This window comes from Apus apus, chromosome 4 (assembly GCF_020740795.1).
Source record: "Apus apus isolate bApuApu2 chromosome 4, bApuApu2.pri.cur, whole genome shotgun sequence".
In the NCBI taxonomy this organism is placed as follows: domain Eukaryota; kingdom Metazoa; phylum Chordata; class Aves; order Apodiformes; family Apodidae; genus Apus; species Apus apus.
In genome coordinates this window covers 55,589,909-55,878,266 of record NC_067285.1, presented here as the reverse complement: position 1 = coordinate 55,878,266, position 288,358 = coordinate 55,589,909, and the positions used below count along the sequence as shown (strand labels likewise).

The 288,358-nt window shown below is 39.0% G+C and overlaps 2 protein-coding genes and 1 long non-coding RNA gene across 10 annotated transcripts; 1 reads left to right on the top strand and 2 right to left on the bottom strand.

The window, feature by feature from the left end:
* Positions 1-131,063: 131,063 nt before the first annotated feature.
* On the bottom strand, positions 131,064-154,460 carry SMARCA5 (SWI/SNF related, matrix associated, actin dependent regulator of chromatin, subfamily a, member 5). The gene is made up of 24 exons (XM_051617700.1): positions 154,200-154,460; positions 151,688-151,762; positions 148,752-148,918; positions 147,908-148,008; positions 147,163-147,263; positions 145,697-145,876; positions 144,117-144,272; positions 143,882-144,013; positions 143,056-143,124; positions 142,414-142,523; positions 141,937-142,163; positions 139,947-140,068; positions 139,710-139,862; positions 138,329-138,465; positions 137,465-137,609; positions 137,143-137,262; positions 136,802-136,912; positions 136,101-136,214; positions 135,777-135,899; positions 135,051-135,183; positions 133,996-134,114; positions 132,869-133,081; positions 132,347-132,457; positions 131,064-131,364 (listed from the first exon to the last, which is right to left on the bottom strand). Exons 1-24 carry the CDS (start codon positions 154,338-154,340, stop codon positions 131,299-131,301), a joined length of 3,126 nt encoding a protein of 1,041 aa, XP_051473660.1. The 5' UTR covers positions 154,341-154,460; the 3' UTR covers positions 131,064-131,298.
* A 10,990-nt stretch (positions 154,461-165,450) lies between these two features.
* Positions 165,451-260,169, bottom strand: GAB1 (GRB2 associated binding protein 1). 8 transcript variants are annotated; one of them, XM_051617226.1, is made up of 12 exons: positions 259,429-260,169; positions 204,778-205,072; positions 193,772-193,985; positions 190,450-190,533; positions 186,835-187,439; positions 184,645-184,730; positions 184,131-184,434; positions 173,332-173,421; positions 171,106-171,199; positions 170,638-170,761; positions 167,579-167,701; positions 165,451-167,351 (listed from the first exon to the last, which is right to left on the bottom strand). In XM_051617226.1, the coding sequence occupies exons 1-12, from the start codon at positions 259,498-259,500 to the stop codon at positions 167,193-167,195; spliced, it is 2,250 nt and encodes a 749-aa protein (XP_051473186.1). In that variant the 5' UTR covers positions 259,501-260,169; the 3' UTR covers positions 165,451-167,192. The 8 variants fall into 8 exon arrangements, with proteins under 8 accessions (XP_051473186.1, XP_051473188.1, XP_051473192.1 ...); XM_051617228.1 differs by lacking the exon at positions 170,638-170,761 and adding an exon at positions 168,326-168,401; XM_051617232.1 differs by having other exon boundaries at positions 184,131-184,341.
* A 345-nt stretch (positions 260,170-260,514) lies between these two features.
* LOC127384293 (uncharacterized) lies at positions 260,515-284,891 on the top strand. Its single transcript, XR_007889405.1, has 4 exons — positions 260,515-260,730; positions 261,749-261,880; positions 280,970-281,090; positions 284,832-284,891. It is a non-coding gene; the product is annotated as an uncharacterized LOC127384293 (long non-coding RNA).
* Positions 284,892-288,358: the final 3,467 nt, after the last annotated feature.

Here is a 288,358-nt window from a genome sequence, read left to right as displayed (position 1 = left end):
GGAGGTTGTGGAGTCTCCTTCACTGGAGGCATTCAAAGCCCACCTGGATGCCTTCCTGTGTGATGTACTCTAGGTGACCCTGCTCTGGCAGGGGGGGTTGGACTAGATGATCTTTCAAGGTCCCTTCCAACCCCTAGGATTCTATGATTCTATGATTCTTGCTACAAAAAATCCAATGGGCAGAGTATCTTCCATCCTCTCCTTCAGGAGTTTCTTCTCTGTTGTAACTTCTGAGAGAAAACTCCAGAAAACTGCTTGCATCTATCCAAAATGAGAATGGATGAAGGATCTGGAAAATGGCAGATGTAGCAGAACCAAGAGTAGAGAAGAGTAAGTTGGCTACCGTCACACTGCAAAGTGCTGACAGAGGGAGGAATGGAAACCAGGAGTCCTGGTTCTCAAGCCTGTGTTCAAAACAGTAAGCCATGCAATTTTTCCACATTCTTATCTAAAAATTTCAAAGGCAGAATTACATGCTGTCATAAAACTGATAATAGAAAACTACCATCAGGGAAGCACTATTTATAAATGAGAGGGTGGGAAGGTGCACTCTGTGCTGAATGCCACAAACAATGAGCGCCAAGGGACTAAGGGAAATATTTTGATGTTTGTGGGCTGTGGAAAGTTTTATTTAAAGACAAACATTGTTAATAAACATGGATTTATGTTTTCTTTGATCAATGAACTCTGATAGGTTCTAAATGTCCTGCATATCTCATTTCTGTGTGTCCAAAAGGAGAGGAAGAAGGACTCAGGAGCACATTGTTGTGTCTGTTGCAGTCCCATTTTTGTACAAGTTTATGCTAGTATCACAAATAGAGAGATTTTTCTAATACAATATGGGGCTGCATTTTCAAACAAAATGAAACTAAGTTGCACCAAGTAAACGTGTCTAAGGACATTATCTTAGGTTTTACTCTCAAAAAATAAGTTAATATACAGGTAAAGGTTTTATAACCTGATTCAAAGCCCACTGAAAACAAGAGAGGTAAAAAATTTTCAGCAAATTGACTGAGTTTTTTATCATGTTCTAGAACAGGTGCTATATTAAAAAAAATAAATCCATCTGGAAGCTGAACTTGATATGTACTAAAAGTGTATAAGTAACAAATTATTTCCTGTACTTATTCCCTCTTTTCTTCTATCCACAGAACCAAAAAGAAAAAGTATATTTTATTTTAATTAGTCCCTTAACTTCCTTTTGTGTATATTTTTGATGACCCCAGACCGGTGGCTGTTATATCCCAGGGATATTGTTACTCCTCATTTTCTGACTCTCACAGACTTTTATTCTTTTGCTTTGTGTGCTGCAAATTGCCTGCTCATCTGTGTCCTTCACTGCCTGGGTTACTTCATGCTGTTTACATAGCAAAACAAACTATATAACATCCCAGGGGCCCAGTGCTGCTGCCACTGGATACCGGTGAGTCTAATTGGCAACAGGATGTGTCTGTGGTTTATGATAGGAGAACCAAGCCCTCATCACAGCCAGCCAAGCTGGAGCAATAAAACTCAGACTTCATATTCTCACTCCTTGGTCCTTGAGAGGTAGGAATCCCTGGGTAGCAGTATCTCAGATTACCTTTAGCTTGATTCCTAATATATAATAATGAAAATTAGTATCAACACTTATATAGTTTCATTTAAGCCATTTAATCCCATTGGAACTACTTTCAACAAGTTTAAGGTTTAAGACAGTTACTTGTTAATTTCTAAGGCTTAATGTGAGGGTGTCACCTTAGTTTAGAATACTCCATACTGGGAGTGATTCAGAAGTGTCTTGACTGAAATCCTTGTTTAAGTCTAGTGTTCAAAGCAATTTACAGCTGGATCTTTTTCTATTGTTTTGCCATTCCTCCTCTTCTCTGTGGAAGGTGGGGGAGTCTGGTTTACCACTATTATTAATGAGGGAAACAGAAGATAATGTAACACTAACTAAGCACACAAAAAGCTATTTAACTTTTTCTTTGAAGCTCCATTTGAAGAAAAGTTATTCTTTTCTTGGGAAGAGAGACCCTCAGGAGCAAAATCTGAAGAGAACTTGCGGATTAAGTCCATGACTACTACTTAGCCAGAAAAGGAAATGATGGTGAACAGCAGTAGAAGGACAATAGGTTTTCTGGGTTTGGCCACTTCTCAAAACTGCAGAGGAAGAAGCATTTTATTCCCACATGAAGAGGAAAGGGTAAGGACAAGAGTGGGTGCATGAACATGCAGTAGATATCATACTACAGGAACCATCCAGGAAAATCTACATTAGTGGTTTGGATGGAATCCACACAATTTCTCTTGGACCGTTAGAAGAGGGCAGAGTCACAGCCCAATAGATAATGCTGCCTGACAACACCGTTGCTGGTTTATTCCCTCCAGTCCTTTCTTTTCAAAGTTTCTGTTCCCTCACACCGGTAAATTTACTTCTCTGCCCAAGAAGGCTGCAAAGTTGGGAGATGCGAGATCTGTCTTCAAGAGGGAGATCAACAGTAAATTTTAAAAGTGACCAACCAAATCCTTTTCTAGCCTGACCATACCAATTCAGGCAGTTCAGCAGGCTGTACACCACATTCAGGGAGAACAGTGCAGCATGGAAATATCACTAACTCAACTATGACAGATTGCTCTAACATGCACTCTGACCTTCTATATGGAAGAAATCTCCCTTCAGCACTCACAGCTTGTTTCTTTGAAATGAAACAGCAAATACCATGAAAACTGACTTTTCTCCAAAAAGTTGTCATTCACATGTAGGTGATGCAACAGAAAAAAATATTATAATAACCTCAAAATAGCAATACTAATATTGACCATTTTAGTTGCTGATGTATTCCTTATTAAAAAAAAGAAAAAGGCATGAGACAGTGTTGACAGTAAAGTACTGAATGTGCTCAGTATAAAGTCTAGTATTTAATCTCATCCTCTCTTTGCAGCTATGGAGGCCAAGCATGTGGTGTAATGATAGTTTTGCTGGACAGATTGGCATGACAGTCTGTGTAAGACAAATATTCCAAACCTTCTCTTTGAGCACAGGAGCAAGTTTACCACGAGTATACATGTGCGTTGCTGTTCACTGGCTAGTAGCATCATTGGGTGTAATGATAATCCATATGGGTGACCTGCTGATAAATTGGGGCAGATTCATCAGATTGAGGCTAGAGTTCAACTTGTATTTTTATCTTTCAGTAGCAGCACTGACAGAAACCCCTGCTAATTTCTTTGTCCTCCACCAGATTGCCAGAAAACACTGTAGTAGCATATGTGAGCAGTCAAAGCAAAAACTGAAGTAGTGAGGACTGCATAATAGTCTGAAGAGCACAGGTACTGAATGTGTAACTAAATCCCATGCTGGAATGTTGTAGATCCAGTTTAGGTACCTTGACAGTTGTGATGACAATTTTGGTATGAATTGTGTCATTAAAGATGTGATGGATATGTAGTTCATCCACTCCTTGTGGAAAGAAAAAAAGCATGGTGAAATTGTGTAATGCTTCTCATCCTGTTTTTTGGCCATTGCTGTTCCTTCTGAAGAGTATGAACTACAGGATCTATGAATGAGCAAGTCCATATGTTTCATCCTGCTACTTAATACCCAGTCTAGCTTAGTAAGCGTTGTTTGGAGCAGCTGGCAATTAATCTGTACCCATCTGCAGTAGTTTAGAGTGATGGTGTCATGATCTCATGCCACATGCATGTTGACGTCTTCTTTCTTTTTTTTCCCTCAATCAACTGTTCTCCTGTTAAGCTATGTCAGTGATGACAGAGGAGTGGGTCAGCAATGGAAAGGAAGCAATAGAGATTGAAGGACAGAGCTTGTTAAAAATGCTAATCCCTTCTGTTCAGAGAAACAGAGTGTGTGCATCAAGGTAATGCATCACTCAGTGACTGGCCAGAGAAACATTCCATTAGGTTATGACTGAGTGGAGAAACTATTGCAATAATTTTATGTCTTTGCTTCACAAAGTAAAAAATACAAGTGTACTCTTTATGCCCTCTTTATTTGGCCTGTTAAGAAAAGCATAGTCTGTCAATCAAGAAGAAAGCTTCCAATTGTGTAGTCTGTTAGAATCATTTCATTAATAACATGTGTTTACTACTGGGAGAAGCAGGCTCAGTGTGCTAAGATTTTGTTTGTCAGTCAGTCATTGGAACCCCACTGTTAATCGCATACAATGGTTTGTGGTTATGCCACAATTTAACCCAGGTTTAAAAATACAAACTAGAGCCTTGGTGGTCTGCTGAGAGCAGTGAGTGAAGCAAAGGTATTGGTTGAACCTGCCTTGTGGGCTGCTGGCTCGGAGTACTGTACGAGCTAATCAAATTTATTAACTTGAGTCATGACTAAAATGCATATACTGGTGAGTGTGGGTGGGTGCACCCAGGTTAGACTACATTTTGGCTGCATTCTGCAAGGAGGAGGAAAAGCAACTCTTTGGCCTCTTTTCCACAAAGACAAATTGGAAACAGATATCAACTAGATTTTGGGATCTCTGACAGTCTAGTAAGAAAAAGGTATTTTTTTGTTGTGGCTTTTATTTATTGATGTAGCGAATGGCTTAGAAAAAAAACCCTGAAGGAGTTTCAAAACTAAATACTGATGGCATTTAGTGCATATGTGTCATTGTCTTATCACATTGCCCCCTGCGTGCTCTTTTAATAGTAATATTAAAGGCAGAATCTCTGACTCCACAATAACGAGGGCTGAGTGTGAGTGCCAGAAAAGGGAGAGACATTTGGCTACTAAGAAAAAGAATACTGGAGAGGCGGTTTTGTATCTTTATATGAATCTTGACCTTCTGGCGGAGATAGAGACAAAGCGACTAAACCATCTTTCTTAATTATAGCTAGAATATGGTTAGCTAAAATTCCAGAGTACCACAGCACTGTGGAAAGTATCATTCATAACTGCAAAACTTGTAATACTCTGAGAAGAATATATTCATCTCCAGAGAGAATCATATTAAGTTCTCCACGTTACTTTACAGCCCAAGACATTTTGTAGGAACCTCTTTCAGATTTAGAGCAATGTAAGTCATATTTTTAAATGGCAACTTTTGGATAAAGTAAATCCCATGCATTCTTATTCAAATTAAATTGCACTAGCCTTGATTTTTTTATGCTACATAAAGATTTCATAGTTTCATTTATTTTGATCACTGAAATTGTAACTCTAATTTTGAAATGCCTAAACACATTCATTCATGAAGACAGTGAAGAATTTATTAGTGTTTTAATTTTATATGGGCTTGTTTTTTCATGTTCCTGATACTTAGTTTATCAATATGCATTTTCCCCTCACTGTTTATGTTTTCTTACTAAGAAATTAAATGGGTTGAACTTTGCTGGAGATACTTGTACTAATGAAAGCATTGAGATTGAAAAATTTTGTGTATTCATCAAGGCAAGGTTAGATTTAACTCTAACAGTGAGCTGAGACCATGGTTTGCTCATTGGGCCATATTCCACAGACAATCCTTTCTCTTTGCCCTCCTGCCCCATCTCTATCACTCACAATGTACTCCACAACATACTTTTCTGGTTTTATGGGAGCTAGAGGAGAGCTTTGGAACTGCACAGCATCTGGGACTGCTTAAGCTGTGGCAAGGAAGCAGAAGACAAGTGCTAATAAGAGGTGAAGAGGTGAAGACTGAAACATCCTTACACCCAACCATAAATCTGCACCTACTATAACTATTAAAGTCAGTGGGAACATTGTATGTGGTGGCCTTTTGGGATAAGACTACTATAAACTTCCCCTCCCTCCCAATAACAGTTAATTATTTTTTTAAAAAAGTCTGGCACATAGAGCTGATTTCCATTTTGTCTTCATTAGTTCTGACTGTCCTTTCAAAGGACATTTAATTGGTTTTTCTGTTTTGTAAAGGATCCTGTCTGGCAGCAAACCAGTTCAGTGGCAATATGCAGGTAAACTTCAGACTTACGTTGTATTTTAAGCCTTTCAGAAGGAATATTTTTAGCAAATTAAGGAGGAAGATTCTATGGATTACTTCCTTTCAAGGGATGTAATACTGCTTATATGTACCACTCTAATTTCAGCATTTAAATTAATCTGACTTAGGTCCCTGGCATGATGACTAAAATGCAGTAGTAGCAGCAACTCTAAGTTAGAAGCCAATCATTCACATATACTGGCCACAGTATACTTTGCGAGCAGGCTGGCATGGCAACATCACTAGTGTGGGATGATAGGACTGACATTTAGTGTCACATTTTGTGACTTTGATGAGAGTTAGCAATGGTACTTGGAAATCATGAGACTTTATTCATGAGTTCTTGAATAAAAGCCCCATAGTTGAAAACAGATGTCTTGTTGGTGAGCAATATACATGATCTCTGATACCCATTCCACCAGGGTCACTCATTCTTTCCACAACATATGTTGACCATTCTTTTCCTTTTCTTGTAAACAGTATTAAACCATGACTGAGGAAGTGGCTTGTAAGCAACTGCAGCTAATGACAATTTTAGGAATTTCTGTATTTTAGATCCAGTTTACATCTGTCCAGTCATGAAATTCCCTTTGTTTCTCTACTCCGGATCTAACTTATGTTTTAGAGAGTGTTCTAAATGAGAAGAGGATTGAGGTGAAGAAAGAGAAAGGAAAGAAAGATTATATAGGCTTAGCTAGACTTGGAAAAATGTGAATGTATTAATCATCACTATCCTTGACACTTGAGCTGCGCCCATACTGCAAAAAAACAGTCTTAACTTGTACTAACTGACTGAGGTGAACTAAACTGCAAAAACAACAGAATCTGAGCACATCTCCAGTGCCATAGATTTCATGTGAAATTAATTCTCTTAGTTGTGTGTCATAGCTTGGCTTTTGACAGCACTCAAATAAAAAACAACATCAAGTACTAGTAAGGAAAAGCAGCAATTCCTTCCTTTCACACTATACCAGTAAAGCTTTCATTGCTCAGAGATCCAGGAAGTCTGATCTCCATTCAGATGTATGCACACATGTAACACAGTTATACCCACAGGTTAACACAGTTCTGAGGATCTTTTCTCCCCTGTGAGGTAAGAAGGATTAAAAATGGTGTGGGATTCTGGCTGCATAGCACAGTGAAGGTTCAGATCATTCAAGTCACTTCTTCAGCACCCTCCTCTATATAAGATGTTGGCCCACTAATTTTGACAAGGAGAAGTTGCCACTATAGATTTACCAGTTGTTCATACAGCTTTGTAGCCTTGCTTCTATCAGCAGCTGTCAAATGTTCTGAAGGAATTTTTGTGCGTCTGACCTTGCATACTTAGATATACTGTATGTGTGTATATATAGAGATATATATTTAATACACATGTGTACATGTATGTGTGCATGTATGTAGAGAGCTCAATGGAGAATTTTTACTTAAATTCCAGGCAGTTAGCAGCTGCCATACACTCTCACTCTAATGTGACTGTGACTAATACAAACGTTTCTAATCTTTCTAGTATCTTTTGCCAATTACAAAACAAATAACATATTTCAGGTTCCTTTGTAAAGTAAAAGAGAGAGAAATCCTTTGGCTGAAAGGCATATCAAAGCAAATATATTTAGTAGGATCTTAAATAAAATTGAGTGGGGGAAACAGCAAGCATAGTTATTCTGTGGTGTTAAACTCTGTATTAGTGTAAACAGGCATTTGGTTTTGGTGGTTTTTTCCCCCTATTTGATCCTTAGACTTGTCCTTTGTTTTGCACATTGGATTAATTTTGTCAGTGTTCCTGGAAAAAGAGTGGAATGTACAGAATTTGGATTCCATCACCAGAAAAACTATGGGTCAAGGAAGTCGTTCTCCTAAAGCTGTGAATATCTGTGTGGATATGACAACAACAAAAACAACAACAAAAAAGTATATCAGACCCAGTCTAATGAAAAAAGTAGTTACCAACTGCTGCAGGGACTGATTTTCACATAGCACATAGTACAAAAGATCCTTGTTCCTTTTGAAATATCATCCAATTGAAAGTGGCCTACTTTTAGGGCTTCAGGAGCAGCTAACATGGTCTTTTTCTTCAACATTTGATGACATTCACCATTTCTGAGTTTCCAGCTTTGAATTTTAAGGACAGGGAGGAACATAAGCAAAACATGCAGATTTTTTAGAAAATTCTTCCACATTGGTTTTATTCTTATCATCAACTCTGCATTTCAGCAACAGGTAAAGGGTCTCCAAAACTCAGCCAGGTGTGGAATGACAAAAAATGACAGGGTCTATATGACTTGAGACATTCTTGCTGTTTTGAACATTCTGTGTTTCAAGACTCAGATGTATATCAGCCATAAAATTTAGCACTATATGTATATTGAGATACAATTTTACTCATGCTACTTGAATAGACAAAGAATTTAGAATGCAAAGGGAGTAAGAGAGTCTGGCACTGTGATATTTGAAAGTTGAGTTAGCACAGCAACACATGGATGTACATGAGTGCCTGCCAGCTTTCCTTCTCTCTTTATTTCAGTCTATTGTCAGTAACAGAGCTTCCCTCACTTGAGACTCCCTGCTTAATGCCTCTTTCAGCTCACCTCTAGGATGGGTGTCCTGTATGCTTAGGAGAGGCAAGCTGGTGCACTACTGAAGGACTTGTCTTTTGATTATGGAGCACTAGCAGACCCATGTAGTTTTGCCTCTCTAATCTTTAAATTGTTAATGTGTCTCTGCTCTGTTTAACCTGAAGCAAAACAACAAGGCAGTTAAATACCACAGAGCGCATAGGATATTGAAGTGGGACCTGCCAAGGCTTTGGTACATAAGAAGTTTCCTTTTGTTGGAGATGTATAAATGTTCCATGGCCAAGACAACAAGTAAGATATGTTAGCGTACATTTCAGGCATAAAATGCTTAGGTACCCTTCTGGTTTTACTTTCCCTTGTGTCAAAACTATTTGCAATAGACAGAAAGGTGGTTCCATGCTGGCCCTGTAGCTCCAGTCTGTACTAGGAGTTTGCACACACAGAGCAATGTTTGACTAATAATTCTAATTTATAAACCATCAACAATCCTAAAAACAGATTAGCCAGCAAGGACTTTTTGTGACAAATACCATGGCATTTTTCCATGCCGAACCACATAAAAGGACTCTGGGTCAGAAAAATGCATTCATTTAGGATCAAGTCTAGCAGAAGTCCCACGATTGCCAGTGGAACAAGAATAACACCCCTGTTGCCAGACTTTTTCTAGGCAGTGGGTGGCCATGGATAGAGTGCTGTCCCTTCCCCCACCAACATCGTCTCTGTGTTACAAGTTGATTTCTGTTGAAGTCCAGCAACTACACAGTCTCAGGAGAGCTGGCTATCTGCCTGTACTTGCATTCCTGCCTTGACTGCAGGGGCTCTGACAGCAAAGGTAACTGTGATGGTTAACTTCACTCCTGGTATGGCACAAGTCTGGTAGAAAACCTTAACAACTTTTGAAACATATGCTGAGGTTCATGAACAAAGCACACAGGGAGCTCTAAGCCACCTCCATCACCTCCCCAATGCTGCAGGCCTCAAGTGTAAGCAATTTATGAGTCCCAAAAGTTACCCTGACTTTTTCAGCAAGCCAGAGCTCTTAAGAAACATAAGCAGCCAGGTTCCTCTGAGCCAATGTGGCCATGGGTGAAGCTGCCTGGTTTTGGGCACAGAGCTGGACCCAGGTGAGAGGACCTACTTACAAGCTATAGAGAGCACCAAAAATGCCCAAGTAAACTACCTTACTCTGCAAGGTCAATGCAAAGCAGGTAAAGCAGGGCTAGGAATGTTGATCCTCTGTAGAGACAAGTAAGGGTTTCAGCTACTTAAATAAAAGAATCAGAAAACTGATGCACTTGGCCCATCTGTTGGGTTCACCAACCTGAACATGCATTCTTGTAATCACAGTGCTGTTTTTTGGCTGAACAGATCTTTCTCAACAGGCAGACATTTTTAGGAAAAACACCCCAAAACAACCAACATAACAACTGAATAATTGAAATGGAAACATAACTTTGGAAGATGATGAAAGTTAAGAAAATGGGAAGGCACCAGACACATAAAATATCGTATTTGCCAGGTCCAATATTTACTTCCTGTAGTTCCAGAGCTATATGATGGGTGGATGAACGTAAATGAGCCTTATTTATAGTAGATTTATGTAAATAAAGAAGAGCTTTTCCAGGACCTTCATATATTCACCAAATATGAAAACTGTAGTAAATTATTACAGTAAAAATGTCAGAAGCTTCCCTGAGATCAGCAAAGAAAAAATACTTGGTTCTTCAAACCCAGTCTTCAAACATATCCCCATCTCATATGCCAATACCCTTACCCTCTGCTGAGACCTACATCCACAAAGGCATGGGATGAGCTTAGTAGCACATCCTGAATATCAACACCTCTGGATCTTTGACGTTAAAAGGGAAATTTAAGGCCCACTCTCATGTCTTCTGATGCCAACTTCTGTCTTTCATGGGCATATTCATAAAATTCATGCTTCAGTTCAGTGATGACTTTTCAGTCAAGCTAATTCAGACTTTTGCCAAAAGGGTTGGTCCCATCCGTCCCTTCCTGTTTTTGCTGCCTTGTGCCAGCACCAGCATTTGTGCCAGTGTAATACACAGTTCCCTGACTACACGGTACAGGCAACAGAGAACTGATCCAGGTGAAAGATAACTTTTTCTTGTTATTATAGTAGTGATTGCAGTGCTGTATCTCATCATCTAACTCCCTTTCTCCACTGGTACCAGCCTTTTTATGAAGCCACTAATTGAAAAAACAAACAAACAAAAAAACAACACACCAAAAAATGTTTTAAAAAGTCCAGTTCAGACTTACTGGACAAACGCTGTGGGCAGTGAAGACTGTATCTGATATGTGTTGATGCTTTGTTGCATGAATGGATTGCCAGAAAGGGGCTGAAAGCAATTAGATTTGCCCTGTGAAGAATTTCTCATGCAAACCCAGTTCTCAGCCTATTGCTAGTGTTTTATCCTTCTTCCCATGTATGCTGGTTCTGGTATAAGAGATACCTTAGGTTGGGAACAGGCATGGCAGTATTGTAGGTATGCCACATTATGCTCCTCTTACACTCAACTGACATTTGGAGTGGGCTTGTGAGAGAAGGAGGAGGAGGATAGAAGGGAATAAAGCCTATGAGCAGAAGCTGCAGGAGCTCACAAGGAAAGACCCTCCACCACGTTCTGCTTCCCAGATCTGCTGCCTGACTCACAAAGCTTCACACAGCCCCTGGAGAGTCTCCCGCGCTGAGCTGAGCTGTGTTCCCTGCTAAACTTTGATCACAAGTAGCGCATTAACTTGTATATCGCAGTATTCTTGTGTCTTGCTAATACAAGGATACGTAAGGTGTGGGCTAGATTCAGGTGCTCTCTATATTCCTTTCAGAAGGATGTAGAAAAATCAGAATGTAGCCAGAAGTCTCAGTACAGTTTGATTTTTCTTCTTGTTAACGCTATCTAGGAGTCGCAATACATGCAGCATTATAGACCAAAGTTTATAGCACTGCATTTAACTACACCTTTCACACAGCTCATAAAACAGATTTCCAATAGCTGTAATTTTAAATTTGTCTCCTTGGATGCAGTGGAAAATGTGACTTTCATGCTTTTCTGTATGTTTACAGCATCATAAATAACACACACATCTGAAGTGTTTTTAAGTACATCAATATGCTATTTTAAACAAAGTAGTAAAAATATGTAGCATATACTGCCCAGTTGTTTTTACTTCTTTCAAGGGTAAGATTTCTGCCTGCCTAATTTTTAACTTTGCGTAACTTTAAAAATTCTTTATGTACTGCACCTCAAAGGAAAAGGAATTCAAAGTTAGATGGAACCTAGGTGAAGAAAGCAAGCATGAAAATACTGTGTGGTATTGCTACTTACTGTGGGTTTCAGGGATAACAGACTTTAAATAGACTTTTCACCAAAATTTCAATCTGTCATAGGTTTAATATCCAAAATCTTATTAAATCTTCTAGCAAAACAATCTCTGAGTTGATTTTTAACATGGGAATAACTTTCAATGCACCAGGACAACCTACTGTTAAGGAGTAGTGTTTGATTACAGTCAGTTTCCATAATTGCAGTAGTATGTTTATCACACTGTACCAGTTCAACACTTACATAAAATGAATCATTGCTAAAAAAATCTGCTTCTTATTTAGGATTTTATTAGTATAATATATTACATAAATAGCTGATAGAGTGTATAAACTTGATGGTTGTTAAATTTAACTACTGATCTGATAAATATTTTAAGCAAATTTTCATCTTTTAGAGGTTAAAAGCTGAATATATTTTTATCTAAGGAGTGGCTGTGCTCTACCAGAGATTTCTAAGCGTTTCTGAGCCTCTTCACATGCAGGAGGACTTGGGGTGTTTTGTCATTAGCGTCACTCATAGAAATGGCAAGTCCTGAATGTATTAAATGATGGTGTGGTCTCTTAGTCAAAAAATGCAACTGGTGTTCTTGAATGTTCTGCTTCAGTGAACCCTTCACATGCCACACATGGAACCAGTAAAGGATCACTGTTTCTTTCTTGAGATGGGCCATGCTGTTTCGTTAGAAACAACATGTGTTTCTGCTGGGTGTTCTGTGGTTCTGTCTCAACAACATTACTCAGAGCTCAAATACAGCAGGTATCAGCCAAGGAACTCTCAAATATCAGAGGGACGAATAAATCATACATTCAAGAGACACCCATCCCTTTCAGATAGATACACAGCTATACATCTGAGACATTTTGCACTTGAAAGAAATAGTTCAGTCATGTTGCTCTTCCAAAAATCGAGATGCCAAAGAACTTCCAGTAACAACTTAAATGAAAGTCACAGGAGAGGAATTGCGGGCTCTGTCTGTATTGCTGAAGATGATAAAACCAATCCCTTTCCCTGTGTCTGTACCACTGGTGACCTCTAGTGCTCAAGAAACAGAAGAGGTATTCAAAGTTTCTCCAAAGCATTGAAATACAGTAGTGTCCTTCAATGCTAAAAATTCTGACATCGGCTTTCAGTTTGCAACACTTTAAACACAAAGTAATAATATAGAAACCTAGGGGAGAGGAAAAAAAGAAAAAAGAGTTAATTGTAAGACTACAGAAAATTACTCAGTTGTAAAAATGAATACTGTACAAGAGTTTCCATATTTGGATCATGTGTTTCAGATATTTGTCACTTCCCCAGTCTGTGAATAGTAATCAAACCTACGTTGGCAAAGTCATGTTTCAGCCAGTGCTAACTACAAAGCAGTGGCTCAAGATGGCCTTCAAGCTGTGCATGAGGTTTTAGTAGGTAATGTTATTAGCCAGTTGGAATTTAGCTGAGAGATTGGGACACCTAAATACCTACTCAAAGACCAGAGCTCTTTAGAGCTTGAGATTGTAGTTATTATGACGTTTCTTTTAATACAGCACACTGTGACATGAGAACAGGCTGTTGTTTCCTATTGCAAGGCATACAGATAGGAAAATGTATCTCATATATTTCCTGCACAGCAATATTGCTGAATAGAGATCAAATTGCAAAGCAGTTCTGAACTCCACAGCTATCCCCTCTTCTATGGAAGTGATGGGCAGTTATAAAGGTCCAGACATTCCGTGTCACTTAGGTAAAGTGCTTTGGTAGATCTGACTTCTAAAGGATGTATGGGTATCTGCTGTGAAGTGCATCTCTGTATTTCATTTAGACTTTAAGTAGTGAGAATTTTTGTTTGGCTAGTGTTACCTTGGTGATGTGCAAATAACAGATAATTCATATTTAACAGTGTTAAAAGGAGTGTGTTACACTGTGCTTTGAGAGGAGCAGTACTGGGAAATTATATATAAAGGAGTTAATAACTGAATATATGCATTAATACTTTGTATATATGTATTGCAATAGAAACAAGATAAAGTACAGAAATTATGCTCACAGCAGGGTGGGGAATCTAAGATCTCTCATTCCAAGATTGTACCCTAACCAATAGCAAGAAGAGTTTTGCTCTTGCATCCTGCTCATAATTCTTAAGCAATTTGCTGCACTGTAATCCAATTTTTAATAAAGACTCACAGTAGTCTCCTTGTTGGTGGTAAAGGACACTGGCAATGTGGACTTGAGCCTCCTCATATTGATAAAGGAATTGAATCTCTGAGTGCTATGAAATGTAATCTGTTACAGAAGAGGTGGGCAGTTGCCCTCTTCATAGACGCACAGAATGGTTTGGGTTGGAAGGGACCTTAAGATCATCTAGTCCCAACCTCCTGCAAGGGCAGGGACACCTCCCACTAGAACAGGTTGCTCAAAGTCCCATCCAACCTGGTCTTGAACACTTCCAGGAATGGGTATCTACAACTTCCCAGGGCGGCCTGTTCCAGTGTCTCACCACCCTCACAGTCAAGAATTTCTTCCTAATGTCTAACATAAATCTATCCTCTTTCAGCTCAAAACCATTCCTCCTTGTCCCATCGCTACACACCCTTGTAAAAAGTCTTTCCCCTGCTTTCCTGTAGCCCCTTCAGGTACTGGAAGGTCCCTATAAGGTCTCCCCAGAGCCTTCTCTTCTCTAAGCTGAACAATCCCAACTCTTTCAGCCTGTCTTCATAGCAGAGGTGCTCCAGCCCTCTGATCATCTTCATGGCCCTCCTCTGGACTCACTCCAACAGCTCCATGTCCTTCTTGTGTTGGGGGCTCTGGGAACTGGACAGAGTACTCCAGGTGGGGTCTCACAACAGTGGAGTAGAGGGGCAGAATCACCTCCCTTGACCTTCTGGCCATGCTTCTTCTGATGCAGCCCAGGATATGGCTGGCTTTCCTGGCTCATGTTGAGCTTCTCATGAACCAACACCCCCAAGTCCTTCTCCTCAGAGCTATTCTCAATCCATTGTCTGCCCAGTTTATATTTGTTCTTGGGATTGCCCTGACCCATGTGCAGGACCTTGCACTTGGACTTACTGAACTTCATGAGGTTGGATGCACCTATCAAGCCTGTCCCTCTGATGGCATGCCTTTACTCCAGTGTGTTGGCTGCACCACACTCTTCTTTGATTATGTTTTAAAGGAGAAGGATCCTGAGATGGATCTGTAGTTGGAAATCTGGGATGAATGAGGGCAGCTTCCTGCAGCACTGTGTCAAGTGCCTAAGCTACAGAGAGGCTCAGTGTTGCAGTGTTGCAGCCAGCCAGTGCTGTTGCAGAATGAACATTTCCTACAAGATGGAAGCACACGGGTCAGCATGTGGGCTCTGTAGGTTGCCACTCTGCCTTGCCTTCATCTCACTTGTCACTGCACAGACATCTCCTGCAGAGTTCTGGTGTTTTCTCCAGAGATCAGATGCTTAAAACTCTTAGCTATTTCAATTGTTTATTGGGTCTGTCCTGAGAGGGCTAATTGCCTTGGGTCAAAGAACTTCATATTATACTTATGGAACATCTCTTGAGTAAAGACATGTGTATGTATGTGTGAGAGAGAGAAAGAGAGAGTGTGGGAAGAAAAGGAGGTGTGTACAGAAGCTAGTCTTCCCTGTAATATAAACTGTGCCAAATCCACTTACACAGAGAGAGACATAAGTGCAATCTTAAAATCTCTGTGTTGGGTGGCAAAGCCAATTACATGACTTCATTTCTGATGTAACTTCATGACTATGGGCAGTGAACACAAGCCACCTAGCTACAGCCTTTTAAGCTTTCTCCAGCTTATATAAGAACTTAACAGGACAGTAAATTACAGTAGCTGACTGTATACAAAGTACAGCAAAACTCTGAAATGGGGAAACTCTTCTATTTAACAAAGGCATAGGAAATAGTCTTAATTCAAATTCTTAACATTCTAAAGGTAAACATATTTCTCCTCTTATCACGCTGGCTGTCTAGCAGTGGTCCTCTGACTAGGGTCTGTAAGGTGGATCCAGAGTGCTGCACACATTTCCCAGGGAACACAAAAGTCACACTCTGAGAAGCAGTACAGAGGTCCAACTTATTGCCAGTGTCTGTTGATTCATGAGTCTCAGAAAGGGAAGAGCCATTGCCATAGTTAGGCCCTTTGCCCCTGAGAGCCTGTTCATGATCCCTGCTTGTAACAGGCAATTTGACCGACACAACCCAATGAGGACAAAACCTGCATCAGTCACCATTCTTCATTAGAGTTTTTAACAAAACAAATTTTGGGATTATTATCTATCATAGTAGGTTCTTCTGCTTATTCTTACAGCAGTTTATTACTAGGCTGTCTCTAAGGGCTTGATTCAGTTTTCCACTATGTGTAGTGCCACTTGGCATGTCTTACAGAACTCTAATGCTCTCTAAGGCACATACCTGCCACATGTCCCATGTCCTACTTAGCAGCCATAAACAGCTGAATCTAAAGCTCAGGAACTTAGTTTCAGGGATAAGTCACTCTTATAAATTATTTTTTTTAAAGTTACACAGAAAAATAATACTCAGGTAGTAAATGTGCACAGCTGGTGTTATAAAGAAAGCGAAAGCACCGCGCCAGCAGGGGGTGTCAATGTTCAAGCACCTGGAGTCTGTGGGTACCTTAGACCTTTTCTGACAATAGCAGCCTCTTCTGAGGATTATGGGGGAATCATTCCTGCCTTTAAGATTGTGTTAGTGACTGGATCATCTATAGTCTGAGCCTGCGAGTAAAAATCGCAAGATGACTTATTATGAGTATATAAGATCTACTAGTTCTAGAATTTTTGGTTTTTTATCTTTTCAGCTGAAATCAAATTTCCTTACAATTGCAATTAAAAAAAACCAAAAAACCAAACCAAAACAAAACACAAAAAAACCCCAAACACAAAACAAATAAAAATGAATCATTTTAGGGAACCAGCGTAAAAATTAGTTTTCCAAGTAAGTAAATTCAAAGTATATTCTCTTCATTAAAATGTACTAGCTGTCCTCCTGCTTGGCCAGAAAGGTGCAGGCATTCAGCTATATCAGTTTGCAAGGTAAATTAAGATAAATGTTTCAGATGAACTTTCAGGTTGCTTCTAACTCAAACCATTCTATGATTCTATGATATGATAAAATTTCCATCTTCCTATTTTAAATGATAATTAAAATTTGTAATTGAAATTAGTCTTGTCTGAGCTGCATTCAGTAAACCACTAGTTAGCAGAAGGAGCATGATGTGGAGTATAATTCCTCCTCTGCTCCTCTGTGGCTCAGAGCAACACAGACCCAGTGCTGGCCTTTGAAGACCAGAGCGAGCACACAAGGAGCATCCTTTCAGGGGTCACATTTTCTTATTCAGAATAACTTACCTGAAGATTTGAAACAAGAGCTTTCAGGCTACAAGTGGTACATAGGCTTGCTAAACATTATTTTTATTCTTCTATTCCACTTAGAAAATTGAGAAAAACAAATGAGGCACAAACCTCCACTTTTGAGCAGGATAAATTTAAGAATTTTTCAGCCATCAGAAAAATTAAATGCTTTACTCTGTAAACATTCCTACTATCCTACTATCCCCTACATCTGGGAAATCTTAACTTAAAATCAGTGCAGCAGGCACAATGGAAAATCCTTGAGCATGATGACAGCTCTGATTTCACATGTATTTATAATCCTGCACTTTGTTTATTTTCTTGGGATTTCTGAATTTGACAGAGACAGATATCTGAAAATAACTGACACGCTAGCTGTCAGCCTCCTCTTAAAATGTGTGGTCAATAGATCAAGGGAAGTAATTCACACGGGGTTCAGTGTTATTCCCTGTTACAAAATGCAGAGAGGATGAAGCATTTTATAGTTTCTGAGTGAAATGCTCATATGTGAAAAAATAAATGTCAGTCTCTCACTTCAGCAACTTGTGTATGGTGCTGAATTCAACCTACTACCTGCAGTCTGTGAATGAAGGACTATGCTGCTGTAAAACAAACATGGAAAGTGTGAAAATGAGAGTTGGGTGAGACAGTTGCTACAGGAGGAAAACTGCCATCTGGTTTAGGGGTTAGGTTTTCACCAGGCCTGTGAAAGATCCTTCCTTAATAAATGTGATCATTTTGTGGAATAACTTTGAGGGAATTTAATTCAATATACAGATCAGTCTCCTCTGTTCCTGGAGTCATTATGGGGAATCCATAGTTTTGGCAGGTAGGAGAAACAGGTCAGACCTAAATGAAACTAAAAATGCTTGGAGACAAAAGTTTTGCATTATAAATGTCTGCAGTTTCTAGTATAAAGAGGACAGTTTCTTCAAATTAAACAACATTTGGTGCCCTAGTACAGACAGCTGGGACAATGAGTTAGTGTAAAAGGCCAACATGTACTTCTCATTCAAAAGGCAAAGATAATAAGATAAATTTTGAAGTCCTCCAAATATAATGTGGAAGACAGCAGTGATTTCTGCTTGCTGTCCACAATACTGAGACTTCTTGTGTGGTGTCAGTAGTTATGCCAAGGTAAGCAGCGAGAGGAATGAATTACTTACTTCCACTTCCTATCCACTAGGTGCTGCATCAATTTTCAAGAGAGAACCTGCCAGTAAGTTACTGTGGATCAGACTAGGCAAAATTTCTTCCACATGTGACAACCATGTTGCTCATCAAGCACTGAGATTCAAGCAGTCTGCACCCTTCAGTTCTCTCAGTTGTGTGTGATGGCATTTGTGTAGCAAGTACTGTACAATTCAGCAACAAAGAGCAACTAGCTCTGTGAAAACCTGCAAAAGAGGAATCCTGGCTGCTCATTCCTCAGGGGGATAAGCCCTGCTTCCTCAGTGGAATTATTTTGAGGAAAATTCCGCAGGGATATCCCTGGAGCTTAGCCTTGCCTGGAAAATGAACCATAAATGTGGGTGTACATATATATCCATATGGGGATCAGAAAAAGCCTGGTAAACTACAATGTGTATGACTAATCTGCAGCCACAGTGATTTTAAGTCACCTTATAGGAAATCTTTTTTTACACAGGTCTGTTGGTTTAGGAGGAAGGCCACTTATTATTTTATAAGTAAACAGAAGCTCTCTTGCAAGATCATTAAATGTAATGCAGTTTCTAATTTTTTTATTATTATTTTTCCCAATCAGAGTTTTCTGTTCAAACCACCTGCTGCTTTGCATCATTCACAGCTCCCAGCTATAAACAATAATGTAGACATGAAAATCAGTGTGTGTGACACGTTACAAAATCTGCTATTTGCAATCATGTGATATTTTCTAAATAGTAGATGCTTTCTAAATGTGATAGTTTCTAAATACATGGAGAGTTCTCCACTATTGCAAACAGTAACAATCAGATTCTGTAGGTAGAATCTGAGCTGCTAAGTAGGATGCAAAGCAGTGCTGGCAACACTGAGTCATGTGAGTGCTTCCTCGTGAGTCCTTTTTTTTAATTAAGAGGTCTATTTAAAAGACAGGAAGCATCACACATTGATTTGTTTTGAAATAACACAGCGTTACCATGAGGTACAAGGTAAATAAGAGAGGTTTTATCAACTTAGACTTTCCTGTTGGCAATATTAGTCTGCAAAAATTTTAGAACTTCAGGCTGTATATTTTTTAAATGTTGTAACAAGCCATTGAATGGTCACATGGCACTGAAGTCTCTGGAAAATTTAACTCTTCAGATATTTTGCAAGTTATTCCAAAAGGATAATTTCATATTATTCTCCACTACTTGTTGCCAGGAACATTTCTTACCAAAGACAGTTGATTTTATTATTTTTTTTTACAGCACATGGAAGCCAGCTTCTTTTTTGCACAGATTTGGAGACAAGCTTTCTGTCCCATAGTACAAGAAGTTTTCATTTCATGTTAAATAAAATTGCTTCTATCAGCTAACAGTCTAGAGAAAGAAAAGGGGCAACTTTAGAGTAGTAAGATGCTTCATTATGTTTTGGTCTTCATCCTTGATGGTACTCTTACCTTTTAGAATTCAGTTCCTCAGGGGCAGTACCTAATGCAACTCCACTGATGTTAATGGCTGATAATTTCCTCCATGTCAGGACTGCACATGCTGGGCAATATGTCAACCACTGCAGATAACTCTTTGTTACTGATGACTAATGTACTTGAATGAAGAATTGATATAAGTGTACCGTTTTCAGTTCTTCCTTGATTACTTTAGCTCAATTTTACATTTACCTAGTGGCTTGCAGTCACCTGAACCTCAGGGTACTGAGACTTCAGTGTCACTATGAATGTGGTCTGTTTTCTTGGCTTATTTCTCTGTTGCCTGTTTCTACATGTGCTGTCACTTGAGGAATCTCTAGGTTCCTATATTTGATTGTGCAAGGACAAGAACATTACTGCAAATGAGAACACGGTGTTTAGAAGGACTGAGGAAGCATTTCAGATGTTTAGACAGGTTACCTGGGAGAACTGAGCTGACAAAATGCTTCTTCATTTTGTAGTTTCAACCAAATTGTTTACAGGTGGCTTTCTGAATTTTCTCTGCAAATTCCACTTTTCTTTCTTAAATCACTGTTGTTTGTCACACAGTATGTCTATTGCTGCTGTGGTACTTTTTAAAACTGGAAGACTGGATTCACTGTGGCATTCTTGCTAGCAATGGCAGTAACAGCAGATCTCAGAAAGGCACAATAAGGCAACCACTGTAGAGAGATTGACATGTGTGAAGATTGAGCATCCTCTGGGGACTCTGAGACAGATGGAGGAACTGAAAGACGGATCAAGATAATAAAATCACACTAGAAGCAAAATTCATCTGTTCTTCATCAGCCAATAACCAGTCAATGACAATTCCACTGATATCTTGGCTGTTCATTTTCTGTGGGGAAGACCTGTATATAGTGCCACCTTGAGGGGAGACATGCATTCCCTGAAAGGGAGAAAGGAAAATTAACAGCCTATCTCAGTACTTCATCTGTGCACTTGTGAACAGAATTACAGTTGAATGTGAACTCACTGGCCTGGGATCAGGTCAAATGACTCCTAAACACTCTTTCAGGCAGCTGTGCTTGACTCCAGATGTCTATAAACTTTGTGTCTGGTACACAGAGTCTGAGATGTGAGGCGCAAGCATTTCTTAAGCAAGCATTGTTTCCTGGTCAAACATCTGCACAGTGCACACAGCATGGCAGTGCACATTCCAGTGGACCATGCGGAATCATATGGTGTCCATCAAGTGAACTTTTTTAGACAGATAGCCCATAATAACTACTGCCTACTGTTTTTAATTAAATAATTATCCATTAGATTAATTCTTGTTTCTATTATTTCTACTGGCAATAAATAAGATTTGGCATACCTGGCCAAATTCATATATAAGTAACTTACACAAAATAAAGCAAATCTATTTTTAGATCATGTTTGTTCTCAGAGATATATGACCTCAGTTTAAACACATTGCTTTTTAAAAAAAAAATCCCACAAATGCAGCTGTAGAATATTGCTGACACAGATCCCAGGATTTCAAGGCTCACTTCAGTGCCTAGATGACAAAGGGATGGAAATCTGGGAAGTATGCCTTTAGAAGTTAAAATTTCTAAAATTGTTTCTTGCATATAATACATCTGGGAACTCTAAAAATTCTGGCTGTGGTGTTACCTGTCATCAGGCTGCTTATAAGCCTGACTTCTGTGCATTCCCAGGTCCAGAAGAATCCACATGTATGTGTGTCTTGAAGTAGCAAATTCTGCGAGGGCATCTTTCTGGGCTGGCAGAAATGTAATGGTTTTCTATGAGAGATTTATCAGAACTGTCCATCCCCAAAACTATTTAAAAATCAAAACATTCTAACAAAAATACATTTTAGGGGTTTTTTTTCCAAACAATTGTAGGAGGAGCAAACAATACAAATCTCAAAATTTAGGAGAGGAGCTGATAGGGAAAGGACTTGTACCTATGGGATAGCATCTAATTGGTTGCTGTGAAGTATGAGGAGATACAAAGATACAGTAGCCACCAACTATATAATTATCTGGCCATCTAACTGGCACTGTTTATTAGAAACTGAACTTTTCAAAGCCAGTGTGTAAGAGAAAGTAGTTAGAAAAATCATACACACACACATATGTATATATCTATTTTGCACTCTTCTGTAATGCTATGTAGAACTTTCACCATTCAGCAAAGTGTAGGTGATCCAGTAGGCATGATGTTTGAGAGACCTGAATTCGGTACTGTGTGCAGTGGTCCTAAAGTATTAAATATGTTTCTGCTTTAAACTTTTGATCTCTGTAAAGAGCTGGAAGCATCTCTTCTATATACACTGCATTGCCCCCAGTCTTTTCTTCTGAAAGTGCTTATGTGACAGGCAGTAATTCAGGAAGAGTCATGAAGTAATAGGGGCCATGACTCCCTGGAAAGTTAGGTCGCCTAGATGAGGAGCCTTTTCTAAAAAGGAGGTCTGGGATTTTTGGTACCATTTTTATAAAATGTACATTGAAAAGAGATTTTGTCAGTATCAAGACATTTTTGTCAGGGAACAGTGGTCTTGATGGTTTTCACTTCAAGCTAGGGGAAACAGAAGCACCATCAATACATAGCTGACCTTTATGGGTTACAGAGCACCTCTGTGGCCCAGGGAAAGCTTTCCTTATATTTAGTTGCAAATGAGCATTCTACACATTTTGTATCTTCTCCTTCAGTCAGTAGGTGCATTCATTATTTGTACCTTTTCCCTCCTCAGAGTTTACAAGTGAGTTTCTGAAGGTAGAAAAGCTAGGCAGAATGGTTAGTTTTAGGTAAGTTAATTAGATAGCCAGAGTTAAGGCAAAAGAGGCCAGTCTTCCCTAGGATGCATCTGAACTGATGGACAGGCTTAGGCACTTGAGAAATTCACAATGTCTTTTCGGGGCTCTCCCTCTGAATTGCGTCTCTTCATGGGCTGTAGAAGGAGCTGTGGTTCTCCACTTGTGTAGTGAATTTTCATGGATATTTTTTTTTGGTGTGCACAGGAGATGCATGAGAATACTCATTCCAGTGAAAATGTTCTTAAAATATTATTAGAAAGGACATAAAATGTAATTGTCATCGGAGATACTCTTCTTTGTCTGAGAAGAAAATATCTGTTATGCAGTAATTTGGAAGTGGTCTTTGAAAGAAAAAGGATGCATAGTGAAAGCGGTTTCTTGTGCTCTTAGCAATAGACTCAGAAGGCAGAAAACTCTTTGTTAGCATTTCTTGCTGCAGAGTTCTGCTATGACCTGATAAAATATGTTCAGAAGAAAAGATAAGGATGTGTGCACTGAAAAAAAAGCTGTTAATATGACATTGCTGCAAGTGTTAACGCTGTTTTGTGGAATAGATACGTTTATACAAATGCTTGTTTCTCCTGTTTGCTTGGTTTTAGTGCCGTTTGGCAATTTATTCATTTAGAGAGACTGTAAAGAATTGGAGGTGGGGGGGGGTTGTTAATATTTGGTGAGACAGCAGCTTTTCACTCCTGGAAGTCTAGCCGGTATGTTATTGATGTGTGGTGTTTCATGGCGGAGGAACATCCAGGAAAAGCTTACTAACCAGGCATTGTAGTGTGGTGCCTAAATCCATGGAGACACAAGTATTCCCTGTTGTACTATTGTATACTTTGAAATACAAAGTCTCAGCAGAGAAGGAGGAGATTTTTGACAGTGGGATGATAGCTTGCCAAGCAAACTCCTTTAGCTTGACAGATTTATTTCTTCTTTTATTCAAATCATCAATAGTTAACTCAGCATCATCTCTGGTATACCCTTAGATGAAGTACATCTAAGGGTATGTGTCAGACCACCTGGAACACTGACCAACACTTTTGAGATGCACTTGGGAAGTAGCTATGGAAGGCTTAATACTGTTTCTTTAAATTCCTGTAAATAACTAGGTATGTGACTAATCATTATACTTTACAAGCTGGCAATGTTTTTGCTTTGAATATTTATTTTTATGGTGCACTGAATATTTAGGCATATATTATGACCTGTGACTAGTGCAAAAGAAAATGGTTGTCTTTTGTGATCAACAAGCATTTCACTTCAATGTGTCCAGGCTTTTCTGTCGGTGAAAGGATACATTTTCCATGCTTACAAAGGGCTTTGAGATCTACACAAAGTCTCACTGTAGATGTGACATATGAGAATATCCTCATCACAACTAGAGTGTTTCAGTAAATGCACAGTTCAGAACTTGTTTTACATATGAATAGAACTTGTCATTTAGCTGTTGGTTTCGTAATTTTTGTGCTCCCTGCACACTTGATGGGTAGCAAGCAAAACTCTATTCAGTACATCCAAAGCTCCTGGAGTCACACAGTCTATGTGGCATCTCAGCCCTTGGAACAGCTGTTTGGGGAAACAGCCTGGTTCAGCCAATAGGCAGCTCAGGGAATGATAAGTGCAGCAGGGTTAGGCTTTTGAGGTCTGTTGCCTCAGGGGTAACGACCACAGCTGCTTTGCTGTGGGGACAGTGACCTGCGAATTATTTGTTTGTTTTCTGTCATTTTTTTCCAGATACAAAAAGAAAAAATTAAGATGTGTAAGACAACATCAGTGTTGATTCTGTTGTTTACAGGTGAGTGAACATTTTTTAATATTACTTTTCTCAGCTCTTCTTTTTCTTCAATACTTGTAATTACTTTTTGAAGATATTCATAACAATATTCTAAATGTTAATTCAAAGGACTGTATCTGTAAATTGTTGTACAGTCATTGAAAGTGTTTTCTCTATGTGTTATTATGTGTTTCTATATGTGTATTATATTGTATGACACAAATTATTACTTTAGTTGTATCTCTGTCTGTAAGAGAAAACTCACTTTAAAAGCATACAGTTATTTTACCAAACAAATATCTGTAGCACTACTCATAATAAAACTTCAAAAGTTAGGTTGTTTTATTTTAAAGAAATCCCCTGCAGGTACAGAAAGACCCATGTGTCAATAAAAGGTAAGACTTCTTCCAACATTAATCATCGTTCACTAATGAACGAAAAAAATGTTCATGTCAATAATGATCAATATCCTAATAATCAATATTAGAACTAGAGAAATGACAACACATACAGCTTTGCCTTTTTTTTTTTCTCTTTTTTTTTTTTTTTTTTGTCAGGACTGCTAGTTACAGGTATGTGGGCAGTATCTCAGTCATGCTGCAAAGAAAGCAACATTTTAATTATTTCAGCTCATATAATAATAAGCACCAGGTCCTCCTAATTGCCCCACAAAGACTGTAAATTTGCTGAGTAGAAGTGAGAAGGAGTCATATTTTACTCTGCAAGTTTCATGAACTTCTTTCCAGCTGCACCATTTGCATTATTGGGACTGGCAGAACTCTAGTCCCTTACATCATATCTGTCCAATGAAAATGTTTATGGTTAATACTCAGAATTTGTGACTGGATATGATATAGCAGAGACCACTTCCAGAATTTGTATCTAATATTTGAAAATAATGAAACCATCTTATATTTAGCAGTTAGAATTGGTGACTGATTGTATTGCTTTTATAAATTTTCACTAGAGCATTGATTCCATGTGAAAAAGAAAGAAAAAATAAGCTTAGGTTGTTGTAAAGACAAAAGGCACTTTCTTCTTTATATCTCTGTCCCACTCAAGGCAGCAACACAGAGACAATTTAGGAAGGTTCTAAGAGGTGGAGGGGGTTGGCTAATGTGCCTTCTTATCATGAACATGCAAACGTGCTCTGAAGAGGACAAGCCTGGCTGAGAATTTCTGCCATCCCTCTTCAAAGGAGTTCTTGAAGATACGTGTATCACCAGGCCCCCTCTGTACAGCTGTGCTCTGTTTGGCCAAGGCCTACAAAAGCTTCACAGTGACAAAGCAAGTTTTTTCTGCTAACCACTGAGCAACTTAAAACCCTTGGTAACAAGTGTGGCATATTCTCACAGGGAGAGGCACTATCTGCCTGTATGTACTCTTGTTTTTTATTGCAGCATCATGGGTGCACCTGTTTGCTCATTTCCAGCGAAGCTGTAGATGTTGTGCCTGGAGATGATGCTATAATTGTAGGCAGAACTTTATAGATAAGGAGATTTCAGTGGACACAAGAATTATGTAAGATGTTTGATGGTGTTAATTTTTTCTAACTTGTATGCCCAAGAATCTCACGTGGCATGGCTTTGTCCCCCTGTGTTTTTTCAGAGTCAATTACTTCTGGAACTTCACTGGCTTAGCTTGCTTGTGTAGAAGAGGTTTGCTTTTGTTTTGCACATCACAACTGAGACCGTGTCTGCTTATGGCTCTGATAACTTAGCAAAGTTTTCCTCTCTTCCTGTATTTCAGAAAAAGTTTCAGAGAAAGTATCTTTCACTCATCCCCAAATATTTTTCATTAATTTCCAACTGAAGTTGAGGAGGAATGTGAAATAAAAAGTGTTTTTGTTTATTAACTAAAGCAGGCTGATGTCACAATCTGTATTACTGTGATTGCTTTCCATCTGAGAACACAAGGCAAGAGGAAAAGTGAGAATGAGGGTGAATAAACTGCCAAGTGAACTTAGCTGCCATATCCTATTGAGCCCCATCAATGCTGCCAAAAAGGGTTTTCCTCATTTTCACAGAGTGCCCAAATATATTAAAGGCTACAGCTCTGCTACTGTTCCTTTATAGTTTTCATTTTTTTAATCCAAAGGAAGGAAAAATATTAGAGAAAAAGATGGGTGGGGTTTTTTTCTTTTTTTACCCTAAAGAAATGAGTCTTCTTTTTTCATTTTTTTTTTGAAGAATGTGTTAATTTCAACTGAAATGTTCATACAGAAATGTCAGATGGAAAGAAACTTCCCAAACATAAACCAGCAGGCAACATTGTCCAAGTTAGGAGCATTTGAAAGCAGGATTTCATAACTGAGATTATCAAATAACCTTAATAATAAATGGTATAGCATACTTCAGCAATAATTTTTTTTTTTTTTAATTTTAGGATATCTTTGTAACACTGAGTGTACTGAGCATACTCCAACGCAATCACATATGTTCTTATCTACTCCCAAAGTCACGCAAGCTGCTGCATCAGAACAACCACTACCTGACAACGTTTCAGGTCTGTTTTAAATTTAATTTGTTGCTTCATTGTTTCCTCCAAATTCTGGGTCAAGTGTTCCCTCCATGTACACACCTGAATCTTGTCAATTTGCTGTTACGTTTTTCTTGTGTTGTTTTCCACCCAATGACTCTTTCTATCCAAAAACTTTAAAAAAATTGTAAGCACAAGCCAATTTAGCAGCCATGTAACCCTGTGATTGATTTAAACGGGTTTCCCCCTGTTTCTACAGAGGTGGAAGCTGAAGCATAAAGAATATTTCATAGATGTCAAATAACACAGCCTAAATAATTGTTAAGAAGCAGAAAATATGACATTTAGTAGAAAATGTCACTTTTTGTGGTAAGTGGGTAGTTTGGTGCTAAAGGAAGAAAATTGATGAGGAAGATAATGGCAGGATCTGAAGAAAGCTGCTGTTCTGGCAAGTATGGTGAATGTTGATACAGAATATTTAATAGCTGCCATCTATTATAGGAAATAAGGAGTTAGTTTCCTTTTAACACCTGACTGCAAATTCAATGCTTCATAATCACCAAAACAAAGAAACAAAAAAAGGTAGGGGAAAAAGCTTTAGCTTCATTGCACATACTTGTACAGTTTTCTCATCTTTCTAATTTTCATTCTTTTCCTTTTAACAGAAACCCGTCAGTCAACTCTATTAGGTAGGTTCACAACTTTGTTATATGTACTTCTACTCAGTTTTTTACTTTACCTAAGTTTTGAACTTTTAACTGCATTTGGCTATAGAAGACAAAAGCTAAAGTATGGACTTGCCTTTGTTAGCCTAAAAAACTCATTTTTTATAAAAGAGTATTAAAGACACTCCTTAATTGCAAATCATGGTATTTGGTGATTTGAGTAAGAAGAATATTACTATTACCATAGTACTTTACTTTCTTATGACCATAATTAGTATTTGGGGCTTTTTCTTTCAGCAAAATATGCAGCACCAATAATATTGTCAGCAGCAGTAACTGTTGGGATATTAAGACTGGAGGAAAATATAGCACATACTTTGCACTGCCAAAAAATCATTGGCTGTAATGAGCTGTACTATGCTTGGTTCATTTCTGTAAAAATCTAGGCTTGAATGAGATTTTTGTTTGTGGGAAAACTAAAGACCTAGATTTTAGTGTCACATACAACCATTTTATGCTGCATAGTTACCCACAATTTTTTCATTAATGGCTTAAGAGTCATGGTTGCCTTTCTTTTTGCTCTTCTAGTGGCAGGAATCAGCATTCTCTTTGTGTTCCTTTTTATTGTTGTAATTATTGGTGTTTGGTGTGCATGGAAAAAATCAAAGGTAAGTTTAAGTTTTACCATTTGGGTATTTGGTTTTTTTAATGTATATTTATCTGGATATATTATGGAATGTGAAGTATGAAGTACCCAATTTTTTAACTTTTCACTCAGGTTTCTAGTGTTCCATTTTCACGTTATTTGCTTTTCCTGTGCCACTGGACGGCGTTCTTAAAATTAGTCACCTTGTCATCAAGGCTTAATTCACGTCAGCTGACCTCCCTTCCTGGGTAGTACCTGCTCATGTTTTAAGAGGAATAGCTCCTGGTCTGCAGATTTTGTCGTTAAAGGTTCTGCATCAGAGATGATAATTGAACAGTACAAATGAGTTTCATCTGTCTGAGTTACTTTGGGTGCTTCAATAACTTTGTAAACATAGTCTTTATATGCTATAACTTCATATTGATAAAAAATTAAAATATTAGGTAAGTTAGTAAGAGCAAATCCAGTAACACGATAATTTCAGATATGTGAAATAGTCTGTATTAATGAAACAAGTTAACATAAGAAAAAATATCAGCAGAATACTGACACTGTATTGACATTAATGATCTTGTATTTGTGTAGCTGAGATGCACACTGCAGTGATAATAACATATTTGTATTTCTTGCACAGGAACGTTTGGCTCAGGCTAATTCTGTCCCCTCTGGTGAACCTGGATTGTTCTTAAAAAGAATTTCAGTACATGAGAACAAATGTGAGTCACCCTTTGAAAGAGCATTACAGTGACAGTGGGATAACTGTTGCACAGTCCTTTGGGGGCCTTCTTTATGGCAGAATGCACAAAACATGGGACTTTGAGTCAGTAATTTTCCCTTTTTCAGTGAGTGTTTCATATCACTCCAAAATAATGTGGAATGTCAGTTAACAAGAAAATCCCGTACCAAAGAATCTCTGTCAATGCTATTAAATAAAGTGTTAAAACTAGGGGAAACATTAAAACCAGAGAAGTTCTTAAATGCTGCCTGACATGGCATGTGCCTGTAGCATAGCAAGAGAGAGGTCAAACGGCTGCAAAGCCTCAAGACTTAGAATCTCTTCTGTCATTAATACCATAACTAAATCCAATTCTGAGAACTGTGTGATACTAGGGAGTCTGGGAAACTTAATCATTGGTATTTATGGTCTTTGCTGTGCATTTGATCTCTTATGAGGTCTATTTTCATCCTACTCTTATTTTAGTAATATTTTTCATGTTTTTCTTATGTCCTTTTCAGGAAGAAAGAAGAAAGTCCTGTCAATTATAGCTATTTAAGCAGAACTCTCAAATGAGCTGTAGCTTCAAAAAAGTTAAATTCTTGAAATTAAAGAGATCCTAGTTACAGAAAATGGCACACTTAAGCTATGTCTGTTCTAATAAATTAAACCTGCACAGCAACATTGCTACTCTCGAGTCTAGCTGGAACAGCCCTTGGTTATGGTTGTATACATGTGAACTACCTAATGAAAATAGCTCCTGAAAGACTCTATCTTCCAAAATTTGGCTTGGGCCAAAACCAGCTCACCAGCATAAACAGTACTATTCATGAGCCTGGGAGTTTGCTAGGCATTGTTCAATTTACTAGTCTAGATATACAATGTTTTTGTTTAAAGCTTTTTAAAAATTAATTATTTGATGTACCTACTCACTCATTTATTGACAGTTATTAGCAGTGATTAATCAAATCTGGCCGCTGCAAACTTTATTTACTCACTGTGCTCTCTGTTTTTCTTCTGCATTGTAGCTGTCTAAAAAGCCAGTTGCTTGGAGAGGTAAAGGGATTGTATGAGATAGCTCTCCCAAAACATTCCTGTGTGAGCTTTAGCAAGTGACCTTTATTTCTGAGACTGAGCTCCTGGCCTATGGGACAAAGCCAGTAGCATCTCCCTACCTCATGTTTGGCTGTGATGATAAATACACTGAAGACTGTGGCGTGTGTAAGTCCCACAGTAATGACACTAGCCTTAGAGTTGTAAATTTGTGGGAAATCATGGATTCTTTTTTCTGTAAGTCTTCTTAAGCCACTATTATTTTTCCCAGTAACAGTAGAGAAGAAATGTTATGTCAGCTTTCAGTTTCAGGTACTGATTGACCTTCTCTACAAATAAAAGCATTTTCTTGCCAGAGTATGCACTTAGTTATGCAAGCTGAAGAGGTATTTTCAGTTGACTTCAGTGAAAGAAAATGCAATATCTTAAAGCTCACCACCTTTTGCATCTGCGCAACAGATAAAGAGATCTTTTTAATTTCTATGTGTTTACACTGAGTTCAAGAATAAGGTAATTATACGAATTACATCTGCAGCAATATTACTTGGGGTGGGAGAGGTGTGCTATAGTTGCTTCCTGTGTGGGTTGTTGGTTTTTTTTTAATGTGCATCCTCAGTTTTCTTTCCATTAAATGGAAGTTCAGCAAGTGCTTAAATGCTCGTCTAGATCAAGAGTGCCCTGGGCAACAGACAGTGTTATTTGAGTGCAGAAGAAATAAGAATAACAAACATTTGATCAATTGCCAGGAATAATTAATATAAGCTATGCTTACAGTACTTGTTATCGATGTTTGCAAGCTTCTACGTGAATGATTCTGTTTCTGTAAATGTTTTGAGAGTGGTTGTATTTTGTCTGAACTTTTACAGAATTTGTGTACTAAAAATAATATTTAGTAATTGTTATTTGGTGTTCACATTTTCTTATTGCATTGTTTAAAATGTTTGTGATTTCTGAAGTAATAAAAAAAATAATTCCTCTCGCTTGGGTGACCAGTCCCACAAGAGTGGCTGCTGATTGCTTAGCAGTTAAACTACCTCTGAACTTGAAATTACTTGTGTCAGTGAGGTCTGTGCAACATATGGCCCAACACACGCACCCACAAAGCGGCTTGTTTGGCTTATTGCGCTGCAATTTCTCTGCGTGCTGATCAGCAGAGAGACTGGCAGGCCTTGGGTACCCATGGGGTAGATGGCAGTAGCAGCTTGATGAGAAACAGTGGGGAGATGGGATTAAAAAAGCAGGTTTAGACAATAAGGCAACAGAAACCTTAAAAGAACAGTGTTCTTTACTCTGATCTGGAAGTAAGGCACGTGCTATAGAAAAGTTAGAGGGGATTGGCATGAGATGGGGAGGTGAAGTCTTCATTAAAATGAGAAGGGAGAAGTGTGTGGAAATCTGGAAAGCCCTGATTTGCAGAAGCTGAGGGCATGAAAGTCAGACCAGCAGTACATGTTACCTGTGGTGTGATGGCCTTTGTATTAATTTGAATGGTAACCTTATTTCTTCATACTTTTTTTCCCTAGTATTGGAAAGATGAGAAGGAATTGCCATCACTTCCAGGCAGTAAGTTTTAGATCATGTAGCAGAGAAATCTATTTGAGCACAAGAAGGGAAAAGCAAACTACACAAACTAATTCTAGAACCTTGTTCTGTGGAAATTACTTTTAAAAACAGATTACACAAAATACCCCTTTTCCTGGCACAATGTCAAGAAGATTGTATTAAGTAGTCTCTGCAGGTCCCTTCAAGCTCTGAATTTCCAGTTTCTAACAAATACCAGAGCTAGCTGCTCTGTACAACAGCCAGCTCCAGTTGTGACTAACTTGCAAAAAGTGAAAATGCCACTGAGCCCAGTACCCTGCAGCCAGCAACACTGGTAATAGGTACCTCGGGAAACAGATGAGCATAAGGCTGATGTAGAGTTATCTTCCTCCCTTTGCATTCAAACCTTTTCAAATTTCCTGCCTTTTCAATGGTGCAGACTTGACCTGTACAACATGCTGAAATTGCGAGTTTTGTAGCTTAAGATCTTTTTTTTTTTTTTAATCTGCTGTGTAACAGACTTATTAATTACCCTCTTTATCTTTTTACTATTGACAAAAAGACTGGACAAGTTCCTCTTTGCCTTTTCTGTGTAATTCATGATGTTATAGACTTCTAGCATAACTGCTTTGTCCCACAAAGTAAGTGTTGCTATATTGAATTACAGTTTAATGTTTTAAAAGTGTGAAAGCACATCTGCTGTTAATAACTGGAGGCTGAAAATTACAAGGTTACTGTACTTTGTGAGGTAGTAATTGCAATTTTTACAGTTTATAAAAAATGTTTAGAAGTTAGTGTCTGCACTTGAAGTGTGGAACACAAGCTAGAAGCAAAAAGTATGCTTCTTCAGTTTGAGTATTTTGTTAAAGAACATAGTCAGTCTTTTATGTAGTCACTCAGTTATATGTCATCCTTGGTTTTATACTCATTAGCCATTTTGGTCAAACCAAAAGACTTACTCTGCTTCACATAAAGATGAACACACATTGAAGGCTTCACCCATAAGTTACATTAACCTCTATATCATAAACTGAGAAAAACATTTTCAATATGATTAAAATCAAAAGCCTGCCAGTAAAATGTAGGCATTTTAAACCTTTAAACCATTCCTTTTGCAAAGTCCTCCTTCAGGCCTTTAACATTTTGTTTGTATCCACTTGTGTTTTCTATTCCACTTCTGTGTGCTAGAAGCAGGCTCAGAAGCAGCCAGCATGTTTTCCTGTCTATAGAGGTCTAACCTACAAATGAAACCAGACAGAGCATTGTAGATGGTAAGTATGATGCAGACTGAGAAAGGACTGAAGGGCCTGGGTTATTATTAGCAATATGTGTGTCTGTCTTTATTTAGACAGGCAGCAGGTGTGATCACCACTGCCAGGCCATTTCACACCATCTCAAACAAGACTGTGAAAGCACCTTGCAGCGAATTGTCAAAAATCACTAGGAGTGCTTCTGTTCTTCAGCAGTCCTTGCCAAGAAGCAAAGCATTCAATAGACACATGCACAAATACATGAAATACCTTTCTGCCTCATAAGCACTCCTCCTATGTGAGCTTTGAGCCAGGCTGGATGACTGGAAGCAACAGTGTTGGAAACAAACTAGACACTTTTTGCTGATAACACATTCTTTTTATAGGAAGACATGGGTCCCTTGACAGAGCATTTCAAACCAGCTGTTTTCAAAGGACTAAGTTTTGCTCTCAGGCATCACTTCATAATCATGTTTTAATGCTATTCAAATAATTGACTGTGGCTTTCTGTTCCCTCCTATGTGTGCTCAGGTACAGAAGTGCTGGAGAAAGACATCTGTGCTGTCTGATTTGGGGACTCCTGCCTGTGTGTAAGAGCAGGAAGGGGTGTATTCTAATGTATGGCATTGATAGTGTTTGTGTGAGATCCCCCTGCAGAGATATGTTCTCCTGTGCCCCTCCCTTGCCTCAGTTAACCCATGAACACCCTCTTTTTCACTTTACGCTGGCCATAAACTTTTTTTTTTTTTTTGCATAAAAAGGGTGTTTGGAACAAGAAGCAGCCGAGGTGCTTTTGCCAGGTTTGTGCTGCCAAAAGTACATCAGACAAGGAAAATTTTTCCTGAAGTCAGTAGCTGGGGAGGGATCATACTGTATTGGTTTGTGTTGAGCAAGTGAAATGCCTGAGTAGTGGAACTACTTTGTCCATATTTCAGGTGTACCTGACAGCAGTTTTGTAGCTCCATGTAAACAAAAAGGAAAAAGAAATTTCTGGAGCATCCTCTTCCTAAAATTTACAGCAGACTGACTATTGTATTTTGGAGCTACCTCCAGCAGAAGTTCTGAAAGTTTAATAGTACAGACCAGGTAGGTAAACACAGAGATGTATAAGTAATGTAGAAAAGTTTCTTTGTTTCACATACTCTGGTTAATGTGGCCATTGAGTATATGTATGCTGGCATGAATTTACTAAGGAAGTAGCCTCATATCCAGTTGTCAGAATTCTTCAGATTTGAACTGTGGGATGTGGACTTTGGCTAACTTAATGAAGTCTGTTCAATATCATCCACAGGGATATTGCTGGATTTCAGTCACTCTGAGTGAAAAAATAGGTTAGTTCAGATCTCTTAAAAAATGAGAGATGAGGTGTACAATGCTACTTGCTTTGTGAAACTGCAGGCATTGTCAATAAAAGGGCAAGAATATATCAGCCCTGGAGGCTGTGCTGGGATCAAAGCCTGGAAAATCCTTGTTTCTGAGAAGGATCATCAGGGAAAATGTGGTGAGCACCTGAAAAAGGCTCTGTCCTGGCCAGGCACCGTACAAATGTCAGGAATGCTTTGTTGTTTTCTGCTACTGCTATTGCCGGGTGATTAGGGGCAGTGGAACTTGCCGCTTATTCAGTAAAAGATTCTCCATGAGGGTAAAGTCACAAGCACTGTTAGAATCAGTAAGTTTTGTGCACATAAACATGTACACATGGAATCACAGAATAGTTGAGGTTGAGAGGGACCTTTGGAGACTGGACTTGTGCAAATGTTTGGTGTTTTTCTTAGGAAAGACAGTAAAAAGTTAACACTATGAAACAAAAACTAAGTCCAGCTCCCTCTCTTCTATGTAGAATCTAGGAATAATCACTGCTGTTAGAAGTGACTAAAGATATGCAAAGGAATCAATTCTGTTTAGTCAGTAAGTGTCTGTAACAAGGTTTCAGATACATAGCTACTAATGACTAATATAATTAGACTTGCATGTCATTCTGAGTTTGCAAAGTGCATTCTGACAGTAAAAAGTTGGTCTCAGATTCTTAGAACAAGTAAGCTTAGATCCAGCACCTGCAAGATATACCAAATGAAAAGCACTATCTGAATAACCAAAGAGAAAAAATAATCTCCCATTCTGCAGTACAGATTTGCAGTTTCAGCAGCAGATGGCTCAGATACAGCAGGGTCTGGGTATATGAATAGCGACATTGTTATTCATCCATCAGCCTCATTACACCTAGGCAGTCTGTCTGTGCCCTGTTATAGGCACCCCATTGTAACCTGAGAATACATTTTGATCAAGATGTATAATCCTGGCATTAAATAATTACATTTTTAAATGGGATTATTGTGAGGATAATTAACAAAGTCTGATCCTACTGTGATTAGAAGAATGAATTCATCACCACCATATTTTGAATCTTAGCACCTTGAGACATTCTGGTGACTCAGAAGGCTGATTTGCTTTCTTATCTGCATGTTGAATTTCAAGACCAATGATAGACCCTGACGACAGAAAAATAGTCTGGAGTCATAGGAAAGAGTGTCATTAAAATAATGACCTGGCAAAAAACTTGAAAAGCAAAAAAGGAAGTATCAACTTGTTTGAAACACATAGGCTCAGTATTAGAGGAGGTTATGACTAGCTCTAATTTAGTAACCGAACTGAGATGGAAACAGGGAACATATACAACTGGAATTAGGGCATAGCACATCTAAGGTTTTCAAAGAAGATTAAAACTATATTCTATTCAGCAATTGCATTTGTTATACAATCAGACAAGGTGTAGAGTTGGGGGGAGGGTTTATAAGCTAGGTTTATAGATTTATAACCTTTTTAAAAAAGCCCACATGGCATTTTTAGATCTTATTAAACCCTTTAAATCTCTATTCAAAACATACTTATAATACTTTGGTTTAAGAAGCTGAATCAGTGTCTGAGATTTGTAGTGACTGAAACTTCCAAGTGTTTGCTTTCAGGCATGCACTTGCAGGAACACTCAGTATGGATGAAAAGCAACAAAGAAATTCAGAATATAGAGAACGACTGAGGGTGGGTTGCCATGCCAGAAAGCAGAAGGTGGCCACCAGCTGCAGTAAGTGGAGCCAGGACTATCTGTTCCTCCTTAGAAGTTAACCTCAGTAGCCTTGGACTACTATTCAAAGAGAACATGGGATATGTATCTGAAAACAGCTTTGAGAGGTGAGGTATGAATGATAAATATTTAAGCAACATTGTTCAGCAAAGAGAACTACTGAGATGGTTCCTGTTACATAGATTGGCATAGTTGTCCTTGACCTATGTACCTCTTAGAACTACCAAAAAGCAATCTGACCATTCAAGCAGCCAGCTTCAAAAGAAATTGTTTGTTCTGCTGATTTACTGTTTACAGTTGGACAAATCAACTGCCCTTATTTTATGTTTCTGAATTCTAACACACATGTGGAAGCATCTGTACATTTCATAGAATCACAGGACAGTTGAGGTTGGAAGGGACCTCTGGAGGGCATCTGGTCCAACCCCCCCGCTCAAGCAGGGCCACCTACAGCCAGTTGCCCAGGACAGTGTCTAGAGAGGTTCTGAATAATCTCCAAGGATGAAGATGCCACAGCCTCTTGGTCAACCTGTATCAGGGCTTGGTCATTTCCATTTCTCTGTGTTTCATTTATACAGAACTCTGTTGTAGTGGGGCTTGGTTTAGGGTTTTTTGGTGCGGAACAGTAAAAAGACCTAAACACGTGGTTTCATATTTATTTTTTGGAAGCTTCTGTCCTACTTTTCACTTGGTTGTCGGGTTGCTAAAATAGATACTGTTATGCTAAGTTACATATTTACACTACCACCATTGTTATCCATATGTAATTACTATGGATGTCAAGTTGGAATGCTAAGGTTTGTAATGCTTTCCTGTTCCCAGGTTTAAATAATTTATTATGGAATAATAATTTTTGGAAGAGACAATGCCTTAATTAGCATGCAATTCAGCCCCTGATTTAATCAGTTATTTCAGTGTTGCTTCACTCAGTGTTGCTGTTTATAAGGGTCTTGGGTAGAAGTGTGTCATTTTTTAAAGACATTTAGACATTTAAGACATTAATTCAAAATTGATTTGTCTGCTGTTGGAATGAGATTTAGCAATCTAAATTTTTCAGATGATCAGAAATGCACGAATTTTTTCCCCTGGAAATCCAAAATGGTTTCCTTCCAATAAGTTTGTGCTAGTGGAGCCAAAATGAAGAAAGCTCATTCTATTCAATTATGCTAATCAAGCAAGAGAGAAATGTGACTCCTCGGTCACCGGCTACTTATTTATTTATCAGGAAACTTAATCTGGTTCTAGAAATGTTCACAGGTGTATCAGAATCTTGGGAAATCTGGATTTCAGTTCTCTTTCATACATTTTACAAACAACCATTTTGGTTAGTACCAATAAGGGGCATGGTTTTTTCCCTATACACATGTACTTGCTAGGAAACCAACTGAGAAAAGTTAGCAGGTTTGCATGGGCTGATTGTAAATATGATTGGTGACACAATGGGATTGAGTGCTAGTGGGGAAAATAGTTGAAAATTTAACTTCAGATGGAAATTATCCAGAACACTGGTAGACGATTTGGCACCTTTTTATGGCCTTCTAATTCAGGTCCTCAGCTGAGTTAGAGCTTTCAGTTTGCTGCCGTACCAGTGCCAGCTAAGGCCACCAGTTTCTCACTGATGATGAATTAGTGGCAAAACTGCAACTTGTATGCCATTCTGAACATTCTGCTCTTCTTGTGAATAGAGTTGTGTTATGCACAAAAATCCTGTCTTGTGAGGACAGCTCTCATCTATGTAAGTAATCTGCTTGCCCATACAAACACAACAAACAGCTACAGACAAGTAATGGAAGGATATCTGGGATCCAACATAGTTGCTTTAGTTTTTGCCAGTCACAGAAGTGTTTGTGGGAGTTGGCAGCAAAGCCCTCCAGTTTCATACAAGTAAATGGGACCAATGCAGTGTGTTTGAGAGGTTATGGCAGGCACAGTTGTCCGTATCTCATAAACCGGCTTGAATTGGCAGCTCAGGATATGTCTATGTAAAACTAGCAGCTGGGATTTAGAGGAGAAAACAACTACTGCAAACAAGGAAGAAAAAAGGTGTACTTTTCATCTTCCTGCCTCCAGAGTCTTAAAACTTTCTTTCATTCACTGTTATTTCATGGGCAATGAAGTGGCATTCACAGGGAATGCAAGAAGTGAGATGTGAGCATGAATGAAGCCTAGCAGAAAGGTCTTGGAAGAAAGTCACTAACTCTGTGATAATATTGTAATCCCTGTCTCTGCTCTTCTCCAAAATATTTGTATTGGATTAATGTACTCTGACAACTGAACAAATAGATGTCTGAGCCAAATCTACATGGATTTCATTAATGTTACAATTAATGAGGTCTGTTCTTCTAGACCAAATGCAGTCAATTTAAAAAAAATGAGGGAGTTAATCCATATTAATCAAGGAATATGCTTTACATATTCTCCTACTAAGGCACTTCATTCTCTGCCTTTCACATTGGTTTAAGTCAGAGAAAAACACCAGGAAGTTTCTCCTGCTGTTTTTTACTGAAGCTTAAGAAATGGGGCAAGATCCTTTCCTCTGCCCTGGGGGATGCATCTCACACTGGTGCAAGCTTGTGTGCTGCATGACTGAGGTGCTGTGGATCAGTCCTACCTTCTCATCAGGCACCATCTGATGGCAGGATCTGTCTTTATGAGCACATATCTGCTTTTCACACAATCTTCGATTTCCTGACTGTAAGATCTATTAGGTATGTTTTAATGACAACTCCAGACTAGCAGAGGTGAGCGCTAAGTATTTTGCAGCTATGTAGATTATGCCAAATTTAAAAAAGCCCACAAAACTGAGGCTGAATGTCAGGTTAGAGGTAGATGTGGTTGGGCCAAGTATTAGCTGAGGAAAGTGGATATAGCAGCAGGCCTTTGAATACTAGGGTTAGCTCAGCTTTTACCACCAAAAAAAAAAAAATATTAAAAAATAAATCATTTGGACTCACAGCTAAAAATGTCACTGCTGTGTGTACTCACTTCAGCTCAGAATGAGCTGTCAGTGGAAAAATACGATCTTCGAGAACTCCCTTGTGATTTTTCACCACACAGAATCCTGGAACCCTCAGAGGTGGTATAGAGACACAGAACAATACAATTTTTATGTAGTCACACAATATGCATGACCAAAATGCTTTCTGCATATAAATAATACAGATACAGATGCCCCCCTTTGCTAAGATGTAAGAAATCAAAAAGTGCAGTTCTGAACTACTGTGGCAAAAAGCTATGTTTTCAATTTGACATGAGAGCTGGGAGCATGTGAAGAATAATTGAAATTGAGAGATTAAGCAAGACTATGGGACAAATATTCTAGTTCAGATGTAAAGGCTTTAGTGACAATGTCAGATGCCCAGGAGGCAAGAATGAAGCAAGGGCAGAGATCAGGGTTAGAAATAGTTTACATAAATGGAAGTAATAGGTCTAAGATGCCCAGAAGAAAAGAACAGATGGGGAATTGAGATTTGAATGTGAAAGGAGCCAAGACAGTAAGCAGCCAACAATGAAGATGTCTGAGAAGTCAGTATCTCTGAAGCGAGGGAAGACAACTGGAGGTGGAGGCTTGGAAGGCTGAAGGTGTAAGATCGAAGGAAGTTAAAAAGGAGATTTAGAGAGTGAAATCAAGCAACTCAACATTTACCCTTGGAAAACTAAAGATGAGTGCAAACCAAAGTCATGGGTATTGATTTGGAGTGTCCAAATGTTAGAAAGGACCACCAGGTTTCAGAATAAGAGCTTAAATGTGACCTGAGTACTAGAAGCAAGGACTGTCTTTATAATGGGAAAAACTGTAGTTTGAAGTAATCCTGAACTCAGGATACTTTGTCCCAGATACTAATGATGTAAGCATTCTCCTTTTTAAAAAATAAAAATAAAATAAAATAAAAAATTATACCCTCAGCTTTGCAAACACAGCTGTTGGGCACAGGCTTCAATTATATTTAAGTCAGTATACTTGTACCAGCTTGCTGGTCAGAGGATACCTAGCAATTACTTTTTTTCCTTGAAGATCTTTTAGTTAACAGAAAAATCCCAATGAACTGGTATTTCCACTTCAAATTGAAATTAACTCAATAAAACTGTTTCCTTTCCAGTGTTTCTTCACACGATGGAATAGAAAATCATGCAGTCCGTTAATTTTTTTTTTACAAATGGTAGAAACCCTTTATGTGGTGATTTCTACACAGCAGCCCTGCTTTCTGGTTGTGTGGACCCACATATGGATTTCAGCAACCAAATGCAGTGCAGGTTAACGATGCACAGTATATCCCTAAGTGAAAGGTTAGTAATAATCTCTTTTCTTCTCCTCAGGTTCTCTTCAGCGGTATTCTTGCTAGACCTTCATTATTTGGGGTTTTGGTGGGGAAAGGTGTTTTTGTTGGGTTTTGTGGGTTTGGGTTTTTTTTTCAGGAGCCAGTTTCTGCTGTATCACTCATTTCTCTGTTAAGCTAACCTAAATACCTTCCAATGAAAAAAGTTGAACTCTAAAATGGGCTCAAATTTTTAGAAGCTGTGTCCAGAACAATTCCAATACGTGTGGTGCTCATGCAGATTACTTCCTTTGCTTCCTGAAATGACTGATAAAGTTCTCTAAAGATACAAAACTATCTTTTGATAGAAATCTGTATGTCACCTGCTGGAAATCCCATAATAAAAGTATAATAAAAGAAAAATTAGCATTATGACTATGGCACATGCACATTTTCATCAGCAACTGAAGCACCATGGGCTTTTCAGAAAACAGGAATATAAGCCACTCTCTTCATAAAACCAAAATGAAACTGATGGACAGCTAGAAATTTCAGGGAAATGTAATTTTATAGTCCAATGTGTGAAATATAATTAATTATGGGGCGGGTGGTGCATATTACATCAAGGTGAGATGCTACTAAGAGGAAGAATTCAGAGTACGATTTTTCCAGAAAAACCTGACTAGACGTTAGGGCAAAACACTGTTTCTTGGTTTATGGTAATTCTTCTGATCAGTCTGTTGTGAACTTCACTGAACATTTCCAAAGGCTTTCAATGATTAAGAAGTATATAATTTTTTCTTGCAATGGGATACAAAAACTATCCTTTAAAAAAAGTAAAATCCAAATTATTCCTTGGGATTTTTCTCAGAAAATAGTCTTCCTCTTGCCCTTGCCCTCCTGTGACTGTAGAACATGAAGCTCTTGTATGTATTCCACCTCATCTGTGGCATTGCAGTAATGGGATGAAAGTGGTGAATGGTGCTAAGCAGAAAAGAAAATGTAATGTAGTTAAACCAGTGAGCTTTAATCAATTTATTTTTTGTTGTTATCATGTGGGTTTTGTTGTTGTCTTCAAAATAGAAACTAATGAGATTATGCAAACTAAGGTGAAGTGGTTTTTCCAGAATCACTCAAGACCATGGTCTCCTGGAACACAGTTTATTGATGTCTGCCCACCCCTTACAGTGATGGTTGCTACAGCACCTGCCCCAGGAGCTAGAGGGCAAGGCTGTGATTCAAGGCTGCATCAGTCTAAGGTAGCTTGAACCTGTATTTCAGGAAGGCACCTCAGCCATTAGGTATTGTGAATTCAGAGTGAGATGGTTTTTCATCCCTCCCTTGAAGGCTAGCCATGCTATTACTTGAAGTCAAATAGTAAAAAATGCAGTGAATAGGAAGTTGATCAATTCTAGTCCTGTTGCTGAAGCAAGTAGTGTATAGGTTAAGCCCAACAATATTGATGAGTCATGACAGTTCTTCTCCCATTTAGGGTTATAGCCTCTGTTTTTTTAACCAGGGACAAAATACAGGGTAAAATACATGCACTTGCCTGGTAGCAGAGCATGATATCCCCCACTGTGCCCTCTTTCGGATGAGAGCACAGTCTTGCTTGCCTGCTTTTCTTCAGACTCCATGACTGGCATTGTTGACTGCATAGCCATAGGAAGGCTGGAGGGTGCCCTGTCTCCCACTTCAACCCTCACCTGCTGCTTAAGAAACACTTAATACAAGTTGGAAGGTGTAAGTTCAGAGCCTTTCTGGTTAAGAAAACCTAGAACATAAGTATTGCTCTTCCGAGACAGCAGTGTTATTCACTAGACTGTTACACAGAAAAGCAAGATGATATTAAGACTCGCACTACTGTTGTCCCATGGCATTATATTTTTATTCTTTTTAAAAGCTGTTATCACTCCATGAGGCATCTATCTTCAAGAAGCTAAACAGTCTGGATCCCAAGCAATAGAAATCATCTAGTATTTCTTGTAGCATTCCTGTACAATATGTGGAGGAATCTCTGGAGATCTTCAGAGGAGCCAATATTTGTCTAAAGAAACTAGTAAATATGGCCAGGTAGTCTGGAATGACATTTTTTGTCCCCTTTCTTCATGTTTCACCCACCTTTTCTCTTCATAAGTCATATTTACTACGTCATTCATTCTCCCTCAGTGAAAGCAGATTAGAATGGAAATTGGTAAAAAATACTGACACGTCTGAGGTATTTTAATGACTGTGTCAAAAACTCAGCTGTTGAAACATGCAGCTGTTCAGCTAGACATCTGAGTCTCAGACTGGGTTTGAAAATAACTCCTCTAGGTGTGCAGCCACACATACAAATGTTCTGATCTTTAGGTGCTTGCATTCTGTTACCAGGAGTTTCTTCATATGTGTGTGGTCAGATGACAGTTTTTGCTTCAGTAAAATGAAAGAAGTTTTCTCAGTGTTTCCTTTGCTGTTCCAGTCAGCTATTAGAATTGTTTTGAATTGTTCCCATCTTGCTTTAAGAAGGTATGATGAGTAGAGCTGTTTATTCATAATTACTCCATTATCAGTATTAATCCACTAACATGCTCCTTCTAGATGATATTTTTCTGTTGTAGAAAAGAATAGTAGGTCCCCTACTGAGGAGTCTGACTCCCGTTAAAGGATGCTTGGATGCTTTGAGAGATAAAAGTGAAAAACACTATTAACAACTAGATAATAAATTAGAATCTTTCCCTCAAAAATAACCCATTTATATGAGATCTGAGACAGCAGCTCCTGATCTCTTATACTGCTACATAGCCTTATCAGGAAGCACAAAGAATACCACTATAAACATGTCTATTTTGGCACAGAGATTCAGCCACAATAGAGAGAAAAGGGGCTTTTGAAGAAAACAAAACATTTCATCTTTTTTACGTGAAACAGGCATGTTCTACAAGGTGTCGTGTATATTTCTTTTTTTCTAACTAAACTTACTCAGTTCTGCTCTGGACAAGGAAGATGAAAAATGCCATAAACCAACTACATAAAAATAGTTTTTAAATGTTGGAAAGTTATATGTACACAAATTTGATTTGTTCCATCTTAACCAATTTTTAATCTCATATCACTGTAACAATTCAGCTTTTTTCACTTTTTTATACAAAAAATGTCTTACTTTCTTCTGCAGTTTCCAACATTTTAACATCACTTGGAGACTTTCAGTTGTACTCTAGGGTAATTAAAATATTTGCAGACATGCAAAAATATGCTATTTATGTGCTTTAGAGGATGATTACTTTAGGAGATGCAGTGAGGACAAGACAATGATACATAATTGCAGCTAACTTTTTTGGTTGTCAGGTTTTAGTGTCTTATTTTAGGCCTATTGCTATGGTTTTGATAGTTTTCATTGGAAGATTACATGCTGGTGCAACAGCTTTTTGATCAAAGCTGTCTTTACTTGGTTGGAATGGAATTTAGGACTTAAACAGGCTAAGTAAGAACTCAAATTTCAAGGCCAGGTCAGACAATCAAGTACATCTGCAGCTATCACTCTTCAAGAGACTGAAATGATAAAGACCACACAAATTGTTTCATGAAAGATCTTCAAGGAAAGCTTGATTTTTATTTTTACTTCCCTTTGGAGAACTGGGGTTTCTTAATCTTAATGAAATCTTTGTCTATAGCACTGGTATTTCTCCTTTCCTCCCATAAAACAGAAACAATACCTTCTTTTTTTTTTTTTTCCCAGCTGTTACCTACCCAGCAAATAAAAAATTATATGCACATGCTGAAGACTTCTTGCACTCCTACCAAGGTAAAAACTCAAAACAAACAAACAAAAACCAACAACAAAACCACAAACATATTTGAGCTGTTGCAGCAAAGGAATGATCAGGCAAATACAAGAAAGGAAGACTGCATCTAAGGAGGCTGGTTGCAGCTGTGCTGGACTTGTCCAGCAACCCAGGGAATATGATAATTTATTAATACAAAATCTGAAGCTGCTTCTTAAGTATGGTATTTGGTTCAGTCCAAATGGCTCTAGCAGTCATACAACATGAAGTTTTTATACATACACAAAAAGTCAGATGTGAGTTTGGAACAATTTCCTTTTTTTTCAATCTGACTTTGGTGATAGCAGGTGGACAGCATCTGATTTTTGTATATTTAAAAAGGTCTGGAAATGTTTAGTCTACCCATGTAAAGTCTTAAGAAAAAAATTTCCTCGTTTTCAAAAAACATTTCTGCATGAAATTTTGATGCTTCTATGTAAGTGTTGTTTTGGGGTTAGGCAGAGTAATTTGGCTTCTAGCTGCCAATTGAAACATGAAGTGTTTAGAAAAAAAAAGTGTGTATTTAATCTGTCATGGTTTTCAGAGAAGCATCTGCAGTTTGTGTTTTTGTAGTATTTAGATACATATTCCACTTCTTTCTTCAGCAAGTCCATCTTCCCTTCATAACTAAAACTGGCATGTAAGTTTCCGTATACAATATACAAACTGTCCAAGACAAGAAGCATTAGAGATTATTTGGACCAGAGATAACTGATCTGAAAAGATAATAATTGAAATGTTTAGGTAAAGGTAAAGCCTCTTAACATGGATAGGAGACACATTTTCACTTGGTGAAGAAAGCTGAATGACTGTGTTTCTGAATGCTTTGTAAATATTTTGGACCTCTGCTGTAGTTTGCAAAACTGTTTGTAGAAACTCTCTCCATAACAGACACACCCCGATAATAGCAAACACTGCTGGACCCAGAGCTAGGGATCACATGCTTTTCCTGCCTATGCCCTAGTTCAGTTTCTGATTAGTTTTAGCTTTCTTTTTTCTTTTCCTTTTTTTTCTTTTAAATCTCACCAAACCTTTGTATCCTGTGTCTTACCTCACTGGTAGTTTAGCACATACTCACTTCACAAAAAAATCCAGAAAATGTGGTTATTTTTAAGTGGTTTCTTGGTAAGCAGAACTCACGGTTACACAACTAGAATCTGTTATTTAGCTTTGTTTTGCGTGTGAGGAAACATGCCAAGCAGTAAGTAAGTGCAGGGCTGGCGGCGGGGATGCAGCCGTGGTGTGCGCCCGCTTTCTGTGTTGCCCCCGAGGGGCAGGGCTGGCGGCAGCGGGGATGCAGCCGTGGTGTGCGCCCGCTTTCTGTGTTGCCCCCGAGGGGCAGGGCTGGCGGCAGCGGGCAGGCTCAGGTCTTTACAAGCGACTGTGGGGAGGGTGAGCGCTGGAGGGAGCCCACCCAGCGCAGCCAGGCGGGGGGCTCGGGGTGACCTGTGCAGGGATGGTGGATGACTCATCGAGTTGGAGAAGTACAGCATTTTGCACGGCACCATATTTGTTACTGTAGATAAAAAAAAAAACACTTTGTCTTACTTGGGTTTTCCCTGGTGGCAGTTTAAAAACGTTTCAAGAGGCCGCTGGCCTGCCCTGAGGAGACAGGCCCTCGGTCATCAGCTTGATTAGTGCCAGCTGTGGCACCTCGCCTCAGAAAAGCCAGGTGGCCTTTCCAAGAGCTCACTGCTGCATCCCACAGCGTGAGGTGAGTTGCTGCTCCCATTCTTTTGGGTAGAAAATGGCTAAAAGCTCCCCTGGAATGGATTAGGATGGGTGGCTGGGTGGGCCAGGCGGGCAGGAGGCCCACCCGCCATTACAGGGGGAGACGGACTTGATGCCGCGTTTCCTCCTGCAGGTGAGGGTGTGTGTTGTGCGGCCCAAGGCAGGAAGCTGACAGCAGGGTATGGTGGTGGGGAAGGGGAGGGAACACCACGGAGCCTTGAGGGCTACTTGGAGAAGGTGTAGAGGAAGCTTGGAGCCAGCATTTGGGGGGTGGGAGGGGGCTGGACATGTTGCATAGCATGATGTTGGCCCCAGGGCTGAGGGCACGTGTGTGAAACTGAACTGTCTGTCAAGTGTTGAGCTCCTCCTGCCTGCAAACTGTGCGTTTCCCTGTGGCCTCATGTGGCTCGTGATGGGTAAGGGTATGGGATAGTACCTCTGATAAGGGATAGAGGCATCCAGGACATGCTGATTTTTCTTCTTTTTGCATGAGTCCTGTGCATTTCTTTGTCTCCTCGTGGTGTCCCCTGTGGCATGATGCAATAAGGTGGGGGGTGGTGTGAGTGGAAGAAGAAACCTGAGAGTCTTTCCTGGAAAAAGAACCTGTTCTTTCCAGCTAGCTAAATGGCTTATCTTTATTAACTTGGATAATTTGCTTCATCCTGCATTATTTTGAAGATTAACTGACATAACTGGACTCTAGTTCAGTAAATCTCAAACTTATCTCAGCTAGACTTATGGAACAAAATAATTTTTATGTATGGCAGCATTTTATGTGCCAACACGAATATGGAAAGCTGGGAAAGGAAAACATGAATTCTGATATTTGATCTCCTTGAAATCCTACAAGTATAGCTATGGTGTGTTTCAAGTAACCACTTTACTGAAGGAAAATGTCTTATATTATTCAAACCACTGCTACCTGATTTGAATTTATGACTCCTAAATATGCTCTGTGGCTGAATTACAAGCCACATGTACATTAAACGTGGTGACTGTGGGAAGTAAGTAACAGTGATATACAACTTAAACAATGATCAAAACCAAGAGCTGATGTGACCAATGGACTCTAATAAATGTAAGTAGTTTGAGTTCTTGTCATCTATCCACACGATCCTAATGTTGGCAGTCTGTTGAAAGTGACGCGTGGGAAACTAGTGCAAAGTGCTGATGTATTTTATGCTAATGGGGAAGAGTCCATATTGTTCAAATTAAATCCTAAAGCAGAAATGAATAATCCAGCCAAGCCCATCCTATGGAGTTTCATTGAAACAGTTAGTGGTCTCTTTTGTGACCTCAAAGTTGTAAAAATTAAACAATGTTAGGGAGCTGCTGTTTTCAAGTGCTTCTGGCTGCTGAAAGCGGCTGAGATTCTCTTACGAATGGCTATTTAAGTTAAAAGCCAAATGGAGCGATCACGGCAATTGGTGTGCATTGGCTTCTAACTGCATCAGAGTGAAAAATGTGAGAGAAGTGAGCCAGGACTGTGCCTCAATCTTTGCTTTTTCCCACCAGAGGCTGAGTACCAGAAGTTCTACTCAAATTAAAAAAAAATTTTAAAGGCAGGGAATTTCTTGCTGCTTCATTTCAACAAAATAAAAGAGATTATGCAAAGATAGACTAAAGTGTGAGGAAATAAAAGATATTTCAAAGGAAGAACAACAGCCTACATCAGGGTTCTCTGTCTGGGTCTGTAGTACAATGTTTCTCCTACTTTTGCTGTAAACTGTCTCCCCACAGGCTCGCTGTAGGGAAGAAAGCTCTCCCACTTTTTTCTTTGTAGTGTGAGCCCTAGAAAAGAAGAATAGGTCTTCAGCATTTTTTAATTTAAAAGTGATTTATCATCTTGGAGATTTAGAATTTTCCAAGGAAAAATGGAAGGCTTATGAGTTAGCATTTTATTTTTTTACTAAGGAAAATAATTTATTTAAGATGTAGAACTATACCATAGTATAAACCGAGTTTCACTCTAATTCTTACAACATTGTCCAGTGAGGGACTTGTATCATCACTCTTGAGTGTATTTTAATTTCTGTTTTTCTGGAGGTTTCTAACCACTGAAATGACTTGGAGCAATGAGTTTATGTTGGAAGATAGTGATCAGAGAACTGGTCTCAGATTTCAGTTCAAGAAACGCCTTTGGAGACTGGTCAAGTACAAAATGGGCATTTTTTCCTTCAGGTCTTTTTCTTACACAGCGTGCAAAACAATAGCAAATGATTCAGTATCATCGTTGTGAAAGTAGACATTCAGCTTTTGCCTCCACCAGATGGAGTGATACACGTTTGATTGTCTTACTCTCTTTAGTGACTTGTCATTAGCACCTTGGGACTATCAGTCTGTAAATTCAAATTTATTTCGTTGATTCTCCAGTGAAAAGATTTATCTGAAAAAAATTAAAAATGGGGATTGCTTTCTACACTGCTATTATAGCCTCCTTAAAAATGAGGAATGAGGGGCCCACAACTAATAAATACAGAATTGAAATACTCCTATTGTGTGAAGAGTGACTAGGAGACAGTTCTCAGTAATCTTTGAGTGGTCACAGCAATAGGGCAAGATTCCTTGCCTTCAAGAAAGGGAAGAAGGAAGAACAGCTACAGGTTTATTGGCCTCACCTTGACCCCTGGCAAGGTGATGGAAACGCTAATCCTGGAAGCAGTTTTCAAACATTAGATGGTTATCAGGGGTAGTCAGCAAGGATTTATGAAGGAGAAATAATTCTTTACCAACCATTTAGCCTTCTCTAATCTGATGACTGACTTGAAGGAGGAGGTAAGAGCAGTGGATGTTGTTTACCTCAACTTTAGCAAAGCTAGCAACACTGGCTCCTGCAACATCCACATGGAGGAGCTGATGAAGTACAGGCTAAGTGGACAGAAGAGTGGGTTGAAAACCAGCTGAGCTGCTGGCCTAAAAGCATTGTGATTAGCAGCATGAAGTCCAGCTGGAGGCCAGTTATTAGTGGGGTACCCGAGGGATTGAAACTGGGGCCATGTCTGTGCAGAATAGAAAACCATGAAACGTGTTCTGCCACTTGATGGCATCTGACAACTGCATATACATACACAAGGTTGTTGAGAGGACACAGAAACTGAGTCCATGCCCAGGGGCACAGCCAAACTGCCTCAGGAGTTAGCAATATAAATTATTTCAAGTAAAGGTTACTAGGGTCACAGGGGGAAGCAAACTTTGTGTGGAAGAAAGTCTCAAGCTGATTGTAAACTGAAATAACAGGATAAATTGATGCCAGCCAGCTGCGAGCCAGTGACAAAGACAAGAGGCCACAGAGTTGACCCCTGACACTAGCAGTTGCAATTGCCTGGCATGAAACCTCCCATGTTGCTGGCGATAGAAAGACTGAGGACAACTGCTGGTGCCAGCAGGGGGTTGAGGAGAAGCCAAGCTGAGCAGCAATCCCGTCAGAATTTATTTACTCAAAGATCAGATGAAATACAAACCAAACTGGGAACTTGTTGTAATGGTGTGCACCAGAATTGAGGGGTTTTGCACCATGTATTGTAGGAAAGGGGGTGTTCAAGAATGTGGCTACTTCACAGCCTGGTGACCAAGTACAGCTACAAACACCAGCATCGCAAAACAGCTGTTTTGTATTGGTTGGAAACAATAGGATCATTCATGACAATTGAAGATTAAGTCATAGCCTACCTGCTTTTCTTCTTGACTGTAATGTGCCTTCCAGCCTTCTTCTCTAGGTATGTTTTGGTAGAGAATTACAATGCCTTGACTGTCTTATGCTATTTAGTGACTTGGCATTAGCACCTTGCCCTTCCCCCTCTCCCGAAGTCTCAGTATGAATTTTCAGCTCCACACATGCAGGTCAAACCCATGTTTCTTATTCCTCCTAGACCTGTGAAACACTGCATTTCCATAATACTTACAGTTCCCCAACATATGTGCCATAACTGGTGCTCTTAGGAAAACTAATAACAATATTTAGCAGGCTAGAATTTGATTTTATACTGGGCTTACTATACTATAGTTTGTATTTGGACCACACTGCTCTTGGTGCTAACTTTTTTCTTCACATTACCATCTCCTTGAATAATTAAGACACTTCTCAGTGTCTTAATTTAGGAAAATATTTATATATATATATATATATAAAAAGAATGTCCTGTGTGACACAGGAATGTAGCACTGTTCACACACAAGTGAACTGTTTGCACAAAATCTGCAGAAAGCAGTCCCTGCAGTGAACAGTTTCACCCAGCTCTGTTGCCTTGATCTCTAAGGTGTGGTTCATGCACAGAGCTGTATACGTTTTGGACCACGGAAATTATTCTCTACAGTGCTTTCTGCAACTGTAGGAATATGGAAATCTTGCAGACATACATAGGTGGTCATAAATGATGATCAATCTAAAACGTGTGGACACTTTCTTTCAATTGCTAGCAGCAACTACTAATGAACCCCTGCTTTTACTTATGAAATGCAAACCCAAATTTAATATGTTAATATAAAATACAGAGAATATGTGGCTAAAATAACCTTTGCTGCAGCTTGTTGATTGGGACTACTTGAACATATTAACTTAGTGTGACATTAATGCTTTATTTTGATGCAATTCAGGACTGAAATTCAGTAGTATATTCTAGATGAATGACAGAAAAAAAGATACTTCAGTAATACATTAAAATCAGCTATGCCTGTAATTATTCCAGTTATTTATAAATGAGATTAAAGTATTTGTGTATATGCATATATTTAGAGATTAACAGCTCCTAATGCTTTGAGGCTGAGGGAGAAGGTTATTTGAGGAGAGGTGTTTTTTTTGTTGTTGTTTTGTTTATATACATGTATACACATACACTATAGGGACTATCAGAAATCTTCTGGGATGGTAGTGTAGCTATGTTTTAATTATTTTTAATGTCTCTTAAAGATCTGCCAAGATTCTTCCAACATTTTTCTGTCTGCTGCTAACCTCACCATGTTTTTGCTTGCCCAGTTGAGATAATGCTAATTAGCTTGGTTGTGTGGTGGTCCTTAGCCTGACTGGACAGGGCTGCCTGTGTGGTAGGACAATTCAGATGTGATGGGTAGAACAGATACTCCAGGCTCATAACGTTTACTTCTGAAGATTCTTTATTTCAGCAGAACTGCTTCTGTAGAGTTTGAAACTTTCTGGGGTGCATTTTGTGTGATTTGTGTTGGATTGTCTGTTTGAGTGCTCAGTATACGAAAGTATGAAGTCTTTTGTTTCTCACAAAGTCCACTAAAGAGGCTGCTGTTGATGTCCGTGAATTTTGGATTAGGTCCTCATGTGCAAATACACCTGCTTTTCTTATGCACAAGCTCATGGCATTCTTTGAGGAGACAGCTATGTGCTTTAATGAGTATGTTCTGCCTGCTTTTTATTAGACCTCTGTAAGCATATAGAGAAAATATGTAGAAATATAATTGCAGAAAGAAAATCCACTCCATATTACACGTAATCTGTGAAGCTGATCCAGTGGGCCTGTTGAACTTCTAAAAATTACTAAACACAATGTAAAGTAAATATAGGTTATAAAACCAATATCCCTATATTTACACATTCCTTCATATTTTTTTGCAGAAATTCATAGAAAGGAGAGTAACAGCTGATAAACACTAGCTTTAGAAGTTATTTTCTTAAAATAAATTAAGTAATGAAGTGACATAGTCAACCGTGCACTCCAAACGTATTTATTCACCTTGAAAAAGGAAGCCGTTGTGGATTGAAGTTGAAACAACCCACACTTGGGGGCAGTGTTGGATGCTAGAATTGCTGTCAGTGCTTGTTAGAGAAGGATTTGTTCAGACTGGCTGTGACATCAGCGTCGTTTAGTTTTTGGAAGGCTAAATATACAGACATATGCCTCACATGCTTAGGCCTCAGATGCAAAAAAAATATTTTTGTTCCTTTCAGGAGGAACTTACAGTGTCTTTGTTCATGGCAGTATCAGAAAGATTTTTGTGAAACATAGTATATCCCACTTATCTCATAGTTTCTCTCACCTGCTTCAACATATATTTAATATAGCTCACATGTGGCATAAATAGCGTGCTTTCATTTGCAGATTATTTGAAGGAGCATTTCACTACATATGAGGAACTAGACGGATTTTAACAATACTGTCCCAAGTTGTTGAAATAAGCTGTTTTGCCAAACATCTAATGTCTAGGAAACAGCTGGAAAAAAAGCAGTTATGAAAGTCTAATAATAATAAGAAAATTTTGTCAGATCAGTTTTTCCCTTCTCATGTTTCCTGCTGAGGCCAAATTGCAATATGTATCATAATCTCACTTAAATGTCCTAATATTTTGTTATATCATGTTCCCAAAACTTTTAGCTTAGTTCCAAAGGTTAAAAAATTCTAGCCTTATGTAAGCTAACGGGGTACAAACAAAGCATTTTTCGTAATATATAAGCTCATGTTTAAATTGGTATATCAGTGCTTAGGAGAAGAGGAAATAAAAATTCAGGAAAATAAATGCCTTTATTAGAGAAAACTCGGCAACTATGTAGCACAATGTTTTATTTAGGTAACTTTATTGTTGCAAAAATGGTTACCCTCGTACTAAAAAAACAAACCAGAAGCCAAATAATACCAAAATAGGATTAAACATCTTGTTCTATGGCTTTACCGGCCAATGACAAGTGATTGACTCTGTCTTCCCTAGACACACCACACTTGATTTGTACTTCCAGTCTTCAAATTAGAGGTTGATGAAAGTCTACTCGGAACATGTTGTATTCAGACTGTCAGATGCTTACTTGTGTATCTTTACCAGCTAACATAAAGTGGTGTTTCCAGCTGATAAAGGTCTAGCATAGTGTTTGCAGGGTTAAGATTTCTACCTGGGAATATAAAAACAGAAACCTCCCCTGCTATGCAGGGAAGAGTGAAATAGTTCTCTTCTATAGCCCTTGGTCAGAGAACAGAAAGCAGGAAAAAAAACCACAAAACCCAAGGGAAAGATTGTCGGTATATGTTCATGAGTGTGTTTATTTAATGTGAGACTTCCCTGTTGTCCTGCAAATCTTTAAATATTGAGTGATTCTGAGATGCAATCCCACTTATAACTCTACTTCAGTGACTGTAGCACAAGTCCTTTAACATAGGAGGTATTAATGTAGACAGAATATTGGTGGATTTCAGTAACCACTTAAAAAGATTCAGAGATCAAACAAACTATATCACTTAATATTTATGATGACTGCTCTAAGGCTGAGAACTTTCCCCTTTTTTAGTCTGTCTTAAATAAGTCCAGGCAAGAGACATGGATAAACTCATTCCATTGTGTGTGTCCTTTGTGTGTAGCAGAGCTTCTGCAGACCAATACCCATATAAACTCTAAATTCCATGGTCATCTTATACCTTAAAGCACCAGAATGTTGTTTCCTATGAAGTTCAAGTGCTCCCATCTTTTGCATTCTCCAGGATTGAAAATATTTTCCAGATTTTAAAATATCCCAGGTTCAGTACATATTATCTCAGTAATTACCAGGAAGAAATACTTGCAAAAAGTAAGAAATTTTTAATATTACGTACATAAAGAGGTTGAGAATTCTAAGTAGAAATAATAACTCTTCCTACCATCATTTTGCATCACTGTGAGTAGTTCTGATATAGTAATGCACGCATCTACATATAAACCTAGCAGCCAGTGCTGCTTACGCATTTTTATAGCTGTGATGTTGATGGTACATTTTCACCTGTGGTACCATTATGCCAATGTATCAGTGCTGAGATCAGTCTCTCCCAGCCACAGGATTCTCTGTAAACAGAATTAAACAGAATCTGTCATGAATCAAGCCTCTTTTAAGAAACAATATGTTTGATAATGATTTTTCTATCCTTTGCCAAGTCAGAATGTTTTGAAAGCTATCAAGTGAGCAGTGAAAATATGGTGAAGATTTTCTAGGTAGCACCTTCCATACTGTTAATGCACAGGATTTTTGGTACCAATTAGCACCAGAGGAGGCAGACATCTATTTCTTTTTTTCTTATAGCTGGGTAACTGAGATGCAGAGCTCAAGAGCTTGGTTTTTTGTGTTTCCAATCTCCTGTTGCTTTTGGTTGGCATTGTAGTGTACAGACCTTAAAGATTTGTATCCATTAAGAATGTGATACGGTACCAAACTAGCATACCTCAGCTACCTTTGTGGCTTCACCTGAGTAAGTGAAGCCACAGTGCTGCTTCTGGGACCATTCATGGTGGGTTTTGCAGCATTGCAGCGCACTACCTTGTCTAGAGGTATCCCTGTGCAAGGAAAGCCTTGCTTGCAGTCACAGGAGTCTGTAGGATCTAGGTGTGACCTCAGATCATGTAAGGTCTGGCAATACTTTAGTTAACAAACAGAATCCATGTCTCTAAGCCTGCTGTGCTGCAGATATTTTGTATTCCAATTATAGAGGGTGGAGTATTTTTGAAGGACTAGGTAAAGCCTCATGCAGTTACCTTGCTAAGTATGTTGTTTGCTCATCTACAGGGTACCTCAGGGAGTGCAGCCTAAAATAGGGGACTTCTGTTGCTTTGGTCCTAAAATAACAACTTCCCTGAGGATGGCAGAGTGCAAATATGAATGTAAAATGTAGGCAGCTCAAAAAGGGAGTAAGTAGCAAGACTGAAATAGTAGAGTTGCAAATGTAATGAGGGCTAAAACATTCATTTGAGGGGAGGAAGAAATAATCTGCTCCCTGGGACTGGTATTTTAAAAATTTGTATCTGTCACAATCTACTAGATACATTAGAGTATGCTCAACATTTTCCTGTAGGAGCAGGTCCCCCACAGAATATGTGCATGGAGATGTTCTTTTAAAGCAAAAGTGAAAGTTATAGTGCTGATGACCACCTTTACCTCTTTTTAGCTCTGTAAGTGCTTGTCCAGAAAATGGGATGTGTAGGTACAATGCTTTGGAGATGTAAAATGCATAGTTCAGACCCAAAGCAGCAGAGTACAGTAGGTTATTTGCTGTTGTGAATGGAGGTGCTCTTTTCTCCCAATATGAAGGAGATGTTCTCTGTCCTCCTTAATATGTCTAATTGCATTTCAGGTGGTCACTTATGACCCTTTGGAAATCCTTTCTGTTCTCTTCACACAGACCCTGGTCCTGGTCTTGGACTACATCTCTGACTTCTCTCTTCATGATCTGTTAAGTCTAGTCATGGGAAAGCCCACTTTTCAATCCTGATTCAAAAAGAACACGTTCTGAGCAAAGATTGCTTTTTCTTTTTTTTTACCAAAAGAAAATCATGTTCACAACAGATCCCACACGTTAATTTCCCTGCCAGATTTACTTTATCCTTAGCTTAGTACAAGCTCTGTTCCCTTCTGTGGCTCAGAAGGGACAGGTTCCCTTGGTGTAAGCCCAAGTATCCTGACAGCCTGCTTGAATCTTCCCCAAGGCCACTGACTCAGGTATAATATACTGCTGATGCTGGAGTCTGATCAGGAAATACAAGCTGCTTTCTCTTAAATGAGGCCCCAAATAGGTCTGAATTCCTTTGAAGCAGTATGCATCAGGTGTCTTTTCCTTGTCCTTTTTTCAACTTTTTTTTTTTTTTTTAATTCAGCTGCATAGATACTAATCTATCATAAGCTGGACTCATCATGCATTCCTAGTCTGCCACTGCCACTTTTGTTCATATGGGATCCAAATGCCTTTCTTCCAACAGTGTTTGGTATTCTGAGCTTAACTGCCTATGCATCCTTCCGCTTTGCACTTATGTGCCTTTGAAAATAAGAAAATATAGTAAGGATTGTTACAAGACACTTCTAGTGGGATTCTTTTTCATTTTTATAACACTCACGTTATATAGCACTCACTTCAGATTGTAGTAGGAGGAAAATTTCATTCCCATTGAGGGAAATTTCAATGGAGAACTAAGCTGCAAGCTTCTAAAAATCTTATTTTACTCTACTTTGTCTTGGTGCTCTATTTAGATAATGAGGTATGGCTTCATGAAGGAAATCAGGTGCAGTCATTAATGGCAATCTGGGTGCCTGCTGATTTCCAGAACAAGTGAAAAAGAGTAAAGAGAAATTGAAGGTTTCAGTAAAAAGAAATCTTGGCTTCTAGGTGAATGCAAGCCTTCTGGCTGTAATCAAGAGAATGTCTAGAGAAGTTGTTTTCATATTGAAACAGCTTTCCAGCACCTCTCCGAATTGTATGAAATTATCTGTAGTCTGCTTTTTAATTAATGTGTGCGGTTGCTTCTCAAAGATATTTTCTTCTTTATGGCCACTAATTGTGCTGCAAGTCAGAAATAAGCCTTTACACAGGCTAGTCTTGCAAAAATCTTTTCAATCCTTTACAAGCCTAGCTGCAAGCAATAAAAGAATCAAATGTTCTTAGACTTCAAATAGTCCAGGACAACCTTCCTTCCCTTCATTATCTGGAGACATGACTTTATTTTTGTAGCCAAATAAGCATTAAAGGATCACAGACTTGGAAACTACAAGTTATGTACAATTATGTGGAATGACTGCAATGAACCCTTTTATAATGAGAATCAGCGTGGTACTAGTTTTGCAGTTCCCAGTTAAGTATTTGTTATAGACAGAAACACTAGTAAGTGAAACGTTATCAGATTCATTAAGTGTAATTTTATAGATTGTAGCTAAAACCAATGACACTCGGTAGAAATGTTTAATATAATGCCTTTTGTTATACGTTATATTGAATATGGTATGTATATCCAAGATAGTTCAGTCACTGTTATGTTTCTGTTACCAGTGATTAAGGGCAAAATAACATTTCTATTACCACATAGTTCAACAAATAAGCTACACAGAGAGACTGAATTCTAATCCAAGAAATATTTCCACATAAGCAAGGAACAATTGCTAAATACTGCTGAGCCAGCCAACACAGAATAAGTGTGTGCCAGAAAAGTAACAACTGAAACCCTGCTATGTATATTGCTATATGAACCACTGGGAACATCATGATTCTGGGTGTTCCTAATGGAGTGCCAGAAACCTTTCTTCTTTCATGGTGGTCAGGGGATGATGCAGAGCACTGCCTTTCTGACTTGTACGACTAAAAACAAATGTAATTTTCCTCCTTTAGATAAACTGGAGAACATATGTTTTGCAGAAGAAAGAGGAGGAAAATCAGCATGGGAACAGATAGGATCTTGATTTATAAAACTCCCTTTTGAAGGAAGGGAACCACTTAGGTTCAGCCAGGGCCTTGAAGTCATTTCTAATACAAACCAACTTGAGCTCAAAGCCAATAGAAGATCTTTTAATTTTTTTATTTTTTAAATCCTCTACCTTTTAGTAAGATTATTACATTTGTAGGAACAGGTTAGCTGATGTGAACAGGAAAGAGCTTGGTATCACTGCCTCAGGGTTTGTCTCTCCCAGTGCAATATGGCTGAAAACCTGGCGAAGACTTCTTGGCATCTCCAGGTGAGAACATCTCCTTTGTCTCTACAGTTTTGTGATACATTCACAAAAGACAGTGCAGACCTAAGGAATTTCTATGTTGTAGTTTGAGCCCAGTGATAAGGAATGTTTGGATTTAAATCTTCTTCTCTCTGTTAATCAAAGCAGATTCTGAGCTGAATCTAATCAGAAGGGCATCTGACCCTTTGCCCTGCCATACTGCTTCTTGATCTGGAATAACTGCCATTTGTTGGACCTGGCCTGAAATTATTTTTCTTTTTAAAGAGTTAGCAGATGACAATTCCATAGTCAGTAAGGTCTTAAAACAAGTAGTTAACACATGAAATGTTTTTGAAATGTTTCATCCTGCAATTTTATGTGATTTCCTTTTCATACCTTGTCAGACATAGCCTCACAGGTCAGTGTGGAAGAACATGTTACTGCATCTGGCGTGACACCAGGAGATGACAAGTTTCAATTATTAGCTCAGTCTTTCAAGGACCACTTCAATGTGCACTGGGAATATGAAGTCTACAGATGCATTCTCAGAGTAAATAAAGAGGACATGACACAATGTAATGTTCCTGTTCTGTCACTTTTACCAAGTCATCTTAATTAATCAAGAATTCAAGTTGATAGCATAAGCTTCAAAAATGGTGAAATACACAAATCTGTCTGTTCTAGGAGATGATAGCAGTGTTGTCAGATCTTCAGTGCAGACAAAGTAGACTTAAAGCAAATTTTACTCTGTGGGATTTCACAGTCCAAAATGTAGACAGCTATTGAAGCTCAAAATCCCAGAGGAAGTTTTGGAGAGTGCTGTGAAAACTACATTCCAGTAAACATAAATGCTGTCTGTCACTCAATACAATGTCCCCTCACAAGTCACTTCAGAAAAATCTGCCATTCTACTCTCTGTAAGATAATTTCCAAGTTTTATTAAATTGTCAGTAGATTTTTAACAGGCCTCTTTCTTGCTTTCTTAAGGCTTCTGAGTTAAAGTGACAGTGAACAGGCTTTAGGGCAAGTGCTATTGGAAACATCTATTGAACCAGATACTTCCTTAGGCAGAACTTGGGCAGGGCAGTGACTAAGAAGCTGATTAAGTTGCCCAAGCAATAGCTTGTAACAACTTGTAAAAATTACTTCTAACCTGTAGGATATGGAAAGGGATTAAATGCATTTGTTAGGATAAATTAAAAAGTTCAAGAGTTGAGAATAACTGTTAGTGTAGCAAAGCTCCCATGCAGACAGAAATATTTGACTTTACAGGTGATTTTCCCGAAGAGTAGTTACTTGTTTTCCTCTTTTGTGAATGAGGATGTCTACAGCTGTTAGAAAATTCTTACAGGGAAACTAAGAAAAATCTGTGCTGTGCTTAAACCTAAGGGGAGTAGAAAGACCAAGCAGAGATCTTGTGATACAGTAACTTGCACTCACTCAAATCAGGAACAGAGGTTAATGGCAGATAGATAATAGGAACAAAATCCAAAACAGATTTGAAGCATCAGGTTGGCCTGGTTGTAGCTGTCTTTTCAGAGGCTTTAGGCAAAAGTACTTGCTTTGAAAACACTGGCAACATTTATGGAGCCTGTCATAACAGTAAGTCATTTAACTGCTAGCTGAATTGGATAACAATGATTGATCTGTATTTGCAGCTAGTCAGATATAAAACAGCAGAATTGTGTAACTTAGCCATGAAGAAACACTAAGCACAGTACAGTGAATTATAATGCAGGAGTGGGTCTGCGTAATCATATGGTTGAACAATTATTAATGTGGTTTGAAATCTGGATTGTAGGGAAAAGAATTAATCACTTGCTATTGTCATCTTAAAACAGAAAATTAACAGGGATCTTCAAGCACAGAAGTTCTTGCATACTAAACTCCTGCTGTGTTTGGTGGCTGTACTGAAGCTGTAACAATAAGTAAGAAATTTATGCGAGAATAAACTTCAGTCCTATGCTTTTATCTTGCCATATAAATAATGTGGTTATCATGCATTTATAGAACACTTACAAATTTCAAAACACATTCTCCTAAACATCAGACAAGCAGCCTCAAAGTAGGCAGCTTACTGTGTCTAACATAGACAGTTTTTGAGGAGAAAGATTTCTTGCAATGCAGAGCCTTGTTACTTCCCATGCACACTACATCCCACGGGGATTATAATGATGTATTTTTTTCTTCTTTCTCTCTCCACTGCCAAGAGGCTCGAAAACCTCTGAATAGTGATCCTTGTCCAGTTGATACAGCTGCAGCAGTGCTGGGGCATTCATCGTGGGACTGGGTTGGGGTTACACAGTACCTTGCCCTGTGGCTCATGCAATGGTTGGGTATTGTTCCACCCCATGAGCTAAATTCCCTGGCAGAAGTCCAGCGAAGAATGAAAGTGTGGGGTGGGGAGAAGACAGGACAGAACAAGACAAATATAGTTGCGTTGAAGAAACTTTAGCTAAGCCAAAAAGCAGAGTCTTGAGAGATTCATTCATGGTTTATGTTCAAGTGGCTGAGGTGAGTGTGATAATGGACCTGTGAAATGAGTTTGTGAATTAGCCAGTCTTATCACCTGTCCTTCTGTTGTGCAAGGAAATTTTCAGCTTTGTGGTGAAGCTACTTGTTTTAGCACAGCAAAGATTAGCTAGGACTTTAATCCAGAAGCTTCTCTGTAATGAGACAGTGAGCATGGTACAGAGAGATGACTCGGGAACTGTTTTCACACTGTGCTCCTTGTCACAGAAATCGGAGTTCTAGCTTTAGTTTTGAATACATGTGCTGCTTCTTTAGAAATTAACCAGATGTTTGCATTTCCAGTTTCTTTTGTTATGCAACAGGGTAAAAGGCAAGAGCTAGAGCTATTCAGTCAGCCCTAGATAACTAGGGGTGTGCTTTGCAGACTGCCTTTTGAAGTATGTGCTAAGTGCTGCTATGTTGCTACTGTAAGTTTACTTATTTTTAGATCTGAGAGCTCTGTGATGCTATTCAGTGCTGCTTAGCAATCAAAACATCAGTTATTACAAGAAGTAACAAGCAAATGCAGACTAGAAACCTCTGTTGGAAGCATCCACCAACAGGCCACATCAAGGCCAGCCTAAGCCTGAAGCAAAACCAAACTAGAACATGCACTTTTCTTGAAGTCCCATGAACATATCCTTAAAGTTTCCCATGAGGTTTGGGAAAGCTAATTTGTTATGAATAACTGGAGGAAATTTGGATATTCAGTGCTGGCTTGAACCTATCAGGCAAGTGCATGTCTACCATTATCCACCACCCGGCGTAGTATTGCCTGTAATCTGTCCACTGGGTTCTCCTCCTGGTGTTCAGTGGAGTAAAATGTAAGTGCAGATACTCCAACCAGTGGACTACAGAGATGTAAGTTGTAAAAATCACCACTGCTTCAACAAGCAGTATCTGTAGTCTGCGAAGGTGTAACAGCTTGCAAAACTCATCTTTTGCTAAGAAGCCCTGCTGCAGGTTAGTTATTACTCTTACACACATCTATCAGTTTGTGCCAGAAAACCCAGTGCTGTTTTGTTAGCATCAGACGAAAGTTGTTTAATTTCTGACAAGTTTTCTACCAGCTTGTGGTAACTGAAATAGGACAGGCCTCCTTCTCCCTGAGTGGGTTTTCTTGTCTCCAAATGAGGAAGGCTATATACATATGAAGATAGGGAAGTAGCATTTAAGCTGGGTAGTTTTACTGTTGGTGAGATAAAGACAGCAGGTAAGGGAAGATGCTATGAAGAGATGTTTTGTCGCTTAGGGTTTTGAGGGGTCTGGGTATGTTGGTTTTTAAATAATCTTGGTGTGTTTCAGAGAAGGTGATCTCAGAATCATTGGTCAGTGGGACCATTTACTACTTGGAATTGCATTTCAGCTGTATTTCCCAAGCCAGTGGAAAATACACGGTAATTTGGTTGTCAGTTTGTGTAATCATGCTTAATGGGTTTGCAATTGTGTCTACATGTTCTTTAGGTACAGAAGGTAGCAAAGTGAACTCCTCATCTGAGAAAAGGAAATACTCTTTTAGACTCAAACATTTGTTAGATTGGAAAAGCGTTTCCTATCCAGTTATGTAGACATTTTGAAGGGAGTTTCTCTTACCAGGCATTCTCAGTGACAAGAAGGAACTGAGTCTAAGTGCTAACAGCAAAACTATTATGACATTGCAGGTTTCTGAGACAGGTCCTTTGGGGCAGAAGTCTTGGTGAAGCTTATGGGTGAGTGAATGTGATAGACTTCAGGTTTTAAAAAACTTGACAGTAATGACAGTATGGGAGAGGAAGTGAATTTAGCCAGAAAAGTGATAACAGATACGCAGAAAGAATGTGTTTGAAAAGGCACTTCCTTTTCAAGCAGTCTGTGCAACCAGTACCTGTCAACATTGGAAGCATTTGATCTTCCTGGTTGTCCTAATGCAGTATATTCCATAAACTGCTCACATAGAGCCAGAGTATCTCTTTCTTCTAAAATGGTATAGAACTTTGAAGCACTTGCCATGATTTTAAATTAATCGCTTCACACCAATAAAAGCCTGATTCAAGATTATATGTGATGAGATAATACTGAAAACTGGGAACCAAAGCTGCTGTGTAATTATCACATTGGAGGTGTGGTTGTTCTGCCTGGGTGGTTGTTCCTGTGTGGCAATGTAGGATAATAGTGCTTCCTCTTTGCCCTTCACAAATTACTAACAAACTGAAGAAATTCACCATAATGTTCTTTGCAACTTTGAATTGAGAGACTAGTGCTCTGCAAAGAAAAAGTGTTGGTAGTCAAGACCCTGTTGACAAAGAACTGAAATAGGGATCAAAATTAAATAGTATTTCTCTTTAGGAATCAGTGACATGTTTTAGAATGCAGGCTGTAGAAGTTTTACAGGTGCAAGACAAAACTAATTCTTGTAATAATCTGGCCATTTTAATGTGAACTTTATTTAGGTAAGAGTTAAAATCACATATTCCTTGAAATCTATAGATCTTTCTCATAATTTATTTCAGATAGTAGGTGGCACAAAGCTAATTTGTGATCTGTGCTAGATCTCAAAGTTACACAAAAAGAACAGAGTTTATTCTTTTAATTTTCTACAGGTAGAGTAAATTTGTGAATGTTGTTCCCTGTCTGATTGCAAAAAGCAGAAAGTACATCCAAAGATATACTAAATAGTTTGTCCAAAAAGTTGGCTGAGATTGGTTTTATTCTGTATCTATCATGATGCTGTTTGAAAATTTAGTCCACTGATTTTTCCATGTGTATTATGGAACATGTGTCTAGAACGGATACTCTGAAGAGCTGATATGATCCATTGTTCCAGTTACAGTTTTCAGTTCAAAGAAAACTTCAATTTTACTAGTAATAAAGGTGACTGAGCAAGCAGTCAAGATGGAATTTTGACTCCCAGCAGCTCTAAATCTGTCATCTGTTACAAACCCAGACTTGATCATCAGACCTGGATTAAAATCTCTGTGGCCTTCCTGAAGGAACAGTATACTCTATGTCATTTTTTGGCCATTTTTCACAGTTCTTGGCCAAGCCAATTGAAAAACTGGAGGTATGGGGGAGGGAGGAGGGAAGGAGAGATCAGCATTTTGACTGGCCTGTGTGACATATAGGCTGAAAGTTTCAGAAGTATTTTAAAAATTTGCTATGTAAAGTTATACAAACACCTAATTGCACTTTTAGTCATCCAAATGATCCTGAAAATCTTGCTCTGAATCACACAATTTTAAATTCGTCACAGTAAATTTTATACCTCTTTTTTCTAATCCTGTAATGCTCCATTACACTCACATTGAAGCTTTAGCTTTTCAGAGATAATTAATCATCTTCCTGCCTGTTGGTAAATTAAGCTCAATTCAACAAGTGCTAGTAGCCCTCGGAGGGAAAGATGGCAAACAGATGGGTGGGTTTGCATCCAAATGCAGGCAGGGCTGTGTGAGGGGTAAATAAGGATGTAAGGGTAATAGTGGTGGTAGAGAAAATGAAGAGCAGCAAGGTAGGCTGCAAAGATAACAGAAGACATAGGAAAGAGCCAGAAGAGCACTCACTGTACTGTACTTTTTCTCACCAAGTATCTTCAAGAGTAACGTGGAAGTGTTTTTGTAAACACTGTTTGCCCTGCATCAAAGTTGTCCGTATGACTCCTCCAAGACATACTTGTACAAATAGCTTTCAGGGTGTGTTTGGCCCCTCAGTTCACCCTTTGGGCATTTAGAGAGGTAGGAAGTATGTTGTTTTTAGCTGCCAAGAGCAGTATGAATGGCCTGATGACAAACCTGGTGAAATAAATGACAGTAATTTTATATGCTCTGCATGAAGTCTGAACTCAGGTTTGTTTAGAAATGAGAACTTTTTTCAACCTATTATAGACTCAAGAAAGAAAATACAAGGATGATAATACTGACTCTTCTACTGCTATTGCTTGAGCCAAACTGTGACACGATGCACTGCCTTTGTCTCAAACTTGTCTTCCAAAAATGGGTTGTTAGTTTAATGAAGTGGATGCTTCCTACTGACTGAAGAACTGAGGTGGGAAGTTTATGTGTAACAGTACAAGGCAAATGCACCAGACCACGTCCATGAAGAGTATGGCTGGCTCTGCAAGTATTTCTACAACATGTTTTGGCTCTACACATATCCTGTGAACATGGCTTCCGAATCTGTGCAGCATTTTGCTGACAGGTTGGGTCACCCCAGACCACACCTCTGCATACTTCTGGCTTTGTGGTTACTCTGTGTGGTGGTAATTAGCACATCTCTGCACATACTGTGTGCAGAGGATCTTTGGTTTGTAATCTTGGATGTCGCCAATGCTCAGCTTACTTGAGAGAAAAAGTACATTTTGGATTTCAAATGCTAGAAGGCTTGTGTTTCCACAATGCTATTGCTAACAAAAATTTCTGCTTAAGATAACACATGGAAAGACATTTTATACATTTTTCTGCATCCCTATTTACAAACAAGAATTAAGTTTGCTTATAGAGGCACACTGCAGGCAAAAAGGAATAGCTTAACAGTAGTGATTTGAATCTTAGAGGAGCCTTTTGTGAGTCACCATGCATACTGAATCCAGTAAATTACAACAGCTATGCTCCTACAAAATTTTCTGAAGATTAAGTCTTCTGAGGGAAGCTCTGGGAAATGTCTGTCATTCCTGAATGATTGCTGCCTTAGATTTCCATCTTAGGCTTTCATCTGTCATATAGTACAGAGCGATTTGTCTGCTTAGTGGCAGGATACGAACAGGTAAAACTATAGACGTAGTGACAGCAGGACAGCTATCAAGCTGTCACTTTTTAAACAGATGGAAATTTACTGTAAAATGGATGTTAAAACTAATTGTTTATAAACTATAATATGCTTTTGAAACTCAGTCCTCCTTCTTGATTTAGTACTAACCAGATTTTAAATTAGTATTTCAGACCAAAATCTAGCTGGGGGCATATCCATATATGTTTCTATACATAGTGTTACCATATCTATAATGCTCTTTATTTCATTTTTTAATTAACAGTTATTAGAAATCCTTACATAAGCCAAGTTTAGCTGTCATATAAGGATAAAGAATATTTTTTATTTAAATCCTGCTCTTCAAGACAAATATATGCATTTGATTAACATAATTGTATGAGGTGGTATAATTGGCTTATCTTTTAATATGTTTATTTCCTTTTATTACTTTCATATGTGTTAAAATGTATTGGAGTGGGTGCTAGAAGCTGTGTGGTTCTGGAGAAGCAGTTGTCTTTTTATTTTTTAATTTTTTTAAAGCATTTCAAGCTCATTGCAGGGAAGAGTGCTTCATGACTAAAAAACTGAATATTGAATAGTCTATTGGGATGATTAATATAAATAGTTAATTTGATCTTTAAAGGGGAGTTTTCAAAGTAGAACGTCTCTGAACTGGTCAGGAATGAATGGGAAGGAGATAAGAAGGAGACATTGGTAGACTAGAAAAAAATCCTTTTTGCAGCATAGGAAAACATAAGTATTCAGAAATACAGTGTTTAATGACTATAGTAAAGTTGATGCTTACAAATAAAAATGAAGTACACTCCAATTTAGAGAGAGTAATTTCCTTCTAAAACTAGTGAGCTCTATCATTTTTACCAACAAAGTACTTCAATGCAGGCCTAAAATGTACTTTTGAAGTTACAACTGCTAAACTTGCTGCTGTGTTGATGACAGTACTAAGCCTGAAAGAAATACTTTATCTGTTTATATCCAAATGTTTCTTTGCCAAATTGAATTCTCCCAGGGTAAAACAGGATGATGTTGTTTCCTAGGTGGGTCTTTGGGCTGCTTCAGCTTCTGAAGTAGTAGATTAATATCTCCATTAGTACTATACAATAAAACTTGTTTCAAAAAAAATGCATGCTTAAACTTTAGATGTGTTTAGAGAACTGTCAGTGCGTTTTCCTCTCTTTACTGTCCTTTGCCTCATCCTTTTCTCTTGCCTATACATGCATACCTACAGCTAAATATATGGTATTAGCTTTAAATGCAGGATGCTATTGTGAGAAGCTGTGGGACTTTCTGGTCTTCCACAACTTAGAGTGTAAATACTCAAGCTGTGTATTGGAAAGCTATTAGCAGTATATACTTATTGTCATAGCAGTAGTACACAGAATTCTGAACTATACTTGAGTAGACATAACCTCTTGCTATACCAATGTTTATGCCATGGGACTGGGGTTAGAAGAAGAATAGGACTTTTAAAATAATGGTTCCCTTATATATATACTATATATATATATTGTTTCTTCTTTAGTTATTTTGGTTGGTTTCCTTCTGTTTCAGTTTTATCCTTTATCATTCATGAATTTCGTATGTAGAGAATTGCTTCTAAACTGAGTTTTGATTTCTCCCTGAGAATAGATGAAAAATTTGATTGAAAAAGAAGCCAGTGAAGTAACATGTGGCATTGTATTCTAATAGCCTATCAGATACCAGGGACAGAGAGTTTTTTTTAACTCCAAAGGGTGGGGGGAGGACTCTTATAAAGTGCTTCAGATATTGTAAGATGTCTTAACCATGGCAAGGGAGTCCTGAGTTGCCACTGTAGGGATTCAGATGTGCAGATGTGAATGGTGCTAATCAAGTATTTGCAGGTTTGTTGCTGTTTATTTTGGTAGTTTTCAAAATTTGTGACTGAGAGAAAAGAATCACAGAAACCACCAGAATATTCTTTTTTTTCCCCTTGGGCCACATGTATTCCTAGTTTGAGGCCAGAAGACTAGAAATGGATTTTAAAGGTTATTACAGGAATTCTAGAGGATTGTCTAGTTTTATAGCTAAGATGCTTGAACTGATGCTAACATATGCAAAACAACTTCTGGGATTAGATTTATACTTCCTCTAAATTCTTGGACTTTAAAGATGTTATGATTAAGACATGGTAAAATAAACTATTGTCATATGCAAAGCTTAAGTTTTACTATGTGATAAATGTGCACTCAGGAAGCCTAAACAGACCGTAAGAATAATTTGTTACTCACAAAAGCACAACAGTCATAACACAGATAAGGTGAGTAAGGAAAATACTGCTTCTGAAATTCTGAACGATAGAAGTGTTTGGGTCAGCTGCATCTAATTTTAAGTTGTCCTTCACTATAGATGCAAACTTCAGTATGAAGTGGCCAGCACATTAGACCAAAGAAATTACTCATTAAATTTGCTCAGTAAGCAGTTTCTAAATGTTCCTTGTGTAATTTGATAAAGTTGCACCAGCAGGAGGACTCTGTTGAATTGGACAGTAATTAAATGTGTCATAATAGGCTTGTTTCTCGAGTTTTGTGTTTTCCAGTTTCCTAACTTAAAATTAGCTGATTACCTGCTATATTCCTCTTTTCATGTTGGGTTGCATATAGCTCTTGTGGCTTTATTCTCTTATAGGAGAAAAATTTTTGCTAGCTGTTAAGAATGCTTTTCACTTTGAACTGTGTCATATGGCCGTAATGATGACTCTGAAATTAGTTCACTTTCTCAATCAACTAAGCACTAAGTCATGCAGCTTCTGTGCAGGCTTAAGTTACCTACATTCAGGCTGCCTTTTCTGAATAATGAACAGCTGTCAAGCTATTGCCAGGCTTGGCAGTCTTTAAAGACACATGGCTGCATTCAGTCCTTGAGTACAGTTCTGACAGGGATTAGACAGACCTGGTTAGGAAGTAGAATTTAGCATCCTTCTTTTCTCATCTTTTTTCCTCTCTCAAAAGTATCACAAGCATTGCTGCTCTGAATTGATATTAATAGAATAATCTGAACTATGCAAAATAAACTTTTATAAAGACTTTTCTGGAGATATTTCCTAAAGCAGGCTACATGGCAATCGCCACCGGAGGTACAACGCTAAGTCACAGCACAACCTACCTATTGTATAGAAGGAGCATATACTTTCCCAGGCAAATATAACAAGGTCACTTCAGTCTCCTGGCATCAATCCCTTTGGGGATTATGCAAATTGACATGTTTGCATTTACAAAAATTCCAATTTCAAATGCAAACATGCTTGAAATAAGTTCTGAAGGTGATATATTACAGCACTTAGAGTAGTACTGAAATGTACATTCATGGGCCAAATGATTGGGAAAAGCTGACAAACTTTAATTCCATCTTGTTTGACTTAATTTCTTTTATTTCTTAGTTTGTTTAGCTTTGGGTTTTTTTCTTTATTTAAAGACATCAGCTCACTCATTCAGGTGAACCATGACATGAAAGGAATATCTTCCCCTTACATTAGGAGAGTTCGTTCACCTTTGTGTCTGAGAAAGGCAATTAAGTGGTCTTTGGCACTTACTATACAGAAACATGCTTCATGAGGAAAGTGTACCTGTATGGGAAAAATAGTGATGGCTTCAGTTGTAAAACTAGGGCTCCTGGCAAAGGTGAGTAACTGTCCTCACTCTATTAGAAAATAGTTTCAGGTTCTAGAGAGTCTGTATTTGAAAAGGGTGTATTCCACTTTCCTAAAATAAGTTTGTAGTTTATGGTCTAAACTACAAGTGTAACATACATACATAATTTAAAATTAGCCTATTTGTTTTTTCTGCACTAAAGCAAGAATGTGGAGAGGATATTCAGTTAGGTGTAACTCCTTTACTTGTTCTCCTTGGCTGCCTATTCCCAATCACTTGGCAGAGACAGTTTAATGAAAGTAGCTGAGTATCAAATAGAAGATGCTCTTTGGTTTTGTGATTATTATGCACTAATACTGTTAATTGGAATTTCAGATGTGCTAGAAAAAAAAAAGGCTCAGTGGTTACATTAGAAATATAATAGTGGCATTAAAATACATATAAACCAGGACCTTTGATCTCTATGGAAAAAGTAATGAAATAGACAACTTAGATGTTTAGATGTTTTTGTGTATTACACCTGATTACTTGTATGGGGTATTTTGGAGCCATACTCAAGGACCAGGGTTGTTCACAATGTCAACATGAATAAGAATGATAAATTAATCTGGCTTCTTAAGTTCAATTAAAATGAATTCAAAACTTAAACAAGAAATTCAAAAGATTTGACCTTACTATGGCAACCATACATAAAACCAATTGGACTACAGCTGCAGAGAGGATTACATGACCAAACCCATCTCATTTGTCTGGAGAAAAATTAAAGCCTGGAAAAAACAGGTCACATTAATATTGCTTAATAAGTTCTACATTGTCCTACGTTTCTGTTTTGCAATTCTGGAAAAAAAAAAAAAATAGTGTGGAGACACTTTTTCCTCAGGAATTATGCAGTTACAATTGCATCTTTTCACAGGCTGACTCCTAACAGTGACATGGGGCACTAAACCATTATCCAGCTCAGTTTTTTAGCTGTTGACTTGTTCAAGACAACTTGACCTGGAGTCATGTTGTTGTAAAAGATGTTAGCGATTCAGCTGATATAAACGCTGTAGGGGGACTATGTTTCTCTAAATGTAATTATTAAAGTTTGATGTAAATTACATCTAAACATGGCTACTTGTCATCCATCTGCATTCTTTCTCATTTGGTATTCAGAGAAATCTGTTTCCCAATTGCTTGTTTTCTAGTGCTGTTTCAATATCTATAATCTCTGTGACAAAGAATCTGTATTCCAAAGTATAACACCTGTGGGACAACTTTGGAATTAATAATTGAAAAAAAGAAAAAAATACAGGGTTTTTCTAAACAGTCTTGGAAATTTATTTGAAGAAAAATAGGGTATTCACTTTAAGGGGTTAGGAAATTCCTCAGTTTATCAACAGAGATTGTCCCTTTTTATATATTTGGGACAGTTGTGCCTTCCACAGAGAGCTATGGAATGATGGGGGATTTTTTTGAGAGGCAGTGGAATGGCAAGATGTTTCTTCACATGCTGAAATAATCTATACAGGCATTTAGAAGGGAGCAGAGAGCAACACCCAGCTGGCAAACAGAGAATTCCCAAGCTGAAGAATCTGACAGCTGTCAAAGTTTATAGCTGTGAGAGCTGCTTGTGACTTAAATGACTCAGGTGAGGTTCTACTCCACCAATTAGGGCAGCAGCTTCCCTTAGTTGCATCTTTTCTGTCAATTGACTAAAACTTTTACAAATGTGTTCCTGACAAGATACAGATGGAGACACATCAGAACTGGTTGGTGGCTTCAGCTTTTATTTTGGCAAATATTAATAATATTTTCTACAGTTCTTTTCAGCTGTAGGCAGGTGGCAGAATGGCCCCAGGAAAGGTGTTAAAGAAAATAATAATAATAAAAAATAAATAAAAAATTACTATTTCCAGCACCACTAAGACAACTTGGATTTCTTGGTGGAACAATATGTAGCTTTGAATTGACAATAAGCAATGCTCCGTTCCTGCAACTTTGGAGAATACGCTGAAAAATGTAGAGCTGTTTACTGAAGGAGAGAGCACAGTTACAGAGATTTTATAGCTGCTTTTCTGGTAGTTGCAGTAGTTTTGCAATAATCAACAACAACAAATTAATTCTCTACAAGATATACTGTAATTGATCAAATATCAGACAAATTAAATCCTATCTTTATTCCGTTATCATAGCATATTTAATCAAATCCTTGAAATGTGATCTCCAGAATCTTTGTTGATCCCTCTTTGCTGTTCTTCTGACCTCTCATTACAAGAGGACATTACACAAGGACTGTTCTGAATATTAACCATTACTTGGACAAAAAATAGAAGACAAAGAAAATTATGGATTTAGTTACCAAGAAAACTTCATTTCCTTGATCAAGCAGCCTGAAATATTTGGATTGAAAGAAATACTTTTGAATTGGCTGGCTCAAATTTGACTAATATTAGCAAATAAGCCATTGCCAATGCTGTATTTTAATTTGCAAATTTTTCATGAAGAGGTTGGTTACCTTTTGATCTCTCTGATTGTCAGTGAAGTGTTACCCTGAGAAGATGTGCATGTTAGGATGTATGCAATGGGGTGTTTCTAATGGTATTCATCCTGTGTCCCTAATTGGCTGAGCATGACTCACATGATTAGAGGTCAGCTCAGCTGAAACCCCATTCTCCCTCTTTTTCAGAGTGATAAGCATCTTGATTCAATGACTTTGTTTTAGACCGTTAGTTCAGATATTACAACACTACCAGCATTTAATGGGGTAATAATTGAGGAAAAATATCACTCCCAAATATGTTGTTGCCTAGAGTTAACACAACATCGGCATTGCTAAACTGCTGGTCTCAGGAGCCCATTCTTAGCCTTGCCATCTTTTCCAAGTAGCCTTTGCAAAAATTACATGTTGTAGCAAGTCAGAGGACAAAATCTCAACAGGGTTTTGCCTTGAGCAACCCATCTACAGTAATCAAAGAATAGAAGATATTAACTATAATTGGATCTTGGTAGTGTTGCTTTGAATGTGGTTCATGTGTTAAACTAGGTCTTTTTTTCCCACACTAGCTAGTAAATAACTTCTGTAAAAAGCTTAGTGAGGTGCAAATAGCTGCATATAGGATAGAAAGTAGTAAAAAGTAAAAAATATTGTGGTTTATTTAGGAATACTGACTTTTTGTTAAAGAATTTGCTGGCACTTAATGCCCAAGTGGTTTAAGGGTGTTTGATTTGCTCAGATTTTTATCTCATTCATTCCTGATGGCCAAGAAATTTCTTTTTATATTAATTTATTTGCTCTAAACTATACTAATTTATAACCTGAACTCCAGGGTTTCTTTCCTGAATATCTCTCTGACAAAAGCAGTGTTCTATCAGACCTGTTGCTTTTGTTCAAATAATGGGGAAGACCTGTGCTAAATAAACCACTCATGATTTCAGCCCTACACTTTCAATGAAACAGGAGCCCTGCCTTATCTCAGCTTTTAAATCAATTAAAGAGGATGGACCACCTGTCATGTCAGTGAAGAGTTTTACATAAACCCAAAGCAATTTACTCACTTAGAATCAAACATTTAAGGTTGCCTTGAAAAGTTAGCCATTTGCTTTCTTCAGAGAGAATGCTGAAGCCAAGAATTCATATGCTCCCTTTTCTAACAAGTTGACTAGTGTAATTTATATAGACCACTGAATACACTTCTTAACCTATATTGCATCCAAAAAGTTTTTGCATTAGGACTTCTTAGAACATGGGAACAATAGGGAGATAAAAAAGGGAGTTTCAGACAATCATAGAGAAGCACACAGCATGTTAGAGGTTGGAAGGGACCTCAGAGGATCATCTAGTCCAACCCCCCTACTAGAGCAGGAACCCCTAGAGCAGCTCACACAGGATTGTGTCCAGGTGGGTTTTGAATGTCTCCAGAGAAGGAGACTCCACAACCTCTCTGGGCAGCCTGTTCTGGTGCTCTGTCACCCTCACAGTGAAAAAATTTTTCCTTATTCTTATGTGGAACCTCCTCAGCTCCAGTTTGTACCCATTGCCCCTTTTCCTATCACTGGACATCAATGAGAAGAGCCTGGTTCCATCCTCCTGACTCTTGCCCTTTACATATTTGTAAACATTAATGAGGTCGCCTCTCAGTCTCCTCCAAGCTAAAGAGACCCAGCTTCCTCAGCCTTTCCTCATAAGGGAGATGTTCCACTCCCTTCATCATCTTCGTGGCTCTGCACTGGGCTCTTTCAGGCAGTTCCCTGTCCTTGAACTGTGGGGCTGGGTTTTCTTTTGTCTTACTTTGTTTTGAGTACTTAGGCCTGCTGATCTCTCTTTTTTACCTCTAAATTTTCCTTTCCAAAATTCAGTTGTGAGCCTTAAGAAATGAGACACTTGACGCTTTTTGTTGTACCTTTTATTTCTTGTATTTACTCTGTGTTGTTTTCTATATTGTTTCCTCCAAAACAGGCTGCAGGATCACTAAATTGGTTTACAATTTAATTTTATTTTTAAAAAAGGGGAAATAATGAGTTCTTGAAAGCAAAACTACTAACATTATTTTCTCTCCCTTTAAAAAGACAAAAAGTTTTAAAATACCTTTAATTGTAGTTTACTGAAGTCCTTTCAATGAATGCTTCGGTCTGCTGCAGAAGAAGTAGTAGCTAACTACTACTTTTCTACAGACTTCTTGGCCTTTGGACCTAATGTAGTCAAAGATCACAAAGTCATGTTGAAAAAGTCAGAATAAAGGAGTTGGGAGTCTTGGATTAGAGGAAATGCTTTGTTAAATTGATGTATTGGCCAAGCTACTACTATGCTTTTGATGCCATGATCTTGCATGAAAATGTTGTAATAATACTTGTATTGTGATTATAGAAAGAAAGCAGTTAAATCCTGTGCAACTGTTTTAAAGCATAGAAAGGAACAGTGCTGTGGCATACAGAAAGTAAAATGTATGTGTCACTTCATTTATTGGGAATCAGGAGAAAGGAAGATTGTTCTTTTTCAACCAACAAATGCCAGCCGTACGGTACTAAAGGATAGACCATTGTCTCAAATTTATTTTCCTGAAACAATGTGGAAAACTGTTTCTATCCGATGAAAATGTTTGCAATTTCAAAAGAAATTCCTATTCCTCATGCAGCTGTAATGAGAAAGTCTTAAGTATTTGGGAAGGCAAAAAAGAGGGAGAGAATATTGTGACTATGTCTCAATTTGTGTTAGTCTGGTAGTTGGGGAGCTCAGTTGATATATGAGAACATAAAAGTTCAAATTACTGCTGTACTTTTCTCCCAATTTATAGGGCATCCACCATCTCTAGGAGACTGTTTTCAGTTTTCTCAGGAGAGCTGTTCTAATTTGCCAAGTCCATAAACTTTTGAGTTTACCCAACATGTGGGCAGATCCAAGTAACAGTGAAACCTTTGCTTTCTGCCTGGGAAGCAGTGGCTGGTGCTCGGCAAGTGCGGACGTGTGTGTGCACTGCACAGGGAAAATGGTGCTTGTGTGAGAGCAATGGAAGTGGCATGATATGTAAATTCCTGAGAATAAGATCAGATACAAACCACAGGACTGGAAAGAGGAGGTATTTCTTACTGTTCTTTGAAGTTCGCTGAGAGACACCTGTGCGATTTCTTTTTTTTTTTTTACTTTTTTTTCCATTATAATGAAGTTCCATTGTCTCCATTAATGCAAAAAAGTCAGTGGCTTAGAAGCAGATATGCTGCAAACCAGTAAATAGTAATAGTGCAGTAGTCATGGAGATTTCCTGAAAGGTTTGAATTGCTAACCTGATAGCAATTGCATAAAGCAAGCTACTCTAGTGACCCAAGTCCAGTGTATCACTCCAACTCTGTGTCTGATCAGACACTTCTGCTTCACTTAAAAATACATGAATTCTAAGAAAGAATACCCAGGGCTTAATGAAGACATCCAGGTGGTTTTAGTGTTGAAATGTACTGTTCTGTAAGCCTAAACTCACGTAGCTACATGTCTGGAAGGCAATCAGGAGGCCCACAAATTTGCCTGTGAGCTCACTGACTGATGCTGATCCCATTTCCAATTTACAGCAGCATAATTTTGTGAAAGCCAGTGAGGCCGTATCACTGGAGACAATATGCTAACAGGTTTGGAAGATTCCTTTCTTAATTAAGGAATATCTGGTCCTACTGTTAAATAGGAAATTTGGATATCTCTTGTAGTGATCCTAATCACATAAGTGATCAAAATTTCCTCAGCCTGATCACTTGGTGATTCCAAAATACAGAGCCAGCTGAAAGAAAGTGCTTTGACCTGCAATAATAGTTTTTCATTCTTTGGGAAAGTTAAATGTACTTGACATTTTGCGGGCAAAATATGGTAAGATTATTACAATAAAATTATGCTTCTTTACTTCCCCCCCCCTTCTTTTCTTTTGTGTGTTTTGTTTGTTTTCTTTTGTTGTGGGTTTTTTTTGTTTGGTTTGGTTGGGTTTTTTTCTGTTTGTTTGTTCTTGGAAGGAACATTTGCCTGCATCTAGAAACATGTTTCACCACAAACAAATAATTTCCTAATTCTCTGTTAAAGAACATTTGTCTAAAGCAGTATCTGGAACCAGTTACTTCTATAAACAGGTGTTCAGAGTCCAAGTCTAAATCACTCTTAGACTCTGTAAAAATTCTCACATCTGATGGCTCTCTGATGATGTTGCTATGCTGCTTAAAATTGTTTTGAACCATCTAGTTTCAGAATGCAAAATTAGTCTGATTGTATACTAAATACAAACTCAAGCCAAAATTACTTCAGTGCAACAGTATATTTACACTTACACACTATCAATGCAGCTTTTTAAATTGTTGATTTTGATCAGGTGTAAACAGTGTAATTTCTGTCCTTACCACTCTAATGCAGCCACATGCAATGTGTGATAGTCTTTTGTTTTTTACAAACAAGCAGATCTGAAGAAAACAGTACAACCTGGATGTAAGTAAGGCGAACTGAGTACGTGGAGAAATCAACGAAGTTCAAAAATTAATAACTAGCATACATACTTTAATGAAGTAAAAATTGTTCACCACAAAAAGTCATGAGCATATCCTGAAGGTCCAACAGTCTCAAAACTTAAATGGCATCAGAGTCTTAATCTTACTTTGAGGTAGGGCTGCTATAAACTGTAGTTGAGATCTATTTTTTATGATGGAAGAGAGAAGCATTACCTTTGGGGAAAATGCAAATAAAGCTATCAATTTGTATGTTAATTATATGAGTTTATTATTGCACATTAAAAAAAGTCTGCTGTCTAGTGTCTCAAGATAAAATCTAACAAAGAAGTGTTATATCTTTTTAAATAGCAACATTTCTGTGATCATGATATAGAATATGCTTATGTGGGCAGGGTTAGCTTCCTGGTCCTTGCTGGCTTTTTTTTTTTCAGCCAGAGTGCTTAATTTGCGGAGTGTGTTGTAAAGCACATACTTCAGTTTCAGTAATGTATGAAGCTTGGATGCTTTCCAGTTTAGAAAATTTGTCATGTATAGCAGATACCCATTCATACTGGTAAGAAGTTCAACCTCTGAAAATTAACCTTAAAAAAAAAAAAAAAAAAAAAAGGCTGTGGAAAGGAAAGCTATCACTATGCTCCCAGAAAGCTATGTGAGATGTGAAGCTGTGAAGAAAGAATGACCATAAAGTTAAGGTCCAAAGGGACTGAGGAAAGAGACTTGACATATCACTGTGATTTCAAGCAGAGCCTGAAACAACTTCAGATGTGAGACAGAAAAACTAGTCAAACCTACATCACCAGGCAGAAGGGAACGGAGGCAGGGGTGAGAAAAAAGTAACACATTTAAAAGTGAGAGAATAGATGGAAAATATTTTCCCCAAGGCATTAAGGGATGAGATAAACCATAAGAGACTTGCAGGAAATAACTTCAGATCTTCAGCTATCCTTTAGGAATAGCAATTCAGGTAATTCCTGAATGAGAACCAGATGCTGAACAAATCCCTTGAGATTATGGTCACTAATTCACAAGAAACTGTCAGGAAATGACACATGAAAGGTAGGACAGTGTCATTCCTTAATACCAGGGCATAATCTTCAGTTCCAACTCTTAAAGGGTGAAAGAGAATAAAGAAAATAAATAGGAAAAAAAAAAACAAAACAGACCAGAAAAACCAACACACACACACACACACACACCCCCCAGCAAAAAAACCCACAAACTTAAAATTCAAGTACTATGATTTGTTTGGTGCAATTGATAAACTGTTGGAGGAGCAGGGGAGTCTCATCAGTTAGTTGTTAGCTGCAAGGTGGACAAATTTTTATTTTGTGAAACGTTTTATGGTTTTTAGTTTCACAAGATAGAACCATACTGATTTGGATTTTTTTTTTTTTCCAAGTAATCAGTAAAATCTCGTTTTATTTCTGGTTTTCATGTCTGAATTTTTCAAACTCAATGCTGCAGTATCTGATGTCCTGTTGCCACTTAAGCAGACAGGATATTTAGGGTAGCTATTTCATAGTATAAGAAATGCATTTATAACAGCTGAAGAGCTATTGCCGTACTCAGAGCTATGTTTATCTATGAAGTAATTTATTGCTGTAGGAGGACTAGGAAATTGAATACATAAATATCTGAGTGGATAAGATTAATAAACTGTAGTAAAAAACACTTTTTTCTACTGTTTTCTCTAACGTTTCTCTACTGTTCTGAAATTGTTGCTCATCTTTTCTCCTGTTCTCTATATTTGCACTGGTGAAGGAGAAGGAAGGGAAATGAGAAGAGGAAGTTTTTCCAGGCCTGTGGGGTGTTAGCAGATAACCTGCATGTTGTGAGTTACAACTGTTTAATTATTTAGTCAGAACACATTATGCACTTATATTTAGAACAGTCAGTAGTAATATCTTCTAAATGAAACCTAGCTCTGATAGACTGAGTTTCAGCCAAAACCAAACATTTGTCAGTGATACCAACAAATTAAAAGGACCTTTAATATAGATATTCTTAATTGTGTTTTACTACATTTATCAGAGATGAGTCTTAGTGTGCATTTTTTATTAAAAACTTCACCTAGGCATAAAATAAATCTCAGATGAGAAAAACTATTTGTAAAGTTTAATTATAGTCCAAAGCTATATTAAATGTTTTGGCACTGATATACTAGTCTAGAATTTTGCACTTACAAAAACTTTGTAGGTTGATCTCACACCTGACGTTTGTTCTGGGTTGCTAATCCTGATTTTTATTGCCTGGTTGTCATAACAATGTCCTTAAAGATTTTGATGTAGTGTTTTCAGTTGTCTATGGATTCTGTTTTATTCTGTGTCTTATTTCCTGGATGACACTTGACTTGATTGGCATTTTGAATCTTCCTCTGAGTAGAATACACAGTTTTAAAGTGAGTTGATTCTCTCTGTCTCTTATCTTAACCATAACTAAAAGCCACATGTTGGGTATTACAATATTTTGTATACATAAAAAAATAATAATTCATGTATAATGAAGGAAGGGCTCCAAGAGGTGCATATCTAGGTACCTAATGAATGTTCAGGAAAATATATAAAAAAATTTTAAAACTTATTGTAGGTTATGAGAACTGCAGTTTTGATCAGAAATAATACCCTTATTCATGGCTGCACTCTGTCATTCAGAATGCTAAACTCCTGGAGAAGTAAGTTCTTCTTTCTGCTTCCTCCAAGGAGTATTTGTATTCAACATGTGGAACTGCATGTGGCAGCACTGGCACAAAACTTCAATTGAATTACTTGACTTACATTTTGATCCCAGATACGTTCTCACATCTCGTATGTACTTTTAGTTTGAAACCATTAGCATTTTATTAGGCTATTTTAACAAAAGCATCAGGGCTCCAGTTGAAATTAACATCTTCCTTTAAAGAAATCCAGGCTTTGACAGTCCAAACCCAACCATCTTTACAAAATTGTGTAGTCCAGGGGTGTTGCTGACACCTTCTTAAGATAATTACCAGTGTGTATCTGTTGCTCATTGATCCATATTTTCCAGATAATTCTCTCCAGGTTCTCTGCAATTTTCAAAGTTACCCTTGGAGTAAGAGACCTGAAAGTAGGCAGTGAACTTTGGTTCCACACAGCTTTCTGCCCAACAGCTGCTGCTTCTTTTCAGTGCTGAAGTTGGTGGAGTTGCAATGCTGCATAAAGGCAAAAGGTGTTCTCTGCAGCAGCAAAATCTAAACTCATCTGTGTTAGTATGAACTTCCTTGTCCATGGGGCTTAAATTTAATCCTTTCTTCTACTTGAGTGTTTCCTAGGCCATAGCTTTTCTATTTGGAGCCCCTCTAAGAGGCTGCCAACAGGAAGGTTGGAACAGCCTAGAAGAAACAATCTGAACTGCAGTTGAAGATTATTCAATATCTTGATGTTTCTGGATTTGTGGGTGGGATTTAAAAGGAATGATTATTTCATTTGTGTTCTGGGTGTTTTTTCATAAGAGGTTTACTCTTTTGCAAATCAGTATAATTGAGAGAGAATGTGTATACATTAATTTATTATTTTTGAGTGCTGTTAGGTCTGTACTCCTGTATTATGCTCTAGTAGTAAGCCTCCCTGACAACACTTTTCTCATTAAATTAGTTTGTTGGTTGTTGGTTGTTGTTTTACTTCACCAGGACTACTGATTGCTCACTGCAAAAATTGATACTCACGCCTGTTGGCTGAGGAGACCTTGCAAGCTACTCATGGCTCAAAACAAATGAAAAAAACCCAGTGTCTGTCTGTGCCTGTACACACGTCTGTTTGCATGCAGAAAGCAAGGTAGTGGAAAAGAAAGAAGTTTGGGTTGTATTCCCCATCTTGGCAGGGTTTTGAACTTGGCAATGAAGCTGATGAATGCATCTAACTGCTTTTGTATACTATTTTTATAGACTTGTTGTCTGCCCCTGTGTATTACAGTGACACAGTTTCCCAAAGCAGACAGCCTTGTTTGGGTCAACTACCTCTCAGAGGAAGAGGCAGTGAGGTGTGTATGGGCAATGAGAATTTTGGTCTGACTTCTTAAAGAGGTTGGATTATTTTAATCCTACACTCACCTGGTTTTTTCCTTGCCCTAACTCAAAATGGGTTTGAACCTTATTTATAAATGTATTTCTTCCTCTTCCTTCCTTTTAAGAACTAGAGTAGAAATTGGGAGCCTGAATACCTTCAGAAACATGGTACTCAAGCTAAAACGGGCAGTTGTACTGATGCATGTGGAGAATAAGAGAAGGCTGAGAAAAGCAGTGGTTCTGTTTCCTCCTTTCCAATTTTATTTTAATTTTCTGTTCACAAATACTGTAGTGCAGCATCTTAATGAAAGTGCAGTGAGATTGCCAGAGGAATAGAAGCCATCTCTTTCCTTCTTGTACCTCCATTAGAAGACAAGTCATGATGGGAGGCTGGGGCAGAAGGCAAGTCCTTCTGCCCCCAGCCAGTGAGAAGTAATAGCTAGAAGCCAGGCTCCCACCCTTCCACCTTCCACCCAGCAGCCATGGGGCTCGGCTCTTGATGGCAGCTTCAGCTGGGATGAGACTTCCAGTGCCTTCCCTGTGCAAAAAGAGGAAACACAGTCAAAGAAGCAGAGCTAATCTGTGGGCAGCTTGCTGTCCCTGACTATCTGTATAATATGGGAGATGGGAAAGGTGGTGAGGTTTGGGGGATTACTGTTGTGTTTTCATTTTAAATGCTTGAGTGAATGCTTTCTGAATCCCATGGTACATCTATAGCCAAAATTTAATTTTGGCATTTTCTTGAGAATAATTTGTCTTTAATTTTGAATATTTCCACCAGTTTTTCTTGTGAGTATATAATAAATGAAGGACTGTCTAAAGGACCCTTGGTTTTTGAAAGAAATTCTGTGAATATCATTAAAGGAGTCCACATTTCATTTAAATGGATGATCAATAGGTTAAAGAAGTGCTGTTTGACCATCCAGTTGCCTAGTAAACAGGAAGATCTCTCCCTGGTAATCTCATCAGTGAGCTGGAGTAGGACCTTCCATCCATTTTCAGCACAATTAGTTTCTTCTGTGTATATTATGTCAATTTTATTGCTACAAAGGACCAAGGGGAAAAACAGGTTTAGAAGTCTGTCTTAAATTGCAAAAAACCCCATTAAATCAGGATTAGGACTGAAAGCACATCCTTAATTTATTTCATCATGCCTGTATATTACAGCTGCATGTTGGCACTTAGACGTGCGTTGATGCTTAGGTGCAGACAGGAGGAGGAACTGTAGGACTGCTGTTTCAGCCTTCACTCAGTCTCTACTGGCTTAAAGAACTGTAGGCAGTTTATGAACCACCTTTGAATAATATTGTGTCTGAAGTGCCCCAGGAGAGTGAAGTTTGACAAGCTATTGTACAAGTGAGTAGCCTTCTGCTTATCTCCATCTGCTGTCACTAGAGAGCATGGGAACAGGCCTGTCCTGCTGTCTCTGTCCTATCTGTACATGCACACAAGGTATATTTCACTAGCTTTGTACCTGGCTAACAGGCTGGACGCAGAAGTGTGTGTGAACTGTTCTGCCAAGTTCCAGAGTTGCACTTTATTGGTTGGGCTTTGCTTTACTTACCTGTTTCACTAGCTGTGAAGGCAGGTTTGCAAGGCAGCCAAATGTCATTGTGCTTCATATTGAATTGTCATTTAAGTATGAAGAAACTTTTTATTTGTTCCACTGCTGTAATTGATCACTCTGTTTGTTTGTTTTCTGAGTGCCATGGCCATGGATTATAGTTTTGTTTTAAAGCCAGGAGACAGATGAATGGCAGGACTTCAAATAGGAGGAAAGGATTTTGGAGGTTTACCTCTTTAGCAGAATTTTTCAAGTTACATAATTGGACTGTGTGGATATCTAAGAAGAAGAGATTAGACAGAAGTAGGATTTGTTAAAACCATACATTAAAAATACATGAAAGTCAGTCAGTTGTTAGGGTGAAGTAGTCAGACATCCAGGAAATCTTTGAAAACTGGAGATTATCTATTGCTCCCATAAAGAAAGCATGTCAAGGAGAACAAGATTAATGAGATGCTTTTAAGTGTCATTGCCAATAGAGTGTTCTTGTTAAACAAGTAATGATACCAGAGTCTATTTGTCTGGTTCTCTCTACCTGTGTAAATCACTCTGATCCTTCTAAATGAGGCTGATTTAAAGAAGAGCATTGTCATTGTCCACATGTAAGAGATTACAGAGAAGACAGTGGGATCAGTTACATGTCTCGGGTTTTTGAGTTTGCTGTGAGAAAATGGAAAAGGAGGAGAAGGGCTTCTGATTTTTTGGGCAGTGAAAAAGGGAAAGCGTCTTCACTTATGCAAATAGGCACACACTGTACATTGTTCCCTACAAATGTTTCCTCTTTTGATTTGGAAGTGTGATGTTAACTAACAACAATGAACTATAATTTATTAGTAATAAAAATTGCTGAAAAAACTACTTCAGTTCAAAGATGACGTGCAGTCGTTCTCTGAGGATGAGAAAATAAAAATACTTCATTTTAAACAATGTTGTCTTTGCAGCAGAATACTTTATATCACATTATCATACCTCCAAACTTACAGGTTACATTGATCACATCTATGTAATCTGTAAGTCAAATTCTAGTTATCTTCTTTTTTTGGCTTACCTGTTTATTTTTCCCATTGATAGTTTGTAGAGGAACACCACTGTATTGTTGTTATGCGATGGTATCAATTTCCATTCAAAGGCCAACTTTATTTCAAACAATGTGCAGTGTACTGGAGCTGGATCTAAACTTCAACACGTTAATATGTAAAGACAATTCAACCCCCCTAAGATATATTCAGAAAAACATTATGTATAAGCAATTATAGATAATTTTTTTTTCTGGGTAATTTTGGTGGCCTTTCTTGCCTTGGAACCAATGACAAGATTCTTGAGAGCTGGAGGCTTTATTTTCTGAACTGTTGGTGGCATCACGGGGTGGATTGGCCCTGGGAGGGCGCTGCAGCTGATTTGTACCTGTGTCTGCTCTGGTTCATCTTCCCCTGTTGAAGATCTGAGTAATATTACTGGCTTCAAATGGGTGAGAGCAGGTCAGTCAGTAAAGTCCAGTAAGAGGCAAACTGTGAGGGAATTTGGGGGAGAAAAGTTGCAAGAATTCATGTTAGTGGGGAGGAAAAGCCAAACTATTTAGACACCCCTAAACCCTATAGTTCCTCCTCCATTAATGTGTCTCAAGAGGGGCTCAAAGGAGGTTTGCAGTGACCTGACACCCCCTTCATTGCGATACAAAGATGAGGAGGCAACTAGTCAGAAACATAGGCAAGGTAGAAATCCCTGCATTTTTTAAATCTTAGCGTTTTAGAGTCTCACAGACAAATGTCATCCTTTAGATTCTAAATGTTCTTGTAGAAATGCTAGATACAGAGCTACAGGGACAAAAGAGTTCTCTTACAGATAGTAAATGAGTTTTTCCACTAATTAGATGAAATTGATTCTATTGAGAAATATTTGTTGAACTTGATGCTGAGACAATACAAAAAAACCCCACATTGTTTTAAATATAAGTAATATTTAAAAACATTCTGTATTACATTTGTTGATCAAAGCCATTGTTAATTATAAAATACGTTAACAAGATAGATTTTTCTTTAAGATCTTCCAAAGCAAAAAAGCACAGTGTGCAAGGTATTTGCTAATTGTTAATAAGCACCTAAGGTTAATCCCAAGGGCACTGGCTTCTCTCAGTCACTTACTTATGTCCAGGAAATATCCTTTGCTCCAATTAATGTTTGGTGCACTCAGTTGAAAGTATCATATTATTCCATAGCAGACAGAGCAAAAACTGACAAAGCCAATAGCCAGCTGTAAGCTTCCTGCTACTACCAAAATGTCATAAATGGCATCTCATTTCATGGTAGATTTTTCAATTACAACCTAGTTGAAAAAAGAAAGTGAATGTTTATTGAGACCTAGAAATGCATTTTATTTGCTTTATAGGTTTTGTTTAAATGGGGTTTTTGCCCTGAACATCATAATGAACTTGGTTTGCTAAAACACTTTAGATAGGAATTCCAAGCTCTTTTGATGCCTTTGTTAGTTTGTATATAACCATTAAAAAAAAAAAATGGGTAAAGTGTGAGCTTTTAACCCATATTAATTGTGGTTTTTTTCATGCCTTCTCAGAAAAATTAATCCATGAGAAATTACAAATCCTACCTACCAAACTACTGAGGCACAAATTCATATATATATATATATATACATGCAAAAGATTATGTCCAACCCTGTGTTCTTAAAGAAAATTTTTTTCACTTAAGAAAAGCTTGTAGAAAATCATAACATCAACATAAGTGTGTAGTCTTCACTGTAAAGATGTGTGGAACCAGTGAGGTATATGAGCACTACAATGTCTGTTATTATGGGATAAAAAAAAGACCATGAAGCATGCATTTAAGATTAAGGAATTCAAGCCCATATCCTGGAAAGGAGGCAGACCCAGAGCATAACTTAGTGTAAGTTTTCAAGTGTGATTAGTAGGTTAATGCAAATGTTGGATGTATATCCAAAACAGTAACTAACAGAACTAGGAAGATGATCCTACCTTTTTGTAGTTTTGGTAATGACAGTGCAGATTCCTCATATTTATTGTAGTAAGTAAGGCATTAAATTTGGGGAAAGTTTAGAAAGCAGAGAGTGTAAAGGATTTGAGAAAATGCCATGCTTTGATATACTTTTGTTTATAGTAAACTTTATCATACTCCTAAAGTTAACTAAGTAGTTAAGATTAGAAATGTATAAGTACACCTATAATACAGCAGTGGTATTCTTCAGATGAGAACTTCTGGCCACAATAACCTCTGAGTGGTTGTTCAAATGGAACATTTAAATCATTGCCAGAGGAATGAAGTCAAAATAGCTTGCATCTTGGCTTATCAAAGCACATAATTTAATAAACTCGCCTACCTGTTGTAAATTCAATGCCGTAAATAGAGAATAATCTACAGTTTGCAAATATAACGTATGATGAGGGCTTGTACACACTGCAGCTTGAATGAATTGCTCTTCTTGTTCAGTGTTTCCAAACACACAGTTAGTGTGGGGAAAGTTTTTATGAGGGAGTTACTTCAGAGTTTTGAGGGGGAAATTGTTGTTTTGTTTTTTGGTTTTATTTAAATATAGGACTTTGATGTTTGTAGTGGGAGACTTACAATAGTGACTTTGTGATATTGTGATTATCCTGTGATCTAAAATCTCCCTTTCTACCTTCAATACAGCTACAAATTATAAAAGGTTTTGCTGTAAAGCATCTTTCTCTCAAAAGCTATAAGCTTTAAAAAAACCCCAAAAACAAGAACAAAAAAACCTCCAAATAAACACCAAAGAACACAACAAAAACCATAACCAAAGAAATTATATTGTTTCAACTAAAACCTTGTTTCTCTTCTTATTCAGCCACTGGTCTTGCAAATTCAGAGCATCAGAGCAGTTTCATGCATGTGATGACTCCATTGATTGCAGCTGCTAGGGCGAGGGGATGGGCAGAACCTTCCCCAGGTGGGAATGAAGGCTGGTGCCAATCAGCTTTGCTGAGCAGCACCTGCTCCTAACACCTGACAGGATGATCAGACCTTAAGCCAGTGATTTGCTGGAGTCACTACTTTGGAAGACAAAGCTAACTTTACAGTGTGGAAGTCTGGAAATTTCTAAAGAGCACTGGCAAGTTGGTGGAAAGGAGTGTGTGTGCCACCAGCTGTAGAGGTAGGCAGCTCTTCTTTTATGGGTTGGAGTTTTCTCTCAGTTTTTTGTATTTTAAACCTTGGGAAGGTTTATCTTACTGATAACCCAATTGAATATCTCTCAAATTAGATTTAAGTACGTTATTCCTTCCTTAGTTTCTGTTTCCTCTTACAAACAAGTTTTGTTTGTTTTCTTGTTAGAGGTGTGTTTTTAAACTGTTCAACTAGTCACACTGTTTGTGACTCCACTGAGAAATACTGGGAGGCACAGATGATATAATGCTGTTTTATAAAGGGAAAGAATGAGAAAAAGCTTTGTTGCATTCCGTTTCTCAGGAGATTGTTTTTCTGATATAAAAACCAAATTAGTTTTAGCTCCTATCACGCTGCAGCTATGCTCCTAGCTAAAACCTGCCATGATGATGGCACAGTGCAGAGTGTTATTTTGGTGCATGCTACAAAGCAGTGACTTCCTAGGCATTGAAGTCTTAGAGGACACCCTGACCAATTTCTGAACTTGGGTTAGCTTCTCTGGAACAGTTAGGGTTGTGTTGCTTGTTGTTGGAGTCTAACAGTCTCCTGTGTTGGTGCCATGAGGTTCCTTGTGTGCCCTAAGGCAGGCATCACAAACAGTTGAATCGAAAATGCCATGTGATGGTCAAACTTGCTTCAAACTAGAGCAGCCATATTCAAAAAATATATTGCCAAATAGAACAGCTGTTACTGATTTAAATTTGGTTTTAAATGAAAGCTACAATTACATGTGACTATTTAAAAAAAGTTTTAAAACATCAGCTTTCAAAGGCATAGGCTGTAAATGACAACTTCTTTTTTTCAAATTTTGTTATTCTGTGAGTGAGGGAATTCCTTCTGATTGGCCATAGTGACTGTAGGATTGTAAAAATAACTACCAGTTGGCTGGGTCCGAGTGCCTGAGGGTGTGTGAGGCTGGCAGAAGGAGAGAAACAGTAGGATATATTCTAAGCTGGTTGTAATTTTATTTACAATTCAGTGCAGTGATAGTATTTTATACCTTCTGAGAGTCTGTTAACTGTTTTAATCTTCCTTGCATATCAGGTGCCTTGTGTTTGCTGCTGTACCAGTGCACAGCCAGTTCTGCATGTTCTCCATTGATGGTGCCTACTTCTGGGCAGAGCTTTGGAAGAAAGTAGAATGTTACAGAGGCTCATGCAATGCCTGTAGTGTCTGATTCATCTCTTGCTTTATTACTGACTCACTATATATAGTCAATATACATATACTGACTACTATTTATATAATGACTATCTAGCAATGTAAGTACCGGAGAGATGGGCTGATAGATCTCCTGCCTTAGCTGGGGGCTTAGCTTTTTGCATTCCTTGCATGGTTGAGGACCAGGGGAGAAGAATTCTAACAGTTTTGTACACAGGATCTTATATGTGGTGCTTTGATCAATGAGTGGTGGTGCCCCCACCCAAGCAAAACTGCTTAAAAGAGGTTTTCTTGCTTTGATGGGAGAGCTCTTTCTTTCTCTTTTCTCTTTTTTTTTTTTTAATAATTTTAATTTTTTTTAAATGCTTTTAAATTATTTTTTTTAAATGTGTTTAATCTTACTGTGAATAGTCCTCCTTTTCACAAAGTTGCCTAGCCTTTACTTACATTGTGACAGCTCCTCTTATTAGAAGAATGATTGTATAAAATAAGTGCATGTGTGGCTAGTCAGATGTGCTCTTTGAAAGGCAAAGACAACTCTCTTCTTGGGGAGGCAGGGTGGAAAACCAAATAAAATGCAAAGCAGCATTGTTTTTTCTGTTTGCACTCTGCATCTTTCTAGTGGTGTTTGCACGACCTGTAACATGCAACAGCTAATCTGGGTGCATGAATATCCTACTGTGGACATTCATGTCAAAAAATACACATCCTGTATATGTTTTTTGGTAGATATTATAGTTTTACTTTTCTAAAAGGCTTAAGTAAGAAACTATTCTCAAAGTTGGAGCATAGAAACTACATTTTATAAGGCTCTTGCTGTTTCTTCACAGCAGTCTGGTGACCAGAGTAGGAAGAAACTGGATGCTGAGATGCCAGAAAGGGAAAAACCTTCATAAGTTGTGTTATGCTGTGTTAAGGGTAACCTGAGATTCTCCAGGGGGGTGAATTCACCTGATCTAGTCCAGCCTAGATATTATTTTCAGGTGTGGGAGACCCATAATAGAATTGCTAGAGTTGGAAGGGACCTCTAGAGATCATCTAGTCCAACTCTCCCACTGAAGCAGGATAACCTAGAGCACTTTACACAACACGGCGTCCAGGTGGGTTTTGAATATCTCTATAGATGGAGACTCCACAACCTCCCTGGGCAGTCTATTCCAGTGCTCTGAGCCCCATGTTCAAGTGCCCACTTTGCCTTTTGCCTCAGGCTGCCTGGGGAATGTGTGACACAGGTTTTCTTTTTAGCACCGTCCTCCCATGTAGTTGTGCTGCCTAGAGCCCAGGATTGAACCCGAGTCCTGCCTGGAGTCATCTGCTTCCACTGGCTTTAATGAGCGCTCTCTGCATCTGAAGTATCTACTTCATACCACTGAAGTAGTTGTCTGTGTTGAAAAGCTGTTTTTTTTTCTTTCAAATCAATGGTGTCCTTTGGAGGATAATCTCTTTGTCAAAAGAGAAAACAAGCAAAACTTACAGGTGAACCCTGGTCTACTCTTATTTACTTGCCCTATTAAGCTTGAAAAGTGGTTTTATTGCTTTTTTTCTTCTCCCGTGTAGGCTGTTTTAAGTAGCTGGTAATACTACAAGGACCTACATTCAGTTTCCTTTGTGCCAACAATTTTCTTATTTGGCATAAATGGAAACAATGCAGTAAGGAGGAGAAGACTTAACTCTAGAATCTTTTATAGATTACATATGGATAGAGGTATTTTCTGGTGGTGAAAAGGCGGATTATTTTTCAAATAGTTAGCATCAACAGTGGAGTACTCTTATTTTTTTTTGCTTACAGGGAAGCCAAACAAGTAGGAACTGTTTCTCACTTCACAGAACAGGAATCTCAGAAAAGTACTACTGTGATCTAGCAATGCACTTTCACTTTTGTTAAAGAAACGTAAGAATCTTTGTCCCAAGAAAGATGTGGATCAGATCCCTGATATTGGCATGTGCACGTGACTCCTTAGAGCAGAATGGCATCACTGAATAGGAGCCAACTAAATCCTCTTCATATTTAACATACAACAGCTAGAATTTGAAATTAGATTCTCTGATATCTATGTCAGAGCAGATAGTGCTGATAAGATGGGTAGCACCTGGTTTCATAGGTCCTAAGCAGACACATCACTACATCAGCGTAGGAGCACATCACATGCCCAAAATCCCTAGTATGTTGTTGAAGATAAACCTGTGTGGAAAAACTCTAGTACAATACAGACAAATGGTAAGTCCATTACAAGTAGAATATTGAAATGCTCGGTTTGGTTTAAATTTGTGTAAGCTACTTCCATATTTCTTCATTAAAATAAGAACAGTTTGAATAGTTGCTAAAGGACTTTGGAATCTTCAGGGACAGATTCAGCTCAGATTCCTAAATTTGTGTTACATTTAGGGAAAGAATAATAGCACTAGAATGTAACAGTGCAGAGTGAAAATGGTGGCTCTTGATTTCATTTTTCTAGGACTTCTGACCAATCCCACTGCTCTTCCTGTACATTATATGCATTTAATGCATCAGTCATAAAATATATATAAAAAAAATAACCATGCCATTTTCTCCTTCAAAATATGAGCAATGGGCACTACTTAGAGCCACCCAACTGCTTTTGGTTTTGTAAATATAGAGAGCAAGTCTCCAGAGTGACAGCAGCTTCTAACATTTGTGGGTGAGCAAAGATTTGTAAAATTACACTCTGTTCTGAATAGATATGACGAAAATTTTTCTGGTTTTGTAGCTAGGTTACTAGGTTGCAGATTTGATTAATACAAAACCAATTGATAAAATGGACCAAATCACTGTGGAAGACCAGTTATATGTAGTTCATCCTCATTTAGAATGAATTAGAGCAAAGAAGAAAACATTTGGTGTATCAGCCATTTTAACATCAGGGGAAATAGAATTTGCAATTCCTGGGTCAATACCTTTATAACTTTTTTGCATATGATTTTTTTAAAAAATCCTTTAATTTATATCCATAAATATTTGAAGTATATAATATAGTGGTGTGTTTACTTGTGGTAAAATACATGGAGTTTGCTTTAGCTTAAGCTTTCTTTGATTTCCATTGACATTACTTTCTTGTGTATTTTTCCTACCTACCCACTTTGATAGGTGGTGAGACACATTCTAAAATGGCATAGTTTCTCTTCTAATTAGGGCAACAGCTAGAGGAGCCCACACCTCTCAAATAAACCTCTATAAGCAACAAATCACAAATGTGCTCGTGTTCTACTCTGCAAACTTTTTCTCTGCTCCACACAGGGGTGAAAAGGAGGAGTTTGCCCAGGTAGATGAGGATTGGGTTAGGGATCAGTTGAGTAATCTGGACATCCATAAATCGATGGGTCCAGATGAAATGCATCCAAGGGTGCTGAGGGAGCTGGCGGAGGTCATTGCTAGGCCACTCTCCATCATCTTCGGTAAGTCATGGGTAACAGGAGAGGTGCCTGAGGACTGGAGGATAGCAAATGTCACTCCAGTCTACAAGAAGGGCAAGAAGGAGGACCCGGGTAACTATAGACCGGTCAGCCTCACCTCCATCCCTGGAAAGGTGATGGAACAACTTGTCCTTGTCACTATCTCTAGACATATCAAGGAGATGGGGGTCATCAAGAGCAGTCAACATGGTTTTATCAAGGGTAAATCATGTTTGACTAACCTCATAGCCTTCTATGAGGAAATTACTAGGTGGATAGATGATGGTAGAGCGGTGGATGTGGTCTATCTTGATTTCAGTAAAGCATTTGACACCGTCTCCCACAGCATCCTTGTAGATAAGTTGATCAAGTATGGGTTTGATGATCAGGCAGTGAGGTGGATCAAGAACTGGTTGAAAGGAAGAAGTCAGAGAGTTGTAGTCAATGGGGCAAAATCTAGTTGGAGGCCTGTGACTAGTGGAGTCGCTCAGGGGTCGGTACTGGGACCGGTGTTGTTCAACATCTTCATCAACGACCTGGATGAGGGTACAGAATGTACCCTCAGCAAGTTTGCTGATGACACCAAGCTGGGAGGAGTGGCTGACACACCAGAAGGCTGTGCTGCCATTCAGAGAGACCTAGACAGGCTGGAGAGTTGGGCAGGGAAAAACCTGATGAAGTTTAACAAGGGCAAGTGTAGAGTTTTGCATTTGGGGAAGAAAAACCCCATGTACCAGTACAGGTTGGGGGCTGACCTGCTTGAGAGCAGTGTAGGTGAAAGGGACCTGGGGGTCCTGGTAAACAGGAGGATGACCATGAGCCAGCAATGTGCCCTTGTGGCCAAGAAGGCCAGTGGCATCCTGGGGTGCATTAGAAAGGGGGTGGTTAGTCGATCGAGAGAGGTTCTCCTCCCCCTCTATTGTGCATTGGTGAGGCCACATCTGGAGTATTGTGTCCAGTTCTGGGCCCCTCAGTTCAGGAAGGACAGGGAAGTGCTTGAAAGAGTCCAGCGCAGAGCCACAAAGATGATTAAGGGAGTGGAACATCTCCCTTATGAGGAAAGGCTGAGGGAGCTGGGTCTCTTTAGCTTGGAGAAAAGGAGACTCAGGGGTGACCTTATCAATGTTTACAAATACGTAAAGGGTGCGTGTCAAGAAGATGGAGTTAAGCTTTTTTCAGTGATGACCAGTGATAGGACAAGGAGTAATGGATACAAATTGGAGCATAGGAGGTTTAAGGTGAATATCAGAAAAAAATTTTTTACCGTGAGAGTGACAGAGCACTGGAACAGGCTGCCCAGAGAGGTTGTGGAGTCTTCTTCACTGGAGACATTCAAGACCCGCCTGGATGCATTCCTGTGTGTTGTACTCTAGGTGACCCTGCTCTGGCAGGGGGGTTGAACTAGATGATCTTTTGAGGTCCCTTCCAACCCCTATGATTCTATGATTCTAAGGCAGCTTCTTGGTGTGTGTGAAAGGGTTAAAACTTTCTAGCCATTTGCTTGGAGTGCAGTGGGCTGCTTGCATAAAAGGCTGGCTAGTCTACCTGAACAGAACTCTGTGGGCAGCTATTGACTCTGTAATCCTTTCTGATGTTGGTAGGGCTCATGTGAACAACCTCATTGACCTTTTCATAGTTGCTCTACAGAGTTCTAAGAGATATTAAGAAGAAATGGACTAGCCTATTAATTTCAAAGAACCCAATGCACAGTTTGGGATTTACCTGTTTCAGACAGAAGGAAGACTTTAGGCAGTGTAGTATTAGATACATTAGCAACCTAGCCTATCTGGGCAGAAGTTTTTCTTTGTATCTTCTACAACATCAGGAAATGTCACCTGCAGGATGAAGGAGAAAGGGAAACCTGTGCCATACACCTGGAAAACTTGCCTAGGTAGCTATTTGGCCACCAGAAATCAAATACAGATGAAGTGTGTGTGCACTTAAATGTTTTTGAACTTTAGTGAGAAGAATAAAAGGCTACTTTCTGTTTCTGTACTTCTTCAAAGGTGCCTGTAACTGCTGTGCTCTCACTGCATTTGTATATAAGTACAGTTTTAAAAGGTGGCCATTGTCAACATATATATTTATGGAAGTGTGAATGTATGAAATAGCACTGTCTAGTCTTTGGTTACAATCTTGGCTACTTTCTTTCTCTTAATTGATGTATAAGACAATATCTGTTTCTGCTTTGGACTACCATGCGTGGTTAGATAATTTATCCCTTATTTTCATGGATAGTCACTGAATATGAGTTTCTAATTACAGTAAACTGATTTGCAAAACACATTGGTTCAAAATATGCTTCTCCCAATACAGCTGCCTAGTTCTGCTTTTGTGTTCTGGTGCAATTACTGTGAGATCCATGAGATGGTAACTTTCTTGGAGAGAACAGGAAGATTTGTTTTCATTGTTGTTCCAAGCCTGTACTAATTAGGCAATGTGGGAAAGCATTTAAAGACAATTGCTGCTCCTACTCACTGGGCACAGTAGTGTGTGCAGAAGCACATCATTTTAGGTGACTGCCTTTCTATTTTTTTCTGCAGAACCTGTCTCTAAGGAGGGACTGGGCAGAACTGCCCAAGAGCATACATGGAGCCTGTAACCCCACAGCAAAGACTTGTTTCCCGCTCTCCTTGTGGTAAATACCATTTTGTTTGGGTAGAATGCTTTGGATCTGACACTAACATTTAAAATTACACAAGTAAATAAGTTGGTCTTTTCAAAGTCCATAACTGTTTGCAAGCCTTGTTGGTGTGCCCTAGAATGCTACTGCAGATTGTCAAAGGGACAGCAAAGCCTTGTGCACAGGGGAGCTTTCTTGATGTTTGTATGTCACTGCTCAATTGTTCCATCTTGTCAATCAAACCCAATGAAACCACTGGCTCCATCGAAGGGGAGAGTTATGGTGTGAAATGTCTATTGGAGCATTCCATGGGGAGCTCCTGGATGTCATTTGTGCTCTGCAGCTGCAAGATGGAGAGGGTCTTAAGAAGTCCTGAGAGTGGCAGCTGCTGCATTGATTTTTCCCTGTTGAAATGGAATAGACCATTCTATAAATTGAAGAGTATTCAATCATTTTCAATACCAAATTGTTACCTGTTTTTTTTTTTTTCATCTGACTAAGAACTAAGAAATCTGTGAGGAAAATAATATCATGGATGGACTACTATAAGAAAGTAGTCCTGTGTTTATCTTCAGTTGGTCTGACACTTTGCTAAGGAAACTTCATATTGATGTTTGTGACTGTTTTGTAATAGTTACAAAGTTCTTCATTAGTAACTATTTTTACAGTAATATGAAAAATTGTTACATGAACATCATGAAGCCATCATATGCACTTGCACAATGTTGGAAGATTCTCAATTCTAAGTGAAGACTGACCATTCACAGATGTCCTTAAAGCTTCAGAGGGAGCTCTCTTGAATTTAAATATCTTTAAATATGTGGATTTAAATATGTCCTCATAGTAATATTGTGATTTAACTCTAAAATAATTTTACATTAAAAACTTTTGACTTTTGCATTTATTTGCTTTTATATGTATGACATCTGCTCATCTAGAGTGAACAAGTGTGCAAACCTCCAGTATCCCTTAATATTTGGCTGATTTTGAGTTGAATATGTTAGTCCTGCTGTTCTGTCACAGTTTATGTAGCCTCTTGGATACTTTTGTTTCCCTCTATTTATTTAAAAAGTGAAGTCATTACACTGCTACAACAGACACTCTTAAGCATCTGCTGAATCTCCAGTTGTGGAACCCTAACTTGTTTTAAGTGAAACACAGATCCATATACATTAAAAACTATACAAATTGATTTGATCTTTGTTAGGTGTTTTGCAATCTTTTTTCCTTTTGCTACTGACCCTAGCAGGTCTTTCTCTAAAAAAGGTGCAAAACTGGATAGCTCTGGGTACATACTGAAGTTCCTAAGACTCCCCAGCTATTCCTCCTTATCTTGACAAGACTTCAGCCAGTGCATAAATCAGATGGAAATTTATTAGGACCTATGAAAGAGTTTTTAGACACTTAAAAAACACCAAACAGACAAAAAACCAAAATTCCTTGAAAGTGTATGCTTTATATGGGAATTTGTGACAGCTGTCCTTCTGACTGTTGGTTGTTCATCTGCACAGCCAAAACAGCTGGATTCTAGCAGCTGTTTATCTAGAGGCTTTCTTCTCTGCTGGGTGGATATGTACCATGAATGTAGGGAAGGCTCTTCAGTGATAGTTTCTGCTCCAAAAGTTCTCCCTCTGCTTTGTTAAACTTGTATGAGTATTTCTAAAGGGGTTTAGAATACAGCAGAAGAAAGGATTTCAGTAGTGCAATCCTAATACCTTAGCCTGAAATTGAGTTTGTAACCAACCTGGTTGTAGTTCTTGAGTTTCCAAGGTCTACAATGTTGCCAACCCGAAGTTCCATAAAGCTGCTGAGTTTTAGAAATTAATACAAGTGTACACACATAACTGAGCAGGACAACTGTTCCCAGTAGAGAGCATTGCAGAAGGTACATCAGAAGCACTTAAACATCTTTTACCAGAACAGGTACATATATTTCATAGCATGAGATCTTGCAGATCCAGTCTATTTTCTTCTTAGGTACTTGGTCCTCTGTGAGCTATGAAGTGCAGCAAGCCTGTTGCCTGGAAGTTCAGGCACATGCTTGCCTTCATTCATTCATCCAGTCAAATCCTATGGCATCATACAGTATAGCTTAGTATGTCCTAACATCATGTAATGCCACATGATAGAGTTTTTTTTCTCTTCTCCTGAGAAGAAACACAACTAGTGTTGGGACTACATTAATTTATTTGTGGGGAATAGGGGATGAAGGTGAAAGGAGGGCAAAGTCCTGTAGGAAATTCAAATGTGGCATGCATATGAATGCAAGTACGCATGCTGAAACCCTGGCTTTGCAGTGGCAGGGATTGGTGCACTACTCACAGCCTCCAAACAGAGGTGTTTGCCTGCTGCATGGGCAGAAGAAAGGTAAATCATACCACAAAAGCTCTCCTAAGATACGGGGCAGGGTCCTGATGCATCCAAACCAGGGCATCTCATCTGTACAAGGTAGAGGTTTTTTTAAAGGTAGCCCTTGCTGGCTTCTATTGTTATAAAAAGCATGTTAAGTGAAATTAGCAGTAGGATGCTCAGACTCAAAAAGCAGTGTTTGAAACTGCTACTATGGAATTAAGATCTAACTGCTTCCAGGGTGGGGGATGGATGTCCAATTTGGGCACTGCTGCATCTCATACTGCCATTCATAAACAAATATATTAAAAACAAAGCAGATGTAGTTATGCACCTAGTAAAATAGATACATTCATTAGGTTAATCAAATTACATGTTTTAATGCTTTATTTTTTTCAGATTCATTTATGTTTTCTGATTTGAGTACCTTCAGGAGTTCCTTCCAACTGATGTCTCCAGATCAATTCAGTGAAGCACTTCCTCTTACCTGACTTCAAGATGCAATATACAAAAAGATGGACTAACACTAGTAGGTGAGTATTCTCTTGGGTTTTGGTGTTTTGTTTTTAAAATTTGAAATGAAGTTAGGTGGAACAACTGTTCCAAACCACTGAAAGTTCCAGACAGCAAGACTGGATGCTTAAATGGGGGTAAGCTGGAGCCGTACAACTAATGGTGAATTCAGAGGCAACTGGGCAATAAGTGCTAAGGTAAGCAAAACTATCTGTCTACTCTTGTATTTCTGTGTACTTCCACACACCTGAACTTATGCTTGTTTAAACTCATTTATAATGATAATTGTTAAGTGTGAGAAATAACCTAACCATCAGAAAGAGGTTTTGGAAGTCGTATTGTCTGTTCTTAATATGCTCACACATCACTTAAGTAGCAAGTATTCACTCAAACATCCTTATGGTTACAATTTTATGTGTATTTGTGTGACTGTGATAAAGGATCTTGGTGTGATGACTAAGAGTAGTTCTGTGGAAAATCTCTCTGCTGTTTTGAGCTGCAGGTCATAATTTCCATGGTAATTGGCTCTGAAATCTTAACCCCAACACAGCAGAGAGTTGCAACAGTGAACTGTCAGATTGGCTCAGTGAATGTAGAGCAGAAATGTTCTTGAGCCTAATTTGGGATTAGGAGTATTAATAAGATTTATAGAACATAGAGGGAAAATGAGCAGCTTCCATTTTTTTTTAGTTGTAGGTATCAAGCGTCGATGTTTTATTGACTGTCTGATCTCTAACATTAGTCATAACTTGCTTTGGGATGGGAATACAGTGGGGGTTTTTTAACTGGAATATGAGTATAGGAAGGAAGCTGCTCAGTTACGTTGGAGGCACTAGGAAGCTACTTGAGCAAGTAAAACTTCGGTTTTGATTAACAGTTCTTTGAACTTTATTCTAAGTATCTTATATAGCTAATAGCCCATCAAAGTGAACTGAGAGGTGATTGAAGGATTTAGAGGACTGTGAGGTTCTAAGACCTGGAAAAACAAAGTCCTTTTCTATAAATACATATTAAAGCATTTTAACATATTATGAGCACCTATGTCTATATGCTTATAGAACTGGGCTTCCAGGATGTAAGAAAGATGTAATGTTTTAAAAGCCAGTGAAACCAAAATAGGAGAAAATGCTTCTTGTGCTGTGCAAAAAATCAAGAATAGGTATGAGCAGTTGGAACCATTGCATGTGGTTTGGATTTAGTTTGTCAACAGTCTAATGTCAAGTTTACATAACTTAAAAAAATACCTAATCTACTCTTTTTTTTTTTTGTAATTCAAATAGTGGCATACATTCATAGCTCTGATAAATTACACTACCTCACAGCAAATGGAGACAGAAGCAGGTTGAGCACAAATACATGGAAAAGCAATTCCTCAACTTTTCCTACCCAACACATTCTTGAGATAATAATTGTAAATTAACACATTTTTCATTCCACTTATTTTAATGGGAACATTTACTTACATTCCAGGGAACTTGATGGGAACAGCATACAATCTTTGAGTTTTACAGAGACCATGTGTACTGGAACTGTTCCTTACAGAACAAATTCCTAGGTTTGATTAAGGATGGGAGAAATAAAAACTTTGTGAACTTTGCAAGCTTGTGTATGCATGTAGATGTAGATGCTGGTTTCAGTGGGTGACTTGGGTTAATGGTTGCAAGGTTCTTCCAAAGAACAGAACTTGGCATAATGGGCTTTGAACCGATCAAGAACAGAAACCCTATTTTTATCTGTGATTATTCAGCAATTTCTTTGTTACTGATTAGTCCAGATGCATTTGCCCTGAAATATTCTGTTGGCTTGAGGAAAATAAGCAGGACATATTTAGGTTTCTGGAAGGACAAGTCCCAGTAAAAGTTCATTAGTTTCAGCCACACCAAGGGCTTAGTCCTCCCTCCAGAGAACACTTCCACAGAGCACAGAACTGCTGTCTAATGTATGTGGAAAGTCATGTATGAGAATGTTCTTATGCTTAAAAAAAACCCCAACAAACACCATTTATAAACTAAGAGCAAATTGTTTAAATCTTGCACTAAACTGGATAGGTGGACTTGGTCTCCCTATGCACTTTATTTTCAAATATGTGTCAATATTAATAAAGATACTAGAACACATGCAAAACACTTGAGAATGAAAAGTCCAATCCTATTTTATGGTAGTTAATAGAGTGTAAGCAATTAATATTAATGCACAATGGGATTCAGTTAAGTTGCTGATATTTTTCGAAGAAACTGGTAAAAAAAAAAATCATGATCAGTAAACAATGCTGTAAGTAACTTGCCCCTTTAATGACATAGGGGCATGTCCAAAACATTAAAAAGCGAAGTAGTATTCCAACAGAAACCTTTTTTTTTTTTTTTTTAATCTAGTAGCGTTTTTATTGGCTGTCCTCAGCTTAACAGCCTGAATGAGGACTGAGTTAAACTGAGCCGGAATGGTCCCAAGCAAAGTAGAAACTGCCTCGGCTGCGTTCGTTTTTCTAGCTGTGAGAAATGGGTTAGCATTTAAGCCAACACCCTAAAGTCAGCGTGGGTTTGCTGATTTCCCCCTTCCCCTGCACCTAGCATGCCGGTTTTGGGGGCTGACACGGAGACAACTTCTGTTTGTAAGAAAATATGAAATATCAATAGCCCCTTTTAGAGGACGGAGGTCGTGTTTCCTTTGAAATTCTACATCTGCTCCTCTCCACACTGAATTCCGCTTCCCCCTCAAGAGGAAACCTGTATTTCGGGTTTTCAGCTGAATGGCTGGCGGGCAGACACTTGCAGCAGCCCCTGCGGGCTGCTCCGCTGTCCCTGCGGGGAAAGGCTCGGCCCAGCTGCCGCCAGCCGCCTTGGGTGCCTGCTCCCCTCTTCTCCTTACATCTGCCCCGCTCCGCCTCCCTGCTTCCGCTCTCCTGCCTCATCTGCCTCTCCTTATTTTCCGCCCTTCATCTCGTTGCGTCCTCTCGCCGTCGCAGCGCTCGAGGGAGAGATGCTGCGGCCGCGTCTCCGCCAGGCGGGGGTCCGGAGGCAGGGGCGGCCCCCCTGCGGCTCGGCAGCCCGCACCGGGACGCGGCTCGCTTGTGCTTCTCGCCAGCCCGAGCCCGCACCTTGCCGCCGCGCCTAATATACAGTCACCCCCAGACCCCGAGCCTCCGGCGGGGCCAGTGGCCCCCGCCCCAGCACTGGGGAAGGGCTCTCCATCCCCTAACCCCCTTCCTCGCTGTCCCCGGTCCTTTAGTAGCCACCGCGGGGCGCGGGTAGCGCACAGCGCCGGGCGCCCCGCAGCAGCGGGGCTATGGCCGGGGGGCTTCTGGCCGCGGCGCTGCTGCTGCTCGGGCTCCTGAGTGGAGCCGAGTCCCTGGTGGATCCCGATGCCTCTGCTGTCTTGGTGTCGACGCAGGGACTGCGTGTCCCTCTCGGCCGCTCCGTCTGGCTGGATCCGGCGGCGGACCTGGTGCTGCGGGTGCGGCCGGGGGACAGGTGCACCGTGCGGTGCTGGGGAGCGGGCCGGCCCTGCAGCCCGCCGGATCCCTCCATCCCCAGCACTTCCCCTGCGCGTTCTTCCCCGGGCAGGTCACCTACACCCACTTTGGGGCCCGCAGCCCCGGCCAGTATCGCCTGCACCTCCAGCTCCGTTACCACTCGCCTCGCCGGACCCTCCTCGTGCCTTTCACGCTGGAAGTGGAGGTACTCTTCCAGCAGCTGCGCCTGCCCAGCCGCAACCTGCCTCTCGTCGTGGAGGAGCTGCGGGGTTCAGCGCCCCCCTGGACGGCAAGGCGCTGGGCTGCCTCGAGGGCGAGCCCGGCCGGCACTGCCACCTCACCCTCCTGCCCCCCGAGGCTGCCGGCGCCGGCCCCTGCCCGCCTGCGGGCGGCTTCTGGACGCCGAGCGGCGGCCCTTGCCCGCCGGCTACAGCGGAGGCTGCTCCTCCGTGCTTCAAGCGGGGATCCGCTATCAGCATACGGCGGCCACCGCCTCCCCCGGCCGGGACCGCATCCTGGCGCAGGTGTCTGTGCCTGCCTCCCGCCCGGAGCAGCGGGACTACTTCAAGTGCTGGTACGGATCCACAAAGGGGCCGACAACACACCGCCTAAGCCCAGCTTCCTGGCGCTGCTTATGATGGAAGTGGACCAGTTTGTGCTCACAGCCCTCACCTTGGATATGCTGGCTGCTGAGGACCTGGAGACTCCCCGGGATCTCCTGATTTGCAGCATCATCTCTGCCTGGCCCAGTGACCCACGGCAGCAAGGCTTCCTGCTCAGCACTGGTGGTCCCAGCCGCCCCCTAATTTTCTTCCCACAGCAGGAGGTGAAGGAGCTGAAAATTGCCTACCAGCCTCCTATCCGGGACTCAGACCAGGAATGGATTTTCCAGGTAGAAATGGAAGTGATGGACTCTGATGATGGATCCTCAGAGCCTTTTGCCTTCACGATCCTGGTAAAGCCCATGAACACAGTGACCCCTTGGCCACTTTTAGTTGTGTGGCTGGTCCACAACTGATGCTATTTGAGGGCCAGTCATGGCCCCTGTCTGGCAACCTGGAGATCAGTGATGAGGACAATCGGAAAGAGGTGAAGGTCTGGGTCACACACACAGGGCCTGCGATATGGGAAGCTCAAGTCACTGGGTGTACCACCCAGCCAGAAGTACTTCAGTGCTGCAGAGCTAGCAGCAGGGCAGGTGATTTACCAGCATGATGGCAGTGAGCACAGCTACAGTGACAATATTATTTTCCGCATGGCAGATGGGCAGCACCAGGTTGAGTTTCTGTACCCCATCGCTGGTGCTCCTGGGGATGATCAGCCACCGTTGCTAAATGCAAATACAGGGCTTATGCTGAGTGGGCATCAGACTGTCCAGATCTCACCTTTTGTCCTCAGTGCCGCAAACGTTGACTCTGATGATACTTCTTTCTCCCCTGGCATTTTGTGGAGGATGGACATGTGTATGAGAGGGTGGTGAATGAATGGCTGCAGCAGGACGTCCTTGATGGGAAGTTGTTCTTCAGGCACACAGGATCTCACAGCACCAGCCCAGTGATGGGCTGCATTGTATTCCAGCTGCAGGATGACAGCCCTAACCAGTCAGGGGAGCACGTGTTCACTGTTAAAAGTCCAACCAGTAGACAACCTGCCACCTGCACTGTACCCGGGTACCAGCCTGCAGATGACAGTGCAGGAATACCAGATGACTGTCTTGAAGAAGCGCTGTTTACAGTACACTGACCTGGACGCAGATGACAGAGAGCTGCAGTACACTTTATTGACACCCCAACTGACACAGATGAGAACCACCCTGTGGTCACTGGAGAGATTGTGTTGGCTGACAGTCCTTAGACATCCATTACACATTTCACTCAAGCACAGGTCAGAAAGTGCCATGAACACATAGGAACACGAAGTAGGCTATTTTATTAATTTTAATGTATAATGTTACAATTAATTCAAACTGCTATGACAAGTTGTGAACTGTTGGTGGGATATTCTGTTGTCACAATGCTGTTTGTTCAGTGGCCTTTATGGAGGACTGTTGGCTGTGACAGTCAGTCCCTTGTTGTCAGCTGAGTGTGTTAGAAAAATTCAGCTGTGCAAGGCGGAGGATGGATGGTTTTGAAATAATGACCAACTACTGAACCAAAAGAGAAAATTTACGTTAACCTTTGTTAAATAAGGAGAGTTCAGTTGATCTAGATCATGGGTGAGAAATTCCAAGATAGGTTGGGTAAGTCCTTTTTGGTTTCATTTATATATAAACACTTACTTGTTTTGCATAGATTGTTAGTTTTAAGGGCTTCAGTGGACCAATGATTATTTATGTCAATTATATATGTGTATATGTTGCAGGTTTTTTTGCATATTTGTTTGATGACTCTTATTTTTAAATCTGTTTTATTCTGTTGGCGTATTGTGTTTTTTTCCTGTTGGCTGCAATATTTTTCTCTAATCATCCATGTGAATTATTTTCACTGAGAATTCATCAAAATTTTGCACAAGTTCTTCTTAATTAAAGGCAAACAGGAAGATGTGTAAAATAAGCTTGTAATTCAGTTAAATAATGTCTGTGTAAGGATCTTCGTTTGCAATAATATCTGTGAACTTCCTGACTAGTCTGATATAATCCTGAATACATAGACTGTGTCAGAATAGTATTCTAATGCAGCATTTCACAGAAAGTTTTTAATTTGTGAGTATTTGCTCGTGGGCCTCAAAAGAAGTCTGAAACACCATTAAAATATTTTGTCCAAAACTGGCAGACTCAAAATAGATCCATGTTGATAGTTACAAGGATAGTCATTGAAAAGCAATAGCTTCTTTGAATTTGCTAAGGCTTCCTATTATAATTATTACAAACCAGAAACTATGTATCTCTTGAAAATCAGTTATTAATATTCTGCCTGTATTCAGTCTGCTTCAGTTCTTATAGCAGTATAAATCATTGTAGTTTTATGTCCACCATTTGCTGTAAACAAGTCCAGCCACAGATAATTATGTGCCTGAGAAACAAACATTCTGGTATAGATTAAGAGCTGTCTTGCAGTTTGGTTAGCTGAGACATTTTGATGAGCTGAAATGAACCTGTTCACTTTATGACTTGAAGATGAGCATGAGCACTTTGCATGCAACTTCCAGTGTTTTCCTTATCCCATTTGTAGGGCAACACTTACTGGTTTTGGGCAGTGCACTGAGGGTATCAGTTAGCTTAACAATGAAATGCGACTTTTTTATTTTCAATTGTTCAAGAAGTAGTTGAACACTTGGAACCAGTAATATGGTGTTGTCACTTTGCTCAGATATAAAACTTTATGCAGCCTAAGGGACATTAAAAACATTGTCAACCACATCTCTGGTTCATTGTGATCCTGACAGGGACAAGTTTCTCGTGTTTACAAGTGACGATGGAATAGTAGGCAGCTGGAAATGTGCAGAGTACTCATAGATTGGAGGAAATTATTTCCTTTCTAGTTAAGGTTTGGGTAGGCAAATAATGTAATTCAGCTCTCGTTACACTGGGCTTCAGGAAACTGGCAGACCTCTTTCATAAGCAAAGAATGCACTTACCCATTCCCCATAGCTGGCACTTTGTATCCTTGGCAAATTTACAGCTGGAAAGATCTTCTCTTCTAAGAGCCAGCAGAGTAATTGGGAGACAAAGCTAGACAGGCTGAAAATGGCTCTTGGTTTGTGCTTCTTCTGGCTACACTGAAAGAAAAAGGTTGAACATTGGCCAGCTGAGAGCATGGAAAAAATAAGCTACATTTCACAAGCCAATTATTTGCAAGCACTTTTTGATGTAGTGTGCAACCAATGCAATGAAAATCAAATGGGGCTATTAATTTAAGAAAGATTGAAGATGCATTCTTTATTTTCTCTTACATTTCACCTACCACACAGGAGAAGGTGCTGTGAACTGGTACCTGTGTTTCATACAGACATCTTATTTTTCTGTCACTTGACCAATATACAAGGCTTTGTGGCAAGACTAAGTGGGGTAATATAATAATTATGAGAAAAAATGGGGAAGAAGGAACAATATGGCTGAACAGATGGTAATTCTTGTACACCCAGGGACACAAAGGGAGTCAGTGAGTAGATGTTTTCATTAACAGCACTTTCAGCCTCTGTTAAATGGAGTGCTCTTTCAGCTAGATTACTTCGTTTGTCTGTTCCAGATATCAACAAGCAGTAAGAAAAGCTGTGGTAATAAATGTGCACAGCTATGCTTATAATGAAAGTATACACTGACTAAAGGGTGGTTGTATGGTGATGGGACTGGCACGACTACAGGATGGTGTGCTGAGCAAGTGACATCTGGAAATTCACTTAAAACTTGTTTGGTGTGGGAAAGAAGGTTGAAAAGTCAATTCTGTCATTACTGCTATAGTACAAGGAAATGCTTTTAAAAGTAACTGTATCTGGATTAGTCTTCAGATAGCTTTGGTGCTTAGAAATACATTAAACATATTCCCTCAGGTATTTACCTCCAAAGGGAGTGCCTGAAAGAAGGCACAACTGTTATAGCTCTTGTACAACTCAGGAAAAAATACCTAAAGGCCCAGGAGGAGAGAATTTACACTGCTTTAGTACAGTTTGCAACTGCTTCAGCAACTCAAGAAAGGAAACACTCTTTTCTATGTTTTTATGTTCTAGCTTCTAAGGCCTTGAATTTTGTATCAGTACAAAGGAAACTCTGAGCAATAAAATGTGTGTTTGTGTGTATCAAATGTGAAGAGAAAATAAAAACAGCTCATCACTTCCCTTGCACAAACATAATCAGGTTCTCCCAGACAGAAGCTTCACCCTTAAGTGGTGAAGGGCAGACCTTTTGAGTAATAGCAAAAAGACAAAGCAGGTGAAGTTCAGCTGGTTTTCAGGATTTACACCAGGTAGCATAAAGTTAAGTTTGTTCAGAGATTTATGATGGAACAATGACATGCAGTAAATTTAGAATTATTATTTTTTACTTGACCATACTAGATTGTGGAAGTATTTGTTATTTTTCCTTGGTGGTTTTCATGTAAAGATCAGCTGAGCTAAACTTGATTAGTCTAGTGCCTCTCCACCTTGTTTATATTCAGTGATATTTTGATACCGGTAACTCCTTTATTTACCTGTAGAGTTCAACTTTTTTATTTTGTAGTTCTTTAGCACACTTAACCTTTTGACACTCCTGTCATTGTTGTCCTCTAGACCTGGTTTTCAATTACTGCTGCCAAAAGAGTAATGAGAGCTTGCTGATACTGAAAACTACAATGTTTTGCTGATGTGAACTTTGTGGGACTAGTTCAAGCTTCTTTCAAGGCTTGTGTGGAATGTGATTCTAAAACTTAAAATGCCCTTTGAATAAAAGAGTCCTACCAAAATGCACTAAAAAGTATTTGCTATCCATAAAGTTTTAAAGAAAATCTTGTATTGTGTAATTCTAGCTACTAAAAATAGCTCTGTAGAAAGAAAAAATTAGAAAGTATGAGTTTGTTCTGTGCATTTTACTCTATGTGGATCCAGGTTGGCGGAGTGGGAATCTCTCCCTGCTAAAGTTAGTGGGAGCTTTGCTGTTAGTTCCAGTTGGCCTGGGATTTCACTCAAAGGTCTTCTCACCCATATTTGATGGGTGTTACTACAAAGAAATTGCATTAGGGAGGTGTGGTTGGATGAAAACCCGAAAGAAAACCTAGCAGTTCTCTGGTAGCTTGTGCTTTTTCCACCTTTTTTCTTAGCTTTTGCTTTCCAAAGACTTAGATTGTTCAGCCAAGGAGTTGATCCAGGGGCTGATCCAGGCTTCCCTGAGGCTGATATAAGGAGCCTCAGCCTTTTATCTTTAAGCTTGTTAATGTTTTTCTAGGCAAGGACTGTGGCTCCTTAATTCTGAATAACTTCTTAGGGTTTTGATTGAAGCTGACATCTAAGATGGTACAAGAATACAGGCTTTTGTAATTCTCTGAGCTACATAGTTCTCACAGATTCTAGTGCAGTATTATAAATTGTCACATGCTTGCTTATCAAATCTGGAAATGTTATGATATCTGATAACTTAAGAATAGGTATGTTTGCTAATGCATAATGTGTAAGTGGAAAATTAATCTCTTGGCAGAGTTATATGGTGTTTTGTTGTTTCCTTTTGTAACACAATGAAACAGCGATTCTGGCAGCTTGTTAGCAATCCTTGGTTTCAATTTGATCATCTAAACTGGCAGAATGTAGTTGCTGGTCAGACTTAATTGGAGGAGGTTTGCACATGTTAGTGACTATTTATGTAACAACATTGTTCTTACATGTAGGTAAGATTTCCTCTAATTTTACTAATGACTTTGCAAATTGTATTTGTGTTACCATGTGCAAGTCAGTGTACCATCCTCTTGCTAAATAGTTCTCCTTTTTAGTAGGTAGTTTTTGAGCATCTGTCTTCTCACATCCACAAGTCTGAAAATAGTTTACAGACCTTCCAAAAGATGCTGCAGTGATATAATTTCATCACTTGCAGACACAAAGGTGCATCATATAAGAGGCAAAGAATTTCTAACTGATGAGTCATCTTCAAGCAGCCTTAGAACCCCTCAAGCTACACTTCTCTTAAGTTAAATAGGTTTTCTTAAGGGGTTTACAAAAACTTTTGATTTTTAATAAAGTTTGAAAACATCAGTCAGCAAAGATGTAGGAAGTCTTATCCAACAAAGCCTGTAAAATAACTTGCACTGCAGGAGTCTTTTGAATTCAGTGGGAAAACGCTTTCCATTTTTAATGTGTTTTTGGTGTGCTCTAATTTGCTCTCATGCTTGACAGCACCGAATGATGCATTTTTACCTGTGCTGACCTCAAGAACAAAAAGCCATTAGGTGGGCAGGCTTTATTTTGTTACAATTGTTTGCAAAGGCATTATGTTTCTGCTGAAAGGGGAAAACCTGAGCAATTGTGGAATGAAAACTTTGAAGTGTTTCTGACATGGCTTTGATTCATGACTTCATCTGTTGCTGTTTCAAGATATATGCTCTACAGTGTTTTGAATTCTAAAGCCACATTTTCCAAATTAATTAAGTTACACACCTGAAGACAAGGCTTATCTATTTATGTATTTTTTTAGGTTTAATCTTCCTTTCTGAGGTGTTGGATGTTATTTTTAATTGTGTAATAGGATATAGTCATACTAGAATAGAGGAGCTGTTTGACAGTATTGTTTTAAGATGCAAGAAATAATTTTTCCACTCAGTGCTTTTAAGTCCCCTACTAGACTTCTTGTTTTGTTCAGACCAAGTTTGTTTGAATTTGTGAAGATGCAGGAAAACTAGAGAAACTGTCTTGGGGAAAGAACTGAGAAACATCAGAGATCTAGAAAACTCGACCAGTAAGAAAATATTTTGAAATATTTAGTAGAGCTCAGTCTGGAGTAGCGGAGACAGAAAGGATATGGTATTTGTTCATACAGATAAGAGGAAGAGAATGAAGAGTGCTTTACCACTATGGTTAGCAAAGTGTACTTTTAACACCCTGTATAGAGTGAGATGCCTGGTTTGGAAGAGACTAGTTAAATTGCAGGGCGCAAGAACATCTTAGTTCACAAGTTTGTTCATTTTGCCTCTCCACTATGTGTATGAACAGTATTGACATCTTCAGGTGCTTGAAGGGCCTGAGAGTCAAAAAGGCTCAGAGGCTGTAATGGTCATCACTATGGGAACATTTTTGGTTTCATTTTCCATTCTGTGCTGTGACACTACTAGATACCATCTTTAATCCTTACCGTTTTGAACTACCATTGCAACAAGATTTTATGTCCCCTCCTTCCCAAACCAGGTTTCTTTCAGTCTGTCTTCCATCCTCTACTTCCTAAATCTGCCTGACTGCACTCTTCTTCCTTCACAATCCAACATTGCAGCTGTCTTAGTTCCCTGCCATGATGTCTTCTGTGGTGTTTAAAAAAAAAAAAAAGGTTGAAACTAGAGATTTCTTATGTAAGTTCTTCAAGCTAGGTGTTTTCAGCTGAAGTAGACCACCAGATCATTTGCTGTCTTCTGTTGTGTGTTCCAGGCAATTTCTCTGTTATTTTACTGAGTCCAGAAGGCTCTTCTTTGAGCAAACACATTTTATGTAACATCTAGGCTTGATTTTTAGATGAAGAGCATAAATAAGTAAAAGGAAAAGCTATAACTTTCCATGTTAATGTGTTCTGGTAATTAATTATAATCACTGAGGAAAATGTGTGTGTTTACAAAAGCCTGAGTAGTCTCGCTTCATCTTTGGGCTACAAATTTTTCTCATGGCAGTGCAAGATTGAAGAGTTGTTTATTGCTCTTGGTTTTCTTCTAGAAAGAATACTTGTACTCTGTAATCAAAATACCTTTTAGTTTTATTTTGACTAAGTTTTGAAATCTAATCAGAATCCAAATCTGTACCTCTGCATGTGGTACTGCTTTGGTATGTAAATCCATTTGCTAGCTAGAGCTGTCAGGTTTCTCACCACAGCATCGTTTTACACAATGTAGATATCTATATGCACTTCATCCCTAATATTAAATACTTTTTCAATGGGGCAGTAATTATTTTTGTGTCCCCTTTGCTGTGTTTGCCTCATTTTCTCAAAGGCCTTTTCTAACTGTGCAAGGCTGAATTCTTAGTAATGTACAGAAATAAAATAGCCTTGAAACTCCTAATTGCTGTTCTCCACTTCATAAAACAAAGGATTCTCTAGCTCCAGTATTGTAGTGCAAGATTGATTATTATTGATACTTTTTTTTGCTTTGCATAATAAAACCTATTCTGGAATGCGGCTTTCCAGGACAAGGCACCTCATTCCATACACACTATCTATATTATACATTGATAAGATCTACAAAAATCTCTGTAAAGTTTTGCAGTTGGAGCCATTGAAATGTGGGGTTTGTGCCTACTGGGCAGCTCATCTTGTTCAGCAAATTTTTCCCTCTTCTTGCCTCTCTTTTTAACATTTTTTACGATCTGTTATCAAATATTACTACAAAAGACATGCTCCTAGATCACAAAAGGAAAATCTGTGCCCTTTGTGTGTGTGTAGCAAATATGATGTGTGTCTGAAGTGAGAGCAGAAACCCAGAGCAGTACTACTGACACTAAGCTGACTGGATGGATGCAGCCCAGTATGTAGAGCAGGTCTTGTGAAGGTGCTGCCTTCTGCTTTGTCCTTGCCTCTGAACTTTTTTTTTTGTCTGGGCATCTTACAAGGCCTGGATGAAACAGCAAAGAAGCTGTGGCAGTTCTGAAGCTGAACCAGCTTTGAGAGCTAATCTCTGACCTGCAATGCACCTAATAAGAAAATGGAATGTTTTGTCTGGTTTTTGACAACTTCCTCAATTAAGAAAAAATGTCCTGAGTCTCATCTCATGTTGATACTACTCCACTGACTATTGTTTCTTACAATAATAACAGCATATGAGGCTTGGATTTAGATAAGATTTGATTGTCAGCTGAGGGGGGACCTCATCAATGTTTACAAATATGTAAAGGGTGAGTGTCAAGACGATGGAGTTAAGCTTTTTTCAGTGAAGACCAGTGACAGGACAAGGAGTAATGGATACAAGTTGGAGCATAGGAGGTTTAAGAGGAATATCAGGAAAAATTTTTTTACTGTAAGAGTGACAGAGCACTGGAACAGGCTGCCCAGAGAGGTTGTGGAGTCTCCTTCTCTGGAGACATTCAAAACCCGCCTGGACGCCTTCCTGTGTGATGTACTCTAGGTGACCCTGCTCTGGCAGGGGGGTTGGACTAGATGATCTTTTGAGGTCCCTTCCAACCCCTAGGATTCTATGATTCTATGATTCTATGATTCTATGATTTTAAGAAATTAAAGGTGGGTGCTAAAAAGGCTTTTCTTGAAAGTCATAGGTGCTTTAGCTGGAGATCTGCACATGTGCAGTTATATCTGAGCTCAGATTAATTTTGGAGTCTGGTCTTCGATATTGCAATAAAAGTTTTTAAAACCTTAATGGTGAAAGCAAAACTATGAAATGGTATTATTAATTATTTAGAACAACATGAAAGAGTGCAGGAGTGAGAAAGAAGGAAAATTATACAAAAGGAGGAGTCTGTGGGATTGAGCTCTCTTGCAGTTTGTCTGTGGACACTGATTAGGATTTCTTCATGTCTCAATCTTTTTACATTTTCTTTTGACAATTTTAGCTTGCAAGATTGAAAAGATAGCATTAACAGACCTTTAGAAACTTTTATGACTTACTGTTGAAATTAACATGAATAGATAATATTTTTTTCATTAAGTCTATGCATTTGCCTTCCTTTTCCATTGCCAATGATTTAATGCATTGTAACTGTAACATAAGAAAATAGAATTATTTGGTTTTGCTTGAATGTGTATATGTAAACAGACATGTACACGTTTTAGTTTCTGATGTACTCCATCTGTTGTTATGAGATATGGAAAACGTATCAGGAAGGTTTTCATGTATTAGGTACTTGACATATTTATCATTGCTTCAAAACAGTAGTAGAAGTTGAATGGAAACTAAAGCAAAACACTGTTATCCCAGCCAACTGATGTTGTATTGTGAATGTGTGGCAGCACTTTAATTCTTCCTGGATGACATAATAAGGTTTTTCTTTTTAGTAGAGCTGATGTCGGTCAACTCATTGGACAGTAGATAAGTTTCTTTTTGTCTCCTTTCCTGACATCCTCAGTAATAACAGATTTCAGTTGCCCCCAAAATACTGAGTAAATATTTCTTAAATCTATCACTTAAGGAGGATTGTCTTCCAGAACAGACATACGTAAAGGATGTAATTTTCTAGGGCTGCTGAAATTGATGGTTAATGGTCCATGATGTTCCTTCTCAAGACATGACCTGCCTTGCTCAGTCTCTGTCCTCCTCTGGATTTTTTTGCTCTGTATTTCTTCTAGCAATTCCTCTTTACCTCATGCCACTTTTTCCTATGTTATATATCAGTAAGCTCTGGGGAAAAAAAAAATAATAAATCAACTGCTGTCTCTCTATTCATGGTTCACATGACCTGTGATTTCTCTTTCTAATGTCTTTGACATAGTAAGTAGGTAATTTTCTCTAAAGTATTGTTGAAAAGAAAATACTTCTGTTCTGTAAGTGTTGTCTGTGATGGGAATTTTAAGCATGAGGATTACATGTGCATTCAAAATAGTATAAAATGGCTCCTATTTCAACCTCGTGTTATGGCGGGATGGAGATTCCCCTGTAATTCCCTTAACATCTGGTGAATCATCTGACTACATAGATGCACAATTAGGAATGTAAGTATAGTTTCAATGTGCAAAATCTGAATCCAGAAGATGTTTATAAGTAACATAGAGCTAATTAACTTAAAAATGTATTTGATGTGCTTTTTTACAGGGTATTGATCATGCTATTTACATGTATGATACATTCAGGAAGGTGTGGTCATTCCTATCTATCACTATCCAGAAGGCAGGGGAAATAAAAAAAGAACATATAAACGTGTTCCACAAAATGTATTTGTTCAACATGCATCTCCTATAGTATTCAAAATGTTTTTTGGATACTATGGGGTTCCATTTCAAATGTTTAGAACGCAAGCTGAATTATGCAAAATTTAAACTGAAATAATGACAAATTGCAAACTTATCTGTTTTCACCTAACTATCCTTGAAGTTCATTGTCTTTATCGGCACAGAGCTTCTCAGCGTTAATCTCTTTGATATCTGAGTCTAATATTTTCCATTTGTTTCAGCCAGTTATCATTTCTTAGAAGTCAGCTATTCTGAAACACTAGAAAATGCATTTCAGTATTGATATTCATCTGTAAAAAATTAAGTGAAGGTACAGATGGACAGAATATACAAACCAGGTGTTGCTCCAAAGCAGTATCTTCCAAAGAGGGTTATAAGGTTGTGTCCCAAGAGACCAGTCTCTGAGTGCCCGGAACTCATGAGGGGCACAGCTGCCGCACTGGTAGCACTCATCTTGATAAAGGTGGCTCCAGAATCTCCCTGGTTAACTTCTGTTTAGACCAAGGGAAGGAAGACCCACTGTCTTCCTAAGTCAGGGCCTGCACTGTCTTGTCCTAGCTGGCTGATCGTTGCTGGGATGGGGAGAAAGACTGCAGGATTTTCTACTTCAAATGCTGTGATCAGGAAAGTACTTCCTAAGGTATTTAACTTCTCACATGTAATTTAAATCAGTGATGAGACAGAACTTTTCAAAGTCAGACATTATTGTTCCTGTTCATTACTCTGGCTTGTGCCCTTCTTACCCAGTGTGCATTTCACTTTTTTATGTAGGAAATGGCTCCACAGGTCAGCAAGAATCACATTAACCTTATCTAGTAAAGAAATATCTCTAAAGTTAGGCAGCTGCTTTTCCTGATGTTACAGAGGTTTATGACATTTCTTTGTGATTGTAGATAATAAGTGAATGGTATATTCTTATCATTTCCAGGCGGCAAAGCTCTTTCTTAGTTCTTGAAGGTACTGTCCATTGTTCAGCCACAACTTCTACCTAGTATGGCATTTTAAGAAGTCTTTCCAAGTCATTGCCTGTACTATCAACTGTATTGCCTGTACTATCTACTGTGTTGCCTAGTTTTGACATGTCAATGTAATTTGGAGAATTATGGCAGCCGTAACTTCCCAAGACAAAATTCATACTTATGAACCCTGCAGATTCAAACTTTGAATCAGTCAGTTGGCTCTTGCTGGAACACTTTAAAGGTCAAACTGTAACATAAATATCTTGCATTGTTCCTTGATTTACATCTCACTGTGAAACCTCAAATTCTTCAGGGACCTAAAATGTCAAGCATATTAAAGTATGCTGCAAAAGAGCATTGATTCAAGGAGAAACTTAATTTATCATTAAAGCTACCATTTGCATTATGGATGGGTAATTTTATCTCATGCTAGCACACATGGAAAATTATCTTTTTGAAAATGTAGAAGCTTGCTGTTTATAATGAAAGTTCTGCATGTCTGAGTTATGATTAGCATAAGATAATTGCATCCTTTGTGCACTGAACATGCGTGTTGTCAGTCATGATGTTATTTTTGCACAGAGAATGATAAACTTAGTAATATATCTTTCCTCTCTACCTAATTTGACAGTTACAAAATGTAATGCATTTAGGAACTGACCATGGAACAGCATAACCGAAATTATATTTTGTGCAGGATTGACTATGTGGGAGTATTGGACAGAATTAATGCATTCATTGATCTTTCCTCCTGCTTTCTCCGAAAGGAGCTTGAGAGTTTGAAATGATTGTTCTTTGAGACAGGGATTGCATTTCTAACTTTGTGATGAATTTGAAGAACTAACACAAGGAGAACAGCCTTTTTTAAGATAGTCATAAATGTACATACTCAACTGAATGTATCTACATCACTTTCATCTTGTCCCAGCATAGTGGACAAATTAAGCTTCTTCATGTAATCGGGCTGTTCCAACAGTAATAACCTACCTCAAAATCAGACCTCTGGTTCACATGAAAGAATATTGGAGTTTTCTTCTAATCCAGGTAGTAAATTTTGAATGTTTATATTCTGTAAGATTACAATGAATAGTTGGTTCATCACCATTGTGACTGGAACATTTTACTGTACCTTTTATTTCATGTGGGGAATATGAGGTGTCAGAGGACTTTGTTGCTGTTGTTGCATGCTAGTACAGTCATAGGCAGTGACTGACCTGTTGGAAATGAGACTGCAAATTCAGCTGAAATCCTTTAATCTAGTCACTGACAGGTTAGAGATTCCTTTTCAATTCAGTTCATCCGAGCAGAAAGGCTAGGGAATAATTTAAGACCAGATCCAAAGATTTTCTCTTTGTATTGTAGTTTATGGGACAGAAGCATTTTTTTAAAAAAAACAGATATACACCAGTTAATCAGTCTGCAGATGTGATCTTTTTTGCATATTCAAGGATTAGCATAAAGGAAATACTTGCTGAATCAGTACATCCATAGTTAGAAGATACCATTCTTCTCCTTTTTGTACTACATTCACTAACTCAGTCATCAATTTATCTTGAGTGGCAATTATTAGCTTGTGCAGCGTGGGTCTTAGAGTTTCAGAAGTTATTTCCTAATTTCAATCTGCTCCATGACTAAATGACATCGGCATCACTTGTTTGCTGTGTCAGGAAATCGCTACCAAGCTTTCTTTGTTGTGATATACAGTGTGTAAGCAATGATGAAGCTCTTACCGAGGATAATTTGCCTGCTTTGTGAGCTCTGTGGGTAGAAGGAAGCAAAGCTGTACTCAGAAACTTTTCATTTCTGTTTTGAGTACCTGCTTTACCTTCCCTTACGCAGGCTTGCCTAGAGTATGTCCTGTTCAAGTGTGATAACATGAACAATTTTCACTGTGCTCTAGTGCTTCTTTTTATTGTCTGCCAAATGTAATTATATTAAAAAAAAAAAAAAATCATTATCTTGAAACAAAACAAAGACACCTGTTTGGGCAACCCAGCTGGCAAGTTCCTTTTGAGGGTATGAAAGGACAGGACATATGGGCAAGCACTTTGTGTAAAGAAATCGAGACTGTCACAGTGTTAAAAGGGGCAGAAGGTCAGGAGAAAGAGAGGCAGAGCCAGCCATCACTGGTAATGTTAATCCCAGTCAGAGAAATTCTGTAAGATTCCTGGAGAGGCTCCAGGTCTTTATTCTGTTGTGGTGCTTCGGCCAATGTCAAATGGCTGGAGGGTTCAGGAAACCTTTTTGTAATTCAACCTCTGCACACCAGCCCTCCACCACAAGCTGCAGTAGTGGAAGTGTCTCCAGTGAAATAGGAACAACAGTGTGCCTGTTCCTTTAACCTCCCTGTCCAGCCATATCAAATAGGAAAAAAAAAAATTGAGTATAAGCAGCTTTATGTACATTGTTTAAGGCATCAAAATTTCTTGATAACTGAAATCAGGCATGAATTATAAAAGGCCTATTAAATACTGATTTAAAGGCTGTGTAAAAGGCTTGGCTGTGGCATACCACTGTTTTAGATTTGTGCACTCAAAACTATCAGGTCTACTTTTTTTGTCAGCTAATTTTTGCTTTTTGCATAGTGCTCTTTTCTAGCACTTACAATTTTTTTCCTATTTTTGACTTGCATGTGCTTAAAGAAAAAGTGTGATACTATACAGCAGCCACTTTTCACATGTATTCTGCACTTTACATTGAAATATTTTTTAAAGCAGTTTTATAACATACTCTTTGTTTTTGTTTGTTCTTCAAAGTCAACTCTAAAGTCTTTTGAAAGAAAGATTACTTTTTCCTGAAAAAGGTGAGTTTTTTCCTAGATTGATAGCCCATGCTGCTATTTCAGCTCATGAGACATTCAGGAAAGGAAAATTTAATAATTGCATCAAAAGTAAAGATAAAGAACTAGTACTTTTTTACATAATCCAATTTTTGTAATTTATGCTCATCATCTTAAATTTATGAAAAAATCTAAAATTAAAAATAATATATTTTTAGGAACAGTAGGTACATTTCTGAATTTTCAGTCTGAGGTTATTGTTTGTTTATTTATTTAAAGTTTCTTGGAAAGTATTTTTTCAAGAGCAAAATTTTCTTGAATCTAGTAGTATGCCTGTCTGCTGCTTGTCTGAGTAGAATGTTAGACCTTCTGTGCATGCCAGCAAAGAAGGGAGATAAAAGAAAGTTAGGAATTAATGACAGCAGTTTTAGCAGGTCTGCTTGAAACAGCCACTTGTTCCTTCTGAGCCAGAATGTTTACTCCTTACAAATGCCAGACCGAGAATATTCACTCATTACAATACAGCCTAATATTGTGCTATACACAAACAAAAGTCAACTAAACAAACAAACAAGACCAAAGTCCTTTATAAGTGCATCTTTGTAAATGCAGGGGAAAATGAGATATCTGGGGCAGGGTAGAGTGTTGTTTTGCTTTGTTGTGGGTTGTTTTTATTGTTTGAGCATGACTTCTCTGAAAAAATAATACCTTGAGCCATATTACAAGATTGATTTTGCTCAAAATAAAGACAAAAGAAAAAGTGCCTAGTTCCCAACAAATTCTGCGTTTCCTGACCTGCTGACTATCCCTTCCCAAGGGTTTTTGAAGATTTTTGGTTGGCAGGGGAATGGGTGCCCATTTGTGACTTCGCCAATCCTTAATTTTTTAGCTAAGTTACAAATTAATTAAGATTTTCCCCATCCTCTCGTCTCCCTTTTTAAGTTTTCCAACATTTGGAACTACTTGTCTATCTTACAGATTACATTTACTTTATTTTTCTCATGGGTTTTTTTCTTTCTTCCTCCTTTGCTTCTCCAGCTTTTCCTTCCTTTTCTTTCCTTTGCTGTTTGTTCCTCTGAACTGCTTTCAATCTTTCTGATCCCTCTCAATAAATTTTAGCTATGCAGCAAATCAAAGCCAACTGCAAATATGGCTGCATCCACAGTGCAGCTGTTGGAAAGAAACATAACTTCACTTGAAGGATTTGATAGAAACACTGCCAACCACCCAAGGTAAAACCAAGTCTGAGGTGGTGGTCAGATGCACTTTTCACCAGAGCAAAAAGAAAGCAAGTGTTCTGCCATTTGTGTTATTTATATACTGTTCTTTACTAATTTAGAACTGCTGAATATATATTTATGCTGTCTGTGAGGACTGCGGAAAGAAGACGTATGTTTCCTAGTGTGCCTGAGCCATGTGCCAAGCACATGGCCAACTTCTACCTTCTTGTATTAATCTAGTCTTTTTTCCCCCAAGGTCTAATAACACTTGGCATGACATCAGACCTTGCTCAGAGGTAATAAAACAAATAAAGCAATAACTAGGATAGTATTTTTAGGAAAACACTAAATGGAGGGCTCTCTTTTATGAAAATTGAGGGGTTTTTATGACATTTTCTTTGACAAGAGAAAAACACGTTTTGGCTTTGTTAGATTTATGAAGCTGATGGTATCCTTTGAAGGCTTTGCTCTTTGGCCAGGAAGAGGCTTGATCGACTGTGTAGTAAAAGAGTTAGGGGCTTATTAATGATAATATCTGGCTGGAGTACCTCCTTTTATCATAACTGTAGAACTGGCAACCATCTAATTTCATGCTGGCCTGTTTTTAAGATATGGTTTGTTGTCATTTCCAGTGTTCTTTGTTTCTCTGAAAAATGCACATGTAAAATATTGAATATGAATGCAATTGCCCCTGAAATTTATTATTTCTAAAAGTGGCAAAATGGGAAGCTGCAAGATTTTACAGCTTCTAATGCATGTGCAAATAATTAATAGATTTGTATTTTAGTTAGAAAAGAGTTAGTTACATATGTATTTGGAACACACTTTACAGAATAAAATATAATAATAATATAATATAATCATCATGCTGAAAAAGCATTTTTTCAGCAGAAATAATATCATTCATAGGGATGTTTCTAGGGATAAAACCAAAGCTTTCTGTTTTCCATAAGGGACTAGTCAGGAAAAATTCTGTGTGAATTATGCTTTTGGAAGTCTCTTTCAGGCAGCAATAGAGTGTCAGCCAAAACAACTGCTAAATAGTGTTTTTTCAAAATATCCCAGGTTTAGGCTTCAGCTTGCAACTAAGGAGTCAGAAATAAGTTTTATTCAATGCTTTTTTCACAATGTTGTGACAGGCATTTTTTTTTCAAAGGCACAATTAATTCCGAGTTCTAACTACTTTAAACATATTTAAAATTACTCCAGGCTCACAGGTTTTACACAGCTATAACTTCACTAATTACTGGAATTACTTGCAATCTATAATCTAGAGTTAGCAGAAGAATCCTATGCTGGACTTTGACCCAAACTTCTGATGACTCAAACTTTTTAAGAGCCTGAGGCAACTTCCACAGACATAATGTCCGTATAAGAATTTGTAACGTTAAAGCAAATGAGAATTGTGTGGCCAGGCAATAGTAGATAATTAAATCCTTTGTTCCCAAGCTTTCAGTGCTTATTTTATCCAGTGATGAATTAGCAATGATCTCATGTTGTCACCCTTCTGTAACAGCAGTACATCATTATAGAGAAAAATGGGGAGTTTATTTTAAAATAAAAATATTAACCAACATAATTTAAAAACAAAACAAAAAAAACAAACTCCAAAATTCTAGCAGGATACAATTTTCTATGTTAGTAAATTCTATTTTAGTAAATTCTCTGTTTCAGTAAGTAGAGACTTCTTAAATACTTTAAATTTCTTTTAATTATGTGGAAAATCATCAAACAAGTGAAGGACAGAGTTTTATTACTTCTTGACGTGAGCAACTTTTTTCTTGTCTATTCTGATCTCATTTATAGCTTGTTAATTGCAAGCAATGAAAACTTCCTGAAGGTATATTTTATAATCTTGTACTGCAAAGCATATTGCATGCAGCAAAAGGCCTTATTTTACTGGGAAAAATAATCATCTGGAAGCTTATGGCTTCGAGACCAGTTATTTGATTACCTTTGTTATGTGGAAACAGGATTGTCCAAATCTCATAAAAATTTTACAGAATACTTCTAAAGAGTTAACTTGCAAAACAGAAGAAAATCTCAGCCTACGTTTTGTTGGCTTTTTACATTTTAAATGTCATTCCATTTGTAATTTTATTCTTTCAGTCTTCCTTTGTATAATACAAAATAACAAATGTGTTTTTTAATAAACCATTTTCCCGAAAGCAAAGAACAGCAGCTTGGTGACAATTTCAAAATATTTTTGCATAATCAACCAATATATAAATCAGATATGGTAACTTCCTTATGTGTCACTATATGTTGCCTAAAAAGCAGGCTGACTTTTTTCTGAGATTATATAAATATACTTAAGAAATGTCCTTAAGGAATTCCAGTTGCATGTTGTCAACTACATGTACTATTCAGAATGATTTTTTTCTGTGTCCCAGGGGGGAACATGTTAAAGAGCCAGCTGTTTCGACTGAACTGGGCTTGGATTTCACTGGAGGAGGAGAACTATGTCATAGATGAGAACTCCAAGTTTCTAGAGGTGACCATCAGACACAGACGATACCTGCAAGAAACATCTTTTATCAGTACGTAGGTCTTTGAAGTTTTTTACACCAGAAAAGTCAGCTGTTAGGGAGCTGTTCCACAGTTGCTTGTTCTGCTGTTTACATAATAGATACCCAATTAATGAGATTTTTATTGCTCAGCAGTGACTATGTGTTTAATTTTCCACTGCTGCCACACAGAAATCTAAGTGAGTATATATATTAGTAGATGGAAGAACCAATCCATAAAGCAAATGTCTGCTGTTTGCTTAGTGTCTTTTTCTTGAAGTCACTTGCCAGACAACAAAATAGAAATTGGGATTCTCCACTTGGTTATTTTATCAAAGAAGCAGAGAGAATGGTTAAGGTTGGAAGGTACCATAAAGATCACTCCTGCTATGAGCAGGGATACCCAACACTAGACCAGGCTGCACAAAGCCTCATCCAACCTGGCCTTAAACTCCTCCAGGGAGGGGACTTGCACAACTTCCCAAGGCAACCTATTCCAGCACCTCACTACCCTCATGGTGAAGAATTTCTTCCTCCTGTCTAGCCTAAATTTACCCTCTTCCAATTTAAAATCATTACCCCTTGTCCTATCACTACCCTTTCTGGTGAAAAGCCCTCTCCATTTTGGCAGGAGGATACCTTTTGTAACACATTAATTTTAGCTATAATTAAACAAATAAGACCTTGAAGTAACCTGGTGTCGGCTTGCACAGCCAAGTTGTGGAGAAGTTAGTTATAACTCTGTACTTTTCAAGGGCAGCGTTATGCTGGCCTTTTTACTATGAGAAAATCCGAAAGCTACTAGATATTCTGGTTGTCTGCTAGCAGAGGTAGCCAGTGGAGAGAGCACTGACATTACAAGTGTGCTACCATGGGATAGCAGAGTACCCAGTCGTGACAGCTCTGCAAAATAAATAGAGGTCATAGAAATCTTTGCACCAATGGAGCGACTCAAGGAGCACTGAGCAGAAAGGTCTTTTTCTCCTTGATTTAAAATCAAAAAGAAAAAAAGGTTTAAAGTTTTCAGGATTTATATCATTTGAACCCTTGACAATATTTTCCTTGTATAACACAAATATATTGGGCTAGTATCTGAGTATTAATTATTATATAGTAGTATTATCTGAGTATTATTTAAATCAGACATTTGAAACCTAAGCAGCTGTGGAATAGAAAAACTGTGGGGATTTAGGAATTATATTGAAATTATTTAATACACCAGATGAGGTATACAAGTACTCACAAGACCTGCAAGTGAACAATACTGCCGTTACTGCAGCAGAGTCTGTGGTTACAGTAGTTTACACAGGTATAAGATTAGTTTTGTGACAATATTATAGATGAAAAAAGTGTGTACTATCAGATAAAGCTGAAAAGTAGAAGTAGTTAATAGAGGCCAATTTGTCATGCACAGTAATTCCTAGTGTGTCAAGATGAGTGCACTTTTAAGGCAGAAATGCAAATCTTCCTTTTTTATTTTAAAGTTGGAGACACAGAATTCAGTTCAAGAATTGATACTATTAGACAGAAGCAGAAGAAAATTTGTGTACTTTATGGTCATACTTCCATTTGTTGTCTCAGTCCATCTCTAGGTCTTTTGTGCTAATCCAATCCTGTGAATATAATTGTACTAAATAAGGTAGGAGTTTTGTACTTGATGAGATGAATCCATGACTTAGTGGTCAGGTTTGGTATTAAAGCTGTTCAGAGCTGATTCTTTGGAGCTTTTGATTAACTTCATAAATAATGAGAATCTGGGGGCAGTTTTCTGTGTTCTCTAATGAAAAGGTAATTTTCTCACTGGTGCAGACAAATTGATGAGGGTGAAAATGTTGCTTTGTTAAATGGAACGTGAATGGGCCAAAGTAATCACTGATGTAATTTTCTGAGTCCAAAGGATTTACATCAGAAGTGAATTTGCCATAAGAATTAAGTTAATAAGAATATCACTATTTTTAGCTTGATGAGATTTGTCAAAAGGCTTCTTTATATTTTTCAGACAACGAGAAGGGAAAAGGATGTGAAATTAAGCAGCAAGGAAAGAGTTCTATTTACCCTTCATATCCCTTTGATCAAATGGAAAATGTCTACATAAAGGTCTTATTTTGCTGATAACGTTTTAGTAATAAGCACAGTACTGTTAGAATAATGCTTAACAGTTTACTCTCCTGGAGCAGCTGTAGGTAAGAATAGATAACCTCCTTTAATCTGTGCAAATGTCAACCCATAGGCATGCAATCCCAAGTATTCAGACTACGACAAAACCAGATCCATCTGCACCATGGAATGCATCAATGATCCTCTGACCCTGTACCGCTGGCTGGTCAGTGCTCCGAGTGGGAGTGATGGTGTCACCAGCCCAATGAGGGAAGTGGACTCCAACACTTTTTTCACAAGCACCAAATCTATCTCCCTGGATTCTGTATACTTCCAGGCAGGCTCCAGGCTTCAGTGTGCAGCTCGAGCTGTGAATGGCAATGGTGACGCAGGTCTGGAGCTGCTAAGTCAAATTTATACAGTAAACAGAGAGGAAGGTAAGTTGGTAATGATGGCAATCAGGTAGCCTTTCTTGGGAAAAGATGAGGTAGTTTTTTCAGCTGATGATGGTCTGCTATGAGGTGTTTTGTTTTGGGAGCATTCGTGCTCCTATTCATTAATTTTTTTTCTACAAACATATGGGACTCTTGCTAGTGAAAGGCAAAAGCGTCTTGTAATAATCTTATCAGCTCTGATATTTCATGAGTTTGCTCCCATTGTAGGTCATGTGTAAGTGATTGATGGGTATATGGTGATAATGATTTTTTTACACCTAATTTGACTAGTAAGTATAGCATAAATTGGCTTCCTCAGTCTTGGGTCCTTTGCTTTTCTCAATAAATGCATTTCAAACACACCTCTATTTCCACCTGCTTTGAGTCTAAACAACACAGCTACTGAAACTGAGGGCAGATGGTGGATGTATTGAATTTGATGTTGTCTGAAGACCTGCAGACTAAAGACAGTTAAAATACAGCTGCTGAAGAAGGGTGAGAGCATGAAACGCATGGGGAAATTCAGATACTGCAGCACTGCATGCATAACTCTGCTGAGAACTTAGGGTATGCCTCAGAAGGTAAGAGGACATCCTTATTCTGGGTTCAGCCCACATCCCTCTGGTTTCTTGTTTGTGATCCATATCTATGTGTGTTTATATCTGATCTGTTTCTTTTTTCCAGAAATTCAGATGAGGAAAGTGTATCTTTTCGCTCTATCAGTTAGTGACTACAACAGTTATTTGGGAGTCCTGTTCTTCCCAAATTAAAGAAGGAGCCTGACTTTTCTGCATCTTGGGATTCACAGGGCCAAAATGTTGGGTGCTAGGGGGTGACTTCTCTCTCTCTTTAGACTAAAATATCACATTTAGGCTCTATAATTAATTGAATTGATCTTTTTCATTCACAATGGTAATGGGTCCTGTGACATGTATGTTTTAGGAATGCTGCCAGTTCTCTCCACACACTCCTTATCCAACTTTGAGCTAATGCTTAGCCCAGATGGCACTTGTGTGGGACACCACGAGTGCTCCAACCTACTGGACTATAATGAGATCCAGACCAAACACAGATTTATTACAGAGGAAACTAAGAACCCCAAAGTGGTTGGAGAAACATCACCTTACCAGTACAGCAGTGCTCTGTGGTCTGCCAAAAGCTTGCGTTTCTACCAGAACCTCAGCCGTGAGGCTTGTCTTGGGAGTTCAACGGCTACTACGATATGTCTGAGCTGCTGATGGACTGCAGTGGCTCCATTGGCACGGATGAACAGGTATGTGGCACTGAAGTACCTTCGTTTCTCAACAGGAGGCTTTGGAAGCACAAGACCAACAGAAAGTGTTACTAATGAATGGCGTGAGAAAGGATTCAGTCACCATGCAGGCAGCTTAATAAGTGTTCCCATAGCATAAATGTTTTTAGAAGTACAGATTTGTTCTTTTGTACCATATTTTGGGTATATTGAGGGGTGACCTCATCAATGTTTACAAATATATAAAGGGTGAGTGTCAGGGAGATGGAGTTAGGCTTTTCTCAGTGTTGACCAGTGATAGGACAAGGGGTAATGGGGTCAAATTGGAGCACAGGAGGTTCAAGGTGAATATTCGGAAAAATTTTTTTACTGTGAGAGTGACAGAGCACTGGAACAGGCTGCCCAGAGAGGCTGTGGAGTCTCCTTCTCTGGAGACATTCAAAACCCACCTGGATGCATTCCTGTGTGATGTGCTCTAGATGACCCTGCTCTGGCAGGGGGGTTGGACTAGATGATCTTTTGAGGTCCCTTCCAACCCCTAGGATTCTATGATTCTATGATATTTATGTTTACAGCCATGATTAATCTTCCTGGTAATTGAGCACAGCTTACTGCATTGCTGTTGCTCCCTGCTTTTTGACTCAAAGAGCTTTTCCAAACTATGTATGTTCGTGTGCTATCAACCAAAGCCCCTGTAGCAGCATATTCAAAGAGGCTAAAATTTGATTGCCTTGTTGAAGTAAACCTTGTGTGTAAAGTATGTAATTCACCCTGAAAGTGTATTCTAAGGCTTCATTGAAAAAACCTTTTGTACAAAAAAACCCCACAAAACCAATTGTTTTTTAATTAGAAGCTCCAATTTAGGTTTATAGTGTTTGGGCTTTAGGCAGAGGTGTCAGGTAGCTGAGATTTTATAAATAGAAGCTTGGTTGATCAGAAACAAACAAACACATAGTTTGCCTGAGTAAAACTAGCCATTGTTCAATGTTTTAGGTTTGAGCACAGAGCAGGCATGGTGGCTCCTCTGTGAGGTGTCTGACAGCACGTTGTCTTTACCTGGAAAATAACCCAACACAAAAGCACCCTACAGCAACCACACTTACTTCAGAGGAAATTCCAGGGGGCTGCAGAGCTTCTGTCCTGACTCTGCCTGTGATCAGCCTTGTCTCAGCAACTTGATGCTTTCCTGTTCCATTCAATCAATTAATGCTTAGTAGCCAGTGAAGGTTTATTTACTAATTATCTTCTTGGCCACACATTGTTGTTGCTTGGCAGAGAGAGGCCTATATAAAGCAGACCACAGTTTTAAATTGCAGTGTTTCAGGGTGCCATAATCTTCAGAGTTCAATCTATTGTAAAAGAAGGTGTTACTCATTTTTAAATTCATGTTTGATTTCTGAATGCCCAAGAAATCTGGTGGTTCTGATCTGGAATTTTAATGTAGGTCACCCTCAGTTTCAATGGATTTTGTTTTGAAGGTTTTGCTTGCATTTTTTTTTTTTTTTTAAATTCCAAAGTGGAACAAAATCTTAGATGCTCCTTTTCTTTGATTCTCTTTTTTAAAAAAAAAAAAATTCTTTTTTCTTTTTTCTTTCTTTTGAAAGGATGAACACTGTTATGTTAGATTGGCAAACATTTGGGGACCCTATCAGGAGAGGTCGTTTGCAGCACCTTTAATGCTAGTGAAGTCAGTAACATGAAAAATGTTTCCATGCAGCTTTTTTTTTTGCCTAGGTGTGAAGAGTGCAGTTCATGAGAATGCCAGGTTGGCAGGAAAAGTAGGTTTTTTTCAGGTTGCATCCAGTAACCTGGTACCTCCATGTTTTTCAGGTCTTAAATCTGGTGCAGTCATATGTCACTTTGCGGGTGCCTCTCTGTGTCTCCTACGTCTTCCACTTGCCTGCTGCCATGGGTGGGTGGCAACACTGATTTGCAGTCTGAACTGAGACTCACCTTTGTGTACGACATGGCTATCTTGTGGAAAGATGGGATAGGGAGCCCTCCTGAATCAGAGCTCCAAGGTGAGATGTTTCAGATGCCATAATTTCTAAATCTCATCCTACTCAACATTCTGATGATGGGAGATGTGGGGTCAGTAACTCGATGCCTTTTAGCCCTTAGAATCTCAAAAGCAGTAAGAGGACACTGACTCCCTCAGTTAAAGCACCCACCTAATGGACAATTATGTTTGTTTTTTAATGCTGAATGTTATTAACTACATGATTTTAATCTTTCCTCAATTGTGTACTGCTTTAATTAATCTATAAAATATATATATTTAATTAATCTATAAAAATAAGATAAATTAATGTACGTACTTACTTTAAAGCAGATGTTCTTATGGAGAGAGAAACTCCAATGCTAAATTAGTACACAAGTACAGGGCAAAGGAAGCACTTACATAGCCTGGTGCAGGGGACATGCCTGCAAAAGATACTTTACAGGAGCTAGCAGCCTGGGTGTCTGTATGCCAATAAGTCCCAGACCCCTTCTTTCTCCTGCCTGCACTCAGCATATGTTTGTATACTTCAGGTGAGTATGTTCTTATGTCAGCAATGGAGAGAGGGGGAAAAAAATCTTCCTTAATGGATTGAATGATTAGAAAGTGTAAATGAGTGCATGTCTTCTGAAGTTGGCAGTTTTGCAGACCTGTCTCAAAACAATCAATGTGGCAAGGTTTTAATATCTGTGAAGAGTGTCGGGTTTAGGTTAGGTGTTTCAGATCTCCAGATACAGAAAATATCTGAAGAGCCTTCCTTTTAGAAATGCATTCGGGAAATGACAGTTTTAACATACTTTCCATGCAGTCATGAGCACTATAAGGTCAGTAAGCATCAACTAATTTGGATGCAGTCACATAGTTTTGTTACGTGATGAACAGAAGTCCCTGGTGCCCCTGGAGATTGAGTCAAGAGGCCTGATTCCCACCAACCACTTCCCTCAAAGGCCTGACAGTAGGTATTTGGCATGAGTCCGTGTTTTACAGAGAACCAGAGGAGGCAGCCTGTGTCAGTGCTGACATGATCTGATGATGTTGGTGCACACACTTCCTGCGTGAGGTAAAGCACCATGATTGCAAAACAGCAGTGTCCAAGCTTGTGAAAGTGTTTAGGAAGTTAGCTTCACCTCATAGGCAATGTAAGCTGGAAAAGTCATTGTTCAGAGACTGAAAGGCTCATTTATCTAATCTTTTCACAGGTATGTGATTACTCAGGTACTTACACTGTGAAATTCATCCCGTGCATGGCTGTGCCTTGTCAGCAATATGCCCTTCCTGTCACCTGCAACCCACGGGACCCAATTGTGTTTGATGTGGACATCAGGTTCCAACAGGTACACCATTTTACTTAGGACTTAACTTATTTTTCTGTGAAGCCTCATGGGCAAAACCTTTTGGTGAGAGGACAAGAGGTAATAGTTTTAAGCTGAAAGAAGAGAGATTTAGGTTAGAGATCAGGTGTAAAATCTTCAGTGTAAGGGTGGTGAGACAGTGGAACAGGCTGCCCAGAGATGATGTGGTGGTTCCATCCCTGGAGGTGTTCAAGGGCAGGTTGGATGGGGCTCTGAGCAGCCTGTTCTAGTGGGAGGTGTCCCTGCCCATGCAGGGGAGCCGGAACTCGATGATCTTTAAGGTCCCTTCCAACTCAAAAATTTCTGTGATTCTGTATTTCAGATGGGTTCAGAAGCAGTTTTAGAGTGCTTGTATATTGTTCTAGATCTCATCTTCTCAAGTGAGATAAAACCAAACTAAGCTGAAGTTTTTTTTCCAGTAATGAAAATCTTATTTTTCCATTTCTTTACCTCGTAGTCCAGCCTATTCCCAAGAACTTTGCAGCTTCTTTTCAGGAAGACAGGGCTGAAGGGAGAAGCAATTTTAGTACTAAGCAAGATTGTTTTAAAAAATAACTTGTAGTTCTGAGGCTGATTTTTAAAACTTAGATTCAATGTAATGAAATTGTATCGTGAGGGTCTTTTACTCAGGTAGTGGGAAACACTTAATTCAGAGTTTGTGTGGCTTTGTGACAATTTTCCTGTATATATGAAAGCAACAAATAAAAAGCCACAGTACACGAAGTAGCAGAAAATTACTTACTAATGTAGAGTATTACAAAGACCAGATTTTCTTTTGCACTTAGCTTGAGGAATCATAGAATGGTTAAGGTTGGAAGGGACCTTAAAGATCACCAGGTTCCAAACTCCCTGCTATGAGCAGGGACACCTCACACTAGACCATACTGCACAAAACCTCATCCAGCGTGGCCTTAAACACCTCCAGGGAAGGGGCTTCCACAACCTCCCTAGGCAACCTATTCCAGCACCTTACTACCCTTATGATGAAAAATGTCTTCCTGATGTCTAACCTAAATTTACTCTCTTTTTAATGGTTTAAAACCATTACCCCTTGTCCTGTCACTGCTCTCTCTGGCTAGAAGCCCCTCCCCAGCTTTCCTGTAGCCCCTTCAGGTACTGGAAGGCTGCTATAAGGTTTCCCCGGAGCCTTCTCTTATCCAGTCCCAACTCTCTCAGCCTGTCTTAATAGCAGAGGTGCTCCAGCCCTTTGATCATCTTTGTGGCCCTTCTCTGGACCCTCTCCAACAGCTCCATGTCTTTCTTTCCTGAGCTGGAGCTCCAGAGCTGTACACAGTACTCCAGGTGTGGTCCTACCAGATCAGAGAGGGAGAATCCCCTCCCTCAACCTGCTGGCGATGCTTGTTTTGATGCAGGCATGACTTGAATAGCAGCTGTAGACCAAGGGCCTTGAATCTGAGACCTAACTTCCAGTGAATTTACTGAACTTTTTTAAACCTCGTATACGTTGTATACTTCAGTCAAAACATGAAAAATTACCTGATTTTATTTCCCCCCCAAAAAATACTGGATAGCTCAGGGGCCTTGTCAGTGTCAGTGCCATTCAGCCATTGTGACCATCTGAGCTGCTCTTTAGCCTTCTGCTTCATTATCTGGTGGCATGGCACGTGTGGCAAGAATGGACACAACTGTATGACATGGGAATTAACAGAATGTCTCTGTCTTGTTTGCTCAGACCATTGGTGTTGAATTTCATTTAAAGATACTACTTCAGCAATAGTTCCTGCTGCCACCTTGTAACGCAAAACAGGAATGTTACAAAGGAAAAGGAACATTATATGATGAGGAAAGAAATAGCTGGACTTTGCATATGAAGTTAATTTTGCACTTCTGTGTATATAATTACGCCCTTATGACTGTTACCCCTATATGCTGGGTTTATTGTGGTCCATAAGATGAGTGGTGTGAGACATTTTAGTTCTTTACCTTACTTCTCTGTTGGAGGTTTGATTAGCACATCAGTACTATGGCAACGGTGTATAGTGATCATTGAAAAGCTACAACCAAGGCATTTTTTTTAAACATTTAATATCACTTTTCCCCACAGGTCAGTGACCCAGTGGCAGTAGAGTTCACTCTAAATACTCAAATGTTTCTGCTGTCCAAAAAGGAGCTTTGGATATCTGATGGGTCAGTGGGATTTGGAGAAGGAGCTGATGTAGCATTTATCAAAGGTAAAAAGTCAATTGCATTTTCAGCATATTATGAAAGCTAAAACAGAACCTCTTTTCACAAGAGCTGAATATGTATTTTACTAGTTTTATAAACCCTACACAGTCTATGTATTTCCGCTGCAGAAAAGTAAAATACACAACCACTGACATTATGATGTAATTTAATGTAATTGAAACAGGCTTTGGTTCCATTTATGGGCTCAGAGAGGAAAAGCATTCCAAAAGTAGGTGCAGAATTTAGATGCATACATCTGAAACTGCAATTCTGAAAACTCTTGCTTGGTTACTCAATAATCACATATTCCCCTTGCTTTGTTTTTTCTGCTTTGAATCTGCCCATGCTAAAACTTTTTGTCCCATTTACAGGGTGAGGTAGGTAATTTCAGTGCTTAGGTTATTCTAGTCAGAAATGCAGGACCTGAATGCTTGCACTCCTGAGGCTCCTTGACTTGACCATACAGCTGTTCTCAGTTTCAGACTGGATGCAAAACAACTGCAGCTGGCTTCGGCCAAGCTGCTCAGACTCATTCTTGATGATTTTTTCACTTCTGGCCCAGAGCAGGTGCTTTCAAGGTACTCACTCACTGACTGGAGCTGTTATCAGGTTCCAGAGAAACTCCTGGTAATGACACTAATTGAACCAGAAATAATTTTTTTTGTTTTACTTGGACCCTTATTTGAGTTATTGAGTTGAAACCTGAATGTCCTGCTAGGAATTTTATTTTGCTTGTTTTCATAATGCTATCAGATTGGGTGGTTTGCTATACATGAATATGGGTTGCCCTCTAGTGAAGAGAACGGAAAAGCTTGCTTAAAAGAGTTGTGCTGTATAAGAAAAGTATTAATTGTAATGGAAAATAAGACTAAAGCCCACGATATATTAGTAATAGCAGCCATGGAACATCCTGTCTTCACTTACTTACAAAAGGAAATACACTTTAAGTTCCTGTCCTGAGAATTTTTTAGAACAATGGTTTGGTAATAACTTGATTTAATAATTTAAAATGGACTGGTATAATGTAAGATGTGTTAATCTGATTTACTGGGATCTGAAATCTGTGGCCAAGTGATAGTGGATCCAGTTCAGAATCTCAGTGACTCCTTCAGCTGCAGCATCAAGGTTTTCCTTTTCACTGGTGCTGAGGGTATGTGCTCAAGTACAGCCCAGATAATCTGGGATATGGATGTCTGGCTGACTCACCTTCCCTCTTGCACAGATTCAAGATCCTGGTGCATGAAAAAAGTTATGGTAGCATGTATAGATCCCTGGTTTCCATGTGAATCTGGAAATACTAAAATTAATTCCTTTAGGATAAAGTTCAACCTGAGACACAAACAAGAGCCTTTGGAAACCTGGAGTTTCATGCTACGTTAGCAGCTGATCATGCAGATGCTTCTCCACTAGTGAAACAGGCTGGTTCTGATGGCTTCAGCCGGTCATCTGCTCCACTCTTCCAGGTACATTGTCTGGTAAGTTTATCACAGAAATTCTTTAATGCGAAAGGACAACCAAAGTGGAGAACAGAACATGTACATGATCGTGGGCACTGTGTTCCCTCTCCCTAACAGCTCAGGAACAATGACCACGTTGCTTTGTACCACTGAGCTGCCCTTCTGCAGCCTTGTTGTAACTGCAGACGTGCACCTGTCACTGGGAGCAGAAGTCTCTCATTTACATTACCATGGGGGCCTTCTTACATAGGAGACAACTAAGAAATTAAGACTTTATTTTCTTGCAACTTAAAAAAAAAAAAAAGGTAATTGGTTTATATATGGTAGGAAATAGAAGCAGGGAACTATGCATCCTGCTTTAAATCACACTTATTTCAAACTCCTGAAGTCTTTTTCTTGGTCTCCTGAAGTGGGGTGGTTCTTGCCTAAATTACTGAGACTAGTGGTTATTAAATAAATGTAGCAGCCTTTCTGCATCAACACTAGAAAGAAACAGGCTCTCTGAGAACAGCTTATCTGACCTACTTCAGCAGTGTCCATTAAGAAAAGATTAATCCTATCTCTTAAGTGCCTTTTTCTGCCGTTGACTTTAATTAGACATATTTGGCAGCAAACTTGGGACATCTGTCAGGGTGAGTCTGATGCTTGGTGTTTTCCAGTTGACAGTAAATGTGCATGAGGGGGTTGTTTTGTTGTGTTGGATTTTTTATATGGTACTTTGCTTTTTTTTCAGGTGGCAGCTGGCCGAGAGTGGTACATTCACGCTATTTACACAGTCCGACCGAAGGAAAATGCACACAGGCACAATGGCAAAAGAAGTCTTGACTATCACCATGTGCTGTCCTCTACTCAAGGAAGTGTTAGCACCAGAGCCTTGAAACGCATCAGAAGAGCCAACCCAGAAGCCCCAGTCTTCACACAAGACATTGGAGCAGGTAAAAATGGGCACGAATATTCAGCATATTGCACTTGACTGTTCTGACAAAGCTGTCATCCAGAAAGATGTGGTCCCAGCTGGCACCCTGCCTTACAGGCCAGCTCAGGAAAGCACAAGCAGGGACTTGGGAAACAGTGTTGTACCCATTTCTGGAGCCTTAACAAGACTGCTCTTTCTGATCTGCACTGTGCTCCTCTCGTTTTGTTGAAGCAGAAGAAAAAGCCCTCTCCTGGGAAGAGCAAAGTGCCCATCAGCCACTCCAGCAGCAGCGACACTGCAACCACATAACAGCAGCAGTGACAGTTCAGAAGTCTAGCTTGGGTACTTGTCTTTTTAACTGCCATTTCACCTAACGGCAGACTCCAGTCTAGCTCTTGGCTGACTCCTTTGCACAGAGTTGTCTGCTCCAGTTCTAATGCTAGATCAGCTACTTGTAACGGGCAGCTATTCTGAAAGGGTTGGTGTACTAGATTCATGGGTGACTGAGGTCTTTATAGAATTCAAACTAGTACTCCACGCATGAGTTGTTTTTTTTTCTTTTTCAAACCTAGCTAGTTTTTCTGTAATGTTTTGAATATATGCAGCTGTCAGCATGCCTTGTATCCACCATCAAAGGCTGGTGCTTAGAAGGATGCTGGGTTTGAGTACATGTACAGTATCTGGCTTTTGTAGAACTGTTTTCATGTTTGTTTTTTTATTTTTAATTTTTTAAAAAATAATTAATGCTGGGGAAGGAAGAAGGTAGTAGTAGAATGGAAGGTAAGTAGATGATGGTGTTCTTTTAACTGAGCAATACCAACAGTTTTGTCTCAAATTGTAATGAGGACATCAGACATATGGACAGGAGTGGGGGACTCACTCAGGTGAGGCTGTAATTGCAATGATCTGTAAGCAGAACAGTATCATTAGAACAATGTTGTAAAACCACACTAGAAAAACAGTATGTTACTGCTCAGGTGGTGGCATTAAGTGCTTTCAAACATGCTGAAACAGAGTCTGGTATTTCAGAACACTAATAACCACTTTTCCATGTAGTACAGTAAATGCTTGTCTAGCTTTGCTTGATAGACATAGCATCAAATACTTCTAAAAAGTAGTTCATGTTGCCTCGATGGCACTGGGGAAACACACTTGCATGAACTAAAGAAAATACATTTTCTTTCAAGTGGAAGTAAAAATTGTAGCAAATGTATTTTCTGTAAGGTTTAGTACCTTTTGCTTTTTGCATGCTGACACAAATGAAATGCTGCTCAGCTTATTAGATCTTTCCTTTCTGCTTCCTCTAAAGATTTTTATTTAGGCTAGTTGTTAACAGGTGAGTGTGGTTTGGCTTTTTTAATATGTGGGGTTTTTTGTTTGGTTGGGTTTTTTTGTTTGTTTAATTAAAGAGATATATTGCAAAGGGATGGTTTTAATGGAAGGCTTCAGCGTTTTTGTTTAGGGTTCACCAAGTAAGCACTTAAACCACTGTTCTTCTAAGGCTACCAGGACAATTCAACATGTACAGTGTTGTAGATTGGCACTTAATTCTGCTGTACATACCAAGTTCTTTTGATGTTTTGAAAAGCCAAGTACAGTTACTCAACCTGTATTCTGCAAATCAGTCACCTGCAAAAAGAAACTCTTTTAATGGACTAGTGTAATTGGCAGCCCCATGTCAAGCCTTGACAGAACTATACTGCTGTACATGAAATCTACATCTGTATATTCTCAGCTTTTTCTTAAGTCTTGTTTTACTTAAGCCACAGGGTGCCTTGCCAGATGATGACAATCTTCACACCTAGAGTCAGCACCAGTTCTTTTGACAGTCATCAAGACTGTCTCTATATTCATACCTCAGCTGTTCGAGAAGTGGGTTGTTTTACATAGTATTACATTTTCTGACTTGGTGCTGTTTGCCAATAAAAAACAATTCTACCATTATTAGGCTGTTCTAATTAAGTACAAACTCAGCCTGACTGACTTACCTTTCTTCTGGTAGAGACTTTAAGCAGAAAATAATAATATTGTTCCAATTGCTATGTTGATCATGAGTTCTTGAGGTCAATACCTGGCCCTTTCCACTAGTGCCAAAGAGCAGGGTATATTTCTGCAGTAAAATTAAGTTCATTAAAGGTAAGGTCAGAGGCACAGAATTTCCAGCAATGGGCTGTGACTGGTGGTGGCTTGTAAGAAGAAAACATGACTACATAGTTCTATTGATCCTAATGGAAAAAGAGTTCACAGCACCCTAAGAGGAAAAAAAAACCACAACACTGGGAGATGACCTAAGTAAACAAGTATTCAAGTGGAAGCATTAATGAAAAAAGTCACATGAAGCCTTATTAATAAATGAAGCCTATTTATTACTTCAAGTGTTAATGGTAAAAAAAATTCAGCACAGCTGTTGCATTTAAAAAAGTGAAACTACAGTAAGTACTATGTTTCTAGTTCAGTAAACAGATGAACCTGATGTCCTTTAATGACATAATAGTTGAACATTATACAGTACATCTTATGAAGACCCGTAAATTAAAGAACTACTTTTAAAATTTATTGATTATAAAACTTCTGCATTCACAGCTTTAGCTTCTTTTTCCGTCCACGACCATCAGGAGTACCATCCATTTTGCGCTTCTGTGCCTGCAAGGTGAGTTTTTTAATAAGTTACTGTGATTCAGAAAGATTATAAGCAAGCAATGCGTTGCCAGTCAAAGCAGATGGAGATGTTTTACACTCTGGCATCTTTAAAATGTGATTAATTGCAAATATTGTGATATGGCAAATATGCACATCCTCCTCAGGACAGCTGCTGTTTTGTCTGGAAGAGTACAATTTCATAGAGGTAAAAAGTGTACAGAATCAACTAAGGATGCTGTAAATATTCCTGTTTAAAAAAGGGTATTTCTAAATATCTGTTTAAATATTCTGTGAACAGCTCTAAAAAAATTCATCCACCACTCTGAACTTTATTGATCGCTTAACATCTGCAAAGTTGTGCTTTTAAATTTTTCATCAAACGGCTCCAAGCAACATCATCTTTAACAAATCTAGGAAAGGGAATGGGTGAAGTTGGAATGCCCATCTTTAGCAATACTTTGAATTTAGTCAGTAAAGAAAGCAGTGAGGCCTACATGCCGTTTTCTCAAATCTACCTCTAGATTTGCACAAGGCAAGTGCAGCAGACAGCAGTCTGCATAGGAACACTTGTAAATAGATCTGTAGCATTCTTCAAGTGGAATGAATGGCGTGCATGGGCTATGCATTCCTCACTGGTAAACATATAATGTTAAAGGGATAAAAATTCATCAAAAGGCCAAATAAATCTGCGGTTTATTTTACCAGGGTAAACCTATGCAGTCTACCAAATCAAGTGATTCAAAACATAACAATTTTATCTGCTTTCAAGGCATGTGAGCTATAATTCAGAACTTGAACTCATTGCCCTTTGACATCCACAACTGTAGTAAGCTGCATGACAGCATAAACTTTAAGCAGCTCTTAACATTTCCCTGTGAGGGGTTTTGTTGTTCTTAAATAACTTTAGATACCACTTGTCCTAGAAACTCAGAAAAGCACTGTCTTCAGATGAGCTTTTCCAGAGAAATGCCATTTTAGATCTTACCGAAGATGGTTTTGGTCCACGTTTCTTCTTTTCTGCCTTTTCCTTTTCTTCCAGTTCCATGTTTTCTCTTTCAATCAGAGTGATTAAAGTATTGCATCTCCTTTGCAATTCCTAAATTGCACAACATATTCAATCACTACATTGGCAGCCACTTAACATAAAGATCAAATTAGAAATGCCTGTAATTAGGTAAAAGTTTTTTGCTATATATTGGCAAAATGAAAAAAGAATGAAATATTTGGTTTCAATTGCATGTGTTTGCTTTTTAAAATATTTTCATTTAAGTGAAAATTCCTGTCAATTTTGAAAAGCAGTACCTCAGAATTTTTAATTTCTCCTCCCGTAAGACTTTAGTTCTACTGTATTTGCCATTCACTACAGCTGTTGGAAACTCTATAAAAACTGATTGTATTGTACATGCACTTACCTCAGGATTTCAGAAGCTCTTTAATGAGCCTGATGTATAATTGTGTTATCACAGACATTTATGAAAAAAATGCAAATCAGTTTATAAATACATACCATTGCAGTTCTGGACTTCAGAAACCAGTCAAATCTGAATTGTGGGGAGTTTCGGATACACTGTCTTAACTCATCATAAACATTTTCTTTATCAAATCCCAGCTTGTGCAGCATGCAGATTAGAAAGCGATCCTCCTCTTCTGTGTAATTCTTCCCTTTATTAGTACCATATGATATTCTTAGCTGGTGGAAAGGGGCTTTGTATCTGCCAATCTGAACAAAAAAAAGATCATATAAAACTAAGGAATAGTTCTGAATGAGCATGGAACATCACACAAAGGCAGATGTACAACACTAAGTTAGAAAAACTACACTGTTTGTGATCGCTCTAAGGAACTGTGTGGACACTGTATTTACCAACACCATCTAAACTGGTAAGTTTTGGTTTAGAAAACAGAGAGTTTTGTTTGTGATCTTCTGATTAACAGCAGACCGCAAACCTGTCACTGCATTTGAAAACAATCAAGATCTGCTAGGTTTCAAATGGCAGCAATTCTCTTTAACATAAAAATCCTCAGGAATGATCAAAAGCAGAGTAAAAAGTAGAAAGGCACATGGTTTGGCTGCCTTCTGGTTAACTGAGCCACGACACCATTCTTCTCCTGACTTCCTTAGAAGAGGTAACTTATTTCAAACCTGAACTGGGGAGGCGGAGGAGCAGGAATTCTAATAAATGGTCTTCATGTACTGCAAATCTGTTAATTACCAAACTCTCATTGATGAAACACAGATCAGAACAAAAGCCTCCTCTGCTGGGTTCATCTTCTCTTTTGAAGTGTTCTAAATGTATCTACAGCGTTTTCAGTTTACACAGGCACAAAATAAATTCTGCTTCTTCTAAAAGCCTGTAGTTACTGGGATTGGGTTTGTTACCCAGCACTACAAACTGTCCTATGATAAAGGTAATTGCTACAACCAACAGGTTAGGCCATACCTGAAGTTATCATCACAGCCATCAGCCAGGGCAGCGCTTCACAGATTGGAAATGCTACAGGAAGCAACTGCTGAGGAATATGCAGAAGGGGCAAATACCACATCCACACATACCTTTTAATACATTAGCCTCAGAGTCCAGCATCTCACCGCATTAGCACAGGGAAATAAAGCAAGAAACACAATAAAGGTACCTTTGTATCAAGTGCTTTTTTTATGCTGATTCGTCTCTGAATTCTGGCTTCTCCTCTCTCTATCTGAGCCATGATCTTCTCTATGTCTTGGAGTTCATTGCATCTTTCCCAGAACACAGCTAAGAAAAGAACATTTGGTTAATTTCTTATCATGCATCTTTAGAAGTTAGGAGGGCTTACCTTAAAAGAAGATGATAGATGTTACTTCCTTTTACTAGAACTTCCTGATGTCACCTTGCAGTACTACCAGTGCTGTTCTGAAGAGGGTTAAATACAGGAGTCCTCAGTTTTAATGAGGTGCAATACAGACTAGAGAGGTTTTTGTTAGCCAGTCAATCTCCTCCAAGAAAATTGCTTCTTAAAATGGAAACAAATGTAACAGCAATTGGTTTTTACAGAGGGAAGTGGGAGGGCACCTGAGTGGCCAAAGACAAGAGCAAGTGTCTAAAAGACAATTAGGTGTTTAAAACAAAGTGGGTTTAAAAATAATTGCTCACAGCTATAGGCTGCTGTATACCTTTAGAAATTTAGCCCCAGACCTTGCAGCTGCATTACAGTAGAGGGACCATTTGAGACATCTGAGGTAAGCAGCCAAGTTGACTTACGTGACAACAACCAGTGGCCATTACATATTGTCACAAATGTTGTCTGTATCCCGCTCTTGATGAGGATGAGGTACTGAAGGTGTAAAGATTCAAGAAAACAACTGGAATAAAAGAAGTGGAATCGCTCCAACTAAGCGTTATTTCTCAGCATTTTGTTCTGCAAAACCAAACATGAACTGAGGACAGCACTATGCAGTTAAGAGTAGATTTAAGATATAGTGGGTCAGTAACAGTTTATATGCACATTTTAGTACAGCTTCATTACACACGAGCTAAACATGGTAAAATCTAGTTCAGCAGATCCCAAATCCATCACTACAATTCTATCCTGAAAGAGTCAGTAAGAAATTCTCAGAAGTAAGACGTTACCATGTTCATAGGCAGTTCCAACTAGGAAAGCAGCACTAGATATGGACTCCCAGAGTTGACTACTTATAAAAAGTAAGTTACCTGAATACTCAATGACTTCCTCTGGGGTCTTCCCTTCTACTTCTCGTGCTATATTTTCAATGTCGTCGCGGCCCCACTTCTCATTAGCTTTGATGAACTGGTTAAAATCTCTCTTATTCCAGTTAGTGAATCCCTTTATAGCAAAGGAAACATTGCACAATTCGGTATTTGTCTCTCTCCAAATTTGTTTCAATAATTTCTTTACATGGCCCGTAACATAACCATCATTCCAACAATATAAAACCTCTCCTTTATCTGCAGTTTAATGTTAGCAGAAAAACAGCTTTCATAGTGCAGTAGTCTCTCCACCTGGTACTTAGCACAGGTTCTCTAACTGCCTACTAGTTTCAGATAAAGGAGCCTTCATCTCATAAATTAATCCCTCCTATCAATATTCTGTGAAAGAGAACATGGGATTACTTTTTAGAAAGAAAAATCCCTCAAGGAAAGCAGGTCTGTAATGATACGGTTTTGTCAAAAAGGCCCACCAGGTGCTTCACAGGTGCCCTCAGCCACCTTCCCTGGTCACTCTCCCTCACAAGGCCTAAAGCTTTCTTGTGATGATACTCTGTAGGGACAGAAACAGTAGTGCTGAAATTATCAGCTGCCAAAATAGGCTAATTTCAACTTTTACAAACAGTGATACAATTTGCCAGCCGTACTATGATTGAAACACTGTAAAACACACTTCAGCTGATTTCATTCTCCTTAAAGACCCAACTATACCTGGGTTAGAAGCTTCTCTTTTTCTTCTAGTTCTTCATCATTAAGAGGTTCAGCCTCATCAATCTTTAGCTGCTCTTCCTTTTGTGCTTGGGCTGCATTTGGCAGATCAGGATTCCGAGGTACCTGAAAGGTTTTGCATTTTGTAAAATTTGATTAATTTTTCCTTAGATCATTGCTTATTTTCACTTATTGTATTAATAGAACCTAATCATTTGTTCAGCTCAACATTATTTTGTTTCATTTAAATTGGTGTGAAAGGCAGGACAAGTACATATTTTTCTAACGTTGTAGTAAACTGTTGCAATGTGTGAATTCTTCAATTACCTTGTACCCAATTGTTTTCCTGTAGTAGAGAATCTCTTTTTCCAACAACTCAAACAGCCGTGGAGGAAAGAACTGAAAATCCTGTACATTTGGCTGTTTTGGAGGCCTTGGTGCCTGAAATATAAAGTTCGTATTTGACTCCATTTCACATCAAGAATCTGTTTGCTTGTAATAACTGAGTTCAGTTCATGAGTAAAAAAGAAAGCTTTATTACAAAAAATTCACTGTCTTAACTAATAAAAAAATAAAGGCCACACCATGCACACCATATGCAAGAGGCAACTACAACCATGTAGAATTCTAAAAGTAGATGACTTGTGAGACAAGGGAAGAGAGAAAGACTTTTGGGAGGAGGATGTGGCTGGGGAGTCACACATACATCCCCTTGAACAAAGTTCAGGTGTTCTGAGCAGCAATAAGGAAATCTTCCACAGGTAAAGACAATTCACAGCTGCTTAAATAAAACAAGAAACACCTTGGTCTTACCTTCCTACCACCTCAGAAGTTTCATCTTGCTCTTTCTTCTTACAGAAGTTTGTTTTGTCTCAAGTCCTTTGGATTTTTCTAAATTTAAATTGCCTCCCCAGTTTACAGAAGTCAGCAGTGCAGTTTTTATAAATAAAGACGCAATTTCTTGCGTTCAGCTTTAACCATTTATTATGCATATTTGAGCAATATTTTATTTAAATTAGTTAACTCACCTTAGGTGCTTTTGGCTCACTGACTCGAAGAGCCTCCCTGAAGTAAGCATCCACAGCATAATTGGCTTTTCTTTCCCGTTTAGGTGGTTCAATCCACTCTGTAAAAGCCATCTATAAAAATAAACCCCACCACCCCAAAAAATATTAAGACCAAGCTTTGCCAAATATTCAGAGCAGCTACAAGTTTCATATAAAACTAGGTCTCCATCTGCTTCATTAAATAAGTAATAAAACTTTTAAACTAGTTCTATAGCTTATATTGTTTTTAACCAACATTTCTTACATAAATATGCTTCAATCAGGCAACTTAGTGCCTCCCTCAAAAGAAATTTAAATGTTACCTTCTGTTTTTCTCTGTAGTCTTCCCCTTCAAAGTTATACACACTGGACTCTGTATCCATTGTGAAATTCCTGAGTGAGCTTTCACCCATCTTTGAGAGTTTTTCATTCATTTCTGCAGTCTTGGGAGAGGAAATGGTAGCACTTGTGAAAGTTACATCATTACAAAGTATCTCACTTACAACAACAGAAAACACAAACACTTTTGACCAATATGAAAACTCCCATTCTCCCCAGCTTACCATCAAGTTATCATCTAGGGATATACTTTCTTGCCATGGAATTTAAGTCTACAGCTGGGCCTTTTAAAAAACTTTGTCTCACCTTCTTTGCACCTCTTTCCAAAATGTGATCAATATCTTCATCTGTAATCTCACTCTCCTTTGAGGCAAACACGTGTGTTGCTCCGTGTCTAATCATTTGCAGCATTTCATCCTTCCCAAGTTTATTCAGGTTTTGATCCACCAGTCTTCCTAAAGAAAAAAGCATTGGAGGACAGGAACTAACTACAGCGCTTACATTACAGAAGAAGCAATACATTATTTTTATTCCCCTTACATTTCCAAGTTAAAACTGTATCCTTTTCTCTCCATAAAGGAAATTCCAAATTAAGAAAAACAACAACAACAAAACACCCCAAACCCAAACCAAACCAACAAACTCAAAAGCCAGCAAAATCCCTGACCACACACGTTTGGTTTATTATGCATTAATTGTGTTCAACAAACACCACTTTGGGTGCATGTCTTCACACTTTCCAGCCAAAACTTACTGTATCCTTTTTTCAAAAATAAAGTTACAGATTACAGTTAAAGTCAACCAAGAAGGTGACACTGTCATCACTTCTCCCCATCTATTAAAAAAGGAAAGGCATGAATTTCTCCATCAACAGAAGAAGCTGAGTGCTTAATAAAAATAATCAAATAAATCTGAGTATATCCACTTGCATGTGTATCCCTAGGAAGGTAACCAAAAAAGGGAACGGAAGGGGAAGGGGAAGGGGAAGGGGGGGAAGGAAGGGGGAGCAGGGGGGGAAGGGGGGGAAGGGGGGGAAGGAGGGGAAGGGGGGGAAAGGGGGGGAAGGAGGGGAAGGGGGGGAAAGGGGAGGAAGGGGGGAAAGGGGGGGAAGGGGGGGAAAGGGGGGGAAGGGAGGGATTCAGATCTTCTATACAAATTGCCTTCATATACTTGCCTTGCTGAATGACTATGGAATCTAGCCGGAGTTTCATTTCGGCACGTTCCACTATTCTTTCTTCCACTGTGTTGTCTGTAATAAACCTGAACACTCGCACAGTCTTTGTTTGTCCAATTCTGTGCGCTCGATCCTAGGCAAAAAAGAAACAACCCAACACATAACAAAACAAACAAAAAAATCACTACTTGGTTTCCAGCATGACTATATAATTAGTCTTCAATTTTCATTGGTTTCAACATACTGATTTAGAAAACAGAATAGTGGAGGTTAGTTAAACCTTTATAGACATTCCATTAACATGACTATCCAAGACAGTATATTCTTATCTGCGTTGCAAGTTTTGTGGTGTTTTTTAAATAACATCAATGACCATGTCTCCAGATGTCATAGATCAATAGAGTGTGTTAAGAGGTTTTTGTGTTATATCACAGAGACGACTGGATGCTTCTGGCCTTATGTCACCTTCTGTAAAATCAACACGTTTAAGAAATTATCTCTGTACTGGCCAAAAGCTACTTTCTCAAAATTGTTCAGTTGTGACATGAATACTTCACAAAAAATACAATGCAGCACCTCACCTGACTGGCAAATCATTAACCATACTGAGAATTAGTATTCTGAACATACACCTTCAGTGGTAGCTGGAACTATCTCGCTTTAGCTTCCAGACACCAGTTCCATCATGCTTTTGAACTAATCTTTGCTGAACTACTTAAGAACCTACAGCTTCACTCAAATGAATAAAGGAAATTTCCAGTATTTGTCAGTGAAAGGCCTGATTTGTCAAAAAAAAAAATCCTGGTAGTTTTTAAATAGCTTTGGTCTTAAGTGGTCAGTAATGTTCAGTGTACAGATAAATGCAGAAATACTTAAAAAGAATTTAAAGGTCCTTGCTAAAAGGAGCTTGCTCACTTACTGCCTTCCCCTCACCCCTTACAAGCAGGTTTTGAAAGGTTTAGCTCAGCTTTTCGTTGTCTCATTTCCAAGGTGACAGAGAACACAATGTAAGCACATTCATCTATATGCCCCACAGAAGTAAAGCTTTGGGATTAACACATACCATGTTAAACTTTTCTTTTTTAAAAAACAAAACAGACTGTTCTCATTAACTACTATTATGAGTACTGAGCATATACTCAGGATTTGCTACTGCATAAATCATTGTATATCCCAAATGTGAACAAGGGTTCCACAAAGTGGAAGCTGCACTGGAACTGAAAATCAATTTTAAAAGTAGTACTCCTGTCTCAAAACAAGAAAAATACCAATTTATTTTGGAAATACTGTATCATGCCAAAAACACACCTTTCTAGTAAAACTCTGTGAGAAAGAGGGAAACCCACCACACAACATAATTTCCATCTGGATTCTTACCATAGCTTGAAGATCTACTTGTGGATTCCAATCTGAATCATACAGAATTACAACATCAGCAGTAGCCAAATTGATCCCAAGACCTCCTGCCCGTGTACTCAACATGAACACAAATTTTGAGCTACCGGGTTCATTATATGCATTAATAGATGCCTAAATAAAGAAAAGGAACATATCAGTTGAACCAAATGTGTCACAAGTACTATTTTTAGTTACATGAAATAAAATGTTAAATACCTGTCTCTCGTCATGTGGTGTTTGTCCATCCAGTCTACAATACTCATAATTTCGCCACATACAGTAATCTTCCAAGATATCTAGAACTCTAGTCATCTGACTGAAGATCAAGACTCTTGAACCTGTGTTTGAGTAAAAAGCTTCCTTAAGTTTTCACCAAAACTTAAGATGTATCAAACTCTGCAAGTCTGTATTTCCAGAAAGGGAAGGAGGGAAGCTCGGTGCCCAAAAAGAAAGACCATTTAGAATTTCAGAACCAAATAAACAACCGGGTTGCAGCCACTGCCATCACAGCAGCTGTGTGGGGCGTGGCTGCCTACTGGGCTTAAACCACAACCACCCTTTCTGGTGCCCAAAAAGGGTCTCAAAGGGTTCCAGGTAAGGACAGATGTGACTGGAGCGTGCTAGGTCAAATGCACAGCTGCTACAGCTAGTTCAGCTATTGGCAGGCTCCTGTGCTTGCCATGGGCCTTCCTTGCCTTAAAGTCTATTAGAGTTTAGTTAGTAGCTGCCTGTTTGCTTTTCTTCTCTGTTGTACTCCTTATCCAAACATTCCCAAACATAGCACAGTAAGACAGTAACACAAATATAAAAAACAACAAGAAGTATAAAGAACAAAACTATGATGTATTTGTTTTGGATTTAAGTTATCTAGAAATAGCCTAAGTTCTTCTTAAAGACTTGTCAGTTTACTTACCTGCCCAGAACAACCCCCAAAAAATGTAAATGTCCAGTATTTTATGCATATACACACAACAATTTCCAACCTACTTGAGAGATTAAAGTAAAACACAGAATATCACAAAGCTTCCACTTTGCCCTGTATTCTCTTAACATGACTTCTTTGTCATTTGGACTCAAACTCTAATAATGAACACTCCTTTGTTCAAGATAATTTGACTTAGGACCAGACCAATTTTAATTTCCATGTCTCAAGAAGAAGCCTCAGAGCAGAAAGAAAACAAGATTTAAACAAGCACATTAACCACTGAATTCTAAGTTTTTTGTAGTCATACAACGATGCACATCACCACAGCTTCTTGAATGATACATGGACACAAAGTACAGATTACTTTTGTATTACCTAGGGCTGAGGTTTGGATTTGCTTTTTGTTCTTTGTAATGTCTTCCCACTCCCAAACTGTCCTCCACTCCTTTAGCCAAGTTATTTCAGTAAGTGCACTCAATAAAATGAGTAAAAAATTTATTCCAGAGTAAAAAATCCTGTGGTGACTGAGTTTTAGAGTAATGTATTCCAGAGCTTTGTACCTACTATCAAGTAACTTTAAAATGAGGGTCCCCCCATGTTGGTGTCCCTTAAAGAATTAACTGAAAAAACTCAGATGCTGCTCAAAATCATACCCAGCAAGAAAAACCCAACATTTCATAAAGGATTTTACTGTAAGCCTACATGAAGAGTTAGAATCTGAAATGGTACTTCATGGCAAATCAAAGGATGATTATGTTTGAAAAGGGTAATAAGGCCAAGAGAAAACCTAAAGCCCAGACTGACCTATGGTTTCTGTGGTCTCAATTTAGCTGGAATGAAATAAAGAAAAAAAACCCCACCAACACTTCTTTGTCACAAAAAGCCAACATGCACTATTGAGCTAATTATTTATGAAGGCACTTCACAAGTTGTTTTTGTATCAACTATTTCAGGTACAGTGTTTGACTAGCTGGCATCACAGAATCACAAAATGCCAGGCTGGAAGGGACCTCAAGGATCATCTGGTCCAACCTTTCTAGGTACTACTAGAGTTTATATGAGATGGCTCAGCACCCTGTCAAGCTGAGACCTGAAACTGTCCAATGTGGGGGAATCTACTACTTCCCTTGGGAAGAAACCAACAGGAAATGCTAGAAACCAACAGTAATCCTGGTTAAAGTGTGCTGTTTTTTGCTCAGGTTACATGGGAACGTGAAGAAGCACTGACTTTCATTTGTATCACTGAACCAAACAACCCTTTAACAACAACGAGATGCATACCTTGTTCCTTCAACTTAGGTAGCAATTTGTCCAATACTACCATTTTGCCACTGTTGGTGACCAAATGCATATCTGTTGTGTAAGGTGGCCCAGGTTCTGCTCCATCAAAGAGATATGGATGATTGCAACATTTTCGCAGCTGCATGAGGATATTCAACAGTCTCATTTTGTCCAGCTTCCCAGCTGAATTCAAGATATCTATATCCTTCATTAAGATTCGTGTATACCTGCATCAAAGAAAGAACAAGCTTTCCTAACTCTAAAACCAAGCAGGCCTTTCTTCACCCTTCCCCTCATTTAATTAGGTAACTCTCCCTGTATGAATGGCTTTGTCATCACAAAAGCATCACAAGAAAGTATATATGTAAGTCAGGAATACATCAGAAGGAATTAAACAAAGATCCACACAACAATCAAGTCACAAGCAGCACCCTCATTGTAAGCCTTAACCACAGCACAGTCAAGTATGTCAATTACCATTCTCGTTGCATTTTGCTGAGACCCACATAAATTTTAACTTCCTTCTTTGGAGGCAAGCTTTTCTCTACATCAGCCTTGATGCGACGTAGAAGGAATGGTCGTAGCACCTGAAAGAGATGGCATCATTAACTGTATTTTGGAAACTGAAACACTGAGCAGATCAACAAAAGCAGTGCAGATATTCTCTATCAAAACTGCTCAAACACCAGACCCATTACCAGATCATTTGAAAAAGCAATCTATATGGACAGGTTATAATACATGGGAATGTACATGCGCTTTCTTTGGGAGACTCAAAGATCAGGCCAAAAATCATATTTCAGATGGTTCAATGCCCCTTGATTCTTTTCTAGTTTTGCTTGCCTAAAATATTTATAGTCTCTTCATAGCCAGTGTTTTTAATACAAGCATTTCAGAACCCTGAAAGCCAGAACTACTGACCCTTCTCTCCCATCTAAAACCATTTCCTTTTCAAGAAATAAATAATCTTCTGAGCTTCATCAACCTATTCTGAATTCTATCATAGCTTTTGGAATAAGCTATCTTACCCTAATATTCTGTCACATGAAGCATTAGAAAAATGATTTAAAACCTAACTTAGGTAAAAGAAAAACTTACACAAAAAGCAGAAAGACTTACCATATGGAGACGTTCCACCAACTTTTGATCCCCTAGACAATTGTTTGTATCAAACCATGAATCGAAGTCCTGTATCAACAAAATCACTAGTATGTAAGAGGTGCAATGTCATTACAATGGTGAATAAATAAAACTCAACTAACTACATAGGCAGTAAGTAAAAGAGCAAATTGCTCTCTTTGGTCTGCTTTTATAGAAAGCTCTGTAACACACTGTCTTCCCAAAAAAGTAACAATAATGAAAGCAAATCAATATGTGAGTCCTTTTCTGTTGAAAAAGATTCACTCATATCCTTCCACCATTGGACAAATTCCATCTGGAAGAAGTGTACTACTGCAGCATTTGATGAAAAATGAAAGGAAAAAAGTAAAATTTTGCTGTAATGCACCACAAGGTTTCCCTTTAGATGTGACACTTGCTCCCAATTCATCAAAACATTTAAGCCCATCCTTCACTTTGTGAAGTCTATTGTTCATTATATAGTATCTCCCAACTGACAAGAAAGAAGCCCTAGATAAACATGGTAACTTACATTTAACTGCAAGAACAAAGTTAATTGTTTTAGCCATCACAATGTTTCAATCTATTCTGAAATGCAGTAGACATTCTCTTCACATTGTGATTTTAAATACCTCTTACTTCTTCTAAGCTGCCAGAAGCCCTTAAAAATGGCCAAGCTGAGAAAAATACTCAAGTCTACTTCACAATTTTGTAAACACTTCTGTCAATCTGTCGTTATCAGTAACCAACACTCCTAACTATAAATATTCAGGTCTGGAAAACCAGCAAAGTTGATTGAATTTCATTAGCAGAAATGATGACTTACTTCAGAAGAGTTAAAGACATCTGGCAAAAGGAAGTTAAGCAGTGCCCAGAGTTCATGTAAGTTGTTCTGAAGTGGAGTTCCAGTTAACAGCAACCGATTTGTAGTCTTGAATTCCCTCACAATTTCTGATAACTGAAGGACATTGAGACATGAGCAAATATACAAGTATTACTAGTCCCCCCATCACCACCTCATAACCCACACAGATTTGTCTTTCAGTGAACATACAAATTACCTTTGATTTTTCATTTTTAATCCTGTGGGCTTCATCTATAACTAGGTATCTCCAGTTAAACTTTTTGAACACCGATTTCTCTTTGATAAGCATTTCATATGATGTTACACAGACATCCCATTCACCAGGTAACAACACATCTCTGACAAAGGCAGCCTAGATAACAAGGTGGCAGTTAGTTACGAAGGCTTTGTCAAACCTAAACCAAAAAGTACATGCTAGTCCTGTTAAAAAATTTTAAAACAACATTGCCACTAAATTTGAAAGATAAAATCCATTACAGAAGCAATGTAACACAACCATTGTAAAGCTTCCTAATTTTGTCAGTGCTGAAACTGCTAAGACCCTTGGGGAAGAGCACAGAAGCTCTAACTTCGGGCTTTGGAAACTGCAGATGACTACCTACACATGAGTTTTCAAATAGCTAAACTGTAAGATCAGAACTCAACATTTTCTGAAGGTTTGCTTTGGGTCAAGTTCGGAAACAAAAAATAATCCCAAGCACAGCTTTATTTGCCTAACTGAGCAATTTCTAGAATGCTGTCACCCTAGATTAAAAGCAGACATGGTAATCAGTTAGAATTCAAAATACAGAGATGTATAAATGTCAAGAATTTAACTCATATAAGCAAGAAATATACTGAAGAAAGAATAAGAACTTCTGAATTAAAAAAATATGCGCTAAAAAAAAATCACAAGGTATGAAACCTGGACCAGTGACCTCCAGAACTATTTAAAGTTTAATCAATATTTCTGTAATTTCCAACCCCATAAACTCTGAAAACAGCTACTTTCCCTTAGCATAAAAATCTGCTGACAAAAGCAGAAGTTTAATGGCACCAATAATAGCTCTCTCTTCCTTCCATAGATAAATTGGTAACTCCAATTGGCAAATCTATAGATGCACCATCATATTCCATGTTTTTTATGTTTTCTTTGCACTAAAAAAAAGTAGAAAAGAACCGATACCAAAGTAACGAAAAGAGGATGATTGAAATAGTACAGCCGTAAGAGGCTGAACCACACTTTCTCTTTTAACTCACAAATTTCAAGCCAAGTAAGATCCATTTGAGTTCCACTTTTACCAATCAAACCCCTTTGACCTGTCCAACATTAAGCTGATGACTGTTTTCAGGAAACAGTTCCTTAGTGTCAGAACCCAGATCCTCTTAAGGGCTACTGTTATGGCAAATACAATGTACCGTGCTACACAGAGCAGAAAACAAGTAATTTTGTATGGATTTATATATTCATAAAAACAACAGCACCTTACATTAAACACTCTCTTTTCCTGTTTTAAGATTAATCGAGTTTTGTTGGCCTACACGGTGTATTGCCTTCACAAAAGGAGAAAGAAAACCTTTTTTCAAGAAATTGAGTGTAAAGTGATGAAGCAATAGCTGGGCAACGTACATGTGAATTCTAGGCTGGTTATACTTTAAGTAGGTGGCACTTACAGGTCTTACTGTTTAACCACTACAAATCCAAATAATATCCTTACATGGAAATGAAAGGTAAAGGACAGACAGCAGGATCACATGCTGAATTTACACAGGAAAACCAACCACATCAAAACTTACTCGCTGGTCTTTGTCACCTATCAAACAAACTGCTCGAAGTGTAGGTACCCATCTCTTGAATTCATTCACCCAGTTATGCAGAGTGGATTTAGGAACTAACACCATGTGAGGACCCGGGATATTTCTGTAGTGTTTCATATACCCAAGAAGAGAAATTGTTTGCAGTGTCTTTCCAAGACCCTGTAAGAGATGTTAACATGTTAGAAAAAAATTTCTCAGGAAATACCTTTAAAAAAAAAAACCAAGAGTGATCTCTGACTACAACATGGAAGACACAGAAGCCTGGACAAATGAGTGAGATATATTAAAGACAGTGCTACTCCCAAAAAGCATAAACATCTTGGTTAGGAAAAGCTTGTATGTCCCACAGATAATAAAAAAAAGTAGTAACAGTGACATTCTCAGACCTTGGATTCTGAACTTAGAATTTTGCTTTACTTTTCAAATAAGACACATTTCTAATAGTAAACATTAAACTCTTCAATGCAAGACGGATTTTGGAATAACATAAATCCAAGAACTTACAAAGTTTCTCAGTAGTTTTTTGTTAAAACAAGCCTGCTTCACTAAGAACTGTACCCAAAAAGTACTATTCATAAGCTTGAAGAAAATCCTTGATCTGTTTCAAAATCAAACATGTTACTAAACACTAATTTAAATTCATTTGTCTCTAATTTATCTTGAAGAAGTTTTATTACCTGGAAATTACCAGAAGGTATAAGAAATGCAATACACTGAGATAACACTAATTGTTTGTTTTTCCTTACCAGCTCCCTACGGAAAACAGATAAAATTAAGATTTCCTGGAGGACAAAAACTGCCCAAACTACAATTTCTTTTGCATTTATCCCTTGTCATTCAGGGAAAAAGAGTAATAATAGAAGCAAAAGCTACGATGGCCAACACTGACTGAAATGCCCACCAACATGGTGTGAAAGAAATTTTAACACAGCTCTCTAGCTACATCTTTGCATCATTTTTCCTAGAAAATCTCCCAATGGCATAGCTCTTGCTCCTGAGATCAGTCCATCTAGGACACTCATATCCCGCCACCTGCATTTTAACCTAACAACAACAGGAAGTGTTCCTACATCTGTTGTTCTTTTCATACAAGACACTCTTTCCACAGGGGCAGCTCTGAGAATACCATAACAAAACAGCTGCAATTTAGGGAAAAAAACAGAGGCTACGTCATTCCATAGAACAATTCCTCTCCATTGAGGTTTTGTTTTCTTAAGTTTGACAGATTCCCTTTTCACATGCCTATTTTTAAAACTGCCTGCACAGTTTTTTTAAATTAAGTTACCTGAGACACTTTTAACATTAGTGGCTTAAAATACATTGGAAAAATAAAATTTGGCAAATTATATATTGCATTTTGTGCTATTAAAAAACTCATATCTATATAGCTGAACTAAAACTGCATTGTGTTCACAAGTCCCCAGAAACATGGGCTATGTGCATACCATTTCATCTGCCAGGATACCATTGATGCCATTCTCATACAAAGAGATGAGCCAGTTCAATCCTCGGACCTGATAATCACGCAGCTTTCCTGATTTAACATCTAAAAGACATGAAAAGAAAGGACTAAAAGTTCTGTAAAAACTTAACAAAAAAAGTCACCATCCCTTGCCTGCTAATTGACGCTGATTATCTAAGCTACAGAACAAAATCAAGTAGTAAATTGCATGCAGTAAACTCCCAAGGGCAATGCAGACTGGTTAATTTTGTTTCTGCAAGATGCTCCAACAGATTTGTTCTCTGCAAGAACCCAAAGTATGGAGAAATCCTAACTCAATCACCACCCCCAAAATCAGAACACAGCTCAATGTTAAAACAACATAATACTGAATTATCTGAACTGAAAGCCATTAGGTACTTTAAATTGTGTCAGAAGGTTAAGTTACATATGTAAAAATTGTAAGATGAATGACTTAAAAACAGTTAGCTCTTTCCTAGTAATAGAGTATAGCAACTGGTTTTCTAAAGGCCAAAACTCAGAAGACTTATCTTTGCAGTGTGACTGAAAATAAACAGTCCCTTACTAATACATTTTGTCCCACTGGGCCTGTGTTGGATTTTTTTTTTTCTCCTTCTCCTGCACCCAACTGATTCACTGTCCTTGGGAAGGATGAAAATAAACTTAATTATAAACAACATTTTGAGGGGAAAAAAAAATTAAGAGGAGGAAACAAAGAGGAAACACACATGATGGAGATTCTTCAAATCGAGTGCAGACATTGGTTGTCTTGGAGCTTTCTGTTAACAGCTCTTCGTCTTCTTCCTGCTCTGTTCTGCGATGGCGGTAGCTGAAAAAGTGCAAGGAAGAACTAAGTTTCTGGCTAAACTGAAAAGACATGAAACTCTTCTGAAATCTAACTTCCCTGTGGCACAGAATGCAAACATCCAGAGGAGCTGCTTCAAATGAACTCTTGTTTAGCTGACCAACTGAAATGCTGCTTTTTACTCTTTAGAGCCTCTTGCTTCTTACTAAGAGGTGATGACCATGTTTGTTAGCAGCCTCAAATATTAGGGCAAAGTGACTGGAAAGGGATAAATTGTGTGCATCAGTTCTGGCCTTTGACTACAAGACAGGGAATCAGACTGTATTTATGAGCTCTGGAACATCTGCCAAACACTAGTTATACTGTAGCCATACAAGCTGCAATGAGGGCAATCCAAGTTTCTAGACTTCTGATTTTCAAGCTGCCAGTGAGATGCTGTGTACTGATGTTCTCTGTGAACTCTTGCAACTTAAAGCCACAAATACTCTGGTTTTTTGTCCCTGCTTTTCTTCATGCTGAAACACTTTTAATCATGATAGTGCTTTACTGCTGTAAAACAATGCTGTGTCAGTGAACACAAAATTCTTGTAACTCCTAGAATTCTTAAACAACCCTCAACTTACAGGTAAGCAGTTGAAAAAAGACCACAATTATACAGCAGAAAACATACTGAAAAAGAACAGAAATCTAGCAAGTTTAACTTACACTTCTAAAGTACAATAAAATGCATAATTACAGTACAAGCTGGCCTACATGGTATCACTCACTCGCCAACTGACAGTAAATTCTGTTTCTCATCCTTCTTTATTCGTGGACGTCCAGGCTTCATTTTCAAAGGTGAAGTTGGAGTTTTCTGAGCAGCAGGCTGAATAAAGTGAGCAAACAGCTCCGTCTGCTTCAACAGATACTCAAATCTGTTTGCTCTGTCTGTTTGCTGTTGACAAGAAAAAAATAAGTGGAACAAGTGTGAGACATCACAGTATGTATTCATAGAAAAGAAGAAGCTAACAAATACTTTCAAAATTACATAGATTCAAACTTCTTTATATACATAGCTACAAAAACAAAGAAGAGATGATTAATGTCAACAATGTAACTGTTGCTGACAGATTCAACATTCTTGTATTGGGTCAAGGCTCACCTTTGCTAAGTAGGTAAGATCAAAGATCTGTTGCAAGACAGACCTGTGCTAAGACTGAAATGTGACTTTGGCACAAAGATTGCATGAGTGTCACTACAGAAAGCCAGAGCTCCCTTAACAACCTTCTCCTGTCCAAAATTATAGTCCCGCTCCCCAGAATTTACTCCCACCCAGCATTCACAGGATCCTTCAATGAACTCATTCATCTTACCAACTTGGCAACACCTATTAGATCCCTGCCTGCTGGATGAGATAGACCACTTCACTGTGGTGTCAGATAAGCAAAAGAGCTGGCATGAAAGAGGGTGGAGGCGACAGAAGAGCCCATAACCAGAAGACTGAACACCTATTTCAGGAGCAGAGAACATCTTAGGTATGTCCAGCCTAAACTGTCATACTGCTCCCCTTGATACAGACTGTTTCTGCTGTGCAAAAAAGATTACAGGAGACAATATAGTATCTAAAAGGTTCAGCTCCTTTAAGGCAGGTTCCCTTTGGAACCAACACACCTTCCCAAGGCCACATCAAGACTTCAGAACAGAAATTAATACTCTAAACAACTCCAAGCTTAACAGCAACCACTCTGACATTCTGCCAGCTGCCACAACATAACCTGGTATTTAGCAACTTGCAGAGTTACAGGAAGTCAGTTTTCTTTGTAAGAAGGAACATATGTTCCAGACTTCTGCAAAAGCAATGCCAGCTCTGAGTGTTCTCCTCTTCAAAGCAAGCAGTTCATGCACTATGTAAAAGACAGGAAGACAGGATATTAGAGAAGAGACCAAGAAAGAGATCCTGTATGTACCACAGAAGAGTCAGACTCATTCCAACTGTAAGTTTAAGCTCGTGACTGACAAAGCTACAATCCACATCCACTGAATTAAAGTTTTCCTCTCAATTATTTAGGGTTGTTTGTTTTTTTGTTTACTTAGCAACACTTCTGAAGTTTAAACAAGGCAAGACCTTGCTACTGTCCAAACTGCTGACCTTTATTTTTAAGTATTTGATTCACTGGCTGGGCAGAAGTGAAGCAGAAGAGATACAAACTGCATTGCAAGTTTCCTTGTTCTAAAATTTTAGTAAGAAATCTTCTGTGAGTTCTGGCACTGCACACACATCCCTATAACTCATTTACACTGTGCTTAAGGATAGTCCTTTAAGAGACTAACAAACATATTCTATAACTTTTAGATAGAACACAGACAAGCACAGGCTGTACTCTGCAACCTTGAGCTATCCTCCTAACAACAGAGAAACTTCTCCTGTTTTCATTTCCAGTGCATCTCCTGACTATTACAACAGTAAAACACGATCCTCCTTGCAATTGTGCCTGTCTAGAGACCAGAAGAGAGACAACTCCAAGTACACTTTCTTCAGTTTGCCAGGAAGCAGCACAAAGAAATTAAATGCAGAAGACCGGGGTATTGTCAGTGGCAAGAAGAAACAACACAGGAAACAGCAAACTATAACAATCAGTTTCACTTTCCTATCAAGAAATTCCACATGCAGTCACAAACACTGGAATTACAAACAGGAAGAAGAAAAGCAGGGTGGGACAGAGAAAGAAAATGTGATGAGATGGTGAGGAGTGAATGGCTCCATCTCTTACATTTAGGGCATTATAAAAACTAAAAAAACTAAGAAAAATACTAAGTTTTCTCCGATCTAACCTGTGAAGCACCCATCTTCAGAAGCTCAAAGACTGTAACTAGGACTTCTTAAAGAACAAACTAAATATCAGGAAAAGCTAACAAAATCCCTTTCAGCCTAGACAAAAAGTGCTGAAAAGTTGTCGATAAACAGCAAAACCTTCCTCAACCTCCTGTGAATTTTGAAACCCAACTTCTGTTTACTTTGACCATACACTGTACCATTTGAAAGAACCTCCTTATTTTGAAATCCTCCTCCTAAAGCATGTCACTTGAAAATGGAGTACCTACTCAAAGCATTATGCCAAACCTCTCTTTGTACTATTCCCTCCCCCTCCCTTTCCTTAAAAGGGTTGCTACTCCGGCAGTTCAAAAAGAAGTTTGAAATAATTTTCCAGCATTCAAAGCTCCTAGATTTCAACTGGTTCCATACACTGAGAAAGTAAAAGCAGCAGACATTTAAATCCTTATAGAGGCTTTCCTAGAGGATTTTTCAATTTCAGACTGAGAAAGTGAATACTCGATTCTTCATAATCCCCCTTGCCTACAGGAAAGACAACTCTCCAGACAACTTCATATAACTGAATATTTCCCATTAAATCATTCTTCCAAATCTAGAGCACCTCACAACTGCTAGGACTGTACTTCCCAGAAACAGCAAAATGCACTAAGTTATTCCCACAAATGACTGCAATGGCAATGGAGAAAAAGCAGAAGACCAGTGAACAAAATGCTAAGAAGGAGAAGGGTCTGAGCTTCTGGATGTGTTTTGCTTTCCAGTTACTTAAATATTTTTGAATGACAAAGGTTTATAAATCCAGGTAAGAGATTCTGAAAAAGCAGAAAACTTCAGTTTATTTTAAGCTACTCAGTAAGTACTGGACTGCTGTATACAGTCCCAAACATTACATACCATTTTCTCTTCGTAGGTAGGATCTGCTTCCTGGATTTCTTTCTGTTTTCCTGGTGATGCATCATCAAACGATTCCTGAGATGAAAAAAAATTATATAAAAAAATTATTTTCTGAACAGAGAATAACCCTTTAAAGAATAATAAGCTTGTTTCAAATCACTATCTATTCACATCAACTAGCACAGCCATCGTTTACGGCTTTGATACAGTCAGCTTTCTATTACTTACTGTAAAATTACCTGGAGAGGGATCAAAGATCCCTGCCACAGGGTGAGGGACAGAGCTAGATACCTGTAATCCGATTTAGCTCCATCATTAAAGCATCAAATCAATGTGAATGAGAGAGACAGCTGTGGTCCAGGAGCTCAGCATGTCACATCTAGGGTGCTGAATCAAAACCCTCCTAAAGCCTGCTCAGGAGAGTACAGTGAAAGAACCAGCCCCGGTCTCAAAGCAAGAGCAGCTTCAAGTTGGGTTTTTTTCCTTTTTCCAGATTATTCCAATCCCTCATCATTCTCTATCAAGGGAATAAGTCCAAATAAGAACTTGGACTGAAGTTTTGTCCTGGAAACACAGTAGGAATTTGGACAAACTGTACTCTTCCCTATTTAGTTTACTAAATCAAGTAACTGTTATTATCACCAACAGTACCACCACTAACAGCAAAAAAAGCTGGCTGGGAGAGGGCAGTCCTCCTTCATCCCCTTCCTGCCAAATCCCTGGCACGCTGCCTTCAATTATTCTCTCAGATTAAGGCTTTTTTAATTCTCATCTCTCCTGTTATTAGGTGAACTCTTCCCACATAATCTCCAATATACAATTTCATCTTCTGTTCTTAAAGCCAAAAATGATGGATGATCCCTCCCTGGTAAACCAAGCTGGGGCAATACACTACAAAATAATTATTTAAAGAGTGAGCAAAGGAAACAAATAAGATGCTTTCAGAATCATTATTAATCATTTGTTTAATTCAGCCAAGCAAGATTTGAGCTAAATTCAGCCTTTACTGGCCTCCTAGAACAAAGAAACAGGAAAGTCAGAAACAACATGGAACAAAGGCAGACAAAACACGGGATGTTTGTGGGCGGGCGTTTCCTCACAGAACTCTGGCAGGTAAGGCACGTGGAAACAGAAGACTCCTAACACAAATGTTTCATTCACCAGTCACAACATAAAGAACTGAGCATAGAAGGTTATGGCTAAAGTCCTTCTACATTCATACCCAAATCTTCCTACTCATATCCCACTGGATTTAGCCAACACCCACCTACCAGTGAGCACAAGCACGAAATGCACACTCCTCCCAAAACCCTAAATATGCAAACCACACAAACGCAGCCGCGCACCATCTGATCTCATCACGTGCAATAAAGACGACAAAACCTCGCAATTTTGCCGGAGAGCAAGAAAAGCAGTCTCTTGGGTGATCAGAACCTATTTCAACTGCCATGTCACTCCAGGCAAGGCAACTCCTTCCCCACGCTAAATGGAACTACCTCAGCAGGCACAGAGACAGCTCTTGCACACGGGTGCCTCAAGAGCCCGCGCTTCACAGCCTCCACGCACTCAGCCCCAGCCTGGAAATGCTCTGGTTTTTTGCAGGTTCGAGCAGGACTTTTTACCCACAGTGCTTTGGCTCCTTGCTCATCCGAAAAACACGGCATTTGCAAATTTATTTAGATCAAGTAGGCTGGACTGTACAGCATGACTCAGAGCACAAAACACCCAGCACCGAAAGCAGGACCAACCAGTTTCCTCCTATCGTTAAAGAAACAATGCCGCGATAAAATTAGCATCTCCGGGCAACCGCTCGAACCCCGTGAAATTTCTGGAATAAGCACCTGTTGCCAAAAAAAAATCATCCTCGAACAACGCCCCACCGGCCCAAAAAAAAGTTTTCAAGCGCTTCAGGAGACAGAAAGCGGTGCTGCTCTGTAGAGCACGGACCTGCTCATGGCAGAAGCAGGAAGCGCAAACGCCGGGACGGCTTTCCAGCGAGGAAGGGGAGAAAGGCCGCTTGCCAGAAGCAGGTGACCAGCCCAGCGAGACCTCTGCGCTCCCAGGGCGCCCGTGCGGGGGCTGGGCTGGGCAGGGCAGGGAGGATGGCGAACCCCGGGCGGGCTCCCCGTGCCCTCCCGTGACCCCGCTCTCGAAAAGATCAGTGAAAGACCCGCTGGCCAGGCCTCTGCCCCCTGCCCCCGCGGCGGCGGAACACAGTGCCCGGCTCCGCGTGCCCCGCGGGGCCGCCAGGGGAAGCGCGGGGACCGCCCGCCCAGCCCCGCGCCCCGCGCCCCCCCCGCCGCTGCCCGGCAGGGCCGTTACCCGCCGCCCGGGCCCGGAGGCGCCGCGGCACAGGGCCCGGCCCCGCGCCCGCCCCCGCCATTGTCTCCCGCGGCCCCACGCGGCCCGGGGACGCCCCGCCGGCGCCGCTCCTCGTGGCGGGCACCTGCCGCCGGGCGGGCCCCGCCGCCGCGCCGGGCGGGAGGGCTCCCGCCGGCGGAAAGCGCCTGACCTCCATCTCGACGTCGCCTCCGGACGGGCCGCCGGCGGAGGCAGCCGTCCCCGCGGCCTCGCCGCTGTTGGCCACCGGCGGCGGCGCCGCGGGCAGCTCGTCCGGCTGTGGCGGCGGCGGCGGCTGCGGCCCGGCGGACATGATCCCCGCGGCAGACAGCGCTCCGCCGGGTCCCGGGCCCAGGCCCGGCTGGCTGCGCGGCGGAGCAGGGAGCGGCGCCGAGCCCGCTGCGCGCGCAGGCCCGTCCCCGCGGCCGCCCCGGCGGGCGCACCAACCAGGCTCCGCGCCGGTCCCCGCTCTCGCGAGAGCGCGGCAGCCGCGCGGCGGGGAGGGCGCGGGCGCCGAGCACCGCCCCGGCCCGGGAGCGGCCCCGCCCCGCGGGCCCCGCGCCCGTCGGGCAGGAGGGCCCCGCCGCCTCCCGCAGCGGCGAGGAAGCGCTTCCGGCTGGTGCGGGGCCCCCGGCCCTGGCTGCCGCCCGCGGGGCTCGCGGCAGCCGCCTCGGCGCGGCGGAGCGGCCGCGGTGGGAGGGAGGCCGGCGGCCGCGGGCACGGTCACATCCCGGCATCGCCGTCACGGATTGACGAGGTTCCTGCGTTATAGGCTTTAGCACGTATCAACAAGCCTGTCTCTTGTTCTGAAAGTCAGACAGCACAGCCCTTCTGTCCATTAAGTTTTGTTACTAAAAGGTAGCCTGATCAGAACGCTGCAAGGAGGACACCACGGCTGCGAAGTAGCAGGTCTCAATAAAAACTCATGTGTTGGTGCTTTTTTCCGAGTCTATCTAACAGAACGTCTCCAGCTGGAAAGAGTGAATTGCGAATAAAAGGAGACTTGAATATTGACCAAAACGGGTGCCAGAGCCAACTGACACCTCCCCTCGCTTGGGTCGCAGGAGCCAGAAAAAAGTTGCAGAAGTTTGGTGTTAGAGACCTATTGAGTAAAACAGACAATGCAGGCACTGGAACGTACCTTGGCTCAGGTGGGGCGTGCTCCTCACCGGTCACCGCACACACCCCGCACCGCTGGAGCGCACAAAACGGAAGAGACCGAGCGGGACGGGGACGCTAAGAGCACCACTATTGCACTCCGGCTGCTGTCGGAGTGGCAGCTAAACAGAGACCATCCTTGTGGCGACTGTTAAACTCTTATTTCCACTGTTTTTTGTTTTTTTGTTTGTTTGTTTGTTTGTTTTGTTTTTATTACAGATATCCTTCCAAATTTTCTGAAGTTAAAATTTTAAGCTTTGACATTTCCGAAAGATTGTGTCACTTTACTTCTGCTTAAACTACTCAGAGGAATAACTTCCAAGAAAATCTCAATTTTCCTAGAACAGGATTTCTCAACTATTAACAAATTTGCTGACATGTTTTCCCACTGCTTGCCATCATTTCTTACCCCAGCTGAAAACCCAGTCCCTGAGCTTTGCTGAAGGCCTTTCTCTGCGTTCAGGGAGAGAGCTTTAACTTTTAAATATATGCCGCAGCAAACTATACTGAATTGTGTTAATTTAGTCACCTTGTGTTCAGTTTTAATCTGTTCTCCCTCAGCTTCTGCCCACTCTCCTCTTCTAGAGTTGGTGCAGTGCTGTCTGCGTGGTGTGGAGCGTATGTAAGGGCGGGATGAAAGCTGCACTCCCCCACTTCTGTGTCCCCTGCTAAGCACTCGAGAAAACAAGACGTGGAGGATCACTGGTGAAGAAAAGCGAGGTAGAAGGCCCTTGGGAAACAGTCAGGTATTTGTGAAGAGAGGTGAGGATGTTTCAGCACCTTCAATACCATCTTTTATAATCATGGAATCACAGAATCATTGAATAGTTAAGATTGGAAGGGAACTTAAAGATCATCAGGTTCCAGCTTCCTGGCTATGAGCAGGGACACCCCCCACTAGACCAGGCTGCACAAAGCCTCATCCAGCCTGGCCTTAAACACATAAATCAGACTAAAATTGCCAGGTAAGATCTGGTTTGGTGGAGAGGGTGAGAAAAGTCAGTGAGGGGAGAAAAGTATCACCTCTATTCAAATCTCATTGATCCTTGGCCATGCAACAACATAAAACAGCATCATGTCAGTGGGTGGTGCCGAGATACTTCTATGCCTGGTATCAGAAAAAATTGGTAAGACATAATTCCTCTCTACTTCAAAACAGTGTATTTTCCAGGCTACTGCTTTAGCTTCTCCATTTCCCTTACTTCTGAAAAACTCTGCCTTTACCATAGAGAGAGAATAATTTTTGCCTAAATTTCCAACTTAATATGCAAGAAAATACCAGCCCCAAGTATTTCATTCACAAAAAGCAAAGCATTGTCAGAAATATCTCTAGCCCAAACCTGAATTCCACAGCAAAATCAGGATTTTTTTTTTTCCTCTCTACATCAGAGGTAAGGGAGGGGAAAGGAAAAGAAAAAAAATATATATACGACCTGCAATATCCCATGAATATTTTTGGATAGTCCTACCAGGATAGTAACGAAATACAGTTTTATAGACCCAATTGCTTCTGAATAGATTATTCACTTCTCAAAAAAAAAAAAAAATAAATCCTAACTCTAGCTCTAATCTATCCATTATTTCACGATTCAGAATTACTCACTTGAAGATGCCATGAGCCCTATATCACTGCAAGAGAGCAATATCACTTGGAGTCAACTCCTGCATCAGAATTTTGGACAAGCTATTTCCTAAACAAAACCACACTGTGAAACAGCAGAGTTACTGAAATCTCTGCCATGCTCAGAGGAAAAGGCTCAATTAGAGGCAAAAATAAAGCAAACTGATAGACTTCTAACCAGTAGAGAGGGCAGGCATAATAATTAAAAAAACCCTTGTCAGAAGTGGAAAGGAAGACTAAAGGTGCTAAATTTCTCAAAGTCCTGAAAACAAAGTGGAAAATATCAAGCAAAAAACCCCAAACAAAAGAGGAAAGAGAACTTTCCAAGTTAACATGAAGATGCTCATGAACACACAAAATCATATAAGTCCACAGAGAGCCCGAATATGGAGACATTAAATGAAAAGCAACCAGAGGCATGAAGAAGCTCATGACAGGAGTTACTGATGTACTGAACACCAACATATGGTCAAATACACAATAAGGCAAAAAATCCTCCCTCACCCAGTACTAAATTGTAGACACAACTAATAATTAAGATGTTTATGAAGTTAGTAAAGAACAGCTTTAATTACAGATTTTTGTCAAATCTCTCAGGCAACATGTCTTTCAATTTTCTCGCTCAGTTGTGTAATCATAACTTTAATTATTATTCTTTAGATGACTACTTGTTAAACAAGAAATTGAAACACCACAAGTAAGAGCAACTCTAAATGTTACTATTAGCTGTGCAGCAATTATGGTAATAGGCATTACTGCACATGCATCAACACTGTAAATCTTCCCAAAGTTTGGGAAATGAATGGCACAAAATGAAGTTGTTGTGGTCACACCATCAGACATATGGCAGTCACCTGAATTCAAAAAGGTAAGCGAGGGGAGAGAGCCTGGTTTGCATTCAAACTTAGGGGGTTTGATTGTTTCTTTGTTTTTTTGCAAAATTTCAGATTAAAATGCAAAAGTAAAATACTACACAAGCGAGATTAGATACTGCCAGTTTTTCTAGCCCCTCAGAATACTGAATACAATTAGCTAAATATAATTAGGTCTGCTTTAAAGCCATCACTTTTCTGTCAGGTGATATATACAGACACACAGAGAACCAGCAGTCAAATCAGCCAGCCAAATCATGCTGTGTTAAAAAAAAAAAACAACCACAAAAAAAAAAATCTGACCATCAGCAAAGGTACAGCTTTGTCACAACTGCTAACACATAGATTTTCATTGTAAAAACAAAACAAAAAAATCAACACATGCAAAAGATAGTATGTGTTAATTTCAGTAGATTCTTTAATGCAGTGGAAACAACCTTCTGGAGTTTACCACATGTAAGTGCATAGATTTCTATCATGTACACATTAATTTTTGAGCACTGTGAAGATGGCATTAAAGTTGTTCAAACTACCATGTAAACATCCCAGCAAAATTAAAGTTTCATCCAAAATAAACAGCACTGAGTTCAGCTGCAGTGCCTAAGCAAACTATATTGCATGTCTGTAAGCCTGCTATGTTTTAGGTCTATCTTCAAAAGGAAAACTACAAAAACAGCGACACGTGAAGACCAAAAATCTTTCACATTTCTCTCAACTACAAACCAGTGGAAATTTGGTAACAGCAACACATCCACATAGCATGTCAGACTCTGCTTGTGTCTGGTTTAAAATAAACTCTTTGATCCATAAAATTTATTTATGGAAAAAAAATACCTCATATAGTATCCACTGCTGATACTTGTTACAGAAGCCCTCAAAGAGGGAGGTTCTGTAACAAGGAGCAATCTCACAAAAGAAACCCAGAACAAATAAAATGCTTTTAGGTTTTACCTGCATGTTACTGTGACTGAAAAGGCTCAACCAAAATACAAAAACATGCTTGTTTTCTTTAATATGTAAAATTAGTTTTTATATATAGAATAATACAGACACACAAGCTTCATTACACACACAGATTGCTCCCTTTCCAAAATGCCAAATTCTGCACCCACTCAGGGTCAGGTTCTCTTTGCACCCATGAGGTTCAGCTCTCACCATATGGCACAGCAGTCGGAGCGAGACAAAGCAAGCAGAGAGGCTGCCCTAGAACCATCCCTTGGCACTGCAGTTAAGCCACCTGACTTCTTCTTGGTGCTCTCATTCTCAGAGCAAAAAAAAACCCCAAACAAAAACATTTTAAGAAGTTGGAATATAAACCTGAACTTTCCTGAAAGATTGGGATAAATCTGGAAAAAAAAAAAAAAAAGCTTTTTTAAAGCAAGACTTAATACTTTAAATTTCCTATTTAAACTACATCTGCAATTTTATCCCTGAAAGTAGCAGTACTAGTGGGATTCCACATATACACAGGTATGTATCTGCCTGTACACCCAAAATTGCAACATCTGCCATAGCGTCTTCATCTTATTTCCATGGGTTTTTTGCCTTTCTTAAGCTGCTTCATTTCTTCTCAGTTGTGACCTGGGCCAACTTTCCACATAGTGTTTAGATATTTAAACAGATACTCATGAAAGATTTTGAAAAACACTTTGACACTTGACTCATATTGACACATATCTGCCCCCTACTTTCCTGTAACTATAGTATCAGAATAAATAGGACATAAAGGGTCTTGCAATAAAGTTTTTATTGCAAAGATGGTGTGTAATTATGTGTGCTGTGGAATATGCTTGCTTTGTGCCCCATGTATTTCCAAATCCTTGGTATTATACATGAATACACATATTTCCTTCTCTTGAGTTACTAGTTTGAATACATAATCTGAATTCCTTTCAGCATTAGTGATTATTCTGAATAACCACAGTGATTATTTGATATGTTAAAAAACCTTCTGCTCCCTCAAGCAAAACAGAGCAGCTATTATAAAAGTAATTATTTTTCAAACCTCTTTTAATTAAACAGAATATTTGGAGAAAAAAATTCATGTCAGAAAAAGACAGGAAATCAAAGTAAGACTTCACCAAAGAAATAAGTGTCTTGGGGAAAACGTAACAAGCATGTATTCAGACCATTATGATGCAGGGAGAAAAGAAAAATCTGAAAGACTGTGTTTCCAGAACTGATAGTTTTAGAGAAGTATCTGACCAGCAATGAGTCAGCTAGGCAGTTATTTCAGCAGCCCTGAACAGTAAGCCCCACCCAACAGAACTGGCGGTGTTCCAAAGGGATGCTGTCTGAAGGAACTGGTCTAGCATGGCTGCAGTTTACCTGAAGATAGTCAGACCTATAAATAGAAGATACTAAATAGACAGTTGAAATAAAGTTGTTTGTTTGTTTGGTTTTGTGGGCTCTCTGAGTTGTTATTTTGTGTTTTGTTTGTTTTGTGGGGGTTTTTTAAAGCAGAAATTTGTTCCATTTACAGAACAGTAACTCATTCTTTAAGTTTCCATCTTCTACACAATACACCTACTAAAAGAAAACTTCATGAAAAATCTTAGAACTATCAACTGCAAATGTATCCCTAAACCTTTATGAAAGTACACCTTGGCAAAAAAAGGTTGAAACTATTAATAAATCTGTGTGGCCAGTCACCACCACAAAGTGCAACGTTACCACCATAATAAGCTTGCGCAAAAACATCTCACAGTTTAAGATCAGACCTGACCATAAATCAACACCTGTTCAGGTTCTGGCCAAAATCTTCAGAGGGAGCTACAGGGCAGCTTGGATGGCTGGCTCAAAAAAGGGTGGGTGGCACATTTTTTGATCCTTAGTCCCATATTTTAATAGATGGCACTTTAAAAGGTGCACTGCTTTTCCAGAGTTTGTTGGTGCCTCTCTGGCACTGGCCATAGATTTTTGTCCCCACTTCCAAGCTATGCGCTGGAATCAGGGGTAGCTGCCTTCCACAGTGTGCAAGGGAGCTCACTGCAAGGCAGATGAGAGGCTAAATCTTGGTCACTGTTGGTTCCTTTATTTTTTCATTCTAGAAAAATATCTTTAAGGACTAAGTCTATGCTATGCTTCTTCATATTGAGCTGTCAGTGAGCAGAGCTAATGGTTAAAATGTCTTCAGGATCATAATTTAATCCATTTATGCAGGAAAAAAAGCAGTTAAAACACAAAAAGAATTTTTAGAATTTACTTCCTACACTTGTATCTACATACCTGAGTAGAAATTATATTGTTTCAAAAAAAGTTCTTAGAATTTTCATGTATTTGAACAAGATACATTGGTGCCTTGAATATTAAGGTCTACTTCTCAAAAGATCATTCAAGTGCTTTTGCAACCCTTGCCATTTAAAAATGCTGCTGCTCCATGCCTAACTAGAGATTATGGAGTCTAACTCTGAACACGATTTGTTTCTACATTTTTGTCTCCACTATGACTAATTTTTTAAAAATAACTAAATACGTACACCATTGTTTATATGTATTACTACAAAAAACCACCTCAGCAGAGGGTTGAATCACCATTTGGATGCAATGAATGAACTTCAGACTCAAATTGAGGTCCTCCCGCAAGCCAGTCTGAAGCACCTTCAAAACTCCCAGGCCACTTCACCACTAACAGGTAGAGGAAAAAAAGTCCTAAACAAGCATTGAAATTAGTCTGCATAGTCTGCAAATGTGTAAAGTGACAGCACAAGTGAACAGAAACAAATAGCAATTCCTTCCTCTAAAGTATATTCCCTGAAAATAGCACAAAAAGACAAAAACCTATGTAACAAAGTTTGGAAGGAATTCCATAAAACCAAGGCATAATTATACTTTCCTTATATTCTGGCCACCTGGGTAAATGTAGTAAAGGCAACTTGCAGCTGCTCAGTAGTATTTGCTCATGTTTGGTACCAGTGATCAGCTTTCCAGATACCAACATATTTTCTGTAAGCAGGGTTGCAGAATATAAATCTGTACTTCACCTCTAGATTAAAGTGTTGATCCTTGGGTATGTAGTGGCACTGTTAGATTACACAGCTCATCACTTGCTAGTTACAGCTGTTTCCAGAACAGCTCAACTCTCCTGCAATGTTTACAACTAAACTTGGATAAAATATTGAGATGCCCTACCATGAGCCTTTTATTTTTTCAAATAAAAAGCATTTTATTTCATACTTAAAACTGCTCAGTCAATTCTAAAAGTAATACTATGCCTGATTCTACTTTGAATTGCACCTTTTAAACATCCCTTCAGAAGACTGGATTTCCACATCCTCTCCCACAGTCCAGTCAAGTCACCTGGGTACACCGTGCAAGCCCCATATACATGTGTGGCTTACAACGAGCACCAGCCAAAAAGAAACTCAAGCAACATTTAATACAATCTTATTACCATAGTAGGCTTGGCCTTTTTCAAAATTGACGTGATACACATTTTTCTTATTGTTTCATTACAGATAACAACTTACCAGGAAAAGGCAAAAGGCTTGGCAACAATGATGGATCTTGTGAGAATCTTCAAGAGTGAATCATGATGGTTACTATAAACTCTTTTTATAAGTGCAAGAAAATTTTGAGAGTCTCCATTTAAACAACTTGGTATTTTATGTTCTAAACTGTATGGGACTTTCTTCTATTTTACCATAGTAAATTAAAATATTTCAGAATTTTAAGTCTTTCTAATATTTACTTTTTGTTCTTAAACACAGAAGTAAAAGGCTTTATTGGCCCACGCCTTGTGGCTTAGAAACTTTAAAATAATTCTACCGGCTTCTTAAACTTGACATCACAGTGAAATACTCAGGTTGCAAGTTTCTTTCAAAGACCTCCTAAAAAGAAAAGCACTGGCATCAGAACAGTCTAGCTCTGTTTATCTAACAATGAGATGGCAAAAGCCTTCAACTAGTAATGCATCCAGTACCTAGTATTCTCACACTTTTGTTACTGAAAATGAACACCAAGGATGGCTGAAACAGAAATATACACTGGGCAACTTAAAATGTCAAAGATACTGTTCATGACCATTTCAAGGAGTTTTCTTTTTGTCCCACTCTGCACCTCATCAGGTTGAGACCCACACCAAAACCGCTTTTTCAGTTAAAATAAAAAGCCAAACAGAAATCTCACAACTTGGTATTTGGTTCATCTACACCAAATCAACGCAATGTTTTTGTGGAATATTTATTACACTGAGTGCTGGACAAGCACTTTTTTGTGGTCATGGATCTTTTACAGGGGCATGTAGCGATCAGACAAGAGGTAATGGCTTTAAACTGGAAAAGGGTAGATTTAGGTTAGACATTTGGAAGAAATTCTTCACTCAGAGTGGTAAGACACTGGAACGAGTTGCCCAGGGAAATTGTGGATGCCCCATCCCTGGAAGTTTTCAAGGCCAGGTTGCAACCTGGTCTAGTGGAAAGTGTCCCTGCTCATGGGAGAGGGGTTGGAACTAGATGATCTTTAAGGTCGCCTTCCAACCCAAACCATTCTGTGATTCCATGATTAGTATTTCCATGTAGGAAGACAAACAAGAAACGAACCTTAAAAAGCAGTGTTTGGTGCAATACTCAGAGACCAAGAGCTGATGGAAGAAATACTGAGGATAATATCCAAATTTAAGTTCACCTATGGATAGTGCTCAGCTTTTTAAGACCTGTAAGAGTAAAATGTCCAGATTAAGTGATATTATTGCTCTCTAAAATTGCACACTGATGTTGTATGGCAATACCTTTTCTTGACCAAATAAATATCCTTTGACTTTTTATGACCCAAACCTCTACAGAAAAGGAGGGAAAGGAAGGTTTGTCTAGGGCTGCTAAGTTTCCCAAGTAGTTTTGCAAGACTACAATCTATATACAAATTAACTGCTGCAGTCAGTAATAGCTAAGATTAATCTTACTGCAATAAAAGTCTTACTTAGATCACAGCGCAACATGAAAGCGACAGACCCGCCCATCACTCCCTACATGGAGCAACAAATTCTAAATTACTTAATTAAAACAGCAAGACTGTAATTTGTCTGCATGCCCTATGTGTGGCACTATGTCACAACTGCCATACGTGAATGGATTGCTAATTATTTTCCTTCATGTAAATAGAAATCTTAGGAAAGCAGAAGATACTAATGATTACATTTTTATATTTTAATTTTTCTTTCAGTATTACTTTACAAATTTTTAGCAGAAGAGCTGCGGTTGTACGTGCACTTCATGACCTAACAGTGATTATGTCACAGTCCCATTAGTACCTACCAGATAACGTTGTTCAGATTACCAAGATACTGTTTTAGTGCAACAAGAAAGAACTTGCCTGTTTGAAAAACAACACTCACAAACTACTTCTGCACCAATATCCTCTGGAGTTTTCACCTTCTAACTAGTGTCCTCACAAAGCTAGGAACTGAGTTACAGAAGGCTAACAGCAGTTGAGCTTTCTTTCTACCACCTACAGTTTTAGGATTCACATTTTGAATTTAGTATTCACATCCTTCGAGTATCCAAGAGCTCAGACAGACCTGCAACATGAAGCCCCACTCCAGCTTTATGGGTACAGATGAGACGTGTCATCCAGACTTAGTATTGTGGCTCTGATTCTGAACACACTTTAGACAACATGTAAGTTGAGAAAATGTATTACTGGAATTAAAGGAAGAAAACTGCTTAGAAATATAATTAAAGAGAAATTTTAGACTGTTACTTAGGAAATCATTACACTGTCTGTACAGGCTGAAATCTGCTCTTTTCCTTAACAAAAGGAAGGGAAAAAGCCTAGAAACTAAGGGTGGATTCTCAATTATAATATCAATTAACATTTAGAATGCTGCCAAATTTAAAATTAAGAAAGATTAAGTGTAATCTGTAAATCAAGACTGATATCAGCAAACTTAGAGCAAAAAGCACTAGTTCAACAAAAGAGACCAGCCTAGGAAACCAGCTTTTAGGCATGTATCAGAGATGCTTACATCATCTGAAAAAATATGAAAGGTACCAAAATATAAGTAGCATTACCTGATTACAAAAATCCAAAGAGTTTTAAAAATAATACACAGTTGTGTAGTTGGTAAACATTTCAAGGACAGGTGGGCTAGGGACAGGTAAAAGATGAGCAACCTCAAATTCTCCGTTCTACTGAGAGAATAAAGAAATAAGAGTTTGAAATATTCCAAGATCATCCTACTTGTTGGGTGCATGCATGACTGCAAGAGTCCACAGTATGGATTCTTCTCTGCTGTAGCAAGCACCAAACCAATTATGTAGGATAAACAGCAAAATTATTATCTAACCACATCTGTTGAGTTAGAGGCATCTCAGCAGTGGAGATGCACTGCTATCAATGCACTGATAAAATGCTTAAAGCCAATGTCCTAAACCAAAACTTTCCTTACATCACTTACGCAATACTCACCGTGCCTACAGGCACTTCAGCTGTAGCATCAGTAAAGAAGAGATTATTATTGCATAGGAAGACCATCAAAGCGGAGTTGAGCTAAAACTCCAGAATCTTTATGGATTTAAACTACTTTTGATTGAGTCATCAAGATCCCCTTGGCTCACATTATTCTTTGGGCTCCCAGAAGACTGAGAATTGAGATTATTTAGCTGCTTGATATAGGGTTTCAAATCAGAGATAAATTTTGAAAATTGTTTTAGTTGTACATTTTTTGAGAGGCACTAATAGATAATCTCCAATTTTTAAAAAGTGTGGTTGGTATATAGGCACCTCCATAGACACATTAACACTGGTTCACTGTTTCACAGGACAGAGTGTACACATGAAAATCGAACAACTTGATTTATTTAAAATTCACCTCAAAATGCATTGTGTTTAGTTTCATTTTTAAAATGAACATTCAAAGCATCAAAGTATTACTAATTTAAAAAGAACCTTTGTTAAGAATAAGGTAATTTACATACTGTAGATTGTGGCTGTGAGTGGAGAGAAACAACCAATGGTAGATTAGGCACAGTACTAAGGCCAACAAGCCAGAAAACAACACAGCTCTATGCTCACTTTTTACATGATCTGGACAAACTGGGTGGGAAAATAAAACCAACAGCTTACTTGAGGGTGTTTGTGTAAAAAAAAAAAAAAAAAAAAAGTGTTAGTAAGCTTTCTATCTAGACCTAACTCATTCACGTATTTAAAGAACTATATCTTCTTCCAAATAACAAAAGATGTCTCTCTAAACCAAGGGAGATTATTATTTGGAACTGGCATAGTAAAATAAAGGATCACAGTATACAGAGCTTAAAATCCTGTACCAGGAAAGAACAACAAGTGGTTTACAAGGGGACCATTTAAGTATATTATCTAATTTTTAAGAACAGAGTTATAAAGTATCAGTTGCATAGGGATTTAAATATAAGGCCAAGCAGGAGATTAAAATAAAATAGAGATCATAAGAAGGGTACTATGGTATCAAAACATAGTATTTTCATTTGAATTAATGTCTAATTCAAAATCACAGTATTTTGCTAGTACTAAAAACAGTGAATGTCAAACTGTCCCATTAATCTTGAACTGAAAACTGACATTAGAACTTCTAAATAGTACAAAACTAAAGCTCATTGTCTAAACCTGATCAGTGTATTAGCACAATAGTGCTTGGTACGTACCTGATTTGTATACTCTACCTTCTGTAAATAATATAAAGGTTATTTCTTGTTAATAAGTGTGAGATCACAATATTACTGCATGCCATCAGTGGTTTGCAGGCTTACTTGATATTTAATTATTCAGTCTTTAAAAGTGGAAGATCCCACCCTGCAGAATCTTCACTCATTGAACACAGAACACTGTCATTAATAAAATACAATAGAAGTTCCACCACTAACAACTAACATACAAGCCAGGATTGTAGGTCTAACCCCAGTACAGTTCATTATTATTAACTCACAGCAATTTTTGTTAGGAAGGTAACCTGTAGACTTCCAAATAATCTTGCGTGTATTAAATATAAACAAGTATGTAACTAACGTTCATCTCTTGGCAATTCAAGTAGATCATTCAATTGTGAAAGCGTTTCCGCAAAATCAATTTGAAGTTGTTAAAATGAAGTTCAAATATTAATCTCTGTCTCTACATGTAGCTTAATTAACCTAAAATTGTAAGGAATAGTAGTGTAAGGAAAAAAAATTCTCCCGATGAATTAGGCATTAAGGTACACTAACTAGGAATACCTGAACCAACATTGTAACTGAAAAAGTGCATAAACATAGTAATACTACAAATGTGTTAACTACAGAACAAAAGGTTTTCTGAAAACTAAGTGATACTATTTTACATGTTATTTACAGGTTGCAAATTTTCCGGAGACCACAGAGCCAATTACGGTCTTAAAATTCCTTTGATATATTCAAAGGGTCCTTTTGGCTTCCATCCCATTCGGTCATAAACCTATTCACACACCAGTGAATCGGGTATGGTGCAGTCGAACAACACTGCCACTGTGGTTCTGTAATTCTTCAAAATTCTTCAAAATTCCTTCCTGCTCTTTGAAGAAAAAGCAGTATTTTCATTTCATGCTTTTTGTAGGTGTTTCAGATTCTGTAGACTGTCTCCCATCAGTCCATGCTTCTCTTGTGCTCTTCAGCGCTAGCGTTTTCTGCTGGTCGACCACAACGTAATCAACTCTTTCATCTGCCACGCTGCTGCCTGAACCACTGCTCTTTTTCTGGGATAGGCAAAGGAGAGGGAAAAATATAAGTTTAATAAACCAACAACAAAAAGTAGGTATCCCAAACAGATATAGAACAATCACAGGTTTCTCTCGAAGGTCTAAGATAGACTCTCCTGTTGACCATTTGACAAACCTAGTTAGGATGATCTTGCAGGAGGCTCCCTTTTTCCCCAGCAGCTACGTGTGAAGAAATGTTAAACTCCTGATGGCAAAAAGCTTACCTTACGAGGTGGAGTAGATTTTCCCGAATCTAGGTCCAGATCTAAATATTCTACTTGTTTATCTCCTTTAGGTTTTACCATAGGGCTGCTTCCTTCATCAATACTGTTGCTTCCAAACAAATTCTGAAATTATAATGTAAATAACTTCAGGTAACAAACATACATTCTAATGGCTCACATTATCATATAACGCTTATTATAAACTGCCAAAGTATAAATGTTAAAGAACTGGTTGATAGCTCTTGCAAACAGTTAAAACATGCAAATTTTATTGACACCGTATAACAAGGGGATATATTCTAAGTCAAAACTGGGACAGAGTCAAAAACCAACAGAGGAAAAAATCCTCCAAACCAACCCCCCAGATTCAAGGTTGCCACCAAACCAATCTGTGCCTTCCACGTAACGTCCCTTTCATATAATGTGATTAAGAATGGAGTGTGGTTTGTTCTTTTTAAATGAAGCTGTTACCTTCTCAAAATTTAGCATTACTTGATTACAAATTTACTTATTTCCTTAAATTGCTGTTAAATACCATACAAGAATTTCAGCCTTACAATAGTGGCAAAACTTCAGAAGAAACTTTTACTTTTCATTCAAAAGCCACCATGATTAAGCTGAAAATCAAAAAGTATTATTCAATTGATAAGACAAAAAGATTCAAACTTTGGAAAATTTGTGTAGTGCTGCCTGAAGTCATATTGTATATACCTAAATTTCAATTAGCCCAGACTTTTACAACCTCACCTCCTCTGTCCTCTCCCAGCCTGATCCCTCCCTCTTAACAGGTGTTATAGGAACAGTACAATAGAAGGACTCTTCTCTAAAAGATAAAGAAAAAAAAGGAAGACAGAGGGCAGCAGTCAGCAAAAAATGAAGAGGAAGGCAGAAGGAAAGACAGAAGGGTAAGGCTGACAGCAACTTGAAAGAAAAAGCAGAATATTGCTGATTTTATTGAATAAAACAGAAGTATGACATGTCCAAACAACAGGCTTCGAAGCTGATGACAGAAAAATATGAAAAACTATGGAATCCTTTCTAAGATGCAGTTGGAACAAATAAAAATTTCCAAGACATCTATATAATTGGCACATTTTAAAACAAAGGCCTTGAGATATCTGGAAACATTCATGTTCTCTACGAAATAAAATATTTTACGGGTTAAAGCTTAATGAGCTGGGCTTTTTAAAATTTAAGTTATCCATTATATCTGTATCATCCAACTCATTTAATATTAAGTGGTAGCAAGGACCAATGCAAACAACTGAGACAAAGTTAATTTTTGTTGCCCAAATTCTCTAAACAAATTTCTGCATATTTAACATAAAAAACCATCAGGGTTTGTATCAATGTTTCCAGCATAAATAAAAAAGATATTTCTGTTTAAACAAAAAATAATCTGTTATTTCAAACAAACTAGACAGGCAGAACATATGCAGTAGAAAAGCGAAACTTTAAATATACATAAATGAAAATGAAAGGAAACCTGTTGAACAACCTTAAAGAATGAACATTGCAAGCAAACAGAAGATATTAATGAGAGGCCATCTGAGCTGTGATATTAATTATACCATCTTGGCACTGAAGTTAAACCCCTGAAATGGCACTGTAAAAATCAAAAGAAATTTGATTTCCCAATTTGAACGGCGATTCTGCTGCAGGGAGAACTGTGGGCATAGACGAGCCTAAACCTTTGTGTAATACGGGAAATTTCCTGCATCTGCAAAATGGGATGTTCCTGATTACTTACCAATGTCTCTTGCAAGGGAGGGGGCTAACTTTTTACACCATCAGCTCCCTGCTGCTGAGGTGCACTTTGCCTGGAAAGGATGCCTGCGCTGCTGAGCGGGTCAGACGTGGTACCAAGCACGGGCCAGGATGCTCTGCTGGCTCCTGAGCTTGCACCAGGCCAGAGCTGCCGCAGGGAAATTGGCAGGAGGAGCTGGCTCAGGGAGACCTGAGCAGCAGTACCCAGAGGCAGCAATAGTGAGCTGGAGCAGAGGGAGACTGGAGGAGTATCCAAAGCAGCAGGATGGGGAAGCAAGCAGCTCTGCAAGAGGAGGAGAGTCCAGTGTGCAGGGAAATGGGCCAGCACATGCCATCTAAGGCAGCAGACAAACAAACAGAACAAGAGAGGCGCTAGACAGGCCCTCCCGAAAGAAGGTGTCTCATAATGCTTTAAAGATGAAAAATGCTGCTGTATCCCCCAAACTGTACAAATGTGGTGTGAATACATTGAACTAGACTGAATAGAAAGCTGAGCTCAAAGACACAGGTTTACCTCCAGTGCTTTAAGGTATTCTGGACCACATTTTAGTTTAGGCCTAGGTCCTACTGCTACTCTCTTACATTAAAATACTATCATTTGTTCTTCTTTTTCTCTCTCTCCTTTGCCCCCAACCAAACAAAAACCACAGCATGCTTAATTAGCTTATCCTAACTAGCTCTGCACTTACTGCACTGCAAGCTGAACATCTGAAACAGTATTATCTGAGAAAATTCTCCCTCAAAGGGGAGAAAAATATACATATTCAATTCAGAGACCCTCTCTATACTCTTTTTTGAAAGAAGCCTAGTAAGAGTACATAAAGCTCAGTTTTTATAAAAACTAAACAACAAATATAAATCCTTTCCCCCCCCCCCTGTTCCTTCCACATTTCTTGGTAGATGTCCTTTCAACAAAGGTTGTAAGGCATGTCTCAGAGGTCCTAAGATGGTTTATTTCCCTTGATGTCATAATACTGAACTGGTGCATAGCCCAGGACAAGCAACTACAAAGAGGAGGCAGTTTCTAGGGAAAAGGAAAAAAAAAAAGGCACGTATTGAGCTGTTTTGTACAATTGATATGCATGCTAACAATTCTCTTTATATATTATTATGCTTTTAATTTCTTCAGTGAAATCTAACCAAAATTACAGTTTTTCTACAGAGAATTTTTTATTATTATTTTGATGTAGAAGCATAAAGGGAGTGATGTGGAGTGGAAAGATCTGTGTATGCATAATTTAAAAGTAAGGACTGCACAGGAAGAGAGTAGTTAAGACGTAGATTTTACATACTGGGTCTTCAGTGGACTGATTTGGATTCATGGATACATAATTCTCTTCACTGTCGTGCGAGTCACTGCTGGAAGTTGTGCTATGAACTGAATCCGGTCTGGGAGACATAGGAAACCTGGAGGGGCTAATTACCAGGAATTATTTTACAAACATTACATCTCAAATATCTTAAAACCTCCTGGTAAACAACAAAAATACGCATATTAGAGCTGAAATTTTCATTCAAGTTTACTAGAGTGCCACATATTTTGGTTATAAAACAGTCTCTTATACTTAATATTACAAAATGAAAATTAATACGGACACACTGTTTCAATGCGCATGAGCATATATACATACACACACACACTCTTCAAAAGGAAACCTCAATTCTATAGCACAGGCTAAAATATAACACAGATGTACACACATTTATTAACACTGTGGTCAACAAAAACAATCTAAATGAGGAAAGGCTAAGAAACGTACTCTCGTGCAAAGCTTCTGGTGATAGGAGATCGAACCGGGGCTTGTAATTCTTCCCATTCAGGCAGAGGTTTTATTTCTAGTGGAGCTGGTTTTGCTATATAAAAAAAATACAATCGTAAAGCACAGAACATTCCTAAACAAACTTAAATTTAATAGTTTTTCAAAGCCTACAAAACAACAAAAAACCCCTATGTTAAAAATATCAAATACTAACTAGGAAAAGAAGACAGTTTTCAGTTCTAAGAAAGCCATGATACCTTAACCTACATTTTTAATCTTTCCAGGAACTGAAAAGCAACATCAATTAGGAAAAAAACACACAATTTAAGAATTTTGCAAGATGTACTTCTATGTAGTAATTCTGTTTTGAAAAGAAACTCTGAAAATGGCAGCACCATGTTGTCCTTACTCTGCCACAATGACTTGTTGAACTGACAAGCCCAGCATAGGGCTTGATGGACTGTTTCAGCGGAGCCAGCTCTGGATCCTTATCTTAGTTTATGGACAACTGTTACGCAAGCTCTGCCCTTGCTGCATACATGTGTCCTTACTGAGGAGGTTTCACAGCTCAAAGTGTGGGTAGAATCTGCAGCTACGACCATGTTTGCAAAAGTGAGAGATGAGCTAACATCCAGCTTCAGTTCCAAGAGGTGCTTGGCTTGCTTTAGGGCTTATCAACAGATGAGCAAAGTATTAGAATGTTTGTGCCATTAATGACAACTAACATTGTTCCAGAAATGCTGCCATGTTTAAACTCCATTTTCAGAACAGAATCACAAATAGAGTATCAGTGAGAAATGCATTATCCTTCCTCTCCAGCTTGTATGTTTCACCCCACTCAAATGTTAGGGGAAAATAAAGGATAAAAAAGGACTTGTGGAAAAAAATTAATAAAATCACACAAACTGCAGGAACAGCTTTAATCTCAACTTCATCCTTCCTAAAACTGTTTTTAGAAAATAAAATGCAACGTCATTGTAACACCCCTTCCTCTCCTCACTGTCCTTCCAGTCAGTTTGCTGCCTGTTAGCAGATTTACCAAGATCAAATGTCAGGTATGTAAGCATGAATTCATGTGGAGTAAGAGCTGTCTTAAGTGACCACATGAGGAACTGACAAAAAGCAGTTGCTTTATCAGTGTGGCTGTCTCACAAGGACAACGCAGAACTGTAGCCATTATACTGTCATTATAGTCACTCCTCAGATTGAGTTTATTGAAAAGTCAGATATCATATATTTAACATAAGGACTCCTGATTCAGATTTTCTGGAGAAGTATCAGTCTTTAGTATCCCAAACAGTTTTCTCCTTTTCTCTGTTGAGAAGGCATAATTACACACTCAAAGCATATCAAGCCTGCTCCAGTAATTCTGCCACTTTAACTCACTTGCTCATAAAAAAGCTGTCACCACAGACTCAGGAGAGGAATTACAACTCATCTATCTCAAGATACAAGGTATCATATGAGATATGAGTGGCAGAACCGAACTTGTCATAGGTGAGACAATACTAGACCATAAAGGACAAAAAAATTATCAGCTTGGGTCAAGTCCTGTGTAAAGGCCTGAGATGACCTAGCAGGTATAAATGGCAGGTAAGGTTCTGCTCCAGCAGAAACAGTTAGGACTATTCCATCCAATTGCAATGGACTTTAACAATCAAAGGTAATGATCACTGACACTTCTGTATGATTTTTAACATAATTCTTTTGACTATATAAGGCACCAACTCGGCACCTTCAACAAGCCCCATTAGACTAACTGCAATGCTCATTAAGATGCATAAATAAATCTCTGTGCTGGTAAATGGTCAGAGAACCATATCTTTCTTTATTTCGGTGTTTAGCCAACTGCAGGAAACCCGAGTAAACTATGATTTCAGGTTATTTACTAACAAAATTTACTTCAAGCAACTTACAGGTAAGTCATATGTACACTTTCTTCTAAACAGACAAAAGCAAATCCAAAATATGAACAGATACAACTTAAGAGATCAGAACACCATGTTATTGTCAAGGAAATATTGATATATGCTGTTCAAGCCAGAAAGACTAATTCCTTTCAGAGGAAACTTTTTGCTTGGCAAGAAAAACACATTCATGATCTTACACTATAACAGAAGTAAAAAGACTACACAAGAGTTAGTTATTCTATAATAAGATTTTTCTTAACTTTTCTTTTACTTAGTTTTATAAAGCTCCATATACATACAGTGCTAAAGTACATACCCTTTCTTCTTGTAGTAAAGTCACCTACGGTTTGTGAATCAGTTCGCTCTAAACCATGCGGTTTAGGTCTTAAAATTTTAGGACTTTGACCTAATTGGTAAAAAGAAGACTCTCTTAATAATATTCTGTTTGTAACTGGAAAATGGAATTTTGTAAATAAAAAGCACAACCCCCTGCAGGAAGGTTAAAGCCACAAGCATAAGCAAGCTGCTGAAGGAGAGTTTTACAGTCTAGCTAGGCCTCACACTAAGGGCTTAAGCACCAAACCAGAAACAAACAAAAAATACCACTGCATGCAAGTAATTTGTTGGAGGCAAGCATAAAAGGTGTACAAAAAGGCTAAAAAGTGCAACAAATATTGTGACTGATGATTACTGTTAACTGGCTTCAAGCTGCATTACACAAAACATTCCCTGTTGGAGGAATATCTAGCATGAAAGGGGAATAGTCATGTTTCAGATGCAAGGTGAGGTACCCCCAAAGAAATTAAATCCTCTTTAGTCACAATATTACTTAGGAAACAGTGATACTCTTGGGAGGTCTCCTATCTGCCGTGCATGTCCCACTTGAGAAGCCACAAGATTCTTTTTCCACCCTGTATTTGTTAATCTTTTTCCCAGAGGTCTGTATCTCTCTGTACCAAAAACACCTCCGACCTTGAAGACACAGGGGGACTTTCTTTCCAAGCTCCCAGTCTGAATACTGTCCCCACCACCATGGCCAAACCCAACCTCCACCACAAATGACCCTGTCATCAAAATAGATTCTTGAAACTTTTTAAAAATTGTATAAACCTCCATACAAGTGCAGTAGATGCACTAATCATTCCCCTACATGTTCTGCTATCATACCCCATCATGCTCTTAGCATAACGTTCCCCTGTGTTATGCTAACACACAACATAACACTTAAAATGAATCTGGTAACAAGGTGAAGAGTACAAACTAAGAGAACACTAGAGACAATAAACTCTTTACAGGCAGTCATTTAACCACTCTCCCAACAACAATGTTCTTAGTCAACTTGACTAAACTCTGTGAGTGTTTCAAGTCACATTGTCTAAAATAGTATGAACCTTTCATGGAAGTCTAACTGACAAAGTGTTAATATTAGAAAAGGTGAGTGCCTTCAAGGGGTACACGAAGAAGCCACATGAAAGGTAAATCCTTACAATAAACCAAATAACAAGTTTTAGTCTGATTATGTTAGAAGTTTGCCCTATAGCACAAAATGGAAAAGGACTGGTACAGACTCCGATGTGGGCTGGTACTACCAGCAATAAGTGAGAATGCTTTGTAAAATACAAACTTGGCAACAAATACCAGAAGTCTTGCATATCTCTTCCCCAAGGGTTTTGCATATGAAGTGCTATATTACTGTTCTCACTGAAGTATTGGGAATAATCAAGTAACAACAAGAAAGGTAAACAAAGGTTTTGTACCGTATCTTAACTTACACATTGTGCTTCTGAGAGACCACGCAAGTAAGACAAAATTTATTTATTTACTACTAGTGCTACAAAGAAACTTCCTTAAAAAGAGAAGGACATGAAATGTTTTTCATACAGAAAGTTATATTCCAATTTCAAACCAGATGTTCCCTTAAATGGCTAGAAGGGCCAATGAAAAGGCCGAGCAGTTGGGCAATGCTGACCAAAGCCTCAGATTGTGAAGAGGTACACAAAGTATTTGTGTAAAGCACACTGTGGACTGGAGCTAAGTCAAAAGCATGACCCAACACGTTAGCATAGCTCATTCTGAGCCAATTTGATATTCTTAAGTTCCTTGCCTACAACTCTATGATAAAAGCTTGCCTATATAAAAAGACCAAGATCTTAAAATTGATCGAACAAACACAGAAGCTGAAATTCAAACACCTCTTAAGAACTATTTGATGCTGAACATAATTATCTAATCATATTACTTTTGTGTCCCACAGCTTTATAATCTGATTTAAAAGAAATCTGGCCCAACATGATTCAATTTAAAATGCCAATCAATGCACTGACATACAAGCACAGATCCTAAGTATGGTGAGAAATCTAGCAGAATTAATAGGGTTAATGAAATTATTTAACCAGTGTGCACTTTATAACCTCTCTGCTCTTGTAGCCAAACAGGCTGAAGTGCCTGGAACCCGTAACACAGAAGATAACTGCAAGGAACTCAGGGCTATGACTCATTATTTCTGCTTCTGTTAATGATGCTATGTGGTCTCATGCAGCTAACCTTCCTGAACTATGATTTTCCCCATTTGTAAAATATGGATATTATGTAACTGCCTGCATCATACTAAATTTAACACTTACAAACCATTCTGAGACTTTCAGAAGAGTGATATAAATAGGTATAGGTCCCCATAATATTTCTCTTTTGCATCAGACAAGAGTACAAAAAAATGTTTCAGGATAAAATTAACTCACTGAGATTTCATCTCTTGCTGCTGACCATTCAGCCAAAATCAATTTTGTGGCAGAACAGCTTGCTGCTACCAACCAGCCAGGATAATACAGTTCCTAAATTTAATATGTCACAGAGAATTAAAATGTTTGTACAGAGTGCATTTTTTTTCCTCCCTACAAAACATGTCTAATCTCTGTTGAGGAGCTTGTACTGTGCAACAGAAAAGACCTGATACAGGGCAAAGGAAAAGAAGGGGGGATCAGAATTGCAAAACTTATTCCTGTCTGTAGTACAGAATTCCTCCACCCTATTTTTTCCCATTTAAGAAGATAAAGTAACATGAGGAGGTATGAGGATGATTAAGGGACTGGAATATCTGTCTTATGAAGAAAGACTGAGAGACCTGGGGCTGTTTAGTCTGGAAAAGAGAAGACTGAGAGGGGATCTTATTAACATTTACAAATATCTGAAGGGTGGGTGTCAAAAAGATCGGGCCAATCTCTTCTCAGTGGTGCCATGTGATAGGACAAAGGGCAATGGACAAAAACTGGAACACAGGAAATTCCACCATAATATGAGGAAAAACTTCTTTACTGTAAGGGTGATGTAGCACTGGCACAGGCTGCCCAGAGAGGTTTTGGAGTCTCCTTCTCTGCAGACTTTCAAGAGCTATCTGGATGCTTTTCTGTGTGACCTGCTCTACGTGGTCCTGCTCTGGCAGGGGGGTTGGGGTTGGACTCTGTGATCTCCAGCTGTCCCTTCCAACCCCTACTGTTCTATGATTCTATGAGCTATGGCACAGAAAGCCCTTAATAATATCCCATGTTCCATCAAAAGATGTATTTTTCATAAATCCAACAGAAATTCTAGAGGTGCCATTCTTTACCTAAAAATGGACAGTTCTGCACTATTTTAAGCCAGATCTGTGGATGGAAATATGTATTTTTTAGAACTTTATATCGTAAAGTACTGCAGCTGAAATACCTGGTGCTGCTCCCAAGTAGCCTCACTAATTTTCTCCAAGAGCATGTCCTAGTACCTTTGAGAAGCAACAAGTTGAACAAAATACAAGAGAAAAAGTGCCTCACACCTGTATAGCAGACTGGTCTCCAACATCTATTCTATTCAGAAATAATCACTAAAGGTAAGTGTCATAAATCTGTTCTTCAAATTAACTGAGTGAAGGACAGCAGGTCTCTGTGGAAAGTCTGGCTTCATACAGCATTCCAGTGCCAGTAATACTGAGGAACACATTTCCCATGGTATAGGCCCACAGGCTCAGATTTACTTCATCTGCTGTTTAGGCACCCACATTAAGACAACACTTTTGGCTTACACATCTATTCTTGGAAAGACAAATCTGGGTTAAAAAAAATAAGTGTTTATATATTTATTGTAACTGAAAAGGAAATAAAATGTGTTGCAACACCACTGGATGCAAACCTACACAGGAAAAGAAACCCAAATAAATTATGGCAAGTGAAACCAACCAAACAAGAAGTGAAAATTAGATGTTTTCACTGTTCAGTCAAGTCACCACCTGTGAAATACAAAATGCTACAGCCAGGAGAGAGGAACTCAGCTTCTGCACGTTCTATCAGACAAATACTGTGTAAGGGCACTCTGAGCTGAAAAATCCCTAATGAAGTCTATTTTTCTAACAAACAGCTGCTTGTAAAAACTGCCAGGCAGAAAAAGCAATTATGGATCTAGCATTAGAGTGCACTCAGATGGCATGAATTCTGCTCCTGGCATTTTGGTGTGTGTCAATGCTGCCTTTGTCTGGGAAGTGATCAGGAGAAGAGAACATTTCACATGTTTGATTTTATTTCAAGTAACGATTTAAACTGAAAAACCTTTTTGGTTTTTCCATCAGCTGATGTATTCTCTCTTTTTGTTTTCCATAGAAACACTTGGAACACAATGTTGGGGGGAAAACAAGCGGTCCCGCTGCAACAAATTCCTGCTTCAAGAGTAGGTGGCTCCTAACATTTTCAGTTGTGAAGATGTAAGCCACTCACTGAAGAGCCTCACTTGTTTTCAGGCTATTGCCTTGAAGCAGTACAACTGAACAAGATTCCTGTTAAGAAGGCTTATTTTCTGACTGGCTGCTTGCTCCATGGCTCACTAGCAAAGGATTTTACATCAGGAAATTGCAAACATCCTCACAAAAGAGGCCAACACACTATTTAAATACCAGCTGTTTCGGGCTTAAAATTTTAAGGTAAATCTACTAATGTAACATAAAACTTAAGAAATGTGTGATCTGTTAATGCTGTTTCCTGGACAACAGGACTAATCCTCATGAGATAAGGTGATCAGACGTATGAATGCTACAGGAGTGCTTTACTTGGAATATGAAGTTAAACTGGGAGATGCTTATGAGTAGTCATGGCAAAGATACAGCAACATTTTTATAAGCAATCCACATATTTGTGGTTTAACCACACAAATTATACCTTGTGACATCCTAAATGAGAAAAATCTATAAGGAAACAAACATATTTATTTTTTTTAACATTTTAAAACCAATTGCAAGTCCAAGCTCCATGAAATCTTTTTTTCCTCTCCCTCTGTTCATTTTGCTTGCTTGTTTGTTTGTTTGTTCTTGAGGTGCAGCTTGGTATTTTGATGGCATGAAGTGTGGTAAAGTCTCACTGTGTCTAAATCCTAGTTTGTCACTTGCTAGGTTGAAAATTACCAGAGCCAAGCAGCACCCCCTTTCAAAGGTAACCACGTGGACTGAAGTTGCAGAAGCATATCAGACTAAATGCTGACATGTTTTTGTTAAAAGAAGCTTTTTGTAAAAAGAATAACGGTGAAAATGCACTACACAAGCTATTGGTTATTTTAGCCATCAGCAAAATTATCTGTGCAGTCCAACTCAAAACTAGGATTGAAAATCTTGTTTAAAATACTCTGGAGAGTAATTAATCTCTAACAATATTTGGACAAATACAATTGCTATTCAACACAAATTAAGCCAAGACCAGTACCATGTTGTAAGGCTGGGAATCCCAAGTTCTTTACTACCTCCATTAGCAAACACCTTAGTGATCCTGAGTGCATCATTCTTATCACAGCTTCCCATGACCCTGATCTAGGATGTGTTAAACTGAACTGTCTTGAGTGTTTTATAAGTGCTAGGATTAAAAACATTACAAAAATGTTACACCACATTCAAATGAATGAGATTTAACTTTTGATTTTCATTCCATCATGTTAATGAATTGTTAATTGAGTTATATGTTCTGGTTCATATATTTCTTTTCAGAAACTTAAAAAAACCCCTCACTTTAAGACATGCTCAGAAAAAAGAATTTATCAATTTACAGTAAGTAGGGCATCATATCAAGACTTCGAAGAACTAAACACCACCATCACCAATTCCACCATTGACTTAACTATTTGATGCAGACATTGAAAAAATATGTTTTGCTTTAAGATCACAAACCCCAACCCCCTACCCCTGGAAATAAATCATGGAGCAGAAGGGTGTCATTATCCTTCTCAGAGGCTCACAGACACCTGCATCTCAAATGCTGCATCACTCAAATGCTGCCTCCTGACCTACAAAAACCAATTCGCACCCTACCCCTTTTATCATAGACTATGTACTTTCCTTGATCTCGGACTTACATCACGTTTGTACTGAAGATAAAGACTGTCTAGACTCACAGACCTCTGTCAGGCCTTAAAAACCTTCTTCTGCACTGCCAGCACAGTCACCCGGGACCTGCCTTGCTGCGTGAAGCAGTTCCCTGTGGAGCAGCAAAAGGTTCACTACAGCCCTGCAAGCTGTCAGCAGGACAGAGATCACAGGATCCACTACCTCGTGTCACAACCCTTTTCAGATAGTTTGAATAGCCCCAGAAAGAGTACAAGGTGGAACAGAAGAGAACCCCGCTGTTCTTTGCTGCCTTAGCTGTCTAGGGTATCTTCACCTCACTCCATTCTGGCACTTGTAATTCTACTGCTTCTTCTTGGGTAAATGGTATTTTGAGGAAGGAATATGGGACTAACGAAACAAATGTCACATAATCACTCTGGCAGAACCAGTCACAATCTTTTAACAATAGAGCGAATACAACCCAACTACATGGATGGAGGAAATATTCCTTCTGCTTGAAGCCTTTTGCTAGCAACAATGCTTCCAGTTTAGCACCATAACTACATGCAAGCTAAAGCAGCCAAAAAGCAAAAATACAAAATCAATATAGACAATGGTTCTTTATAATAAAATAAACAGCACTCTGGAAAAAAAAAATAATAAATATTGTTGTCATTCAATTACAGATGAATGCAGAAAAGCACCTGACCAAATGCTTTCCATTTTGTCCCAAGGAATATATCACCTACCTTTTGGTATGCTTCTCTAAAGAAATAGTAAAGCATTTTGATTCAAGTTATTGGGGTAGGAAGCCAACACCATGTTTTGAAATTACTTTCAAGACTTCCAGGAAGTACTGGAAGCTCCCCACATTAGCATAAGCAGCTGTGAGCTAGAACAATAAAACTACATGAAAATGTAGTGTAATCTCAAGGCTATATATATTTATTCTATTTTGTTAATTTTTAAGCCCATTTTCTAAGACTAACCTCTTCTAGGAACTGGTGGAAAAAGTCACAGGGTATCTCACAGCTCACCATGGCTCCTGGCCGAAGCTGCTCCTACAGGTGGGAAGACTGATGAGCCTCAGGCTCTCAAAGCAGGGGTGCACAAGTGTCCTTCTCAGAAGACTGTGCTCATACATTAGTGAGTTTTAGACCTATTTATCACCTACATTTAGTTTATGCGTGTTACTGATTTTTCATAACTAAGTCCTCTATCACAGCTGCTACCTCTATATAACTGTACCTATTCTTAAATATTTGGAGAGTAAATTATCCACAATATTAGGTGCTTATATCAGAGCTGTGAAGACACCCACACCATAGTCATGCTGCTGATGCCAGATCCTTGGTGTTTGCCACATTATTCTTCAAAGACAGCAGAACTGGAAGCAACTGAGTATGTGTTTCATCTCTGATTTACAAAATAGAAACAGCAGAGGAGAGAGCAGGCTTTATGCAACAGAATGGCCACTGCCATCACCAAGTTATCCATTTTCTACCCATGTCAAACTATATGGCCTGTAAGCAGTAAGTCTTTAAACCAAAGAAAAATAAATTACATGCTAAGCATATACATCTGACAACAAAAAGCAGTCCATTCTTTCTTTACATGCTAATTCCACTGCATTATTTCCTTGTCAAATGCATTTTTAGCATTGAACATAACAAACTTCCATGGCCCACACAAAAACATCACTCAGCTGGAGCTAATGCTCACATGACAGGTGATGGTGTTATTTCCCAGTAACAAGGAGACCTACCAAAAAGGAACTGTTACTTGGAGGCAGTGTAAACACTATTTTTGCAGCAATCTGTACCTAAAAAGATACAGCAGCTATTTCAAACAGAATGTGAGATGGCCGCTCATATACCTGGAGGCCTTATCACTGACACACCTGATGTCTGCAGTAATAGAATCTTTTACAGAAGCAGCAGTGGTCTTCAACAGAAATTCTTGAACCAATGGTATGTGAATAAATAAATAAATAAAATTAAAGGAGCAATACCCAGAAGGTAACTATTTTACATACAATTTCCTTCCTTTTATGTCTGCATACCAGCCAACTTGATAGTTCCTATGTGCTACTTTGTAGCAGAAGACCAAGAAACTACCTGACAATAGAAGTTGCTACAGGAACTTGAAAGCTGGGAAAGCAACATAGTAGAATCTAAAAGCACACACTTGTTTTAATTACGTAAGAGTCCACTGAAACAAGAGGTTTATCCTCTTTTAATTCAAAAGAAACTGCAGTTTATTTTCCCAAATGTATTTCTGGAAGGAGTTATTTGCATGGAGAACTCTACTGAAATGGTAATATTTTACCATCCTAATGTGTCATAAAATCTGCTTTTCACAGGAACGAAAGGCTCATAGTACCACACGATCAAATTTGAGTGAGCCAGTGTGTGTGTGTTACTAAGATAAAACCCACAGTCATAAATCAGAATTACTGCCTTTTGTTGTAGCTCAAGATCTTCAATAAGTTTATTCAGCCCTTAAACATTGACTATATAATACTTACTTTTAGGGATAGTTTTACTTTGAAAATACTTTACCTTCTAAATCATACTGAATAATCATATTTTACAGCTGTAACAGCTTCTGCCAGTCTACAGGCAAAAAAATACAACCAGTCACCCTGCACTCATTCAAGGTATGCTAGTACATCTAAAAATCTTTTCCCTAACATTAACTAGGTCTTTCTATCTGCAAGGCATTTGAGGACAGGAGCAAAGCAGGTGTCTTATACACCACTTTTATAATGCAGAACACTAATTCAGTTGCAAGAAAAGAGATGCAAGAGCAGTGATGCTGCCCCAGCACACATCTGTGTGACTGCTTTGGGCTGCCAACAGCAAAAGAAGCTTTTCAACATAGAAATGTACTGCTTTTGAAGGCTCAACATTTTATCAGTTAATACACAAACTGGCCAGTCAGGGAAAATATTTTAAGGCAGTTCCCTGTTTATTCTGAGGATATTTTCCAGTATCAGCTTTCATCAATCTGTTACGATCCAGTATTTCTTAAGAACTAAACAAAACTACTGCCTGGTAACGCGGAAAACAATTAGACACAAGCAGAGAGCTGAGGTCTTGAAAAAGGCCATTCCTTGTTTTTTGAAGATAGACAATCCAAATGAGACATGGTACTTTGCATTTCACACTGAGATAATCTTATCATAACGATATTAGCTAATTCACTTAATTACAAACTGTTTTCACTTAGTGGAAAAAATATTAAAGGTTTAATTAGTGAGTATTTTGAATCCTCTGAATATTTGCCGTTGAGTTTTCTCCAAAATTAACTCAGCCATTTTCAGTATAAATACTGACATTTCAAGCCCGTAATTTTAAAAAGAAGAGTTACTTGAATACAAAATAGTGCAGACATTTGAACAAATGTTCTTCAGTTAACAGTTCTACAAGAAAGTTAAGTATCTTCATTGTAAAACTGCATAATAGGGAAATAAGTTCCTGAAGCATTTACTTGCATTTCTGATAAACTGGCTAATAAACCACTACAGATTAATTGGAAAGTCTAAGCTATTTATTAGTGATTCTCTGTACAAGTATCTCTTACAGACGCATCACAACAGAATCTTCTTAGTTTCTTAAGAACACCGGTCACTCAAATAATCCTTATTTTAAGGGAAAGTAAACCCAGTATGCACCAGATTCAAGAGATAAATTTTTTAAGACAGCTTTGAAGGGTCGAAAATTTGGGGGTTTTCCAATTTTATCATTAACGTTGCTGCAGCTTCCTCAGATTCATAACAGTTATCTTCCGTATACACAGCAGTTGAAAATATTTCCATATAAAGCTAATTTTCCTTTTGCTTTATGACTTTGTTTAATTTACCACACTCCATGAAGGCAAGGAAATTTCCACCTACTACCATTTATACAAATTTCAACATAAGCATGGCATCCAGCTCCTGTTTTAAAGCAAATTTAACTTAAGAGCTGGCTTGAATTAGCAGTTCCCTCCTCCCATTTGGATCCCAAGGAATACATACGGCAACCTCACAACCCAAATGTTAAACATCTTCCTGTGACTGCCCCATGGGGTCAATAACAGAAGTATTAAGCAGCTCCTACATCAAGTGATTTTTTCCTTGCTTTTACAGACTGAAATGAGGACTTAACTTCACCTACTTAGTAGTAAACATTATTTCTTCACTCTATTTTTTCCTTCATTTGAACACATTCCTAAGAAGTATTCCATTTAAGAATTTGTAAGACCATTGCATACTTTGAGTAGTACTAAAAAGCAGCACAATATACAACTCTTTCTTGTTGTAACCATTAATTCCTTTTAACAATGTTTACATCAATGGCAATTACCTAAAATAGTTAACTAAGTTATTTATGTTTACTTTATACAATGCAAGCACTCACTGATCCTGTACCAAGCCCTCTTAATGCTACAGATTTGTGTTCTATCCAATGCCTTATATGCTCCCCCTCCATCATAATTCAGCTAGGTGTCTTCTATGTGTAAGGACTAAAACTCACACTTCTGAGTGTTAGCAACTTTGTCGAATTTTTTCAATAGTAATGACAGTAATAAAAATGAACCTATGCTTGTATTTTATGGTTACTGTAATGTTTCAATATGGTTAAAAATAATCCTACAATTCCCTTACGTTATGGTTATCCAAAGGATAGAAGTTATTTTGTTAAAATTGCTAAAAATAAGGTCATTTTCCACCAATCTAGTTGGGAGAGCTATGTTACTTTTTTAGACAATAAAAATAAAATTCTACTGGACATCTTCCTCACCTTTTCTGTCTGGTTTGAGGTTCCGATCCACTGGCGGTGGCTCACATTCTGCAACAGGTACTGACCGTCTGGGAGGGGTCTTTGGACTGGACCTGAAACCCATGTGAGCAGGAGGAGGGACTTGCTTTCCAAATAACGGAAAATCAAATGTGCCTGGTGTCATTGGTACATAGTTTGTTTCCTGGATGGGTTCAGTAAAGCTGCTGGAATGCTGTCGTGGAGGAGAGTTGGGATTCATTGGGACATAGTTTTCATCTAGTTCTTCACTTGAAACACTTCCCACTGTCAACATGCTTCTGGTTTTCTAGAATTAACATATATTTCCTTTAACAAAATAAGTTATGCAATCAGCTATGAATCATTTGAGATTTTTTTATCCTAATCTACTCAGATTTATATATTCTACTGAAACTGAAAAAAATCACAAACACCACACAGCTTGCTTTTTTACACGGGAACAAACAGCATTCAAACACTGCCGCTGTTGCCTCCCATCAGATCAAGTCATACTTACAAAGTGGTTATGGAAGCCCTCCAATGAATTAGATCTGTCACTCGGAAACGTTCGTGGAATATCATAACAGTCTTGAGAACTAATTTCTAAAGAAACAAGAAGAGAAATCGGCTATTTATCATCCCTGTTCCTGTTACTTGGCACCAGGCATCCCAAGGCTGTTGTTATTTACTGTCTGCTTCTGAGAGCATAGAAACAGACCTCCTGAAGCTGTGGCCCACAGATTTTATCTATATACTAGAGAGCACTGTGTTCACAAACAAACTTAGTACTGATCAGTGACAACTTGATCCTCTTAGAGTGGCATTTTTCCCTAGCAAGAAAAAACAATTTTTCCTTCTAAAGAAACAGCAAAGTCTTCCTTTCAAATAGGCAGGCGTAAGCATTTAGTGTGAGAGTAGGTTTTGAAATACCGGGACCTCACAAAAAACCTATTCTAAAGTAAACAAACAACATATGTAATTCTGGGTCTGGAGAAAGGTTTCCTGAGTGAGCACCATTCCCTTGGACAGTGCTGATTCAATGGGATTCAATCTGTTGCAGGAACAGTGAATCCCTGCTCTCAGCTCCCCAGTGCTATCTCCAGGGGCTTTCAGTTTGAAACAACTGCTACAGAACCAAAGTGCTCTCCAGTATCAGAGTCGTAGCTTTTGGCAATCCACATTAAGAAGGTCCTCAGCATTATGGTTGCTTCTCTGATGGACAGAGGTGTCTGGAAGACATCTGCTTCTCAAGTCCCAGGCCCTGCTCACCCATGCAGGTGACAGGCTGCCTCATCCTGCAACAGGCATGCCCCTCCTCCTGGTGCAAAGACAGAAACTGTGGGTAAATTCTAGGTTTTATCCCTGCCTTCCCTTGAAAAAAGATCACATGTTTTTTGGAGATTCCCATCTTGGGAAAAATAAATGCCTCTGCTATTAAGCAGTAAGTTATTTTCAGAAAGGCTACTTTTTCTGAGACTTTTTTTTTAGTGTAGGAGTACTCATAAACTTAGGAATAGGAGAGAAGCAAAGCAAACAAGGGTCATTTTAAAACTCTAACAACCACCAGTAATGTTACACTTAGCCTACAAAATTAAGGACAAACAGAATAATACTGAGTGCCTGTATCACATCCAGTCTGTATATTGCCTCTGCTAAAAGATCTGTCCCTGTCCCCTACCTCATTTCAGCCTCCCACCCCATACCTAGCACAACTCAAAGAGTTGTCCTTTAGATTCCCCTCTAACACTAGCATCAACTCTAACCAGTTTAAAATTTCACTTTAAAAAAAACACTGTAAGGCCCACCTGCCTCAGGAGCCTGAAAAAATATGCAACTCTCACCCCAAGAGTGGTTAAGACTAGGACAACTGCTCTCTGTAACAATAAATATCAGCTTCCCCCAATCTCTACCTCTTGCTGCATTTCTTGAGTTTAAATCTGAGAGAATAAGAACAGGAAGAAAAAAAAACAAAACACCCTAGAAAAAACCAAGTTCCTTAAGTAAAAGTAGCTCCACCAGATTTCCTACAACCCAAATATATACTCACCTGCTAAAGGAAGAACAGTAAGAAATACACACTAGCTCATCTGGAATACCAAGATATAGGTGACTATAAGGAACAACTTCATTTTTACTTTAAAACTGCAGTATGCATATCTACCACTAGGAGAGGAATTAAGGTCGGTGGCAACGGTCACCAGGTCAGGGTTGATCTCAAAGCCCTGGGTATACACTAAGTCCCACTGACCTTCAAGAAACGCTCTCAGCTTCTGCGGGTTTGGACCACTGTTCACTAACCTTACCTGGGTCGCTCTGTAAGACTGTTATCGGCAATATGGAACTCAGCTATGTGAGATGATTAGTTCTTCACTGCTGCTCTCTTCTAAAGATGAGTAACAGTATAAATATGTTTATGTCTTCAAATATTTTTAGCTGAGACCGAATACCACAGTGCAATATACATCTCCTACTGAAGATCTGTGCCTTGCTGTTTTGATGGTTTCCTTTAATCTCTTTTTCTCCTTTCTACATATTTTAAGCATTTCAAGCACTGAGCTTTGTGAAGGGCTACGCACTTGTTTTTAAAGGCTAGAAATGCCCTCATCATTCAGCCCATTCATATCATTCATATCACATCATTCATCACGAAGTTACATCAATTAACATGAAAATTCTGGAAGAGCCAGATAAAATGTGGAATACTGACCTTTGCGAAAGATATTCAAATCTACAGTTGAAATGGTATTACTGCGAGAGGGTGGCATTCCTGCTGTAGGGATGCAGTAACTACTGTCAGTGTCTGAAGCAGTGCGACTAAAGCTACATGTTTCCACAGGAGATCGATCTGCAGCGTGGTGAGGTTTTGGTGGCCGAGGTGGAGGAATATCTGGAATAGTCTCCAGTTTTGAAGTCTGAGACAACGTTCCCTCTGGAAAAGTTCGTGGAATCTGGTAAGTACCTCCAGGTGTGGGGGGAATGTCATAGCTAATGGAGATGTGTCTTATCTGTGTGTCTAATGAAGATGTTGCTGATGGGGTATTGAAAACATGTTGCTCTCCTTCTGCATCAGTCCCAGATGGAGACACTGCCTTCGGTAAAACATCCTGTGAGTAACTCCTAGGCAGGTTATAAAGGCTGCAGTCTGCCAGTGTCAGTCCACTGCGAGAAGGTGGGGAGTCATAGGCACCTTGCTGCTGAAAAAAGCCGTTCACAGCGTGCTTGCTCGCTGTCGGAGCAGGATTTTTGTGGGAGGGCACGTTATCATTGCAGTCTGTTTCAGAAGAGCTGGATTTTGCCGAGTCAGCATGAGATCTACACATAAGATTGTAAGATAAAAATGTTGATGAACACACAAAGAAAAACAAACATTAAAAATAATAAACATAATATTTAAAATGTAAACAACTAAAAAGTCTATCAGTCTCTTCCAATTTTTTTTGTTGTTAAAATGAAGTGCAGGAACTCAATTATTAAACAAACAGTAGAAGGATCCTAAATAACTACATACATACAAATCCATGCATGTGAAACAGAAAACAAAAGTGTTTAGCAGCAGCTAAACAAATTGGTGTTTCATAAAGTAGTTGATTTCCAAGAAGCCAATCTGGAGCAGAGTTTGTCTGGGAACAGGGTGATTTTTTAATTTTATTTTTTTTTTAACTCATGCTGCAAACTAGGAGCACCATTAAAGGTAAAAATAACACACTCAATAGTTCTAATCAGTATGAAAAAGGCGTTAGAAGAAAAACTACAACTGCTTGTAGCACCCTTAAGTGCATGCCTGAAGTTATCTTTTGATCATATACAACTGGTTCAAAATAAATAAAGGAGAGAGAAGAAGAACAGATAAGAGCAGAAAGAGGAGGAAGACAGCATCTTTGTCAGGGGGGGAGGGCACCAAACAAACATAGGACATATGCGCAACAAAGTGCTTCTGTCTTAAATGCAAACTAAGGAAGTGGTGTTAGACAGAACTTCACAGTAGTTTACCTTCTGTTTCTTGGAAATTCCATCTTTTATGAGAATTGCAGTCATTAATACTGGCACAAACCAGTTCCAGTAAACTTACATGGAAAATAAAGTTGCAATTCAAACACATTGCAACATCTTTTCTTTTTTTTTTAACCTCCCCAGTTACCTTGCTCCAGGCAGAGAAATTCTGTTATCAGTCGGACTCCTTTCTTAGATGAACATTAAGACAGTGGCAAAATACTAACACAGGTGGAGTTAATGCGGTCCATACACTTTTTGATCAATCATACCATTATATTTCCTATTTTCATTACCCCAGTACCACACCATTGTGTTAATTTATACATATGTATGTACATACTTTAGCATGTGTGTGTATCAATGAGCAGTTGATATACTACTCTTACTAAGCTCTACTAAGCAATTGCATCATACTGTTTACAAAACTTCTAAGGAATAAAATACTTAAAAATCAACAGCATGAATGCCCTTTATTTTAAGAGGTGCTCTGCTTCAAAGTCATCACAACCTAAAATTATTACTCAAGTTTCAATTTATTGGTAAGACCGCACAGAACTTTCTTTCTTAAGGGACAGCTGGATTTATCTCCCAGGGTTCTGGTAACCTGAGAAGAAAGTAACCCAGTTTAGCTATCCATTTAGGTTTCCTCTGCAGTCCCTGAAGAAATGGAGACTGTGTGAAACATAATCCGTTTGTCTTAGATACCCATCTAAACCCCATGAATCACTCCCAAAGTGCCTCTCTGCCAGCTATCGAGGGAACCAACGTGACTAGCTTAGACTGGCACCTGCAGTCAAGAAAAATATCACTCACCTAACCAACTGTTTATTGTTCTGTTCAACAGCAGACATACAATCTTCCATCAGTCTGAGCAGCTTATGAGAGGTCTTCTCTGGCTTTAAATGTGTCACCTTTTTCTATTAGCTTGCTTTTAGGGGGGGGGTTAATAGGAAAAGTACACTGATTTTACTCTAGTTACTGTTTTAAACCTAGATTTAAGTTCTGTCTCACAAATTTGGATTAGTTTCTAGGTGACTCTAAATATTAATCTGCATTTAGTTTAACAGACCCCGCAAAGATGATGATAAAATTCTCATTAAGTATTTCTCCTTAACACAAACAAGGAAGTGAAACTTCCTATATTCCTTCAGATGCTGAGCATCAAAAGCCTATCTCTTTTTGCTAACAGTTCACTTGCCTCAGAGCTCCAAAAATTCACTAATGAACCACTGGAAGTGTAACACACTTGCAAAAAATGGAGTACATAGGACTGAAGGAACTACATGAGGTTAAAGAGTACATAATGAATTGTGAACATACTGTGTGACTCTTAACACTCTGAGCTGAGCCCCTGCTGCAGCCCTTGATCTCTAATAAAAAAACTAATTCAAGAGCTCCTCACTTTCTAGACATATTCTTCTAGTCCTGTGCTATTCACTCAGATCAAAGTCCCAGTAAAAGTCACATGTTTTACACAAGCAAGTATGGCAAGGATTGTTATCTGGTTTTTATATGCTATAAAAATAAAGTGGGCAGTTTAGAGAAGTTGGACACTGACAATCAACTGTAGAACCACAATTGTTAGTTCTAGTTCACTATGACATATTTTAAAATGAAAAAAATTCTAAAACAAGAGAAATAAAATATAAACACTATATCTTATGAAAACATGCAAGAGTATCTAACCAAAGCTTAAAATGCAACAATAGCACATGTATCATATGTGAGCAACAAATGCTATAATTTTTAAATTCAGAAGTTTTTCTGGGTCTAAGTGAATGCTGCTGCTTCTTCTGTCTTGACCACAAGCACTTGTGAAAACAGAAGACTTTCAAAAACCATGACATGAGGCAACCAGGCCTGTCATTTCCTTAGCTGATGGCAACAACCTCCATTTTTCAATATAAGAGGGCATTTCTTATTTATTTCATGTTTTTAAAAGTAATCTTTTGGAATCAACTGCTTAGTATTTTGAAATAGTTTTCAAAATATTAATGGATTGTAACCTATCTGATTTTGCAGACCAAAAGTTGGAAAAGAGTCTGAAACATGGGTCAAGAAAGCATTTATGCCAAAATGAAGTTTAACTAGTTGTCAAAAATCACTGTTAACCACTGATCCTGATGGAGAACACTACATACAATTTTGAAAATCTACAATACATAGCCCTATTTCCAGCAAATGGAAGCCAAAGTTAGGCAGTTTTTCTGTTAAAAATTCATAGAACACCATGCAAGACTCATCTCAAACAAACAGTATTTCCAGGCAAGTTAATGGCTCTGTGATTAATTTCTCACACACTTTCCAAGAATGGCTACTGTTCACTCACTGCAGTGGAATCTTTTTACTTTCAAAATCTTCTAAAAGCAGGTATTCCTGCCCTTCTTCCGAGAGAAAGGGTGACCCTTGGCTGCTTCATAAACATAGGAAAAATGAGGAAGAGATAATTTAGTATTTCAATATACCTCTTAAATGAGTTAGAACAATAGGAGTTTTGGAAACAGGCTTTGGCTGCATTTTCTTATTTAGTATCCAAATACAAACCTTAACATCTCACTAAATGCTGTAGGGGAACAATGCTCTTTCTCAAGTCAACAGTGATCACAGTATAAAACTATTTTAGACAAAATTCAGCATGATTACCACAGCTCCAAGTGCTGCATCCAAGATGTTCTCACAACAGTACCTGGTGCATTGCATGACACCAGAGTGAAGCATTTCAAAATTATTTGCTAGTTCTGAAATATTACAGTTCTTTAATTTCAAAGAGACAGCTCAGATACTTCCTCTGTTTCACAGTTACCTGTCTCACATGGATAAAAACCCCAAAGCCTTGAAATAAAATTCAGTGGTTCCCAGATTATCTAAGAAGTCTAAAGGGAAAATGTCACAGAATTATATAATCCATTCAAGTAACAATAACTGCCTATTTAATTACATCAATTAAGCTTTCAATTAAGCTTTGCAGTTCACACTAAGGAAAAAAGGTTTTATGAAATATGCAGATAAATTTATGCAGCCATTTTATGTTTTTTTTCTTCACCTGTAAGGATCAGGGTAGTGCACAGAGTGCCCTCTAACTGATCATCGTAGTAACATGCTACACAGACACACAGAACTGGAATTCCACTGGACATGTCTATATCCTCTCTCTCCAGCTCAAATCCAGTGGAATACCTACTACACTAAACATGAAACATAAGTAGCCCTTTCAAGGTGGAACTGAAACTCCAGCATAACTATTATTGTGAATTTTCATTATTACAGCCTTCTGAATAAAAGGACACAGCTCTTTAGAGAGCTTAGCTACAAATAATACACTAAGCCTATATAATTCTAAGTAATCACAATGTCAATGTTTCACTGTCTTCAAATAGTCCTATAAAAAACACAATTTATTTAAACAGTCTCTACACTTCCAAAGACTGTTCAGTTCTTTCTCAGTTCCTTTGGCATTTTGTCTCCATTGGCCCTTCTGCCTTCCCCAATCCCCAAACACCTTCTCTCCTATGTCACCAGTGTCTTCCTCAAGAAATTTTGCAGGCTACTCATGGACTCTATACTTTGCTGAATTTGTGTCCCCTTTTTATAGACTCCTCAGACTTTACTCCCTCTACTTCATAACTACATTAGTCAGGTCAGAAGGTTAATTAAACATCCCCACCCGGATAATTTCTTAAAAAAAACCCAAACAAACCACTTCATGTGGTGGTGTCAGAAACCCACTCTGTGCCCAACCCTCACAGAGGCCAATAGGCACACAGTCACATTTCTGATGAGCTAGGGTGCTGAAACCAAAAGTGACTATTTTTCTGCCAAGCCATGCTGGAAATAATACCACACTTTTTGGTAACTTTTGGCAGGAACAGCGATATACCTCTGGCATCATCAGCTTCTAAACATCACTAAACACTGAAACCTTTAACACTGGGAAAGCAGACAATGGGTTTCCCCTTCTCTTGCAGGGGGCTTTGCTGTCCATAACCTGCACATTCCATACTCTGGGGGAACTGTAGGTTCATTACTCCATTTTAAAACAAAGATTGTAAAGGGTGGATACTTTTCTACCCTTAGTAAATGGAGCAGGAAACTCCTCAGGCACAACAGAGCAAGATAAAAATGCCAAGGGAGCGGAGAGCACATGGCACAGGTAAAACTGGCAGAGCATCAAGGTGTTGATGAAGGCACTGCCACTAAAAGGTATGGCCCTAAGGGAGTATGTGAAATACTCATGAAAACACTTTCAAAGCAAGCTTTCCTCAGCCTTCCATGTACTACTCTGCAATCACAAAAAGACGTTTTGTTTATTTTCCTGGAAATAACCCAGCAAATTTTGTTTTCAACTACTGCAGAAAAGAAGCTCACCAGAGAGATTTATAAGGTTCTCCCACAGAATATTCAAGGTTGGAAGGGACTTCTGGAGATTATCTAGTCCAGCTCTTCCAGTACCTCTAAGCAAAGCCAACTTCAAAGTCAGGTGCGGCTCCTTAGGAGCTTGTCCAGTCAAGTTTGTTTGTGGTTGGTTTTTTTTGTTGTTCTTTTTGGTTTTTTTCGTTTGGTTGGTTTTTGTTTGTTTGTTTGTCATTGTTTTGGGTTTTTTTGTGGTTTTTGCTTGTTTGGTTTTTGTTTGTGTCTTTTTTGTTGGTGTTTTTTGTATTTGCTTGTTTGTTGGAGGAGTTTTTTTTGTTTGTTTGGTGGTGGTTTTTTTATATCTCAGAGGACAGAGATTTCAAGTCTCTGTACAGCCTGCTCCAGGGATGGCCACCATGATCCAGCCTGAAAAACCATAGTGATAGTTCCCAGGTAGCTACTATAAATATCATAACCTCCTATGCAGCAGGTGCTGTACAAATATTTCAGTTATTAGTAGCAGTTGGATAAATCAATATACACTTAATTCAGTAGAAGTTCTCAATTCTTTACTTAAAATTTCCTATTGCACACTTGTCTGGAAAACTGACCATGTGGGTACTCCTTTTTCAGTGAGGAATAAGGCTTATTTGAGCTTGTTTTTAAAATATCCATTATTTGGAAATGATTAAAATTCAGGATACAGAAACTGAGTGGTTTAAGTCTCCTGCATTCTTAGTTATCATAACATAATAATCTTTTGCACTTGCTTAAGAGTCTCAGCCATGTTATTAACAGTCAACAAATACCATTCATGGATTGCTGTATTCAGTGATGTGGCAACCTGGCAGGTAATAATAAATATCAGCACAGTTTAGTGAATCCCTCCCATGAAAGCTTTAACTGGCACAACTGGGGCATCAAATACCAGAACAGAGAAAGACTAAATTTCTCCAGCTTTTTCTAGTCCTAGACTAGCACACCAGATGGCAACTAAAGAAAGGGGATGTATGACACGGAGAAGTATCCTCAAGCTACAGTGAAATACTTGGATCACTGCATTTATCTGATACTTCATACTGGCAATTGCTGTCCATATTTTTTAAGAATGCAGTATGGGTCTAGCACTGATCAAACACTTGCTATTGGTGCAAAAAGGTCAAGCATGGAAAGAAAAGATACAGAAGTTCCAGGCAGCTTCCCCCACAGATTCTGTCAATGACTTGACAATAAAAAAGTGCTTTTAGTACAAGTGTTCTCAGCATATAATACAAATGTTATTAAGAAAAAACGACACTTACCTCGTAGGTTCAGGTTTTTTACTTTGACAGTTTATTAGCAGTAGGTAGTCTTGAGGATCTTCTTGACCAGGGAAAGACTCCAGTGGGGGGATGTTAATAAGCTGATAAGGAGGAGGTAGGGAAGATTCTGCTTGCATGGAAGGCAGTGGAGTGTTCATGGGCAAGGGTAACTCAGTAGATGGTTGTAAAGAACTGACTGGTGGCTTCACAGCATCTGCAAACATAGAAGCAAAGCATTCCTTTTACAATCAAGAAATAGTCTTAAAATACTACCAAAAATTATTAACAGAGGATAACTCAGAAGTTTATGTTAAAAATTCCAAAACCAGTGGACATAAGAACATCTGGATTTTCTTCGGTGTTTACATTTATATATAAATCTTCATAATCTGTTTTTTTGCAAACTAATCAATTTCTTCAATAGGCCTTGGAAACAAAGATTGTGCCTTATTTAATTACTTATTCAACCTGTTTTCTGGTCACAGGAAGCATAAAGATGCTGACAGCTGCAGTAAGACAGCTAAGAACGTAAGAACACAAATCTGTTGATTTAATCATTGAGCAGACAAAAACCCATGGTTTATTACTTGAGTATGGCAACCTGAGTCAGCACTTGCATTTATTAATTCCTTTTTGACCATGGTCACTTCAACATTTGAGATTAGTCACCTGTCAAAAACTGGCCTCTCTGAAAACCTACAGAAAAAACTCTACTTTTGCAATGGCAGATCCCTTCCAACTATAAAAATCATGCAGAGGTACAATAGGAACCATGTTCTACTAAGGCACTTCATTACATACCCCAACTTTTTATTTTTGTGCAATAAATGAAGTAGTTGTGGTTTGTTGTTGTCTGGTTTTGGTTGGGTTGGTTTTTTTTGGTTTTTTTTGAGGGGAGAGGAGGTGGTGTGGCTTTTTTTTTTTTAATAACCTTTAAATAACCTATAATACTTATCCACTCCCGATTCATGTATATTCTAGAGTAACTTATTTTTTTCCTTTGCAAATACATGTATCCTGACTATTAAATTATTTGGGAGACTGGAAAATATTGACACTGTCAAACATTAAGCAATCATTTAACTTTTTCATTGCTTTAATGATGCATTGACTAAGAAAAACATAATTAAGCAAATTATTCATCAATTATCAAGGCTCCCTTCTACTTGCAATTCATTGTACATTCCAATTTCACATCCCAAGAATGGATGCTGATTATTAGCATTGTTTAAATGAACCTATTATTATCCAATGCAGACCGCTTCTGTCAGGCTTATAAACCAGCTATGCACTACAAAGTAACTTCATCCAGCTTTTGATTCCCAGCACTATCCTGGGAGGAATCAGATGAGCAGACCAGAACATAGCATTCCTGCTTCCAGTTCTGTGTACACTAGGTACAAGTGACTTAGACGTAGAAATAGGAACTGCAATACTTGCTGGAACTCCCATGGAACTTACTATATAGGCTCAGAAATTAAGTCTCACCCATGTGGGTGGAAAAGGTGTATGAAAATTCCTCAACTCAACCTACCTGAAAAAGCAGGATAATCTAAAAAGATGTTTTTATAAAAGGTTGTGCCTTAAGTATCCATCAAACTAGTTTGCAGAACAAAGGCAAAACTAGATTGCACCCAGTGGTCACATACACAAAAATAAAACAGTCTATTTACTACATGCTAAAATACGAAAATATGAACAATTTTCTATTATTTAGGAACTTGAAGAGCTTGAAGGAGCCTATTTGAGGTACCTACTGATATTCTCCTAATGTTGGGGTTCAACAGCAGAAACAAAAGAGGTGCCCGAATGGACCTAGCAGGCATGTCTTTCTTGCTGCTGGAAAAGAGGCGGTAGGAGAAAGGACAAGTAGTTCTTTGTCCTGTGTCCCCCAGAACTGAGGAATGCAAGTAAATTTATGCATGAGTAAGAGCAGAGAAGAAAGGTTTTCTGCAAGATATATTATCATTCTTTGGCCACATTTACAGACAAGATCCTCAAGGCCTTCAGTGTACCACAATCCCCACCCCTGTTCCTTGTCTCTGACTAAATACGACCTTCACATCATTAGATCTGCTTGGTGCCAAGTTCACACAAGGGGAAAAAAAAGAAATCAAACAGGATGTCCCTGCAACTTCCAGGGGAGATGGGTGTGTCAATTAGACCACAGGTAGTCAGGAGAGCTCAACAGGTATACAGCATGCCTACGTGAGGCTGATGCATTTAAACAAACCATGCACTAGCATTCCCAGGAAGAGTAACAAGGCTCAAGAGTAACTTTCAAGGGAAAAATAACATCAAAAAGCTTGAAAGAGAACCAAAGTATCCATCAAGTTTGGAGAAAGAAAGAGTTACCTTCTTGGAGGAGTAAGAAAAAAAGTGTGTGTAAGAGAGAAAGAAGTTAAAGGCTCGCTATAACTTGTAACTGGTGAGAGGAGACAAGGTGGTGAAGACTACTAGGCTAAATATACTGAGTCAGATCTGTAGTCTCTGAAACCCATGAGGCCATCTCCAACAGTGGCCTGTTGCAGACAGGCCAAGCACAAGCAGTAAGGCAAGCCCTGCCACACTGCTCCAGCTTCTAGGGCTCTGCAGCTTCAGGGTACCTCAGCGCAGAGGCTGCATCCAGTCTACGATGACCAGGTTCTGACAAGTTTATCTCTGTATTTGCCCTACCCTTTTGTGTACACATTTTTTTTTAAATTTGTCCTACCCCTTTTGAGTACATTTATATTTTTGACCTCTACTACCATCCTGTAGCAGTGAACTCCACACCTTGGTATGTGTGGCATGAAAAAAACCTTTCCTTATTTTTTTTTTTTTTTTAAACCTGCTGCCTGGATGTTCCCCTTGATATTCTTCAGCTCCCATCCTCAGAGAAACAACGAACAACTGCCTCCTATTCATAATCCCCATTCCCAAATTTACACAACTTTCGTCACAGCTTTACTGAGTTGTTGTTGCTTAATTTTTCCTTGTTACAGAAGCCCTGTCATTGCAGAACTGGTTTCTCTTCACCCTCACCTTTCTTAGCTCTACTAATATCTTCCTGAGAAGGGAGGCTAACTATTGCATAAAATACACAAAAGAAGTCTGACACACACTTTATTTAAAAACACCTAACAATAATTCATTCTATTCCTGTCCTAACCATTTGCCTTTTGATTATTACAGTGTATTAAAGGTGACACTGTACAACTGTCCAGAAGGTTCATCTTGATCTCTTCCCTGAGCATGGACTTGGAGCTCATTACTGTTAATGGATTATTACGGCCACTTTCCTTCTGATGGGCTGCCTCATTTATTTTGACACAGATGCCACTTGAAAAAATCTCCAAGTCCTCCTAGAGATCTCATGTGGGGGTTTTTGTGTTGTTTGGATGGGATTTTTTTTTTTTTTTTTTCCAGTGGATAGAGCACTAAACTATTGAAATACCAACATTCTGATATAAAATTCATCCTCACACAGGCATTTTGCATGTGGTAGATAGTGTAAGCTAATGTCGGATTTAAAGAGCAACTGAATTTAGTCTGAGGCACTTCACTGCTGGGCTACTTCTTGCATCCTCTGCTCATTGAAACTATTTCAAATTTGACTATGAAAAAACCCAATGTTAACAACTTTCAACACTGAGCAAATGAATGCTGGTTGCCTATCTGTACCCACTCAAATATTTTCTTTAGCCACATATTTCAGAAGCTGATATGAAGGGAAGAGTTTCTCCTAGCAGCCAGTTATTATTTCAAAGAGTACTATCATCAACTTGCTCCACTTTGGACTAGCAGATTTTTAGGGAATGGGTCATCTGCACACCAAAGAGCAGTGTAAGTCATTTGGTTTGTTCCCAGAGCTCAGACATTCGGACTGCTTTGAAATAACTGGGAGCTGGAAAAACAAAACATCCAGAATATTTGACATGCAAATGACCATAACAAGAATCCCATTTTGTTTTTATAATTCCTGCACTCAGTACAGCTAGAACAAGCAGCTTTCTCAAAACAGGGCAGGCTTTTTATCTTTTTTCCATAGGTTTGTTGAGAGCAGTTAAAGCCATTATATTCACCAGAATTTATAATTTTTTCCTCTTAACGATTTTTGTATTTCCCTAATACAATTATCATTAATGAGTGAAAAAGAACATTTTCTGAACATAAAACAAGAAAAAGCTCCCCTCTCTTCCTTCTTAACTATGTAAAGCTTCTTTATTCCATGTGTTCCTATATCTGTGCTTTATGAACAATCTAGAACTTTTGAGTGTGGGAGCTTGCATTTAGGGTTGGTTTTGTGTTTTATTTTTTTTAATGAAAGAAAAAAGTAAATTGTTTTCTACATTATGATATACAGTCTCTTAATATTCTAATTATGTAAATACTTGAAATGTTCTCATAGTGAACAAGACACAGAAGCCTCATTACAGCAATATTTTCTTTAAATGTCAAAATTGTAATCAAAGAAAATGCATTATTTGTAGATCATATGTAGAAAGACTAAAATAGAAATGGAATTTTCCCAGTGTGACAGTGAATCAACAACAGATATGCCGTTGCAGGATTCTACTATTCTTCTGAGATCTTTCATTAAAACTATTTACTATGATGCAGATGCTATCACTAAAACAACCAACAAAATACTAGAGCAATAACAAATAAAAATTTACAAATACAACACTGGAAGCCATAAAAAAAAAAAAAAATCACTTTAATCCTTAAAAGGACTTTTTCTTGCTTTTTTTTTTAATTAAGTCTGATAAGCACAGATTAAATCTGTGCTGCTTAATGTAATGAGATACATCCTGAAACACACTGCTGGAGTTTTCTCTAGTGTCAGCTTCTACATGGTCTCAAGTGAAAGATCCTGGAATCAAAGGGCCACATGTGTGCACGTGCACGCACAGAGCACAATCACATGTTTGGGCACAGACAAACAAGCACTTGCCCTGTTTGCACACTTAACTGGATAGATGTGAGCCAGATCCAGCCCCAAAGGTGCATGGACACATCAGTCTGGGTTTGGTTTTCAGCATGTGTTATCAGCTTACAGTTAATATGACATCTATGAAGTGAGCCTCAATCCTCTCAATCCTGAATCTTTCTGCTACACCCAGAGAAAATCCTTTAAATTACTTCAAGAAAGTTTTCCTGAGCATTTTTAAAGCTTGTTTTCTTAGTTTAGTATAATCTCAAAAGTATCTGTCTTTCTCTGAAGATACACATGATACCCTATTTAAAGAACAACTAACAAAGAATAGACCAGTTGCTCATAGTGTATTATGCTCAGGACATCCCTGCCTCCTGCATCCAAACCAGAAACATGACTGACTGTTCCAAGTTCTTATCACATGCTGAAATTCCAGCTTTCTGAGCTCACATATAAAACTTAGTACTTATTATCTGCAGTTCATACGTAATTTAAAATTTGAAAATACGAAAAGCATTTGCGCTCTGAATTTCTTCCTTTTTTCCACCTGTAATTTCCTTTTGAGAACTATTTATTCAAAAGGGGGGGGGGGGAACCAAACAGCTGTAGCCTGTTTTCTCCATCTTCAGATGCTACACATGCAGGAAAAATAATCAAAGAGTCCTGTTACAGACTAATTCCTGCAGGTGCTTGTGAAGAGAAACAGTGCAGCCCACCACGTTATAATGTTTGGGTTTTTTTTCTTTCTGGACCTTTTTAGGCCCGGAGCTTCCCTCGGCAAAGCAGGCTGATTGAGCCACGTGGCGAGTTTCTCCAGCTGAGAACGTTTTGCCAACCTACTCTTTCACAATCATCTCCTAGCAACTCTTTAGGTTATGTTAATGCCATAAAAAGGTGTCCAGCAGGAATTAGGGAAATTCATTACCTAATTACCTAGGATATTAGATGCAGTTTAGTTTTCCTCAATCAGGAGAAAAATGACCTTCCACATGCAGCTAGCAGCTTAAGATAATAACCTCGAACACTCAAGATTAAGATTCTGACTGCACTTCTGATAATAAATGATATCTTTTTAATATATGTATTTTTCCTAACATACTTCTAAGGGAAGACTGACTGTTGCAGATATTGTGCTCTATTCACTATCATCTCACTTAGCCACCTATCCTTTCACGACATCATCTGAAGTAAAAGACATGTTAGTCTTCTCTGCTGTCTTCTCTTTCACCTTTTTTCATCATGGGTGATGATTATCCCAGCTCTGCTTTCCTTGACTCAGCTATTTAGCCACTGGCTACCACCTCTACCAAACCTGCTATGCCAAATCTCAGGATCCTTACTTCTGTTTCCTCTTATTATTCCTCTACAATTTTTCCCAACAAAATCTTGCAACTCTGACAGCCTCCTTCATAGTGTATCTTCACCCTCCTCTCAGCAATTCCACCCTCAAAAAAACAAAACAAACAAACAAAACCCCCACATTTGTACATGTCAGTGGCCATTATCCCCCACCTTTACTTCCTCAAAGCAACCACCCAAAAAAGTCTCCACAGAAAGCGATGCCCTTGTGCCACTATTTCCTCTAAATCTACTGCCTTCACTTCTAAGACAGACCCACAATTCTTATCCAGAGGGTCTCTCCTACTGCTTAACTCAGACCTTCCATTTTATTCTTTACTGCACTCCAGGTCACCTGTCCCTTATCCTCTTGGCATGACATCTTCGAGATGACTTTCTAGTTAATCATATCCAAGAGATAATGAGTTGCAATTTTTTGTAAGTACCTTATCTCTATGGTACAACTTTGTTGCAAAGACTTAAAGCTTATTACCCCTCTCTCTAGTCCTCCAGAGCCTTCCTTAATTTAAAAGCTCATGCTATTTATCCTCACTTCTGAGCCCTTTTGTGAGCAAGGCCTCCAATATTCATCATAGTTATTTAGGTGCTGACTTTCATTTGCCAAGTGTGCCAGCTTCTATCACCCACTTGTTAAAGCTGTCAAAGGACAACACACTTTATTTCTTACATGGAGACCTTCATGCAGGACCTAATATACCCTAAATACCTCTGATGTCCACGATTTATTTATCAAAGACCCCCTGAAAATTTGTTCTCAAAAAATCCAGAGTACAAAGAGTCCAACAGCTGAAGCACTAAGACCACCTATCTGCCACAACAGTCAAAACCACCTTATTTGCTTTCACTCCTTCCCATGCTTCTGTCCTATGTTGATGCCTCTTACTGCAGATAGTACATACTTAGTGGCAAAACCTGTTTGCTGTTCCAGGTTTGCATTACAGGCAGCATGGGGGCATCTTGATCTGCTTCAAGCTCTCTGACACAGCGTAGCAGCAGTGATGCCTGACCCCGTTACGTTTGTCCTGCCAGCCACTGACACTGCACCCAACCTGTGATGAACCTGCAGTGCATGCAATAACAGAACATAATTTTTAAAAATGATTATTTGAAAATAATTTTTCTGCTCAAAATGAAGAAGGCATGAGAGGCATATACCAGAGTGCAACTGCCTGAACAAAAATACTGCAAACTTTGAAAGTGTCATGTGTGAAGCAAGCTGTAGCTCTTACCAAGTACAGTCCTTGTTTAGCCCATGCAATTATTTGTGTAAATGTAATTGTAGATTTCAACACCTTGTTCCTCCCTTTTTTTTTTCCCTTCTGCTTTACTTTATTTCTTCTGGTTTACTTTGTTATTGCTATCTTTATTCAAACTAATACATGTAAGTAACATGTTTGCATGTACTGAAGATTATTTCCTCCTTTCCCTGCTCTGCCAAGCACACAATGCACTAAATTACAGAAACACAGAGCTGGATCATGTATAAAACATTAATCACAGATGTCTACTGAATTCTAGGGAAAGACTTGCACTGCCTGTGCTTAAATATCCTTAGAAGGTTTTTTTAATCCTTACATTGCTCACTAAAAGAGAAACAAATTTCTTCTCTCTTCAGATAACAACTGATGCATGTCCTGCTTATCACAGCTTTTTATAACTTTGAAAGTTAGCTCCTCCCTCAGTATTTTCTTCCTGGGAAAAACAAATCCTTCAACTTTTCTCCTCATTGATCACTTAAAAATCCATCTCCTCTATTTCTACCATTCTTTAAACATTTACCACCACCCTTCTGGAAGCTGAGGCCACAGCATTTTGGCTAAGGTGTCCACAGCACCACAACAAGGAGAATAGTAATTTCCCATGTCCATTTAGTCACTCCATCCCAGAACGTCTCTCACTGGTGTTCAAAAGTAGACAAAACTGGCAACACATTTTTGCTTATAGTTACATTTTAACCTTTAAATTACCTATTATATTAAGACCTTACAGAGAGAGTATGAATGTTAAAAGTGCAGTATGAAACTCGGTGGTAAGTGTTAAACCCATATTCATATGTAGCTCCCATCAACCTAGCACATGTATTTTAAAAAGCAAGATGCTACAGAAGCAAACATTTTACAGCTTCCATTTGAAAACAAGATGCATTGGCTGAAGAAAACATTAGAAGTATCCAGAAATTTCTTTACAAATATAGAAGGATTTTTTTAGCTAATTTAATAAATAATATCTCTTTCATGCTTCTGTCTTGTAAAAGACCTAAATAATTATAAACCCTTCCTTAAAACAGTCTCTATAAATAGACATATAATGTAATTGTTATGTAATCTTTACAGTTTACACTATACTGTGATGCAATCAGAAAGCTAGAGACTCAACAGCTTGTAAATATTACTAAAGAACATAAATTTATGTACTCAGTCCAAACTCCAGTGTAACATTGCAGATGTCCAGAACGAACAGATTTCACAGGCATAAATTGATTTATAATTGGAAAGCCAGAACAAACATGAGATAGTTAGAAAGTACTGTGAATATCTGTTTTTAAGGAAATGAATAAAACACAAATTTAATTCACCCCATAGGAATTTTTGAGTCTTCACTAAGTTGAGAAGGAGCAGCTCAAAGCTAGTCTGAAGTGACCTTTATTTTTTTGGTCTTTTCACAGTTACAATTTCTAATAGCACTAATCACCACCATCTCATAATTGTTTTCTGCATAAATCCAAGGAGGCAATTGGACTAGGCTTCCAAATGAAAAGCAGCAGGAGAAACAGGCTAGTGGTGCTCCCAGTCTTTGATCAAGCAAAGGATGCCAACATGTCCTCTCATAACAAGACCAACAACCAGTCTGGCAAGAGACATTCTGTCCAGCTTCAAAGAAAACTATCTGCAAATTCCAAAGTCTAAAGGGAAGATTATACAATCTCTTTTGTGTTAGTTCCATGCTAAAATAATAGTGCTTTTTTATTGTCTGCTGTCAACTTCACATACTCTTTAACCTGGAGGGTTTTTTTGAGAAGTTAACACAGATTTTATAAAGTACATTTATGACTTACTCTTCCATTAGTAGGGAGAACTATCTTATAAAAATAAGAACTTGACAATCAATAGACACTCAGCAACTGATTTTCCCATTTTCCTTTTTTGATTCTTCCTCAATGCATTGCAAGACATTACTAAACTCATAAAACAGACAGTACTGTCAACTTCCATTTATGTAAAACAAAGGTGTTGGGATAATTGAGACAAAGGTGAAATGCCTAAAACAAAACATACAATGAGGATATAATGGGGTAAAATTACTGATAAAAATGACAGAAATACAACCCGGTTTTGGTCCAAACACTCAGTGAGGGTATAGTTATTTCTCGCTGCATTCATAGCAAGTTTAATCTTCAGTTCAACAGAAGATGTGACATCAACAGAAAATTAAGAACTAGTGTTACACCACCTCTCAGCAAGGAAAGGCCTTATGGTTTCAAGGGGACCCTACCACTATTTTCCACTCAACGGACAGATTTTCCTTTGCACTCTTACATGCACAAGAGCTGCCAGGTAAACACATTTCCTCCTTACTTCCCAGATTCCTAGTTTGTCCCCAGAAACAGTGACTTCTGAGCACCTCCTGCCCACAGCGGCACTGGTGCACTCGTGTATCATCCACTGAGAAGCAGCACTCTACCTACTTCTCTCCCGTATGCAACGGATGCCTGGCAGACTGAGTACTGAAGCACATGGCAATCACTCTTAGAAACATGCTGTGGGTGCTCTTGGTTATGTTCAGGATGTCATAAAAACATGCTGGAATTGTCGAAACAAATACCCTTCACTGAATTCGCTTTTAGAGTGGTAGTTCGTATACAAAGATTTTGTGGCTAAAGTTTTAGTTCAAAACTGCAGCAAAGAGAAGTGAAAAGGGCCCCTCTGCAGAAAGTAACAATATTTTCCAGTAATTTTTGAAGGTTTGGCTGGAGTAGAAGAGATGCAGGCCCTGTTTTTTTCCACCCCTCTCAATCCACAATCCTACAAAAAACAAGGATTTAATTCTAGCCCCTTGAGTCAGGCATGCTTTATTTATAACCCTCTTACTGCTCCTATTTAATCTTTTCTTGGGACTGTGCACACAGCTACAGCAAGTCATGCAGCCCACTAATCTCCACAAGGAATGCAGGAATAATAAGTAAATAAATAAGGATGGATTCAGGACAAGCAATGGCCACAGGTATTTGCAGGAACATACCATACTGTTTCCTACAAGCTACTTTCACACAACGTCTATTTTGGTAGGATTAGAGCTGGACAGTGGAGAACAAGTTATTTTTTGCTTTGTTGCAACCAGTGGGGGGCGGATATTTTATTATTTTTTCAACTTGCAAAGCAGACTGAGAAATGGTAATATTAGAAACCTGACATTTTGTACTCATTCCTGCTTGCATAACCATATGATGATCTTGTGTTTTGCCTGATTTTACTTAAAGATTTTTTCTATACGCTAAGACCTAACATTAAGGAAAACAAAAAGCATCATCCAAGTTCTATGGCACACTTAATCTGCTACAAATTCTTAGTATCTCCCTCTGTTCTCCTTACTTTTTTTCAGAATAAGAAGGAAGCTTAGTAGCCAATGCATGTAAGTTTTAAAACATGCCAGCTAAAGATAGCAATCCAATCTTTGAAACATTGTTTGCATGTAGGCATCACACTTTCTCAGAAATATCAACAGAACTTACCTTCATCTGTAGGGTTAAACCCACAGATATCACAGATACATCGAACCCACTTATTCATCTCCTCCTCGCTGTCTGCTACCAAATAGAAAACTCTGTCTATAGTGTTGATATCAAAAATATAACTGTTTTCAAACTCTTTTTTGTTGAACGTTAATCCAGCATCCACTTGTTGACACAAATTTAAGTCAATAATACGGATAGGCTTCTTGGCATGGTCATTTTTGTAGTATTCCAGTACATCTGGATCCCCCGTTAAGCGACCGCTGCGAAGCACAAACCATCTCCTCTTCCACGCCTGAAAATTGGAGTGAGAAATAAGGGAGAAAAATTAGAAGGAAGAAATCATACTTTAAGACCGTTACCTTTTGGGCATAGTTTCAACTCAAGTTGAAACGAGTAATAATAAGTAGCTCAATCATAATTCTAAGAGATTAGACGTCCGTTACCTACATTTAACACAAGCTATTTACGTATTGTTACAGCAGGGGAACAGAGGATTAGTGAATTTGTATTTTAGAGTTTATTTCTTGTATAATTGAGCACTGCTTTTAAGAAGGGGACATATAATTGAATCAGTATTTAAAAAATAAGAAAGTATTAATTCAGTAAAGAAAAAAGGGGGAAGAGAGTACTAGAGGGAAAAAAAGTGCACCCAAATATTCTGAAGGAAGCCAACATAGGCATGAAGAAGACATAAAAAAAAAATATATCTTCAAATGTTTCACGGTGTCTTGTTTCCAATATTGGCTGCTTTGGGCTGATGCATTTTAACTCTGAATTTTTCACTGATCCTCAACAACTAGTCACCTGCATCTCAAGAACAGACCAGGTTCATGTTGTACGTTTGCTTCTATGTTAGGGGAACTCTGCACTCAGAAACTCATAATGTTTCTACAGTAATACTTCTCACAGAAGAAGAGCTACATTATTATTTTGGAAATCATTAGAGAGACGGGGATGGAAAGAATAACCAAAAATTAGTTTTAATCCATAAAAACAGTCTCTGTAGAAGGTACATCCACAGAAGAAATACATTTCACAATCTGACACTGTGCTCGTTATACCAGCCTTCCTGCCACCAAAGAGAGAAAGAAACTGGTCTGCGAAAACTGCACAACCAAAATGCCTCATCTTTCAACTAATCCTCAGCTGCCTTTCATTCCCAAGGTGCTCCATCACCTGGTATAGTTCTTGCCAAAGATGCTAACTCACACCAAGGTTTGCATACAACTGTCCTGGCATAACAGCATCTTTATTGCCTTGCAGATTTTGGTTCCCCAGCTCTACCAGCAACACCAAATTCTATGCTGTAAGCTTCCTTATGTGCACAAATGCTGGGGTAATGGGTACAGAAGAAGAAACTAAACATACTGCCATTGCCCGCTAGAACTGCACTGCATTCACAGTGAGAAATCTCAAAGTAGAGCCTGGATACAGTGGGGAGCCATAACTGTTTTATCCATTTGTTTTTATGATTTTCAGCAAAGCTGGAGACCAAGGCAAACCAACGCAGTAGCCAAGACACCACACATCATTACACTGCAGACTCACACCATGCCCCAAGTCATCCCATTTAAAACTTCTTTAGAATATTTAAACAAGGTCATCAGTAAGTCCACTGGAAGGATAAAAAACAATTTTTAAGTTTCTTACCACCTATTAGAAAAAGACTTCGATTTATTTTTTTTTTTTGTGGAACAAGAATGCTTCCATTTAATTATTATGTAGCCGTTACCTTCAAACAAACTTGTGGAGGGACGACAAAGGACAAAGAGCAAGAACCTCACTGCCATCCTCCAGCTCTGATCTAGTGCTGTCAGCTTGGCACTGGAGACTGACAAAATCCTCATTGTCAAGTGGGCATGCCTTTTTTGGGTATCAAGCTTAGGAAGCTATTATGAAAAGATAATATACAAGGAAAAATGCCAGACAGCTCAATTAAGGCTTGTGATCCATTGTTCAGCTACCAAACATCTACGCGTTATTTGATTTTAAGAAAACTTCTATATTTTATAAAACAATCATTTTTATTATAGTTGTGAATACAGAATCTGCCTTTAAGTGCTGAACTGTGCAAATATAGTCAAGGTCTCAAGCAAAAATTTCCATGGCAGCAGTAAGTTTAACTGGGTGAACAGTAAAACACAGAAGCAGATCTAACAGATGAAACTCCTTCAGTTGAGATTTCAAATGCGAGCATCTTCTACCTGATAAGCATTGTTCAACAGCAACCCAAAAACACTGGCAAAGTTTGTCTTGTTTCCTGTTTCCAAATCATGTGACAACTTAGACACTGGGATATCAGGAAACTACAGTATCAGAGGCTCTCTCTCCAGACAAGATTGATCACAGATAACGGTTATGAACTAAACTGCAAAACTCTTACTTCAGAAACTAGCTTTATCTTTAACTTCAGTCTTCAGCCATTCAGATGAAATTTTCAAAGTTTAAGTCAGGAGGAAAGAGATTAGATATAAGAGAGGGACAAGAGCAAGTGAGAAACACTATGCCTTTTGTCTCATGGTTTGTGTAACAAACACACAAAAAAAACCCAACAGAAAGAAATCAACTCTCTAGCAACCAAGTGTGCCTCTTCTAGAAATTTATTTCTAGTATTGTGTTAAGGAGTGAAAGAGTCAGCAATCCTGATGATCTCTGCTGACCGTTAATGAGTAAATAGGACTCTTAAAAATTCAGAAAATCAACCAGCTAAACAGAGTATGTTTTCAGCCCTTTGAGCTACAAAACAGGAACTATAAAATACTTAAAACATTGAATTTAGCCTGCCAGCACCTGCTACTATTTTTGAAGAGTTTTCGCATAGTGCACATGTGAATGTTTATTTCAGTCATATAATGAGTCACACTCACTGAAACTGGCACAGATTATATTCAAAAACAAAAGCAATTCCATAAACTACACGCTAATAAGGCAGATACAAAGGTTCTCTGGACTACAGTACAAAGAACAATTTAGCAGCAGAATAAAGCTTGACGCTAGACAAGTGAACTGACATCAGCACCCTTGCTAATCATAGTACAAAAGCGCCTCTATATTTCGTCAAAGTGCACATAAATCACTCTTTGTTATTTGAAAATATCTGGGATTCTTAAAGCTTGATCTATTTTTATCATTTCAGTATTTGTCATTGTAACGAAAGCTGTATACAGAATATTGTATGTGTAAGAAAAAGAGCTTCAGGAATGGCTTTTCAAAAAGAAATCTCTAAAAGAGACAGTGCACATGTGCAAACATGTATTTACACTTTTTTTTTTTTACCCTTTTGGGCATTCTTGTCTGGAAATTTTGCATATTTTTTTACAGAGCATGTTCCAGACTATTTTTCATAATCACCAAAAAAAGTGCAACTGGTTCAAGTCACAGGAAAATTACATGTACTAATTATCTGTCACGTCACTGATGCTATCAATCATACATTATCAAACACTTGTTTTCTGTGCTGAAGGTTAATCGTGTTCAACTTCAGAAGCCAAAAAAGTAGCCAGTATGGAATTTAAACATTTTGATCCAATACCAATATAATTTAATTCTGGAAAGATATTTGAGCAAGTAGAGAAAAAGTGGAGTTTTATTTTAATGACAGATTTTTTCCATATATAGCAAATGTGTATTATTAATAAAAATTAGGTTTTTAAACTAAAATTTAAAAATATACTAACACCTAGTTACAAAACAATGCATGCACATCAAATACCTAACTGAAAAGTAAAATGGTTCCTTTTAAAAGTGCAGGATGGCAAGTGTTATGGGAATCAATTCACCATAATCCTGTGTAGGCTTTGTAAATTATTACAAAACAAGGTTTAATGAGGTTTGCTGCTTTTGTTTCAGACTAAGAAAGGCCTTGTGTGCCTCTCAGCTTGTTTTCTCCTTTGAGCTGCAAAGCATATCAGCTGGCCTAACATAGGACACCACTGTTCTTGCCAAACATTGTCCCATTTGTATCATGAGACCGTCGTATCATGAGACCATCATGACTATAGAAACAAGCTTGTTTGCTTGTTTTTGACGTAGTCTAAAATGTGACAAGCTGCTCACCCACAGAGCATCAAATGATCAAAGGACTAGTGGAATTCCATGTTTTTCACAGAGCATTTTGAGTAGGTTGTAAAGCAAAGCCAAGAAATCCCTGCGATTAGTTCTTCCACTCACACATATGCAAACTGCTGATTTAAAGCAGGTGAACCAGCTAAGAAATGGGCAGAAAGCATGATTTAGCAGTGTTGGGGTTTGTTCTGGTTTGAGTTTTTTGTTTGTTGGTTGTTTTGTTTTTTTTTTAAAGACTGTTGCTATATCTGTATGCAGTTCACAGGATATATGATATCATCTCCTGACAAGTGTTATATATGTTAAGGAAATAGCTGTACCTCCCTAAATCTCTATGTTTATGGATTGCCCACCCCTGTCATATATATTCAAGATATGCCTCATTCAGCTGCTGTATATAGTTTAAAGATGTAGCAAATACGGCATGTATGCAAAAAAGGAGAAGGAAAGGAAGGATGAAGGGGCAGGAAAGAGTAGATAATTTACATTTATATTTTAAAAAGGATTTAACCTTCCATTTGGATCTCCTCAAGCTGTTGCTCAAGAGTTCAAAATAATTACATTAAATGTTTAAATAAAAGGTTAGAAATGTTAAGTCAAAGATACCTTTTTCTGGCCTATTTTTTACAGCATTTGTCAAGTAATCCCACTTAATGATAAACTGGTCAATTGTCCATCTTTGGTTTGCTAGGCAGTATTACCTATAATCCTCATGTCATTTAAACCTGATTTTGCTCTTCTAGCATAGTTACCACTTTTTTTTTTTTTTTTTTTTCCTTCAGTAGTATCCAGTCAAAAAAGCCAAGGAAACTGTTGAGCACTGGGTAAGCCAAAGAGGGTCTCACTTACATCTCACTCCAGTAATGCTGCTAATAAATCTTTCCTCAGTGTATGACCAGTAGACCCAGGAATAAAATTACAAATCTCAGACCTTCCTTCTCATCTCTCAAGTGTGCAGACATTTGTGCTTAGGTTTTCATCTCTGTTAAGAGGGCACTATTTGGCATCCTCCTTTCCCACAGAAGTCTACTAAGACTTGGAAGAAAGAAAAACAACTTACCCAGGGGCACAGGGAAGGATCCAAAAGAACATAGGTATGCTTTACACAAGACAAAATATTTCCTTGCTCCAAAAGAACTTACAAAGTAAAAGACATCCAGAGTGTGCCCAAGAAAGAAGCAGAGGAAAAAAAGAGATAGCCTAAGGTCACTTCAGAGTGCTCTCCTGGACATTTGTTTAAGTCCTGAATCTACTGTTGACGACTTTTCACTTGTCTACTGAGATCAGGATTCCATTTTCTCTATGCTTTTGGTCTCATCTATTTCATCTATGCATCTCCCTTTACTTTTTTTTCCAGTGCAAAGGTTAATTAATAGTAAAACTGCTACATGTCTTTGACAAAAAATAGGAAGGATCACCATTAGAAGCTGAGTACTTCTCCTTTCTGCCTCCACAATTCTAGTGTCTGGGTGTTCTGTTCATGGCAGGGGACAAACATACCTCTGGCACAGCTTCACTAACTTATGCAATAGGCCTGTGCTCTGCATCCCATTAGAAGCCCAAAGGAGATAAAAATAAGTGTTCCTTCACACTATGCTTCTTTTTAAATCCTGTTTGTGGTAGGCATAGACCAGTGACAACTGTCACTGATGAGCCTCATCCCACAAGGCACGTATCTGGGAGGACTGATGGGAAGTAGCTGAAAAAGGTCACATTAGGTAACAGGACTTCAACTACAGAAACTTGCTTTTTCCACTTGCTACTTTTCCAGCTTGCAGAACTAACTCCAACAAGGTGAAATTTCAAAATGTCCCCAGAGGTATTTCCCTAAGAAATTAACACTTGTGTATTTCTACATGGAAATAAAGGGTGTTTTCTAGATAGCATTTTCTGGAAATCTACCTTTAAAAATAATAATAATAAAAAAATCTCATAGCAGGAGCACCAGACCTGAAGAATATCTAATGCCTAGTTACTACTGAAAACCACTGTCGTAACACCTACTGGCAACTGCCAACCTCTTCCCTAAAAATGATGCTTTGTCTTTCTTTTTTTTCTAAGTGCAAGACAGAACAACTAAACCGAACACAGCAAACATGTTTTGCATATTAATACTAGCAGCAGACACTGTATTTCCATTATTTGACAATAGTCTAAGCATTAAATGCGAAGAAGTGTAAACAGATTGCTGCAAAACAAACAAATGTGATACCAGGAAAACAATGAAAACATCATGACTTTCTTTAAATACTTAAGACTTGTTTTCCAGGAAGCACCATCTTTTCTCACTGAGCAAAATAAGGAAAAAACAGTCTCAGTGGAAGTTTCCACTCTCCTGGCCATCATCCTGATCATCTGTTCCGAATACACAGAAGGCCAAAATTTCCTGTTTTCAAACCATTGTCACCATTTTCTAGTCTTGTGCTGTCGGTTCTAACTTTAGCTTGTTAAATAAACAAAACAGTGAAAATACAGTAGAACAATACTCCACACAGGTTTAACATGAATACTGTTTCATAACTGACATTTCAACATGTGAATTAGTCTCCCACTGCTAATTAAAGCTTAAAAAAAGGTGCAAAATACAAATCAGACATTGCAACACTAGCTGCTGCTTTGTTTTCTGAATCCAAAACTGAATATTTTCATAGTTCTTTCCATTTTGCATTGGGGTTCTTGCTTTTTTCTGTGTGTATGTGCGGTTTTCTGGGTTTTTATGTTTGGGGTTTTTTTAAGCCTTATGCCCGTTTCCAGTGTCATTATGCAGCCATGTCTGTACCATCTAATTCACATTAAACTGATTCTTATTATGACTGATAGCATCAGTCACTTCAAAAACCACTTTTCTGAAGTATGTCCAAATTTTTCTAATGGCAAGCACAAATTTCTCTCCACCATACTCCTGCACACCAGAAAATGATCATTATAAGCCCTCATTTCACTGTCTCCAAGCTAGGATGACTGACCAGGTCATCCCTTTCTCTTCCTGTATCATCTTATACACACTTCTTGTACCTATAAATATTCCTGTTCTCCCTGATGACTTGCAAACTAACCTTTTCACTTCTAATTGTTCTACCTCCCCCCCCCACCTACCCTGTGTGGCTAAAACATAACTGCCTAATAGCCTTGCCAGCAACATGTTCCTTATCATAGATACTAGCTTTGCAATCTCCTCTCACTGCTTCATCAGCAATTAAAACATGACACTTGTCATGGCATGATGCTTATCAAGGCATAAGGAGAAGTGTATCTGTTGCAGGTCCCTTACCCACACACATACATGGTCTTCAGTTTGCTGCCCTGCTTCTCAGAACATTTCCAAACTTTGGTCTTTTCCTCCCTGATCATGAGCTTGTTCTTATCTCCCTTGCTAGTCTTTCTCATCTCCATCCTATTTATAAAGTAATACTGCCAGGACAATATCCCTTTTCTCATTCTGATCAATCATCTTCTGTTTTCAAGTTGTCCATTTATTACTTGCTTTACTGCACTTTTGAGACTCTTCTATTTTTAGGCTTTTTGTTCTAGGAAAGTCAATGAGCTTACCTGACTCCCTCTCCCTTGCAAGTCGCCTCCTATCGCTTTGTTCTACCACCGTTACCAGATTTGGGTAATTTTTCCTCCCTCCTGTATCTCTCATCTTTCTTCAACTTCTGAAGGCTCTGTGAATCAATAAGCAAGGGCATGACACCTCCTTCCTTCAGGTTCCTCCTAAAGATCAGACTCCTTGATAGTACTTACCATCACCCAAACAAATTACAATTTAGCTTTGTGTCAGATGGATTTATTTAAAAAGTAATGGTTTTGTGTATTCATCAGACAAAGGTTTGTTTGTTGTGGGATTTTTTTGTTGTGTTTTTTTTTTTTTTTAAGTTGCTTCACTCTTTTCATCAGGTCTTAATTAGAAGTCACTTCCCCCCATGACACTTAGTCTATGAAAGCGAAACATTCAGGGTAGGTTCTGCGCGCCGCCCCCCCGTTCCCCCCCCCTCTCCCCCGCCTTTGTGTTGTGTTTTTTTTTTAAGTGTCTGTACATTACTTATCACAAGGATTAGTTTAGTGCTGACAAGCACCCTTTAACAAAATAGAGAATACACCAGCTGTGCTGTTTGACTTGAGTTCCACTACCGTGAGAGCTCAGGGGTGTACGTTGTGACAAGTTCCATGAGAGCAATGCACAGAAAAATTAAAAAATTTGGATTTAGAAAGACACAATAAAACCAAGGCTGAAAGGTCACACTTGCACTCCATTGATATCGACAACTGCTTTCCCACTAATGACCAGGGATAAAATATTTCATATATTTTGTCTATTAATTTCTCATTTCCTAGTAGGGTAATTCTGAAGAGGTGTTTTTAACTAGGTGTGAAAAATCCTCATGCTTCCAGATAAGAAAGCCCAGTGCTTTTTTTTTATTTATTTTTTTTTTTATTATTATTTTGTGCAGATTCAGTTTTCCTTTCTTATTTTTTTTTTAAACTTCTTACTTGCCTGTGTAGGTATCTATCTTCATCATCCATGAAAGGCTTACACACAAGGAAAAAACAGACACTGGGACTATGTAAAACCATGCAATTCTTGACACTATTTTGGGTCCTTTAAAGGACATGATAGTTTCACCGAACACAACATATGCTTCACCACTTCATGTTTTGATCACTCAAGCATGCTCATGCCACATACAAAATAGGGATTTCTACAGATGGTGTGCAGAACACCTGCCTTGGTCATCTCTTCAACAAAATATTTATAGGCTTAAATACTGTGTTTTGTACTCCCCATAAAAGAAAGGGAATTTGAACCACAGAAGCAGCAGTTTCTTCAACTTCAACAGTGAATGATGAATTAAGGGGCATTCAGCAATGAATTACAGAGGATGGTGCAAAGATACCCCATAATTTCTACAAATTGTCTTCCAACTAACTAGCCTGGTTTAACCTAGTAGTTTTATACATAATGAAAGAAGCTCCTACACATCCATTAACACACATGGAAAAAATCTCCAAAGGAAATTCCAGACAATGTTTTAAATAATCCCTACAAATTAAATTTAGGACATGTTGATGCTGCATCCTCATCCATTACTTGTGAGAGCAAGGCCATACACTAGCTGACATTTTTTCAAGTATCTGTACACCAAAGCAGAAGTCTCTTTTGTAAATGAGTCAGCTACTATTACAGCAATGAAAGGACTGATACATACTCAAGCCACTTAATTCAGAAACAGTAAAGGGAAAGCTAAAGGAAATCTAATGTTCTGCCAAGGTATTATTGGAGATTCAACACGGTCCTTGTAAAGTACTGTGAGGCACAGCAAGGAATTCCTTATTCTAGAAAAGGGAAAGAATTAGGAAGGGCATGTTCAGCATTTGCATTTTAGGACAAAAATTACCTGTTTTTCCATTACAAATCATCAGATCTGCAGTGTGGATGAACTAAGTGTGCAGTTATTGCAGGAATTGCTTTTAAGAAAAGTAAAAGCTAAAGTAAAGTCAGTGTGGTGTCTGATATATACATTCTTACTTTACATGACTGTGAATATGCACCAACTAGGGCCAGCAGATTTTTTTCTGAACAGAACTGACATAAAGAACTCTGGAAAAAAATTAATTTCAAAATAGACAAAGTCAGAATTCTTTGCAAGACAACATGACATAGAAATTGCTTTTACTATGCTATTTAAACGGAATTTCTATTATAACAAAAATATTTTTTCTAACACTGCAAACAACATACATTTATATTAAAATAACTCACTGGCAGTAACAATATGGGTAAGAAATTTTAAAACCAGCTACGTCGCATACCAATAGCAAATTTAACTTCATATAAGCACACTTGAAAATAAGATGCTTCAATACAACTACTTTGATTGGCTTACACAACTCTCACCAACTCACACAAGTAAGTTTTCTACTCCTTCCTAGACTGTAGCAATACCCTCATGCCATATATTATTAGGATCAACAGCTGCGCAGATTTTAACCAACACAGCCAATTAATTTATCTTTTTCTCCAAACCCCAGAGCAACCTTCTGACTTGAGAATGGTTCTGAAACCAAATCCTTGGAACAGTGCTGCTGCAATAGGTTACCACAAAGGCTGCACTGCCCTGCCAGAGGAACTGAGAGCCAGGACCAAGCCCCAGTCAGCCGGCATCTGCTCACGGCACCTCACTGCCAGCCTCCCTGTTGACACAACTGAAGTACTTTGCACTAGTGTTTTAACAGCCAAGAAATTACAGATGGTTCTTGAATAACAATACAAATATTAAGATTAAAAAAGTGTTTTAGAGGGCTCTATTAACACACCTACGCATGCCCATGTATGACTTAAAATACTTAAGTGGTACATCACAGAGCTTCCACTTCCACTTTGTGGCATAAAGCTTTTGTTTTGGTTTGGTTTTGAGTTAGCAATACAAGTGAATAAAGAGGTAGAGGTTTAGGCTCATGCTGCAGAAACAGAATTTACCCAGTCAACTTGTAAATCAAAACAAAAGCTACACATTTTGAATAAAGAATATTTTTTAAGCAAAATGGTAACATTCTTTCAGGAAGCCCCTGTTCAATTACTCCAATTCATTCTCCATATATCTATTACAAAACAGAAAAGTAAACATCAAGAACAGGTTTTTTTCTATTTTACCTCTTTGAGTCTTCATAAAATTTAAGCAATGTCCTGGCCATTTCTGTAGTTGTGACTACCCCAAAATAAGGAAAGCTTTCTTTTTCCTGCCTGCTTCCCACCTCACTCTACACCACCCTATCCTTGTAACCTTTGACCAACAGGAAGCAGACACAATGGACTGAAAATAACAGCAATTGTAAGATTTCAAATGATTTAATACATGAGGGGTGGGCTTAAGATTTGAAAAACTTCCCTTGTTTTGGTATTTCAACAGTTGCCTAAATCACACTACCTACATAGACTTCTAACATTTGTTAGAGATCCTAGGTTGAGTAAGGTTAAAAACTGTGAAACACACTATTAAGAGCACAGAGGTACAAGATCTTGCACATGTTGAGATTCTGCCTTTAAACCATAGTCATTAGGCTACTATACACAATGAATTTAATTTTCCAACAGTCTAAACAACAGCACCAGATGTTTCTTACAGCAGTGCTTTTTTTTTTTTTTCCAAATATTTTTATTTATCTGAGCTTTCAGATCAGTATGAGGTATAACTATACTTCCCATATAATAATACGATATTCTGGTTAGAAATGCAACTAGCAGTTCATTTAAGCACTGCAATTAAAGGTATGAAGAAGTGTGGTAATGTAAACACACAGAACAATTTGCTAATACGAAATGGACCTTCATTAATTTTAAGTAGCTGGGGTGCACTCTGCAGTGTAGAAGGAACAATCTTGATCTTCCCTTCACATAAAAGCTCAAGCCCATAGATATCTTCATTACCAGTAAAAAAATTCATATGCTTTAAATTGTACTAACATCCTAGCACAAGTACTTGAGGGTTACAGATTCCAAAGTCCAGATAGGCAATTAAAGCCTTTTTTAAAAATAGTTTTAATGTTTTTTTGTCTTGCACCTCGAGTACCAGCTGATTATTATTTTGCAAACCCACAATCACATCCTGTCTCTGGCATCCCTCCCCAAAGCCATCAGGTTCCTCCTTTGCGGTTACACCACAACACACACAGGTCACAATGGTAAGAGCAGAACGAAGTAACTCAGAGAGAGACTCACCCCTTTTATACAAGAGATACACTGTGTTTTCTGGAAAAGGGAATGGGGTGGGATAGAGTCATTGTTACACAAACTCCTTGTCCTGAACACAAAATAACTAAATCAAAGGTTCTTCCGTAATCACAAAAGCTGGTAATGTCCTCTGGCTTGTAAATGCCAAAGAGAATTTCAAGCTAGAAGTATTACAGCAGAAGAGTTACAAGCATGTTGAAATGCAAGGTCATAATAATGTTCCAACCCAATTTTGAGTACATTTGCTACCCCATGCACACACTATATCAAGCATTCACTGTATCTCTATTGCACATTAGGCACTGCTTGGGTTTAGAGGCATTTTAATAATGGAATTACACTAGAAATATTCTTTTCTTGGCAGGGCAAGCTCAGGCACTACATTTCTGCAGGACAAGACTGGATCTAGCTTGCCAATGCAGTATTTCATTAAGATCTGCATCTGCCCAAAATAACCACAGAGAAGCCCCTCATGATGTATTTCAGCACGGTATCCACAACAACTTCCAAACACAAAACATCCATGTTGCATATAAGCCATTTTTGAGCATAGCAGCAGAAGCCACCTCTAACATGTTATAATACCTTGAAACACAAATGAAAAAAAAACCCAAACAAAATAACACAAAAACAAAAACAAACAAACAAACAAAAACAAACAAAAAAACCCCAACCAAACAAAAAACAGCAACAACAAAAAGAACAACAAAACAACAAGAAGAGTAAATATAAGGTTCTCTGCAAGCCTGCAGTTCAAGAGTCCCTTGAAACCACTTTGCTAATAGAATCCTCCTTTTCCCTTCCCCCATTTTAAGACACAACCTGATGCCATCACACCAAGAAATAACAGAGAAAGGATATCCTGCCTAGATTTTCCATTATACGGATCAAATCATCAATCCAGAGAGGTCTCTGCTTACACATGGGATAAAAAGAAGATGCTTCCAACTGATAAACCCCGAGAGGAAGCAAGGTTGGCTCCAAGACTATTTTTAAGTAGGCAGCATTCACACCATAGCCTAAAATTCATGGCCAACCCCCAGGGTCCATGAAGCCTTCATTTAAAAAAAAAAAAAAAAAAAAAAAAAAAAAAAGCGCAGGCATATTTGAGAGTGGGAAGAAAACAAAGTAACTGGAAGGTGGCAGGTATAATTGTTCTTCTTCCCGGACTCACCTTGAATTAAATTAGCATGCTTAGTTTAAGAAAGCAAAAAGATAGGAAGCTTTAAGTTGTTTTGTCTAAAAACAAAGTGTTTCCATCAAGAAACACCGGGAGAAATCTTCACAGCTCTTGTAATTTTGACTAGTACCCTTTTGCTGTAAGTCACATGACAAAAATTAAGTAAAATGAGAAAAATAAGAATGTTTGCTGTATCATGAAAGAAGGAACTTGTTTCTCAGCCCTCATTTCCAAGGCCAGCCACCACAGCTGTGCTGCAGCTCGCAGCTGAACAGCTCCCTACATCTCACCACCTAGTTGACAAAGGGCATTTAGTTTACTAAATAGCCAGTGTTTCACATTTAGCTCAGTTAAAAGCAACCCACATCTAAAGCTTCATCTAAGCATGATTTTAAAAAAGTCACACTTTGTGCATTTAGACAGATGATAAATACAAACTTTTCTTGTATCAGCTAAGGATAAATAATTCAAATGGTATCATTTCAGCATTGAATGTACTGAAAATGCAATTCTCATGACAGGCATTTGTTTGGATAAAGAACAAGGTGATGTAAAAGGCCCTTTAAGATCACCTTTGCAATCTAGGAAATACCCAGAAATTCGACATGTTAAATACTATCATTAATCTCCAGCTTTTAGTGCTAAGAAGGATTTTTTCTTATAAGCATTTGCCTTTTGGAAGCTTCTTGTCATTATTGTTGTTCTTTTTAGTAACAGCACACTTCTGATGAGTAACTAAGAGAATCATGGAAAATACAAATTGCTTAGAATTTCTGATCTCATCACAAACTATTCCCCTCCTCCTCCTCTATGCATTAGATACAATATGGACAATTAGCCTGCTGTTTGCTCAGTACAGTGTGAGAGTGTTCATTTTTTCATTTGTATCAGATCACATCACTAAATCGAGAAAACACTAAAAACAGATTTATTTTTTTCAGTAATCATTAAACTACCAACACTGGTATGAGAACTTAAACCTCATCAAATTTTTGTTATTTATTTTGTAGTTTTGAGCAGATTCAATCACTACAGTCCTTTTAACTTATCTGGCTTGCAAAGCACTTCACTTTTTTAAGCTTTGCCCTTTGACATGAAAAGCAAGCACTGCATTATCCAACCACTTCTTATACCTTTTTGTGAGAGTTTCAAAACTAATTACACTTTCTATAGAAAAGTTTAAATTTTACCTTACAGACAGCAAAGGAACTCCAAAACTGGAGACCTTGTCATTTTATTTATTGGCTCTCTATACATCTAAACGACATCTACTTTGTTTACTGAGTGGAAGCTCTTACTACTGCCAGCACTTCAGAAACAATGTAACTGTGGAAAGTGGAAAACATGTTTTTGTACATTTTGTTTGTCATTTAACAGAATTATAAGCTACACACGTACCAGTTTAGGAATATTTTTCATAGCTGGTAACTTCAAATGGACAAAACAACGTACCTCAGCCGGTAATGTGTCTAAATTTGTAACTTAACCCTTTTTATTCTGGCAATAATCATTGCCAGATTTGATATAACGTTGAAATATTTTTCAATATCTGTACCATAATGACACTGGAAAAGTGTATTCGATTTCTAAAGATGACAAATTTGTAATCTTTAAGATGGCAAGAGCATAGGGACCACAGCAAAAGGAAAGAAAACAGAAGCAGGATTTAATATACTGTACAAAATTTTCCAGGTCTTGAAAATATGTATCACACCACCATTTCTATGAACCCAGTAAGATACACTCTGAGCATGCCTCCCCCCCTGCTCACCAGCACTGCCAGTGGTCCTGATCTAAGGAGAAGCCATGATGTTCTGTTTTAAATAGGTGAGACTGGCAGAGGTGTGCACTTTTACATCCAACATCAGGTCTCAGACATGGTTTCCTAAACTGTCATTTACCCTCAACACTAAACAAAGGAAAGGCACATACTGAGGTCTCCAAGTAAATGTCTCCTCTACTTCCACAGCCAATCACCTACCCTCCCTCCAGGACCTGAAAGGCTAACAAAAACAGATAAAAAATTAAATAGCTACTCTGAGCAACACTCAGCTGACCTTCACACTTGGAACACAGTTTTGTCTCTGCTGCAAGATTCTTCCTTCCAGACAGCTGCAGAACTGAAGTCGCTTATTCACAATGTGAATCGTGACAGAAAAACTGGTAGGACCAACAACAACAATGTCAAACCATAATTTTAGAAACCGCTGATGTAAAATGATTATATCTTCACTGTCACCATCTGTGAAGACAAGACACCTACTAACGTCGCATTATTTCTACTGCTACAGTCAGCTCCCTGTCAGGCAGGTGCCACTTCACTGAAGCTACTATATGGTTTGAGAGCACTTGTTTTTCTGGCTAGGCAGGGAGGCCAAAGACTGATCAATACCAGAACAAACACACTGTCACTTGTGATAACAGCCTGATGTTCCAGAGTGACAGGAATGTCTATTCTTACTCTCCATTATAAAATTTTTCAGAGAAAATAAGACAGATTTCAGGAGACTGGGCAATTCAAGTCAAGATTTTTACTGAAGTAAAATTATATCACAGCACAGGGAATGCCAGACGATTTTTGAGGGTGGGATGATAAAACAGGAGTGTTTAAATTTTAGTATCACTTCATTTTGGTTCAGAAACCTGCAGTGGTTTTGTTGTTTTGGGCTTTGTTTTTTTGTTGGGTTTGTTTTTTGTTTTGGTTTAGTTTTTTGTCGTTATTTTTTTCGCCCCAGAAACTAAAAACTTTAAAACATGAGGCCCCATGGCATCTTAAGAGTGTAAATACTGCTTGGAGCACTCATATCAACTACTGATAGACACCATCCAAACTGTTTCAGTCCAAAGAAAAAATTTTTTTGTGATCAAAGTCACTAAATCAAAGTATCAATAAAAAGAACTTATATCAAAGTCTTGGCACCTTAACCAAAACATGCTGATCAACCAATTTGTTAGTCAATTTGTGGCTAATAAATAAGCATAACCAGTATTGTGTGCTTTCCACCTCTCACAACTCTGCTCAAATACTGCAATAAAAGCATAAGCAAACAGTTTAATAGCTCACTGTACTATGAATGCCCTCCCCCTAGCAGCAGGGATGGATGATTTGCTGCAATAAGGTGTGCTTGAACTAGACATACAAATAAAAGACTTTCTGTCTGAGCAAGGTGAAAACAGTATGTGATGCTGCTTAGAGGAAAAGCTACAGCTAAAATTCTCTGAGCATTTAAGAGGGCTATCACATCATACCAACAGAATTGTTAAAATTCTCACAGAACGTAAAAGAATTTTCATTGATTTTATCAGACAACACAGAAAGGAGCTGACATGGTAGAGAAGCATATGCAAATGACTGCTTTCTCTTTGATTCACAATATTTAGATAGTTATTTCCAGCCCAGGTTAAACAAACTGGTGTTATGATACTATTGTTAGGCTAGATGTATAAACACGCTCATGCACTTTTGGAGGCAGGCCAGCCAGCTCAGCAAACAGATTACAAAAGAAACAGCAAAGAGGCAGAACAGAAGCTGCTGCTCGGGTTCACCCACCGGGCTGTTATGCAGAGGGAGCAGGGGGTGAGAAGGAAGAAAACAGCACTGAACAACACTGGAGCAAAATATGTTGTGAACACACTATTTTAAGAAGTGCTGAAGGTTTCTTAAAAAAAGCTCAAGAGTTAGTTCATATTCAGCAAAACAACTCCTGAACATTTCATGCAGAGACAAACACAAAGAATTTTCCATCAGCCTGCTTAATGCAAGGTGAAAGAAACAAAGAAACACTGGATATAGATTTCTTATTATGAAAGGAAAATCAGTGCTCCAAGAAAAAAAAAAATCATCAGCAGCAAAATTTTACATATGAATTATTGGCCTGTCCCTTATTTGCATATCACTGATTCCAGTATAACTGTGAATTTTAAAATCAATCACAAGATGATGCCTCCTGTCTTCATTGTGCCATTTTTACTATACTAGGAAGACTAAACCAGAAAACTTGGTCGCTGATCTCCCTTCACAGAATATTGTTGTCTATAACCTGTTAGCAAATTCTGCGTGTTCATATTTTTATTTTTTGTCAAATACACACGAAAGAGCATTCTCCTTGCAGTGTTTATATTTCCCCACTTCTTTACACACTGGAACAAGTGGTGGTTGCTGTGGGTTTTGGGTTAGGTATTTTTGTTTTTTCGGTGTTTGGGTCTTTTTGATACCAGATCCTAAATAGCTCCTAGACAAAGACCATTTCCTTGCAAGACTGCTGAATAAATAGACCACATTTGACGAGAGTTCAGAAGATACTACATTGCTGGGGTTCTCTTGCCAAAACAATAGACGGTCTGTGTGTTAGTATCACTGGATGAGCATACATGCTTATTAATGTCATGTAGTATGCTATCTAAACAACAGAAACTGACCAGCTGCTCATAACATGCACTGTAACTTAGCAATGTTTATTCTGTTTGTTTCCCTCCCCCCAAAACATAAACTTTAATTCAGAAAAATCTGACTATACAGCAACAGTAGTTACTGCCAGTTTCAGGATACTAGTCTTACCTTCCAAAATTCTGTTCTAGTAACCCCTGCATTATAAATACTGTAACACTGGCTTCCCAGAATTAGAAGTATTTGTTTTTCATTTGAGTTTGCTAACAAAAACGGAACTCAAGTATACAACTAGTCAAGTGTTATACTTTTCATTTGAAAAAATGTAGTAACAAGTAGCATATGACCAAGTGAGATAGGATTTCTGTATACCACCAGTTTTAGTATGAGCCTGTGCTGCCTGCCACATTATTTGTAAACAGGATAGACAAGGACAGAAGGAATGCCACTTACACTACACCTCGTCCTAGGTCAAGACAATGCTGACCTTCAGAAAAAAAAACACAGTTGCTTTATAAAAACTGTGATCTGCACTGTGATGTTCCCCTTTGCTGTAGGGACACAAGAAGTTAACAAAGCAGAAATACATCATTTTAACATTAATATTACAGATTTTCACAAAGAACAGCAAAGCATGGCAAAACTAAACTAGCACAAGCCTGACACTGACTGTAAAAGAAAATGACACCATCATCCAAAATCTTACTTTAAAACACAGAAAGATGGAACATCCTTCATCAGCTTCCAGCTGCTGCAACTTTTATCCAGGAGAAAAACCCAGCAAGATCTCCATTTCAGCATCACTACAAGGACAGCAGTACACTTACTTAGCATCAGTTCCCAAAAGCAATACAACCGAAAGCTCTGCAATCTGGTAGACTCAATGAGGGTTTTAATCATCTAATGAGATTACCTCATCCATGTGTGGTTTCACAATGCAGTCTCAATGGTAGCCCATTATGCCAGTCCCCTGACATGCAGTATCAATCATGCTAATCGGCTTACTGTGCTATCACTCCTAGAGCAAGATGACTGCCATGCAAAGAAACCAAAACTAGGAAGAGTTTCTACCTCACAGGATAAAAAAAATTATAAAAAAAGTACTGCCACAACAGTACAGAAAACATTGACAGCTCCAATTCTAAAATTAATGTCACTCCTATCCAACAGGATATGAGCCATGATCCATTTTTAAATTTTACAGATGTTCTATGCTCAATCATAGAGTACAACAGCTCCCTTATGGAGAACACGAAGCTTGTTTGTAACAATTTACATGTTTACAGTTAATAAACTTCACATTGGAAAAGTCGTGAAGCTTCACAGAACATCAGTAGTTGCCGTTTCTGAAACACAAGTCTCCACAGTAATCATGAAATGGAGCTCACAAAGCACAACACATTGGCTGTTTTATTGTCACCGATATAAAAATGTTACAGTAATTAATGCTGGTCATTTACCAAAGCTAGAAGTATTCAAACTCAAAGCAACATTATGCACTTATAAATAAAACCTTGTTATATTTGACAGATAAGGCTAATGAGAAAATCCGTATATTAAAACTAAACTGAGTCTGTATTTTATTCTTTGTTTGCAAAGGAAAAAAATAGCCCCGAGTTCTGATGTCTTTGTGGGTAAGATCCAGTTGTTGCACACACAGTTAAAAAAAGCTAGCCACACTATACAGCTCGAAACACAAACATAACGAGCCCCTCTAGTATCAGCATTTTTACAGGAGAGATTAAGCAGCTTGCCCAACAAGGCACAAGAATCATGGGCAAAAATCTAAGACATACCTGTTAAAATCTAAGATACTGCCTTATCACACTGGCTGTACCTTTTACACCCAAAGCACTTTGAAATAGCAGTGGTACCAGAATTTCCAAAACATCTTGATTCAATGCAAAAACACCACACAAGCACAGATATTAACATACAGTTGTGGTTTTTTTGTTGTTTGTTTGTTTGTTTGTTTTTTGTTTGGTTTGGGGTTTTTTGTTGTTTTTTTTTTTTACAGGCTACACATATGTTTTAAAGGCTACACACTTGATTGTGGACTGTAAAACAGGCCTCCCTAACCGAACCACCTACTCTAGTGAATCCTTTTACCGTTAGCTGCTTTCAATAATGCAAAGGAAAGGGAAGGGAAATTAAATAAAGGAGACCAGATGAGTATATAAGGCTATAACCTTGTCATGTTTAGGTTGGAAATACACAGAACCATTTAAAACTTGACACAACTTGATGCAACCTGTAAAAAGCAAGAATCTCAAAATAAAAACACAACCAAATAGACAGAACAACCAAAAACAAACACACAACTAATATAAAGCAGTTTTAGGCCTTTACAACCCTGTTGCTAATTATCAGCCCATTTTACTGGACCAAATATCCCCAAATTCTTCTAGAAGTATCTCAATCTGCTGCCAGGATACTCTTTAAAATGTGAATGTAAAAGGAAACATCAGCATGGCAATGTCAGGACAAAAGTCTTTTGATCTTCCTATCCAAAATCAACTGCCTTGTAAGCCACTGACTCAGTTGGCCCAACTGCAGCCAGGATCTGACTCGAGACTCTTGCCTTGCTGAGCAATCTGTTTTTTTAGGAGATCAGATACCAAAAGGTAACTTATGACATTTGACATTCCAGATAAAATACATCATAATCTTGAAAGCATCTACATTTTCTCATTTGCTTTTCCACATGCATACCCCATCAAAGCATTTCAATAACTTCACATTTTTAGAGGCTATCACCTCCACACATCCCAAGTGAAGGCAAATAGCCCTATATTTCAAAAAAGAAAACAGAGAATTACAAATAACTTACCCCTGCTACCTCTGCACATGAATCCTCCGAAATAGAATATAAAATTGGGTCATGCTCATTTTCTTGTCAAGACTTCAGTACTTCTATACTGAGTTAACTCTTTTTACTTCTCAAACTTCCAAACAAATGAAAGGCAAAACAATGATCAAGGATGGTCAGCATAGATTTATGAAAGGAAAATGATACCTGACCAACGACATGAATGGCTTAGGGAATTTTGGACAAGCAGTGAATTTTAATTATCTTGACTTAGGGAAGGCTTTCAGCTTTGTCTCCCATGACATCCTGATAGACGAACCCAAAGAAATATGGGCTAGATAAACAGACTGAAGAGTGGTTGAACTTCCAGTCCCCCCGGAAGCTTTCAATCAGCACCATGAGCTCCAGGTGGAGGTCAGTTACTGGTCGTGCACCCCAGGTATCAATGCATTTGCAGATGAGGCAAAACAGAGAAGCAACTGATACACCAGATGGCTGTGCTAGCATTCAGAAGGACCTCAACAGGCTGGAAAAGTGGGCCAGTGAAAACTTTAAGTTCAAGGGGAAACACAAAGTCCTACACCTAGGAGGAGTAATAGCAGACACCAGTGCAAGCTGCGGGACAGCCAGTTGGACAGTAGCTTTGCAGGGAAGGCCCTGGTAGACAAGCTGACCATAAGTCAGTAATGTGCCTTCATGGTCAAGGCAGCCAACAGCTTCCTGGGCTGAATTAGGCAGACTATTGCCATCATGTCAGGAGAGGTCATCCTTCCTCTCCTTAGTTTTTTGAGACACATCTGGAGCTCTGGGTCCGTAAGAGAGACACAGACATGCTGGAGAAGTCTCCAGGGAAATGCTGGAGAGATAATTAGGGGCCTGGAGCATTTTTCATATGAGGAGTGGCTGAGAGAGCCAGGATGTTCGGAGGGGTAAAGGTTTTAAACTGAAAGAGGGTAGATTTAGATTAGGAAGAAATTCTTCAGTGTGAGGGTGGTAGGACACTGGCACATGTTGCTCAGGGAAATTATGGATGCTCCCTCCCTAGAAGTGTTCAAGGCCAAGTTGCATGGGGCTTTGAGCAACCTGGTGGGAGTTGTCCCTGCCCATGCAGGGAAGTTTGAACTAGATGATCTTTAAGGTCCCTTCCACCCCAAACCATTCTATGATTCTATGACTGTTTAGCCTAGAGAAAAGGATCATATCCATGCATATAAATACCTGGTGGCTGGAAGTAAAGACAGTGGAGTACAACACTTCACAGTTGTGTCTAGTAAAAGGACAAGAGACAATGGGCACAGACCAGAATACAAGCAATTTCACTTAAACATAAAAAAAGCTTTTTAACTGTGAGGGTGAGTGACCACTGCAGCAGGTTGCCCAGCAAGGTCCCCATTCTTTAAAGGTGCTTAAAACTCAACAGGACATGGCCTTAAGCAACCCACTGTTGCTCTGAGCAAGGGAGTTGGAGTACATTTCCAGAGGTCCCTTCCAATCTCAGTAATCCTGTGAACATATAAGAAATCAAGCAACTGTCAAACATGGTATTTGTTGACTGTTTTCAAGTTTTATTTTTTACCACATACGCACAAGCCAATGGACAGTTTGCATAAGCAAAGACCTTTAAATCCTTTGCCATTTGAAACAGTATCTACTGAACAAGAGCTTTCTGGAAACAATAAAATCACTTACTGGATGGCCTGTGAGGCACCCCAAACAGGGAATACAAATGAAACAGCAGGGCAAGAAGACAAGCTACTACACAACCTGATGTCTCCCCACTTAGAGGTTTAACAGTTAATACAGTTTTAAACATGCACAAAATCCAAATTCTAACTACAAATCAGCATTGTTTCTTTCACCATTCCTCCAAAATAAATACTGTACTGATAAAAAGGTGACAAGACAGAGGGAAAACACATTTGACTTAGCTTCAAATTAGTAGGAAAAAAAAAATCTGTAATAATGTTTTACTCCAAATGAAGTATCAAAAATTGACACTAAAACTAGTGTCATTATTCTGTAACTAACATAGCACTGAAATCTACCTAGAAAGCAACATAGTAAGCAAAGAGCACTGACAAATTAATATTGTTTCCAAATATGAACAATATTCCAAAAGTTTGCTAACAGCAGTCTGAAACCAAGATGTTTCTTCCCATCCCCCCAAAAAAAATTCCCATTGAAAAATACTGATATGCCTCTTAGGGTCTCTCAGCCTTGCTACTGAAAGACTTTAAAAGCAAGGAGAGGATAGGGAAGGACATTTTCCTTAACCAAACAAATAATTATCTCCTTTTCACTCCTTTTCTCACACACAGTCAGTTTATGACAGATATCCAGTACATAAAGTCATTAGCACAACCAGTTAAAACATGATTTAACTAAGACAGTACTATTAATGGGAGATGTTAGGCAACCTAAAACTTTGAAATTCATTGGTTGGTCTATCTGTAATAAGATTCCTGATGTTATTAAGTTAGTTTCCATAGGGAATCCAAAATGCTAATTAAACAAAAAGTGAAAAAAGTATGCCTTACACTCTTAGCGTGGAAAACACCAAAAAGAGATCAACTTCCTATGAAGTCTGTTTTACCATGTTAGCTTAATGCCTCTGTTTGATTTTGTATAGAATTGTCATTTAGATTAAAGTAATTCTAATCCCAGGTTGGAGAGTCACGTAAAGCTTAGGGAAGCACAACTGCATTAGGATGCAAGAATTCATTTCTAATAGTAGAGTGCAGACTTTATTGGGTTTCTCTCTCATTTATCAGTGGTACCATTATTTTCCCACAATTGCTTTTGTTATGCACAGCAGAAAGGCATACACTCTCAAACAAGCAAGCGTTATTGCTGACTAAATCCAGTCTGAGCATCATACAGGTATCCAACTACATGTTCATAATAGTTAAACACCAGTGAATCACCAAGAGTGCTCACAGGATAAAAAAGGAAAAGAAAAATATGTTGTCCTGAAAAAAAAAAAGTTTATTGAACACATCATGTTCAGGGGTTGGGATTTTTCTTATTTTTTATTAGAAAGTTGCCACTTTCTGCAAATATGCAAAATTAGACTGTACCTTTATCAATTCCTCCCATTCATTTACTTTTTCTAAGATATTGTTAAACATTAGAAAAAGACTATTGAATGCATTAGACAAGACTGCATTCAAGCAAGGTGTAATTTTTCAGTTCACTTTTCTTGAGGATTTGGAATGTGGAGGAAGGAGGGAAGAACAGTAGGTAAGAACTGACTTGTGCAGGTGACCTATCATTCAAAACAGAGGCTAAACTAAGGAACAGCTGTCTTTTTGATAAGAACTAAATAATTGATTCATTGAATTCCTCAATTTGTTTATTTTTATTGATCTCCTAGCTCCTAAAATACTTTTCCTAGTGCAAGGTATTCTATAAGCATGTTAAAATTGCATGAACACATAAGGAACCAGTGAATGGATAAGTGGGAAAGGAAGAAACTGATTTGCAGGACAGAACAAGCAGGAAATAGGGGTTTGTGAACTGCAGTTTTAAAAGCAACAAAAAAGAATTGTCCAGTTACTGTCATATATCAAGAAATTACTATCTCAAGCTTGGTATATAAAATCATAATAATATTTGATGTCCGATAAATTATTTTTGATTATAAGAACATGCCATTTATTACACATTTCTTGTTGGTCAGAAAATAAAGATTGCTCCACACTTCTAACCAAGGCATTGCAATAGGCACAAGTGTTGAAAGAAGGTTTTAAGAAATATCTTCCCACCTGACAACAATTTCTTTCTGACTCCATAATGATGAAGCAGAGTGTGAAGCTGTACTGGAACTTACACCCACAGAAAACTTTAAAGATGAGAAAATGCTTCTGGAGATGGACATTTGACCACATTACGTATGGGATTGGGGTTGTTTGGGTGTTTTTGTAATTCTGCATATTTAAAAGAGTCTGTCCTGGGAAAGTGCAGGTGCTCCGCAGGCCAGCATGCTTTCAAACCTCACCTACAGGATTTACAATGGATATAGTTCAGAACCACAAACCTCAACATATATGCTGTATGGCACCGCCAAGACCACGTCTGTAAAAAGGCATATCTCAGCCTGCCCTTGCAGTTCCTGTCTAATAGACAAAAACTACATGAACAGCACTAGGAAAGATATGTGCACAAATATATAGAGGCTGATAAACACACTGTATTTGAACAGCTCAGAGCAAGGAAGCCTGATCATTTCTACTGATACTATTCCCTGACCAACTCTCTCAGACAGGCAAGCAGTGAACAACCATTATCATGGGACAGACCATCTGAAGAGTAACAAGCTCCAGGGTGTTGTCTTACTAATAGTCAAAATAAAAAGCTGGCCTAGACAAGTCTTCAGAGGCAGCAGAGCTCTAGCAAAATGAACCTTAGACATAAGATGTTGCTAATAAGCAACCAGCGATATCTTCTCATCTCTGTAGTGCAGATTCAGGTCTGAAAATAAAGGATAATATATTTTTTTTTGGTCTCTGCCTCCTGCTCCTTATTTCTGTTATACGTTATTACATACAGAGATATGGTATGCATACATCAGAAATGACATGATTTTACAACTATAAATTACCGACATTTGGTACGACAGTGATTTCAACCATTGTTCCAAGACTACCAAGTAACAATTTGTTAGCATGAACCGAAACCATGTAAGATTTTAGGGTATAAATTTATAGTCAAAAAGCAACGCAGATCAGTCTCATTAATTTAACTTGATTAAAAGCACACTTGAAATATTTCACAAAATACAGTGGGCTTTGTGAAGGAGGAGGAAGTACTGAAGTGCATGCATGAAACAAGAGACATCGTATATGTATCAGTAAGCTGTTCCAGGTGCAAAGTATCATGGAAGAAACAGACTTGCAATAAGAGGGAAAACCAATTAATCAGTCCCAAGAAAGACTTGATGAAGTAAATGAGTATTAGCAAGCAGAAATATACCATGTATATTTGTGCAAAGCCCTGCCTACACAGCACCAGCTTTGTGTCCTCTCCTGTTCTGGAGGGAGACGTGCTGCAGCACACACCACCCACTGAACATACTTCTAGGGATGCAGTGTTCACGGGTCATCTTCAGGAAAGTTCTCTGTATAGCTTGAACATGGCTACACCTTTGTCTTCATTATTCTGTCTGAAAATGGAAAGCCAGTTGTATTTCTCATGCTCTTATTTATACTTGATCAGAAGCACCTCTTAAGATAATAAAGAAAACAGCTCCAGCTCATCCTTCAAGAATTTCCCAAAGGCTGCACATATGTGCACACAGGCTTCCAGTCATGTATTTTGAAAGGAGAGGGAGAACAACAATCGATTTCCTGCAAGTGTAACGTCCTGTTGTTTTTCCAAGGTGATCTAGAGAATTACCACAATCCCAGATGTTTACAAGGGGAAAGAGAAACTTTGCATAGGATGAGACAAGTGACTGCCTAATCACATTACGCTAAAAGCAAATTCAAAGCTTCACTATTTTTTCTATAGGGAGTCTCTGTTCCAAATCTTGGAATTGCAAGCTGCAGGACATTAACAAGCATACATTTGAGTTTCCAACCACTTCAAGCGTGTATGAGGCAACGAACTTACACAGAGTATTTTTAGATTTCCTGCAATCAACTGTCCTCCCAGCATTGCTCAATATGACGCACAGTTGTCTGAATTATGCAGTTGTGCTAACATATGCTCTAATTTTAAAGTTTCATTTCTGTGTTTTCCATAAAATAAGTACTGTCAAATTTGCTCATGCAAGAAGTTGAATCACAAGTGATTAAGGGTCATCTAAACTAAACCATATTGTTCAAATGCTTACTAGATTATACTTATAAAAAGTAATTAGTTTTATCTATATAAGATAATTGTATAAACTGAAAAGAACACTAGTAATGATTGGGTGTGTATAGAAAAAGAGGTGGCTAAATTCTACACAGTAAGTTTCACCATTACAGAGTCACAGAAGCCTAAGGTTAGTACTGCTTGGAGATAACATACAACTTCTGTAAAGGAAAACAAAGAAGAAAATGTTGCCTCAACTATGTGAATCCAGCAAGGTAGAAGAACTGAACTCTTTAAGAATTGTCCTATTTCCTGGCATGTTTCAGAAAATACTCAACAGCTGAACTGTTTTGAGGAGGTGGAGGAGTCAGGAAACAGTGAAGGTTTGTGTCAACTAAGCATCTCATGTGCCCAAAAAAGGATCACTTCATAGCTATACCAGTACACCTGTGGCAAGCTAGACAGAACCATGGACAAGGTGATTACTGGAACCACCTAATTATTCAGCAGAATTGAGTAACAAATCACTATTTGATGCAGTTCCAGACTATACACAATTATAGTAACACTGTCATTAACCATGATTATGCATTATCTCTAATGAAGAAGCTTCAAATGAAGGAGCTTGCAAATTAGCTGTGTCCTACATTTCAGAGCCAACAAAAGAATTTTAGAAATCTTCTGCTATCAATTTGATGCTTCTTCCATTAAGAAAACAAAACATTCCATCAAGATATGGAGCTGTGATTTTAAACTGTTAATGAGGCGATCACACTGTCACAGCTACCCAGAAAAAAAAAAGGAAAATAAGTTTTACAGACTAAAGCTGATGTAAACTGAATCACCTTTGATTCAAGGTCCAGCTGAAATTGCAATGCAAAAAAATACTTACAGTACACAGTAAAGTGTAGATGATTCTTCACAGGGCAACACATATGCAAAAACATTTAAGCAGCTGTTTTACACACTGTTCTTTCCCTTTTGCATCACACGCAAGGAATTTTCCTGAAATATCCCCGGAATGCAAGATTATTCTTGGTCTCTCATGTAGGTCCAGAAGTGTTGTGGCAATTTCAAAGAGATCTTGCCAATGCTGCCCAGATCTGCAAATCCCAAAATTTTGGTTAAAAGCTACTGCTTTTACCATGAACTTGGTCCATTTTTAAATAAAGGTGGGGGCTGGGGAGGAGGGAGCTGCCAAAGTTGCTGAGTTTGCACACGTGGAATACCAACAGTGACCGCAAAAAGTGACACACTAATAGAGTCCAGACTGTAATAACTCTTACATTTGGGTAGATAACTTTTCAGCTGTCATGGTATTAACCAATTGACTCATTTCAATCACTAGGAAACACACACCTATCTTACTTATTAGGGATAGAACCCATCTTGTCACTGTAATGCTGGTTATGTGGACTAAAACCAAGTTTTTAGATTAAAAAACTGAAAGCAGCCAATATGAGGAGAAAGCACTGGTTCCTGAAGAGAAGGCACCAACTCCTGTCATGCACCATGTTTCTTTGTCTTTAGACCATGAAAGAATGAGAATAAATAATTGAACTGGATTGATACGTTTTAACAGGATATTATAACCTGGGAGCCACAAATACTTAGTCCAACAACTATGGATAAGAGCAGAACATTAACAAAAAATTTTGTTGATGGCAAATTCACAATGGGGTGAAGCAATGAGGTTGGTATTTACACCAAGAATACACAAACTATTTGTAATAATGTACAAGAGATACTCCTAGTATTCCTAATAGCTATTATAAAAAAGTATACACACAACGAGAAGAATGCACACAATTCAGTTTTTATGCTATCTAGTTTGACATATTGAGAAGATGAAATGCCTTGCCATCTCCCCAGTCCCCTCTACTTTGCCATTTAAAACTTTTTTTTTATTAAGCATACTGAAAGATTAATTGAATAAGTGACTAGCAACTATTTCACTTCTCTCTACAGATATTCCCATTTTATATTACTATTAGATCCTGACACCTGAATAAGAAAGCCTAGTTATATTTCACGTGAGCTGTTTTCAAGACTTGCTACTTACTACTCAAATTATTCTCCTATGCTTTTTACTGGATAGTTAAATGCAGTCAGAAGAGAGTGTTTGTTCAAAGAAGAAAAAAAGCAGTTACAGATAAAAACTGCCTGTATGAGACACAACAAATTCATACAAATAAAATGTATCTCAGATCCCAGTCTTACAATCACATATCGAAAAGTCTACAGTTAAAAAACAAACAAACAAAAAAAAAACAAAAACAAAAACCCCACCACTACAAAACCCCACACGACCTTTCACATGAGTAGTTTTTCAGGTGAATTTGAAGGCATATTCAGAGCAAAGTTTCTCCTTTAAAGCAAAGTTACTTCTAAATTTACTTCTAAAATTACTTCTAAAAGCAGAAATAAAGCAATAGTTTATTTTCAGTATAAGAATACTTGGAATGTAACAGCAGCCAAGGTTAGTTTTCCTCACTCAAGGAGTGAACATCAGGTATGTCTGGACAAAAAACTCACAGTGGTTTTCTTAACACAGGTGCTGGTGAAGGGGGGTGGGGAGGTGGAAGTCTGCTCTTCACAGGGAGAGAGACAAAGTGTGTAGAACATCCCCAAAATATACTTTCCTTCTGTGCTCTTTGTCCCTCATAAGACTTTTCTTAAAAGTACAGAGCAAGTAATCTATCAGATATATTTATCTAATGCACTAGGAAGAAACAAAATGTTTTGCAATTACTTTGGTATTAGTAGTCACAGATTTAAACACAAGCACAAATTACTGTGGTATCGCTCAAGTTTAAAATAGTTACTTTAGTAGAAAAGGCTGTATTTCAATTTTTTGTTAGGCCTTTTCACATAGCATGAGAACCTAAATAGTTAGCAAACCTTGCAAATGATTTTTTTCCCTCTAAATGTTCTAAGGAAGTACAACCCATTGGGGCTTTTTTGTTAGTGTTCTACAGTATATTTTCAAACATTCTCCTTTCTGTTATCCTAGTTTTTCAGGAGAGCTCATAAAAAAAAGAATTAAGGAACTGCTTTCTCTAAAAGCTGACCAACATTGTTTCAAGGAAAATCATATTTAACACCGTAGTAAATCCAGTTAGTGTTTCACCAGACATTTAAAGTCTCTTTACATCCAAGTAAAAAGTCATTGAGAATACAAGCAAGGAGAAATACCAAGTTCTAGACTTGTGAAATGGGTTTATCGAATTATGACAAAACCCTGTCAAGATTACTTCAGTTTTCACATTATTTTTTTCACCACAGTTTAGTAACCCCTACAATATTTTAGGCAAAAAGCTTAACTGCAAAAGCTTGAATTTTTCCAGAAGAAAAGATAAATATAGTAACTTTTAAAATGAAAGATGAGATGCTACTTCTATTTATTGCACCAGTAGCTGTGATGTGCAAAGGAACTCCTGCTACAATTTGAAAAAATTGGCATGCATGATATGCTTATAGCTGCACACCTGCCCTTCTGTTGCTCAGATAATCTCCTGACCTTAATCACTAAGTCTGTTGAACAAGACTTTAATCAAGGAAACATGGTTGCTTAATGACTTAATAGAGACAGACCATTAGCTTACAAAACAGCATTGGTTTGTCTAACCAGAAAGAAAGTAAAATTACCCCAGTGGGATAGAAAGGGAGGCTAGTAAGGAAAAGAAAGAAAATGTCAAGCACATGAGTAGGATTTGGATAAGCTGAAGAGGGCAGGACAGAAAGAGAAGACGTACCTTTCCCTTGGTGCTGCCCCTCTCTGACTCACATCACCGCCCTGCACATTAGAGTGGTCTTCACAGAAGCTGCACATACAGCAAAGGCTGGCCCACAGCCAATTGAGTGACTTCAACTGTTCCATATTAATACAGACACAGAAGCAACAGGCAGGGAACAGTGAGATAAAATGGAGGGGGTTGCACCGTTTGCTGAGCTTCCCCCCCAAGCCCTACTGCCAGGAGGCATCCAAGCAAAAAACCCCCTCGCTCAGATGGGGCCAGCACTGGAGCATGTTCGATGCTGGCACCTGCTGTGCCACCTGATGTAGGCCACCATTTGGTTCAAAACAAAAAAAACAGACAAGACATCCCTCGTCCCTGCTGGGTAGCTGTCACTGTACAAACACCAAGCTACTACAACACAACCAGAGCCAGCCTCCTCAGCTTCACCACAGTAAGCCTGTCAAGGTGCACGAGCCACATGAAACAGCACCTCGCATGGACACTTGACAAGCAGAACTTCCTCATGGTAAAGGGTAACATTGAAGGGATGGATTTTAAACAGGCCTTGAAAGTTTCAAAGAGTGATAAAATGCACAAAATTTCTGCAATAAGTTATCTTGCACATTCTGAGCTATTTCCTGATACATGAGCTGTTCAGTCAAAAACTTAAAGGTCAAATTTGCATCGATAGCCTCGCCAAGAAGTTTTCTACACAAAAAGGAGGGAAGGAGGAAAGACCAGAGAAGCAGACATGACAAAGAAACCAGTATCTGTATTTTATAGTAGATACAAGTCACATGTAGTACATAATCAACCTGAAGAGGTGAGATATTACTCCTGTTTTAACTAATATTCTTTATCTTACCTTTAAATCTCTCTAATCAGTAAAATTTATTCTTTACTCCAGTGTTAGCTCAGAAAGCCTTCTTTCTTTAAAAAGAGGGGAGGGGGATTACTGACTCTCTCAGTTTTAATTCTTTCTCACACTCCCACACAAGTGGTGTTTTTTTCATTAAGGATACTTCACCAGTACTTCATTATGGCAGAATTTATTTCCCACCCCCCACCCCCCGAGTATATCTTAAATGGCTACTCACCAGTTTTAACTTCTCCAAGCAGCAGCCAAGTATCTCTCCACAGTAGTTTAAAACTAGGCATGTTGCCATTAAGAGAAATATCTCTGAATACTTGCTATAATAGTATGCCTAAACTAGCTAACACATCATAAGCCCAAATGTAATTTCTTACCTATGTCACTTGCAGATTTCTAATTAGCCCACATTGGTTTATCTTTTTTCACACTTCCTTTTAATGAAGCAGAAATGGAAGCACCTGTATCTTCTAGGCCCAGCACTTCCCAGTAAGAAAACTGAAAATGCTAATTACTCAAACCTGTCTAGTTCACAATTAATCAAGAAGGCATAACATTAAAATTTCCCACATCCAACCAGCTCATATTTTAGTGAGACCATATTCATATTAAAGCTGGTCTGCTATCATGCTCAGTTGGGGAAGAAAAGCACAGCTACATGCACATGTTCTTTTCATACCTCATACTGTCAATAAAGCCTTTCAAGAACAAAACATTCAAAAAGGAAAATCCTGCCTCTTAATGCAAGCTGGCACTGTGATTTGCAAAGTAAACAGAACAGCATTTAAAGCTGCTACACCTTAGTACTAGGTTTGCAGTGATCAGTCTACAATGAGTCTTGAAAACTATTATCCAAGAAGGAAGACTGCTCAGTAGCACAGCTTTCAGGTCACCACTCCACACTAGGAAAGCTGCAAGGTATGTACGTACCCAGCATCACTTATGCCTGTCATACTACAGTGCAGCTGGGCCACCCACTACACAAAGCACAGAGACCTTCAGCCATTCCCTCCCCACTGCAGAAGCAGGGGAAGACTGAGAACCCAGCACTTCTTCCACAACTTGCTTCAGCTTTCCCCTTGCAAGGCCACAGTTTACTCCTGGGACACAGATTTAGCCCTGAAACACCCCCCCCCCCATTACCATCAGGTGCTGGTTACCATCCACCAGAAAGTATTACTGAAATTCCCCAAGAGAACAGATTCAGCCCAGTTGACAGCAACTGTAGGTCTGAATGACATATTAAAAAGCAATCAAGCTGATTACATTATGCATCAAAACATGGTTAAGTGGTACAGTTTTGCTGCAAGATTAAAAGAAAATCTGGTCTTCCTCTGAAGAAATATGGTTTAATTGTCAAGATACAGGCAAAGGGGGGGGAAAAAAAAAAAAAAAAAAAAGAAGAAAAAAAAAAAGAGTAAAACTTCAATGGAATAAAGTTTTTCTTCGGTATTTTCTGGATTATAAAGCTAAGGCTTTCCACATCGAGTGAAAGTTTTATGGAAGCAAAGGGTGAATTTAGTGACCTTGCCTTAGGCAGATGGAAGAGACTGTAACATTATAAAGATCTCCTAGCCTTTTTAGGGGTTTTCTGTTTGTTTTCTTAGGTGCAATTTATTCCTGCCACTCCCTTCTCACCAGGTGTAGGTTCACTTCTAAAGCTCTCAGTAAACCACCTCTCCTCTCAAACACGGCCTTTTTGCTGTTGCAGGTCAGCTACTATCCATGTTTCTATACTCGGAGCCTAAAATAAGTAAAGATTGTATGTCTGAAGGAGAAACATTCAAGTCAAGAGACCAGCAGAGATAAGCAGGGGCAAGTCTGTCTGCATATCTTGTTCTGTAAGACTGTTTTTTCTTAAAATATCATTCAGTGAGATAGCAAAGAGCTCCACTGGGGATGTGCTACTTTTCCACTGAAGACAAAAAATACATAAACACACATTCGGCCATAGCAACTACAAACTCTGAGTGTTACCAGACTTGTAGAAAAGACCACTTTGCTCCAGGTAAGGGAGGAGAAGCTTATGAAGAAGACTATCAGAATTTCACCTGCCTTACCAAATATAAAGGCTGCACTAAAATTTCTGAGCCCTGGTAAGTTCAACCTAACAGAGAAGCATCTACTGGAGATACCAGCCAGCCACCAACCAGATATCCTGAGCTCCTCAGCAACAGTGACAATACACAGAACATGTTGGTGAAGACCTCAGATAGCTCTTGCTTATCCAATTTGACAATATAGTGCAGTGATACCAAACAGGAGTCTGCCTGTTATTTTTAATTAGACTTTGCACTTCAAGTTTCCTCCAAGTTCTGGGTACTTTACTAAGGGAGACAGTATTAGTTTAAGTCAAAACAGCTACAGAGAGATACACATTACAAGTTTGTACATACTTCTGCATATCGTTACATTAGTACTTCTGACTTGATATGGCTTTTCCTTTAAAAGCCTAAAGAAAAGTACAGAATAATACCGTGAATGATAAATTTATGCTTGGATTCAATGCAGGGTAAAGATTAATTAGGAATATAAAAGTATGCTTTGTTGAACCACTACCAAATCTATCTGGGAGCCTCACAAAGCTCCAGAACTATACCTCTGTGGAATAAGACGCAAGAAAAGTAATGTTCCAAGGAAAAAAAATATTATGCCCCACAAAGTTCTCTGCAGACAGCAGAGGAGTGGATGTCTTCTCTTCCTACACAGTAAGAAAGAGACTACCAAAGAAGCAGTTAAGTCAGTCAGCATGCCAACAGGAAAGGTTTCACATTTCAGCATTGCAAAAAAACCTCAAAAAACAAACACACACAACAAAATAGGAAATTCTGCTTCCATGCATCAGGCCTGACCTGGAGTATTCACTAATGAAGGCTTCTGAGTCAAGTAATAACTTCAGCAGAAAAGTTCTTCCAAGTTTTAAGTTTTTCAGTTGAAGTCTTGGCATTTTATATCACGATCCAACTAATGAAATTCCTTCCAAAACCCCACCCTTCCCTCAATGCCAAAAGTTCACAAATTTGAAATTCTAGCCCCATCCTGGATTAACAATTCACTGCTCTGTCACCAAGTTGTATTTCGCAACCACGCTTTTAATGTACTTGTAGCAAAAATCATCCATAAAATCCTAAGTTGCCAAGACCCACTCTGATGCTCCCGCTCTCATTCAAAATTCCAGTCCAGCCTGAAGACAAAGGAAAGGGCATCTCTGCCAGGAGTCCAGGTATTTATCTGCTATGGCTACCAAAGTGTCTATTGATTTAAATTGAAAGATTTGCATGTCACTAAGTCTGAAATCAAATCAATAAAGTTATTTGTCTCATTTCATTCTTCCCTCATGAATTAAGAAAAAGGAATAACTATTAATCAGAGATCAGTCCACCAGTATACTACTGCAAGACACTGCAGATCGTGTAACTTTTGGTGTATACACTGACGATAATAAATGAAGAAACCATTCAGAGCACAGCACAGTTACAAAAAATAGTTTCTACTCTAACAGTGTGCTAGTGTCTATATGTTCTTAAATACTTAGCATTTTATTCCTGTAAATAGGTCTGAGAAAGCTTGTCAATAGCTAAATTGATTTTTGAACATGAGAAAGCTGTTGACAATCTGAAATATAAAGACTAATAAAGAGCATTTGTTTTTAGGACTTCTGATTATTTTTTACATGATAGTATGAAATTCAAAGACGAAAAAATTTAAACAGCGAAGCTATCTGGAAGCAAAAATCTTAGGAAATACCATGACAAAGGAAGTGTATTTATAGGTCTGCAAACAGGGGGAAGGGAGGGGGGAATCACTGAAGCAGCTGCATGGTTTTTGAACAGTGGACACACACACAAAAAAAACAATTTAAAAAGGAGGAACAGGCAGACAGGGAAGAAAGTAAAGTATTTTAAAACAAAGGCTCCAATACTTAACTTATTCCTGTCTCAGGTTATGGTGAAAGTGTTTGCATTTTTTTGCTTTAAAACTAGTGCTTTTTTTTCCCCCCTACCTGATCCGGTTTTCATAAGTGCCTTTCCCAGTTTTCATAATTAAACCCATTAAATAAATAATTATACGGCTATGACGCATGTTGCTATGGCAAGGATTGCGATAGCAAAGATTCAAACTTTTATGACTTCACTACAAGGTCACAGAGAAGCCTGTGAACAACAAAAAAATGTGTGGTGAAAAAGGTTACTTCCATTAACACCAGCTGCAATAAAAGATACTAAGATTAAGTACGGGAGAGTGGTCTGAAGGGTGAGTGTTTAGTTTTTCACTCCAGTCTCTGCAACAAGTCACAGAAGGAAAAGAAATGTGACTACTGACTATCTCATCCTTCTGGTTTTGTCTGAAAGGTGCTTAGCACAACCCTCACACAGCACACCAGGCCCCAGGGTCACGTACATTTATTTACCCGCTAACCCAGTTGCATGAACACTCTTTTGCCTTTCAAAGTATCCATAAAAAATACTACAAGACTGTGATCTTTAAAGAGCATGCATTCCTTGCCAGCTACCTTTCAAGTGGCATTGAAGGAAGATAAACACCACAGCCTGCCTTCCCATAGGAACACAGGCATCTTCCACGCCGGCCGTTCCCAACAGCAAGGCTCAAGCCCGGCCTAGGTGGGAGAATGAGGAGGTGCAGCTCAAGGAAATCAGCAGTGCTGGCCCAAAGCGGGTGGGCAGGCACACCCGGGGGGCTTGGGAGCTGTGCAAGGGTTTCCCTCCTCTCCCCAGGGTAAAGCAGGTCCACAGAGTGGCCTTGGCTGGGGAAGGTGGGAGAAGCCCAGAGCAGCCTTTTAGCCCGACACTGGACAGGGTTCAGGGAGAAGAAAACCTGCCCTCAGATTACCAGGCAAATTTCCTCTTCAAAGCCCTGTGCTTCATTGCCACTGAAGGCCACGACTTCTATTACAAGAAAGAAGCTGCCTGCTGGCCAGCAGCTGCTGGCAGCCCAGTGCTGCCAGCCTGGCACTGGCCTTTTGGGGGACAAACGCTGCCACACCTCACAGGGATGCGCAAGCACAAGGTTCGAATCAAAGGTCTAACTAAGCTAAAGCAAAGTTACTATTTTTACCAGTAAACCTTGTCCTAAAAATGTGTGGGGGAGGATAAAGAAAAAAATAAAGGGGGGGGGGGGATTTAGTGGGGTGTCAGCTCAAAACTTCTCAAATACATACATGCATTTGAAGGCAAATAAACTGCTTTGATGCTGCTCCGTGGTGGAGTCTACAACTTAGCATAGAGGACGAGGCAAACAGACTTTCATATTCAGAGAAGAGGTGGGAGATTAAAAATTAGAGATGAAGAAAGCACACACTTGTACTGAACTTTCAAAACAAGTTATTCCAGTTTAACATTTTTCTTCCCTTACTGACGTAGCATAAATAAGAACCAATGAAGTAATGAAATGCAAAGCTTATCCTGAAGCATGAAAGTATTATAATTGTGCTGTGCTTTGCTAATTTTAGAAGATGAAGAAGAATGACTATACTGTAATAAGTCAAATATAAATATACAAGGCCATCCAATCACCCATAGCGCGTTTGGCCCATATTATTCAATTCTTCTTCATGTCTTCTCAATTTGAGGCAGTAATATCAGCAAAGAATTCCTCTAAGACCTCCAATTTGCTAGAGAAAAACAAATCTAATTCACTCCAGAGAAAAGTTTACCAGTCACAATCTCCTTTACTTCAAGGCTGAACTTCTGCCTGTAGCTTTCTCCACCTAAGACACAGAGAGGTCAGACAGACAATAAAGTGTGTGAAGTCTAGCATCTTCACATTGCTCCAAGCCTCTTGTTGGTTTTACCAGCACCTCTGGATCCAACGGAAAAGCCAGATTTTCATCACTATGGTACCCACACACTGGGCTAGCATCAGTGCAGTATGAAGACTGCGGTTTTGTATATGACACTTAAAACAATTGGAATGGAAATAGTGAAACAAACAAATAAACAACAAACAAACAAAAATGAACCTAACAAAAGATGAGCAGTCTACTGAGAAGTTTTAAACAAAGGAACATCTTTCCTTCTAGTCACTATTTCCAGATAAAAAACACTGTGGGTCATGGCTTCTCCTGTTGCCAAAGCCAGCATTTTGCACAAATCTTCTTCCAGTATCACAGATTAACAAAGTCAGACAAATACCTGGAAAAACTGAGACAGAAGCCACAAGGAAAGCTATACATGAGTACATGCATACTATCTCTGCTTTAAGTTACTCTGAAAAACTTTGGACAATCTAGCCCAAGCAAACTTTGACATGCACATTAGGAAGGCTATCAAAATAGGAAAAATCAGGAAACTCCACGATTACAAAGCTGTGTTTCCTTCCAACCATTTGAGAGTTTACACCATCTGTAAAAAAGTGATATCACCATTATGAGGTGTGTCTCAAAAGCATATGGATTTCATATGCCATTAGTGTGTCACACCACAGGGGCATATTTTGTTAATGCTATGTAAGATGTTACAGCACATTCACTTAGCTCTGCAGACTTTAACCACACTCACCTAACAAGACAGGCAAGTTTGGCTTATACAACACGTAAACAAGCCTTAGAGCAAACATGCAGTAGAACAAGTTGAAACATTGGTTACATTAGTTAAACCTCATTACACCTGAGTAGCCTCTTCATTTCCAGTTATTCCCATTTAGAACACTGCAGGTTAGCAAGATCAGAAAGTAACAAGTCATCATATTCTCCATCCCCCCATTCCAGGAATACCTCATATAGAAAGATGCAGCAGAACAATTGTTAAAGTGCACAAACAGCTCTGGATTGCTTCCAAGTTGCTTTCACATCTATATGCAGACAGCTCTATCTTTTCCCCCCGAGCATGGTCATTGCAAAACTCAAACATACAGGCTGATCAGTTTTACCTCGATTGGCAGGAGCCTTTGGTACCCTGAACTACACTGATTGATATGTGCAAGACCTGGCGAGTAGGCTCAAGCAACTGCTTCCTTCTAGACAGCAACAGGCTTGGACTACATTATTATGACATTTGTAATACATAGACTCCTTCTTGTGCAGAGTAATTAGTTCTGTCACACAGCATTTTTAAAGACCTGTGAAAACAGAAAGCAGTAGCCTCAGTGGTCGTATCACCACTGTAGAAGTATCTCCCAGTTCCAAATCACTTCATACTTGCCTGACACAGGTTGGTAAGAGTATTCAACAGAGGCTCAGCCCAAGGAAGACAAGACTGGGACTGTAAGAAGCACTCAGAGATTTCAAAGCTTTTTAGCCCGTTCAGATGAAGGAACAAGTGATGGATTCTGCTGGCTTCAGGTTTTATTGGTTTTTGGGTTTTTTTTAAATGTTTATTTTATTATTAGAGTAGTAAGATCATGAAACAAAAGAAAAATTTGCTTTGTAGTTAAAATTACATTCTTTCAGGGGTCGCCTTTCAGATTTGTGTTTGCTTTTATATCTCAATGGAATGCAAATCATGTCTGCTATTTGGGGCTTTACTTAAGGATGACCACAAAGAAACTTTACAGCTGATGCAGAAGACAGCAGCTTATCTTGGCAGCACTCCTAACAGAGCACAGATAATTCCCATGCTCTCCAGCCTGTATTCTGTCAATTGTTCCTATGTACAAATTCAAGCCATGTCAGCCTTACTGAATCTCCATATAGGCAAAGTCATAGCTACAAAGGAATCTTTCACTCTACACAGGTTAGACTAAGAAAGAGCAAATATGTTTAAAGCCTGCTGCATGCTTTCCAAGCGAGAGAGAGATGGGACAATTTTTCAGTGAGAACCTTCCTGGAAACATTATTCACAGCTCCTTCCTTCGGTAATCTATGATCTCAGAAAGAGAGAAGAAAAATGAGCAAAACAGTTATTTCCATTTTTTTTTTCTCTATAAGGTGTTCATATCCATTTAGCATGTTTCAGGGAGCCAAGGGGTAGAATTAGAATTGTCATTTTTAAACATGACAGATAATAAGCTGTACAAAAATAACATGCCCAGAGAAACTACAGTCAGTGCTAACACCATCCTTGTTTAAAACCAAACCTTACCCTTCTACACATAGGAGCATTTCACAAATACACACACGTGAATAGAATAACCTAAAAATCCTTTGTACACATAATAGGAGAAATCAGCCTTAATTAGGAACTCAATGAAAAAAACCAGTTTAATCAGTTCACCCCAATCTTAACACAAAGTTTAAAAACAAACAGATAAATATGTAAGAGCAAACAGGAACATGAATGATGAAAATAGTTGTTGCATTTAGAGATATAAAATACGGTTAGCAAGCCTGACAAAAAAAACATGACACCTGCTATAGTTGGCTCTGTCTGAAAAAAGGCTACATGCCCATCCAATGGCAAAGGTGGACTCTGTCATGTAAAATGTTCCTGGAATAGGCAACAGTAGCAGTCAAGAAACTTAATCATTAGAAAATTTGGGTGTATTTTAAAGAAACGGACAATGCAAACTGCAAAGGCAACTTCCAAGAAAAGAGAAGATACGCTTAATTTGGTAGTGAAACATTAGTGACAGCAGCATACTGAAGACAAGTCAGCAGAGATAAGGCAGCACTTAGGAGCAAAGGAACTGAAGGAAGTGTCACTGATGTAAAGCTTACATAAAATGAGCATGGGGAGTCATCCATGGACAGATCAATAGCAAGAAAGAGCAAAGATTAAAAAGATACGAGCTAGCACAGAAGTTGTAGATCCCCAAGGGAAAGTGAGACCAAGAGGAAAACTTAAAAAAACAACAACAACAAAAGGAATAAAAACCAAAACAAAACAACACACCACAAAAAAAAGGAGACTACTACCTTTTTAGTAGAGACATGAATCAAGTTACCAGAGCAGCCAAGTATAGTGTCACACGGCTAAATACAAAAGCTCAAGCAAAGAGTTATTGATTGTTTCTGAAGTAAGATGAAAGGGGGAAAAATATAAAGAATGAATGAACTCTTGACACAAGAATCAGCTTGGAAAAGGTCACCTGCAGGCCTCAGCAGACATCTATAAAAGTCATGAGGAAAGACTGAAGCAGGCAGAAGCCAAGGCTTCCCAAACACGAAGATGTACCAGTAGATAGTTTTCTGGGAAAGCTCTTGGCTCTGAATTTTGCTCCCGCCTCCCCCTTACAAGAGACCTTCTGGGCACACTGCAAGGCGTATTTATTCACCCAGGTTTTTGCCTGAAGGATACAGCGATGGGTGTGAAGATTTTCCTACTAGGAATGCAATGAGGTATCTTTTGTTGGCACATCATTAATTTCTAAGTTGTTTAAATTGTTTTAATTACTATATATACACACCAAGAGGTTATGGTAGAAGCCGAAAAACATACATTTCACTTTATTATAATTAGAACATATACTTATTTGGACACTGACCTAAGTTTTACCACACTCAACAGAAGCTCAACATGTTCTTTCAAATAATTTCATTAACAATACTTATTTTTTAATCCAGAACTATAACAATCAGAGAGGACTCTCTCATTTTGTTTTTTTGACATTAAGATTATAGATAACTAACAGAGCTGGGGTTCAAGCAATACGTCCTTGTTATCGCATACAATAATTACCCAAAACAAAGTTTCTGAATTATGCTAAAGAAGCCATAAAGACTGGTTGGGTTCTGCCTAATCTTCACAATACATCCTTGGGAAAGCCTGTGAAATTATCCTTGTAAATCAAATGCTACAAAATACTGCAGTTGCACCTTTTTCCGCAGATGAATAAGAAATTGTTTGAATGCTACTGGTGAATAACTGCACTCAGAGCAACTACTACTTTCTTCCAACCTGTCTCTTCCTACCTACGTAGCTGGTAGTTTAGAGATCATTTGAGCAAAAAATGAAATAATCAGTGTGGGACACGGCACTTCATGAAAAGCCAAGATTAACACATTGAGTCAACAACTTCTATTTTGAAATAGTTTAATTCTCTTAAGGAGATGACTGCTTTCTCCAAATGATGTAGACATGTCTGCTGTTGTCTGGGCCAATTCAGAGACTTGTTATTCACTACTCAGTTGATTTCAAAATCAAACTACCCCTTCAGAAAGTTGCAGAGACTATGACATCACATTTATGATAATTTATTGCACAATTATGGTGGCTACATCCCTGGATTTTATTTCATGGGAAAGCCTGTTTCTACTACAGTCTCAACCATTTTCTTGGCTTAGGTCCATTCTCAGAGTTACCAGTTTTGGTATAAAGTTTAGTGTGATTTTTTTTTTTCCCCCATAACGTTAAAAAGGTGTTTTATATCAACTTAAGGCTGTGTAGTTCAACTTTCTAGAGAAATATTTGCACTTCAAATTGAGACTTACTGGAATTTCACAAGCAACTTAGCAAAGCACCGCTCAACTGTTTGCTAAAAATCACACACAACCCCCTCCAGAAGATTTGATTTTAATACTACTTAGGTCTTCTTAAAGAAACAAAAAGACCAATATCCTTTGAGGAGGCAAGATTGTCATCTCCTTAGATGAATAACAATAATGCAATCTCTGAAATTCAATGCAAGAGTATAATTGAAAAACCTCCAGTTAAAATGAAAAGACTTGCACACCTATGTGGTATTTTTTCACTAGAACTGATAAAAAAGTACTGTGGAACATTACAAGACAAGTTATAGTAATGCAAATGATTGAAAGAGATGGTTTCATTATAATTTGGTCAGTGTTACCTTCATTCTAACCAGAAATAGTTCATATTACAAGCCTAAATTAAAAGGCAATAGTAGACAGGTCCTGCAATACTGTAACTACAGGACCCAACCCTTACATTTTTGGTTCTGATTCAGCAGAACTTTCACCATACAGTGTACAAAGGACACAAAAGTATTTTCTACATTATCTAATAAGGCATTTATTTGAATATGTATCTTTTAGTTTCAAGTATTCCAAAATGGATGTAACAAACTGGTAAAATAAAAGTTTTTGTATATTTGTTTTCACATTCAGTTCCCACAATGGTATAATGTTCTTAAGAAATACGTTGCTATCGTTTTAGACTGGAATATATTATAAACAGGATACTTTCTTATATCACACTTGTTTATTCCTAATTCCTTAGCATCATTCATTACCCAAATTACATCCCCATGAAATACTCCAAATACAGAAAACTCACTTCAGTCCCAACCATATGAATCTATAATTCCAGCCACCGTTGTGGAAAGAAATGCAAATTATTTCATTAGACACAGGCAAAGAGTGTAAGGAGGCAATGACGACATAAAAGGCATCCACCAACCCATTCACAACTTCTGAGATGAGCTACAAGGTCCAAAATCTCTCAAACTTATCTTTCTGACAAACTCCAGTTTTTCCTTTACTGACCAGACAAGAACAAATGGCAAAAGGGAAAACCCTGTGCCCCTGTACATCTGCAAACTCAACCAGGAGAAACTGGAACACGAGGCATTCCTATGGCCTGTAACAGCAGGGTTCTTTTGCTTTGACTGTCTGTTCTGAAATTGGTATTAAAATAGGCTAGAGCAATATTCTATTGCTTTGTTGTATTGGCACAACCTGCCAAATTCTTTTTTTGTTTTGTTTTTACATCATCTGCATGGAAAATATGCTTCCCATGCTAAACACAACACAGTCAAAAATCAAGGCAAGTTGTAACTGTTGAAAAGGTGGCACTTACTCTCTCTTTTTTACAAGAAAGCACAATTAAGAAGTCAGTGTAACATTCAGGGTGTTCTTACCTCATCTAGTCTGTCCTAAATATATTTGACTTATTTTCACCTCTTCCTATACAGCAGTAGGAGGAATCAGAGAGGGAAGTGAGGGTGCACACATGGATGGTATGGTACAAATGCAAAGTTGCCAAAACAAGGACTGGATCTCTCTGTCTCCATTTACCTATTCCATTTAACAGTTTCACGTGTAGTTGCAGTGTAGGAGCTGCAGAGGCTAGTCTACCATGATTCAAGATGAATTTTCCAAATAAAAGACATAAACCAGCAAAGAGATGTGAGTGCATCAGGAGAAGTGGGGAGTCCCTATGGTTGTCAGCTGTATCTTCTATGCATCATTCTGGAGTCACCATCAAGACGCAAAAGGAAAAAAAAAAAATTTTTTTTCAAAGCTCAGAAGAGTAGTAATAGAAAAAGCAAGGATGACACACACTCATTTTTGCAGCTTTTACAAATATGACCTAAGAGGTCCAGCAGGCTGATAGAGGCAGACCATGGGTCCCAAAGTGACCCATCTTGCCTTACAGCTAAAGAATCTAAAACATGAGCTAAGTCCCAGCATTAAGTGAGGCAGTGCTTTTCACAAGTGACTGGTTAAACAGCAGACACCACTTGTATCCCAGCAGTGTATGCACATGCAAGATACAAGAGAGAAAGAAGAGACAACACCAACAGCAGAAAGACTTGAGGCAACCTAGTTGCTACTGTTATTAACTTGAACAGCTTGTAACCCACTGTTTATACTGTTTTTATCATAATTTACCATTCACCTGCTTGTCCTGATCAACTGAGCAGCTGTATCAGTTTAGAAGATTGGAAAGACAAGGAAATCAGCTGGCCACAGAGGCGTGCAGTAAGCAGCTTATCCAACATGTACACAAGTGAATTAGCTTCCCAAGTACATTGCCAGAGGGACCCCCCGCACCTTCTTAAACACAACTTCAACACTTGGAAAGATGCCAGGAGCAAAATGTTTGTTTACTGCAGGCAGGAAGAGCTACCTATGATTCAGACATTAGGAAGTGACAGGAAGGACTAAACTATGCAATTTAAAAGTACAAAAATAAATACAAAATAGTTGCCATGAGAGGAAGGAGGAGGAATCTTCTCTCTCACTTGTACAAAGTTGAAGTGATGATTAGCAGGAGGCCCCTGTAGGATTTCTTCACCTTTTAACCCCCATCTTAAAGCCTCTGGCCAGGGACTTTCCTCCTTAGCACTGAGTAAGAAACATCTGTCCAGCTCAGTCTCCCAGCTGGAAAGGACAGATCATGGTCTTCCTTATTCCCTACTTTGTTTAAGCAGAGAGAGATTTGAGAGAGGAGCACTCTATCTGCCCTCCCTTTAAACAACAACTACCAGAAGCAAAGGATCCAAAAGTGGACAGAAAGAAGGCTCGTTTTCCAGTCAGCTAAGGGAGGAGGAAACATACTTCAGCTCTGTCAGATGCTGGTTGCAGAGACTGATAGGGAAACCTCTTCCCGTAAGCAGAAAGCAAGGAGAAGCACCCCGATGGGAATAGCACTGCCTTCCCAGCAGTTGTTGGAAGCAATCAAGTATCTCAGCAGTGTTGCTTATGACTTTGCACCTCCCCTCCACAATTTTTTAGATGGACTCTCCGCAGCACACACCTAGCAAGAGTTTTAAGTTTGTTAAATTGCAGTGTCAGGTTAACATGCCCATTCCAAGGCTAAAACAGCAAACGAGAAGGTTTGAGTCACAGTCAGCCACAGCTACACTGCAAGAAAATGCCAAAGAACACTATCAAATGTATGTAATGACAATAGAGCTTCCATTATGTAATCAGTAAAGATCTTCCTGCCTCTTTCTTTATAAATCAGACAATAAATTCCTGCTCTCTCTTTTTTTTTTTTTTTTCTTTTTCTTTTTTATTTATTTCCCCTGGAGCTGCAGAGATAAAGAGCTGTCAGGTCAAGGAAAAATGCAAAGAAGTGTGAATTAACTTAGCAATGAAGTACACACCATGGCATAAAACTCTGTAGTTACTTGTTCTGGGACAAAATCATCCTGAGAGGAAACCAGGGTTAAGTTTCCCAAATCACACAAATGAGTCATTTGAATGCTACCCTTCACTTTTTCTCTTTGCCCCCTGCCCCATTTCTTCCTTCCCCTCCCCAAAACTCCAGAAAGGAAAAAAGCTGGGTTTATCTTAGTAATGACTGACTCCTGAGTGCATGTAAGTGTGTGTTGTCTGCTGACAGACCTTTACCAGTGAAAAGCAACTCAAGTTATTTTCCATAGTGCTGACAAGCTTATGCAATTTAACTTCATTTGTGCACAGACAACTGTATTAGATAGGTCATAACTAAGAGTGTGACATGATCTCAGCTTTGAGCTTTAAGGGCATTATTTCACACTGAGTAACAAGTCATCAGACTGCACAACTTATCCACATAGAATGATGTAAATAAGTTCAGCAATAATTATATAGAAATAGTAAATGAAAAAGCATTAGAACATGAAAGATTCAAGAAGGTAGTCTTATTGTTATACCTACTCTTGCACAAGTTTCCTCCCTTAGAAACAGGGAAGGACTTTGTAAACAAAAAGTGTGCATAATCCCATAAAAACTTCACCCAGTACAACATGCACTTGCAAGAAAGACATTTCTTTAATGAAAAGCACAAGAAGTCACAGAATTATATAACAAGTGGTATATTCAAATGTGCTAAGTTTCTGTCAGTTTGTGGCTTAAACCTCAAATCAAGTTCATATAGATCACTACTTTCTAGGAAAGCAGAACTGCCAGGTGATATCACACCCATAGCCTACACCTCTGACAATTCCAACACATCAGCAGAACTGGGAAAAGACTGGGTTACATAGGTGAACCAAAGGAACCAGTTACAACAAGACATTTTAGAAGTCTCCTCTTGTCACACCCTAGACTCCCAAACACTCATGCTTACAGCTGGGGGATTCTCTACAAGCCCCCTAAAGTCTCCTGCATTCCCAAGGTGGACACCACATGCCAGAGCGCTCCACTGCCTCATCTGTTCTGAGAAACGCCAGTCTCTTCTGTTTCAAACCACACTCCAGACCCTCCCCTCTTCCTACCCCACCTGATTTGCTTGTGTTGGGTTTTTGTTTTGGTTTTGGTTTTGTTTTGGGTTTTTTTTGTTTGTTTTGCTTTGGGTTTTTTAATAAAACTATGCAAGGACAAATGAACAACTCTCCTCACACTCTGACAATCCTCTTAGCTGTTTCTTGAAAAAAGAACACAATATGAATCCTTACAACAACCACTACAAGCATCAGATAAACTATCCCCACCATTTCTTTCCTAATATGCTCTTGACTTTTCAGTGCTGGAAAGAAGCAGACTTGCTGTCAGTATTTCCCCATATTCTTAAGGATCACAAATATTTACATGCTTTTAAAAAAAATCATAACTCTTTGCTGGATTCTGTGTAAGGACTTTGGACTACATCAAGATTAATGATTGCTCACATGCTCTACACCAACTGGTTTCAAAATGCAGCCCTTCTGAAGTATCAGTCCTCCCCTGCAGTACCCCCAAAAACCAGGCACAGCTTCCCTACTACATCTGATCCTGCTTAAGAACCTACATGCAAACACAAATGTCAGAAATCTGTACAAGAAACACGCATTAAGTGTGAATGGGAACATTTGTCTAGCCCATTATGTGACTCAGTGCACTTATTCTTCATACAAGGGAAAATGACAAACTGACACACTGTTTTCAGAATTGCTTGGTTTTTTTATAAACAGTTACCATTCCATTTTAAAACTGAAAATCCATTTTTACTGGATATTACTTGTGTATTTGCCCTTTTAATAACTCTCCCAAATAGACTGTAATTCTCATGTGTTGATTGTATCAAAGGTCTATTTGAAGGCAGGGGTATTAACTGTATTTGAATAGCTTCCTGTATTCTTATTCCATACCCCAAATCCAATCCCATGAACTCCTACTGTCAGCAACACCTACAGAAGATTTATTTTGTTTTTAAATCTCAAGCCCCAGACAACAGAGAAAAATAAACCAAAGTCTCTCTCTTTTTATGGGACTTTGGTTTTTTTCCTTTTCTTTTGAGACAGAAATACTGAAAAGCCCAGAGGTAGCTGTAACCCAGAGAGAGGAACGTGCTGGCCTGCACCACTCAAACCCATCACATTCCTCCTGGGGTGGAGACAGGCTTACCCTGGAGGAAGGCAGGCAGCAGATCTGCCATCACTCTGCCCCAGGGCTGGCTGTGCTGGAAAGTGGGTGGGGAAGCAGATTTAGTTTGTGACAGCCACTGTCGCCACTGCCGTGAAGGGTTTATCTGGCATTGTTTTCACTTACAAAGTAGCAGGACAACCCACATGTGACCAACCAGCTGGCTGAAAAGCTCTTCTGTGGGAAACAGCCAAGGAGACAAGCTTGCTTTCTCCTGCTAGGCAAGGCCATCCCAATACCCTGCCACCATCTCCAGCCACCAGCTACAGCCACAGGCCTTGCCTTCACACAGCCCCACATCAAGATTCCCCATCCAAGCTGGCCAGTGTGTAGCAGAAGACAGAAATTACCTCTTTAAAAGGCAGAGGAGGCAAAGCTTTATTCCGGCTTCCTAGAAACCCTCAGAGAAAATTACAAGCACAGCTCCTGAAAAAGCACTGTTTTGTTTCTTTTTTTCTTTGTTTTTTGGTATGGGGTTGTTTGTTATTGTTTTTGTTTGTTTGTTTTAAAATCATTCCACCAATAAATTGCTGTACAAAATAAAGCCAGGCAAAGCCTTTTAATTTAACTCATGTGGGGCCTAAACTCAGCTGTCCAGAAGTGAAAAGCTGGTATACAAACATGGCACAGCCTCTAGCAGAAGCAGCACCTCTTTTTTAAGGTATGTTTTTACACAGAATTATTTGTATTATTGTGTACAGATATTATATACAGTAATACACATGCCATATGGACATAACTGCCTAACTTTATTTAATTACATGTTGTTATACCAGAAGTTCCAAGAGAGACAACCACCATTCTGTCATTTAGCCTAAATAACTTTTACCTGAAAAAAAAAAATTAAGAAAAATGTGTCACCATAATCTCAGTGAGTTTAAGATTAAAGCTGTAATTCTGGTGCATAAAATGCAATTAAATATACTCCTTGCCTTCAGCTTACAAAAAAAACCCAATTTTTTATTTTTTTTTTTTTTAAGAGAGTTCAACAGTTAATTCAGTCTCTTTCACCTCACAGGATGTTACCTTGTTAACCTTACAATGTCACCTCATAAACAGTTCCCTACTGGACACTGCTAAGTAGATAGTCAGATACTACCTAGCAAAAGATTATTTTTTACAACTAAAAGCAGTGTGGCATGCTCCGAAAAGCCTTAAAAGTTAATAATGAGAAACAAAACTTTTGTCAACAGCTGGAAGCAAGATGGACACAAGCACAAAAACCCAACTACATAACCTTTTATTGGAAGCCAGCTTTGTTGCTTGTTTTTCCTTAAAAAAAAAAAAGAGCTCAAAAATACAACTAGCATATTGCACTGAGTAATATTTACAAAGCTAACACTATTTGTACAACTATGAACACTTTTCCTAAAGTAAACAAGTCAGAGAACTCATAAAAGAACTGCAATAGCCTAATCAAGAATTGATAGAGTGGGAATTGAGAGTAAACAACACTTTATTTTTGGTTTGGAGATGGCAGAATCATCCCCCAGGATGCTTCCTTCTAAGATTTTAAAAAAAAACAAAAACAAACAAACAAAAAAGTAGCACTTTCTTGGAAATACTTAATTGTACATATGAGGATCTGAATTCATATTGGAGTCCCCAAAACAGCTGCAAATTACATTGGGCTAACAGTATTCACCTGTACACAACACATACCTGCCTTGGCAAGATTATTCCTTTCTCTCTGATCTTTCTGCCTGCCTTGCTCAAGTAATTTGCATGACATAAGGACTGTCCCTCTTAATGAAATACTGCAATTAACTTATTGCAACAGTTGAAATTGCTTCTATTGGCAATAAAATGATTAGTCATTGAAGCACAGAAAATTTTAAGGTCAATTTGAACAAGTCTCAAAGCTGTCACTGCAACACTGTGAAAGAAATTGGGATGAAAAATATAAGGAGGTGTACCTTATGTTTACTTGCTCTACATAAAAATAAAACTTGAACCTCATTAGTTGTACTCCCCTTCTTGATTTAAGAAAGTATTTCACCCAGTATAGTTTGATGACATCTATTTTTAGCAAAGAAAAAGCTGACAAGACTAAACAAGTATGAGATATCCAAGCCAGAGCCACTACAATATACAAAATTACTGCAGTTTGAATCACTGATGTTTCTACCACTTTTTGCCAAGACTTTTTTCAAAGCCATGAGCCAAATTTAATGGGAAATAAATGTGTCCTACATGTCCATAAGAGATTACATTTGAATTACATTTGATTCTAATAATCTGGTCCAAATGTCATGTAAAAAAATGGCTAACAAGAATGAAAACAAACAAAAAAACCACACACACAAAAAAACCCACAAACATGAAAAAAAATCGATGCTTAAGAAGTGTCCAAGCCATGATTCCAAAACTTTTAAAATCTAAAGAGAGAGAGAAAAGGACACTGGAAACAGTTTTATGTCTGTCACTTTCCTCTTTCTAAATAACAGACTGTTGAATACCAAGAAGAAACATGAAAGTTATTATCTCTCATATAAAAGAACAATCTGGTCAAAGAAAGGTTTCCAGAACTGATGCTTATTTTGACACTCAAGGCCCACACTTTTTTTAAGCTAAACTGTCCAATTGAAATACTATTTTCTCAAAATATCCAATTCACATTTATTTCACACAGCTGTTTTGGGCTTACAGGCATGCAAAACAAGGTCATCTGCGCCTAATTGGAAGTCAAATGCATGGTGTTTCGTTATTTCCTCTGGTTAGTACATGTGTTGCTTACAATACTGCAAGACACCGTGCATGGAGGAGCAGCTACTATGTAGCATCAAGAAAGTGGAACACATTAATTTGTATTTCCACTTCTCCATGCTAGTTCTTCATTGAATTGTAATCCCCTGCCCTGAGCTGATCCAAATCAATAATAACACACCTACCAAAAGACAGAAGCATAGTGAAAGGGTACCCCTAAGCTGCTATACATACAACTAAGAATTATATCCAACATCAAAAAAGTCATAATTTTACTATCAACTGTTATGGTCCCAAATTAAGGGTTACTATTCAGCAGCTGTTAAGAAAAATTGTTCACATGAAAAAAACCATCATTAGAAGACCTGGCTTATGCCGTATGTCCAGCAGATCACACGTACTTCAAGAGGAATGGTACAATTTCTGTTACTTGAGTCTCCGACTTTCCTATCTACACCAAGAAAAGAAGCATTCAAGCAGTTCAGGAACACTCTGACCAATGGAGGTCAGAAACATTTATATTAACAGTGTACATCAATGTGGTATACTACATGAATACTAGAATAACTAGCAGGATACTTATCTTACTTAGCACATGTATACTAGACTGTATACGCTGACACCTACTCTTACCCTCTGAAACCATCCACTTGTAATTAATTCAGAGCATCCACCATAGGTCAAGCACTTTCAGTACTCTGGCTTTGGCAGCAAAGTCAACACCAGCTGCTAATGCCCTATCAAAGACGATAAACACTTGTGCAATGAGTTTCTTGCTTCTCAAGTGAGACTTACCCCCAAACAATAAGTTTAGGACATAAGTATACCCCCAAAGCCATACGCAAGATCATTTCAGCATCTTCAGTTGCCACACGAAACAACACAACTTCCTTCTACAATCAACAAAAACTTGTATGTTTAGTCATGCTTTTGAATTCATGGTTTAGGATTTACTAACCCATGTTTAAAAATACCAGAAGTCAAAATACTGGTTCCTGCACAGTGCACAGCAGAAGGGAAGGGACAGACCTCTTTGCCAAAGGCAAGCTTTCTGCATGAACACCAATTCCTGCAAGGTCTTCAGCAACTCCTGGAGGAGCACAAGCACAATCAAATCCAGAACATTAATATGTCACATAATGTTAGTTGATTACACTCATCTGCCTTGAGTTAACTTGGCCCAGCTCTACATCACTGAGTGATGTCAAACAAGCTCATCTTGTGTTGTTTTTTTTCTGTAAACCAACTGGTTTCTTAAATTTGCTCACTACGCTTGCACAAGATCACAAAAAAAAAAAAAAAAGCTTCAACGCGAACAGGTGCCTTCCAGAAAAAGGGCTTTTGTCAGTCACTGCAGCTTTTACCAGATTACAACTATTCTGCTGAATGAAACATTTCTTAACACCATTACATATCTTAGCACATTTAGGTTTTACTTAAGACAAAAGAGGCATCTATGTGATTAGTGCCAAAGAGCAACTGCCAAACAAAACCACAGTAAAATATGCTGCTTCTATTACTGCTGTACCTATACCATTTTAGCCTATAGTTCAAGCATCAATAACTAGCTTAATAGTCTGGCTTTTTTTAGTCATTGCCTATAATGGAGAACATTAGAATAAGTAACGGATGCTATATGTAACCTTCTGTGAATTGTATCAGTGTCCCTTATGTCCTAGGGAGACCAAGCCTATTTCTCATTTTTAAACTCTCTGCTTTTAAATAATTAAATGCACAATCAATAGGAATAGTCAAGCAACCAAAGGATTTCGAGTAATAATTACATCAAAATGAAGGCTTTGTAATTTACTTTCAAAATTATCTTATAAACTCTTGTAAGTACAGGGAAACCTATTGGATACAGAAAAATCTGAACCAACTTGCTAGAAAAAGTGTATTCTCCTTCCCCAATATAGTTTACATGAGATGTTTTTTATGAAGTTTTATCTTTTATCAAATAAAATTTCTTTCACTTTAAAAGGGACATGTTAAAATACAAAGAGAATTATTATATTACATCAGTAGACTTTCTACAAGTCCCAATTTTAAGCACATTCAGTTTTCACACTGAGCCCTAGCCACCACCCAGACAAAAGCATAGTAGTTCTAGGAAGAATTTAGAAGACTTATTCCCATTCCCTCAAGCTTTTCTCCCTTCCTTTACCAAGGACAGCTGTGTTTGAATATCCGGTGGTTTCTAAGCATAAGGGCAGTAAAAATTCCTCTATGCTGCTACCACAAAGAATCTGCTATTTTCACTGGCTCCTGTGCAAGAGAACTGCAACGTAGCAGAAAACCAAGAAGCCAAGGTTTAGTACCACTTTTTTAAAAGACAGGTGGAGAGAAAGGGGCTTACTAATTACATCTTCTAAAATCAGGAGACCAGAGCAGAAAAAATACAGTAGGTTAAGGTGAAGACACATATGTTTACAAAGTTGAAGGCAACAGAACAAGTGAGGAAATAAAATAACACAGTGGGGTAGCAGAAGCTGTGAAAGTTAGCAGTCCCTCATCCCTACACACAAACAAGTTCCTTTATGTACTTGCACAACCACTGCATATAGGCTGTAGAGACCTGTGCAGGATTTAGCCCCAGCTCCCCCTACTGAATCCACATCCTCATCTCAGACCCCCAGCTGACACCAAAAGTTACTTACACTTTCCCCAGAGATCTGCTGCCAGAAAGGACCAGTCTATTTCAGCAAACAAACTGTTCTGAATACCAGCTCCAGGGAACCAGGTGCCAATGGTTATCAGAAAGTTACTTCCATGCCAAAACCACGTGAACAAGACATGCAAATAGGACTCTTTAAGGGGGAAAAAAGATACCCATGGCATTAAGGCATTTATTCAAGGAAATCTGATTTTTCCACCTGTAGGACAGTATTGGTTGGGTTTTCCTTTTTTTTTTTTTTAGCTTCAAAATGATTGTAGGCTAGATTTAATACAGTGTCCAACTGTTTCAAACTAAAAATTGAAGTCCCTGTGAAACATATGTCTATGTACTAGCTTCAAAGTGTTTCTTTTCACCGTTCCTAAGAACCGAAACCATATTTAACTGCAGTTTCAGACTTTTTATCTCCCTTCCCAGATGGTAACCTGGATTTGCCCCAACACTTCTACACAAAAACTAACAGAGCGTGAAGTTACAATTTTCCATATATATATGTGAAAAGTATGCATTGCAGAAAAGCAGTTTCCTATTGAAATCACTTTCCCATCTTTTCGTCTGGTGTAGCCTCTTGAAATACCAGCAGGATAAAATACAGCTTTTAAAAACTCTGTGCCTTTGTCCAAGAGTAGAATCACAGAGAGCATAAGCCAACGCTTCAATCAGTGCACTCAGTAAAGTCCATCGTCTTAAGTACGTCAGCTTTTTGTTTGCTTGAAGATGGTGATCCTGATGTCAAGGTCACTTTTTGGTCTTCAAAGTGAGCGTGAACCTCTAGCCTACAACTGATCTGGCACTACAGACAAGCAGGAGGAATTTTACTTTAAGACCCCTATTAAACAATACCTTTCTTTAACACAAGCAGATGACAGCCTAAAAAAATATGCAAGATTTAAACTTACAACCCTATGGCCTACAGTGCATGAAGATGCTAAACCAAGTCACCTTCATATGAGCTTGCCTGGTCGAAAAGCAGATCCCCCCTTCAAGTGAAAATTAAGGAATTACTGCTTTAGGATGAGGAAACACCCAACCAATACTGTAGCCAGGATTTTCCCCTCAAAGGTTCTGATGTTATTCCAGTATGAAAGTGGAGCTATAAATACACTGAAAGGGCAGTTACATGGAAAAAAGCTAGCAAATTTAAGGACTGATTTATGATCTGGATTTAGGAGACCAAACTCCTGCTTAGAAATCTGTCCATTGACAGCCAATATAAGTGTACTTTGAGTAGGAAAGTGAGACTTTGAGAAGGAAATTTATTCAAATTTAAAAAACATTAATTCTGCTCTAAATTCCTACACATTGGTAAAGTGGTATCCTGCAAATATACAAGTACACATAGAGGACCAGCCAAAAAAACAGACTGTGCCCAATTCAGCAGTGAAGCACAGCCTTGCCGTGACCTACCAGGATGTTCTCTTTGCAAGTCTGATACTGTGTCCTTGGTGCGAACGCGATTATTTTTTTTTGCCACTGGGAACCAGAGAATGGGCTATCCCAAATATTATTTTTAATTGAAAAAAAAGTCTCATTTCACAAATTTCCTGGCATTTGAAAAGTTGCCCGTAACAGCAACAGTTCCTCAAGAAGTGGTTGCTAATCACTAACAGATGAAAATAACACGGTCACACAATAAGACCCAAATTCACAGATTTTCAACGGAATCTGAAGGTTTAGTTGCTTAAAAAAAAAAAATAAAAAAAAAGAACACCCAAAACCCACACTGATAACTGCAAAGGCCATTTCTATTTAAATATCACCTAACTGGCTAAAAATGAAGATTGGGGGGGGGGGAAATAAAGAGAGAAAAAAAAAAGAGAGAAAAAAAAAGGGGGGGCCCAACATTTTGTACTAATCACACCAATGCTGTGAGGCGGCCTGGGTGCCAATAGGAAAGGGCCCGGCAGAGATGACTCCTGGCATCACCCGTTCCTCCTACGTGACTTGCCAGCGTCCCCGCCAGTCCCGGGGAGCCCCAGCGCACTCCAGCCCCGCTGCCGCTGCCCTGTCACGAAATCTGCCCGCTCAGCAAACGCGCTCCATTTTCCTGCGAACTCAGTGTCAGCTCTGCTACAGCCCTTGCTAACAGAGTTACTTCTGAGCAACAGCAGGCTGAACTTCAAGAAAGAAAAAGGCACTTTTCTTGCAACTCCCTCCTCCCCCTTTTCCCCGATGTAGAGGGCTCCAGTCCCAAGGGCAAAGGCCCCCTCGGCCCTAACGGGGAAGGCTCCCGGGGCATCCCCGGCTCCCGGCCGACATCTCCGGCTGCTCTCCCGCCGCACCGAGCCGAGTTACGGGGCGCTCCCCCACCGCGTCCTCCCCTTCCATCAGGCACCACCGCCGCGATGGCAAGTGTTTACGTTTAAAAAATACATATATACCGAGCCCTGATCTAAAGGGAAGACGGAAAACTCCGCCCCTCTCCCTTTCCCGACTCCCTCGGAAAGGCGATAGAAGCAGGGCAGAAATATCTGACCGCTCGGCGCCCCTTTTTTAAGAGGGGGAGGGGACGGGAGAGGAGAGGGGAAAAAAAGATAGGGGGAAAGGGGAAACTAGAAGGAAAATAAAGGGTCAGGAAGCCCCGCGGGACACGCCGGGCAGCAGTCCCGGCCGAAACGGGGAGGCTGCCGGGAGGGCGGCTCGTCCGCGCCGGGCCCGGCCAGGAGGGACCGCGCGGGGAGGCCGGGCCGGGCGGGAGCGGCAGGCGAGCGGGGAGTCCCGCCGGGAGGAAGCGGGGAAGGGAGGGGAAAGCGCGGACCGCCGGTGGGAGAGGGCACTCACGTAGCGTTTCAACTTCTTCTCCGGTGGGGACTTTCGGAGCCAGCCCGAACAGACCACCTCCCCGCCGCTCATGGCTGGGCCGCCTGCCCGTCGGGGCAGCCCCTCTCCTCCTCCGACAGCGGCAGCGCCCGGGCCGGCCCGAGGGAGCCCCGAGACGCGGTGGCAGCGCTGCGCCCGCTCCGGCCTCCCGGAGCTGCGGGGCGAGGGAAGGGGAAGGACGGGGCAGCGGTGTGTGTGTGTCTGTCTCTCACGCACAACAACCAGCGGAGCGGCGAGCGGGGCAGAGGCGGGAGGTTCCCCGCTTTCCTCCTCGCCGCCGCCGAGTCACACCAACATCGGGAGAGACGACAGGGGCGGCCGCCGCCCCGCCGCAACTTCGGCTCCGGGCGTCCCAGGGCAGGATCCAGCAGCCGCCCCGCCTCGGTGGCACCGCCCCCCGCGCCGCCGGGACCCTCCCGCCGGGAAAGGGCCGCGGGGGGCTTCCCCTCCCCTTGCCCCGCTGCCGGGCCGAGCTCAGCGCCGGCCGCCGCGGCCGCCCGGGCTCGCTCCTTCCCCTTCCTCCTCCCCCTGCGCCGGGAGGAGGGGATCGCCCAGCGCTCCTGCCTCCTTCCCCTTCACCTCCGGGGGGAGGGAAGGCGAGGGGCGGCCGCGGCTCAATCTCACCCCGGGGCTGGGGCTGGAGCCGGGTCTTCTCCCCCTCGGCAAGCGTGGGAGGGGTTTACCGTGCTATTCACCGCGTCCTACCCCTTGGCGCCCCCAGCCCACTTTCCCCCCCAGCTCCGGCCCAGCCCAGCGGCAGCGGCACCTCCCCGGCCCGGCCCATCTGCCCCCGCCCCCCGCGCCGCCCCGAGCGGAGCAGCCGCGGCGCTGCGGCTCCCCCCCGAAACTCCGCCGGAGCCTTTCCAAACAACAAGGGCCGGGAGGGAGAGGGGAAGGGACGGGGCCTCCCAGAGGGATCCTGGGAGCTGTAGTCGGCGGGCGGCGGGGACTGCGGCGGCGCGGGCGGCGGGGGCAGGGAGGGGCCGGGCCGGGGCCGCCGCGGGCCGGCGGAAGGGACGGGGGAGCGTGGGACCGCGACCCGCCGCGTTAAAGAGACCCGCAGAGGTTGTGTGCGGTGCGGTTGGTTTTGGTACTGAGGGGGCTGCTGTCTGAGTAACAGAATCGCGGCTGGAATGGTGATTCCTTGAGACCCGCCGCAGAATCCGCTCATGAGAGATGGGGGAAAAAACAAACAAAAAAAAAACAACCCAAAAAACTCCTAGGCTACATTAAAAACAACTCCGCAAAAGTAAAGTCCTCTTGGTGAGTCTGAAACTGCCTTAGGGGAAAAAATACAAATACAGAAGTTGAGGTATGAGCGCAGAAGCGCGAGGTGCCAGAGCCGTCCTTCCCGGAACCGGTCCCCGCACCGCGGGTAACGAAACGGCGCTTCCCTGCCGAGCGGCTGCCCTCGGGGGTCGGCCGGGATGGATTCAGCAGGCTGGAAGAGCCGGAGGGATTTAAAATCTCGACGGGAATAACGAGCGCGCCGCTTCACACGTCCCCCCTTCCCCAGCCCCTCGGCGCCACAGCAGCGCTCCCGGACAGACCAGCCACAGGCAGCAACAACAAAAGCCTAAGATAAACAGTAATCAAGTTTCAGTAATAATCAAGTTTCGACTGTCCGTGCCTGCTTATCAATCATTTCTGATAGTATTATATTTCAGTGGCGCCTCGGCGGGTTGCGCGGCCCCAGCTGCCCATCCCCGGGCAGCAGCCCCCGGTGCCGGGGCGGGTGTGGGGCGGCCCCGGGCCGGTCCCGGTGCCGGGGCGGGTGTGGGGCGGCCCCGGGTCGGTCCCGGTGCCGGGGCGGGTGTGGGGCGGCCCCGGGCCGGTCCCGCCGGCGGCTGCAGCTCCCGCGGCCCTGCCGGGAGCGGCGGGGATCGCCCTTCGCAGGCACAGCCCGTGTTCCCTGCTGGCTGCCGGCTGGAAGGTGCCTTCGGGGCAGAGCTCTCCAGTCTGTCCACGCACAAATAAATACACCTCCACCCGCACCCCGACAAAAATAAATGAAGGAAGAAAAAGAAAAAAGAAAAAAAAGGAAAAAAATGAAAGGAAAAAGAAAAAAAAATAAAATAAAGGAAGAGTGATATTCAGAGCAATCCTAAACACTATTCAGTTAAAAGGGAAAGACACAACCATTCAGCACCTCTGCTGCTGGTCCTGTCTCGTCCACTCTGCCAGAAAATATTTCCAAATACATACATATATATATATTTACTTACTTACATACATTGATACACACACATATATATAAACACGTATTATTATTTTTTTACAGATTACTTAACTGCAGGCTTCTGGCATGGGTGCGGTGTGCCAGTTGTTAGCACCGGTGCTCTTCCACTTCAGAGAAATAGTCCCCCTAGTGTGCCGCTACTGGAGGGAGCACGGCGGGAACAGATTCATCAAGGTATATTGCATTAAAAAATTACACAGCAGAGACTGTAGCGTTTTAGCAGGAGGGCTTGCAGAAATCGCAGGAGAAGTAAAGGTGAAAGCTTAGCGATATTGGAATCAGTGCATCAATTTCACCATAAATCTTTTCACAGTAAGTTCCATTAATTCTTGAAGCATAACGCATGTAAAGCACTAGTGAGCTGTAAAAGATCATCAAAGAACAAGTTACTTTGCGAAATGCATTTGAAAAAAAGAAAGATGGTGAATGCTGTCCTTGATCAATTTTTAAAGTGCACAAATCCTAGCAGCCTAACCATCCTCACATACATTCCTGCATATCATCGTGTCAGCTGCCTCAGTGGGGCTATTGGAAAGAGGAAGAAGTTATGTGATGCAAGCAGATGGTAAGCATGGGCTCAAATTGTGCTGCTAGGTTTAGATTTCAAGCTGGGTTTCAGTATGGCTCTTTTATTTAAACTACTAATGCAATTGTTTAAGAATCTCGACATTTGAGATTATCCAAGTGTCAGGTAAGACCACAAAATTTTCCAGTTTCCTTAACAAACCAGGAGTCACTTTAGTATAAACAAGACAAGAACATGTAGAATCAGTGTGAATTTACTAAAACTCCCATTGGCATTAGGGTGTTGTAGTATGATCCAATGGTTCATTTAAATCCCATTAATTAACCCATTTCTTGAGGGCTAATCAAAGACACCCAGAGCCTTTTGGCTTGAGGAGATTCTATGGAAGCACCAACCAAACAAGTTATCTGGTCCAAAGACAAAAAATTGCCCCTCAGGTCAAATTTCAAAATATTAGATTTGTATTTTTTAACACTCTGAAACCAGTATTAGTCTGGAGTCCAGCATTAGTTTTCATATATTTGTCGCATATTTGTTTGTCAATTTACTTTCTTGAAAACAGCTGTCCAGAGACAAATTCTGTATGTGAGTTTCATCCCTACTGTATAACCATAAATTGTAGGTCAGGGAAAAGGAGTTCATGTCAAGAACAGCGATAAGTAATAAAAACTGCCTTTTAGATGAAACTTTTTTGCTGAGCCTAATCACAAGCTCCAACATTGGATATAAAATATTTTATTGCATTATTGAAGTAAACATAATGCAGCAGGAAAGATTTCCAAATGACTAGTTGAGCTGTCTGATGGACTGCTTGCCTTTCTTGTCATGGCCATGGATTTTGTTTTCTGCTCTCAACCGTTTGAGTTACCCATTCACCACCAGCACTTTCACTAATCATCTCAACAGTGGGTCACCTGTAGCTGTACTCCTCTTCCCAAGTAAGTGGACAACTAGCAAAACCAAGAATATTAATATTGTGGGTTTCTGTGCAGAACCAGCAATGCTCCACAGTTCTTAATTTAGATATCCTGTATTAGCATAAACCAAAGCAATTAAGAACACTAATGAAATGCATAAGCGGCACAATATTTCAGTCTGACTCTTAACATCTGCATATTTATAGCTGTAAAACTGTATAGGAAAAGAGTTTAGTGGGCACAACTGAAACAATTATGCCAGCCAGTTTCCCCATGCAGAAAAATCCTTAAACTCCACTAAATTAGGGTAGGGGATAATTTCCTGAAATCAGCATAGAAGTTGCAAAGACCTCTGTCAGGAATGAATGTTTCAACAAATTCTCCTGCTATGGTTTTGTTCTGGAAGTTCCAACATTAAGCATGCTCCATTTTGAGGTTCTCCTGCCACATGTCTTGTGCATGGAATTTCTGACTACCCCCAGGTCAGTCGCTGCTTGCAGGACTGCTGTACCCCTGCGTCAGGACACGACCACCCTCTCCCCTCGCTTTGTCCCCGCAGGTTATTTCTGTACAAGCGTGCAGTTACTCAGGAAGCTCAGAGGATAAAGGTCCTTTGAGCTCGATTAATTACACTATGGAGGTCTTTTGTCTTTGTGTACAAGGCCAGTCCTGGAGGAAAAAGGATTTTCTTTGCCTTGCCAGTGCATCAGTGATGGCCGAAAAAGCTGCAGAGTTCTCATTGTACCCGCTAGGATCCATCTCACTCTTTTGCATGGCAAACAGTTGGTGTTCATGAGGAACTGCCACCATATTTTTCAAGCAAGGGTCCCTTGCCTTTAATCCCCCTTTTTTTTTTGTTTTGTTTTTGTTTTTGTTTTGTTTTTTACTAGCAGCAAGAAAACAATAAACAGCCCTCAGCCGTTTTGCAGCCAGTCGGATTACTGAGGGCTTTCCCCCCCATTTTTAAAAAGGAGGGTGCAATTGGCAGCTGCTGGTAGCCAAGAAGAGGATGTGCCCAGCAAAGCAGTTTAGAGAAGGGAGGTTAGGAGGGATCCATCCTCACTGCCTACAGCACCAAAACCACCCTTGTGCATGTTGCCATTTCTGCATCCCATATAGCTGTTGCTCTCCAAAAAACAGCACCTGTTTTGTGATCGGATACCATGACACAGGACAACAAAAAGCTGAGTAACATACACTCTGACCAGGTGGCAGCATGCCCTGCTATGTGTCAACCACATGCACAGTCATGGTGCTTGTGCCACCTTCCAGTTCATTGTGGCTTGTATTTCCAAGCACAAGCCATATTGCAGGAGAATTTAAGAACAGAGCATGCTTAATGTTGTTTTAACTTTCAGAACAAAACCACAACAGGCAAAGTAGCTGAAACATTCTGCTCCTCTGACAGTGTTTTTGTCTTACCTACCACCTTCCTTCCATGAGCATGTGCCACACACCTTGATCCCTCCACTGACTTCCTCTTCTTTTGTGAGTGCATTCCAAAGCATTTTAAACAGGTTCTCCAAAATTTTGGAGTAGACTACTTATATATTTTGCCAGATAAAGTAGGTCATGTGAAAATCCATTTGCCTCTGGTTTGCCTGCCAAGCCGCCTTGACAAAGGAAACAGGAGCTGATAGAAGAGGAGATTAAATTAATATGGGCTTGTTTTTAAAAATAGAAATGACGCTAATTTCTCATGCAAATAGCTTAGAAATTCTGGACTCATATAATAAGACACTGTTCACAACAGCTCCCAACTTTACAGTAAAGAATGGAAACCTATGCATTCCCCTGTGTTGCAATCACAGTTAACCATAGCTCCTGACAGAGATCCATAAACACTTCTATGCCCTGGGCTGACATTTGAAAACAAAATTTGTTCTTCATTATGACACAAGAGACTTGATACTAATAAGACTAATAAAAAACCTAATCAAATAAGTAAACAAAAAATAATTTAAAAATCTGTATATCAAATTATATGCCCAAACTTCTTTAGGTATTTGCACAACAATGAATCAGTGCAAAAAGATTCTTTTAAGCTTGAAAAAACTTGCATTGAGACACTTGTTTTCATCAGGTATTTCCCTTTTGGTTGCTGAAATATTCCCAGGTAAATTTGATCTACAGTTTTGGTTACTTTGAGGATGACATCTGCTTCTTTCAGATTGCAGCTACTTAGATTATTTGGCAAAGAGACTGAGGGAAGTAATACAAACCAGACATAATTAAATGAGATCACTGTATGGTCACACACTTTAGGGTTGCTTACTGGTTGTTAAGCTACCTCTTGTCTTTTCTCTTTATTATTCCTTTTCATATTGATGTAGGCAAATAAAGGCAAGGTTATACTGCAGAGTTCATACAAAAAAGGACCAGTTTTCACTTCTGCATTGGTGTAATACATTGAGATTTCTATTGTGATTTTTTCCCACTTCTGGAATGGAAATTCACTGGTAAATGTTTGTCCTTTAGTTTTGTTATGTTGTTGTGTTTTTTTTTGCCATGGGATCAGTTTACTACTTTACTTCATGCAAGGGAATTTCCCTTTTCTTTCTAGACTAGGCAAGGAAGAAGGAGAGGTCTGGCTGGTTGGCCAGCCATGCAGAAATTTCCTCAGGTCTGTACTGTTCAAAAATGAATCAGCAAGATTTTCCCTCCAGAAGGACAATACCTTTGCACCTACCCTCATGCACTGAAAACAGGACTTTTTTCTATTGTAGGTAGTGTAAGTTCAGCACAATGGAAACTTAATAGTTCAGACATGCTTGGTTTGGTCTTGTAATAGAAATAAGAATTAGTGTATAGATGACCATGTTTTCAGGAAAAAAATTAATGCATAATCATACAAGAGACCAATACTCCAATGCTATGCACAGTCAAGAAAGGATCACCCAGGCTGTTTTGCTGAGCATGGTTTGTCCTCCAAAAACACAAGGTAGAAGATGCAGTGAAGACCTCCCAAAAGATAACTTGATTGCAATGTAGGGAGCAAGTAAAGGCTAAGGGCAGCAAATAGGAGGACATTGCAGGCTGGTCGTGTCTGTCACAGTGTAAAAAAAGAAAGCTCACATCGGAGAATATTTTGGTTAGAGAGCATTTTCATACAATACAGCTGTTTCAGTAATTCACTTTACAAGCTCATATCAGGGAATATTTTCATTAGAGAGCCTTTTCATACAGCAATTTAAATAATACAGCTTGCAATGCAAGTATAATAGTAAATTATGTCAACTAGATATTCTGATTTTTTTACCTTTCTTTGTTTGAATCTCCACACTTAAGCAGATTCCTTGCAACTCGTGTGTTGAAAATCAAGTAGGGAAATCGAAAGATTACCTAGAAATATCTGAAGAAAGAAGGAAGAAATGTCTGAATGCCAGGCAGGGTTAAGATGTGTTTAGCTGAAGCTCCTGTCTTCCCCTAACATATTAATCCAAGAACTACTCTGCAGTGGCCCTGAATCTAAATTATTAAAATAATTTAAATAAAAAATTAAAGCTACCAGATGTCTTGGAATATTTTTTGTACCCAGTGGAAACATACAGTCAAAACCAGGGAAATTAGGCAGTAGAAAAAATAATAAATAATGCTTTTGAGGAGAGTTCCATCTAAGGAACATACAAATGGCTATGAACATTGCAAAAAAGGATCTACCATCAGGAGACAGAGGAAATTAAAGAAGGTGCCTTTCTAACATATCCTCAGACTACAGGGTGACTCATTAGGACCCAAACTCACACCATTTGTTTGCAGAGAAATTAGCACCACTACACATTATCTTCTCTGCAGACTTCAGGATACTTCCATCAGAAAGGTTTAGCCCTCATTCTAAGCAGTTGCTTTCCAGATGGCTGTATTTACTTATCTTTTTGAGGATGATCTTTTGAGGTCCCTTTCAACCCCTAAGATTCTGTGATCTTTTATCTTACTGAAAGAATAAGAAATGTAAGCCTTTTATGTATGACACTAACACTTGCTGCTGGAGTAGGGGCAGTTTCAGGGATAGTCCTGACACTTGCCTGCAGCATCAGCCCAAGGAGAGTCCCACCATGTTAAGCCAACTAGCAGTGCGAGTCATCTTGCTGAGATTCATCTCACTGCAGTCACCTCTGGTGTGGTGGTTTCCATACGCACTACTCATCTACACCTACTTTGTAGTCAGGGGCAAGTTATAGGCAACTAGGACACATTTAATCTCTTCAAAAGGCAGATGTACAAATTGATTAGGTGAATTGTGCCCTTGAAGTGCTTGTTTATCTTCATAGACTATAAACAAGAGTCTAGACAACTAGCTCAGAGGTAGACAGCCAGGCTTGTCACATATAAAGTCAGTACGATGAAACCTTAGCATGTGAGAAAGAAAAGCAACCATATTCTTGGGGGTGAGTGCCAGTCCTGAATGGGGATTCTATTTGTTTGTTTGTTTGTTTCAGTGAAGTGTTTTTGAGAATTTTGAAAATCCTCAGCCTATATTGATAGCAGGGATAGGAGGTCTGATGAATTTTAAAATTGGATTAAAAGAGCTGAGAGCCAGAGTCAAACACTTTGCACTGAAGTCAGGACAGTTTCATCCAGGCAGAGCACACAGGATAGACATAGTCTTTCTGTGTTTTTTTTCTAAAACCTTTAGTGCTTTGGCTTGAGACTTCCAGAGACTGAAGCTAAGGAGATATAAATGTGTTTCTACCATTATTATTTTTTTTTCAACCTCTATTATACTATCTAGGATCACTATTCCATTAAAAAAAAAAAATTAAAAAAAAAATGAAGCAGGTGTGCTTCTGTCTTTCCAAACACAGGAACATGTTTATTTTTTTATTTGCAAGATTTGAATTATTTTATTTTGTTTTATTTTAAGAGTTTTCACACCGGATTCTAACTCCACCAGATAATATTTTTCATAGATCTGAACACTTTCAGGCTCAATCTTGTATTTTCTGACAAGAATTATTATCTCATCAGGAGTACACTGTAATGGAGTAAAGCAGGGTGTCTCAGCTAAGTGAGTGGAACATAAGATGTTGCCTGAGCTTCCATTACGTCTTCCAAATGTTTTTCTACTCCTCAAACCAGAACAAAAAAAACCAGATTTGAGCTGGCAGGTTAGACATGTAGTGCCACTGTCAGGGGGAGAGAAATACACCTGGCCCTGAGATTACACAGTTTCAAAAACAAAATCATGTGAGAGAAACAGGACAGCAGGAGGACAGTGGAATCATAGCTGCTTTTTTGGGATGTCTTGTGCCAAGTCCAGAAAAAATGGGAGGAAGGGAGAACTACATGTAGTTTTAAAAGCAGCATCAATGATCAGGTTCACATTTTAGGGAGGCTGTTGCTTTTCTCTTGCATTATGTCCACCCCTTCTGGAGGACAATCAGACTTGTCAGTCACACATAATGAGATGAACCTTAGGGACAGTGGAGAGAAAAGTTTGAGACAGGTATGGACTCATTCTTGCCAAACTGCAAAATTCAGATAAAAACTGAGGAACTCAGTAAAGGTAATGAAGATAAAAATTCTTTCCTCCTTCTCCTCATCACAAATTGGTGCCTCTGACATATTTGAGGTGGAGCGACAGTGTTAAGAGGCTTTGTCCCTTCGGCAGCTCCTCAGCTCTGTAGCAGAAATGCCACATTCCCATTGCTTCCTCCAGGCACAAACAAATATCTTAATTAAAAAAAAAAAAAAAAAAAAAAAAAGGATGGAAAATATTTTCTAAATTACAGGTGAATAGATAAAATTGTCTACTTGTATTTAAAAGCAAAAAAATTAAGTTCCCTAAAAATCACTCTGTCCCTCCACCTGCCACTGTCTCCTTGAGGGTAACAATATCCCAGTTCACTGGTTAGGCCACCACCTTTTCCACAAGGTCATCCAAGGTGCTCAGCCACACAACTCTCCTATTGGTATGTGAACAGTCACGGTGAACAATTCTCTAGCAAGCCACAGTTAGCAAAACACATGAATTACGCTGTTCACAGAAAACTTATGATCAGGTGAAAGAGCTACATTTGACCCTAGAATAAGTATGTTCAACTTATTGATTCATCTACCTCTACTGGATAATATTAGATAGTATTTTAAAGGATTTAATGTCACATTTTTTTCCAAAGTATAAACCTTGTGCTCATCTGTAAGCTGTGCATATTTACTGTGGGCTTTCACAGATAGCCCTTTGTGATTTTTGAGGTGTAAGCCTCTAGTAAAGGCTTTGATATTTCAGGAACAAAATACTTATTTTTATAGATCAGGTATCATCAAGGTCTTTCATCACATGCATTGTATATTTCACAGTGTTCCTCTGGTGTTTTTTTCCTGAGGAAAACAAAACAACCAAAACAAACAAACAAAAAAAGACCCAGCTTATAGAGTTTGGATATTTAAAAGAGAATTAAAAAAATAATGTTACTAACTAGCCATTAACAGGGTTTTTTTAAAAGGGTAGTACCTACTACAATTCTCTTTTAAATGTTCAATTTTTTTTTTATGCTTCCTCTTCCCAGTGTTTTTAGATTGCTTGAAAGCTTCCTCTGGGTGTTCCTGTTCCTCTGGAAGCTGGATGTGTTGGCAACGTTTCCTTTATATGTGCAAGAAATCAGTGATCCAAAAAAAATCTTCATGGAAAACAGAAGGATGCAAACAGAAAAACACAGGCTAACCTGTGGTTAACTCACCTGCTCAGAGCATGGGAAGATGGAGTGAACTGGGGGGCTGCTATGACTTCATCAAAATAGTGCAAACCATCAGCTCAGGACTGGTCTGTAGATAGCTGGAGTTTTAGACAGATTCACAGCAAGTCAACCCTTCCTATGCCAGGTTCTACACCAGTCTCAGAGACTGCCAGCAAATAAAAGCAGATAATGTGGCCAGACATTACTGAATTACTTCTTCAGTTTAATCACGTTTCCTCCACTGTGCTGCTGCTCAACACTGTAGGAAAAAGGAGAGAAGGAAGAAATAGCTCTTTTTTGAACCAGTAGCACCCCAAGAGGGAGAAGCTTACCCATAAAGGGGAACAGCTCCCCCAGAACTCCATATGAAGTATGCTGAACTGAACATAAGATTTAAGACCCAGCATTGCACTCTACCCAGTGGGTAATTTCACAGAGTGTCTGGCAAAGCACTGACTTTTTTTTCTTCAAAGAGTACATTGCTGAATAAAACCGGCTGTTGTGCTTGCTGCTCCTTAACATTTCTAATGTGTTACTTTTCTAAACAGAGGCAGCACAGGGCTTTTCAGTAATGTAGACAAACTCAAGTTTTGCCTTCCCAAAGATAGGACAAAAGTGACTTGGATTGTCTTCATCCTCAGCAGCAGCAATCTCCAGTTTAGCAGGAAAGCTGGACTGCACACCCAGAATGAGGATGGTTGAGTGGGAAGGCTCAACAGGAAGTTTCAGGAAGGTGAGGAACATTGCTGTGTATGGGAAGGGACTCTCTCTCTCCTGGCTAAGAAAGTTTTCCATCTCATTGCAGGGACTGAAAGCCAAGGTAGATGTCAAGGGAAACAATCTGCAGTTCACTGATCAGGCTATTACCTTCTTGCAAAGTCTATGTCATGCAGCATGGTAAGAAGTAAAACTTGCTTACTAGATCAGCCATGATTCCAGCACTGGGTGTTGGATGGAGAGGGTGTGTGACAGGGTGCTTATGACCCTGTCAATAGGTTATGCCTTACCAGGGCTACAGTGAGTGCTGCCCCTTCACTACCTCCCCTCTGGAGATGAAGAGAGAGGTTTCACTCTTCTTTCATACAACTTCACCCTCTCGCTATGGGAGAGCAGTGTTGTGAGCAGTGGGAGGATGGAGGGGCCAGGCATGTCGGGTCAGCCAAGAACTGATAAAAGGAGGCAGCAGGGTTTGATCCTGGCATACAAAGATGGAGGGCTAAGACTCCTCTAACGTGTCCTGATTTGAGCCAGGATGAAGCCAATTTTTATATTTTCGTATGAATTATAACTACAGGCTCCCATAAAACAGGTTTATGAAATGTGAACTGTTTCTGACTAATGTCAAAGTCTGCAATGGCTTATTTCCATTAGTTGCAACATCTTGTAATCTCAGTAAGAACACAATGACTTAAATATGTAATAAGAACAAAGTATGAAAGAATGAAAGAAAAAGATTTAAGAGTCCATTGATATTTGTGGGCAACAGTGATTTTGCTTTAATTTTATTCTGTAGCAATCTAGATTCAGAAAACCACACTGCAGGCAATTAAGGAAAATATATTTACTATAGGACACGTGGATGATGTTATTACTTAAGCAAAGACAACAACAAGGTAAAAACAAAAGGTAAAAAGGTAAGAACTAAAAATGAAAAGTAAGGATGGGGGAAGTACAGAGCTGCAATCTGAAGGAGAGAGCAGTGCCTGTATTGTCCATGGGGCTTTTTTCTGCCTTTGATTGTAAATTGATTGAGGCAGGAAGTGATTTTTTGCTCTGTGTTGAGATCTAACTCCAGGACTTCTCAGGCTTTTAAAGCTACTCTCATTCTTGCCAGGGCAACAGGAAGGGTGTTAGGATGAACTGTGGGGAAGGGTCCTGGAGGCTTGTCATCCCTACACCTCCTTGCAGATGCAAGATTAGGGGACAGTGTCAGAGGCTCTTGTGCTTCAACTTCTTTCTGACTCAGAGCAGGAATTTAGTATGAGAGTGGTGCTCTTTATGATGTTACAGAGATCTGGTAGAGAGAAAATATGCTATAAAACCATGTCTGTTTTGCATCCAGGTCAGCCTCCTGCTGAAAGCAACTGCCAAGTTTTCCCATGTCTTTTCTCACATTGCCTGGGTTTGTCCAGCTCAGTAGAGAGTCAGTCCTTCTTGCTACCAGCATGCAAACAATAATCAATAACAATGTGGCCTTTGATTTAGAAATGCTCAGAATAGCAATGTTTTGGGAAAAACCTCAGCCAACATGTAAAAATAAGACCTAGTGCTACAGGTCAGCTTTGTTGACTTTAAGAGTGTTATTGAATCTCGCATTTGACCTTTCCAAATGAAAGATTTACTTCAAGCACACAGATACAGGCTGCTCTGTCACACTTCTCCAGATGGGCAGACTTTGACCGGTCTGAAATGAGCTATTTTTGGGGAACACGAGGTGCCTTGAAGGGCTGGGGCACTGAACATGTGCCTAGTAAAGAGCATGCACTCAGGCCCAGTTGTACCAGTGGCAGGTGTTAACTTGTGCCAGCTTCATATATGCCTAAATAACTGAAAGAGGTGCACTTGCAAGTACAGGTATTTATTCTACATAACACACTACAGAATACTCAAGTGCAAGGGGACATTATGATTTATACAATCAAAACACTAAAAAGTTCATGTGCGGCTATAAATCTGCTCTTACATGACCATACATCTGTACTGCTGTTTCCACAAAGCCCCTGCCAAAATCTCAGCGTAAAAAAAGAAATCTCCGGCAATTTGCTGAAGCCAGTGGGAATTGAGGTGATTTTGTGCTGCACTAAACTGAAGGAGGAAAGTGCTTGACATGTTCCTCAAAGCTGCATAAAAAGAAAGTGTAAATTTAAGTGAGACCACATTATGGTGCAAAGTTAGTATTTGATCTAAACAAGCTGTAACTCAGCGTTTAAAAAGTGCAATCTCCTAAGTTTCTCTGAGGGAAAACAGCAAAATGAGAAACATGCTGTGCTTGCTGTTTCCTAGTCAAAGTGCCTAGACAGCACCAGAGATGGGGAAGTGAAATTGCTTGGGGTAGATGTATCATACACTAGAAATGCTGTAGAACATGGTTGAAATGTCTGGGATTGCATTCATCCACTTAGACTCCTAGTTGCTGCCCCCTCTACCTGAGTCTATTTTGGGGATTTAGACAGACTCTGTGTGGTGGCATAGGCCTCATCTGAGTGCTTTTTATGGGGATGCATTTCATCCCAGTTGCATAACTGTCAACAGCTGCAGTCCATAACAAATGTCGTATATGACAGTTTGTTAAATGGACCTGTCTCAATTGCTGCAGTGCAACTGGCATGGAAAAGGTGGAAAGCACAGTAACTGGGAAGCAGCAAGACACCATTTAATGCTTCAATTGCTGCATATATCTTTTCTGTGTGAGATGAAAATGTTTTTCGCTTTAAGGCAGTATATATACGCTGACAGGAATTCAGTTTAAACAGGAGATGCCACTGGTAAGTGGCCACAGACACAGGCTCACACCACACTGTGATCTAGCTTTTTGGAATTTCTGACCTTCAGCTTCAGAAACACGGGCTTGGTAAGATAAGAAGTGCAGCTCTCCTAGGTTACCCACAGATAGGGAAGTGATAAACACTAAGTAGTCTGGCATTCCTTTCTGCAGAGCGCAGGGCTGTGCTTACGTATGATATCATTACAGCGCAACTCCTCATGCCTGCAGTTTTCATACACCATCATCAACTGGGGCATTTCTCCCACATCAGGAAAGCCCCCATGTCATGGGAATCGGCAACATAACTTTGGCAAAACAACACAGTTTAGAATGTCAGCAGCTTTCTAAGAGACCCAGTAAAGTGAATATCACTTTGATTTCTAAGTCATTGCAATTGTATGGAACACCACCAAGGTGCATGTGTGAGGATATCCGTAACTATATTCCTGTCATCTTCCAGAGCGTTGCAGAAGGCACTTTGCCATGCATAATCACCTGGGCTTAAAAACATTTTCAGTATCAGCAGATACAACAAGCTTAGAAGTCTGAAATAACCCATAGTGTTTATTTATGTTTTTCTCACACACTGAAACAATTAATCAAGTTTTTGCAAAGACATCAAGACCTGCAACTTGTGGGAGGGGAGGTATATACCCCTGTCATGCCTGTCATGATGTCTTCTTGGTAATGGGAAATATACCACAGAGTAATCATAATTGTAATTGTGCACAATATCAAATGATACTTAAATGATTCAGTGCTAGTACCATTGCAGCACGTCAGTCCTAACAGTAGTAGCTTTATGCATTGTTCTGCATTGGTTTTTATAATTTTTAGATCCCTCTGTACAAAAGTGAGGCAGTGGTAACTTACACATAGCCTCTCTCTGCTCATGCAGGGGTAATGGAGATCATGCTGCCATTGCATCCAAATTTCAGGACTCCTCCCTCATACCCACTGAATGCCCTGCACCCTGGAGTCCACTGTGCCATATAGGACCTAGGAGGCAAATTGATAAAAGAGGCTGGCCTGCCACACAGCGCTGTCTTCTGCAGAGGCTGTGGGCAGCTGGAGGTGCTTCAGAGCAGATTTTCACCACAGCTTTCACCCTAAGACAAAGTTTCACAGGATGGATCCATCAAGCCCAATCAGAACAGGAAGCAAAGGCAGACAGTCCCTTGCACAGCCTTTGCATTCCATGTTGTCCTAGTTGTACCATGAGCAATACCATAATAGCTTTTGATTTAGTATCATCACAGACTCAGGTATCTGTCATCGCTAATTTTCCCAAATGGTAAGGCAAGCCTGAAGTGCTGCTCAACATTATCTCATTAACTACAATCTTTAAAGATAGCAGTAAGCTGTATAACATGACATGTATTAAGTCATTCTATTGTGGTATATGCTATAGAGTGTTTACGGACTGAGGCTCATACTGACTTTGAGTCTCATCAACTCTTCTTCTTCTTTGCAAGAAATACTATGTCTGCTTTGTTTGAATGAATTATACATTGGCAGAGTGGATGGTAACACTCTCTAGCTCTCTCCGTATGAAAAATTACCACTGTTAATCAGACACTGTTTCACCAGCAGAAGGCTTAAAAATTAATACCCTTATTACCACTGATGGCACAGTCTTTGGTATGCATGCTGGCAATGCATTTACACACATTGGTGGAGGGTTTCACAAGCGAAGGCTCAAATTTGAAGAAAACACCAGAGGAGAAACATCTTCTTTGAGGAAACAGACAGCTCTAGGAAGATGCATATCTGTCCTCTGAACTCTGGAGTGAACAAAACATAAACATGAGGACATCCAGGGGCCAAGATCTCCAGGGCAAAAGGAGATTCCAGTTGCACCTTCCTTTAGCTGTGGCTATTCCTTCCACTTGCAATGGGGAAGGAGCAGGGCTAGGGAGAGCCATCTGACCTAGCTTCCACTGAAGGAGTTGCCTCCACCTGCAGGCAAAATTTCACCTTGTTTTACACCAATGCAGTGGCAGTGAAGCCAATTTGGACTCACTACCTAAACTCACTATTTTCGCAACTTGGATTCACCATCATTTGAACTGCAGGTAGCTCTGCAATGCCCTAGTTAGGGATGTGACCAGGCTTCCAGGCACAGGAATAATGGGAACAACAATAACACCTGCTGGACTAAAGTAGCATTTTGTTCTTGCTGTGCAAATGACATGTTTTCACCTTTTAGCCCCACCACATTTAGCAATACATGATGTATCAAGATTCAAGCTACGCTGGCCAGACATGTCCTCTCTTGGTATTTGTACCAGCCTACATACCAGGGCAGATGGGACCTCAATAACAAAGAGAATGACAGCAATAAGTAAGAACAACATTCTATAACTGGTTTTGGCTCCTGAACAACATGCAGGTTGTCTGTTTATACAGTGGTTTCCATCATTCACCTTGTATTGCATAGCTGGATTGCATCCCAGTCCTGTGAGAGGACAAGGCTGTGTTGTGCCCCCAGGACTGCACAGAAGCCACATGATGCTCCAGCCAGTCCCCTGGCTGGGAGACCAGAGTGATGGGACATGCCTGTTAGTGCACCTCCCTTGAACACAGATAAAGCATGAAGTGCTGTATCCATTAAATGGATGCATTGCTCTCTGCTAAAATGGATTGGCTCTTCTTTTCTCATTCAAGTCACTGGTTCTTTTATGTGAAATAAATCAGGATTGGGCTTTTTGGAATTGATGTAAAATAGCAAAAATCCAACTTAATATGAATTTTGCAATGATAATAACGTCATTAATGAATAAGCACTTCTATACCATTTTGGAGAACTGCCACCATTAGGAAGACTGCTTTCTTCAGAAGGAAGACTATTCACTAGGAAAGGAAAGGTCAAAGGCAATTATTTTGTCTAAATTATCATGACTATTTCTTTTGACAAGAACTAACAATTTCTGGCATGGTCCTTGAACCTAGCTTGAATAGCCTTATCATTGAGTGGTTGGACTGTAATTTTCTATCCTGAGTTTTAATTTTAGGTCAGCATAGGAAATGAAAAAATAATGCTGTCTTGTTTCTTCCTGAAATGTACTAGCTAGTATCTCAGGGCTTCCCAGTTCCTTTCTTCTCCTATTACAGTCTGGAGGAAGCTTTGGAAGACCTTATTTACTGCGAGGGGGAGAGTCTTTTTTCAGGCCCTTCTAACAAAGAAACCCCTCTTTAGTACAACAAAGTAATTAGCAAGAATTCCTGATGGAAGATCATTTGAGACTATCTCAGAGCACCTGTACTAGAGACCTTAATAGCAGCAATACATTCGGGAATTTCATTAATTATATGTGTTTACAACATACAACTGAAGAAGTAGCAATCCCTTTTAAAGCCCTACTTGACATTTCTCTGCTACTTAAATACTTGCCTCTCCTTTCAAAAATTGCTAAGTGGTAAGCTTTGTATGAGTTTTTTCAGTATGTTCTCCCCCTGTAAATTTACTGAAATGCAATGGACCATCTCCCCATTTAACCTGTGGAAGAGGAGTAGATTACTCTACCTCCTACCTCCAAGCTAACTTGAAGCCCAGCTGTACTTACGCAGAGCAGCCTCAGTCCTGTCCCTGCATTGCTACACTCTCACATGTCCCAGTGAGCAAAAAAGGGCATAGGAGATCACAGAGAAAGAGAATGTGCTGAGCCCTTAACGCTTCTGTGCATGACAGCAAGTGATGGCAGTGACAAGCAGTATTGTTGCAAAGAAAAATCTCAGCAGAAGATATTTTAATAGTATTAACAATAGTTTTTCACAGTCAATGTGAGATTCTGCAGAATTATCATAAAAAATTGTCAGGTGCAGTTTTCTTTTCCCAAAGTTTTTTTCCATTTCTGTCATCAGCTGTTTATACATGAATGCTTTGCTGTAGGAAGCCTTGGGAGGAAAGTAATGTTCAGCGACCTGTATGTTAGACAAAACCCAGAGCAGTGGTTTGCAACAATGCATTGCGTGAAACATCTCCTTTGGGATATGATACACTTTTTGACTCCTATTTCTTGATAAAAGGTGGGAAGAGACAGTACAGAGTCAGCTGAAGGAAGAGTTGTAAAGCAACCAATTACTTTGCCATTTGCTTTCCACCCCCCTCCTTCTGCTCCACATCCATATGCCCTGTGAAGGTGCACCTAACAACAACAGTAATAATAAAAAGAACAATAAATGGGAACTGCTTCACACACAAGCCTGTGAAATTATATAAAGAAAATTAAAGCTTTATAGGGCAGAAAAAAAACAAAGGCAGAATAAAAAGCAGATGGGAATGCAGTTAATGAAGAGGAATACGTTTTTGATATGGGAAGGCAGCCTTGCTAAATTTTGATCAAACATATCTGCCCTTTCAACAGAAACCAAAGTTAGGGTGTGAACCCTGAGGTAATGTGTTCATAATGAAAACATATTTTGCTTAGGTAGTTCCCAAAGGCTAAATATGATGACCACTGATAATCCTTTGCAATTTCTTCTGCACCTCTGATGTTGTTGCCCGTAAGAAACGTTCATAATAACATATTTGATAGTTTTAATTTCCACTAAGGAAACATAAAGTCATGTCATAGGTTTCTGAATTCACATGCATAGGGAAAGAGGAACTTTTCTGGGACAGGATTTATTTTCTGTTTCTTCCCCTGCACATGCAAGTCTAGCTGGTTCCAGTAATGAGCGTGGAGCTGGAAAACAGTGTTTGTTGCCTAATCTCATACTTCTGTGTTCTTAAACAGCTCATGCTTCCAGAGGCATATCAACAGGGGGACATCTGGGACCCTCAGCTTCCACTCTTTAAAAAGGTCTGAGGTTTCCTGGTGGCAGACTAAATCCTAAATTCCATATGGATCTGCAATTTCTCATTCAATTAGTCTCATTTTAGAATGCTTAAGTTAGCAAAACTAACTGGTTGGTTTATTTGCCTACTTTTTCATAGTAGAGGGGAAAGGAGGAAAGGGATGAAGGCACAGACAGACATTTTATTTTCCTTCTGTATGAGGGGAAAGGCTGGTAACTTAGAGTAGTTTCTCTTTATTGCTCTCACACACAAAGGGGCCAGGCTCAGTTTTACTCCCAGGGCAGAACCAATCACAGTAACAATTTACTGAAAAACATTATGAGATAAGATCCTTAAAGCTGACAGTCCTTGGTGTTCAGAAATAAATAAAATACATTTTAGTTCATGCAACAGCATGATCTAGACTGCTCTGGCTCCTCAAAAATACAAAAATAATAGGAGGCAGCTTCCCATCAGCCAGAGCAAAAGATACTTTATGCCTTTGGAGCTCAGTTCCAGACACCAGCACATTCCAGATTCTACTATTTTTTGGCCCATGTTATATGGTCTCTTTATTGCTTTAGTGAATCTACTGGCTGGATTAAATTCCCATATTTAAATCTGAGAGCAAAATGGACAAAGAGAAATCGAAGAAGAAACTGAGCAAAACATGACATGGAGGTGAAATCTTGTTTTCCACATAGAGGGCCAAATGTGAAGTCAGTGGAGTGACTTTGATTGTACAGTGGTGGAGCTGTAGGCAGGATTTGGCCCTTGAAGCCGTGGATTACTTGGTTTGGAAGAGAACACGTTCCATTGCAGCTTGGCTCTGCCAAAATATGACTTCTGGACATAGTCCCAACAAGACGGGAATTATTTCAAACAATAATTGCTTTGTTTGCATAGCATAGGATTTCACTCAGTTATAAATACATTTTTTAAATTAAATTTCCCTTGAAAAACAATGATTTAAGAAAAAAAAGTGGTTAGTTAAACTCAGAGTATTCTCAGTGAAATCTAGAGCTTGGGGAGGGGGCTCTTGGAAGCCCAAACCACTGTGTAGCTTTTGTCACGACCACAAAAATACAGTGTTTAATCTCAACCAGAGAGTAAGTTGGCCTCGTAGTTTCCTTTGCCTTTCCTGTAACAAGACAAAAAATTCACAGGCAGCAATGGTACATGGGTGGGGTTTTTTTAATCTCTCTCTCACCCCGCTCAGTGAGGACAGGCAAACCATGGCTTTCAAAACACTTCATCTGAGGACCACACACAGCCTGAGGTTAACACTGTTATTACTCTTTTGTCAGGCCTTTTTTGTCCACTCTGCCAAACAAATTGCTTGTTTCTTTATTAAATAGGATTCTTTTCCAGTAGCTGTCTCCTTTAACCTCAAAATAAACCCCTTCCCTAGAGGAGAATGATCAGCTGTGTTCTCTCATCCCTTTGGTGAAATGGCAGAGATGTTTCACCAAGAGAACTTTCAGAGTGTTCCCTGAACCCCCAACAGAAAAGGCAAGATTTTTCCTCTCATTTTGGGTCTGAAGAATAAGTATATGGTACTCAGGTTGAGATCTGGTTACTCCAACTTCTTTAACTCATTTCAATGGCAACTGACCCTTCAGAAAGTAAAACTCAACTCAAAATAAGACTTTTTCACAAACTATTAATTTCCTCTTAAATTAATAGCTATTTCTGAGATATAAGAAACTATCTAGAAAGCCTTTCTGCTTTCTGGGATTTTTCAAGGAATGAGCAGAATGGCTATGTGTTCGGAGCAGCTATCACTTAATGTATCTTTGGTTATTGTCAGCATTTCAAAGACTTCAGAAGGTTCCCTAAAATATCAACAGGACTATCATTATCTTCCCTCTTTCAGTTTTCACTTCACTACTCTTACATTCATACTGAGTCTCTTCATTCTCCTAGGGCTATGAAAAGAAATTCTGAATCCAGGGGTCCAACTTTCACTTTTTATTCTCAGTTCAGTAAATTCCTTTCAGGTGCAGTCTTTTCTTGAACCCTTCCCTTTGTCTCCCTCTTTTCTCTCATCAGTTTTGTTTTCTTAATTGCATATTAACCCCTCACTTGTTCACCTGCCCATTACATATCTGATTTCATCTTCACTCACTGCTTGTTGCCCTCATGATCAGCAGGTGCCTTATTTTCTGTCTCCACATCACATAGTGTTCCTGGCTGAGCTATGCCATGCCTTCCACTTAGGAAGTCCTGTTTGCTTTCATGCTGGCAGCAGAACACCCTCCAGAATGGTGTGGTATGGTAGTGGACCCCAGGTCTTACCCCTTCTCTGTCCCCATTCTCAGTAGCTCTGCCCAGAAGTACTAGAATCATAGAATCACTAAGGTTGGAAGGCACCTTAAAGATCATCAAGTTTCAGTCCCCCTGCCATGAGCAGGGAACCCTACCACTAGACCAGGTTGTACAAAATCCCATCCAACCAGGCCTTAAAAACCTCCAGGGATGGGGCATCAACAACTTCCCTGGGCAACCCATTCCAGTTCCTCACTACCCTTATAGTGAAGAATTTCTTTCTAATATTTAACCTAAATCTCCCCTCTCTTAGTTTAAAACCATTACCCGTTGTCCTATCACTATCTTCTCTGATGAAACCCCCCCCAAGCTTTCCTATAGGCCCCTTTCAAGTACTGGAAGGTGCCATAAGGTCTCGGCAGAGCCTTCTCTTCCCTATACATTACTAGGGGTAATAAATGCAGTCTTGATCTCATCAGATCGAGATCTGATTTCTGCTTTGGTTAACTGGCAGGTGACAGTTAAGTCTTTCCCTTCTGACTCACTCAGGGATTTGATTTCTTCAATCTGGAATTTTTACTATAAACAAAAGATAATTTTCTATTTTTCAGAGAGTATGCCATCCGGAAGAATGGTGTATTCCCAAGAAAGGCTACTTTTGCAGGAGGTTTTCCCCTGGAAAGTACAATCAACATGCTGAATTTGCTTGGAAATACCCTAATTAAATGCAAAGTAAGTAAATTTCTTTACTTATTCTGGTTAATTACACTGTGTTTTGAAGCCTGTTCTCTTCTTGGAAGGGGGGAAGCAAGGGTACCTGTGAAGAGAACCTGCTGGCTCTACAGCCACAGCAAGGGCCACCTTTGTCTTAGTCCTCCACCATTTCTCGCACTGTGTGTGTTCCTCACAGAACTAGAGTGTTTCTTGGGCATGCTGATCTGGGGACAGAGGGTGAAAGATTCAGCCCCTGGCTCCATAGGATGGAGATGGACAATTTAGCATCTCTGCCCCTACATCAGGGAAAAGATGGCTTCCAACATGGACCTGCAAGGGAATGGCAGAAGTTCACATCTCTGCTTCTCCTCTGGAGCAAGCAGACACATATAGGGCCTATGGAGACAGAGAAGTGTTTCTTGGCATACCTTAAACTAGTGTCACTCAGCACGTTCTACTAGAAACCCCATGAAATTAGCTAAACAGAGATTTCTGATGACTTTGAGTAATAGTCAGCACTTCGAACATACACAATTCAAAGTATACATAATTCCAGATGAGACCCATGTTTAAATAGTAAACCTCAGATAATGCGTATGTAGTAAAGGTGTTAGAACTTGGCATCTATGTTTTGCACTGGTGTGTGGCAGTGCACGGTTTATAAAATAAATTTTCCAGAGAAAAAAATAACAGGAAAATGTGGGTTTGTACTGTTAAAGTTTCCCAAGAGAGTGGTCATACCAGCTGGCTGTCATGTTGAGAGGATACAACTACCTCAAGGAGCATCTAGCAGAAGAGTACCTAAAAGAATTATCCCTCCTCCCCCTTGATGGAGTACTTCTTGTTGAAGGAAAGAGGACTTACGCAGTGCCACCCACAATCTGCTTTTTTTTTTTTCCCCACTGGGACAAAATAAACCAAAGCTTTGCTTCCCCTGCATGACAGATTATACTGTGGAATGTACACAGGCTCCTGGCTGTGTTAAGACAGTGCTGAACTAAACGTGGGAAAGGAAAACGTAGGGACATCTGCACCAAAATATAGACTGTTCTGAACTTGTACAAAAGAATAAGTTATGTCATAATATGCAATACGGCATTTCTGTGTGAAGGAAGCTTATATTTATAGCTGTTATATGTTCAGATGTAGAACAGAAGAGCTGTATGGAATAGTGGGAGTTTCTTCTCTTCCATTAGTAGATACGCAGAGGACCACCACAAAACCAACACAGAATTTAAAAATAACTTGTTTTAATCACACCCAACTGGAAATCACAGTATATTTCTGGTAAGAACCCAGTTGGTGTTAAAATCCTATTGAAGATCCTGCAGAGATGTAGTTTTGATTACCTCAGTGCAACTGTTTGTAGTACAGAAGAGGTCAGAAGAGAAAGTACAGCTCTGAGGGGGCCAGGTACCTGTTTCTTGAAGGAGGAAGGAAGCACTGGGGTTGCAAGCCTGCTGTTAGCATTGCTTGCTGCAAACCGCACACTGTGGATCATAGGGGTGGCTTGTAGCTGCTCTGTCCCTGGCGGAAGCACAGCCAGACCCAGCCTTGTGAGCCACCAAACTGACAGGAGGAAGAGGTATCTTCTCTTCTGACAAGAGAGCCTGGGAAAGCACCAAGCAGGGAGAATATACCAGAAAGCTTGATGTGGAAAGCAACTGGCAAAGCAAATATTGATCTCTCCTGGTCCTATGTAGCTGGCTGTGTAGGTGTCTGGGAACTGGCTAACCAGCTGGATGAAAGGAGTTGCTCTCCCTGAGGAGATACAAGCAGATGAGTTGTGGCAACTCGATAATTCCTTTGATACTGCATGCAAATAATTTCTGCTCAGCAGAGAAAACTTACAAAAATCGGAGTTCAAATAAAAACATGACATCTCAAAATGTCTGAGAAAAGGCTTGCTTTTCCCACAGAGTCTCATCAATGTGAATTACAAGAAGTCAATGTTGCTGAAAGGGAGAAAACTGGATAAATTGAAATGTGGTGCTGGCAAATATCCTTGTGTGCATTCTGGTTAGAAAAAAAAAACAACACAAAAGACAAACCACGAAAAAAACCCAAACACTCATGTTAGCCAGCAACACTGCTAGAAAAAGGTAGACTCTGTTTCCAGACCTGAGCAGCCACAGACATACACTTCCATTGTATCAGACACAGCAACAGAAGTACCTATAAACAACTTATCATATGGAGGTGGGAGAGGAAAACCAGTAGAGAAGTGAAAGCAATTAATTTGATAAAGGTTATTACAAGAAATTTTTGTGTATCTCACATAGCAAAGTACAGAAAGAACATAAATTAACTCTGAGGGATACAAATGGAAAAATAATCCCTTATGAAAAATGTATTTGCATGTTAAGATAGAGAATTCAATACATTTCCAGTTATTAGAAAGGAAGGTATTATGTTATCACAATATTTTATCACCAGAGTCATCTCAGGTTGACATGTAAGCAAGTGTCACACCAAAAAGAGAAGTACATTGGAGTAAGAGCTGTCAAATTTACATCAAGTGTGTTATATTAATTTTTAATAATTTTATAAATATTTATTTATTTTCCCTTCAGTAGCCAGTTAATCTGAAAAAGTTTGCTTACAAATAAGTTAGTTTCCATGTATCTGGATGGTCTTCTAGGGTCTGAGGGATCAGCTTAGTAGTATTTTGTGTAACAGTCATTCTGCAGTCTGGGAACTGCTGGCAGTCTCCAAATGTATGGATCTGTGTAAGTGAACTGAATATATTTGTGTACATTCTTAGTGGATAAAAGTTCTTGGCAATGACCAAGTAAAGGGAAATGTACTGCCTATAAAAATTGATGAGATTAGCATTTTTAAATTTCTCACTTCTTAGAGATCTTTTCCAAAGGACTAAATAGATCTTTTCCAAGCAGTGGAATGCTGCTTAACATGCAGTGTTGAAAAGAGCTTCTATCTAGTCTGGGGAAACAGGTTATGTTTCCAGATATATTAGCAAAAACTGTATTAACTAACCCATTTAAAAATATTGTTCAGCCTCCTGCATGAATAATGAGAGCAACAAATTTAAAATATCAGGCCTATGAATAGCTAACATTTGATAAAGCCCTGACTGTAAGGGGAGCCTTAAAACATACTAAAACAGGTACAGAAGGATTAAGAAATATTTTGATTTCTGCCTCCAGAAGTTGTCATGGCTGGCATTGTTTCATCTATGCTGAATTTTGAGTCTTGTGACAATACCGTGACACAAGTAGACATTTCTGTATGCAATGGAATTTTTAAACTGGAAGACTAAAGAGATAAGCCAGGATTTAATGAAGGATTAAGTCAGAAAATTCCAAGTTTGTTTGTTTCTCCCTTCTCCCTGTCTTTGGCTTGGTGGCAGCCTGCAATTCTCTCAGCCTGTATCTCCTACTGATGCTAATACAGTGGTGATTGACTCCTCCCATACTAGCCTTCAAAGGGCTTCCTGTTTACACCTTGTAGATCTGGCTTTGTCACTGTGAAAATATGAGTTTACTGGAAGGCAAAATCTGAAATAAAATAAAAACTAATACCTGTGATTAAGAAATCCTGATATAATTTTGCAGTGCAGAAATATAATCAGCATGTCAACCACATCTGGAAGGCGGTTCAGTTTATTTAGGAGGAGACACTGGAATGTTAATGTGGGCTAGGTTGGGCCATTAGAAACTTGAAGAATGTAAGTCAGGCACATTGCAAATCTGATATCACATCTTTTCTTTTTTTTTTTCTTTTTTTTTTTTTTTCCAGAAACAAGATGAGAACATTAAAAAAATAAAAGCCAAACAAATCCTTAGAGTCAAGTACTGATGTTACACCATGGTGGAATTTGACTCAAAGTCCAAAATTTATAGTAAATGTTCTTCTATTTATTAGTTAGGTGTTGATCAGTATTTCACTTGTGATGTTTTTATCAGCAGTTTCTTATTTCCCTTAATCCCCTCCCTTCTGCACTGCATATCAGTAGAATAAATTAGCTTCTAAAAAAATCTGCTGTTTTCTCTGAGTGTAACAAAGGTTGGAAGTAGAGAAGTGGTGGGCAAGCCTGATTGCTGATGCTGTGACAGTGTCTTGAAATGGAGACTCATAGGTAGAAACTCATAAAGGTATTTCCATAAATAATTGCTATTTTAAATTACTTTGTCTCAGTGCATCCTTGAGCAGGACCCTCCTCTCTGGCCCTTAACACAGCCAGGTACACTTTCAGCAGATGTGAAATAAAGTTCTTTCTTTCCTAGAGCACAGATGGTTATTGTCCTCCCAGACCTCATCTGTGAGGTTGTTAGGCAGATGGAAATGGACCATTTAAATAACTTCTGATAATTATATTATAGTTAGATCATTCTAGTCTGTTTTCTGCTCTCAGTGGGTTTGCCAAGGAGTTAGGAAGCTAAAGCCCCCTACAGACCTGTGATACAGAGATACTTCACTGATCCTTCCATTCACAGGTCATGGTGCTTCTTCTCAGGTCTCTCATCCCAACGTTGTCACACTTGGACTTTCAGTATTACTTCTCTCAGAGCAGAACTCATAAGAATGACAAGACTAGTCCTTATCTAAGAGTGGTGTGAGTAGCAACAGCCACAGAGAGATGTGAATTCTCCAGAATATGTATTTGCAGATTTGTGGGCAGAATTGTGAGCCTCAAATCAACAGGGTGCTGTGCAGTTTCAAGGAACAAGTTTCTCCTAAAGCACCAACCAGTAACACCAAGTCTTCTGAATCAAGAGGTTATATACCCCAAAATTTCTTCATACTCCAGAATCACAGGAATTAGAGATGTGCAAGCCTGATTTATTGGGTTCCTTACCGAAAGCTTGACTTTCTTGTGCAGAAATAGATAATGACACATAATTTGAGTTTAGTGAAAATTTTGTGTGCTGATACTTTTTGTCCTATGTTTTTCCTTTTCCCCACATGGTAAACATTTTGGTAATAATTTTACCAGTAGAGAGGATATTACTCTTGTCTGCAAAGTGTTTAAATACTGAAAAATATACCTGAGATATAGGGAAGCAAAACAGGGTGTAGTCTATTTGAAAAGGCAGTTATCCAGTTGCAGGTGGTTAGAGGGCAAGATCAGAGCATTCATTCATGATGTGGGTGGTCTGGACTGAGAGCTGAATGCTATGCAAGGGAGTGGACTGCACAGTGGGAGAAGGAAAGGTTGAATTTACTACTTTTCATTTTATTTTGTTAAGTAGAAGTTATTAATAGAATATCTGTAAAGGCAAAATTGTCAGTAGAGCTGGCAACAGTTAGTTTTAATTTATTAAAGGTATTTAAGAAGACCTTGGGAGAAAAAAAGAGGAAATTGTTTAAACAGCAATTCCAATAAGATAGTTCTGTATTTATTTATTTTTTTTAATATATAATTTCTTTCAGTGCATCCAATGTATCCAGCAACTCTGTAGTTGTAAAAGTCTCTGCTGAAAGAAACCCCGTGGCCAACTGGCGTCACGCATAACAGCTCCAGCAAGAGGAGCTCTTAGCTGCTGGCTCTTTGCCATTCTCCTTTGCATCCCTATAAATCAGGAGCCAGTTATTTCAGATGCAAAGGGTGTAAGAGGGAACTGAAACTGGGTTTAGGTTTCCCTGCTTTGCATTGGTGTCAGACTGGTTTGCTGTGTGCAGCCATGAGCTACCAGATGTCCCAAAGCCACACTGCCTGCAGCATGCTAAAGCTGTTGTAGCTTACAAACTCACAGCAGACACCTACAGGAAAGATATCTGCCTCGCACACATTTTTTACTTGTTATGCTAACTAGAAGAAGTATTGATTAAAAAAAGGAAAGAAAATCAGAAGGCACTCAAAGGAGAACAGAGAAAAGGCAATTGGGACAATCTTGGCAATGAATTGAAGGGGAAAAACAAACATTAACATGAGAGACTATGAACTATCACATGTAGCAGTGGAAGGCTGTTGGATGGCTGAATGCAACCAGAACACCCCAAAGAGAGAAATCTAGCAATTACCAGCCTCCTCCTGTGGTTTTTGCCTGGCGTATAATGTCCTGAACACATTAGATATTACAGGCACATTCATCACGGATGCACTTTAATGGAACTAAAGCTCAGGAGCAGAATTAATGCTGGGGAGAAGGAATGGTTTAAGTGTTTATGGAAAGGGGGGGCAGATGGTTGTTTCTATTTTATCTTGAGTTTAAAGATTGCTGTGTATTTGTGTATGCAAAGCTTTGCTCTAATCACTACTGAAAGGCCACAAAAGCAAACAGAGTTTAGAATTGCTGGACTTATGAGCATACAGATGATGGTAAGTATAAAGATAAATTTTAAAATCCTAGATATACTAGGTGAACATTAAAAGATGGTGTAAAACTAACAGAAACAAAGCCTAAAGATGCTAAAAGATACAATCTGTCTCTGTTGTGAGAATGCCGTAATACTTAACCACAAAAAAAAGGGACTTAAGCCCACAATAGGAGCTTTATCCCAAGCGATTTAATTTTGCTTTGCTGATTCCATTCAGACTTTTATGTACCTTTCTGGCAATCTTGAGAAAATTGTACATAGAAGAGTTAGCAAGAGATTGTTGCAACTGGGACTCTGTGAGATGTCAGAGAAATAAATGTGGTGAAGACTTCAGAGATCACTAGAGTCTCCAGTTGAATCACTTTAGGATCTGTAAGCAAGTACTATGGGAAGCAATAAGTCCATTAGAGGCTGTAATGCACATTTCTAACTTGCTCTGCCCACAAAAGCAGCTCAGAAGAAAATACATCCATATTTATGAAATCTGAATTCACTTCAGAGTATTTTAATAACAATAATAGCTTGATTAAGATCTAAGTGAAAATATGAAGCTCTAAAATGAGTTATTCTAATAGTACATCATTTTCCCTTTTGAAGCTTTGCCTAGAAAGAAGTTACTCCTTGTGGACTGAAGAACACAATACACATAGGAAAGACCTTTTGAATGGTTATTAATTTCTGTAATGCTAAGAACAGATGAGCAATTGTGCAGGCCCCACCCACACAATTAAGATGGCAAAATCAAGCTCTCTTACACCCAGGTATTGCCAAAACTTAGATTGCCCATACTATTGCTGTTCAGCCCCTTCCACGTGACCTTTGTAATAACATCACTACTAGCTAGTGACCTGCTTATTACCCGCCATCTGAAGCCTACACAGAATCTGTAATTTCTTCATGTGAAGGAAAGCTGCAGGAAGGATAATGATGAGATCATGCCACTGAAGAAGGTATCATAATGCACACAATACAAGAGGACTAAATAAGGACAACATTCTCCAGAT

Excerpts from the sequence above, each read along its gene's own strand:
- SMARCA5 (XM_051617700.1), bottom strand. The coding sequence starts at position 154,340 with ATGTCCGCCGGGCCGCAGCCGCCGCCGCCGCCACAGCCGGACGAGCTG. Across the intron at positions 133,082-133,995 it reads AAAAAGCACTTGATACAAAG|ATTGGCAGATACAAAGCCCC; the intron begins GTACCTTTATTG and ends TTTTTTGTTCAG. Across the intron at positions 132,458-132,868 it reads TGAAGTCCAGAACTGCAATG|GAATTGCAAAGGAGATGCAA; the intron begins GTATGTATTTAT and ends TGTGCAATTTAG.
- GAB1 (XM_051617226.1), bottom strand. The coding sequence starts at position 259,500 with ATGAGCGGCGGGGAGGTGGTCTGTTCGGGCTGGCTCCGAAAGTCCCCA. Across the intron at positions 187,440-190,449 it reads AGTAAAAAGATTCCACTGCA|ATCTCATGCTGACTCGGCAA; the intron begins GTGAGTGAACAG and ends TCTTATGTGTAG. Across the intron at positions 167,702-170,637 it reads ATCAGTCCACTGAAGACCCA|AATTTGTTTGGAAGCAACAG; the intron begins GTATGTAAAATC and ends TTATAATTTCAG.